Source organism: Ranitomeya imitator, chromosome 9 (genome assembly GCF_032444005.1).
Source record: "Ranitomeya imitator isolate aRanImi1 chromosome 9, aRanImi1.pri, whole genome shotgun sequence".
Taxonomy (NCBI): Eukaryota; Metazoa; Chordata; class Amphibia; order Anura; family Dendrobatidae; genus Ranitomeya; species Ranitomeya imitator.
In genome coordinates this window covers 34,559,577-34,839,983 of record NC_091290.1, presented here as the reverse complement: position 1 = coordinate 34,839,983, position 280,407 = coordinate 34,559,577, and the positions used below count along the sequence as shown (strand labels likewise).

The 280,407-nt window shown below is 44.9% G+C and overlaps 5 protein-coding genes across 7 annotated transcripts; 1 reads left to right on the top strand and 4 right to left on the bottom strand.

Moving 5' to 3' along the window:
• Positions 1–26,068: 26,068 nt before the first annotated feature.
• Positions 26,069–37,840, top strand: ROM1 (retinal outer segment membrane protein 1). The gene is made up of 3 exons (XM_069740005.1): positions 26,069–26,791; positions 28,768–29,014; positions 37,197–37,840. The coding sequence occupies exons 1-3, from the start codon at positions 26,211–26,213 to the stop codon at positions 37,398–37,400; spliced, it is 1,032 nt and encodes a 343-aa protein (XP_069596106.1). The 5' UTR covers positions 26,069–26,210; the 3' UTR covers positions 37,401–37,840.
• Positions 37,841–37,844: 4 nt separating this feature from the next.
• On the bottom strand, positions 37,845–51,941 carry B3GAT3 (beta-1,3-glucuronyltransferase 3). The gene is made up of 6 exons (XM_069740006.1): positions 51,800–51,941; positions 51,457–51,567; positions 50,143–50,266; positions 44,360–44,690; positions 43,171–43,461; positions 37,845–40,745 (listed from the first exon to the last, which is right to left on the bottom strand). Exons 2-6 carry the CDS (start codon positions 51,536–51,538, stop codon positions 40,647–40,649), a joined length of 927 nt encoding a protein of 308 aa, XP_069596107.1. The 5' UTR covers positions 51,539–51,567; positions 51,800–51,941; the 3' UTR covers positions 37,845–40,646.
• A 4,998-nt stretch (positions 51,942–56,939) lies between these two features.
• Positions 56,940–95,384, bottom strand: GANAB (glucosidase II alpha subunit). 2 transcript variants are annotated; one of them, XM_069739701.1, is made up of 25 exons: positions 95,193–95,384; positions 90,744–90,842; positions 89,188–89,296; positions 88,831–88,958; positions 88,572–88,751; positions 88,313–88,378; positions 87,011–87,098; positions 86,536–86,602; positions 83,899–83,995; positions 83,441–83,621; positions 83,200–83,353; positions 82,093–82,328; positions 62,710–62,836; positions 62,559–62,638; positions 62,343–62,486; positions 62,170–62,266; positions 61,985–62,086; positions 61,437–61,680; positions 61,138–61,202; positions 60,456–60,532; positions 60,301–60,375; positions 59,433–59,546; positions 59,205–59,314; positions 58,826–58,926; positions 56,940–57,788 (listed from the first exon to the last, which is right to left on the bottom strand). In XM_069739701.1, exons 1-25 carry the CDS (start codon positions 95,207–95,209, stop codon positions 57,679–57,681), a joined length of 2,868 nt encoding a protein of 955 aa, XP_069595802.1. In that variant the 5' UTR covers positions 95,210–95,384; the 3' UTR covers positions 56,940–57,678. The 2 variants fall into 2 exon arrangements, with proteins under 2 accessions (XP_069595802.1, XP_069595803.1); XM_069739702.1 differs by lacking the exon at positions 88,313–88,378 and having other exon boundaries at positions 95,193–95,294.
• A 7,242-nt stretch (positions 95,385–102,626) lies between these two features.
• On the bottom strand, positions 102,627–108,971 carry INTS5 (integrator complex subunit 5). The gene is made up of 3 exons (XM_069740429.1): positions 108,853–108,971; positions 107,181–107,267; positions 102,627–105,490 (listed from the first exon to the last, which is right to left on the bottom strand). The coding sequence occupies exons 2-3, from the start codon at positions 107,219–107,221 to the stop codon at positions 102,709–102,711; spliced, it is 2,823 nt and encodes a 940-aa protein (XP_069596530.1). The 5' UTR covers positions 107,222–107,267; positions 108,853–108,971; the 3' UTR covers positions 102,627–102,708.
• Positions 108,972–122,774: 13,803 nt separating this feature from the next.
• On the bottom strand, positions 122,775–274,390 carry SPTBN2 (spectrin beta, non-erythrocytic 2). Of its 2 annotated transcripts, XM_069739881.1 has the most exons (37): positions 274,169–274,390; positions 222,572–222,801; positions 164,982–165,133; positions 158,124–158,297; positions 156,058–156,149; positions 155,673–155,753; positions 155,007–155,122; positions 153,323–153,435; positions 152,491–152,678; positions 149,551–149,668; positions 149,274–149,432; positions 148,236–148,538; positions 147,996–148,149; positions 147,006–147,876; positions 146,634–146,771; positions 144,363–145,119; positions 143,372–143,574; positions 143,042–143,132; positions 142,093–142,239; positions 140,052–140,315; positions 136,940–137,164; positions 136,266–136,355; positions 135,421–135,699; positions 135,181–135,311; positions 134,047–134,251; positions 133,559–133,933; positions 132,638–132,882; positions 132,420–132,558; positions 128,123–128,207; positions 127,830–128,026; positions 127,453–127,607; positions 126,686–126,752; positions 125,142–125,189; positions 124,622–124,851; positions 123,458–123,631; positions 123,320–123,362; positions 122,775–123,146 (listed from the first exon to the last, which is right to left on the bottom strand). In XM_069739881.1, exons 2-37 carry the CDS (start codon positions 222,729–222,731, stop codon positions 122,925–122,927), a joined length of 7,191 nt encoding a protein of 2,396 aa, XP_069595982.1. In that variant the 5' UTR covers positions 222,732–222,801; positions 274,169–274,390; the 3' UTR covers positions 122,775–122,924. The 2 variants fall into 2 exon arrangements, with proteins under 2 accessions (XP_069595982.1, XP_069595983.1); XM_069739882.1 differs by lacking the exons at positions 222,572–222,801; positions 274,169–274,390 and adding an exon at positions 199,525–200,645.
• Between the last annotated feature and the right edge of the window lie 6,017 nt (positions 274,391–280,407).

Below are 280,407 nucleotides of genomic sequence, written 5' to 3'. Positions count from 1 at the left end.
ATATATATATATATATATAATCTCTAATATATAAAGCTGAATGTATGTATGTCCAGGATTGGCATCTGCACCGTCGCAGCTACAGCCACAAAATGTCACACGTCTGGACCCCGAGAGCGTCATAGGCTATGTTGTGAGGTGAAATTTTAACCCCGCGCTTTCGAATTCACCAAACAATTTTGCCCCTATCTACACAATGTGGAAAAAGTGAAAGGAAAAGTGTTGGAGGCAAATTGACAGCTGCCAGATGTGAACAAGAGCGATGGCGCCAAAGAGTATATACCGTACAGTTGCTAAGGTGGGGCCCCGACATGGGATACTCACCACACACGGGGATATGAACACCCACACAAAATGCGCCGCACACTACCACGTGCTTGAACACATATACCACCCTCAGCACACATTTCACCACACATACACCAACCTCGCCACATAAAAGTCGAAACACAAAAGTCGCCGCTCAAAACTCGCTACGCGTAATACTCGCCACATGCAAAACTAGGCTCACGCAAAACTCGCCACACGTGCAAAACTCACCTCATGGGAAAACTCGCCACACGCAAAACTTGCACCCGTGGAAAAAATTGCCACATGCACAAAAGTTGCAACACATGCAAAAGTTGCCTAACACAAAACTTGCACATACTCAAAAGGCACCACACATAAAACTCGCCACGCGCAAAACTCGCCATGCGCAAAACTTGTTGCACACAACTTGCTACACTAACCTGTCACATGCAACTCGACACACAAAAAGTTGCTACACGCATGTCGCCACACAAAACTCATCTCACAAAAGCCGCTACATGCATGTCGCCACACGCAACTCAACACACAGAACTTGACACACGAAACTCGCCCTAAAACACACACAAGTCTGGTATTATCCTTCAAAAATAAAAATCTGATTAATAAGCAGACAAACTACAAGAGCAACAAATGTACCATATAGGAAATACAGCAGCTGTCAGTCACATGACCTGTCTATTATGTGTATGTGTGAGCTAATATATACTGCCAGGGGGAGGGCTTCCTGTTGGCTGGGGATTTATCAGGCTGCCAATTTAGCTTACAAATACTGAGGTAAAAATACTGAGCAAATAACGTGTGAACGAGGTCTAATACAGGAGGAGATGACACACAGGTATATACTATGTACAGGGGAGATAACACACAGGTATACACTATATACAGGAGAGATGACACACAGGTATATACTATATAGAGGAGGAGATGACATACAGGTACATACTATATACAGGAGGAGATGACATACAGGTATATACTATATACAGGAGGAGATGACACACAGGTATATACTATATATAGGAGCAGATGACCTACAGGTATACACTATATGCAGGATGAGATGACATACAGGTATATGCTCTATATAGGAGGAGATGACATACAGGTATATACTATATACAGGAGGAGATGACACACAGATATATACTATATACAGGGGAGATGAAACACAGGTATATACTATATACAGGAGGAGATGACGTACAGGTATATACTATATATAGGAGGAGATGACATACAGGTATATACTATATACAGGAGAGATGACACAGCAGGTATATACTATATACAGGGGGGATGACATACAGGTATATACTATATACAGGAGATGACATACAGGTGTATACTATATATAAGGGAGATGACAAACATGTATATACTGAGGTGAAAATGAGAGGTGTGAGGTGAAAATGAAAAGGTGTGAGTGCAAAATGAGAGGAGTGAGGGAAAATAGTGGAGTGATCGGAAAATGACAGATGTGAGGTCGAAATGACAAGTGTTAGGGGGGAATGAGAGGAGTGAGGGGGAAAATAAGAGGAGTGAGGGGAAAATGACAGATGTGAGAGAGAAAATGAAAGATGTGATGGGGAAAATGAGAGGCATGATGGGAAAATAAGAGAAGTGAGGTGCTATAACTAACCACAGATATTTACTATGCCCAGGCAACGCCGGGCTCTTCAGCTAGTGTATATATATATATGAACAAAAAAGGAAAACAGCACAAAAAATAATTAAAGAAAAAATGAACTTTAATGCCTGAATGGCGTGGCGACGTTTCAGATATACTATCCTTTCTCAAGCAGTGAACACATATGTGAAGCAGTGTTTTATACAGATCACAGACATATTTCGTTAACAATATAGTTAATCCAATCATATAAATAAATATATAGTGCATTATAATCAGTACATACAAGAAAGTGCAATAGTGCATGTTAAAATATCTTTACCGTCAAGCATTACCACCATCGATAATACTGTAACTATGACATCTTAATGTCACAAAAATGTTCAATAAGCTAATAATCTAATCAAACCGACACAGGTGTCCCCAACCTATGAAGCATAATCATCTCAGACTTACGATTACAATCGCTACATGTGCGACTGATCCTCGGCGTCCTTAGCCGTCTACTGCGCATGTCACAGCACATCTCCGCAGAGACCCATACTGCTCCTGTTCGCAGCTGCGCAGTGACGCACTGAGGATTACAGCGCCATCTTGGATCAGGGAAAAGCACCCGAATCTTGCTATATGTTATAAAAACTACCATATATTATAGAATTATACGGTAAGGGTGCCCATTAATGCAAAACCGGACCCACATAATCATAATAAATATCTCAGAGAAATAGTAATACAAAATGAAAAGTATATAAACAAACGGAGCAAGAAATAGCATCATAACACGGGGTCATTATAACCACATAATACATATATACCAGGGCAACAATTTCACACTGCCATTATTTAGAAATCGGGTCAGGACATAAGTCCAAATATGTGTCATGAGGTCAGGGAAAACACCCCCATATAAGGCGGGGTATCCCATTCCTTAGCCGGATCAGACAGACATAAGGGGTGAATGATCCCCTACAATCCGCCCGATTCCTGCGACAGACACAAAAAAGACCCATATAGCTGGCCACATTGTATACCCCTACATCCATATATCAAACATATAAATGACCCAAGCCGTGATACCCACTCTGCTCCATTATATTTAACATAAATAATTATATCTCTGTGGTCCGGTGATGCAAAAATAAGTAACACATATTTTTTCTCTAAATTCCTTTATTTAATTGATCAAGATAGAAAAATAATAGTATACAAAAAAAGAAAGAAAACAAGATGTATTCATCTCATAGGATAGGGACATCTGTGAAGAAAGAAAAAACGGAAAAATATTAACAATAATATCACATCAGCATAATCTATATATAAATATCATAAAAAAATCAGATCATACAGATATGGAAAGAACAGTATACCAAAACCGATATCTATAAAATATGATTCAATTTTAAATCTACATTAAGACCAAACGGTCTAGTTTCACTCATCCAATAACCAATAAGAAGTTTGAGATACAACATTATCTGATCTGTAATTCAGAGTTTGTCATATATCTGTTACAATGTCCATGTTCCTTATGGTATGTCGGTGAAACTACATGTGATTTTAAAACTAGAATTAATCAACACCGACATACCATAAGGAAAAAACGGATGGACTTACCTGTTTCGAAACATTTTGCAGAAAAAATGCACACTGAGAAACAATTGCGGTTTCGTATTATTGATATGATACCGGTTCAAAGGAGAGGGGGAGACCGTATAAAATTGCTTAAAAAGAGGGAATTGGAGTGGATTACAAGATTAAATACTCTTAAACCGTTTGGTCTTAATGTAGATTTCAAATTGAATCATATTTTATAGATATCGGTTTTGGTATACTGTTCTTTCCATATCTGTATGATCTGATTTTTTTATGATATTTATATATAGATTATGCTGATGTGATATTATTTTTAATATTTTTCCGTTTTTTCTTTCTTCACAGATGTCCCTATCCTATGAGATGAATACATCTTGTTTTCTTTCTTTTTTGTATACTATTATTTTTCTATCTTGATCAATTAAATAAAGGAATATGGAGAAAAAATATGTGTTACTTATTTTTGCATCACCGGACCACAGAGATATAATTATTTATGTTAAATATAATGGAGCAGAGTGGGTATCACGGCTTGGGTCATTTATATGTTTGATATATGGATGTAGGGGTATACAATGTGGCCAGCTATATGGGTCTTTTTTGTGTCTGTTGCAGGAATCGGGCGGATTGTAGGGGATCATTCACCCCTTATGTCTGTCTGATCCGGCTAAGGAATGGGATACCCCGCCTTATATGGGGGTGTTTTCCCTGACCTCATGACACATATTTGGACTTATGTCCTGACCCGATTTCTAAATAATGGCAGTGTGAAATTGTTGCCCTGGTATATATGTATTATGTGGTTATAATGACCCCGTGTTATGATGCTATTTCTTGCTCCGTTTGTTTATATACTTTTCATTTTGTATTACTATTTCTCTGAGATATTTATTATGATTATGTGGGTCCGGTTTTGCATTAATGGGCACCCTTACCGTATAATTCTATAATATATGGTAGTTTTTATAACATATAGCAAGATTCGGGTGCTTTTCCCTGATCCAAGATGGCGCTGTAATCCTCAGTGCGTCACTGCGCAGCTGCGAACAGGAGCAGTATGGGTCTCTGCGGAGATGTGCTGTGACATGCGCAGTAGACGGCTAAGGACGCCGAGGATCAGTCGCACATGTAGCGATTGTAATCGTAAGTCTGAGATGATTATGCTTCATAGGTTGGGGACACCTGTGTCGGTTTGATTAGATTATTAGCTTATTGAACATTTTTGTGACATTAAGATGTCATAGTTACAGTATTATCGATGGTGGTAATGCTTGACGGTAAGGCCGGCGTCACACACAGCGTAAAACAATACGGTCCGTATATTACGGCCGTAATACGCTGAAAACTCCCGAAAAAAGTGGTCCGTAGCTCCTCCGTAGGCAGGGTGTGTCAGCGTTTTTTGCGCATGGCATCCTCCGTATGTAATCTGTATGGCATCCGTACTGCGTGGTTTTCTCGCAGGCTAGCAAAACCAACATACCGCTATAGAAGTGATCCATGTGTCCCAAAAAGAAAAGAAAATATATATATACTGTCTATATATATATATATATATATATATATATATATATATATGTGTCAGTAGACACATATATTAGAGAGAAAAGCCGGTAATTCAGTGCGGTGTACAGTAAAATCACACTGACAGCTTACAGTAGAATAGGTAGAATAAATGTGTACACATAGAATAGGTATATATATATATATATATATATGTCAGTGAGACACATATATGTATATATATTAATATTTATTCCAGCGCTAGACAGCTTGAAAGCCGGTAATTCAATTACCGGCTTTTTCCTTCTCCTTCCTAAAACCCGACATGATTTGAGACATGGTTTACGTACAGTAAACCATGTCTTCTCTCCATTTTTTTTGCAGATTCCACACTACTAATGTCAGTAGTGTGTATCTGCAAAATTTGGCCGTTCTAGCTCTTAAAATAAAGGGTTAAATGGCGGAAAAAATTGGCGTGGGCTCCCGCGCAATTTTCTCCGCCAGAGTAGTAAAGCCAGTGACTGAGGGCAGATATTAATAGCCTGGAGAGGGTCCATGGTTATTGGCCCCCCCCTGGCTAAAAATATCTGCCCCCAGCCACCCCAGAAAAGGCACATCTGGAAGATGCGCCTATTCTGGCACTTGGCCACTCTCTTCCCATTCCCGTGTAGCGGTGGGATATGGGGTAATGAAGGGTTAATGCCACCTTGCTATTGTAAGGTGACATTAAGCCTAATTAATAATGGAGAGGCGTCAATTATGACACCTATCCATTATTAATCCAATACTAGTAAAGGGTTAAATAAAACACAAACACATTTTTTAAAATTATTTTAATGAAATAAAAACAATGGTTGTTGCAGTATTTTATTCAACGCCCAATCCAGTCACTGAAGACCCTCGTTCTGTGAGTAAAAAAACATAATAAACCAACAATATACTTACCCTCCGCAGATCTGTAACGTCCAACGATGTAAATCCTTCTGAAGGGGTTAAAACATTTTGCAGCAAGGAGCTGTGCTAATGCACGCTGCTCCTGGCTGCAAAACCCCAGGGAATGAGGCTAAAAATAGATCAATGATCTATATTTAGCTTCATTTGCGGTGAGGCGCCCTCTGCTGGCTGTTCATAGATCGTGGGAAATTACCTAGAAAGCCAGGGAGCTTTCTAGGTAATTTCCCACGATCTATGAACAGCCAGCAGAGGGCGCCTCACCGCAAATGAAGCTAAATATAGATCATTGATCTATTTTTAGCCTCATTCCCTGGGGTTTTGCAGCGAGGAGCAGCGTGCATTAGCACAGCTCCTTGCTGCAAAATGTTTTAACCCCTTCAGAAGGATTTACATCGTTGGACGTTACAGATCTGCGGAGGGTAAGTATATTGTTGGTTTATTATGTTTTTTTACTCACAGAACGAGGGTCTTCAGTGACTGGATTGGGCGTTGAATAAAATACTGCAACAACCATTGTTTTTATTTCATTAAAATAATTTTAAAAAATGTGTTTGTGTTTTATTTAACCCTTTACTAGTATTGGATTAATAATGGATAGGTGTCATAATTGACGCCTCTCCATTATTAATTAGGCTTAATGTCACCTTACAATAGCAAGGTGGCATTAACCCTTCATTACCCCATATCCCACCGCTACACGGGAATGGGAAGAGAGTGGCCAAGTGCCAGAATAGGCGCATCTTCCAGATGTGCCTTTTCTGGGGTGGCTGGGGGCAGATATTTTTAGCCAGGGGGGGGCCAATAACCGTGGACCCTCTCCAGGCTATTAATATCTGCCCTCAGTCACTGGCTTTACTACTCTGGCGGAGAAAATTGCGCGGGAGCCCACGCCAATTTTTTCCGCCATTTAACCCTTTATTTTAAGAGCTAGAACGGCCAAATTTTGCAGATACACACTACTGACATTAGTAGTGTGGAATCTGCAAAAAAAATGGAGAGAAGACATGGTTTACTGTATGTAAACCATGTCTCAAATCATGTCGGGTTTTAGGAAGGAGAAGGAAAAAGCCGGTAATTGAATTACCGGCTTTCAAGCTGTCTAGCGCTGGAATAAATATTAATATATATACATATATGTGTCTCACTGACATATATATATATATATATACCTATTCTATGTGTACACATTTATTCTACCTATTCTACTGTAAGCTGTCAGTGTGATTTTACTGTACACCGCACTGAATTACCGGCTTTTCTCTCTAACAGCGCTGCGTATTTCTCGCAAGTCACACTGCTTGTCCGTGTGTAATCCGTATTTTTCACGCTTCCATAGACTTTCATTGGCGTATTTCTTGCGCAGTACGGTGACAAACGCAGCATGCTGCGATTTTGTACGGCCGTAGAAAGCCGTATAATACTGATCAGTAAAATACGGCAAATAGGAGCAGGGGCATAGAGAATAATTGTGCCGTATTTTTTGCGAGTTTTACGGACGTAGATTCTGCGCTCTTACGTCCGTAAAACTCGCAAGTGTGACGCCGGCCTAAAGATATTTTAACATGCACTATTGCACTTTCTTGTATGTACTGATTATAATGCACTATATATTTATTTATATGATTGGATTAACTATATTGTTAACGAAATATGTCTGTGATCTGTATAAAACACTGCTTCACATATGTGTTCACTGCTTGAGAAAGGATAGTATATCCGAAACGTCGCCACGCCATTCAGGCATTAAAGTTCATTTTTTCTTTAATTATTTTTTGTGCTGTTTTCCTTTTTTGTTCTTATGCTTGGAGGTCACTGGATCAGTGGTCAGGAAAGCGTTGCACACTTTAAGGTAATACTGGATGCTGTACCAATTTTTTTCTATATATATATATATATATATATATATATATATATATATATATATATATATATATACACACTCGCTGGTAAAATGCTCACGAAGACGCCCATATATACATGCTGCAGTCCGGGGGGGCACAACCTTTTTTGTTCAAGGGCCACATTGTTATGCTGAACCAATCCAAGGGGCTGCACTAAAAAGTAAAGGGGTATTACCTTCTGTGACATTTGTGGCATATATATTGAAAGTATATACAAGAAATGTGTCAGAGGTAGAAATTCTACTTACAGGCAGGGGCGTACATATAAATCATGGGGCCCAATTGTAAAGGTTTTAGTTGGGCTCCCCCCCCCCCCCACAAAAAAAAAAAACTTAACTATTCAGCAGAGTCACTGAAGAGCATATCACACAACTTTTCAGTCCTGATAAAGCCATTTTATTCCTATATAGTCCTCCATACAGTATTATCGGCACCACACAGTCCTCCTTACAGTATAATGGGCTTCTGACAATCCTCCATACAGTATTATGGGCTTCAGACAATCCTCCATACAGTATTATGGGCACCACATAGTCCTCCATATAGTATTATGGGCACCACATAGTCCTCAATACAGTATTATATGTACCACTTAGTCCTCCATACAGTATTATGGGCACCACATAGTGCTCCATACAGTATTATGGGCACCACAGTCCTCCATACAGTATTATAGGTAATGCAATTGTCCTCCATACAGTATTATGGGCACCACACAATCCTCCATACAGTATTATATGTACCACTTAGTCCTCCATACAGTATTATGGGAACCACATATTCCTCCATACAGTATTATAGGTAACGCAATTGACCTCTATACAGTATTATGGTCACCACATAGTCCTCCATACAGTATTATAGGCTCCACATAGTCCTCCATACAGTGTTATGAGCACCACGTCGTCCTCCATACAGTATTATGGGCACCACATCATCCTCCATACAGTATTATGGTCACCATATAGTATTCCATTCCAAGGAACACTCCCTCTTCCATTATTGCCTCATAGGGGCCTTGTGCTCTGCCGCCATTGGCTGTACGCCACTGTTTACAGGACTCTTACCTCCAAAAATCAGCACTCTAATGGTATGCAAAAATCCCTGAAACACAATTTAGATTCTGAGTCCCATTGTGGACAGCAATGATAATGTAAATCGCTGTGGAATATGATAGTGCTATATGAGAAAAGGATAATAATAATGTTGATGCTGAGTTTTTTTCTGAGCATTGAGAATAAGATTCTGCTCCTAAATCCACATAAAAAAACGCATTAGATACTCTTTAGATAAGTTTCTTACTCATTTTAATGGGAATGCCCCTTTAGTGCACATAGTTCTGTTTTTTTTTTTCACATTATTTTGAACATTTTGCAGTAAAACTAATAGGAAGCTTATTCAAAGAGAACTTGGAGCATTTGTTATGTGGATTTACAGTAAAATCCGCTTCTAAATCCTCATAAAAACTGTGTGAATAGGCCCTAAGGAGGAAGAAGTGATGCCTGCACACGGCTCTCCACAATATATAGTTTTGTTTTTTTTTGCCTACTGACTAATAAAACAGGACTCCCATAAACCACAGTGCAGCGAGCACAGACATGGAAGACCCTCTGTCTAAGGCCACGTTCACTATTTGGTCAGTATTTTCCACCAGCATTTGTAAGCCAAAATCACAAGCGTGTGAAAAATACAGACATGGTGACGTGTTTCTATTAGATTTCACCTCTGATTGTTCCTCTCCTGGTTTTGGCTTACAAATATTGATGTAAAATACTGACAGAACACTGAATGTGTGAACGAGGACTAAGGCTACTTTCACACTAGCGTTGTTTGCTGTACGTCGCAATGCATCGTTTTGGAGAAAAAACGCATCCTGCAAATGTGCCCGCAGGATGCGTTTTTTCTCGGTAGACTTGCATTAGCGACGCATTGCGACGTATGGCCACACGTCGCATCCGTCGTGCGACGGATACGTCGTGTTTTTGCGGACCCTCAGCACAAAAAAGTTACATGTAACTTTTTTTGTGCATCGAGTCCGCCATTTTCGCATGCGCAGCCGAAACTCCGCCCCCTCCTCCCCCGACATTACAATGGGGCAGCGGATGTGTTGAAAAACTGCATCCGCTGCCCCGTTGTTCATTTCTTTCACAACGTGCGTCGGGCCGACGCATGGCGACAGCCCCGTATGTTATGATCTGGTGGCCTAGGAGCAGCATGAGACGGACTCTGGAGAAGGTGGTCCCTGTACTGACCGCAAATCCTGAACCTAGCAGCGCAACTAGAAGTAGCCGTGGGGGGTACCTAACATTCCCTAGACCCCTCGGCACAGCCTAAGAACTAACTTCCCCTAAAGACAGAAACAGGAATCCTATCTTGCCTCAGAGAAAATCCCCAAAGGATAGATAGCCCCCCACAAATATTGACTGTGAGAGGAGAGGGAAATAACAGCATAGGAGGCCATACTAGCTAAAAAGAAAGAATAGAACAGAGTACTATGCGGTCAGTATAAAAACACTAGAAAATATCCACCGCAGAAAATACGGATCACCACATCTGACTAAAGACATGGGGGGTATATCTGCATCTCCAGAGAAATAGCTAGGCTGCAAAAAAATCCTTCACAGACTAAGCTGGACAAGACAAAAACATGAAAAAGCACAGAACTATAAGGTCCACTGCAGGTGGACAGCAAAAACAAAGCCAGGACTTATCTTTGTAGAAAAGCACAGCAAACTGGAGAGACCAGCAGGGAAGTGAATCCTTCCAGAACAATGGACAACTGGCACTGACTAAAGGATCCTGCAAAGCTATATACCACAGTCAGTTTTGCAATTAGTAGATACACCTGTCCACTCCTGCAGTCCAGGCACAACTGCATTACCCTCTACAACCACAGGAGGGAGCCCAAAAGCTGAATTCACAACACCCGTACGGACGCTACTGTGAAAGTAGCCTAATTCACATACTGCCTTCTGGAGCCAAATGGATGACAAACCCCTATTCTCCTGATGTGTTCAGCATCTAGAGGCGTCTACACGGTGCACCATTAGTACTGGCCTGTTCCTCGGCCACTGCTCTTCTGTGTATGGCCGCTCACATATAGATAGCCTGTGAGACAAACATTTTTCTTTTCATATGGTTGAGGGCCGCACAGAATGGCATCTTAGGGCCACAGGCGATAAATCTATATCTCCTGAGGAAGCCGCTCATGCTGTGAAACACATGACTATATTTACATTGCTGTCTTTATGTTCTTCAGTGCTCAAATTCAGTCCAAAAAATAAATCAAGCGTGTCTGTGCCTGAGATTTCTGAAAACTCATAACTTTTGTTGGCTCTGTAAAATGCAGCTTATTTTCTGCAGAAAAGATAAAGCAGCAAACAAACGCTGCAAAAGAAAAAAACGCCCACGTTCCCATGTTGGCTATTTGGTGTCTTTTTGATGTTCCAGATTTTCTGCAGCATTTCTGTATCTATTAGATAAATGTGGTTACTTGATTTTTTTTTCTCTTATATGCATTTTTATATCTTTTTGGTATGTCATGTTTTAACCCCTTTACCCCCAAGGGTGGTTTGCACGTTAAAGGGAACCTGTCACCCCGTTTTTTGAGATTGAGCTATAAATACTGTTAAATAGGGCCTGCGCTGTGTGTTCCTATAGTGTATGTAGTGTACCCCGATTCCCCATGTATGCTGAGAAATAACTTACCAAAGTCGCCGTTTTCGCCTGTCAATCAGGCTGGTCAGGTCGGGAGGGCGTGGTGACATCGGTGGTTCTTCCTCAGCTTTACGTTGGTGGCGTAGTGGCGTAGTGGTGAAGACACAGCGCGCGATCTGCGCTGTAATCCCTTGCATCGGTGGGGGCGGCCATCTTCCTGGGGCCGCGCGTGCGCAGATCGAGTGCTCTGCTGCACGGGGCTTCAGGAAAATGGCCGCGGGATGCCGCGCGTGCGCATTAGAGATCGCGGCGGCCATTTTCCCAAAGCCGAGTTTGCATCTCGGCTTTGGGAAAATGGCCGCCGCGATCTCTAATGCGCACGCGCGGCATCCCGCGGCCATTTTCCTGAAGCCCCGTGCAGCAGAGCACTCGATCTGCGCACGCGCGGCCCCAGGAAGATGGCCGCCCCCACCGATGCAAGGGATTACAGTGCAGATCGCGCGCTGTGTCTTCACCACTACGCCACTACGCCACCAACGTAAAGCTGAGGAAGAACCACCGATGTCACCACGCCCTCCCGACCTGACCAGCCTGATTGACAGGCGAAAACGGCGACTTTGGTAAGTTATTTCTCAGCATACATGGGGAATCGGGGTACACTACATACACTATAGGAACACACAGCGCAGGCCCTATTTAACAGTATTTATAGCTCAATCTCAAAAAACGGGGTGACAGGTTCCCTTTAATGACCAGGCCAATTTTTACAATTCTGACCACTGTCCCTTTATGAGGTTACAACTGTGGAATGCTTCTACGGATCCCAGTGATTCTGACATTGTTTTCTCGTGACATATTGTACTTCATGATAGTGGTAAAATTTATTTGACATTACCTGTGTTTAAACTTGTGAAAAAAAAAACAAAACAGAAATTTGGCGAAAATTTTTAAAATTTCGCAATTTTCCAACTTTGAATTTTTATGCAATTAAATCACAGAGATATGTCACACAAAATACTTAATAATTAACATTTCCAACATGTCTACTTTATATCAGCACAATTTTGGAACCAAAATTTTTTTTTGTTAGGGAGTTATAAGGGTTAAAAGTTGACCAGCAATTTCCCATTTTTACAACACCATTTTTTTTAGGGACCACATCTCATTTGAAGTCATTTTGAGGAGTCTATATGATAGAAAATACCCAAGTGTGACACCATTCTAAAAACTGCACCCCTCATGGTGCTCAAAACCATATTCAAGAAGTTTATTAACCCTTCAGGTGTTTCACAGGAATTTTTGGAATGTTTAAATAAAAATGAACATTTACCTTTTTTTCACAAAAAAAATACTTCAGCTCCAATTTGTTTTATTTTACCAAGGGTAACAGGAGAAAATGGACATCAAAAGTTGTTGTACAATTTGTCCTGAGTACACCGATACCCCATTTGTGGGGGTAAACCACTGTTTGGGCGCATGACAGAGCTCGGAAGCGAAGGAGTGCCATTTGACTTTTCAATGCAAAATTGACTGGAATTGAGATGGGACGCCATGTTGCGTTTGGAGAGCCACTGATGTGCCTAAACATTGAAATCCCCCACAAGTGACACCATTTTGGAAAGTAGACCCCCTAAGGAACTTATCTAGAGGTGTGGTGAGCACTTTGACCCACCAAGTGCTTCACAGAAGTTTATAATGCAGAACCGTAAAAATAAAAAATCATATTTTTTCACAAAAATTATATTTTCGCCCACAATTTTTTATTTTCCCAAGGGTAAGAGAAGAAATTGGACCGCAAAAGGTATTGTACAATTTGTCCTGAGTACGCTGATACCCCATATGTGGGGGTAAACCACTGTTTGGGCGCATGGGAGAGCTCGTAAGGGAAGGAGCGCCGTTTGACTTTTCAATGCAAAATTGACAGAAATTGAGATGGGACGCCATGCTGCGTTTGGAGAGCCACTGATGTGCCTAAACATTGAAACCCCCCACAAGTGACACCATTTTGGAAAGTAGACCCCCTAAGGAACTCATCCAGATGTGTGGTGAGCACTTTGACCCACCAAGGGCTTCACAGAAGTTTATAATGCAGAGCTGTAAAAAAAACAAAACAAAATTTTTTTCCCACAAAAATTATTTTTTAGCCCCCAGTTTTGTATTTTCCCGAGGGTAACAGGAGAAATTGGACCCCAAAAGTTGTTGTCCAATTTGTCCTGAGTACGCTGATACCCCATATGTGGAGGGGAACCACCATTTGGGTGCATGGGAGGGCTTGGAAGGGAAGGAGCACCATTTGGAATGCAGACTTAGATGGAATGGTCTGCAGGCGTCACATTGCGTTTGCAGAGCCCCTAATGTACCTAAACAGTAGAACCCCCCCACAAGTAACCCCATATTGGAAAATAGACCCCCCAAGGAACTTATCTAGATGTGTTGTGAGAACTTTGAGCCCCCAACTGTTTCAGTACAGTTTATAACGCAGAGCCGTGAAAATAAAAAATATTTTTTTTCCCACAAAAATTATTTTTTAGCCCCCAGTTTTGTATTTTCCCAAGGGTAACAGGAGAAATTGGACCCCCAAAGTTGTTGTCCAATTTGTCCTGAGTACGCTGATACCCAATATGTTGGGGTAAACCCCTGCTTGGGCACACGGGAGAGCTCGTAAGGGAAGGAGCACTGTTTTACTTTTTCAACGCAGAATTGGCTGGCATTGAGATCGGACGCCATGTTGCGTTTGGAGAGCCCCTGATGTGCCTAAACAGTGGAAACCCCCCAATTATAGCTGAAACTCTAATCCAAACACACCCCTAACCCTAATCCCAACGGTAACCCTAACCACACCTCTAATCCAGACACACCCCTAACCCTAACCCTAATCCCAACCCTATTCCCAACCGTAAATGTAATCCAAACCCTAACCCTAACTTTAGCCCCAACCCTAACTGTAGCCTTAACCCTAGCCCCAACCATAACCCTAACCCTAGCCCTAACCCTAGCCCTAACCCTAATGGGAAAATGGAAATAAATACATTTTTTTAATTTTTCCCTAACTAAGGGGGTGATGAAGGGGGGTTTGATTTACTTTTATAGCGGGTTTTTTAGCGGATTTTTATGATTGGCAGCCGTCACACACTGAAAGACGCTTTTTATTGCAAAAAATATTTTTTGCGTTACCACATTTTGAGAGCTATAATTTTTCCATATTTTGGTCCACAGAGTCATGTGAGGTCTTGTTTTTTGCGGGACGGGTTGACGTTTTTATTCTTAACATTTTCGAGCATGTGACATTTTTTGATCGCTTTTTATTCCGATTTTTGTGAGTAAGAATGACCAAAAACCAGCTATTCATGAATTTCTTTTGGGGGAGGCGTTTATAGTGTTCTGTGTTTGGTAAAATTAATAAAGCAGTTTTATTCTTCAGGTCTGTACGATTACAGCGATGCCTCATTTATATAATTTTTTTTATGATTTGGCGCTTTTATTCGATAAAAACTATTTTATAGAAAAAAAGAATTATTTTTGCATCGCTTTATTCTGAGGACTATAACTTTTTTTATTTTTTTGCTGATGATGCTGTGTGGTGGCTCGTTTTTTGCGGTACAAGACGACGCTTTCAGCGGTACCATGGCTATTTATATCTGTCTTTTTGATCGCGTGTTATTCCACTTTTTGTTCGGCGGTATGATAATAAAGCGTTGTTTTTTGCCTCGTTTTGTTTTCTTACGGTGTTTACTGAAGGGGTTAACTAGTGGGACAGTTTTATAGGTTGGGCCGCTACGGACACGGCGATACTAAATATGTGTACTTTTATTGTTTTTTTTTTATTTAGATAAAGAAATGTATTTATGGGAATAATATATATATTTTTTTAATTATTTAGTTTTTTTTTTTTTTTTTACACATGTGGAAATTTTTTTTTTTTTTACTTTTTTGCTTTGTCCCAGAGGGGGACATCACAGATCGCTGATCTGACAGTTTGCACAGCACTCTGTCAGATCAGCGATCTGACTTATAGTACTGCAGGCTTACCAAGCGCCTGCTCTGAGCAGGCACTTGGTAAGCCACCTCCCTCCCTGCAGGACCCGGATGCCGCGGCCATTTTGGATCCGGCCTGCTGCAGGGATGGGAGGTAAGGAGACCCTCGCAGCAACGTGATTACATCGCGTTGCTGCAGGGGTCTCAGGGAAGCCCGCAGGGAGCCCTCTCCCTGCGCGATGATTTCCTGTACCGCCGGCGCACCGCGATCATGTTTGATCGCGGTGTACCGGGGGTTAATGTGCCGGGGTGGTCCGTGACCGCTCCTGGCACATAGTGCCGGATGTCAGCTGCAATAGGTAGCTGACACTCGGCCGCGCTCCCCCCAAGAGTGCGGCCGATCGGGCTGGACGTACTATTCCATCCGTGGGAATTAAGGCCCACCCCACTTGGACGGAATAGTACGTCCAATGACAGAAAGGGGTTAAATAAAGCTGTATTGTTTTTTGGGGGTACATGTGCAATCCGTTTTTTTATGGATAGGTCATGGATCCATTACAATAAATGCATCCTTTTTTTGCATATTGACTGAATTGAATGCCTTTTTAGAAAACACCAGTGATTGTCTTACCGCTGTCTCTAACATCATGTCCTCCCTCTATCTTAAACTGAACTTGTCTAAAACTGAACTCCTCGTGTTCTCTCCCTCTACTAACTTACCTTTGCCTGACATTGCCATCTCCGTGTGCGGTTCCACCATTACTCCCAAGCAACATGCCCGCTGCCTTGGGGTCATACTTGATTCCGACCTTTCCTTCACCCCCCACATCCGATCACTGGCTCGCTCTTGTTATCCGCATCTCAAAAACATTTCTAGAATTCGCCCTTTTCTTACTTTCGACTCTGCAAAAACTCTTACTGTTTTACTCATTCATTCTCGTCTGGACTCTTGTAACTCTCTACTAATCGGCCTCCCTCTTACCAAACTCTCCCCGCTCCAATCTGTCCTGAATGCTGCTGCCAGGATCATATTCCTCACCAACCGTTACACCGATGCCTCTACCTTGTGCCAGTCATTACACTGGTTACCCATCCACTCCAGAATCCAGTACAAAACTACTACCCTCATCCACAAAGCACTCCATGGATCAGCACCACCCTACATCTCCTCCCTGGTCTCAGTCTACCACCCTACCCGTGCCCTCCGCTCCGCTAATGACCTCAGGTTAGCATCCTCAATAATCAGAACCTCCCACTCCCGTCTCCAAGACTTTACACGTGCTGCGCCAATTCTTTGGAATGCACTACCCAGGTTAATACGATTAATCCCCAGTTTTAAGCGTGCCCTAAAAACTCATTTGTTCGGACTGGCCTACCGCCTCAAAGCATTAACCTAACTATCCCTGTGTGGCCCATTCAAAAAAAGACAAAAAAAAAAAACATAATCAGGTTCCTCACATCATGTTCTCATACACTTTATGCAGTTAATAGCCCTCTGTGTCTGTACTGCTACATACTTAGGCAGTTAACTGGTTCATGCAGCTTTACATGAACACCCGAGCCTTACACTATGGCCGGTCCGAATAACTAAAGCAATTGTTACCATCCACCTCTCGTGTCTCCCCTTTTCCCCATAGTTTGTAAGGTTGCGAGCAGGGCCCTCATTCCTCCTGGTATCTGTTTTGATCTGTGTTTTTGTTACGCTGTAATGTCTATTGTCTGTACAATTCCCCTCTATAATTTGTAAAGCGCTGCGGAATATGTTGGCGCTATATAAATAAAATTATTATTATTATTAATAATAAATAACATTGCCTAGTCAGATGAATCCAGATTTCCGCTGCTCCATGCTGATGGAGGGCTTGTGCGGAGGTCAGAATTTTGGCCAAACTACGTGAATTAAAGAGCTCTTTAAGGGTATGTGCACACGTTGCGGATTCGTAAGTGGATTTTTTCCGCACAGATTCTGTAATATCCGCCGGTAAACGCCCTGTATTTTACCTGTGGATTTACCGTGAATTTACCCCGGTTTTTGTGCGGATTTCACCTGCATTTTTACACCTGTGGATTCCAATTATGTAACAGGTGTAAAACGCTGAGGAATCCGCACAAAAAAATTACAAACTGCGGAAAATAAACCGCAGCGTTTCTGCATGGAATTTTCCGCAGCATGTGCACTGCAGATTTGGTTTTACATAGGTTTACATGGTACTGTAAACTGCATGGAAAACTGCTGTGAATCCGCAGCGTCAAATCCGCAGCGTCAAATCCGCTGCGGATCCACAGCCAAATCCGCAACGTGTGCTCATACCCTAACAGTTTAAGCTGTGGAGGTAGAGTAATGGTCTGGGGAACGTTGTCTTGGCACGCACTCGGACCTCTAATACCTGTGAATAGATTTTGGGACACTAGCGCCTCCCTAAACATTGTGGCCGACCAAGTTCACTGCTTAATGGCAGCTGTTCACGCTCTCTGAAAGTCAATGAGAATATAATAAACACACTCCAATCATTGCTTTTTTGTGCCGTTTTTCTCACTGTTGGTGTTTTTTTTTCTTCCAAATATTGCACATTCAATGTACAGTGGGGCAAAAAAGTATTTAGTCAGTCAGCAATAGTGCAAGTTCCACCACTTAAAAAGATGAGAGGCGTCTGTAATTTACATCATAGGTAGACCTCAACTATGGGAGACAAACTGAGAAAAAAAATCCAGAAAATCACATTGTCTGTTTTTTTTAACATTTTATTTGCATATTATGGTGGAAAATAAGTATTTGGTCAGAAACAAAATTTCATCTCAATACTTTGTAATATATCCTTTGTTGGCAATGACAGAGGTCAAACGTTTTCTGTAAGTCTTCACAAGGTTGCCACACACTGTTGTTGGTATGTTGGCCCATTCCTCCATGCAGATCTCCTCTAGAGCAGTGATGTTTTTGGCTTTTCGCTTGGCAACACGGACTTTCAACTCCCTCCAAAGGTTTTCTATAGGGTTGAGATCTGGAGACTGGCTAGGCCACTCCAGGACCTTGAAATGCTTCTTACGAAGCCACTCCTTCGTTGCCCTGGCGGTGTGCTTTGGATCATTGTCATGTTGAAAGACCCAGCCACGTTTCATCTTCAATGCCCTTGCTGATGGAAGGAGGTTTGCACTCAAAATCTCACGATACATGGCCCCATTCATTCTTTCACGTACCCGGATCAGTCGTCCTGGCCCCTTTGCAGAGAAACAGCCCCAAAGCATGATGTTTCCACCACCATGCTTTACAGTAGGTATGGTGTTTGATGGATGCAACTCAGTATTCTTTTTCCTCCAAACACGACAAGTTGTGTTTCTACCAAACAGTTCCAGTTTGGTTTCATTAGACCATAGGACATTCTCCCAAAACTCCTCTGGATCATCCAAATGCTCTCTAGCAAACTTCAGACGGGCCCGGACATGTACTGGCTTAAGCAGTGGGACACGTCTGGCACTGCAGGATCTGAGTCCATGGTGGCGTAGTGTGTTACTTATGGTAGGCCTTGTTACATTGGTCCCAGCTCTCTGCAGTTCATTCACTAGGTCCCCCCGCGTGGTTCTGGGATTTTTGCTCACCGTTCTTGTGATCATTCTGACCCCACGGGGTGGGATTTTGCGTGGAGCCCCAGATGGAGGGAGATTATCAGTGGTCTTGTATGTCTTCCATTTTCTAATTATTGCTCCCACTGTTGATTTCTTCACTCCAAGCTGGTTGGCTATTGCAGATTCAGTCTTCCCAGCCTGGTGCAGGGCTACAATTTTGTTTCTGGTGTCCTTTGACAGCTCTTTGGTCTTCACCATAGTGGAGTTTGGAGTCAGACTGTTTGAGGGTGTGCACAGGTGTCTTTTTATACTGATAACAAGTTTAAACAGGCGCCATTACTACAGGTAATGAGTGGAGGAAAGAGGAGACTCTTAAAGAAGAAGTTACAGGTCTGTGAGAGCCAGAAATCTTGATTGTTTGTTTCTGACCAAATACTTATTTTCCACCATAATATGCAAAAAAAATGTTAAAAAAACAGACAATGTGATTTTCTGGATTTTTTTTTCTCAGTTTGTTTCCCATAGTTGAGGTCTACCTATGATGTAAATTACAGACGCCTCTCATCTTTTTAAGTGGTGGAACTTGCACTATTGCTGACTGACTAAATACTTTTTTGCCCCACTGTATGGCATTCTTCTCTTCCAGGTTTCCCATACCCCTCTGTATAGGAATTAATATTGTTAATACTTTTGTGTTTATAAAAAAAATAATATATAAATGTATTATAGGAGTAAAACCTCTTATTGGTGGCAGCAATAACAAAAACGCATTAAAAAAATTACATTTAAAAATTTCTGAATATAAGAAACTTTCAAAAAAAAAAGTCTGAAAAGATAATGAAAGCACACAAAAATCTGTGAGTAGGAAGGCACAGAATGACTGAGAAATGGTAGTGATACAGCTTAGGAAATATTCCAGGCAGATTTTTATTGTGGGAGTGCGGTGTATTTATTGGCATTTCTAACATTTTTCCTGGAGACATATTTAGCGTATACTGACAATTAACAGAATAGCTGTGAGCTGCTCGGACCATCTGACTTCAGTAAGATAAGTTGTGTTTTCCTGTCACAAGTTAATGTGATGGACAAAACTATTCTGTGGGGTTTATTCTGGGCAGTTTGGATGAGCGTCGTATAGAGAATCATTCCCAGGGCTCATTCAGATGTCGGTGGATTTCGGTCCGATCTCGCACCGCTAATGCACTGACTGGTCGAGGGGTCTCCTGATCCGAGCGTTACAGCCTCGTAGAAATATATGAAGCTGTCACGCTCGGGTTGGGAGAGTTGCGGCCAGTCCATGTATTAGCGGTATGAGCCTTAACTGCGATATAACATAATTTTAAGCATATTGGTTAATCGCCCCATTCTGCCTGGCATGGGCACGTCTGTACTAGCGTTCCATGCATTTGTTCATGAAACTATACCCGAACTTGAACCAGAACCCAAACCGCCATTGAAAAGAATGGGGACCAAAACTTTTCAGCTGGAAAATTCTCTCAAAAGACGGACGACGGGGAGAAGTCTGTGTTCGGTGTCTAGCACTGGACACTAGGGTTGAGCGACTTTTACTTTTTTAGGGTCGAGTCGGGTTTCGCGAAACCCGACTATCTCTAAAGTCGAGTCGAGTGAAATCGGCCGATTATGGCGAAAAGTCGGGGATCGACCAAAACCCGAAACCCAATGCAAAGTCAATGGGAATTTTTTATATTTTTGTTTTATTTATTTTTTTCTCTCCCTCTCCCTCCGTCCCTGAACAGAAAAGCTGGTGTTACACATTGCAAATCGCTACTGCGCACAATCGACAAGATGACGATAGGCGTCCACGCCTCTAAGACCTATGTCATCACTCTGCCCACGCTCCTGCATTGGCTGAAAAAATGGCGCCAAGCGCGTCATACGAAACGCGACTTTGCCGTGAAAGTCGCGTACCACATGGCCGACCCCACATGGGGATCGGGTCGGGTTTCATGAAACCCGACTTTGCCAAAAGTCGACGACTTTTGAAAATGAACGATCCGTTTCGCTCAACCCTACTGGACACTAACAATCCGGTATGAACGCCAAACTTTTAAGTACGGGTTTGCTCTTCTCTTCTTACAAGCTCTATAGAAAAGATCTTGTAAGCACTTCGCCCATTGCCTAGGAGACTGACCACCTCTAATAAACTGCAGTGGTGGCTGGTAACCAAGGTAATGAGCAATAAAATGTAAAATATTTTTGTTCTTGAGAATAGAGATTATATTTTTAATAACAAGTAAATAGATAAACTGACGGTTTTTACAAGCACTTTTGCAAATTGAACTCTTTATGATGGTTAGAAAATCTCTCTAAAGTACCAGAATCTGCAGAGAAAATTCTAAGGTTACAGCTTTTTACTTCCCAGCATCAAGCCAACTAAACAGGCTTTGTAATACATTGTTTGTTTGTTTTTTGTTGTTGCCAGTTTTCTCGACCCCTTATGTCACTTTTATTATGATAAATTCTTTTCAGACCTGTCAGTAGGTCAGGTTGGCACATGCAAAGGAAATGTCTGTGACACATGTTTCTTCACTCTAGCGAAGTGCTTTAAAACAAAGACGCCTAGTGTTCACTTCAAGGACTTCTACAGTACTTGTTATAAAAAGTGACAGGCAGCCCTGCAGATTCTACAGAACACATTATATTCATGTTACCATAGCTTCTACCCTAACTACGTAAGAACAGCCATGAATGTGATCGTTAGATTTGCCCAAGATACTCAATTCAGTATGTCCCTGGACTTATTAAGATCTGTGAAGCCACTTGGGAGGGGAGTGAATGCCCCCCTCTCTAGTGGCTTCAGAGATCTCAATATTTTTTATTACACAGTGTAATAAGCATGTGCTTGCTGGTAGCCCTCTGTGGAAGGACATCAGACTCTGTGACAAGGACACTGTGGACCACTCCCTTCTGCTACAGATCCTCTCATCCCTTGGCATCACAGAATTGGCTCTATCCTGGATCTCGTCATATCTGACAGACCGCACATTCAGTGTCTCCCTCCCCCACACCACCTCCTCACTTTGCCCCTTGTCAGCCGGTGTTCCCCAAGGCTCAGTTCTAGGACCCCTACTCTTCTCCATCTACACTTTCGGCCTGGGACAGCTCATAGAATCCCACGGTTTGCAGTACCATCTCTGATGACATGCAGATCTACCTATCCGGACCGGACCTCACCTCCTTACTTACCAAAATCCGCACTGTCTGTCTGCTATTTCAGCCTTCTTTTATGCTCGTTTTCTAAAACTGAACATGGACAAACCAGAATTCATCATCTTTCCCCCATCTCATTCTACCCCTCCACCAGACCTACCCATCAATGTCAATGGCTGCTCACTTTCCCCAGTCCCAGACGCCCGGTGCCTCAGGGTGATCCTTGACTCTGCCCTCTCTTTCAAGCCACATATCCAAGCCCTTGCCGCCTCCTGCCGTCTCAAACTCAAAAATATTTCCCGGATCCGTGCATTCCTTGACCGCAACACCATAAAAACACTAGTCCATGCCCTTATCATATCCCGCCTTGACTACTGCAACCTCCTACTCTCTGGCCTCCCCTCTAGCACTCTCACACCACTCCAATCCATCCTACACTCTGCTGCCCGACTAATCTACCTGTCTCTCTGCTATTCCCCAGCCTCTCTTTTATGCCAATCCCTTCACTGGCTTCCTATCACCCAGACTCCAGTTCAAAACCCTCACAATGACAAACAAAGCCATCCACAACCTGTCTCCTCCATACATCTGTGACATGGTCTCCCGGTACCTACCTACACGCAACCTCCGATCCTCTCAAGACCTCCTTCTCTACTCCCCTCTCATCTCTTCTTCCCACAACCGAATCTAAGACTTCTCCAGTGCTTCCCCCATACTCTGGAACTCTCTATCCCAACACATCAGACTCTCCCCTACCACAGAAACCTTCAAAAAGAACTTGAAGACCAACCTCTTCCAACAAGCCTACAGCCTGCAGTGATCCTCAGCCCACTGAACAGCCGCACAACCAGCCCTCTCCTAGTGTATCCTCACCCATCCCCTGCAGACTGTGAGCCCTTGCGGGCAGGGTCCGCCCTCCTTATGTACCTGTGTGCCTTGTTTTTTTGCTCATGTTTAATGTATTTTGTCTATATTTGCCCCGTATTCACATGTAAAGCGCCATGGAATAAATGGCGCTATAAAAATGTATAATAATACTAAATAATAATAAAATACTTTGAAAAAGTATTTTGTAACTTTTCCACATTGTTTTTTTTCACTATATACCCTCAAATTTGTATGAATTTTATTGGGATTTTATGTGATCTACCGACACTATATAGCAAGTAAAGGAAATGATGGTTTTCTAAACATTTTAAAAATATAAATCTGAAAATTGTGAAGTGGAATTGTATTCAGCCCCCCCCCCCCCCCGCTCGAGTTAATACTTTATTAAATCTACAATGATAGAAAGTACTAACCCAAAAAGGCAATATTTAAAAAAAGTATATCAAATTTTATGATATAACTTCAAAAATATTAGGCACCAACATATAATGATACCGTTTGGATTGGATCAATGGTGAAGACCCAAAACAAACATGAAGGCAACATATGGGGTACAAAGAGAAAATAGTACAAAAGGGTAGCAGAATAATGGAAAAAATGTGGATAGAAGTCAAATTTAACAGAACCAATAATAAGAATGAATATATACTCATTTCCAGTATATAGCATAGTTGCGTGATGAGTTGAAGGGTTTGATGAAATCTTGCCAAGACTTGGTGTTTCAATTTTAGATTCTGTATCTATGAATATAATAATAGGAATCAGGGATCTTCACACCATTTTATTTTTATTTATTTTTTTTGCAACTTTTATGTGACAACATGCACGAGAAAAATGGACCGATTATGATCAGACTATGATCAGAGAGTGGCACGAGTGTCATCCCATTTTCTCGTTCATGGAGAAATTAAAATAAAAAAAAATGTCTCCATCTTCTCCTTTCTGACAGCGAAGTAAAATCGGACCGCACTCAGATATCATGTGAATGGGGTACGACTTTTTTTTATTTTTTTTTGCAGATTTTGACCCTCATTCCAACTCTCGGATCAAAATCGGACATGTCTCCACTATTTTTTGGACTCCTCTCATTCTGCGAAAAATCTCGGACATGTGAACGGCCCCATAGACTATCACATGTACGAGTGCTATGTAAACGAGACCTATTTCACATGTTGTATCGTTGCATCTAAATTCTGGAGCAGCTTTTATACACAGATGCTAATTCAGGGGTCTTAACCAGTTGGATTATCTGATTTGACAGCCTTCACATCATTTATAATTAAGTAGATTGTTGTATTAATGAATCATAGGGACTTCCCTGAGTGGCTGTCCTGGTGAAGCGTAGCAGTGAAAGTGACGGAGGAAATGGCAATCACGGGGCGTGGTAGTTATGGGAGTGAAATAAGCGGGCCGCTAAGGCTACGTTCACATTAGCGTTGCGCCGCTGTTGCGTCGGCGACGCAGCGGCGACGCAGCGGCGACGCGCCCCTATGTTTAACATAGGGGACGCGTGCGTTTTTTGGGTGGCGTTTTTCGCCACGTGCGTCGTTTCCGACGCTAGCGTCGGACGCAAGAAAATGCAACAAGTTGCATTTTCTGTGCGTCCGATTTTTGTCAAAAACGACGCACGCGTCGCAAAACGCGCGCGTTTTTGCGCGCGTTTGCGCGCGTTTTAACATGCGTCGCGCGTTGCGTCGCCGACGCAGGGCGGCGCAACGCTAATGTGAACGTAGCCTAACAGGGTCATTATGGTATTAGAGAGCTGGCATCTGTTAACAAGATTGCGTCCCTGCTAATCAGGGAGGAGATACCTGTCAGAAAAGCTGGATGGTTATAATAGGATGACTATAGGATGAAAGACATAATGGCTGCATGTATGCACAGTAAAGGCTAATGTAAATAATATACTATTCTGCGGTATCAAAGAGTTCATTGACATCTTCGTCATTAGTCGCCCTATCATTGCTCACGGCACAAAGGAACAAGCAAGGCAGCTGCTCACGGACAGAAAGTAAATGTCAACCCATTGTTTAATTGCAACTTTTTTTTTCCTATTTAGTTTATCCAACAATGTCAAAACTTGATCCATATCGTTAAAATACTTGATAGCGGATTGTAGCATAAAGTTCAATTTATGGCAACTAAGGCGACTTTCACACATCATTTTTTTGCCGTCAGGCACAATCCGGCGGTTTTTGAAAGAAACAGATCCGTCGGAAATTGTGAAAAACTGATGCGAAGGATCCGTTTTTTTTTGCCGGATCCGAGTTTGTGGATCTGCCGGATATTTTGAATGAGAGAGAGAGAGACCAGAATGGAAAATGCATGATTTGTATGGAATGGAAAATGCATGATTTGTATAGAATGGAAAATGCATGATTTGTTTTTAAAAAAAAAAAAAAAAAAAAAAAACAGAATACGTCGCCAGATTCCATCATTTCACCTCGCGTTTCATCCGTTTTCCGCCGGATCCGTCGCTGTCCGTTTTTTTGACGGACAGAAAAAAAACATTCCTATGTCCATTTTCTCCGGCAGCCGGAAAACAAATTTTCGACGGATCCGGCAAAAAACGGATGAAACGTGAGGCTGTCACAATCCGGCGCTAATACAAGTGTCTGAGATAAAAACGGATCCGGTGGCAACCTTTGCTTGTGATAGGAGCCTATGTGGTCATCCATCCAATGATCTATTGAATTGTCATCCTGATACCCAAAAATACTGGGAATCTCTTGCCTTAAAAATGATGGCTGTTGCCGAATTAAAACCTTGGCAATCCTGTACTTTCCAGGAAATACCGGTCATTCGAAAAGTATGGACGTGTGATGGAAACATGGACAGGTCACGAACTAGAGAGGAGGTTAACAAGGAGACAGCAGGACAGGAGGAGAGAGCGCTAATAAGCCATTGTCTGAGTGCTGGATTATGGATTGACTAATCCGATTCTCTTTCCACCTCAAACTCTCCCTTGTTTGGACACTAGGAACCTGTGGTTGATTGTCTCCATCACCCCCCAGAACAAGGGGTAACACAAAGAGGCTCTTTAATTCCCTTTTCCAGGTCCCATTTTTAGAATGGCGCTCTTCAAGACCAAATTTACCTTCCAGAAGCGGGTGAAACTAGCTCAAACTCTATGGCTTCTATCATGGGTCAGTGTTCTTATAGGGTGCGTGAGCTTTGGGTTGGGGATCTTCCTGAAGGTACAGCTATGGATACACAACGAAGTGATGGACAACGCCGTGGCCCATGCTGTTCCCAACACAGTCCTGACAGCTGGACTTGTGGGAGCCATTCTTGGTCTGATGACTGGGAAAATGAGTCAAGATTCACTCGATATGGCCAAATACCCACGCTGGAAGACTTTTCTGCTCCCTTATTTTTTTATATCCATCCTGAGTTGTTTGCTTTGTTTGGCGGCTTTGTTCCTTAGTATTGTAATGAGGGGAAGTCTGGAAGAATCTCTGAAGATCGGTTTGAGAAATGGGATCAGGTTCTACAAGGACACCGACATTCCGGGCCGCTGCTACCAGAAGAGGACAATGGACAAATTACAAATGGACTTCCAATGCTGTGGAAACAACCACTACAAAGATTGGTTCGAGGTGCAATGGATCAGCAATCGCTACCTGGACTTCTCCTCCAAAGACGTAAAAGAGTGAGTGACGATATTAATAAAGTTATCCTTTAATATGATTAATGTTGTGTTGTCCTGAGACTGCAAATGTCCCCAAAATATTGACTTTTTCTTCTGCAGGAACTATCAGCATGGTAGGAGTCAAGGTTGCCAACTCTCAAGAAATTCCAGGACAGTCCGCAAAAATTAGACACTTTTTTTTGCTCAATCTGTTAAAAAAAAAATTGAAGATTTCCATGATTTTATTGAAGCTGAAGAAATGTATATAGATTTTATTTACTATAATGATCATCATTTTACAGGTCACAGTGAACGCAGCTAATGTCGTCATATCAGCATTATAGGCTGCAGACATGTATCACTGCTAATCGTAATAATTTATTATGGTTTTCCCAAAAAATATTGTCTATCCATGATTTTTTGGGCCAGAAAATAATAAAAAAGCTAACCGTAGTAGGAGTTATTGACTAGGTTTAAACGTTCGGCTCATTTATAAGCAAGGCCATTGGAAAGAAAATAAAGTAAACTTTAATTACCATCATAAAAAGTTAGAAAAAGTTATAATAAAATATATGTAATCGATAACCGTGGCGCCGAACATGAATTTAGGCCTCATTCTGGCTTCCGTTTTTGTTTTTTTTCACTTGTACTTGAAAAAACCCCTAAATTTTCATTAATCTTTGATCAGCAAGTCCATTTTTACCGTCAATGATTTTTCTCATTGGAAAACAAATTGCAAAGCTTCTCCTACTGATTACAATTTTAGAGCCCGCTTGCACAAGCGTATAACTCGGAAAATTGCTATCTAATGTTTTATCGGATAGCACTCGGCCCAATGTTATTCTGTGGAGCAGTGCTGATCTGTGATTTTCGAGAATCGAGTGACTCCACAAATTGGACCAAGTGCACCCATTCACGTCTATGGATGCGTGTAAAACATCGGACTGCACTCGGATGTCATCAGAGTGCAGTCCAATTTACGGTAAGCGGACACAAACCATGGAGAAGACGGAGAAATAAAGTTATCCGTCTTCTCTGCACCTCTGATACGATTCATCCGAAGATAATCGGATCACAGTAAACTGACACTCGGAAACTCTGAAAGAGTTTGAGCCGAATGCCGTTTACATAATTGATCTGATTCTCTCGCATCCTTACGGGCCGCACACAGACGCCATCCATGTGCTGTCTGTAATTGTCACGGACTCGTAGACTATTATGAGCGAATTTAGTCCATGCCTCGGATTAAAATTGGACATGCCGCCATGTTTTTATTGAGGACACACAGTCCGCAAAAAAGAAGAAAGAAAACCCATACGTATATGCTCACAGACAACAGGCACATGTTCAATCAGCGAAAAACAAGGATAAAACACGTAAAAGAAAAGTGCATAAGGGTTTATTTGAACAGTGAATCGATCAAGTACATCAGAAGATATTTGGTGAAACATTTGACTTATTTATTTACATTTTTTTTCAATATTTAGTGTTTGGATCACAAGCTGCACTCTTATCCCCAAACTTAGGCAATTCATGGAGTACGTTCTAAAAAAGTGTCGCTTTTCACAACAGGCGATATTTGACGTCTTATCATTCATATCTGCCTCTGTTATGAAACATGTAACCACATTAACTTTCAGGTTCCTCATTTCACTGTTAATTCCATTAGGAGGGCCGGTTGCCAGAAACACCACATCGGCTTTGTCCGGCAGCCCTGGGAATGTAAATTCAGTCCTGTTATTTCAATATATGTCAGAGGTGAAAGACTACGACACATTTGACTGCATGTCAATGGGATAGCTATGTCTGCTACTAAAATTTGCAAATGAGGAAGTGGAAAAATGGCTACTACCCCTGCTATCTGGCAGAGATGCCCTATTGTGCAATTAGTCAATATTTGTAGACTGCTACTATAGGAACGAATGCAGAAATCAAACCCGCTTACATCACTTGCTTCCATTTTATATTGTCCCCTCATTTCTATCTTCATTGTGCAGCCGCATTAAGAGCAACGTGGACGGCAGATACCTGACGGACGGCGTCCCATTTAGCTGTTGTAACCCGAACTCTCCCAGGCCTTGTATCCAAACGCAGATCGCCAATAACTCAGCCCATTACAGCTACAGCTATCAATCGGACGAACTGAACATTTGGGTGAAGGGCTGCCGTGAAGTCCTGTTAAGCTACTACACTGGAATTATGGCCACAAATGGGGCGGCCGTAACTTTATATTTCCTTATTCAGGTAAAGAAAATGATTTTCAGTACCGTATATCAATATAGAAAAGAAAAAAAAAATATATACACTTCTCATAGTTAAAAGGGCTCTCCGGGAAAAGAGGAAAACTAGGGAAATAACATTATGAACATACATACCTTTAATTAACAATTCACACTCGTTTTTGTCAGGGAGGGTAAACACTATAGAATGAAAATGGACGCGTCTTGTTACACGGATAAGAAATTTGTTATTAGGAGAGGTGTCAGTGAGCATGTGGGGTAGGAAGCTCTGCCTCCTTCCATCATGTGATATTCTCCCAGTGAATATTCTGATCTAATAGTGGTGATGCCAGGAGTAATGAGGTAAGAAGAGGCTGCTCACACTGCTATCCACCCTGTCTATCTGATCTAATACTGGAGATATCAGGAGTACTGAGGTAAGAAGAGGCTGCACACACTGCTGTCCACCCTGTCTATCTGATCTAATACTGGAGATACCAGGGGTGCTGAGGTAAGAAGAGGCTGCTCACACTGCTGTCCACTATGTCTATCTGATCTAATACTGGAGATACCAGGGGTGCTGAGGTAAAAGGAGGCTGCTCACACTGAACTCCACCCTATCTGATCTAATACTGGAGATACCAGGGGTGCTGAGGTAAGAAGAGGCTGCTCACACTGCTGTCCACCCTGTCTATCTGATCTAATACTGGAGATACCAGGGGTGCTGAGGTAAAAGGAGGCTGCTCACACTGCACTCCACCCTATCTGATCTAATACTGGAGATACCAGGAGTACTGAGGTAAGAGGCTGCACACACTGCTGTCCACCCTGTCTATCTGATCTAATACTGGAGATATCAGGAGTACAACAGTGGACAAGAGTGTGAGCAGCCTCTCCTTACCTCAGCATCCCTGGTATCTCCAGTATTAGATCAGATAGACAGGGTGGACAGCAGTGTGAGCAGCCTCTTCTTACCTCAGCACCTCTGGTATCTCCAGTATTAGATCAGACAGGGTGGACAGCAGTGTGAGCAGCCTCTTCTTACCTCAACACCCCTGATATCTCCAGTATTAGATCAGATAGACAGGGTGGACAGCAGTGTGAGCAGCCTCTTCTTACCTCAGCATCCCTGGTATCTCCAGTATTAGATCAGATAGACAGGGTGGACAGCAGTGTGAGCAGCCTCTTCTTACCTCAGCATCCCTGGTATCTCCAGTATTAGATCAGATAGAGGGGGTGGACAGCAGTGTGAGCCGCCTCTTCTTACCTCAGCACCCCTGATATCTCCAGTATTAGATCAGATAGACAGGGTGGACAGCAGTGTGAGCAACCTCTTCTTACCTCAGCATCCCTGATATCTCCAGTATTAGATCAGATAGACAGGGTGGACAGCAGTGTGAGCAGCCTCTTCTTACCTCAGCATCCCTGGTATCTCCAGTATTAGATCAGATTGACAGGGTGGACAGCAGTGTGAGCCGCCTCTTCTTACCTCAGCATCCCTGGTATCTCCAGTATTAGATCAGATAGTTGGGGTGGACAGCAGTGTGAGCAGCCTCTTCTTACCTTAGCACCCCTGATATCTCCAGTATTAGATCAGATAGACAGGGTGGACAGCAGTGTGTGCAGCCTCTTCTTACCTCAGCATCCCTGGTATCTCCAGTATTAGATCAGATAGACAGGGTGGACAGCAGTGTGAGCAGCCTCTTCTTACCTCAGCATCCCTGGTATCTCCAGTATTAGATTAGATAGACAGGGTGGACAGCAGTGTGTGCAGCCTCTTCTTACCTCAGCATCCCTGGTATCTCCAGTATTAGATCAGATAGTTGGGGTGGACAGCAGTGTGAGCAGCCTCTTCTTACCTCAGCACCCCTGATATCTCCAGTATTAGATCAGATAGACAGGGTGGACAGCAATGTGTGCAGCCTCTTCTTACCTCAGCATCCCTGGTATCTCCAGTATTAGATCAGATAGACAGGGTGGACAGCAGTGTGTGCAGCCTCTTCTTACCTCAGCACCCCTGGTATCTCCAGTATTAGATTAGATAGACAGGGTGGACAGCAGTGTGAGCCGCCTCTTCTTACCTCAGCATCCCTGGTATCTCCAGTATTAGATCAGATAGTTGGGGTGGACAGCAGTGTGAGCAGCCTCTTCTTACCTCAGCACCCCTGATATCTCCAGTATTAGATCAGATAGACAGGGTGGACAGCAGTGTGTGCAACCTCTTCTTACCTCAGCATCCCTGGTATCTCCAGTATTAGATTAGATAGACAGGGTGGACAGCAGTGTGAGCAGCCTCTTCTTACCTCAGCATCCCTGGTATCTCCAGTATTAGATCAGATAGTTGGGGTGGACAGCAGTGTGAGCAGCCTCTTCTTACCTCAGCACCCCTGATATCTCCAGTATTAGATCAGATAGACAGGGTGGACAGCAGTGTGAGCAGCCTCTTCTTACCTCAGCAGTAATAGATCAGAATAGCCACTGGGATCACATCTTCCTACAAATGGGTAATGATTACCTCTATAGTCAAAACAAGTATGATTCTCTTCATGAAGGTATTTTGGAATCTATACTGGCATTTCCTTTTTGTTATGTTTTTTTTTTCTATTCCTGGATTACTCCTCGAAATACATTCCCAAAGGCTTATATACAATTTCAGATTATAATGTAAACAAGCTTGTGCTGTGTAAGAAACAGTAAATTAAAAGCAGAAAAAAAGAAGGGACCACTTATTTTTTTTTTTTTGATCGTTTTTTTGTTTTGCTTTTCCTAAATAAAGTATCACTATTTACTTTTAAAGCTTTCAGTGCTTATAGATGGGACTGATTTAACTCTTCGGTTGGGGCTAGACAGCAACTTTCAGACTCCATACATGTCGCACATCCAAAAACTCACAGAGTACGGCAATGCCAAATTCTTAGCGTAAGGAAATTAAATGGGGTCACTTTGCAGCTTGCAAGTTGCCACAGCCACAATATGAAACCCTATATATATATATATATATATATATATATATATATATATATATATATATATATATATAGAAAAAAGAATTGCTAGAGTTCTTGAATGCAATGCAATGGTAGCATTATCATAAAATATTTGGCCATGAGGCTTAGGTTGTGGACAAGGACATTGCATATCTCCAGCCAAGGATGTGTTCATATCACCTAATTGGGAGCCACAAACATAAGTGTGCATTCAGACTGCTATATTATTAATTAGTGCGAGAATCGAATTTCATCATATTGTATCGCAATTGTCTGTCTGGCCATCGGCTCTCAGAACCTGCGCGTGATAGCCTCTGTCTCTATGCAGCTGTCACACTCAGGTCAGGATAGCCGATGGCCAGTCCGATGATCACCGATGGCCAGTCCGAGGATCACAATACAATCAAGCCACCAGGATGGTATCCAGTTCCCCATTATGTTCCTTTACAGCTGCAGCATCATGCAGAAAGAGAATTTTAAAGGCTCTAATCCCAAACCACCTCCAGAAAGTAACACATCCCCCCCAAGATGGTTTATGATGACCTCTGTGGTATGTTAATCAAGGCAGTATGGCTGCTGCTCGATAACAGCTGTATACAGGTTTAGGAACGTAGCCTTCGAGGGGTTTTTTTCCGGATGATGCCAGAAAGTAAACCACCATTGGGAACCAGTTACCACCCTGCATAACTGATGGTGGGTAGGGACCCTAATGACTGATGGCAGGTTCCCTTTACACCTGCAGGACCACTGTTTTGTCAGTCATCAAGGATTGATCGCCAACTGTCCAGTGTGAGGTTCCTGACAAACAACACCCCATATGTCAACTTCCCACACCTCCGTCATCATAGGAGTGCAGTCTGATATTGATTACCTGCGTGTCGCTAAATGTCTCAATGGTCATATAAAAGGGCGACATTATAGCGCTTTGCTGAGATCACACGCTCTGGGTTACTTGGCAGAATCGATATAAAGCTCACTGCGATTGAGCAATCTCCCCCTCGGCTGTAACGTCTGCAGAAACCACATCCTGTATATTTAGGACTTTGTCCGAAAATCCTTTTTATCAAAAAACTGAACTGTAAAACAAAGTTTATTAATTGCATGGCTGTGTAAAGCATAGAAAAAAAAGCTTTTGTTCATGCAAGACCTCGTGCAAATGTCTTTTCTCATGTACCCATTATAGTCTATGGGACTGGTCTGTGTTTTTTTTTTGGCAGACTTAGGCTATGTTTACACGTTGCATTTTTTCTTTTCTGCAGACAAAACCTGCTCTCTTGGCAGTAAAGAAGATGCTTATAAAAAAAATGCTGCAAAAACACTGAAAGAAGGGACATGCTGTGCCAATGTGTGTGCATGAGATTTCTGAAATTTTAGATTTTTTTTTTACTGTAAATTGCAGCTTAAAATTTGCATGATATAAAAAAAACAAAAACGCAACTTGCGAGCATAGTCTAAGGCTTTAGTCACAAATTCACAGAAAAAAGTGTAGAAAATTCCAAAAAGTTAAGAAAAAAGCCAAATAACAATAATGATCCTCTGTGATTAATTTCTCCAACCACGCTGTCCTCCAATGACATGGAACGGAGCAACGATCGCAGCATCTGTTAGTACAGGAGCAGACACACACAGAAGAGGCCCCTGTGCAGGAACAAGATATGGGCCTCTGCCATCTGAGGGTATGTGCACACGTTGCAGATTTTGCTGCGGATCCGCAGCGGTTTCCCATGAGTTTACAGTACCATGTTAACCTATGGGAAACTAAATCCGCAGTGCACATGCTGCGGAAAAAAAACGCGCGGAAACGCGGCGGTTTACATTCCGCAGCATGTCAATTCTTTGTGCGGATTCCGCTGCGGTTTTACACCTGCTCCAATAGAAAACTGCAGGTGTAAAGCCGCAGCGGAATCCGCAGTAGAAACCGCGATAAATCCGCAGGAAAAAACGCAGCGGTTTTGCACTGCGGTTTTTCCAAATCCACTGCGGAAAAATCCGCAGTCCTCCATAATACGTGTGCACATACCCTAAGGCTACTTTCACATTTCCGTCTTTCTGCTACCGTCGCAATACGTCGATTTTTGAAAAAAAGGTTTGCAGGATCCTGCATTTTCCCATAGACTTGTATTAGCGACGTATGTACTCACGTTTTGTCCGCCGTGCACTGGATCCTGCAAAATGTGACGGCCCGCCTTTTGCAAAAAAACGCTCAAGGGAACGTTTTTCTGTACGTTGTATCCTGTGTTTCCGACTGCGCATGCCCAGCAGGAAATCTCGCTCTCTCTTTCTTTCCTCCCCGGGACTTTAGACTGGACAGTGGACCCGTTGGAAAAACTGCGTCCGCTGCTCACGATATACACTATTTCACAAACGTCCGTCAGTACGTCGCGCCGACGCTTTGTGACGGCCGACTACTGACGGAAATGTGAAAGTAGCCTAATGGATTACCATAATGCACTATTCCACCTGCTTTGGAGGCAGTAGTGGCCCTCTTACCTCTTGGGCCCCTATGCAGCTGCACAGGTCGCACCAATAGTTTGCCCATCCCTGTAGTATATCTTTTTTTCTTGCACTGATGAACTGGTATGATAGTCAGCTAATCAATGTAATTGGTGCTTGCCACATGCTTTATTATTTGCTAAAAAACATGAAAGAAACTAGCGCCTAAAAAACTTTTAGGCCTTTCTATACATGAAGCATAGAGCCCAGCATTGCACTTGGGACGGTGTATTAGTATTGCTTTAAATCAGCAAGGAATTATCAATAACGCGCAGAGCTCTTGGCTTTCCCAAGACTTGGAGACTTTACCCGCCAGGCATTAGCTCTACTTTTCCTCTGTAACAATACATGGCACATATCCAGACTGCAGATATCTTCATGGAGCAGTATTGTGAGGACATGGTGTACAAATCAATTGACGATTGTTGTATTTGGCCGGTCACAGACATAAATGTGTAGTACAAGTTCCAACAGTTTAGGTTTATTACAATTAGTCATGGTTGTGTACATAGATACTGGGAGAAATGCAGAATATTGCTGCGTACGGCCCTAGTGTGCAGGCTCCCAGCTAGAAATCCCAAGAGATTCGCTTGGTAAAACAAATGGCGGTATATTACCATGATGGTATAAATGTATTTATGTTACTCACTTATATAGCACCATTGATTCCGCAGCACTTTACAGACATTATCATCACTGTCCCCATTGGGGCTCACAATCTAGATTCCCTATCAGTATGTCTTTGGCGTGTGGGAGGAAACCGGAGAACCCGGAGGAAACCCACGTAAACACTGGGAGAACATACAAACTTCTTGCAGATGTTGTACTTGTAACCCAGGACCTCAGCACTGCAAAACAAATGTATCATACCCCATGTCTGAATTGGCGCATAGTATACACTGAACATTATTGCACGAGACATGTTACTTAAAGAGTAACTAAAGGCTGGCAAAAAAATAAATTAATGAAATACATATACATACACACACAGTACAGAGCATAAGTTTGGACACACCTCATTTAAAGATTTTTCTGTATTTTCATGACTATGGAAATTGTACATTCACACTGAAGGCATCAAAATTATGAATTAACACATGTGGAATTATATACCTAACAAAAAAGTGTGAAACAACTGAAAATATGTCTTATATTCTAGGTTCTTCAAAGTAGACACCTTTTGCTTTGATGACTGCTTTGCACACTCTTGGCATTCTCTTGATGAGCTTCAAGAGGTAGTCACCGGGAATGGTTTTCACTTCACAGGTGTGCCCTGTCAGGTTTAATAAGTGGGATTTCTTGCCTTATAAATGGGGTTGGGACCATCAGCTGTGTTGTACAGAAGTCCGGTGGATACACAGCTGATAGTCCTACTGAATAGACTGTTAGAATTTGTATTATGGCAAGAAAAAAGCAGCTAAGTAAAGAAAAACGAGTGGCCATCATTACTTTAAGAAATTAATGTCAGTTAGTCTGAAAAATTGGGAAAACTTTGAAAGTGTCCTCAAGTGTAGGTGTAAAAACCATCAAGCGCTACAAAGAAACTGGCTCACATGAAGACCGCCCCAGGAAAGGAAGACCAAGAGTCACCTCTGCTTCTGAGGATAAGTTTATCCGAGTCACCAGCCTCAGAAATCGCAGGTTAACAGCAGCTCAGATTAGAGACCAGGTCAATGCCACACAGAGTTCTAGCAGCAGACACATCTCTACAACAACTGTTAAGAGGAGACTTTGTGCTGCAGGCCTTCATGGTAAGACAGCTGCTAGGAAACCACTGCTAAGGAAAGGCAACAAGCAGAAGAGACTGGTTTGGGCTAAAGAACACAAGGAATGGACATTAGACCAGTGGAAATCTGTGCTTTGGTCTGATGAGTCCAAATTTGAGATCTTTGGTTCCAACCACCGTGTCTTTGTGCGACGCAGAAAAGGTGAACGGATGGACTCTACATGCCTGGTTCCCACCGTGAAGCATGGAGGAGGAGGAGGTGTGATGGTGTGGGGGGGGGGCTTTACTGGTGACACTGTTGGTCATTTATTCAAAATTGAAGGCATACTGAACCAGCATGGCTACCACAGCATCTTGCAGCGGCATGCTATTCCATCCGGTTTGTGTTTAGTTGGACCGTCACTTATTTTTCAACAGGACAATGACCCCAAACACACCTCCAGGCTGTGTAAGGGCTATTTGACCAAGAAGAAGAGTGATGGGGTGCTACGCCAGATGACCTGGCCTCCACAGTCACCAGACCTGAACCCAATCGAGATGGTTTGGGGTGAGCTGGACCGCAGAGCGAAGGCAAAAGGGCCAACAAGTGCTAAGCATCTCTGGGAACTGCTTCAAGATTGTTGGAAGACCATTCCCCGTGACTACCTCTTGAAGCTCATCAAGAGAATGCCAAGAGTGTGCAAAGCAGTCATCAAAGCAAAAGGTGGGTACTTTAAAGAACCTAGAATATAAGACATAATTTCAGTTGTTTCACACTTTTTTGTTAAGTATATAATTACACATGTCTTAATTCATAGTTTTGATGCCTTCAGTATGAATGTGCAATTTTCATAGTCATGAAAATACAGAAAAATCGTTAAATGAGATGTCCAAACTTTTGCTCTGTATATATATATATATATATATATATATATATATATATATATATATATATATATATATATATATATAAAATTTTTTGTTTTCTTACTCGTTGTCCATGGATTATTTCTCTTTTTCAGGGATCCGTCCTAGTAAGCATGCGGTTCCTCCAGACGTCCATGGATAAGATTACCAGTGCAGAGGATGTGGGGACGGATTCGGAAGGATTTCTTCTGGAGAAAGGTTTAGGGGAGACCATCAATAGTGGTTTGGAGAAAACGAGAGCTCTCTTCAAGTTGTCCAGTTCTGCGGAGGCAGGAGGTGGAGAGGCCACATCCAGGTAGATGGAGTGTTGAGATGTAGACGGCGCAGAGGTTGTATAGGCTGTAGAGATAACGCAGGCCTGTTTGTATAATTACCGTATATACAGAAGACCCAACGTCCTTGATGTACAAAGACTACCGAGACGAGGCACATATAATCTTAGAAGGAGAGTTGGGGGGGAGGAGACCTCCACCTACGTTGTAGCTGCCGAAACGTAGAGACAAAAAAAAAAAAAAGACTAAAATGCGGGGTCTTGTGCTGCGTAGGGGTGGGCTGTGATAACCACAAGTCGGGAGAACGACGGAGGTTCTCTCTGCAGACATTTATCACTATCCCCTCTATAAAATGTGTTCACGTAGTAGCTAAAACAAAGAAAAGATGAAGACAGTAAAATGTAATGAGCGCCCCTGACCTTAAACGTATAGCAAGCACAAAGCAAATAAAGAAAAGCCACGAGATTATGTATGTTGTAAAATGTTTATTCGCTGCGTGAACCCACAAATGACGACTTCACGTACACGGCCTAAAATAATAAAAGCAGCTCTCTGAATAAATTATTAAGAGACATTTGTACAAAAAGTAACATGGAACAAAGCGTCTAAATAACATTAATATTACATGCACAGCAGATGTCCTCGTTTTATACTAATGGATAAACCCCTAAAGGGAGGTCTATGGAGATGGTCCACAGATAGGTGAGGATTACTAGATTGGAGTGTGGATCCCACCGCTGGGATCAAATCAATCTCTCACGGCTATGACACCGCAGCCAGCAGGAGCTGATGGAGCAGTCGGTCACATATGTGGCTGTGATACCTGCCGAGCTAGGCACTACAAGGGATTAGAGATGGAAGAACCCGGACAGAAATGTTCAGCGTTAATACGAGAAAGACTGAATTTTCTTTTCTTCGCACTTCGGGTATTCATAATTTCTAATGGTGTTTGAGTGGAAGTTCGGGTATTGTTCTTGTACCTAAAGTGGACTTTTTCAAAAGTTTGGGTCAGGTACCAGAACTTCCACAGGTACACCCAACCCTACAGGGGATCACATCATTGGGTCAATCAGAAATGATTATTTTTCTATAAGGCCGGAGTCACACTTGCAACTGCAATGTGAGAAAGCGCGCTAGTCTCTGGCCTCAATACCCGGCACTGCCACCGGCGGTTCGGACCAGAGCGTGCAGCTACATAGAAATACACACTCCGGTCCCGAGTGCCGGCGGCAGTGCCGGGTATTGAGGCCACAGACTAGCGCAACTTTCTCACATTGCAGCTGCAAGTGTGACCCCGGCCTAAGGGATCATTCAGACATCAGTTTTTCACAGGCGAACACTATCTTTTATTTTTCTTTCCCTCTCCTCTCTACTAATGGCACTTGTACCTATGATAGTCCATGGGGCTATCCACAGGTCAGATTATTTTCCTGGGACTAAGCAAAATTACGGGAGATTTGTCCGATATTGGTCTGGGTGTCAGATCAAAATCAGTCATGGGTCTGCGCAAAAAAACAAAAATAAAAAAAGGACCGCACTCAGGTACCATCTGTATAGTATCTGCTTTTTATCACCTGATAGGAGCTTCGGAATTTTTTTCCCCTAAACAATGGAAAAACAAAACTGATGAAACTCTTTTCTTGTACGTGAAAAAAAAAACAAAAACTGGAAGTCTGAATGAGACCTTAGGCTGGGTTCACATTGCGTTAAGTGCAGTCCGCTGACGGCATCCGTTACATAGCAGCACTAACCCTCTGTAACAGATGCGTTAGCGCACCCATTGACTGCCATTATGTAGCGCATCGCTAACGCATGTCATAATCGGCATGCGTTAGTGATGTGCCGTCATTCTGTGACGGACCCTCGGACGCAGTCTGCAGCGTTTTTGGGTCCGTCACCGCTAGCACAGATAGAGCATCTGCCTTAGCATTATTGCGATCTTTTTCGGCACTTGCGTTAATGCAGTCCGTTAGCGTATGCACTGAACGGACTGCACTTAACACAATGTGAACCTAGCCTTACACACATCAGTGACATTCGTTCAAGTCTGGGCCAGCTCCGTCTGGGCCGGCTGTGGGTCTCCTGACCCAAATTCAGCCATCTCAAAGGCATAGAAAAGGATGCTGAATTTGTATCAGGAGACGTGCGGTCAGTCCAGACATCACGCTATGCACACTTGTCTGAATATTGACCGATTGCGGCTTGGAACGTATCTCCATCTGATAGGGATGGAAAGTACACAGAGTTCTGAAATGTGTCTGGGATGGATATACATATGTATAGCTATATAAAATATAATGGCGGACTGGAGGGACAGTGTGGTTTTTTTTTCTGTCGTCATCTTCTAGGTTTCTATGTACAATTTGATCCGCCACTTTGGGTAAATCAGGACAAAGTTCCGAAGACACGATTTCCAGCAGAATCTAATATACAGATATACTTTGAGTCCATGTCTCTTAACAGCGCCTGGTACAACAGGAACAACAATACCAACTGTGATAAAACACATTAAAAATGATTTATTTGACCGTGTTTTGTAAAATAGCAAGTAACATTTACAAAAACTGCTCAGAAAAGGTGTCATCTGAACACACTAGTGTTTGAAAAATATGTTCGAGTCCCCGCGGCTGCATGTGGCATGGCGGTCCAACAGCCGCTACACGTGCAGGGATTGCCCAACAAACACGAAATCCATACGTGTTGCTGCTGTCGAACAACCATGAGACATGAAGCTGCGCGACTCCAGCATATTTTTTCGATCACGCCGAAGACACTCGGTTAAGCATGATAATGTCCGAATAGCACTTTATCCGGGCATCATCACTTCTGCTGCTCCGTCCAGCACATGACCGCTGCAGACAGTCAGTGAGTGACACCTAGAAGTAAGCAGAGACCAGCAGGGATAGGAGACGCAATAATCGGTATTATTTTATAATGAACCCATTTTCTGCCCTCGTCTACACTTGCATAGATTTTGTAAATCCCCTTACATACTGTAGTGCAGACAATGTGGACATGGCCATATTGAGGCTTAGATTGATCTGCAGATGTTCTCTACCATAAAATTTAAGTCCACTTCTCTAGAGGGCGAAGTGTAATGCACAGAGATCCTAATAGGAAAGACCCTGCATGTGTATGATTTCTATACATACGATTACAGATATTAGAGCATCTGATGAAACAATCGATCACAAAAGGGTCCAGAAATAAGTCACTTGCCCCATTACAGCGACAGCTGCTCATATGGTATAAACAGTCTCGCTTGTGCTCGCATTACACAAGGATTTTGGGGTCCGATCCCTTCCCCTGCTTCTCCAGTAACTCTTCTTGCTTGAGTTTGGGTTTTTCAGTTCTTGTGTGCCACACCCAGATCTGTAAAAACAAAAAGTATATGTCATACACATGGCATCAGAAGTGACAGGTGGCCGGCAGTAATGTGCTTTATGTCCATATACCGGGGCTAATCTGCTGCCACACATGAATGTAATATAGCAACATACACCGCTCAGGTATACTGGGCGCAACATCAGAGGTTCCCGGCACTGGACAGGGTGCAACATCCGAGCTCCGGCAGAGGCTCCCGGCACTGGACAGGGTGCAACATCCGAGCTCCGGCAGAGGCTCCCGGCACTGGACAGGGTGCAACATCCGAGCTCCGGCAGAGGCACTGGACAGGGTGCAACATCCGAGCTCCGGCAGAGGCTCCCGGCACTGGACAGGGTGCAACATCCGAGCTCCGGCAGAGGCACCCAGCACTGGACAGGGTGCAACATCCGAGCTCCGGCAGAGGCACTGGACAGGGTGCAACATCCGAGCTCCGGCAGAGGCTCCCGGCACTGGACAGGGTGCAACATCCGAGCTCCGGCAGAGGCTCCCGGCACTGGACAGGGTGCAACATCCGAGCTCCGGCAGAGGCACTGGACAGGGTGCAACATCCGAGCTCCGGCAGAGACACCCAGCACTGGACAGGGTGCAACATCCGAGCTCCGGCAGAGGCACTGGACAGGGTGCAACATCCGAGCTCCGGCAGAGGCTCCCGACACTGGACAGGGTGCAACATCCGAGCTCCGGCAGAGGCTCCCGACACTGGACAGGGTGCAACATCCGAGCTCCGGCAGAGGCACTGGACAGGGTGCAACATCCGAGCTCCGGCAGAGGCTCCCGGCACTGGACAGGGTGCAACATCCGAGCTCCGGCAGAGGCACTGGACAGGGTGCAACATCCGAGCTCCGGCAGAGGCTCCCGGCACTGGACAGGGTGCAACATCCGAGCTCCGGCAGAGGCTCCCGGCACTGGACAGGGTGCAACATCCGAGCTCCGGCAGAGGCTCCCGGCACTGGACAGGGTGCAACATCTGAGCTCCGGCAGAGGCACTGGACAGGGTGCAACATCCGAGCTCCGGCAGAGGCTCCCGGCACTGGACAGGGTGCAACATCCGAGCTCCGGCAGAGGCTCCCGGCACTGGACAGGGTGCAACATCCGAGCTCTGGCAGAGGCTCCCGGCACTGGACAGGGTGCAACATCCGAGCTCCGGCAGAGGCTCCCGGCACTGGACAGGGTGCAACATCTGAGCTCCGGCAGAGACACCCGGCACTGGTCAGGGTGCAACATCCGTGCTCCGGCAGAGGCTCCCGGCACTGGACAGGGTGCAACATCTGAGCTCCGGCAGAGGTTCCTGGCACTGGACAGGGCGCAACATCCGTGCTCCGGCAGAGGTTCCCGGCACTTGACAGGGCGCAACATCCGAGCTCTGGCAGAGGCACCTGGCACTGGACAGGGTGCAACATCCGAGCTCCGGCAGAGGCTCCCGGCACTGGACAGGGTGCAACATCCGAGCTCCGGCAGAGGCACCCAGCACTGGACATTTATGGCATAAATGGGCAAAACCTTTGCGAAGAATACGGTTCTGTAAAAATCTCTTAATTATTTCTAGTGCTTGTGCTGAATGACAAACACATAGGGCCCTGATTAAGCATTAGCAATTTATTGAAGTTACTTTTTTTTTCTCTTGAGGTATGCGCTGAGGGTTATTTTGCACCAGATTATTCAAAATCTTCAAAGACCACAGACTTTATATTAAGACTGTACCCCATCTGCTTGCGGGTAAGCCCCTTGGCTCCAGCGATCAGTGCGGGACTCCCCTGTTCTCTAGCTGCTCCTGATAACAGCGGATCGGCAGAAGTTTCATTAAGCTTTGTTTAGGCCGACCTCACATCTCGTGGCCATGGTGCGGTACTTGCTGCAGTTGCCCAAAAGTGCTACAAAACTATAGCACGCAATCACAAGTGCAAAAAAAAAAAAAACCCAAAACACCAAGACAGTAAAGTAAGAATCCAGCCTTGTAATGGAGAAATTCCACGGCGTGCATCAAATTGATGACCATGAGTGGCTCTACTTGAGATTCAGTGCTTTCTAGTGATGGGCTGGAAGTGATACAGGAAGAAAAGCTGCAGGGGCTTCATTTTTTGATAGTGTGGATACCAAGGATCAGGTCCCTTACACAGATGGTATATCGAATGTTTCTGATGCCTTATACTCAGTCTGACATGCAGGATCCGAGCATGGACCGCAGTGAGAACTGGCCATAGGTCTCATGACCTGATATAACAGCCTCATTTATGCTTATAACACTGCTGAGTTCAGGTTTGGAGACTCACGGCCAGTTCGTACTCAGACCGTGAACGTGGGACGTGTGAAATCATCCTAAATGTGCACATTTGGAGAGAAGTGACCAAGTAAGACAATTTTTTTTATCACCTGGGGCAGGAACATAGCATTTGTAAGTACACATACAAACCTTAGTGCAATTATCCGCTTTGGGCTCCAATTCCCCGACGGTCACCAGTGGTCCTAGAAGGCTGCTCTCCAAAAACCCTCTCTCTGCATTTGGGTCAAACTGTGCCTTTGGGTGATTCAGAAGTAGTGTCAAAGACACCGCAAATCCAGCCATGTCTATGGGAAACGGTCTATGTGTCTTCCAGGCTGTATGAAAGCTCACTACTTTGCCTCCAGTGACCAAAGGACCCTCATAACGAAGTCCTCCAACAAGCCCAACTGGCCAGACAGATACTTTGTGTGTGTTACGCATCTGTAGAAGGGAAAAGAAAATTCACAAGAAAATAAATTAAAAAAAAATACAAACAACAAACGAACATTTCCTCTGTGGCCTCTCATGTTAAAAAAAAGTCTGTATGTAGTAGAGATGAGCGGGACTCCGGCCCACCGATCACGTCTGTAGTCTACAGCCCGCCAGTCAGGAACTCCGCATACCTCCCACTCACCGGCATCCTCGGTTAATTAGCTCAATGCGACATTTTGTGCGCATCGCTTTGGGAATCCTCTTCTTCCTCTTAAAAAGGATGGGGGCAAGGGCTCCAACAATCGCACGCACGCACCCACGCACGCTGGGACTCCAGCGATCACACACTTACGCTCATCCTTTGCATAGGTGATAAAAGTATTTATTGGGAAAACCTTACAATAATGTCCTAGGAATATTAAATAAATGCATGTATTTTACACAAATATCATCAACTGATTGTCAGCACAAAATGACCGTTCAAACCAAGCACAGGTGATCGGTGTTCCCTTAGTGTGGATGAGCAGGTCAACGTTCCTTCCTATTTGTTTTCCATCTACACCCTCTTCTTCCTTGATTGACAGCTCTGGTTTTACAGTAGTCAGTGGATGGTGGAGATTGATGCAAAACAAGAAGGTGGGAATGTGCACTGAACAGCTCAGCCACGCCAAGGGTGCACCAAGAGCCTGTGCATGGTTTGAATAGTCATTGTGCACTGATGGAATTGCTTTAACTGTGGCAATCGTCACCAATAATTATTAATCTTCAACATTATTAATTTCACCTGCCAATGGTGCGATATGATGCTGTAAACCTATATGTAATACACATATGTATACTTGAGAAATAAGGCGATAATGGCTTCAAACATCCCAAAAACGTTGAAAAGTAGTGGAACACAACTCACCTCCTGAAAGATCTTAATACTGTATGTGTTGTCATCATCAGCAAAATAGACGACCCCATGGTCCTTGGGTGATCTGTTCTCACGCAGCCAATGTAAAGCCTCGTTTCGCTGTTCCACACCACGCGGTTTCAACCAGTTGGGATCAGAGTCCTTCAATTTCATTGCTGGTGGGGTCTGCACATGAAGGTGGGTGTACTGCAACTCACTCTGGGCCAGCAGATCGGACACTAAACTAGTGCGCTGCGCTGAGTCCTCCACCACAATCCAGTGAAGAGCAGGGACGAGAAGTAATGTTTGGGACAGGCGAGTAAGTTCTGCCCGCTGATGAGGTCTGACCAGGACAAAAAGAACGCAACTTATGTATCCGCTGCTGTGCAAACGCCACTTTATGTACAGGTAAGGCTTGGTCTATACTTGTGTGATGGCAGATTAATATGGGTATAAAACTTAGGAAAACTGCACTGATGTCCCATTTTAAGACCACCTCTCCTAGTCCTGGAAGTGCCAGTTCTGCAGTCATCAAGAGACTGCTTACTCCTCCTATATGTCAGCACGTTAGGAAGGACACTCCTGAGTTTGGCTCTGGTTAGCAACAAAGTCAACCCTCTTCAACATTACGACTGATGCAGAGACACAGAAGAAGGCTGGCTTATCTAATAACCTGAACCACAAAGCCAGCCCCCCCCTTATCACATGCTGGCACAGAAGAAGGAGAGTTTTGTGGCTTTAAGTATTAGAAAATGAGACTTTCTGGACAATGGGAAAGTAGGAATCTATACAAAAGTGCAAGTAATTTCCAGGAATAGGTCCACAGACTTGCTCAGGTGTGAAAATGACAAACTAAGCTTTGCTCAATCACTGCTGCACCTGGTTGGTCTGACATGGCTATAGCGGTGACATTGCGGCTTCATCCCGTGGCCATTTTCCTGAAGCCCCGTGCAGCAGAGCACTCCATCTGCGCACGCGCGGCCCCAGGAAGATGGCCGCCCCCACCGATGACAAGGGTAATAGCGCAGATCGCGCGCTGTTTCTTAACGTGCGCGCAGTGGATTCGGCACTTGGACATGCGCACAACACTACGCCACCAACGGAAAGCTGGGGAAGAAACAGCGATGTCACCACGCCCACCTGACCTGACCAGCCTGATTGACAGGCGAAAACGGCAACTTTGGTAATGTATTTCGCAGCATAGGTGGGGAATCAGGGTACACTACATACACTATTGTAACACACAGCGCAGGCCCTATTTAACAGTATTTATATCTCAATCTGAAAAAACGGGGTGTCAGGTTCCCTTTAAAACATATGTATATATTTGCTAAGCATCTATCTCTCTGAATGGAACTTTTGGAGTTAGAGATCTTTATTAATTTTTCCTTTAAAATGAGGGAGGCACAAGATGCTAAATGCATAGAAAAATATATACTGTATATATACAGTACAGACCAAACGTTTGGACACACCTTCTCATTTAAAGAAATTTCTGTATTTTCATGACTTAAAATTGTATATTCACACTGAAGGCATCAAAACTATGAATTAACACATGTGGAATTATATACTTAACAAAAAAGTGTGAAACAATTGAAAATATGTCTTATATTCTAGGTTCTTCAAAGTAGCCACCTTTTGCTTTGATGACTGTTTTGCACACTCTTGGCATTCTCTTGATGAGCTTCAAGAGGTAGTCTCCAGGAATGGTCTTCCAACAATCTTGAAGGAGTTCCCAGAGATGCTTAGCACTTGTTTGCCCTTTTGCCTTCACTCTGCGGTCCAGTTCACCCCAAACCATCTCGATTGGGTTCAGGTCTGGTGACTGTGGAGGCCAGGTCATCTGGTGTAGCACCCCATCACTCTCCTTCTTGGTCAAATAGCCCTTACACAGCCTGGAGGTGTGTTTGGGGTCATTGTCCTGTTGAAAAATAAATGATGGTCCAACTAAACGCAAACCGGATGGAATAGCATGCCGCTGCAAGATGCTGTGGTAGCCATGCTGGTTCAGTATGCCTTCAATTTTGAATGAATCTCCAACACTGTCACCAGCAAAGCACCCCCCACACCATCACACCTCCTCCTCCATGCTTCACGGTGGGAACCAGGCATGTAGAGTCCATCCGTTCACCTTTTCTGCGTCGCACAAAGACACGGTGGTTGGAGCCAAAGATCTCAAATTTGGACTCATCAGACCAAAGCACAGATTTCCACTGGTCTAATGTCCATTCCTTGTGTTCTTTAGCCCAAACAAGTCTCTTCTGCTTGTTGCCTGTCCTTAGCAGTGGTTTCCTAGCAGCTATTTTACCATGAAGGCCTGCTGCACAATCTCCTCTTAACAGTTGTTGTAGAGATGTGTCTGCTGCTAGAACTCTGTGTGGCATTGACCTGGTCTCTAATCTGAGCTGCTGTTAACCTACGATTTCTGAGGCTGGTGACTCGGATAAACTTATCCTCAGAAGCAGAGGTGACTCTTGGTCTTCCTTTCCTGGGGCGGTCCTCATGTGAGCCAGTTTCTTTGTAGCGCTTGATGGTTTTTGCCACTGCACTTGGGGACACTTTCAAAGTTTGCCCAATTTTTCGGACTGACTGACCTTCATTTCTTAAAGTAATGATGGCCACTCGTTTTTCTTTACTTAGCTGCTTTTTTCTTGCCATAATACAAATTCTAACAGTCTATTCAGTAGGACTATCAGCTGTGTATCCACCAGACTTCTGCACAACACAACTGATGGTCCCAACCCCATTTATAATGCAAGAAATCCCACTTATTAAACCTGACAGGGCACACCTGTGAAGTGAAAACCATTCCCGGTGACTAACCTCTTGAAGCTCATCAAGAGAATGCCAAGAGTGTGCAAAGCAGTCATCAAAGCAAAAGGTGGCTACTTTGAAGAACCTAGAATAAAAGACAATTTCAGTTGTTTCACAATTTTTTTGTTAAGTATATAATTCCACGTGTTAATTCATAGCTTTGATGCCTTCAGTGCGAATTTACAATGTTCATAGTCATGAAAATACAGAAAAATCTTTAAATGAGGTGTGTCCAAACTTTTGGTCTGTACTGTATAAATATTTTTATTTATTTTTCTATGTATTTAGCATCTTGTGCCTCCCTCATTTTTAAAGGAAAAATTAATAAAGATCCCTAACTTACGGTATATATATATATATATATATATATATATATATATATATATATATATATATATATATATATATATATATATATATATATATATATATATATATATAATACACACACACATATACATACAAAAAAAGTCAGTTTTAATGCTGCCAGACAAAGTATGAATGCTTCTGTAGATTGATGTTTTCTTTTTTTTTTTTTTTTTTTTTTTTTTAATATGAGTTTGTACACTGGAAAAACTAGACAAAGGGGACTCGAGAAACCCAACAGACCCAGGGGTTGAAGAATCACATTAATAAACCATTGTGACGCCAAGTGCCTCCTACAGACACTAAAGCTACCGTTACACTAAACGACTTACCAACGATCACGACCAGCGATACGACCTGGCCGTGATCGTTGGTAAGTCGTTGTGTGGTCGCTGGGGAGCTGTCACACAGACCGCTCTCTCCAGCGACCAACGATCAGGGGAACGACTTCGGCATCGTTGAAACTGTCTTCAACGATGCTGAAGTCCCCGGGTAACCAGGGTGAACATCGGGTTAGTAAGTGCAGGGCCGCGCTTAGTAACCCGATATTTACCCTGGTTACCATTGTAAAAGTAAAAAAACAAACAAAAAAAAAAAAAAACACTACACACTCACATTCCGATGTCTGTCACGTCCCCCCGGCATCAGCTTCCCGCACTGACTGTGTAAGCGCCGGCCATAAAGCAGAGCGGTGACGTCACCGCTGTGCTCTGCCTTACGGCCGGCCGGCGCTGACACAGTGCAGGGAAGCTGACGCCGGGGGACGTGACAGACATCAGAATGTAAGTATGTAGTGTGTTTTTTTTTTTTTTTTTTACTTTTACAATGGTAACCAGGATAAACATCGGGTTACTAAGCGCGGCCCTGCTTTTAGTAACCCGATATTTACCCTGGTTACAAGTGAACACATCGCTGGATCGGCGTCACACACGCCGGTCCAGCGATGACAGCGGGTGATCAGCAACCAAAAAAAGGTCCTGATCATTCCCCACGACCAACGATCTCCCGGCAGGGGCCTGATCGTTGGTCGCTGTCACACATAACAAGAACGTTAGCGGGATCGTTGCTATGTCACAAAAAGCGTGACGTTGCAATGATATCGTTAACAATATTGTTATGTGTGAAGGTACCTTAAGCAAGAACTGGGTAGCTGAGAGCCAGCAGGAGGGTGTACACTGCAGGGGAGGAGCCGAGAGCCAGCAGGAGGGTATATACTGCAGGGGAGGAGCCGAGAGCCAGCAGGAGGGTGTACACTGCAGGGGAGGAGCCGAGAGCCAGCAGGAGGGTGTACACTGCAGGGGAGGAGCCGAGAGCCAGCAGGAGGGTGTATACTGCAGGGGAGGAGCCGAGAGCCAGCAGGAGGTGTATACTGCAGGGGAGGAGCTGAGAGCCAGCACGAGGGTGTATACTGCAGAGGAGGAGCTGAGAGCTAGCAGGAGGGTGTATACTGCAGGGGAGGAGCCGAGAGCCAGCAGGAGGGTGTATACTGCAGGGGAGGAGCCGAGAGCCAGCAGGAGGGTGTATACTGCAGTGGAGGAGATGAGAGCCAGCAGGAGGGTGTATACTGCAGGGGAGGAGCTGAGAGCCAGCACGAGGGTGTATACTGCAGGGGAGGAGCCGAGAGCCAGCACGAGGGTGTATACTGCAGAGGAGGAGCTGAGAGCCAGCAGGAGGGTGTATACTGCAGGGGAGGAGCCGAGAGCCAGCAGGAGGGTGTATACTGCAGTGGAGGAGATGAGAGCCAGCAGGAGGGTGTATACTGCAGGGGAGGAGCTAAGAGCCAGCAGGAGGTGTATACTGCAGGGGAGGAGCTGAGAGCCAGCAGGAGGTGTATACTGCAGGGGAGGAGCTGAGAGCCAGCACGAGGGTGTATACTGCAGGGGAGGAGCTGAGAGCCAGCAGGAGGGTGTATACTGCAGGGGAGGAGCCGAGAGCCAGCAGGAGGGTGTATACTGCAGGGGAGGAGCCGAGAGCCAGCAGGAGGGTGTATACTGCAGAGGAGGAGCTGAGAGCCAGCAGGAGGGTGTATACTGCAGGGGAGGAGCCGAGAGCCAGCAGGAGGGTGTATACTGCAGGGGAGGAGCCGAGAGCCAGCAGGAGGGTGTATACTGCAGGGGAGGAGCCGAGAGCCAGCAGGAGGGTGTATACTGCAGTGGAGGAGCTGAGAGCCAGCAGGAGGGTGTATACTGCAGGGGAGGAGCTGAGAGCCAGCAGGAGGGTGTATACTGCAGGGGAGGAGCTGAGAGCCAGCAGGAGGGTGTATACTGCAGGGGAGGAGCTGAGAGCCAGCAGGAGGGTGTATACTGCAGGGGAGGAGCTGAGAGCCAGCAGGAGGGTGTATACTGCAGGGGAGGAGCTGAGAGCCAGCAGGAGGGTGTATACTGCAGGGGAGGAGCTATTCTTTCTGTATCACATAGTGTCAGCCTCCTAGTGGCAGCAGCATACACCCACGGTCTGTGTCCCCCAATGAGGCGTAGGAGAAATCACATTAATAAACCATTGTGACGCCATGTCATATGTTTAAGATGCAATGATATGGGGTGGAGGAAACCTTCTACACCTGGTCTGTACTCAGTTTTCCAAGTCATATACTGAAAAATTAAACATCTTACCTTGTATGTGTTGGGGTTACTACATATATAACAGGCATGTTTTCCCCACCACGACGGTGCGGGGTTTCCCATCTGTGAATATTATTGCCAGGGTTTATCTGACGTGTACAGCCACATTGCTGACCTGCAAACAATCATAGTACAAAGGACCAGATGTGAAGGCAACGCACTTCGCATATCTAAAAGATTGATCACACAACTCAGACTCAGCCAAAAAAACAAAACAATGGGATATAACAATCAGTACATCCATCGATTAGCGAATATTTGCTGGGGCAACGTCCAGATACAAACAGAGAATGGAGTGAAACACAAGTGCAGTACATCGTTTAGTGGCCGCTGCCAGGCTATCTCCCAAACTATATTGGTTGCTGCAAGATCAGATATCAACAAATCAATAGAGAGGCCGCATATAAAGACCCAGATCTTATCCTAAAGATAGATCATCAATATGCAGTGCCAGACAGCCCCTTTAAAGATAATCTATCACAAGGTTTTTGTTACATCATCTGAGAGCAGCAGAATGTAGGGAAAGAGACCCTGATTCCAGTTATACATATCACTTAGTTTACTTGATGCAGAGGCTGTGATATAATAAGAATTTTTAGATGTAGCAGAGCTTATAAAGCTAACCCACACCCCCGATTAGAAGTTTTCTGTGTACACTGTATATTGACAGTACGCTGCTAATCAGTGCTGGGGGTGTGAGTTTTGTGGGCAGCTGGTCCTGCAGTGATAATCTGCTGATAGAACATGCATTGTATTGAAACAAGAGCATACAACCTAATAAGTGACTCATGACGTCTCAGCCTGACCTCAGATTACATAGCAAAAACCTGCAGACAGATTCCCTTTAAATGGGTTTTCCAATGTCAGAAAACCCCTGTTCTCCAGTTGCAGTTTGTTTTTTACACTCACCCTTCCTGGGTCCAGCGTGGAGTCTCCACCACTGTTTCTGGTATCTGTTACTGGCTGCAGCGTCGACGTCACATCAACACCACCCAGCCAGTCTGTAATCTCAGCCCATCAACTTGAGCTCAGTGCTGTAGATGTGACGTCAGCACCGCAGGGAAATAAGGCAGCGGGAGCAGCGGCTGAGACTCAACATTGGACCTGGGGAGGGTGAGTAAAGCTCATGTTTTGTTTTGGGTTTATTTCAAACTGCATCAGGGGGGACAAGGGTTTTGTTAAAGTGGAAAACCCCTCTAAGTGATAACTCCAGTTGTTGCAGAGGCTGGCTGACTGCCTGCGTCCGGGGGCGAGATGGAGTTTTTGTGGCTTCGAGTATAAGATGTAGGTCGGGTCATTACGTACCGAGCTGCAGTAACGCGTACAGGAGACCGGTGCTGGACACCACGAAATACACCAGAAAGACGTTCCTCAGCTTCAGCCTCATGGTAGAAAGAAGAAATCAGACAGGAACATCTGCAGGGAGAACAGGGGTCAGCCATAACGTCTAGTATTAACACGGGGCATGAGAGGAACTACAACTCCCAGCAGACATTCCCAGCTATGCAATGCCAACTAGGATAGTCAGTGCCTGAGATAAGTAAATGCTATAGATGATGTAGGCAATGGTGGCATGCTGGGACTTGTAGTTTACACTGCAGTATACTAGGGAGAACATAGAATACACCATATACAGCTCCTTACTCACATTATCCGTGCTGACATCAAAGCCAGGGCTGAACACGACGAGCTGAGCGACCACCGAGCGCCATCACTCCCCGGCACTAAGCACCGGCAGCCAGGTACCGCAGCAATGACTGGAGGAGGAGGCGCGGACTGATGACGTCACCGCTCTACTACTAGGGGGCGCCACGTGGTACAATGTTGTGCTGGGAGGAGGCTGTGGGGGTCACGTGACCAGGGACGTGTGGCCGGGAAAAGGGGGGCGGCCGGGGGCTCCTGTCCTGTAGGGACACCGTGCGGGAAGGAAAGGGGGGAAGTGTGGGCCACATGTCAAAATATCACGACAGGCGACATATATCGATTAACGAGTGTCCTCTTTGTACTGTCATATGGATGGAAACGTAACAGAGAGAGTGAAAATAGAGAAAAATGTAAAAAAAAATACTATACGCTGAAGAAAGAGGGGGATGTTTATGTCAAAATATAAATATGGTCCCATGCGCCATGAAAGTGACCCTGACAAAGCCCTGTCAGTCACATAGACCTGTAGTCAGAGAGCGGACGGCCTGTGTAGTGCTGGCGTGTGTACAGACCTTTGGCTTAATGACTGTTTATTGTGGAATTATGGTATAAAATGCCTTGACACGGGGCTAATATTAATCTTTTAGGGTTTTTTTCTTTTTGCCAGTCCCGGCCATCACCGCTAGAGTGAACATACCTGGGACCGAGCATGGCAGAGCCCACCCTGAAATTCAGCAAAATGTACACCCCCTTAGTAAGGTAAATTGCGGCAGAAATGTCCTGAGGTCCCCGGCTGGAGTAACGTTTCTGATGGAGGCGCCTTCATCAAGACTGGCGCGTACAACGGCAGTAATAATGAATCGTACAGCTATGGAGCCCCATGTGTCGGGTCTTCATGGGAGATGGGTGTAACCCTGCTCTCATGTACAGCACCATAGAATTAATGGTGCTACATAAATAAATAATAATAATGTTGTAAAATCATATTGCAGTGTATTGTACAAGTCACCGGAAAGGTTATAAAAAAACAGTGTGTTCCCAGCACCTCTCCTTATCCAGAACGTAGATAAAATCGTTATATTTGTTATTACCGCGCACGTAATGGTCTGAATGACAAACACCAAGAGGAAAAAAAAGCCAGAATCGCCCTTTTGTGATCAGTTTGCCTCTAAAAAGAAGGAATAAAAATCTAATCAGAAATGCAGAAAAGTACAGATCCTACAATTGTAAGAAACTACAGTTAGAACTTCCAAAAAAAACCAAAAACAAAACAAGCCTTGATACAACTCACAATGAGCACTTTAGCCTTCCCTATTCTTTAATAATAATAATCTTTATTTTTTTTTATATATAGCACTAACATATTCCGCAGCGCTTTAGAGTTTGCACACATTATCATCACTGTCCCCATTGGGGCTCACAATCTAAATTCCCTATCAGTATGTCTTTGGAATATGGGAGGAAACCGGAGAACCCGGAGGAAACCCACACAAACACGGAGCGAACATACAAACTATTTGCAGATGTTGTCGTTGGTGGGATTTGAACCCAGGACTCCAGAAAATCCCTTTAAGAAAACAAACAAACCAAACAATTCTCATAAATAGCACGTAACACCCAGCTGGGCGTCTGCACGCGCCATTGTCTGCTGATCAGAGCGCAGCCAGTGCATTGCATTATAACTGGCGGCACTGCTATTCTCATTAGATCTGCAGATCTCGGTGGGTGATGAAACCGCAGCTTGTTTTACAGAAGTTCCAGCATTAGACCGCCTCGAATTCTGCGCCCATCACCCACAAGAAACCACTTTGCATCCTTTGAGACGCGAATGAAACAATGGTGATTACGTCAGTTGACCATAAGCGCTTCCTAAGCCCGCGCCCTCCAGCTCGAGAATTCCCCTTCAGAGTTTTGACCTGCTCTTTGGAGGGGACGCCTCCTGGCACTGGTGATATCATCCATGCAATGCTTAGTGTAGGAGCTTTTATTGTAGGGTTATACAGCTCACTAGCGGCCTCTTATGTCTGTAGGTGAGCACGGGCATCTGCATTCTGACCTCACCGCTTCCAACTTCAGTTTTTTCATGATAGAAAATAGTTGAAAAAAAATGCTAAAAAAACCCTCCTCTGGCGCCAGCACTTGGGAGCGGAGCGTGCAGCTCCATGTATTGCTGTGCGGCCGCACGCTCCGCTCTGGAGTGCCGGCGCCAGAGGAGGGTTTTAACCTGCGAGACTCGGACGTATGTCTCGCAAGTGAGAAGGAGCCCTTAAGGTGTAACTGGGAGCTGCCGGCTTTCAGTCATGGGGACAGGCATGGAGCAACTAGTCACTGCTCCGTTCCTAAGCGGCTGGGAGCACGCCCCAGCGCTTTCATTGAGAGCTCTTTACAGATGCACTACATGACTGAAAGCCAGAGGCTCCCGGAAAGAAATAAGTTCGTTTTTAGCGATAAGCGAACATGCTCAGATAAGGTGTTATCTGCGCATGCTCATGTGCCGAGTGTCTTCAGGGTGCTCGAAAAATGTGTCCGAGTCCCTGCAGCTGTCGATCATCTGGGAGACTTGCAGCTGCAGGGACTAGAACATATTTTTCAAGCACGCTGAAGACCCTTGGTTAGCACCCGAGCATGCTCAGATAACACCTTATCCCAGCACATTCACTCATCACTATTCATTTTCTCCCAGTGGTCGCACATGTCAACATGTAGCCCCCAGTTTTAGAAACATTTACCACTCTGTATTGCAGCGAATGTAGCTCAATGCAACACCATAGGAAAATCATTGAGACGTAACGTGACACCTTGCCATGCATTCCTAGAATCAGGGCTCATTCGTCAAGTTTTTTTTTGCGCATGAACGCGATCCCTTTTTTTCACTGCCAGCACTTGTAGCTGTGACCGTCTATGGAGCCGTTCAAAAGTCCTTGATTTTCACAAAGTAAGCGATCTGCAGAAAACCGCATAGGCTGTCCGATATTGTTCCACGTGTTGGATTAAAATCAGCAATGCAAGTCTATTGGTCCATGGAAAAAAAAAATTACCGTAGACAATTCGGAAGCAATCAAAGTGCTGTCCATTGTTCACAGACTTCTAGATGGAAGGTAGAGAAACTTTTCTTTTTGTTTCCCCATCCAAGAAAAACTGATGAAACTCAGCTCAAACTCGGATTGTGAAAATGGATACTGACAAAAACTCTGCTTAAAAAACAAACAAACAAAAAAAACTTGGCAAATCACCAACATCTGAATGAACTTTTATTGGGAGTCTTGTACTCCAGAGGGGAGAGATACGTTTTGGCAGCTCTATATTGTTTCCTATTAAAGGTTTGATCACCAGGACCCCTATCCCACCAGGGAAGTGACTGAACATTTGCTGCATTAAAGCCAATGGAAAAACAGCCAAATGTACACTAAGGTAAGGACACTTCACTATTTCTTGTCTGCAAAAACAGGTGTGAATCCAGCAAAACAGACAGCAGGATTACTTCTATAGTTTAATATATACTGATCAGCGCATTCTCCGCTTAGCAGCGCCACGCCGTTACTCTTCTGACCCACATGATGTGCAAATAGACTAACCTAGGTCACACAGGGGTTCATGTGTGGATCGGGGAGGGGGCACTTTCTCAGTGTAATGCTATGGAGCCACATGGGCTTACACTGGAGGACGTGGCATTGCCCCATAAAAGATCCCTGTGTGAGCCAGCAAAGAAGGGTGTACGCATGGGACCGGAATGGCGCTGGAAACCAGAGAACACCATGATCGGTAAAGGGCGCTGTTTATTATTACTGAAAGCTACAGGGAGCAGTGTGATGGAGAGGTGCCAGCCAGCCTCCATGTAAGCGACTTTTTTCTTACCCTTTCTGACATGCCGTATCCCTGGTTTGGGTATATAGTTGTAATTAAAGGGTCATTCCATTCTTTAGAAGTGATCGCCTATGTGACCCTACAGATCAACACAATGGGCCTTTGCAGAGCTGCATCTGAATGGACGGTTGGGCAGGCACAAACACCTCTGCTAAATTCATTCCCTATGAGGTCACACAAAAAAAAGTTAAGTACTCAAGTAGGTCATGCAGTCCTGTAGAGAATAAAAGGAGTGGTGGTGCAAGTGGAGCTGACAAGGTTTTCTTAGGCAAAAGCTTAACAAAAACAAAAAAAATTTAAGCTTTTTTCCTAAAATTGCTACGTTGGTGCTTTTGCCCACTTTTTTTTTTCTAAAGCAGCATCTTCCCTATACTTTCACCTACAGTTTCCAAACAAAGCTGCCCAAGGAATGAGCATGTTTCTTTTAACTGCTTCAGAACCCTGAAGAGGTTAATAGTAGTAATAAAAAACTGAACATGTGCACAGCATGGTTGTCTTGTACATTGCTGTGCAATTATTGCAGCATTTTTCCCCCCTTTAAATAAAGGTGGATTCCAGGCAGATCCACCTGAAAATGAGATCCCTGTGCACAAACCCTTACAGATTCCTTAGCGCCCATGCGTCACTGATCTCGCATGACTCAACTGGTCTGATCCCTCAGAAGCACAAATTGCTGATAAAGTGAATGCATGCGGTGGCAGAAAGAGGTCAAAGTGCAGTGCAGCTTACTGTGTAGCCACAGACCACTCTGATTGCTCCTGCTGACCCCTCATCCACCCATGAAATCGCCTACAATGGGCATTTGAGCATCAGAACTGGACTGAAGGTCCCACCTTCCAACTTATGAAGGCCTACACTCATGCCTATATTAAGCAGATGGTTTAAAGTGGTTGTCCATTACTGACAACCCCTTCTTAACCACCCTAGTCCCCCCCAGGTAAAAGTTATACTCCCATTGGGTACACGTGCCTGCACTCGTGGGATGATATTGTGCTATGTGAACCCTGCGGCTAAACCATGTCACACGAGCCCGGGAGAGGAGGCGCTGGAATGGCACCAGCAGCGGAGGAGAGTACAGCTGCTATTATTTTACATGGAGGAGCTTTAAATGGTTGGGAGAACGTGTTGTCCTAGTAGTGGACAATCCCCTTTAAGTGTTCTGGATGATGTATGATTGGACGGTTTGTTTGGTTTATTTTGTATTTCTTATCTAAAAGGCGAAAAATTATTTGTATACAATATTCATCCTTCATCATCCTTTATTAAAAACATAAAACAAGTTTCTTTATAACGTTTATTTTTCATTTTATCAAAACATTTTCCGACTGAGACATGGATCCACTTCCACAAAAAAAAAAAAAAAAAAAAAAATAGAAAATCCTTGACAGGTTGTTATCTTTCTTATATGCTCACTAGCAGACCGAAAAAGATGTAGACAGAAGCCTCCACAATCGTAGCTACACAGGGCGTCACATTAGTGGGCTAATCTTTGCACCTTCACAGGTACGAGCTCAGGGGGGAAAGAAAGGGCAGTTATCTGTCGACAATTTACTTTTTATTAATTTATGATCCGAACATTTTTAACAATGGCTGCAGCCCTGAGAATTATTTACTAGTCATTTAGGTATCACGTGAAAATCTGATCACCCCCTCCGACCACAATAAGATCGGGACAGTGGGGAGTGTTGTAAGGCAGATCAAAGGGAAAAAATGGTCTCAAATCTGAGAACGAGTGATCCAGTGTCTTACTGTAAATTGTGACAGTACATGATCCATACACACAAACACACATACAGTAAGTGCAGCAGGGCAGTGCCCAGAATCGTGGTCGGACATTCACTCACTCACACACTCAGCGCTCGCACACTTTCCCCGATCTCTTTATTCTCACATTTGGTCCATGGTGGGGGAAAAAAAAAAAAAAAGGATCCACCTTACAACACCCCTTATGTGGGGCAGATCACCTGCCCCTTCTGTCCTCCCCCACCATTTCCCTGAAGACTTGGTAAATCAGTGGCGTTATCGAAGAGATATTGTAAAATCTGAAGCGATGTTGACGCCTGGTTTTCGTACAGTTATCACAGAAGTTTGTGCATCGTAGTCAAAATCCAGCTGCACTTCTGAGCCTCCTAGAAAAAAAATAAAGAAAAAAGGTTAATAAATGAGTAAGGCCCACAGGGGTGCATACTCGACAATGGCGGCTTAGGAATATAAGCCGCAATAGGAATAGGATTCCCTCAAAACCATAATTTAAAGAGGTTGTCCACTACTTTAGCATTGATGGCCTATCCATAGGATCAGTCAGGGTCTGAGACCTGGCACCCGCACTGAGCAACTGTTACCAGTGGCCGAATATACTCAATCAGTTGTAGAGCTCCTGATCGTGGCCGCCTCCGGGGACTGCACATCTGCCTATTGATTTGGCTAAAAAGTTAAGTGTGCAGTACCCTGCATTGGGATTCTATGAAGGATGTCAATCATGTCCAGGGAGATGTGATTAGAAGCTCTATGGCCGTCTACTCCTGTAGTGTAGGCCGTAAATGTACATAAGGAGGAATTGGGGTACACACCGTAAAATCTCTATCGCTTCATTGGGGGACACCGGTAACCATGGGGCTACTCAAGATCAGCAGGACAGGAATCACAGGGGAGCAGAAATTGATTAAAGAAGAGGAATCTTTATTATTAAGGAGAGATTTTTATTGAGGACATCTGAATCGGAGAGGTTATTAATAAAAAAACTAAAACTTTCCCTTAATAATAGGATTCTTCTTTGTCATCAAGAAAAAGCTCTCACTTCTCCTTAATAAAGATTCCTCTTCTTTAATCCATTCCTGCTCCCTGGATTCCTATCCTGCTGCTCTTGGGGAGCCCCACAGTTACATGCGCCTCCCCCCAATGAAGAGAACTACCCACAATACCCATCTGCTGCATGGAGCCAGTAGGGTCATGCCCTCTAATCCTAAATACATTTTTCGGTCCATTTCATGCAGCCATCATAAAGCCCCGTACACACCATGCTGTACTGTCTATGCAGAGAGAACAGAATATTATATATATATATATATATATATATATATATATATATATATATATATATATATATATATATATATATATACACATACACATTTTAAGGAATAGTTTCCTACAGATGAGTGCTCACCTGGCTGATGGAGGGTAATGTTCTTTGGCTTGGTTGCTCCAATTATAACGACGCGCTCCAACCAACTGGGAGTCTCAAACTTTCCATTAAGATCCAGGGAGCTGGTAAAAGACAGATTATGTTACACACATACCAATTAGGCCACGTTCACACCATCAGTATTTGTAGCACAAAACCAGGAGTGGAACAATCAGAGGAAAAGTATAATAGAAACATATGCACCACTTCTGCATTTATCACCCACTCCTGGTTTTGGCTTACAGATACTGATGTAAAATACTGACCAAATACTGCTAGTGTGAACATGGTCTTACTCAAACTCAGATCCCGTCATTTCTTCTGATCACATCTCCATCATGACAACGTTATTGAGCCTCACCTTGATGTCAGTTCTCCATGGCTATAGCTGAATTTTCTGTACAAGAAGTCATTTTGTTGGTAATTGAAGCTGTGACCATCATCCAGGTACAGTTCACCTTGGGCTTCTCCCTAAAAGAGGAGATCTGTTTCATATCTAAAAAGGCTTATGGGAAGGTCAGAGACAACGCATCTAAGAAGTTCCAGTAGGTGAGGGCATCAGAAGGAGGACTATCCAGAAGTCACTCACCTGCAGATTCAGGGCCACGTACAGAGTAAACGGATCATCTTGCATACAATCTGAGGAACGTCTGGCTCGATCCTTCCGAGGGATTATAGACCCACCGCGCTGAAACACTGGGATCTGGAAGAGTCACAAGAATGACAAACACAAATTAGGAGGATATCTGAAAGCCAAAAAAGAACACGTTCATGTTTGACTAGTTAATAATTTTAAAAAAATACCCCAAAATATTTAGCTTTCAGTCGCCATATTCTGACAATTTTTCAGTCTCTTTTTATTCAATTTCTTATTTAGGGGTGGAATTTGATGCGACCACAGAATGTGCCATTTTTATTTTGTTTTCCATTTTGATGTTCATTGTATGCGATAACTATTCTAATTATTTCAGGAAATATATAAGCAATGATTGCAAGTCTTGTTTATTTTTTTATATTTTGCTATTAATGTTTAGGGGAAAAGAGCATATGAAAGGGAATCCATCAGCAGAACATCGCCCCGCCAAACTATTTTTAGGTGCATGTAGCCCTTTTAAAGACAAGTCTAGCAATACCTTGACATGGCCAGTCCTTTCCTCTGTTACTGGGAAATCAGTGTTTGAATTGATATGCAAATGAGGCTGAAGAGCTATGGTAGCTAGTAAAGAGCTATGGGTATAGTAACATGGCAGAAATGGGACCATGGTAATCCATAAACACTCTCCGATCATGTTGCACAAGGGCAGACAGATTGGAGAGCCGCCATATTGGTAGCTTTCATTGTCTCTACTGACTCTGGCATTTAAGATGTTGAACTCTTGTGATCAGAGCTAGCTATACACAGAAGATGTTGTTAAGGGCTTAAGAATCAGCTCATCCATCATGGTAATGATACTCACTGAACTCATGGTGACCGACTGGTAGAACTTCTGTGGAGACTTGTACTGCTGATATGTGTGGACATCATACCAGACCTGTGAAGAGTTACCAGGGGTTAGCAACACGTGTGTGATCATGGGAGACTACAATCACAATGAGGGACTGGCGTACTCACTTCTCCGGTCCCAGGAAGATAGATCTGCACTCCGCGAGCATTGCTCTCCGTTACCGGATGCACCAGAAGTCCAGAGCCTGCACAATGTTGGTAAGCAGAATCTCACATTACAGGCGCTACTGAAATAGTATAATATCTACAAATAATAATGACGCCCATTTCTATTCTCACAATCATTATAGGGGTTTTCCACATACAAATAAGTGGTGACCACATGGTTACAAAACACAAACAGAACTTCTATCCGGGTCCATCGGTGACGTCTTGACAAAAGCGAACATCACCGCTGCATTCAATCACGTGGCTCAGCTTACATGTCATGAGTTGCTTAGCTCGATGACTGGCTGCAGAAGGGCTGTGGGCTTCAGTCGGTACATCACCGCTGCATTCAATCACGTGGCTCAGCTGCGGTGCTGAAAAAAAACAGGAGCCGCATAGCTGAGTGATTGGCTGCAGCAGTGCTGTGAGCTTCAGTCGTGACGTCACCGTTGCAGCCCAGAGCAGCAGTGAAAAACCAGTGATGGACCCGGAGAGGGACGAATATTGTGCTTGTTGGCTCCCAACTATGCAATTGATTGGGCACCACTTTTTGTGAAAGTGAAAAACCCCTTCAATCGTCAAAATAAAGACTCCTAGAACTGATAGAGAGGTACATATGCACAGACGTGGATAATCGGCTCACCCAATAAATACTGGTCGTCCATCGCAAATGTGGAGACGTCTGATGGAAAGTCGATCCAGAGAGCCCTAAAATATGAAAAGACTCCATATTTAGCTCACTATTGACATCGGATTTCCAATGTTAAAAGGACGTCGACATCTTCGGCGCTGCACCCAATCACCGAGCTCAGCGATGTCGGCTCTGTGTCTCGGCAGATAGGTGATCAGTTCGCAATCTTAACTCTTTAAATGAGACATAACTCTAAACCCAACATTTCTATTTTTCCCCCCCAGTTTCTCGGCATTGAACAATCCCCTCACCTTATTACAGGCTCGCCATCACGATGTGCGGCGTAGAACAGTGTATACCAATATGGAAGGAGCGCGTATCTTTCCTGTAGGGCTTCACGTATAATATCTGCATTGGTTTCTCCGTGTAACCAGGGCTCACGTCGAGGGGTGTCCAAGTGCGCGTGAGCACGGAAGAAAGGCTGATATGCTCCGGCCTGGTACCAGCGGACAAGCAGTTCCGTTTCGGGGTTCTTGAAAAAACCGCCAACATCCGCTGTAAAAGGTTGAACCAGAATATAGTTTAAAAATCACTTTTACTACACATATACTGCTAGGATAACCCAGGGCAGGACTGCGGTAACCCCACTGATTGCAATGCTGATGACCTAGTAGTGATGTCACTTGTAGGCTACACTCGGCTTTAACCGTGCAGCCACATGGACTACACTGTGCCAGGAAGCAGATTTGTTCTATTGATTAAAGAGGGTCACAGCAGTCAGACCCCGGCCAGAATCAAGCATTGGTGGCATTATCACGGCAAACGATAAAGATAATGAAAATGATGAAATGGCACAAACCTCCACAGAATGAGATCCCAACAAGAGCCAGACTCAGGCACATGGGGACAGAGATCTTCAAGTGTTCCCACTCCGCAGCATTATCACCCGTCCACACCGCACCTGGATAACGACAGGAAAGTTCTCCTGTAACCATCGTATGTGCTGTGCACAGGAGCAGCACCGTATTTCACCGTTACTCTTACCATAACGCTGTGACCCTGCAAAGAAGGCTCGGGTCAAGACGAACGGTCTCTCCTTCCCACCAGAACGATGGATCAGACCCTCGGCAGTAGCTTTGTGCTGTAGGCATGAAATAGCAGAAGGTTGGATCTATACCGTATACCTACACCATATACACGTACTATACAGTACTCACCACATACAGCCCATAGAGGTTGTGAACCTCTCGGTGCTCCCAGCCACCCCAATGTACGGCATCTTTGTGCATAGTCACTTCAGGGCCGTTGAATACAGACGGTTCGTTCATATCGTTCCAAACAAACATATTATCCATAGATCCCTGACGAGGAAGCAAGAACATAAGCAACAGCACAAAATGAAGAAGACCGACGAACAATGTGCAGCACTTCACCTCATACTGGTCATAGGAGAACATACTGGACCACCAGGCTCGCATGTCCGGATTGGTGAAGTCGGGATAGGCGGCAGAACCTGCAAAGGAATAGCGTGAGGAAACATGGCGACCCGAGACGTGACCGCAGCCTGCGATGGATCAGGCCTACCTGGCCAGCACCATCCCTCGTAGTCACTCCCGTCTTTGGTTTTAATATAGAAATTTCGAGACCGGATCTCGCTGTGAATCCGATAAGCGCTGTCTATTTTTATGTGAGGATCAACGATCGCCACCATCTGCAATACAGTAAAAGAGCAATATATAAAAAAAGTTACACCAAGTAAAAATACTGATCCTCTGCTCTAGAAGAAAGGATTGGAGAGGGGCGCGCTTTCCTAGTTTGAGTTTTTTTTTTTTTTTTTTTATAGTTTGGAAAACACGGTCACTCGGCTAAAAGTTTAATACAAAGAAAAATATAGAACACTTTAAAAAGATTTTCCATTTTGAAAAACCCATCACCAGGCTGCAGAATTTTTTTTAAAGGAAAAAAAAAAAGCGTTTTACTCACCCTCCTTGGGTCCAACAAAGTCTTTGCCGCTGTCCCTAGTGTGTTATAGTCAGCAGCACCGACCTGCTGTCAACTCAATTATGGACGGCAGTGCTGTCGACGTGATGTCAGCGCTGCAGACAATCAGACACCAGAAGCAGCGGCAGAGACTCAGTGAACACACGGAAGGCTAGTAAAATACAGTTGTGTTTTGTTTTTTAAATGCAAAATTGTAGCCCAGGGGATAGTAATTTTCCAAAAGTGGATAACCTGCTTTAAAAACAGGGATTTTTGTGTACTCACCGTAAAATCCTTTTCTCCGAGCCAATCATTGGGGGACACAGGACCATGTGTGTTATGCTGCTGCCACTAGGAGGACCCCCAGACGAAGCGTTTCTGTGCGAAACGCGCATCGGTTGTGGTGGGCCCCCAGGAGCGCTCCATTTGGCAACTATATGTTTACATGTTCACACGGTTGTATTTACATTCTACCTATGGTTAACGTATTGGGTATTGGCACATGATTGCTTGCACATTGGCACTTGTCTTATTATATTAAATTGATGGTTTATCACTACTACTTATGGAGCTCTGTTTCTGGTTGCCCACCTTCTGTCCTGTGCTTTAGGTGTTACCCTATGACTGTTTTTAGATTTCTTGTCTATCAATAAAGTTATTTGCATTTTATTGGGGCTCTGATGTGAAGGTAGTTCTTTGGTGTGTTTGCCACTAGGAGGACACTAAGTAATACAGAAAGAACAGCTCCTCCCCTGCAGTATACACCCTCCTGCTGGCTCCAAGTGAACCAGTTCGGTAACAAAGCAGTAGGAGCTTAACATTTAACCAGAATGAACTATGTCAAAACCAAGTCAACACAGAAAACCAAAGCAGTTAAGCTAACAGGGTGAGTGCTGTGTCCCCCAATGATTGGCTCGAAGAAAAGGATTTTACGGTGAGTACACAAAAATCTCTGTTTCTCCTACGCCTCATTGGGGGACACAGGACCATGGGACGTCCTAAAGCAGTCCCTAGATGGGGAACAACCAACTGTAATTGCTCCTTGTACCCACAGGTTACAGATGCGGCTCGGCCGCCTGCAAAAATTCGTCCGCCGACGGTCACATCTGCCAAGGCCTGAGAATGAATATGGTAATGTTTTGTAAACGTATGCAGACTGGATCAGGTCGCAGCTCTGCAGACTTGTGCTGCCGAAGCTTGGTGCCGGATGGCCCAAGACGCACCCACTGACCGAGTAGAATGAGCCTTAATCCCTGCTGGGACGGAGTGACCTAACTCGGTAGGACTCCTGAATAGCTGAACGAATCCATATGGCTATTGTCGCCTTGGAAGCGGAAAACCCCTTCTTTGGCCCTTCCGGGAGCACCAACAGGGCATCTGACCTGCGGAAAGATGCCGTCCGCGAGACGTATCTCTTGAGAGCTCTCACTAAATCCAGTGTGTGGAGGGCCTTCTCGGTGCGATGTACTGGTGCCGGACAGAGAGACGGTAAGACAATCTCCTGATTGAGATGAAAGGACGAGACAACTTTGGGCAAAAAGGACGGGGGTGTTCTCAAAACCACCTTATCCTGATGAAAATTCAGGAACGGAACTTGACAAGACAAAGCCGCCAGCTCTGAGACTCGTCTAATGCACGTGACCGCAACCAGGAAGGCAACCTTCCATGAAAGAAAGGACAGGGAAACCTCCTGCAGAGGTTCGAAAGGAACTTCTTGCAAGACTCCGAGGACCGGATTAAGGTCCCATGGTTCCAACGGCATCTTATAGGGCGGCACCCTATGGGAGACTCCCTGAATGAACGTCTTCACCTGTAATCTGTTGGCAATCCTGCGTTGGAACAGAACGGACAGGGCTGAAATCTGCCCCTTGTGAGAACTAAGGGCGAAACCTAAGTCCAAACCCGTTTGTAAAATTTTGAGGATGGAAGGAATGGAAAATTCAAGGGGAGAACGTCCCCGGTCGTTGCACCAGGAAAAAAGGTTTTCCAAGTGCGATGATTAATGCGCATAGACGTAGGCTTTCTAACACTGATCATGGCAGAGATGACTTCCGGAGAGAAACCTGCCTGGGTCAGAACCCAGGACCTCGGAGTTCTGGAGGTAAATGGGGCCCTGTGATAACAAGTCTGCGCTATTCGGTAATCGCCAGGGAACATCGGTGACTAGTTGAACTAGTTCCGCGTACCACGCCCGGCGCAGCCAATCAGGCGCAATCAGGATTATTGGAACTTCCTCCGCTCTGATCTTCTTGATGACTCTTGGCAGTAAGGGGAGCGGGGAAAATATGTACGGAAGCTGAAAATGATGCCACGAGAGTATGAGTGCATCTGCCCCGATTGCTGCTGGATCGTGGGACCGAGCTATGAAGTCGGGAACTTTGGAATTTAGCCGTGAGGTCATCAGATCCACGTCCGGGGTTCCCCAACGACTGCAGATCTGGTGGAAGATCTCCGGATGGAGAGACCACTCCCTGGTGTTGAGGCCTTGACGACTCGAGAAATCTGCCTCCCAATTGTCCGCTCCAGGGATGTGAACCGCAGAAATCATTAAGCGGTTTTCCTCAGCCCAACAGAGAATGTGGCCTACCTCGCTCATGGCTGCCATGCTGCGGGTTCCCCCCTGTCGGTTGATGTATGCATTGTCGGACTGAATCCTGAAGGGACGACCCCCCAGGAAGGGATGGAATTGGAGAAGAGCTAACCTGATTGCCCAAATTTCTAAGATGTTGATCGGAAGGTGTAATTCCTGAAGTGACCAGTGGCCATGAGCAGTGTGATGTAAGAACACCGCTCCCCAGCCTAGAAGACTGGCATCTGTTGTCACAACCAGCCAATGTACTGGAAGAAAAGACTTCCCTTGATTCAGGGAGGACTTCAATGTCCACCACCAGAGAGACTGTCTGACTCGCTGGGGAAGGAAGAACCGACGGTGGAGGGAGAACGGGTTCCTGTCCCAAACAGCCAGGAGGGCATGCTGTAAGGGACGGAGGTGTAATTGGGCAAATGGAACCGCCTCCAAGGCTGCTACCATCCTGCCGAGGACTCTCATACTGAAGCGCAGAGAGTGAGTGCAAGGTTGAGAGAGCTTCTGAGCCTCCCGCTGTAAGACAGATCTTTTCCGGGAGAAGAAGCAGCAACCCCTGGGACGAGTCTAGTATCCTAGAAAGGAAATTCACTGAGCCGCTACTGGGGAAGATATTTTGAAGTTTATCTTCCAACCCAGGCGAGAAAGAGAATCTATTGTGATGTTCACAGCCTCCTTTCAGGCGTGGAAAGAGGGGCCTTTGATGAGGATATCGTCTAGATACGGTAGCACCACCACGCCTCGGGTGTGAAGGATGGCCACGGCGGCCGCCATGACCTTGGTAAATACCCTGGGAGCGGTGGCGAGGCCGAAAGGCAAAGCAACGAACTGGAAGTGTTGTTCCTGAACTGCGAAGCAAAGGAACCTCTGGTGAGAAGGGAAAATTGGAATGTGGAGGTTCGCGTCCTGGATGTCTATAGACGCCAGGAACTCACCTTTTTCCATGGAGGTGATGACAGAACGAAGCGATTCCATTCGGAACCGTCGTAGCCTGACGAACTTGTTCAGCAGTTTTAGGTCCAGTATGGGCCGTACTGTACTGTCCTTCTCTGGAACAATGAACAGGTTTGAATAAAAACCTTAAAACCTTTAGCTGAAGACAAGACCTCAGCCCTGTGGGTCATAGCCTTAGTCACCCACGTAGCAGCAAAAGATGGAAAGAGTGCGGCTGCTGAGGCTTGAAAAGCTGAACGAGCCATATTTTCGATCTGACGATCGGTGGGGTTTTTAATCGAGGCGCCCTCCGAAGAGGATAAAATAGATTTAGTAGCTAGGCGCGATACTGGAGGATCTACCAGAGGAGACTGTGACCAATCTTTTCTTAGATCAGGAGCAAAGGGATATTTGGACTCCATGGGCTTTTGCCCTGTGAAGCGTTTATCTGGACGGATCCTATGAGATTCAACGATTTCCTTAAATTCGGGATGATTGGCGAACACTCTGCGAGCCCGCTTGGTCCTCTTAAAGGACACAGCATGATCCGTTTTAGATAAAGGTTCCTCATCTAGCTTCAGGGCTTTGTTTACTGACTCAATGAGAGAGTCAAGTATCTCCTGATCGTGTTGAAATTCCTGATCTAGGGACGTATCAGAATCGTCCTCTGAGCCAGGTTCTCTACTAGCCCCAAGGGAGGGGGAGAGAGAAATGGAACTCTCAGAACCAGATTCCCGGTGATGGTCTGGGGACAAGGCATGAGTCCTTTTCCTGGAAGAGCGAGAGCTCCTTGGTAAGGTACAACCCCTAGTGTACAAGGGGTTCTGATCATCGGAAGCGTTATCCGTAAAGGTGCCCTGGTTAGAGGAAGGGTCTCGGAACGAATCTAACGCTGTGGCCAGGGATGCCATAGACCGGGTAAGGGAGGTAGCCCACTAAGGGGGACTAGGCTCACTGGGTTCGGTATCAGTAACAGGTGGTTCCTGATCAGTCACTGGTTCACAAGCCGAGCATAATGCAGTATTGTGACGCCGGGGAAGAGATACCTTACAAGAAGTACAAGCAGCAGAAAACACAGTGTGGGTTTTCCCAGACTTTTTGTTAGGCTTTGATTGAGACATAGTGTAGCCTTGAGGAGAGCGCTTGCTAGCAGGGGAAGGGTTAAGCCATGTTTCTGCAGCTTACCCAGGTCCTGTGTCCCCGGGGGAGGTCCGCAATGTGTCCACAGAAATCGCTAATCCCTGAGGCCATGTTCACACGTTCCTGATTTCCCTGCTGTTTTTTCTGCACTAAAAACCGCAGCTCTTGGCAGAAAACGCAGGTCCTTTTTTTGGTGCTTTTTTGGTGCGTTTTTTTATGCAGTTTTCTATGCAGAGTCTGTGTGTTTTCTAGGAAGTTTTTTTAGGGTTAAAATGGCTGAAAATACCCTAACCCTACCCCTAACTCTAACCCTACCCCTAACCCTAACCTTAGTGGAAAAAAAAAATAATTCTTTATTTTTTTTATTGTCCCTACCTATGGGGGTGACAAAGGGGGGGGGTCATTTACTATTTTTTTTTATTTTGATCACTGAGATAGGTTATCTCAGTGATCAAAAGGCACTTTGGAACGAATCTGCCGGCCGGCAGCTTCGGCGGGCGCACTGCGCATGCGCCCGCCATTTTGCAAGATGGCGGCGCCCAGGGAGAAGACGGACGGACGGACACCGGGAGGCCGGGTAAGTACAAGGGGGGGAGATGAGGGCACGGGGGGGGGGGGGGGGAGGGGGGGTGGTCGTCGGAGCACGGGGGGTGGCAGCCACACTGCAGCGGTTCTGCACCACAAACCGCAGAAAACCCGCAGATATATTTTTTTTCATCTGCGAGTTTTACTGCGGGTTTGACCTCACAATGGAGGTCAATGGGTGCAGAACCACTGCAGTTCCGCAAAAAGAAGTGACATGGTACTTCTTTTTTACCGCGGCTATTCAGCGCGGCTTTTTTTGCGATTTTCCGCAATGTGGGCACAGCAGTTCCTGTTTTCCATAGGGTACATTGTAATGTACCCTGCATGGAAAAACAGGATTTTTGGTTGCTTACCGTAAAATCTGTTTCTTGAAGCCTCCATTGGGGGACACAGGAACCATGGGTGTATGCTGCTGCCACTAGGAGGCTGACACTATGCAAATAAAAAAGTTAGCTCCTCCTCTGCAGTGTACACCCCATCGACTGGCATTATACTCTTCAGTTAGTGAGAAAGCAGTAGGCGATAATGAAACAAGGTTGAAAAACCATAACCACAAACTTGAGAACTGTAACGCGAGAACAGTCATAGAACAGATAACAACAGAAAACATTGGGAGGGTGCTGTGTCCCCCAATGGAGGCTTCAAGAAACAGATTTTACGGTAAGCAACCAAAAATCCTGTTTTCTTTATCGCCTCTCATTGGGGGACACAGGAACCATGGGACGTCCCAAAGCAGTCCCAAGGGCGGGAAAACAGACTTCCATCAGGTCAGAGGACTCACCACTGCCGCCTGCAGGATCCTTCTGCCTAGGCTGGCGTCCGCCGATGCGTAGGTATGGACCTTGTAAAATTTGGCGAACGTGTGGATGGAAGACCAAGTTGCCGCTTTGCAAAGCTGTAGGGCGGAAGCCCTGTGGTGCACCGCCCAGGAGGCGCCGACTGCCCGGGTAGAGTGAGCCTTAATCCCAGGAGGGGGCACTCTGTTCTTGACCCGGTAAGCCTCTAAAATTGCCGTTCTGATCCAGCGAGCAATAGTCGCTTTAGAAGCCGGCTGGCCTCTGCGTGTGCCATCAGGAATGACGAAAAAAGAATCCGTCTTCCGGAAAGAGGATGTTCTATCCAGATAAATCCTCACTGCCCTGACTAGGTCTAGCTTGTTCAACGATCGCTCCAGAGGATGAGTCGGAGCTGGACAAAAAGGAAGGTAGAACGATGTCCTCGTTGAGGTGGAAGGTGGAAACCACCTTAGGAAGAAAAGAAGGTGGAGGTCGGAAGACCACCTTGTCCTGGTGAATGACCAAAAACGGAGGGCGGCAAGACAGTGCCGCCAGCTCGGAAACGCGGCGAATGGACGTGATGGCCACAAGAAAGGCCACCTTCCAAGATAAAACTGATAGAGGAATCTCCCTAAGAGGTTCAAAGGGAGAAACCTTCAAAACGTCCAGTACCAGGTTTAGGTCCCAAGCCTCCACAGGGGCCCTGAACGGCGGGACGGCGTGGGCTACCCCCTGAAAGAAGGTCTTAACCTGTGGCCGAGAGGCCAAGGTCTTCTGAAAGAGGATGGAAAGCGCAGAGACCTGACCCTTCAGGGAACTAAGAGCCAGGCCCGAATCCAGTCCTGCCTGAAGGAAGGCCAAAAGAGAAGGCAGAGAAAAAACCATAGGCGGCACGCGGTTGGACTCGCACCAACGGAAGTAGGCCTTCCAGGTGCGGTAGTAGATCCTGGAAGATGAAGGCTTCCGAGCCTGAATCATGGTGTGAATCACCCGGTCCGAAAGGCCGGACGCTCTTAGAACCGCGGTCTCAACAGCCACGCCGTTAAACTGAGCGACCGAGAATTCGGGTGGCAGATCGGACCCTGGGACAGCAGATCGGGCCTGTCTGGAAGGCACCAGGGAGCGTCCGCGAGAAGGTTGACGAGCTCCGCGAACCAAGCTCTCCTGGGCCAATCCGGGGCGATCAGGATGACCGTCACCCCTTCCGCTTTGATCTTCTTCAACAGTTTGGGAAGTAATGGAAGGGGTGGGAACAGGTAGGGCAGCTCGAACTGTGACCAAGGAATGGCCAGAGCATCGACGCCCACTGCGAGAGGATCGCGGGACCTGGAGACGAATTGCGGAACCTTCCTGTTGATTCGAGACGCCGTGAGATCCACATCCGGAGTTCCCCATCGAAGACAAATCTGATGGAAGACCTCCGGATGCAGGGACCAGTCCCCTGCCGCGAGACCCTCGCGGCTGAGGAAGTCGGCGGCCCAGTTTTCTACGCCGGGGATATGCACCGCGGATATCACCGGAACCGTTGCCTCTGCCCAAAGGAGGATCTTGGATACCTCGGCAAGGGCCAAGGAGCTCCGAGTCCCCCCCTGATGGTTGACATATGCCACAGCCGTGGCGTTGTCCGTCTGGATCCGGACTGGAAGGCCCCTGAGGATCCTTTCCCAATGGCGGAGGGACAGAAAGATGGCCCGAATTTCGAGGACGTTGATCGGCAGCGCAGACTCCTGCGGCGACCAACGGCCCTGAACCGTCAGGTGGCGAAAAACCGCACCCCAGCCGATCAGGCTGGCATCCGTTGTCACCACCTGCCAGTGAACCGGAAGGAAGGACCTGCCCTGGGAGATGAGAGGAGACGTCAGCCACCAGTTGAGAGACCGCTTGACCCGAAAGGAGAGTCTGATCGGCCGATCCAGGGAGAAGACCGACCTGTCCCACTGAGACAGAATGGCTTGCTGAAGGGGTCGACAATGGAATTGGGCGAAGGGAATCGCTTCCAAGGTAGCTACCATCCTCCCCAGAACCTTCATGGCCGATCGGAGGGAGGGAGGCCGAGGACCCTGGAGCAAGAGTATGTCCCGACAAAGGGTGGATCTCTTGTCTTTGGGAAGGAAGACTCTGGACTGACGAGTGTCGAAGAGCATGCCCAGAAAGATGATGCGCTGAGAAGGAATAAGGCAGGACTTCTTCCGGTTGACCAGCCATCCGAAACGGGATAAGGTGTCGAGAACAATGGACAAGCTTTCGTGGGCCTGAGCAAAGGACGGAGCCTTGATGAGGATGTCGTCGAGGTATGGGAACAGGACCAAGCCTCTGACCCTCAAAATGGCCATCAGCGCCGCCATGATTTTCGTGAACACCCTTGGCGCGGTTGCGAGACCGAACGGCAGGGCGACGAACTGAAAATGATCTTGTTGCACTGCAAAGCGCAGGAAACGGTGATGTCCGGGAAATATTGGAACATGTAGGTAGGCGTCCTGGATATCTATAGAGCATAGAAATTCCTGAGCCTCCATGGAAGCAATTACTGAACGAAGGGATTCCATCCTGAAGTGTCTCAGGCGAACCCTCCTGTTCAGCAATTTGAGGTCCAGAATGGGACGAACCTTGCCGTCTTTTTTCGGTACCACAAAGAGGTTCGAGTAGAAACCCGTGTACCGTTCCTTTTCTGGGACGGGAACAATTACCCCGGATTTTAGCAGAGAAGCGATGGCTGCGAAGAAGCCCGGAAACAAAGCGGGATCTTTTGGAGGACGAGATTGGAAGAAACGATCCCTGGGTCGGGAGGCGAACTCTATTTTGTATCCCGAGGATACAACTTCCCTGACCCATGCATCCTCTACTGCGGAAAACCAGACGTCCCTGAAACGGAGAAGACGGCCCCCCAACCTGGGAGTTGGGCTGGAGTCTTGCCGAGAGTCATGCGGAAGTGGATCTTCCAGTCCTGGGCCTGGACGATCTACCCTGGGAATAGTGAGGACGCCAGGAAGGAGTGGGCCTGAAGGACACCGCCTTCTTCTCTTGACGTGCCTGTGGCCTCTGTTGCTGCTGGGAAAAGGAGTTTGATGCAGCGAAGCGACGAAAAGGCCGAAACGAGCGAAACTGCCGTCTAGGGGGAGGGCGACGAGGTTTAGCCTGGGGGAGAAGGGAACTTGTGCCCCCAGTGGCGTCCTTAATGATCTGGTCCAGCTGGGAACCAAAGAGACGAGAGCCCTGGAAGGGCAGACTAGTGAGGGACTTTTTGGAGGACAAGTCCGCCTGCCAGGCCTTGAGCCAAACGGTCCGGCGGATGGCAACGGCATTGCTGGAAGCCTGAGCCGCACAAGAGGCGACATCCAGGGAGGCGGAAACCAGGTATTCACCCGCGTGGGAAATCTGGTTGGCAAGTTCCGCTAATTGCGCGGGAGGAGCCCCGTCCAGGATACCTCGCCGTAGATCCTTGGCCCATTTTGAGATGGATTTTGAAGCCCAAGTGGAAGCAAAGGCTGGGCATAGCGCTGCTGAAGCCGCTTCAAAGGCAGATTTCGAAGGATTCTCTAACTCTGTCGTTAGAATCCTTCAGAGACGCTCCGCCGGACAGTGGAAGCACCGTGTTGGTGGACAGCCTGGAAACCGGGGGATCCACCGAGGGAGAGACCGTCCAATTGGCGGTAAGATCTGGTGAAAAAGGATATAACACCCCCAGGCGTTTTCCCCTCTGAAAACGTCTGGTCGGATTCTCTCTCTCTCTGGCCAGGATTTCCTCGAATTCAGGATGAGGAGCAAAAAATTTTGAAGGTGGTTTGGCCCGTCTAAACGAAACCGCCTGATCTGCGGGTTCCGTAGAGGGATCCTTAATGCCACAGGTTTGGTTTATAGCCCGAATGAGGTTCTGGACCGACTCACTCATGGTGGCGATTTGGCTAGGATCCAGCTCCGAAATCTCCTCTGAGGGCGCATCAGATAAAGCCTCGCCTGACTCAGGGGAGGAGGAACGGTGCGACACCAACCGCGGGGGAGGGCCGGGCGGCGAGATGGAACGCGAAGAGGACTCAGACCGACGTTCCTGTCTGGACCTTTTGTAGCTTGGCAAGGAGGTCTCGGGTGGCGGTTCCTGCGACCCGCTGGCCACGGCAGGGGTCTGCAGGGGTAACCGATCCAGCGCGGACACCAAGGTTTGAGATACCCGTGTTAAATCGGCCACCGATTGTGACAGAGAGGCGGCCCAGCCTGGGATGGGGGGATCACTCTTGGGCGGAACAGTCGGGGGATCCTGGGCGGTGGGAACAATTGGGTTGCTGCAGGACTGACACAGCGGAGAGGACTGACCTGAGGGAAGTTTGCTGTTACAGGACGAACATGCAAAGTACGTGACTAAGGCAGAAGATGAAGAGGTAGGGGGGCGAGAGCGGCCCCCTTTAGAAGACATTTTGAGAGATCCCTGAAGATGCCAGTGGGTTAGGGGACAGTGGGGCAGAGAAGGGTGTCAGTCTGCAGTGCAGCTACTCACGGACCCGGTCCTGGAAGATGTCCCACTTGTTGCTGTATTCTTGCGATGCTGAGCCCACAGAAGATGCGGGCGAAGGAGCGTGGCGCGCTGCGTGAGGTGCTGCGAGGGCTGCTTGCTGTGTGAAGCGGCGCACACCAGCTGAGAGTCCCACGAGGAAGGGGGGCGGAGCCAGACGCAGAGGCGCCGGTGGGCAGGGCGCAGTATGTCGGGCGGGAAAAAGCCCGCCCGCAGGAGCGGAAAAGAAGAGGCCGAAAACCGGAAGTAGGCCCCGGCCGAAGCCGGGGCCTAAATTTGGAACCGGCGGCCGAGAAAAAGAGCCGCGGCGCCGAAATAAAGCGCCGGAACAACGCGGCGTGAGGAAGGCTGGCGCCGCAGCCTGCTTAGGCTGCGCCGCTGAAGGGCGCCGCAGAAAAAAACACCCACCTGCGGCGCCAGCAATGTGCCGCAGGGAGACGCGGCGCGACAGCCTGCAGGGCTGCGACGCTGAAGGGCGCCGCAGAACACCACCTCCTGCGGCGCCAGAGCAATGCGCCGCAGGGAGACGCGGTGCGACAGCCTGCAGGGCTGCGACGCTGAAGGGCGCCGCAGAACACCACCTCCTGCGGCGCCAGAGCAATGCGCCGCAGGGAGACGCGGCACGACAGCCCGCAGGGCTGCCGCGCTGAGGAAGCTGAGCTGCGGCGCCAGAAGATGTGCCCAGAGTAAGAACCGCAGCGCTGGTAATGCGCCGCGGAAAGTGCTGGGGGGATAGAGCGCGGTGGCCTAAAAGGGGGGCCCCTCGCTGAAGACAGAAGGCCCTTGGTAAAAGGGAAGAAGAAAGGCGACAGGGAGCCCCTAACAAGAACCCCCCCTAACAAAGATCCGGGATGGGAAGGGGGAAAATACTCACCCAAACATCCCACGCTGGTACTAACCTTGAAAGGGTTTGAGACGTCCAGGGAGCTGATGGACGTCCTCGTCTCCTCCGACCGACAGGCTCTGGTAGGCGAGTGGGTGGGGGACGGAGCCAGGACCGGACTTCTGAGCACGCTTGTGTGCTAGGATCTTGGTCTGGTGAAGGATCTATGAGGATACGGGGTGGCAGTACACGCCGTACTCATAGTCCGCTTTGTGGGGCTACAGGTGTGACTGTTCACCCTGTATCCCTCCGGAAAAAACCTGTAAAGGAAACGACGCACATTGAGGTAGATAAGGGTCTAATGAAAGACCCGTGTCCACCTCCTACTGACACTAAGCTAAACTGAAGAGTTTAATGCCAGTCGGTGGGGTGTACACTGCAGAGGAGGAGCTAACTTTTTTATTTGCATAGTGTCAGCCTCCTAGTGGCAGCAGCATACACCCATGGTTCCTGTGTCCCCCAATGAGAGGCGATAAAGAAACAGCTGCGGACCCGCAGCGGGAAAATCGTGGCGGTTCCGCATTAAAAAAAGGATAGTGTGAACATGGCCTGAGGCTGTGATTCAAAACGCTGGAGCAGTGCTGCAGCATCAGCCCTGTGGGTGTCCAAAGATGGCAGCCGAGATCAGAAACAGAAGGCGCTTCTCGCAGAACGAGAAGCGCCAGAGAGAGTTGGCGGCGGTAACCGCCGGTGGGCGGAGCCAACGTTCCGGCCTGGACGGGAGAAAAGCCGGGGGCTAAATTTTAAGCTTGTGGTTGCGGCCTGCAGTGCAGCGACCGCTATGACCCACGGACCCGGGCTTTAAGGTATATGCAGACCTCCCTCGGCCCCGCAGGTGTACTCACGGTAGATGCGGTGGGCCGATGCTCAATCCACCGTCGCCGTAGTCAGGGAGGGGATGGAGAGCTTCTGCCGCCTTCCATCATCCGCTGTAACAGTGGTGATGAAGTGGGGGGCTGCACGGACGCCATAGACATCATGTCCAGCTATGCACCTGGCTCCAGGAGAGGTAGATGGAGGGCTACTCCATGTGGTCGCCTGCTATAGAGGGGGGAGATCGGAACGCAAAGGAACCGTCGCCCGTAAGGCGAGCTCAGGGCTGGCATCCAACGGTGCAGGAAAGGGTGCGGGGAGGGACGCTCCGCGTTCTTGCCTGTTGATGGTTCGAGGCAGATCGGAACCTAGAAAGGATCCGTTGCCCCCATTCGCTCCGTTAAGGGAAAAATAGAATAAAAAGTAAAAAACTAAAAAAAAAAAAAACAAACAAACGGTGGGGTCTGAAAGCAGACCCAAGTGCCCGAACTGGTTCACTTGGAGCCAGCAGGAGGGTGTATACTGCAGGGGAGGAGCTGTTCTTTCTGTATTACTTAGTGTCCTCCTAGTGGCAGCAGCATAACACTCATGGTCATGTGTCCCCCAATGAGGCGTAGGAGAAAACAGGATTTTTGGTTGCTTACCGTAAAATCTGTTTCTTGAAGCCTCCATTGGGGGACACAGGAACCATGGGTGTATGCTGCTGCCACTAGGAGGCTGACACTATGCAAATAAAAAAAGTTAGCTCCTCCTCTGCAGTGTACACCCTACCGACTGGCATTATACTCTTCAGTTAGTGAGAAAGCAGTAGCAGAAAGGAAAAAGGTTGAAAAACCATAACCACAAACTTGAGAACTGAAAACGTGAGAACAGTCATAGAACAGATAACAACAGAAACATTGGGAGGGAGCTGTGTCCCCCAATGGAGGCTTCAAGAAACAGATTTTACGGTAAGCAACCAAAAATCCTGTTTTCTTTATCGCCTCTCATTGGGGGACACAGGAACCATGGGACGTCCCAAAGCAGTCCCTAGGGCGGGAAAAACAGACTTCCATCAGGCCAGAGGACTCACCACTGCCGACTGCAAGATCCTCTGCCTAGGCTGGCGTCCGCCAAAGCGTAGGTATGGACCTTGTCAAATTTGGCGAACGTGTGGATGGAAGACCAAGTTGCCGCTTGCAAACTGTAGGGCGGAAGCCCTGTGGTGCACCGCCCAGGAGGCGCCGACTGCCCGGGTAGAGTGAGCCTTAATCCCAGGAGGGGGCACTCTTTACTTATCCCGGTAAGCCTCCGGAATTGCAGTTCTGATCCAGCGAGCAATAGTCGCCTTGGAAGCAGGTCGGCCTCTGCGCGGGCTATCAGGAAAGACGAAAAGAGAATAAGTCTCTCGGAAAGTGGACGTTCTATCCAGGTAGATCCTCACTGCCCTGACTAGGTCTAGCTTGTTCAACGATCGCTCCAGAGGATGAGTCGGAGATGGACAAAAGGAAGGTAGAACGATGTCCTCGTTGAGGTGGAAGAGGCGGAGGCCTGAGGACCACCTTGTCCTGGTAGATGACTAAGAACGGAGGACGGCAAGAAAGAGCCGCCAACTCGGAAACGCAGTGGATAGAAGTGATGGCCACAAGAAAGGCCACCTTCCAAGATAGGACTAACAGGGGAATCTCCCTGAGGGGCTCACAGGGGGAAACCCTCAGAACGTCCAGTACCAGGTTTAAATCCCATGAATCCACAGGGGCCTTGTACAGAGGAACAGCGTGGGCCACTCCTTGAGGAAAGGTCTTAACCTGTGGTCGGGAAGCTAAAGTCTTCTGAAAAACAAAAGGATGGAAAGTGCAGAGACCTGGCCCTTCAGGGAACTAAGGGCCAGGCCCGAATCCAGTCCTGCCTGAAGAAAAGGCCGGACGCTCCTAGAACTGCGGTCTCAAAAACCACGCCGTTAAAAGGAGCGACCGAGAATTCGGGTGTCAGATCGGACCCTGAGACCGCAGATCGGGCCTGTCTGGAAGGCGCCAGGGAGCGTCCGCGAGAAGTTGACGAGCTCCGCGAACCAAGCTCTCCTGGGCCAATTCAGGGCGATCAGAATGACCGGCACCCCTTCCGCTTTGCTCTTCTTCAACAGTCTGGGAAGGAATGGAAGGGGTGGGAACAGGTAGGGCAGCACGAACTGTGACCAAGGAATGGCCAGAGCGTCGACGCCCACTGCGAGAATCGCGAGACCTGGAGATGAACTGCGGAACCTTCCTGTTCATTCGAGACGCCGTGAGATCCACGTCCGGAGTCCCCCATCGAAGACAAATCTGATGGAAGACCTCCGGATGCAAGGACCATTCCCCTGCCGCGAGGCCCTCGCGGCTGAGGAAATCGGCGGCCCAATTGTCCACGCCGGGGATATGCACCGCGGATATCACCGGAACTGTTGCCACTGCCCAGAGGATGATCTTGGATACCTTGGCCAAGGAGCTCCGAGGCCCCCCTTGATGGTTGACATATGCCACCGCCGTGGCATTGTCCGTCTGGATTCGAATTGGAATACCCCTGAGAATCCTTTTCCAGTGACGAAGGGACAGAAAAATGGCCCGGATCTCGAGGACAATGATCAGCAAGGTTGCCCCCTGCACCGACCAGCGGCCCCGTACAGTCAGGTGGCGAAACACCGCACCCCAGCCGAGCAGGCTGGCATCCGTCCTCAACACCTGCCAGGGACTGGAAGGATCGCTTGTCTTTGGGAAGAAAGACCTTCCTCTGATGAGTGTCGAAGAGCACGCCCAGAAAGATGATGTGTTCAGGAATAAGGCAGGGCTACTTCCGGTTGACCGGCCACCCGAAACGGGCTAGGGTGTCGACGATGGACAGGCTTTCCTGAGCCTGAGAAAAGGACAGAGCCTTGATGAGGATGTCGTCGAGGTATGGAAACAGAACCAGGCCTCTGACCCTCAAGATGGCCGTCAGCGCCGCCATGATCTTCATGAAAACTCTTGGGGCGGTTGCAAGACCGAACGGCAGGGCGACAAACTGAAAATGTTCCTGAAGCACTGCAAACCGCAGGTCTCGGTGATGTCCCGGGAATATCGGAACGTGGAGGTAGGCGTCCTGAATATCTATGGAACACAGAAATTCCTGAGCCTCCATGGAAGCAATTACTGAACGAAGGGATTCAATCCTGAAGTGCTTCAGACAAACTCTCCTGTTCAGTAATTTGAGGTCCAGAATTGGACGCACCCTGCCGTCTTTTTTTTTTTTTTCGGTACCACAAAAAGGTTGGAATAGAAACCTGTGAACCGCTCTTTTTCTGGGACGGGAACAATTACCCCGGCTTTGAGGAGAGAAGTGATGGCTGCGAAGAAACCTGGAACTAAAGCGGGATCTCTTGGAGTTCGGAATTCTAAGAATCGATCCCGGGGTCGAGAAACGTACTCTATCTTATATCCGAGGATACAACTTCTCTGACCCATGCGTCCTCTACTGAGGAGATCCAGACGTCCCTGAAGAAGAGGAGACAGCCGCCCAGCCGGGGAGGTGGGATGTCGACTAGCCGAAAGTCAGGCCGAGGTGGTTCTTCCAGTCCTGGAGGGTCTACCCTGGGAGTAGCGAGGACGCCAGGAAGGAGTGGGCCTAAAGGATGCCGCCTTCTTCTCTTGGCGTGCCTGTGGCCTTTGATGCTGCTGGGAGAAGGAGTTTGATGCCGCGAAGCGACGAAAAGGCCGAAATTGATGTCTAAAGGAGAGGCGACAAGGCTTGGCCTGGGGAAGAAGGGAGCCTGTGCCCCCAGTAGCGTCCTTAATTATTTGGTCCAGCTTAGAACCAAAAAGGACGAGACCCCTGAAAAGGCAGGCTGGTAAGGGACTTTTTAGAGGACAAATCCGCCTGCCAGGCCTTAAGCCAAACGGTCCGGTGGATGGCAACCGCATTGCTGGACGCCTGAGCCGCACAAGACGCGGCGTCCAGATAGGCTGAGACCAGATATTCACCCGCGTGAGAAATCTGGTTGGCAAGTCCCACCAGCTGTCTGGAAGGAACCCCGTTCAGAATGCCCTGACGGAGCTGTTTGGCCCATTTGGATATGGATTTAGAAACCCAAGTGGAAGCAAAGGCCGGGCAAAGACTGGCTGCGGCAGCTTCAAAGGCTGACTTCTCGAAAGATTCTAAGACTATCGTTAGAATCCTTCAGAGATGTTCCGCCGGACAGTGGGAGGACCGTGTTGGTGGATAGTCTAGAAACCGGAGGATCCCCCAAGGGAGAAGCCGTCCAATTAGCGGTGAGCTCCGGAGAAAAGAGATATAAAACGCCAAGTCGCTTTCCTCTCTGAAAGAGTCTGGTCGGGTTCTCTCTTTCTCTGGTCATAATCTCCTCGAATTCCGGGTGAGGAGCGAAAAACTTGGAAGGTGGTTTAGCCCACCTAAACGAAACCGCCTAGTCTGCGGGTTCCGTAGAGGACTCCTTGATGCCACACAGGTTAGATTTATCGCTCCAATGAGATTCTGAACCATCCCTCATGGTAGCAATCTGGTTGGAATCCAACTCCGAAACATGCTCCGAAGGCGCATCAGAGAACGCCTCGCCTGACTCAGGGGAGGAGGATCGGGAGGACGCCGACCGCAGAGGAGGACCGAGTGGCGAGATGGAGCGAGAAGAGGACTCAGACCGGCGTTCCTGTCTGGACCTTTTGCGGCTAGCAATGGAGGGCTCGGACGGAGCTTCCTGCGACCCGCTGGCTACTGTAAGGTCTGCAGAGGTAATCGATCCAGCACGGACACCAAAGTTTGAGACGCCAGAGTTAGATCGGCCACCGATTGGGACAGAGAGGAAGCCCAGCCTGGGATGGGGGTATCACTCTCGGGCGGATCGGCCGGGGGATCTTGGGAGCGGTGGGAACAATCGGGTTGCTGCAGGCCTGACAGAGCGGAGGCAGAAGAGGAAGAAGTAGGAGGACCCCCTTAGAGTTAGACATTTGCAGAGGTCCCTGAAGAAAATGCCACAGGGTTAGGGGACAGTGGGGCAGAGGGGGGTGTCAGTCTGCAGTGCAGAGCTACTCACGGCAGACGAAAAGCACAGATACCAGGATGCTGTAGGCCTGTAGGAAGATGCTGTGGATCTCCGGTGCAGATGGTGTGCTGTGCCCCCAGAAAGGATCGCTCTGCGGAGTTCTCCGTCGCAGGTGTGTGGCACGATAGAGAAAGACTCGTGCCCTGAGTGTCCGGCAGCCGGCGTGGAGGAAGGGGCGGAGCCAGTCGAGATGGTACCGGTGGGTGGGGAAAAGCAGGGCACAGATTGTCGGGCGGGAGAAAGCCCGCCCGATAAAAAAGGAAGTGGGCGGAGCACGGCACCGGAAGTAGGCCCCGGGAAAGCCGGGGCCTATATTAGAAGCCGGTGCCCGCTGAGAAGAACCCCCGCGGCTCAGACACTGCCCGGCAGAGCGGCGCGGAAGCCGCCGCATGAAGCAGAGAGCGCTGCCGCCGGTTAAGAGTCGCCGGAGTAGGCCCCGGAAAAGCCGGGGCCTAAATTAGGAGCCGGTGACCAGAGAGAAGATCCCTGTGGCGCAGACACTGCCCGGCAGAGCGGCGCGGCATCCGCCGCATTTAAGAGAGGGAGCGCTGCCGCCAGTGAAGTCGCCGGAGTAGGCCCCGGAAAAGCTGGGGCCTAAATTAGGCGCCGGCGACCGCCGGAAGCAACGGTGCTGGCTGTGGAGGTGAGCGACGCCTGAGCGGCCGCCGCATAGTACGCTGAGGGGGGGGAACGCTGAGGGCAGGTGGTACGCCGCAAGTAGGCCCCGGGAAAGGCCGGGGCCTAAATTAGGAGCCAGCGACCGCTGAGGGAAAAGCTGCAGGCAGGAGTGTGCCGCAAGCAGGCCCCGGGAGGCCGGGCCTGAAGGAAGAACGGCGACCGCTGGAGGAACGCGGTGGGGCATGGAAAGGTAGCGCGGCTGACAGAAAAAAGGCCACGTCAGAAAGAGCCACAGCGCAGGGAACGGGGAAAGTGCTGCAAATGCAGCGATGACCCCGCGCTGAGTCCTGGGAACCCCTTTAGAAATACTCACCTAGTAAAATCCACCGTCGTCTGCTACTAACCTTGAGAAGGTATCAGACGTCCATAGGAGCTGTGATGGACATCCTCGTCTCCTCCGACCGACAGGCTCTGGTAGGCGAGTGGGTGGGGGACGGGCCAGGACCGGACTTCTGAGCACGCTTGTGTGTCAGGCTCTTGGTCCTGCTGAGGGATCTATGAGGATACGGGGTGGCAGTACACGCCGTACTCATAGTCCGCCTTGTGGGACTACAGGTGTGACTCTTCACCCTGTATCCCTTCCGGAAAACCTGAAAAGAAACGACGCACATTGAGGTAGATAAGGGTCTAATGAAAGACCCGTGTCCACCTCCTACTGACACTAAGCTAAACTGAAGAGTATAATGCCAGTCTGTAGGGTGTACACTGCAGAGGAGGAGCTAACTTTTTTATTTGCATAGTGTCAGCCTCCTAGTGGCAGCAGCATACACCCATGGTTCCTGTGTCCCCCAATGAGAGGTGATAAAGAAAGTTGGTTATATAGACTTTAGGAATTCTGAACTCCTGTTCTGCTATAGGAACAGAAAAATAGAGTTTCTATCAAATGACAAAAACAAATGGCATGTAATTAATGGGGTTAACGGGGTCAGTCATTGCTGGAGGGATCGATACTGTGCCATCTCTTTGGATAAATATGAAGGCTGCCCCAACAGTGCAGACGTGAGCGGAGCCTCATGCAGTCTTGACGCAAGCTGACCATCTTACCTTCCTCCGCTTCGCTTTCAACCCAGTCAGCATATTTTTGGGAGTGGGGAACTTGTGAGGGTCCCAGGTGAAATATCTCTTTCCATCAGCATGCTCAATATCTAACCAGATGACATCATAAGGCATGTTGTGCTCATCAAAGCCGGCATCCACGTTCCGCACATCCTCCTCATCATTGTAATTCCATCGGCACTGGTGGTAGCCCAAGGAGAAGTATGGGGGCAGAGCCTGGGTGCCTGTATAAGGGTGGAGAAAGAAAAATTTAGCAAAAATCATCATTTTTAAGTTCTGATCCTGAAATCAATATATGCAATCTGGGATGCTAAAGTGATTGGTAAGATGAGGAATGTTCGAGGATGCACTGCTCCTCCTGCAATCTCCAGGGTGTATAATAATGATGGTTGCACATGGTCAGCAGATGATACAGCTGCCTACTACCGGGGTCTACTGCTGAAAAATAGTATGGATTAACTGGTGTAATGTCAGCTACACACTACTAAAACCTCAGAACATCAGTTGAGTGGATTTGTAAGTTTTACTAAGAGCAGTAAAACTTGGTCTATTAGTGCAAGACAAGAAGCTGCTGCTCTGATGGGAAAAGCAGTGAGCAGCCATGTTACCTTGTATATAAACATCAATTCCTACTCCATTCCTGCTTTTTGGCACTCCGTCCTTTTCAAAAGACACATAGAAGCCTCTATGCTGTGCCAGTCATTGCACTGGTTGCCCATGCACCACAGCAGACAATATAAGCTTCTCCCCCCCACAAAGCTCTCCTCAGTGCTGCACCGTCCTCCCTCGTCTTCCCTGCCCAAACTCCTTTAGAATAAAAAAAACCCGAAAACTGTTACCTTGGAAATTGCTGTCTCCCTGCAGATGTAGGGTTAATCTGCAAGTAATTAATATAACAATGTTGCCCGTCCACCTTATGGAAAGTTCGGCTATAGGGAGAAAGGGAACTTATATCCTCCCAGGAGCCGCCGGCTTTGCCACTGATCAGTATACTGTGAGCGGCAGATTGCATGCCCAGCCCGCCACATTGACCGCTTGCTCTGCACCGATGCCAGTTGTCAATCAACATGGCGAGCACGAAGTATTGTTAGCTACCTGTCAGACTGGCATACTGCTTAAAGATATCGCTCGGCGATGGCCCAAGTAAAATGAACACGTCAATGATCCCGCTCTCCGACATCCAGCGCACGTCTGTCTGTGGCGTCTCATCACCTCCTTGCATGTACTGCAACATCTTCCCCAGAAGAGTCTGCCAGGAATACAAGCATATTAACAACCAGCTATCCCCCCCTTCCCAGATGTGTCATGCATCACTTTCGGGTCACGTTGCCCTCACCTTGCCAGCTGTGTTGGAGCTGATGTCTACCCAGGTCTCAGCTGCGTTGAGCCAAAATATCCCTAATGTGCGCTGAACATTGTGAGCTAGCAATAGGGGCACAGCGCCGTACAAAGCCATGGTGTTGTACAGCTCGTACTGAAAGACGTCCAGGTTATAGAGCCGATAAGGATCTGTGCTCCTACAAGGACAAAATGGTCAATTCTAAATGTGATCACAGACGCAGAGAAAAGTGGCATGAAATAAAGAGAAAAAGAGACCACCACCACCATGGTTTCAAAAGACAGTCCCTAAAGTATGCTTCCATGACTTCACAATGCGGGGTCATTCAGGTGAGGATGGGCAGGATATATTGAGAACAGGTGACATTGAGGGTCCAGAATTATGGGACATCAGTAAGAGGCGACGATGGAGCTAATGTAATGAGAATCAGAAAGAAATGCACAAGTTCTCCTCACTCTGTTGTCCGGAGTCGGAGGTTGTCCGCGTGTTCTGGAATCCCGTAAACATGTTCAAATCCCGGTAAAGAGAAATCGAGACCCACAGAAGAAGGACCTGCAACAAATTAACACGGTACAGCAGAGTCACATTTTGGCTGGTTTCAACGAGTCCATTATTGACAGTCCAAGAACGGGCCACAAGACAACGCAGTACTCGGACCACAAATGTATGACACATCCATATCAATGGGAGTAATATGAGGATAACAGCACAGCTCTGGGACCCAGTACCAGTGGAAGAGCTCAGCGTGCGCTGGGTGTGCAGCAATCCAGGCTGAAGTGCTTTTTGCAAAAAAAAAAAGTCATGTTTTTCACAGCATTTCCTGCATTTCCAGGTAAATGGCAAAAAGTAGATTTTTGGTACCAATCGTAAAATCTGTTTTGTTTGTCTCATTAGGGGAAACAGAACCATCTGCTGCCACCTGGAGGCTGACACTATTATTGCATTTAATTAAAACTGGCTGCTCCCCAGCAGACTGTACCTCGCCTGCTGGAGTCAGGCTTCCTCCGTTTTTGTAGTCTCAGCTGGAGGCAGTGTCTCAGACCTGTCTTTGGTTAGGCGCTAACCATTTTTCTTGTGTGTCAGATGAATCTCTCTGGGTAGCAGAGTAATTGCGCACCATTTCACCCACGTAGCGACGGAGAGTACAGGCTGCAATTGTGCAGTCTGTATCCTCGTGTCGGTGTGGTCCGACTACTGTACCTTCACTAGTCAGATACTGGGATGGAGGTCCGTAAGCACACTAGCTCTTGCCCGCTGCCCCACATTGCGCACATGTGCATGGTGCAGAAGATAGGTTATGTTCACATTTGCGTTGTGCAGCGCAGCGTCGCAACGCACAACGAATGTAAAACGCATGCACAACGTAGCGTTTTGTGACGCATGTGTTCATTTTTTGCATGATTTTTGGCGCAGAAAAAACTGCATCATGCAGCGTCCTCTGCGCCCTGACAGTTGCGCCAAAATGACGCACGACCCATGTTAAATGTAAAGGCGCATGACGCATGCGTCGCCGCGGCTGCGCCCGACACTGCGCCGCACAACGCTAATGTGAACGTAGCCATACAGGGATCTGGATCTTCAGGACAGGCAAGTATAACGCATGAGCTTTTTCTTCCCTCTCTCCCTCTGGTTCCCCGCTCCAATTCCCCTCTATTCCTTTCCTTGGGATGGTAGTTACTAGAGGCTGTGCGGACCCTTCTCTCCTCCTGAGCCGTACAGCCACTAGTAAGTACCACCCCAAGTAAAGGAATAGACAGTGGGTATGAGTGGGGAACTAGAGGGAGAGAGGGAAGAAAGGGCTCATGACAGCGTTATACTTACCCGTCCTGAAGATCTGGATCCCTTTCATTTCTGCTCTGCGCTATTGGGGGCGGTGGGCAAGAGATAGTTGGCTTACGGACCGCCGTCCCAGTACTTGACTACCGACTGTCAAAGTACGTTGGTCCGGCCAAAAGGATACAGACTGCACAATTACAGCCTGTTCTCTCCGTCACTACATGGGTGAAGCAGCGCACAATTACACTTTGCTACCCAGAGACATCCATCTGAAACACACACGCAAAATGGTTAGTGCCTGACCAAAGACAGCTCAGACAGACCTTGCTTAAAACGGACACTACAATAACTGAGGAAGCCTGTCTCCAGCAGGCGAGGGACAGTCTGCTGGGGAGGAGAGAATTTTATTTACAAGCGATAATAGTGTCAGCCTCCAGGTGGCAGCAGACTATCCCATGGTTCTGTGTCCCCCAATAATACAAATGAGAAATACACTCCCAGCAGTGCATCATTTATAGTGTTTTCTAGGTCTCCAACATTTTAAAAGAAAAATAGATTAAAAAAAAGTTGTAACATACACAGAGGTCTTTTTTTTTTTAATCTTTAATGAGACATGCCTTGGAGTCTTGGCCTTCAAGGGAACCCTCAAGGTATGAGTGCCTGCACATTGCTCACATGCCGAGATGTCCAGCGGTCCTACCATGTCTTATGCCAGGCTAGTTTGGGGGTAAGATGACCCTCCAACCTAGTCCTGCCGCATCAGCATATGGCATTGGGCAGAATAAAAGAAGCAAAGTTTGTCTGCAACATAAAAGACCAGTATAGACCCTATAGAGGTGGATGGAGTCACGTGGGGACCTGATAATTCTTGTTACGGGAACCTGTCTCATGACTGACAGCCACAGGGTATGCCATTAATGAAAAGATGCCCAACACGGAGATCCACATTCACCTATGACCTCCAGTTATACCTGGTGCCTCGGCCGCAGTGACAGGAGAGATGGCTGCCCAGGAGCAGCATTCTCCATTTACCACTGTGGTCTGCTTGTACACCAACCTCCCATCTCCAATTGTGACCAGTCCGCACCAGCTCACTAGGCCATTAAAATGGAGGATAGTTTGTGATTTTAGGGCAACCAGGGGATCTCCTAAGTTCGCCAGAGCCTCTGATTTTGGGGATGGCACAGAAACTAATTCTTAAACCATCTGAAGACTTTTTATGGTCACATTTGAGTTGTAAAGTCGAGCTGAAACTTCACCGATTTGCCCTCCACTATCGCCCTGGGATTTCCATTTGCAGTCACCATGGCCCTTACCATTGGGTTTGCTGTCTGTGTGAGTTTTAAAGGTTTCTTCCCATGTTCCTGGCTCATCCTCCTCTTCCTGGCCAAAAACAAAACATATAGGAAGTGTTATCACATTGACTAACCAGACCATCCCCAAAGGGGGTCCTGCAACAAGTCTATCATTGCAAGGCAACTGTCTGATGCCCGGCAAGTATCACGCAAGTCTGAGATGCGTACGGTACCCGCCGGCATCTAAATGTTGCCCATCTTGGCCGGCGCACATCAGGTAAATGAGAGCCACAGGCACAATCCCTAGAACCACTGGGCCCGAATATCAGACGCACATTAGCTCTCATGTAAAGCACCATGGAATCAATGGTACTATATAAATAATAATAACAATAATAATAATTAGCATTCTGCCTATTATTCTCCCTCCCTTGTACATGATCTCATAAAATGTCATTTTGTTTTCCATTCATTTTTTGGTCACCCCCTTCCTCACCTTCTTGCTTTCCTCTTCCTTTGCCACTTCCTCCTCTCCTTGGTTTTCATCATCACTTCCAGCGGCTTCATCCGTCTTCTCTGAATCACTACAAGCCGAACAAAGACGAGGGGTGAGGAGTGACGCTTCCAGGAGGATGGGACATATAGAAACAGAGGCAAGGTAGAGGGTTAGAAGATGAGGAGGGCACGTGGTGATGAAGGGGCATGACGTCTAAGGCTATGTGTAATGGGCTACTGCCGTCATCCTCTGAAGCCCGGACATGGCCCTTACTACAGTCATCCCAGGAAAAGGCAGAAATGGCAGCCAAGGAACAAGTTAAAGTTCCTCCTGACCGGGAGAAAAATGACTATACTACTGGAGTGTGCGTAGTAATCGTGTCTCTAATCTGCTTTCACTAGCGGCACGGACCGGCCGCCGTCTCCAGCACTGAACAGCCAGATTACATTCTGTAGCACTGGGTCTGGCACCTCTCCAGCACTCTCCTATGGAGCCGCCACATGAAAAATGTACATGAAATGCAGAAAATACCTTGTAATATTCTCCAATGCCATTAATTCTCAGACACAAGTGATTTTTTTTTGTCTACATGTTATACAAGTCCCTTATCAACAGCGGCCTCACACCTAGCAGTGGATCGCTGTGGGACTAATCCCTGCTCCATGACGGCTAGACCCTTCAGGATGAGGCTCCCCTCTAATGGGGATGGATGAGGGGAGAACTGGGAGACCCCAAAACATATTACATAATTGGCAATCCAAGTCTGCAGTGTATGTGTATGGGCACCCTGAAGTAAGGCAACTACTGCTGCACAAAGGGCTGTTAGAAAACCATTGTCTCTCTGCTGCAGCTTGTTAAAAAAACAACCGAAAAACACAACCCCACGATACTCATCCTTCCCAGGTCAACCACAGTCTCTGCATGCGCAGACATGTCAAAAAAGCTGCCGCCAATACATGTCATTGGCTTGTGCTGAAGTTCACAGCTGAGTTCAAAGTATCGTCAGTTCTGCAGACACAGGGAGCATCTATGGACCTGGGGAGGGCGAGTAAAGCACGTGTGTTTTTTAACCAAACGGCAGCTGGGGAAACTAGGTCCTCTGAAACCAGAAAACTCATTATAACCAGTGACTCACTTGAAAAGGGAAACCACCATAGAAAAAGTAACACTTGGTCCTCTACTAGAGTTCTACCTGCCGCCTTTTGTTCCCCGTTAAGTCTCGCCTGTGTTAATCTTAAGTCAAGGCTCGAGGATGTCAGTCGTGTGTGTCAAGTCAAGTTTGCAAGCGGGATCAATGATTACCTAGAGAAAAGATTCTTCACTTTATGCCACATGTTACCGACAGCGCTACTAACTTTAGCCGAGAGACTGGGAGGTGATGGGGCACGAGAGGAGAGGGCAGAAAGAAAAAAAAGGGATGGGGCATAGAGCAAAAAAGAAAGAAAAACACATTTCAGTTTCAATTCCCAGGTAAAAATAAGGCAGCCCATCCCCCCAATAATTCACCGATTCATTCCCAGAATTACACCCCAATCACTCGGGAGCGCCCTCCATTACTTACGTGTCTTTCCTTTCTCTGAACTCCTCGAAGTAAAGCAAGCCACGAGAGTTCACGCTCAGGACCAGATCTCGCCCGGCCAGGATGTCCAGACGGAAAGGCGATCCGGTCACCAGAAGCTTGTGCTCCTCGCTCCCCAGGGACAGCTCCAGGGTATTATCGTCCTGTCCGGTTACCTGCAGACTGTCGGAACATTCGTGAGTACTCCTGCGTGCAAAGATGGCTGGAGGGACGCAACGTACACCGCCGCGGGTTCACTTACTTATCAGGGGTGGGCGTCCCAAGCAGCACATCGGGAACCTCATAACGGGGTTTTAGAGGCTTGATCTCATTGATCTTTAGGCGGGTCATGTTCCCATGGAGCCCGAAGACTTCCAGAAGGAGGGAAACCTAGGAGGACATGAAATGAATGGATTAAGAAAAAAAAATAAAAAATTTTATTTTATTTTTTTTGAGGGGTGGGGGTGTCCATCAAACAGACATGTGAAAAGCCCCGTAGACTTTACTGGTCAGGCTTTCTATCCATGAAAAACAGATGTGTGAATGAGGCTTAATTCAGACCTAAAAATTACCCAGCTCATACACTGGAGAAGGATGACTGATCCTGCCGAAATCTTACCTGGGTCTTATCGTTAATCAGCTGGATTTCAAGTTTATCCGCAGTCAGTTTTGCGCTTCCCAGCAAAGCCCGGTATTGAGAGGGTCCCGGCTCCAGCTTCCGCTGACGTCTACAAGAACATCAAGGATAAAAGACAAGTACTCATCCCAACTAAAGGCAAATAACAGATGGAGGGGGCTGAAAATAAAAAATCTGCTCTACTCTCCCATCAGGAATATTCTCAAAACAGATCTCCCCAACTATAAGATTAGAGGAGATCTAGTGGATCACAGGACCCCCCCCTTAATAATTAAGAACAGTGACTGGAAACCCTAGAATCGAATTCTGCAGAGACCCTTCTTAAAAGAATCGGGGAGGTGCTCACGTTCAGGCTCCATTCTATTCATTGTCTATGGGACTGCCGGAAATAGCCGAGTGCTGGACTTCCATAGACAATGAATTGAGGTTAAAAATGAACTCTTCAACAAGGTGATGTGCAGAACCCTATTTTTGGGCTCATTTCCGCTTCCCTATGGAGCTGGAGGATAGAAGGTGTGAGATCAGGAGTTAAAAATCAATCCCCCTGATGTCTCCGACTCCTCCATACTGACACTGGAGTTGGCCGCCCCTGCTTATTCAGTGTCTATAGGGATTTCTAGGAACATCTGAACTTTAAAGGGACACTGTCACCTGAATTTGGAGGGAACAATCTTCAGCCATGGAGGCGGGGTTTTTGATTCACCCTTTCCTTACCCGCTGGCTGCAATATTGGATTGAAGTTCATTCTCTGTCCTCCATAGTACACGCCTGCGCTGTGCAAGATTGCTTTGTGCAGACATATACTACGGAGGACAGAGAATGAACTCCAATCCAATATTGCAGCCAGCATGCAGCCAGCGGGTAAGGAAAGGGTGAATCAAAAACCCAAAAACCCTGCCTCCATGGCTGAAGAGTGTTCCCTCCAAATTCAGGTGATAGTGTCCCTTTAAATTCACATCTTTCTCAGAATCAGTGCGGAACCTCAGACATCATGATTATAAATTAATGGCGTATCCTTGCAAGAAATCAATTAATAAAAAGCGATTGGCTGTTTTTAATTTCTAACATCAACTAATAATTAGCGGACCTTTTACTTAAGTGCAGTCGTATGGACTGTGTATGACCGCGGAGGGAAAGCCTGCAGCTGAGGTCTGGATTACAGCAGATCACATCTACATTAGTGGAATTATTAATAGGATCGCTCCAACAATGGCTGCGTCAGTCGGCGGAGGCTACGAATGGAGGCCGTAACTGCAGTCTGCCGCTCACCAGCCCTGCGCTGCGGCTTCAGCCTGTGGTTTTGTGATTTGGTAACTCGTCATTTAAACAGCAGATTCCTGGGAATCCAGAGCAGAGATTTATGATGCCTTCTGCATAAAAGGGGGATCGGCGATCCCCGAGTATTTTCCATAGAAAGATCTAAGTAGCCACATAGTGCACAATGCACCAGCACTCCGGGCACCGCGCGTCCTCTAGGGGGTGCAGATATTGTGGGCATGAGAACGTGCACAGGAACATGAAACATTCGGGTCACTTACTTGCAGAACGAGCTCTGTTCACATGTCTTGAAGTTGCTCCTATCGACACTCAGGCCAGGAGTAAGACAGACCGAGAACACGAGAGCGAGCCCAAGGAGCCTAAAAGAGAGGAGGACGCGATCAGCCAGGAAATAATGACGGGGAAATGATACAAGGAAAGCCATCGGAAGGATCAGAATGGGGGATCCGTGAGGGGTTTACGTTTATCACCCCCCCCAAAGACCATATTGTTACGCTGGGACACCTCAGCCCTGAAATATGGCAAGGTGCATCCAATGACACCCAATATGGCTGACCGGTATTTCCCGTGGCTAGAAGGAGCGATTCTGACAACAATACAAACAGATCTTCCCTGATAAACCTATACGGCGATAACAAAAGGAAGAAAATAAATATAACGTGCTGCCAAAACACACAGGAACAACATGCCAACACCGTCCGAGTATGGAAAGCGGATCTGTCCTCACTCCTGCCGCTTGTAATCAAATATTTTATCACCATTTCTTATAAATCTGCATTAGGTGGGTCCTCTCTTATTCCTCCTGGAAATGGACGCACCCTAAATAGTGACGCCCAGCTGTCAAAGTATTCAGAAACTTCCAGGAGGGATAACAGAGGAATAGGGGATCCATCACAGTTCTAAGAAAAGGATGGGGAAGACAAACTGACAAATCCTTGGAACACGGGAGATCAATTGTTAACCATCCCGTGTACAATTCATGCCCCCCCCCATTGTAGAGACCCCACTGATCACTAAAACAGTCATCCCGAAGCGGAGGTTGAAGCCCCCAAATGATAGTAGACAGGTGGGTGGGAACCAGTAGCAGAGGGGCGTTGTGATCTAGGACCACCCAGGATGATTAGGCACAACCTGTAAAGTTCGGGACAATCCTTTTAAAGGGACCAAAAAGTTATGGTTAAAAAACTTTTAAGTTAACCATTTGTGCCCCCACAAAGAAGTCAATGGAGTCAGAAAGTTGGAAAAGCCGAACATTTCCTCAAACTTCCCTCCATCACTATATATCGGGCAGGTTAGAGATAAGGCGTGCGCTCGCTGAATGAGAGGACACGGGGCTTATGTGCAGGCTGTTACCATGGAAACTCATGGGCCAGCACAGGAGCTGCAGACCCAGCCGGTGGAAATCTTGCGCTCGCTTCACTTTCCTCATTTTTCGTTGCACTGGAGCGCACGATTCCTCCACAAGTCACTTTATCCTATTTAGTCAAAAATGTTTAATGGATAAAAGAAAAATGAGAAACACAGAAAGGAATCGCTGATCTGTAACTGGAAAAGTCAGGAACAAAGACCTGCCGGCACGTTATGTACTATGGTGACATGCCACAGGGGGAGCGGAGGCCTAAAAATGAGGCACAACTGCTAAAAGGCTCTGCAGACACTGATACAGTAATATCCTACAGTACATGGCGGATGCTGGGGGCAGTGATCCATCACACAGTACATGGCGGATGCTGGGGGCAGTGATCCACCACTATCACACAGTACATGGCGGATGCTGGGGGCAGTGATCCACCACTATCACACAGTATTGGGCAGATGCTGTGGGCAGTGATCCACTACCGCGTCACACTGTATATGGCGGATGCTGGGGGCAGTTATCCATCACTAGCACACAGTATATGGCGGATGCTGGGGGCAGTGATCCATCACTATCACACAGTATATGGTGGATGATGGGGGCTGTGATCCATCACTATCACACTGTATATGGTGGATGATGGGGGCAGTGATCCATCACTATCACACAGTATATGGTGGATGATGGGGGCTGTGATCCATCACTATCACACAGTATATGGTGGATGATGGGGGCTGTGATCCATCACTATCACACAGTATATGGCGGATGATGGGGCAGTGATCCATCAGTATCACACAGTATATGGTGGATGATGGGGGCTGTGATCCATCACTATCACACTGTATATGGCGGATGCTGGGGGCAGTGATCCACCACTATCACACAGTATATGGCGGATGCTGGGGGCAGTGATCCACCACTATCACACAGTATATGGTGGATGATGGGGGCAGTGATCCACCACTATCACACAGTATATGGCGGATGCTGGGGGCAGTGATCCACCACTATCACACAGTATATGGTGGATGATGGGGGCAGTGATCCACCACTATCACACAGTACATGGCGGATGATGGGGGCAGTGATCCACCACCGTCACACTGTATATTGCAGATGCTGGGGGCAGTGATCCACCACCGTCACACTGTATATTGCAGATGCTGGGGGCAGTGATCCACCACTATCACACAGTATATGGCGGATGCTGGGGGCAGTGATCCATCACTATCACACAGTACATGGCGAATGCTGGGGGCAGTGATCCACCACTATCACACAGTATTGGGCAGATGCTGTGGGCAGTGATCCACTACCGCGTCACACTGTATATGGCGGATGCTGGGGGCAGTTATCCATCACTAGCACACAGTATATGGCGGATGCTGGGGGCAGTGATCCATCACTATCACACAGTATATGGTGGATGATGGGGGCTGTGATCCATCACTATCACACTGTATATGGTGGATGATGGGGGCAGTGATCCATCACTATCACACAGTATATGGTGGATGATGGGGGCTGTGATCCATCACTATCACACAGTATATGGTGGATGATGGGGGCTGTGATCCATCACTATCACACTGTATATGGTGGATGATGGGGGCAGTGATCCATCACTATCACACAGTATATGGTGGATGATGGGGCAGTGATCCATCAGTATCACACAGTACATGGTGGATGATGGGGCAGTGATCCATCAGTATCACACAGTATATGGTGGATGATGGGGGCTGTGATCCATCACTATCACACTGTATATTGCAGATGCTGGGGGCAGTGATCCACCACTATCACACAGTATATGGCGGATGATGGGGCAGTGATCCATCAGTATCACACAGTATATGGTGGATGATGGGGGCTGTGATCCATCACTATCACACTGTATATGGCGGATGCTGGGGGCAGTGATCCATCAGTATCACACAGTACATGGTGGATGATGGGGCAGTGATCCATCAGTATCACACAGTATATGGTGGATGATGGGGGCTGTGATCCATCACTATCACACTGTATATTGCAGATCCTGGGGGCAGTGATCCATCACTATCACACAGTATATGGTGGATGATGGGGGCTGTGATCCATCACTATCACACAGTATATTGCAGATGCTGGGGGCAGTGATCCACCACTATCACACAGTATATGGCGGATGCTGGGGGCAGTGATCCATCACTATCACACAGTGCATGGCGGATGCTGGGGCAGTGATCCACCACTATCACACAGTATTGGGCAGATGCTGTGGGCAGTGATCCACTACCGCGTCACACTGTATATGGCGGATGCTGGGGGCAGTTATCCATCACTATCACACAGTATATGGTGGATGATGGGGGCTGTGATCCATCACTATCACACAGTATATGGTGGATGATGGGGGCTGTGATCCATCACTATCACACAGTATATGGTGGATGATGGGGGCTGTGATCCATCACTATCACACTGTATATGGTGGATAATGGGGGCAGTGATCCATCACTATCACACAGTATATGGTGGATGATGGAGCAGTGATCCATCAGTATCACACAGTATATGGTGGATGATGGAGCAGTGATCCATCAGTATCACACAGTATATGGTGGATGATGGAGCAGTGATCCATCAGTATCACACAGTATATGGTGGATGATGGAGCAGTGATCCATCACTATCACACAGTATATGGTGGATGATGGGGCAGTGATCCATCAGTATCACACAGTATATGGTGGATGATGGGGGCAGTGATCCATCACACAGTACATGGTGGATGATGGGGCAGTGATCCATCACTATCACACAGTACATGGTGGATGATGGGGCAGTGATCCATCAGTATCACACAGTACATGGTGGATGATGGAGCAGTGATCCATCAGTATCACACAGTACATGGTGGATGATGGGGCAGTGATCCATCACTATCACACAGTACATGGTGGATGATGGGGCAGTGATCCATCAGTATCACACAGTACATGGTGGATGATGGGGCAGTGATCCATCAGTATCACACAGTACATGGTGGATGATGGGGCAGTGATCCATCAGTATCACACAGTACATGGTGGATGATGGAGCAGTGATAGCACTCGTCTATGTGCTCGCAGTAATCCCCTGAAGTTCCCCTGTGCAGGGTGGATGAAGTTTCCTACTGACAACTCCCTCGGCCGCCGCTGACCCGACTACTGCCAGGCCACACCATCCTGCCGCACACCTGTGTGGTGTAAGCTCGTACATCCGGCACACTCGCAGCGCCCCTGCCCTCCACCTCAGCCTCCATGCCAGGTACCGTGTGCGCACAGACATGTGCTACCTCCCCCTGACGACGGCCCGCTCTCACCTCCGCGCCAGCGCCATCTTGGATCCGCTCTAACCTCCGACCCCTCGGTAGCCGGCTCTCTGACAGAGGCCACGCCCAACGCACAACGTCACCCAAAGATCTATAGCGCAGGTGGAGACACGTCACCGCTTATCATTGGCCAGCGACAGCCAGGCGTGGGACGCCACGCCCACAGCAGCCGCTAGCGATGACGTCACCACCCGGCAGTATTTACAGCGAATGGGAAAAAGAAATCATGTCATGTGACTGTGAAGCCGAGGGGGGCGGGGAAAAGGGAGACAAAGAGGGGAGGAGCTGACAAGCGGCGGGAGTGTTCAGTGTGGGGTCTGGGTCACATCCCTGCTGGCTGCTATTGTGTGTCCTGTACAGCTGCCACGTCCCGCACTCATGTCATCACTAATGACTTATCTGACTTATCGAGGTCACGGACAAAACTGTAGGAATTGTGCTCGAGAGGAATGTAGCGGGAAAAATACTGAGGAGGCATCAGTACGGGAGATGAAATACTCCGACGGGATCCGTTCGGGATTTATAATACTCCGGGGGATCCGTACGGGAGATGAAATACTCCGGGGGATCCGTTCGGGATTTATAATACTCCGGGGGATCCGTTCGGGATTTATAATACTCCGGGGGATCCGTACGGGAGATGAAATACTCCGGGGGATCCGTTCGGGATTTATAATACTCCGGGGGATCCGTACGGGACATGAAATACTCTGGGGGATCCGTACGGGACATGAAATACTCCGGGGGATCCGTTCGGGATTTATAATACTCCGGGGGATCCGTACGGGATATATAATACTCCGGGGGATCCGTACGGGACATGAAATACTCCGGGGGATCCGTACGGGATATATAATACTCCAGGGGATCCGTACGGGATATACTAGGGTCACATTGCGCTAGCGCTAAACGGATTGCACTAACGCAATGTTTTCTATGGGGCTGCGGTCGGGGTCGCGGTAACGTCCCCGCTCTCGCAGATCCCCGATCTGCGAGAGCGGGGAACGGACCGCGGGCGCGCCTCGGACGCTGCAAGCAGCGCCCGCGGCGCGCCAGGAATCACCGGCGCGTCGCTAGCGCGTGCCGAACATGGCACGCGCTAGTGAAGCGCGTTCCCATTGCCTTCAATGGGCGCGTTAACGGACGCGTTGCACGGCGTTATTTTCGCCGTGCAACGCTGTCCGTTAAACGCGGTCCCATAACGCAATGGGAACCTAATACTCCGGGGGGAACCGTACGGGACATGAAATACTCCGGGGGATCCGTACGGGACATGAAATACTCCGGGGGATCCGTACGGGACATGAAATACTCCGGGGGATCCGTACGGGACATGAAATACTCCGGGGGATCCGTACGGGACATGAAATACTCCGGGAGATCCATACGGGACATGAAATACTCCGGGGGGATCCGTACGGGAGATGAAATACTCCGGGGGGATCCGTACGGGACATGAAATACTCCGGGGGATCCGTACGGGACATGAAATACTCCGGGGGATCCGTACGGGACATGAAATACTCCGGGAGATCCATGCGGGAGATGAAATACTCCGGGGGATCCGTACGGGACATGAAATACTCCGGGGGATCCGTACGGGACATGAAATACTCCGGGGGATCCGTACGGGACATGAAATACTCCGGGGGATCCGTACGGGACATGAAATACTCCGGGGGATCCGTACGGGACATGAAATACTCCAGGGGATCCGTACGGGACATGAAATACTCCGGGAGATCCATGCGGGAGATGAAATACTCCGGGGGATCCGTACGGGACATGAAATACTCCGGGGGATCCGTACGGGACATGAAATACTCCGGGGGATCCGTACGGGACATGAAATACTCCGGGGGATCCGTACGGGACATTAAATACTCCGGGGGATCCGTACGGGACATTAAATACTCCGGGGGATCCGTACGGGACATGAAATACTCCGGGGGATCCGTACGGGACATGAAATACTCCGGGGGATCCGTACGGGAGATGAAATACTCCGGGAGATCCATGCGGGAGATGAAATACTCCGGGGGGATCCGTACGGGAGATGAAATACTCCGGGGGGATCCGTACGGGACATGAAATACTCCGGGGGATCCGTACGGGACATGAAATACTCCGGGGGATCCGTACGGGACATGAAATACTCCGGGAGATCCATGCGGGAGATGAAATACTCCGGGGGGATCCGTACGGGAGATGAAATACTCCGGGGGGATCCGTACGGGACATGAAATACTCCGGGGGGATCCGTACGGGACATGAAATACTCCGGGGGGATCCGTACGGGACATGAAATACTCCGGGGGGATCCGTACGGGATATATAATACTCCGGGGGATCCGTACGGGATATATAATACTCCGGGGGATCCGTACGGGATATATAATACTCCGGGGGATCCGTACGGGATGTATAATACTCCGGGGGATCCGTACGGGATATATAATACTCCGGGGGATCCGTACGGGATATATAATACTCCGGGGGATCCGTACGGGACATGAAATACTCCGGGGGGATCCGTACGGGACATGAAATACTCCGGGGGATCCGTGCGGGAGATGAAATTCTCCGGGGGATCCGTGCGGGAGATGAAATACTCCGGGGGATCCGTGCGGGAGATGAAATACTCTGGGGGATCCGTGCGGGAGATGAAATACTCCGGGGGATCCGTACGAGAGATGAAATACTCCGGGGGGATCCGTACGGGAGATGAAATACTCCGGGGGATCCGTACGAGAGATGAAATACTCTGGGGGATCCGTGCGGGAGATGAAATACTCCGGGGGATCTGTACGGGAGATGAAATACTCCGGGGGATCCGTGCGGGAGATGAAATACTCCGAGGGGATCCGTACGGGAGATGAAATACTCCGGGGGTTCCGTACGAGAGATGAAATACTCCAGGGTGATCCGTACGGGACATGAAATACTGCGGGGGGGGGGGGGGGGGGGGATCCGTACGGGACATGAAATACTCCGGGGGGATCCGTACGGGAGATGAAATACTCCGGGAGATCCGTGCGGGAGATGAAATACTCCGGGGGATCCGTACGAGAGATGAAATACTCCGGGGGATCTGTGCGGGAGATGAAATACTCCGGGGGATCCGTACGGGAGATGAAATACTCCGGGGGATCCGTGCGGGAGATGAAATACTCCGAGGGGATCCGTACGGGAGATGAAATACTCCGGGGGATCCGTACGAGAGATGAAATACTCCGGGGGGATCCGTACGGGACATGAAATACTCTGGGGGATCCGTACGAGAGATGAAATACTCCGGGGGATCCGTACGGGACATGAAATACTCTGGGGGATCTGTGCGGGAGATGAAATACTCCGGGGGGATCCGTACCAGAGATGAAATACTCCGGGGGGGATCTGTACCAGAGATGAAATACTCCGGGGGGGATCTGTACCAGAGATGAAATACTCCGGGGGGATCCGTACAGGACATGAAATACTCTGGGGGATCCATACCAGAGATGAAATACTCTGGGGGATCTGTACGGGAGATGAAATACTCCGGGGGATCTGTACGGGAGATAAAATACTCCGGGGGATCCGTACGGGACATGAAATACTCTGGGGGCGTCTGTACGGGACATGAAATACTCTGGGGCGTCGGTACGGGAGATAAAATATTCTGGGGCGTCTGTACGGAAGATAAAATACTCCAGGGATCCGTACTGAAGAGAATATACTCTGGAGGGATCTGTACAGGAGATAAAATACTTTGGGGGATCTGTAGAGAGAGGCTGGAGTCTCTCACAAGGAATGATGGTCGGAGGTTTGTCAATGTGTGTACAACTTACGCTAATAATTGTGGAACAATTTCCTAAAAATTCCTCAATGTAAAATTTTAAGGATTTTGAATATCCCACCATCTATACCAAGGGTGGGAAACCTTTTTCTGCCAAGGGTTATCTGGATATTTAAACCATCCGTTTGAGGGCCATACAAATTGAGCGCTAACTCCGGCCACAAAGTAAGTCTTGACGCCGGCCCTGGTGTAAGGACGTAAACTTTCATTGGATGTGCCTTGGTATTCAGTAGTGAATGCTGTGTGCGCACAGAGCAAAAAGATATTAAAAGGCCGGTGGCTATCAAAAGACATCTGCTGGCCAAAGCAAAGTGGTCCCCAGGAATCTGCCCGAGGTCCAGAAAAATGGCCATTGCGGGCCGTAAATTTGCCCATGGGCCTGAAGTTCCCCATCCCTGATCTATACCATATCAATCATCAATATTTATGTGTTCGCATGCAAAACAGCATCAATTCCTCTAGGTACTGGGATTTGCGTACAGGTTTTGAATGAATTCGGCAGGAGGTTGCTCCAAACATCTTGGAGAACCAACCACAGATCTTCTTGCTCCTTCTTTGCTTGTGCCAATCCTTCATCTAACCACAGACAGACTGGATGATGCTGAGATCAGAGCTCTGTGGGGCCTGATCATCATTTTCAGGACTCTTACTGATAGGTGGCAGTCACTTGTTGGGCTGCTTGCTGTCAATTTGATATCACATAAATATGGAACAAATGTGACAGTTTCATAGTTTGGGTCGATCAGGACACAGTATTAATTATGCGTACTTTGTTTGTTTTTACTTAAAAAGTTGCACTTTTTGGTATTTTCTGTGCTTTTTATTTTACAAATTTTATTGAACTTTTTTTTTTTTACTTCGTTCTACTTGACTTGAATATTTTACACTTACTGTTTAGCACTGACACAACATTTCTCACAGACCATTGTACCCCAAGGCCATGGCGATCATTGGGATCCCCGACTGTGATTGTGGACTCTCAATAGGATAATGGAAGAAGCTCCGTCTCTCTGTTAGCCATCGATGCTGCGGTCACGACTGACAGCGACATCGATGGGGCTAAATGTCCGCAATCAGTGCTGGAACCATTCGTGACCAAGGCAGCGGGGTGTAAGCTGTAGTATACAGATGCAACATTATCACCTGTCGTGGACACTACTGAAACCTCAGCACTGTAAAAAAGTGTCGCTGAGGATTGGGGCCTCTTAATATAGCTGTAAAAAGTCATATCAGTAGTCTTTAAACTGGTATTTATTTAGTTCATTTTTGTATTATAAACTTGAGTGTTAACACTAACCAAAAAATTCCAACCTAAAGGGAACCTGTCAGCAGGATTGTGCCCAGTAACCTACACACAGTGTCAGGTCGGCGCCGTTATACTGATTACAGTGATACCTGGTGATGAAATCCGTCTTGTGGTTGTTGTGTAATCTTTATTTTAAGTTTTGAGTTAATGATATGCTCGTGCTCTGGGGCAGGCTGTAGAGTTTCTTCATGTGGTGCTCTGATTAGCTATTCAAACTGATCTCTCAGTGACCTGCCCGGTTTTACATAATGATTATATATATATTAAGAAAAAAAATCACCAGCATCAGGCCGACGGCGGCTGTATGATCGCACGTGTAATGTGCATTTAATTATTTTAATTGATGCTACAAATTCATTAAAAAAAAAAAAAGTCTCAAAATGGCCTGCGCATTAGCAGCTATCGTTGATCGTCAATAGCTGCTACTGTGCAGGCGCGGCCGCCGCCATTTTGAGACACTTATTTTTGCATGAATTTATTTATACCATCAAATAAAATAAATAAATGCACATTATACACGCGATAATGCTGCAGATGATTTTTTTTCTCAATATATGTAATATTCATTATATAAACTTGGGAGCAGGTCAGTGAGGGATCAGATACCTGTCAGAGGCCATCAGTATGAATACTGAGCACCACATGAAGACCCCCTCAGGCTGCCCCAGAGTGCGAGCATATGAAAACTGAAAATAAAGATTAAACAAGAACCACAAGACAGATTTCATCACCAGGTATCACTGTAATCAGTATAACGGCGCTGACATGACACTGTCTGTAGGTTACTGTGCACAATCCTGCTGACAGGGACACTTTAAAGAGGTTGTCCCCTATAGACAAACAAACTGTGCTCTACTCACTGTCCCTGGGTCCACTGACGAGTCTCCACTGCGGCTTTCAGTGTCTGGCATTAGCTGCGGTCACACTGACAGCGCTGCAGACAATCAGTGAGCTTGGTGGCTCTGTCCATGTAGACTGAACGCTCCCTTTAGAATTGCTTAGCTCACACATTGCATGCTTTGCTGACACCGTGACGTCAGCGCCGCCCCTAAAGTCAGACACTGAGAGCAGCGGTGGAGACTCGCTGGGGGATCCGGGAATTAGAGTACAGCGCAATTTGTCTTATTTAACTAACTGCAGCCAGGGCAGAACAATGTCTAAAAAGGGACAACCCTATTAATGCTTAGAGAGCGGAATGAATCCTCACCACTCTGGGGTCACTTACCTTCTGGGTTCACACTACAATCTGACAACTGAAATCTTCCGTTCCTGGGCCTTGTTCACACTATGTGAGGGTTTCATCTGAATCGCCAAAAATTCAGACAGAACCCCTGAAGGAGCGATAGACTACAATGACACAAATGAAATTCAACAGACTCCATTTGTATCAGTGCGCTCCATCACGGGTTCTGTCTTAAATTTTGGGGATTCAGAGTAAACCCTCAGACGCATTGCATAAATGCAGTGTGAACATGGCCTAAGACAAATTTCCGTTGTCTATAGTAGGTGCGGTGCCTTAGGTTGTCAGATAGTTCTGCCATCCAAAAAATCTAACATGTAAGGGGATGTGTCATCAAAAAGTGACTTGTTTAAATCATGGTTTTTTTTTTTATAGAAAATTTTGGCAATTTTTTTCCATATAATAATATACATAAAAAATAGAAATCTTGCACACACTCACACTGGTCACTGGTATACTTTCTGTTGTTTCAGGAAATCCACATGTACATTAGCCACAATAGTCAGACTATCTTTTGTATTGAAGCATCTAATGAGCGTGTACAAAGGTCATTGTGAAAGAAGGTGAGCTGTGACACTGCCTATTGTGATTGGTGGATCCTGTGTTATCAGCTGTGTATAGAGGGGTTACCTGTCATTGTAATCCTGCCTCTGCTGATAACGAGCCTGCTGAAAACTCTTTAGCTGTAGAAAACGAAGTGGGGACCCCCTACAGATCAGCTGTTTCGGTGCCAGCCTGGAAGTTCTCAGTTGTAGATCTGTGCAACACAGGTCCATAAAGTGCACCGTGGACATAGCCGGGTATGATATTGATTCAAATAGGGACAGATGTGCCGTACCCGGTTGTGGCCATTTTACAGTTGACAGATCGGTGCAGCTCCACAACTGAGATCTACCAGGCCGACACCAGAAACAGCTGATCAGTAGGGGTCCCCACCGATCAGATATTTATGTCCTATCCAAAGGATAGTCCATCTATGTAAAAGTGCTTAATCACCCCTTTAAATGCTGCAATAGTCTTATAAACGCAGATCCGAAACACTACAGGCAAGGAATTTATTCAAAGCATATGTCTCGGATGGACAATTCACCTTAACTTAACAGACAGCTGTCAATGTGTCCCGTCACATCTGGAACCTGCCAGATAAAAGCCCGAGGCGATCGATATTACGATGTAAAACGCTATGTACAATGCCCATGTATTTGGCAGGGTCTCCTTCTCGAGTGAAGTCTCTACTGAATATCCCTTTGGACGCCTGAAACACAAACCTCTGTGGGAATGGGCCGTTTTCCCGAACAAAGTCCCAGACGCTGAGAAGCAGCAGGCGAACCTCGTAGGGTGCAAGAAGGGAGAACATCTCGTGCATGTTTGCAAGTGCAGGAGGCAGCAACTGTCCTTCACCCATGCTAGACACTAACTCCGAGGAGGCCATCAGGTGCCAGGGCGAGTCAGCAGTGGACGACTCACGTGACGCCTCCCAATATGCCAAAAGTGTAGCCAGAAGACCTCTAAGCAGGACTGAACAATAGCAGAGGGCAGGGCGACCCTGAGCAACCAGATGGAGGAGCTGGAACAGTAATGGGTTCTGACGGAAGCACATGTAGATCAGCAAGTCTCTTTGTACTGTGGTTCGCGCGTGCTCCTCGGGAGGCCACGACAACTCGCTGTTTGTCACGTCAGGACAAGCACATTCTGCTATCGTTACCGCCAGCGTCTTGGCTGCCTCAGGGTCCAGTGTGATTAGCTCACCCCCATCCTCTTCTCCATTCTTGGCACAGCAGGAGCATAAGAGAGAAAGCAAGCTTTGCATATTTTCCGTACATTCTACCTGCCCGCTTTGTCGAGGTTTTTCTTCCGGTTTTAACCCTGCGCCAATGACTCCTGCATGAAAGACGGACCACACGCTCCCCGAGAAGTCTACGGTGGAGCCCAGATGGCTGTTATTCTCCAAGAGAGAGGCAGACGGTCCTTCTAGTTTCGGAGCGGTTTGTTTCGAACTGTGCCCTCCGAAGAGCCCAACGTTTCCCTGATGCAGAGCTCCTTCTACTAGTTGGTGTAATACAGCTTTCTTACCGGAGTGAGAGACTTTACAGAGCTGTAAGAGGAGTCGGGAAGCGCTGCTAACTCCAGCGCTACTGCGTATATGCATGGAATGGAACAGGAGGTACGAAGCTGAGCGAATAAGAAGATAGAGCTGGGCGGGAGGCAGAGATGGAGGCAAAGGGCAGCAGCATAACAGCACGCAGGCAGCTTCACACACCGCAGGACTGCTGTGCAAAAGGAGCTGACCAAAATCAGATAAGTACTCTGAAAGCGCCACTCCAACCTCCCTACCCATGCCGCCTTCTTCAGTCTGAACGATTAATGCCAGGTTTTGCAAGAGCTGAAGCGCTCGCTTATCGCTCAGGGCACCTGCGTGGACCTGAGCCAGGCAACGTGTTACTGCAGCTTGAGCTAGCCCTTGCATTGAGGAGGAGAGCACAGCATGAAGTTGGACCGCTAGACCCAACTCCTCAGAACTGTGGGCCAGGGTGAGTAACAGGCAAAGAGCCTCCGGGGCACAAGGCGGGTTACTATATATGCAGAGGAGACCCAGGAGTTGATGAAGCCACAGATGGCGTTTCCTTTCCAAGCGAAGCATTTCGGCACACAGTTCTGTCAAATGTCCCCTCATTGCATCTAAGAAAGGCACAGCTTTTGGTGGAGCATCAGACGCTGCCCTTCCACCGGTTCTTCCATAGACTTGCTTCTGAAGACTGAGCAGTAGAAGCCTAACAATACGATCACAAGCGTCCCTCACAGAATCATGGACTGCAAGCCCTGGTGTTGTAATAACAGAAGCCGGCATTGCTGTATCCAGAAGAAAGCGCAGCAGTCGTGGGGCACCTGTGGATGTCTGACAAGCCAGGTGGATACATAAATTTAGCATATTGTCCAGTTCCTCTCGCGGAAGCGTAGAACAATGCTGCTGCAGCTGCCCGAGCGTGGAGGGCTTCAAGGAGTCGACCAGATCTTGGCATACAGTACCCAATAAGGACGGCGAGAGAGCTGCCAGTTGTAGGAGATAAGGCAATGTCGCCCTCTGTTGCTTGTTCCCAGGACGTAAGCTTTCATGAAACATCCTGAGAATCTCCTGACGGATGCTATGTCCATGACGTGAGCTTAGATGGCCCAGAATGCCAACCACAGACCCTAACTTTGGTACCCGCTTATCAGGAGTTTCAGAGGCGATGCTGTGCGCACAGAAATCCTTCAGACCACACGACAGCACTCTACTAATTATGGTGCTTGGAAAGGAATTACCAATGTGAGCTACCACCCAGTCAAAGTGCGGAGAATGTTGTACAGAATTGTCCAACAAAGCATCTACACAAGCATCAGGGCAGGTGTCAATCATAGTAGACAGACAAAGGGTGTAGATATCCATAAGCACGCGTGTAGCCTCACAGGACATCCACAGTTGCAGCAGTTCATTCAGACTTGTAGAGTGCGGCATGCCCTGTCTGTTGGCATGTTTGCTGCTTAACTGTCCCATAAGCTCAATAGACCAGGCAGAAATGAGAGGCGCCCATGCCCGGGGATTCAGCTTTATAAACTCCTCTAAGACCTTCTGTACTTCCAGAGTTACTTCATCCAGACCTGGAGTAGATGGTGGTGGTGGTCCTCTCCTTTGGGAGGATGATGACTGAGGAAGGCAGTCTTGAGAGTCCCTCTCATGTAGGAATGACGAGACACTGTCATGAAAAACCGATCGCAGGTGTTCTAGCACAGCATGCCGGGCAGGAGGGAGGCAGCGTAACAGCAGCAGAGAGCATCTGGCGTGGTCACGGGGGCTGAGTTTCTGCCCTTGCTGGGGGTCAGAGCCACTTAAGAAGGATTTGATCTGAAGGGAAAGTTCCTGTGGACTGTATAGAAAGAAAAACAAAAGTGATTTAGAAAATTGCTCTGGTAATAAGACAAGCAGTTACTGTAGGAGATATTCTAATGGTGCACTAAAATAACAATTATTATATTCACCTATCAGACATTTATGGAAATATCCACAGGATGGGCCAGACATGTCTTATAGGTGTGTGTCCCCGACCTATGATGGGAACATTTTTGCTTATCCACCTACATATCTAAACACACTGAATAAAAAGATATGTACACATTTTCTTGTTTGAGCCACAAGATTGCATTTCCGTCAACCAAAACGCGTACCTATCAGATCAATGCGAAAGTACAGTGTCGCTCTCTCCAATTGTTTGGTGATGAATATCATCGCTTACAAAGGTTTGGAAAGACTGGAAAAAAACTATTAACCACTCATTACTCTTCTGATAAACCTCGAGTGGATCCAGAGCCTGTGCTCCCTGGCAGTCTTTGTTTGCTATGCTGCCCAACTACCCACATGGCCGCCGCAGTGACATCGCCAATGACAATGCTTGGCTGCAGCAATTACTTGGGTGGTCGGACCAGCAGGGAAACACACTAAAAAAACCCCAGCAGGGAACACACTAATGAATACCAGAAGATTTAACAGGCAACTAAGGAGTCTAATTATTTTTTTTGGTATCTTTAATAGTGATGAGCGAGCATGTTCAGATGAGGTGTTATCCGAGCATGCTCGAGTGCTAATAATGCTTCTTCGGAGTGCTCGAATACTATACTCAAATTGCTGCAGCTGCATGTCTCGCGGCTGTTCCATAGCCGCAACAAATGCAGGGATTTCATGTTTGTTAGGCAATCCCTGCATATGTTGCGGCTGTCGAACAGCTGCGAGACATGCAGCCGTGGGGACTTGAGCATAGTATTTGAGCATGCCGAAAATGCTCTATTAGGACTCGAGCATGCTCACATAACACCTTATCTGAGCATGCTTGCTCAACACTAATCCCTACCCCACTTAGGCCCCAATTTTATTTGATCTCAGAAAACACTTTAAAGTGGTTGTCCGGTCTTTGACAAAGTCACTCTATACAACTGCAGTCTTCTGAATCTTCACAGTATGCACACTGTACACGATCAGTATTCTCTGGTGTCTGCAGCGAGAGTGGGAGGTCACGAGACCATATGTATGCGATGTACATTTTTCAGGCCATATTCCGACTAGACGTGTCCGGCCTCGTTCAATGCCAGTGATTAGAGCAAGCCTGTGCACGACTAGTCGGAATGTGGCAGGAAGTATGTATCACGTGATCTCCCGCTCTGGCCGCAGAGACTGGAGACTCTTGATAGAGTACGGTGTGCGTGCTGTGAAGATCAGAAGACTGCAGTCACAAAGAGTGACTGCAACCTTTTGGCAAAATACTGGGCAACCCTTTTGAATTTACTGTATTTCTGGATGTTTATTTCCATTCAGAAAACGGGGTGTCATTCCACTTACTATTTTAAGGCTATCTGTTCCCTAATGTAAAGAGAGCCTGTCCCCTTTTCTTTCAGATATTTCCACCTCCTTTGGAAAATTGAGCAAACAAATCAAGATACACTGAGCCCTGAGATCATGCGTGAGGGTTCCCATGATTTCTGATGGACTCATGAGAGTAACAAGCAAAGTATTAAATTCATTGCGTTCCGTGGCTTGGATGATCGGAGATCAAAAAGCAGCCGTACCTGAGCTGGGGAGCGACCCCCTGCGGCTGTGAAGAAATCATGAGGACACTAATCTCACAAATAAGCTGTGTCCTGTAGAACCATCGCCTGTGGAAACATAAAGGACAGAGATAGAATGGATTATTAGAATGTTCAGTCCATTTCATTGTGTTCTTTTCTATTCACTTTACCAAATAATATAAAGAAAAACAGGAAAAAAATCAAATGCTGATTGAAACCCAATTATAAAAATGATTTTTAGCCCGATATATAGGCATTTAAGTAAAAAAAAAAGTTCCCTGAAGTGGCCAACCCTTTTAAAGAGAATTAGTCCCAGGTTTTTGCTATATAATCTGAGAGAAGCATGATGTAGAGGCAGAGACCCTGATTCCAGCGATATGTCACTTACTGGGCTGCTTCCTGTCATTTTGATACAATCCCTGTTCTCTCTTCTGCAGATGTAGCAGAGCTCTGACTGCTGAGCCCAGTATAACCCTGTCCATACCACCAATTGGCAGCTTTCTGTCAATGCATGAGAGTACACAGAAAGCAGCCAATTAGTGGTGGGGGTTATACAGAGCTCATGAATATGAAGGACTACCTGTCAGCAGGTTTACTAGACCTCTAGGGATAATCTCCTGCTGCTAAAACTGTGTGATTTTTATGAAAACTACAGCAAGCAGTCCAGTAAGTGACACATTGCTAGAATCAGGGTCTCTGCCCCTACATTATGCTGTTCTCATACTAGTGGCAAAAAACCTGCTGACAGATTCCCTTTAAAGTCATCCTAACCTGGAGATTATGTGACCACTCTAACATGTTGTATTTTAACGGCGATCACGTACGTCTCAGGGCTCTGGCCGCAGCTTTACCCTTCTCTCCATTCAGATGTGAATGTGTACGGCACAGCCAGGAGGAATAGCAGCCGTGCAGGCACCGCAGCCTCAGGTTTGCACTCAGACAGCAGATATTTCTTAAGCCATCTCATCTACTGGGTTCTAAAAATAATGACTTCCCTGGAGGTTTAAAGGGGGTATTCCTATCTTCAAGATCCTATCACAATATGTAGTAGGTGGAATAATAATAATATTAGCAACTACCTCCAATTAGAGATGTAGTATAGTTCTTCTGATTAGCTGTGTCACTTGCCCCATGTTTAAGACATTGCTGAAGCTTAGGTATCCATGGCTACGACCATTCATTTTACATTGTGACAGTTGTTAGTGGTTGTTGTAACCATGGATACCTAAGCTACGGCAATGCCCTGCACATGGGGTAAGTGACATAGCAAATCAGAAGAACTGTACTACATTTCCAATGGGAGGCGTTTGCTAATATTATCACACATGGGGACAGGATCTTGGAGATGGGAATAGCCGGCTATGCAACATAACAGAACACGTAATCTTGCTGTTATAGAACTACAACTCCCAGCATGCTCTGACAGCTTGCAGGATGTACTGGGAGTTGTAGTTCAACACCAGCAGGGTACTGACCCCCTGAATGCTCAGATTTCCCCCCGAGATAAGCAGCCAGCAGACCCTACTGTGCGTGTTATCTCCCACATAGGAGAAGCTGCATCTTCCTGATACACCACGGTAGCAACACGCAGCAAGAACTTGCCTCTTTGCATACGCTGGAGAACCACAAGTCTCAGCATGTCAACAGTAATACACATCCCCCACTCTCTCACCTGACACACGCACCCCGCCCGGACTACTGTGCGCTGGACGCTTGTACGGACCGAAATTTCCGGCCATTGGCGATGACGTACTTCCGGCGGTCGGCCATCTTGGTTGAGGGCAAGCTTCTACTTCCTGTTCTCTTCCTGCCAGGCATGGACATGAATTTGGGGGAAACTAGTGAGGAAAACTTGAGCTACACAGGGGCAGAAGGCGGTATGGGCAGAGCTGATGCTGATAGCAACCAACTAAATTTTTATTTTATTTTTTTTTAACCTCTATTTGCACCTTGGAAGCTGAAGTTTTGTCCAGTGCAGTCGTGATAATATTATTGCAGACATGACATGGCTTTAAGCTTAAAACTTGTTGGGTGTAAAATCTGCAAATATTGGTGCCAAGATGGAATGAACTCTTCACTTAGTAATAAAAAAAAAAAGTGCATTTAACTATTTTTTTTGTAGGTAACGCGGAGTATTTACTGGAGAGAGAGAGTTTGCTGCAGGCGCGTCCAGGACTCTGAACATTGGGTCTATGTTGTGTGTCTTATTGGGGTAGTTTGCAATATGGCGCCTCATGTTTTGCATTTGTAGGGAGAGATTTTGTGCAGAAGATACGCGGCCCGTCTGGGAGGTTGTTGTGCTGCCCTGCGGCATTTGGGGGGGAATTTGTGCCGTCCCGTTGTAGAAGTCGATTGGTATTATTGGGGGAGAGATGGGGGCTGCATGGTGGTCTCTGTTTGATGTTAGAAAAGTAGTCGCCATAGAAAACGGTCATTTCTTGCTGAAAATGTAGGTAAAATGGAGGCTGAAGCTGAGATAAGCGTAAGGTCAGGCACTGGGGCAAAAGCAATCTGTACAATTATATAATACAGTTATGACACAGATTTTATTTTTGGGATGTTTTTAGTCAGATGTTTCATTGACAAATACGTGACGTTTATTATGCACAAACGCAATATTTCTATTGAGCGGGAAAACATGTTCTGTTGCTTCATCTCCTACAGATCTGCAACTTTTATTTTAACTGTGCTGAATCCATATTTCTGTTGAGTGGAATCCTGAGCGTAAATTTTGGACAAACGCCTTACTCCTTCATGCACGTTATATGGCATGATGTGTCACCGCACTCTACAATCAGTGGCCTGTCCACATGTGGGATACTCTAAGCAGTTTTTCATTTTTAGCAAAGTAAACCCCAAACACTCACAGACATGCAAAATAACAAAGCTAGATGATACTCGCCCTCCCTGGGTCCAGCACCCCCTCTCTGCCGCTGCTCTGGTCTATGTATTTTTTTTTTTTTTACCGTACTGGTGATATCATGTTGACATCGTGCGTCACCACTGCAGCCAATCAGTAGAGGCCAAATGGTGATATGCGCTGTAAAGATGACCGCTGCAGACAAACCACATCGACTGGAGCAGTGACACAGAGCTGTCGCCGACCCCGGGGAGAATGAGCACCATCTGGTTTTGTTATATTACATGCCTGCGAGGGTTTGGCTTCCATTTTGCTGAAAGTGGAACGCCCCATTAATTCCTGTACATCAATGACGTCCATTGGAGGCTGGTGGGATTTTTCTAAGAATGATCCCTCATTGCATCTCGGCTTCTGTTATCGTGGAAGCCACAACCCAGACGTGAACACATCTCAGATCTTCTCTATATTCCAGTTCCAGCACCTCTGCTACTCATTTACCTGTAACTTTCCTGAACTTTGCACCTTTGTAAACAATATTACAGATCACATGTAATAAAATATGTGATATATATATATATATATATATATACACACAGTACAGACCAAAAGTTTGGACACACCTCATTTAAAGATTTTTCTGTATTTTCATGACTATGAAAATTGTACATTCACACTGAAGGCATCAAAACTATGAATTAACACATGTGGAATTATATACTTAACAAAAAAGTGTTTAACAACTGAAAATATGTCTTATATTCTAGGTTCTTCAAAGTAGCCACCTTTTGCTTTGCACTCTCTTGGCATTCTCTTGATGGTCTTCCAACAATCTTGAAGGAGTTCCCAGAGATGCTTAGCACTTGTTGGCCCTTTTGCCTTCACTCTGTGGTCCAGCTCACCCCAAACCATCTCGATTGGGTTCAGGTCCGGTGACTGTGGAGACCAGGTCATCTGGTGTAGCACCCCATCACTCTCCTTCTTGGTCAAATAGCCCTTACACAGCCTGGAGGTGTGTTTGGGGTCATTGTCCTGTTGAAAAATAAATGATTGTCCACCTAAACGCAAACCTGATGGAATAGCATGCCGCTGCAAGATGCTGTGGTAGCCATGCTGGTTCAGTATGCCTTCAATTTTGCTCAAATCCCCAACAGTGTCACCAGCAAAGCACCCCCACACCATCACACCTCCTCCTCCATGCTTCACGGTGGGAACCAGGCATGTAGAGTCCATCCATTTACCTTTTCTGCGTCGCACAAAGACACGGTGGTTGGAACCAAAGATCTCAAATTTGGACTCCTCAGACCAAAGCACAGATTTCCACTGGTCTAATGTCCATTCCTTGTGTTCTTTAGCCCAAACAAGTCTCTTCTGCTTGTTGCCTGTCCTTAGCAGTGGTTTCCTAGCAGCTATTTTACCATGAAGGCCTGCTGCACAAAGTCTCCTCTTAACAGTTGTTGTAGAGATGTGTCTGCTGCTAGAACTCTGTGTGGCATTGACCTGGTCTCTAATCTGAGCTGCTGTTAACCTGCGATTTCTGAGGCTGGTGACTCGGATAAACTTATCCTCAGAAGCAGAGGTGACTCTTGGTCTTCCTTTCCTGGGGCGGTCCTCATGTGAGCCAGTTTCTTTGTAGCGCTTGATGGTTTTTGCAACTGCACTTAGGGACACTTTCAAAGTTTTCCCAATTTTTCAGACTGACTGACCTTCATTTCTTAAAGTAATGATGGCCACTCGTTTTTCTTTACTTAGAATTTGTGTTATGGAAAGAAAAATGCAGCCAACAGTCTATTCAGTAGGACTATCAGCTGTGTATCCACCAGACTTCTGCACAACACAACTGATGGTCCCAACACCATTTACAGGTCCTTCTCAAAAAATTAGCATATAGTGTTAAATTTCATTATTTACCATAATGTAATAATTACAATTAAACTTTCATATATTATAGATTCATTATCCACCAACTGAAATTTGTCAGGTCTTTTATTGTTTTAATACTGATGATTTTGGCATACAACTCCTGATAACCCAAAAAACCTGTCTCAATAAATTAGCATATCAAGAAAAGGTTCTCTAAACGACCTATTACCCTAATCTTCTGAATCAACTAATTAACTCTAAACACATGCAAAAGATACCTGAGGCTTTTATAAACTCCCTGCCTGGTTCATTACTCAAAACCCCCATCATGGGTAAGACTAGCGACCTGACAGATGTCAAGAAGGCCATCATTGACACCCTCAAGCAAGAGGGTAAGAACCAGAAAGAAATTTCTCAACAAATAGGCTGTTCCCAGAGTGCTGTATCAAGGCACCTCAATGGTAAGTCTGTTGGAAGGAAACAATGTGGCAGAAAACGCTGTACAACGAGAAGAGGAGACCGGACCCTGAGGAAGATTGTGGAGAAGGACCGATTCCAGACCTTGGGGAACCTGAGGAAGCAGTGGACTGAGTCTGGTGTGGAAACATCCAGAGCCACCGTGCACAGGCGTGTGCAGGAAATGGGCTACAGGTGCCGCATTCCCCAGGTAAAGCCACTTTTGAGCTACAGAGAAGCAGCACTGGACTGTTGCTAAGTGGTCCCAAGTACTTTTTTCTGATGAAAGCAAATTTTGCATGTCATTCGGAAATCAAGGTGCCAGAGTCTGGAGGAAGACTGGGGAGAAGGAAATGCCAAAATGCCTGAAGTCCAGTGTCAAGTACCCACAGTCAGTGATGGTGTGGGGTGCCATGTCAGCTGCTGGTGTTGGTCCACTGTGTTTCATCAAGGGCAGGGTCAATGCAGCTAGCTATCAGGAGATTTTGGAGCACTTCATGCTTCCATCGGCTGAAATGCTTTATGGAGATGAAGATTTCATTTTTCAGCACGACCTGGCACCTGCTCACAGTGCCAAAACCACTGGTAAATGGTTTACTGGCCATGGTATTACTGTGCTCAATTGGCCTGCCAACTCTCCTGACCTGAACCCCATAGAGAATCTGTGGGATATTGTGAAGAGAAAGTTGAGAGACGCAAGACCCAACACTCTGGATGAGCTTAAGGCCGCTATTGAAGCATCCTGGGCCTCCATAACATCTCAGCAGAGTCACAGGCTGATTGCCTCCATGCCACGCCGCATTGAAGCAGTCATTTCTGCCAAAGGATTCCCGACCAAGTATTGAGTGCATAACTGAACATTATTATTTGATGGTTTTTTTGTTTGTTATTAAAAAACACTTTTATTTGATTGGATGGGTGAAATATGCTAATTTATTGAGACAGGTTTTTTGGGTTATCAGGAGTTGTATGCCAAAATCATCAGTATTAAAACAATAAAAGACCTGACAAATTTCAGTTGGTGGATAATGAATCTATAATATATGAAAGTTTAATTGTAATCATTACATTATGGTAAATAATGAAATTTAACACTATATGCTAATTTTTTGAGAAGGACCTGTATAAGGCAAGAAATCCGACTTATTAAACCTGACAGGGCACACCTGTGAAGTGAAAACCATTCCCGGTGTCTACCTCTTGAAGCTCATCAAGAGAATGCCAAGAGTGTGCAAAGCAGTCATCAAAGCAAAAGGTGGCTACTTTGAAGAACCTAGAATATAAGACATAATTTCAGTTGTTTCACACTTTTTTGTAAGTATATAACTCCACATGTGTTAATTCATAGTTTTGATGCCTTCAGTGTGAATGTACTATTTTCATAGTCATGAAAATACAGAAAAATCTTTAAATGAGGTGTGTCCAAAATTTTGGTCTGTACTTATATATATATATATATATATGTAAATGGCCACAAAGTACATTGTGCTTCTAGGCACATAAAGCAATAGTAACTCTACGTATACTATAAAAGCCATGTCTGTACCTACAACTACAGCACAAAGTGCGAGGAGAAAAACAGTGAAGAGAAGTTATTTCCTCCCAGATATTCACAAGTTGAGGTATTTTATATGTTACTATATGGATAAAGCTGGAGCATTATGTTGGCGTATTTTGTGACTGTGAACGTATTGGCAAGGTTTCCGTCACCCTTCCTTTCACGGCTCTTTATAGATTCAGATTTACGGTAACTCCTTTGGGTAGATCTATAGTATGGTATGGATTGTATAGAAAATGTAACAATTTATAGAGAAAATGAACATTGACATCACAGTACAAATCCAAGAAAGGGCGATTAATGATGGAGCTTGGGCCGGTGGAAGCCCAGACCAATAATTAGGGCTTGTAAATATAAATTACTTTAAAAATTTTGATCCAAGGTATTTGAAAACCAATTGTATCGTGTACTTTGTTCCCCCAATTCACCAATTTCTCAATGATTTTTCGGGGTAAAACTGCTTCAAATCTCGCACAAAAATGTAGTGACTTCTGTCATTTGCCAGCCCCAGCCAGTGAATACATTTCAAAAAACCTGACCGTCACATCCAAACATAGACTCAGTGTGAACAGGTGCTGAATCTAGAGTCGCCAACTCGTATATAGTCAACTAAATAAAGCAGCACACTGCAGCGCTGAAACATGCAAACATAAAATACAAAATTTGAACTGCATTACTGCACTAGAAATATGAAAAATGAGAGCGTTTAGCGCATAAAAATGGCCAATTTTATGTGTACCTGGTAGCCACATTAGGGCATCTCTCTTATACCAGGTCCTAAACTTGCCTTACCTCGCTGAGAATAAACGTCTCCATCTGAATGGGTACATCTGAAACCTCTTCTTAGACTAAAATTCTCTCTCTCTGTGGAGGGGTATTGGACCTGCTGTAATTAAAACACCTGTGACTAGGAGGCGGGGAGTGCTCAATCAGAAAGCTAAAGAATACATTTCAAAAACCTGACCGTCACATCCAAACATAGACTAAGTGTGAACAGGTGCTGAACCTAAAGTTGCCAACTCGTATATAGCCCCAGCCAGTGTGACCAACTTTTTGAGAAGTTAGTGGTACTTACCGGATTGTGGACATAGCGAACAACTTCATCATTTATGCCAAAAAAAGTGGCACAAATTACAACAGACATGTGGTCTCTTACTATAATAAATTACTTGCGGTGCCACACGGCAGCTAAAAGATATTCCAAATTCATTAGGAGGCGCACTCATTTTTAAAAGCAACACTCTTTGCTTTGAGTTTTTTTTATTATTTCACCGATGGAGTGGTGCTTAAAATCCAAGTCCCCTGCCCCCTGTCTAATACTGGCATTTTCATATGTTCTTGTCACCGCTCTAGTCAGTCTCCTGCAATTTGTGACCTGCTTTTTGCGACGGCGTGGGTCGGAGGACACTAATCAGTGTAAGAGAGCATCGTTCTGGCTCTCAGAGACTTTCATTGAGAACTTCCGGACAGTCAGAAGCTGCGTTCGTTCACAAGATAGCGCCGCCGGACTGAAAAACGGTGAATACGCCAGAGGATAAGTATATGACCAAAGTCAGGGGACTTATGTTTTAAAGCACCACTCCAAAGGTGTGGGGGGGAAAATGTTGGAATGGTGCTTTTCGTGAATTTAGATCATTTTACTCCAGAGCGCTCTTGGAGATTGGTGTGTAAAATACCAGTTTTGATAAATCGAGAAGAAAAAAATAGAGCTATTATTAAAAACTATCACGGCATGGAACGTTTTCTTTTCCAGGAGCAGTGTCCATCTCCTGTTACTCCTCAGGTCTGCTGAATCGGCGTCTTTAATGGACAAACCCTTTAATGAACATAGACTTGTTTTTGTCTCTAAGATCTTTTGTCTTCTACTTCTAGTGGAAAGTCCCTCAAAGACAGACTGGGATGCTTGCAATGCCAGTTCACTTGGAAACTAGAAAGAAGCGATAAAAGCAACATAGATGACATATTGCAGATATTGGAGATGAAGATTCAGCACTCGACCTGCACAAATCTATGGACGTTGTATCATCTAAAGGATTATCTCTTGCATCTATGGCAGAAGACCGTTAGGCTCTGCAATGCCTCCAAGAGGCTGAGCAGCTTGTGGCCAGGGCTCGCGAGCCACTCTCCAACCACCATATGATTACTTATGGAAACTACGTTTGGATCTACTACCTTCTCAACAATTTTCAAGAACGTGAAGAATACCTTCAAAAGCCCAAGATTTATGTATCACAGATTCAGAAAGTATACCACATTCATCCGAGATGTTTGCCGAACAAGGATGGTCCTTTCTCGAAGTAGGACGTTGGGCGACCAAATAATTTACAGAAGCTTTGGAGGTTTCTCCTGATGACCGTTCCAGCATTGGCTTGGCTTATTCCACTTATGCTCATGCACTTTACGCTAAAGATACGGAAGTCATAAATCGGGACATAGGTCTTCTGGATGAAATAGTGAATAGAGATCCAGAAAATTGGGAGTATACCTAGCAAAGTTGCTGCAAGGCACGGGACTTGGGAAAGACAAAAATAGGGCCCGTACACTGACAGTCGGTGACTTCCAAGGATGTACGAACCCAGAAGTTCTACGAATTCTAGCAGGGCTTTGCCAGGTAATCACTTTTGAGAAAAGTATTCAAATTTTCCAAATGGCTATAAGCATGGTGCCAAATTACCATAAACTGACTCATGAAATGGGCAATATTTACAGACATCAAGCATACCGCCTACGAGGTGAAGAAGAGTCACAGGCAATAGCCGAAGCTTCCCGATGGTATACGCTGGCCATTTAGATGGGGCAACCCGCCAGGAGGTGATGGAACCGCCTCAGGGACCATCAGGTCGCTTGAAATTCCAGGACATTAATCGGAAGGCGTGACTCCCGAGGAGACCAACGCCCCTGGGCACTGTAGTGATGGAAGAGAGCTCCCCAGCCGAGAAGGCTGGCGTCAGTGGTGACCACCAGCCAATGGACCGGGAGAAAGGATTTCCCCTGAATGAGACAAGAACGGAACGTCCACCACCTGAGCGCCTGCTTAACCCGCGGGGACAAACGGTACAGTCGGTCGAGGGAGAACGGGCTGCTGTCCCATGCTGCCAGAAGCATATGCTGTAGAGCAGGGGTCCCCAACTCCAGTCCTCAAGGCCCACCAACATGTCATGTTTTCAGGATTTCCTTAGTCTTGCCCAGGTAATAATTGCATCACCTGTGCAATGCAAAGGAAATCCTGAAAACATGACCTGTTGGTGGGCCTTGAGGACTGGAGTTGGGGACCCCTGCTGTAGAGGACGGAGGTGTAGCTGGGCGAATGGAACCGCTTCCATCACTGCCACCATCTTGCCTAGGACCCCCATGCCGAATCGGAGTGAGGATAAGGACAACACAGTGCCCAGGCTCCCTGTTGAAGGGCTAAGACCTTGTCCCGGGGGAGAATCACCAACCATCAGGAGGTGTCCAGAGTCATCCCTAAAAAAGAAGTCTGCTGAGCTGGGGCGGGGGAAAACTTGTTCAAGTTTATCAGCCAGCCAAGATGAAAAAGTGTATCCAACGTGATCTGGACGCACTCCTTGCAGGCTTGGAAGGACTGCCCCTTGATCAGGAGGTCATCTAGGTATGGCAAAACAACCATGCCCTGAGAGTGCAGAATGGACATGACGGCCGCCATGACCATTGTGAACACTCTGGGAGCAGTGTCGAGGCCGAAGGGCAAGGCTGTGAACTGAAAATGTTCCTCGCGGACAGCAAAGCGCAGAAAATTCTAGTGAGGGAGAAAGATCGGAATACGAAGGTAAACTTCCCAGGTGTCAATGGAGGCCAAGAACTCCCCCTTTTCCATCGAGATGACAGAACAGAGGGACTCCATCCTGGAGTGCCGGATCTTGACTAATTTGTTTAGAAGCTTTAGGTCCACGATGAGCCTCACCGTCCCATCCTTCTTCGGGACCACGAATAGGTTCGAGTAGAACCCCTCGAACCTCTCGTTTTCTGTAACCGGAGTAATGACCCCGTCTTGACACAGAGAAGCGATGGCTCGGTAGAAGGACCGTGACTGCGCCTCCTCTTTGGGGTGTGAGAGGGGAAGAACCGTGCTGGAGGGCGAGAAGCAAATTTTATTTTTTATCCGGAGGACACCAGGTCCCTGACCCATTCGTCGTGAACGACAGAGCCAGGTGTGGCAAAACCAGAGTAGGTGACCCCCTACTCTGCTGGTGTCGCCTGGACAATGCCACAAGTCATTTAGCTGAGAATTTATGGGACCTGGAACTCTTAGACCTGGACTGCTTGGGTCGGTTCTTCCATGCTCTTACACGAGGCCTGGGGACCTCTTAAGGGGAACGTCCTGAGCCGAAAGAGTTGGCTGTGGTGGGCCAAGCAGGATTGCTGCAAAGGATCGGAAACATGTCTGTTGCTGGCAGCGAAAGGGTCTCCTAGAGAAGATAGGGACTTCGTGGATGCAGAGTCCGCTCGCCATACCCTTAGCTATAGTGCCCTTCTGATCGCGACCGCATTTGAGGCCGTAAGCGAGGCGCAGTTAGCCACGTTCAGGGATGCGTTTACCAAATCATCCCCAGCCAAGGAGATCTGATTGGTCAAATCCGCTGCCTCTGGGGGAAGATCTCTGCCCTGTATGGCACTGCTCAGAGTATCTGCTCAGGCAACCATGGCTTTGGCTACCATGTTGCGGCAAAGGCGGGAGAGTGCCGTACCTGAGGCGTCAAAGGCCGAACGGGCAAGCCTCTCTATCAGACAGTCTGTGGATCCATCCTGCAAGGATAAGAGTGTTTTGGAGGACAAGCGAGATACAGGTGGGTCCACTGGATGGGATTCCGCCCATTGCTTATGCAGATTAGATGAGAAGGGGTACCCGGCCTCAAGAGGCTTCTGACCTGTGAAACAATGTTCCGGCCGCTCCACTATATTCTGAAACTCAGGGTGATAGGGAGTTTTACAATGAGGACGTTTAGTCCTTTTGAAGGACACCGCATGGTGTGGGGTAGAGGCAGGTTCTTCGTCAAACTTTTAACTCTGGTTGACGGCCTCTATGAGGCTATCCACCAACAACTGATAACCTGGTGAGTAGTGATGAACGAATATACTCATTACTCAAGATTTCTCGTGCATACTCGGGTGTCCTCCGAGTATTTTTTAGTGCTCGGAGATTTAGTTTTCATCGCTGCAGCTGAATGATTTACACACGGGTGTAAATCATTCAGCTTCGGCCAGAAAAACTAAATCTCCAAGCACTAAAAAATACTCGGAGGACACCCGAGTATGCTTGAGAAATCTTGAACTGCGAATAATTTGGACTTATCTTTTTATGTATATACAAAGGCAGTTTCTGAATATATTATCATTAGGACCAAAGAGATTGAAAAATTCATGTGATTATGTCTGTGTAATGATTATGTAAAGATCCAACTATTGATGAAATTTTGTATTCTACATATTCCTTTTTAATTAATTGGTGCATTATTATAACTATTTTAGTATACCCCTTCTGAGTCTGATCTTAGTGTCCCCTATTTGTGACATTTTTCTGCTTTTTTTATTATGTTTTAAATTAAATTGAATAAAATTATGTTTTATAAGAATCTCTTCAGTGTTTGACCCTTTACTTGGATCGAGAGGCATAATATCCTCATCAGAGGCAGGATTACAATTGTACGTAACAGCTCTATACCCAGACGTTACTTGTGTGTATCTACTCTGTAGTTTACTCCAGTCATAACCACCTTAGTGTCACAGTATAATGTCAGGTGTGGAGTATTAAGAAATACTTAAAAATAAAAATTACTAGTACAGTTGCAGGCAGGGTTGGGGAATTTATTTTTTAATTTTCTAAATCAACATCACATTCCGGTGACACATTGGGATTCGGCGTGTTACATCCACACTATTTCTATTGCTTTCCAACTGGTTAAGAACAACTTCATATTCAAGAGGTTCAAGCTAAACCGTATTTACAGAGACAAAAAGGTTCATTAACAAAAGGCTACATTAGATGGAAAATTGCAAAAAACAGGGGTGTAAGAAAATGAATATTGTGTCGCCCACAGGAACAAATCAGATTCCAGAATCCATTTTATTTCTTCAGTGCAGGCTTGAGAAATTATAGAAATGATCCAACGGGTTGGTATAGGCCACACTTGAGTTCGTCTGCACAAAGCCCTAAAACATCAGTACATCAGCATATAACATCCTGTATAATAAAATCGGAAGGATCACTAAACCAAAACCTTAATTAAAAAAATAATAATTATCCTCATTTATCAAATCATTCCGTATTTCTTCCTACAGCTTCTTGCAGAAATCCTGCGGTGAACGTACATTACTTCACCTTAGTTAAGGTGAAGGATTTAATGTTCCTGTTCTTAGAGGGGAGAGGCTCCTGCTGCAGCCGACTGCAGTCTGAGAAGAAGGAAAGTGGAGGAGGATGGAGGTTACAATCAGACCGCAATACACAGACTGGCCGGCAGCTCTCCCAACCTGAGTGTGACAGCTTCATGTAGTTGTATGCAGCGGTCACGTTGGGGTGGGGAGAGCAGTCGGCCGGTCTGTGCACTGCGGTCCAATTTCGCTCCTATATATGGCTGTCTGACTTCGCCTGTAATTGCACCTGTTCTGCAGGTAAAAAAAAAAAAAAAAAAAACAAGGGGGTGATTCTGTAATAAGAAACACTAAGGGGCCGATTCATGAAGATTGGCATAGCGCACTCTCTCGATACTCCACTTCGGCGCCTCTTCTGATTGGTTACTGAGCATTTCTAGGGTGCAAAACGCTGGCACTTTTGAGGAGTTTGATGGGTGACCTGACCACGTGCCCACTGCGCCTCCTCTCCAGCGCCACTCATTTCGGCAGAGTTGATTCAAACTGTTGTGAAAATGACAAAACCTGCAACATTTTTGCGTAACACTCCATTGCACACACACACAACAACAAAAAAAACCACGACTTTTCAAAACTTTTACAACAGTTTTTTTGTTGTAAAAACTTTGATGATTCGGCCCTTGTGGGGTTTTTTTGGGAAATGTTCATAAGTAGAATATATTTTGTAGACTAATTTGGTCAGGAAGGGTCAAAAAGTAAAACCATACTAGGCTACATTCATATAGCGTTTTTAGAGCTCAGCAAAAAAATAAATAAATAAAATCCTATTTGTTCGTATGGGAAATCCAATCTGATTTTTTTTTTTTTTTTTTTTAACGAGTGCTCTTCTTTCCAGAAAAGCTATTGATAAAACGCCTAGTGGCATTGGTGGGGGGGGGGGGGGGGGGGGGAGGGGAGTACATGGCATTTTGCTGAAGCAGATCACAGATTTACGATGCACAATAAAATACAGTAGGGAGACGCAATCATTTTGTAGAAATAACAAAACGAGAAAAATAAAACCTTAAAACTTTGAATATATATATATATATATATATATATATATATATATATATATATATATATATATATATATATATTCTGCACAATGAATTATATAATCCACCAAAGTACACATAAAAATGTAAAAAGCAGATATCAAGTGCAACATATCTTCTGATCACCCAAGGAAACAATTATAAAAGCTAAAGAAAGTACAATGTACAGGAAAATAGAACATCTTCAACTCTGAATCTAGATACTTTGGGGAATATGGCAAACCTTGTAGAAGGGGGGGGGGGGGTGCTATATTAGTAAAATTGAAGTGGTGGACTGATAAAAAGCACCCAATATCATTTGTTCCTGTCATTGGTCTTGAGTGGCACTAAAGTTATAGACTGCACTCATCACACCACTGGAATAGTGTCCTGGACATCTTTTGTGGCTGGAAATGTGGCCAAGAGCAAAGGCGATGACTAGACCTCGGCCAAATTGGGACCCTTTTGCCTACTTCTTGTGAATGCGTTGGTGACAAAGGCTTCCCCTGGCAGGTACGTCTGTTTGGCCATTTATACAGTACATTAATATATATATTCTTCCCCGGTTGCTATTTCTAGTGCCGATATCCTCCTACATGGCAGAGGAGTAATTGCAGCCCCCCGACTGTTGACGCCCCCGGCCTCACGCATACATCTTTAGAATTAAAATTGGACTACAGAGAAAAAGAAATGAAAGAAACGGCTTAAAGCTTACAATAGGCAATCAGTGCCTGGTGCGATGCCATTGAAAGCGGCACCCGCCACGCACGGCATCAAGCGCTTGCCCTGATTTTATGAAGGTTCTTCACTCGCTTTTCCTTAAAACTCATTTGAAAAAAAAAAAAATACTTAACCTCTTATTTTTTATTTTATCTTTTTATCCTTGTGCCAAAAAATATTCTCTCCCACCTTAGTTTCTTGTACTAAATCCCAATTTAAAAATCATCGTTTTTGCCATTCTCCGCTTGCTGAACCATCTTCGTTACAGAAAGCAAAAAATCCAGCGCAGTCCGTGTAAAATGTATTCATATCTATATACAGCATGTGTGATAATCAGGCAGCATGGAGGAAAGTCACACTTACGGAGGCCGCGCGCTCGGGTAAGTACCGTCGATCACGTCAGAGGCGTAACAGCGGAGTTCTTTCAGTTTATTGCGTCTTCGGGCAATAGGTGCGCTGCTGCTCTAACGCCTTGGTGTCATGTCAGAGGCGGTGGCTGGACATGCGCACAAAGACAATGAAAGACCCCCCATCGAGACGAAAGAATTTAATGATAATTATTGACCCCCGTCAAGAATGGCTCACATGCCTCAAAAGCCACAAGTCAACGGTGATCGGTGCAAACGGAGCTTCTGTTTGGGATCCGACAGGTTGCGTTGTAAGCGTCTCAGTCTGTTCATCATTGGAGGTGCGGGTTATGCATATATAATTTTATATATATGTATATAAAATGCTGTGGTCGTTTTTTTTTTGTCTTTTTGTTTTGTTTTTTTAATTTACCCACACAACCACCCAAGCCCCACAGGTCCCATGCTGTTGGCGTGACAGGGCCTTATTTGCAGTTAGGATTTGGACAGCGTGACCCGTCCGGATGAGCGTGATGGCATTTATTTCTTCTTAAAGAAACTAAATCGTTTTTCTCGGTCCTTTTCTTTGCCTTCCTTATTACGCAATGTCACGTTGCCCTCGGTGGCGCTATTGGGGGACACGGGAGGCATGGTCATAGCCCGGGTCATTCCTTTGGGTACGCTTGGGGAAAGCTCTGAAGTATCGCTAGTCGAGGAAGACAGTGAGGCGTTAATCACCCGCATCCAACTGCTCATCTCAGCCTGACGGAAGAAGAGAACGGGATTACAAGTGTGACAATCATGAGACCTACAGACCCGCATTGCCCAAAGTGGCAGAACGTTAGCCATTGTATGCGATATTCCCCATCATTAATAAAAATACTGGATCTCCGCTCTGTTATCTGCTGGAACAATATCAGCTGCAAATCACTTACCTCGTCTTTCGCTTGGAAGAGAAACTCCTTCCCATCTGGTAAACTGTGGAATCAATAATAAACCGGATTGGTGATATACTCAGAATCAAGCCTATTCCACGTGTCTGCGCTCCTCCAGCACGGCCGCCATCATCTAACCTGAGCTTGAAGACATTCTTGCGCTTCTTGTACTCGTGCGCCACGCTGCACTGCGCTCCCGCCAGCTGCACAGGAACCTCGCCGTGGTACGTGATGCCGCTGCTCGCGCTCTTCCCATCCTTATAGCATCCCAAACTGCCTTTCTTCAGAACACAGTAAACATTTTGCCAGGACCTGTGGGGCGATATTTACATCATCTGGTCACACTCAAAATCCACACCTTTATTATTACTACTAATAATTGCGTTTTCTAGTCTGTTTCTATTTTCTGATAGTAGATTTTTTTACTTCTACATTATTATTATTTTTGCACCATTTATTCCATGGCGGTTTACATGTGAGAAGGGGTATACATAATAAGTACAATTTTAAACAATACAAGTCACGACTGGTACAGGAGGATTATAGGGATTGCCATTTTCCCTGAGCTTATATTAAAGGGGTTGTCCATAGTTTAATTTCAGAGCCTTCTTACCAGGCTCTTTATACCTCATCTATATGTTGTGATGACCATATCATATGTTACTTCTGTTATAAACCTGTTTGTTACATTTAAAATTCTTAATAAAAAGAACATTGAAAGAAAGGGGTTGTCCACTTCTGGTTGACCCCTTAAGTGCTAAAGTGCCCCAACAGTCACCTGAGCCATAGGCAACAATAGACAACCTTTCACACATTGAAGTATCATCTAGGCCTGCTCTGGTTGAGAGCTATGGTCATTATGCAGGGAGGAGGAGGAGGAGGAGAGCTGTGACGTCACCTATTGTGAATGGTGGATCCTGTGTTATCTACTGTATATAGAGGTGTTATCAGTCATTGTACAGGAGGAGGAGGTGAGCTGTGATATCCCCTATTGTGAATGGTGGATCCTGTGTTATCTACTCTATATAGAGGTGTTATCAGTCATTGTACAGGAGGGGGAGGAGGTGAGCTGTGACATCATCAATTGTGAATGGTGGATCCTGTGTTATCTACTGTATAGAGGTGTTATCAGTCATTGTACAGGAGGAGAAGGTGAGCTGTGATATCACCTATTGTGAATGGTGGATCCTGTGTTATCTACTGTATATAGAGGTGTTATCAGTCACTGCACAGGAGGAGGAGGTGAGCTGTGACCATTACACATTATGAATGGTGGGCCCCATGTACACAGGTGCGTCTCACCTATTGGCGGCTTTCTTGGAATGAGACTCCATCTCCTGTTTGCGGTGCAGCATTCCTTCCATCTGCTCTGAAGCAAACGGTTCAGGACTGCTGATTGGTAGAGTGGACGTCTGAAGATTTATAGGCGAGAACGTTGGTCGTGTTGGGATTGGCGGGGAGGGCGGAGGGCTGCCGTCTCTTGCATTTAGGTCTGTCTTTGCTCCATTAGCCGCTTCTGACGTGTCGTACCCCTATAAAAATAGAAAGGCATTTGTGAGTGTCTGCCATTTACTGCAAGTGAAAAAATGCAGGATCCCATTTAATGACTTCAAGCAGAGGTACACCATAATATTACAGCCAATGGTCCATTCCCCAACTTGCCATTTACAGCAGCGTGTTACCAGGTAAGATACATGTGTGATACATTGTTCATTCACATTAAAATTATAATTCTTGTTTTTCAACATTTTTATAAAATAAAAAAATTATGACATCCAACAGTTATTTTTTTCATGAATTCATCAATAAATGAAATCCTTGCCTGATTTTCGGAGAAGCTGTCATCGATCCGCCTGGCGTCAGATGACGGCTGTCAGAAACACAAGTACGTTCTATTACATTTCATGCCAAGTTTATTTACAAATAATCTGAAAGTTTACAAAAAAAATATATGTTTTTGATTTTTTTTTCTGTTTAATGAAAAAAATCTAAAATAGATATTCCAGTTATAAAACAAATTCATCATTGCGTAGTGACGTTTTAATTTTCCATGTGAAATACCGTATGTATATTATCCATTTTATTTTCAGAATCAATTTCTTGTATTTTTCTGACATCTTTGTTTGCAGCTATTGATTAGGAGCCCACAGGGATGAGTTTGCTCATCGGTGATCAGATCCAAGTCTCCTAATAGTTATGATGTCTCCTTTTGTCCTCAATATTACATTGATGGGGTGGATGGCGCTGATCAGATGTTATCGCCTTGGGTAGCACCAAAACGTAAACCATGTATAGAGAAGAACTCAATAGCTCCAATTTAAAAAAGGAGAAGTATCAACGAAAGATGACCCATTTTAAATCAGGTTTTTGTGTTTAAATATATTTTTAAGGACTTTTTTTTTGTTCTTATCTGTACTAAAAAAAAAAAATAAGTTCGTAACCCTGCAATTTTCACACTTGCCACAAGGGCAATTTTAGATTTTTTCAGCAGCCTCATTATCTTCAGAGGAAGGGTTACAATGTCAGGTTTTACGTCTATGCACAGCTCATAACACAAGGTCCGCTAATCACAGTAGGCGATGTCACAGCTGACCTTTGCACATGCTCAGTACAAATGTGTGTGTATAAATATATGAGATATCTATCTATCTATATCTATCTATCTATATCTATCTATATCTATCTATATCTATCTATATCTATCTATATCTATCTATATCTATCTATATCTATCTATATCTATCTATATCTATCTATATCTATCTATAGATATATATATATATCTATATATATTATTCGGAATCTGACCATTGTGGCTAATATGCACTTATGGTTTCCTAAAACATCAGGAAGTGTAAAATAGCTGCAAATAGCTAGTGTGAAGATTTCTCAATTTTTTAATTAATTGCGATATGGGAATAAAAGATGGTCAGCCTTTCTAAAAATCAAACAAAAAAACTCCTACATTTAACACAAACATTTGCTTTAAAACTACGTTTTTTTTTAATAATTTTCTAATAATAATAATTAATACATTCACTTTAAATATGAGCTGATCTGCAGTACAAGGCATTGGCCACTAGAGAGCACAGCTGAGCGGTGGTGTTCCAATCCACACACCAATATACATCCGGCATCATTTAGTGATAACAGCTGATCGGTGGCGCTCCCTACATCATTATTACCGTAATAATGGAAGACCCCTTTACCCATCTGGTCTTCCTAGGATACAATCCACACAGGTATGTTCCAATCTGCATAAGGGATTTTTTAAATACTAAAGTAATACAGTTCTTCATTGTGAGATAGGCGTATGGGATACTGAACGCTTCCGCTATGTTACGTAACCCAGAATACGGCACGTACCTGCGGCGAATCGGAGTCTGTACACAGCCCATTAACGGAAGCCTGTTCAGTTTGCAAGTTTTGTAGCCTGGATAGAAACAGCACACGAGAGTATAAGGGGTTAATGAAATACCAATATATTATTTAGTAATTATTTTCTTAAATTCAAAGATAGAAGTTAAATAAATAAAAAGGCAAGAGATAAATAAGATCTCAGTCTTCAGACCTTCCAGCTTTTGTGAAATTGATGCTGCTTTCACTGTAAAAAAAAATACTAGCGATTAATTAGATCTAATCTGCTGTAGATGTAGCAGAGCTCTGAATGCTGAGCTGTGTACGCCGCCGCCCACAGCCCTGATTGGTAGCTTCTTCTGTCTACTATCAGCAAGCAGCCAATCAGTGATGGGGGCGGGCTAACAGATTAGCTGGACTGGTCTGCACTTGAGACCTAGTCTTGCAGTGATAATCTCCTGCTGATAAAACAATAACTGTATTGAAACAAAAGCACACAGCATAGTAAGTGACACATCCTTGTAATCAACCATACAATGCTGTTCCCAGATTAAAAAGCAAAAACCTGATGACAGATTCCCTTTAAGAAGTCAAGAGGAAACTAGTATACCCAGCCCCATTAATTATAACAGATTTACTAGTCCAATCTTTAGGAATTTTCCATCTTCGGTCTCGGTTTGTGCTTTTGTCATGAAGCCAAGCTGTAATTGCTCTGGACCCAGGTGACTGGTGACAAGGGGGTAAAAATGAGTAGGTAAAAGTAGCATTAATCTCACCTTTCCTGCAGGACGGTGACAGGTATGGAATGATCCTCCAAAGTCTGATGAATCTGTTCCTGGAAAATCTCTTCTTGCTTTGGCTCTGGTGGAGTCGGAGGCCTTCGTTTCCTCTCTTCTTCTTCTCTTCTCCTTTTCATCTCATTCTCTTCGAGCTTCAGATATAATTAAAAAAAAATTAAATCAGTGACCAGTAAAAAAGTTTTGCAGCCACGAGACATGCATCCGCAGGGACTGGAACATATTATTTGAGCACGCCAAAGACACTCCTGTAGCACCGGAGCATGCTCAGATAACACTTTATCCCAGCACGTTCACTAATCACCACCCCCCTAAGGAATCCCAATCAGCACATTGATATTTTTAGATGGCCTCACCGTCGTTAGCTTTTCCAAAAGTAAGAATCTTTCGTCCCAGGTGGAGACAGATTTTTGGAAAGCTTCGTGTCTCTTAATCAGGTTCTCCACTTCGTCTACATTGCCTCCCAGCTCAGAGGAGCGCACAATAGGCTCATTACTGGAAAGCCATGCCTCCGCCACATTCGCATCTCTTCCAAACATCAGCACCTCCAGAACTAAAAATTTACAACAAAAAAAATCAAAAATAAATTCATGTTCATGTTCATGTGTTGGCTCACTGTATAATTTCCAGAACTGAATGAACCACTCACCTATTTGTAGCCATTCCATTTTATCTTTCCATTTGTTTTCCGTCTCCTGCCGCCTTTCTTGCAGTTGTTCTAGTTTCTCAGAAATCTGAAAGTAACAAGGGAAAAAAAAAAAAAAAGAAGTAGAATTCCATCATTTATTGACCCACAGGAGATATTTTTACAACCTTAATGTCTCTGTAGGACCACATTAGTCCTCCCGGTCTTCAGTCATCAGCACTCTGCTCCTGTGTGGCTTTTATATAGGCGCCTTGTCAATCCAGCACTAAAAGGACCACTCTGGCGATACTAGACTAACTTCATTTTTCACGAAAAATTGCGTTTGGGCATTCAGCTTGTTTGTCTCTACGGAATGGACTAACCGAATGAATGTAAAAAAACGTAGCCGCTACATAACTGATGGAAACGGAAGCAGAGGGGCTGCACTGATTATTATCAGGTCTGTTCCTTTGTACATCCAGTAATGGATATAGGACGGACCCCATTTGTCTGTACTTACAAATAAAAATGGACAAATGGATTTCCGAATGCAGGTGTGAGCGGAGTCCTAACTGATTTTGGAGATGGTTCGCTGGAGAACTACATTCCTCCTTTTAAAGTGGTCATTGGGGACTCGTTGGGCAAAACAGCCATCTCTGTTATTCTTCTTGGTCCACAAAAAAAAAAAAAAAAAAAAAAAAAAAAAAAATCGCAGAGACGTCCGATTTTGATCCGAGTATTGGATCAAAATCGCCAACGCAAGTCAACGGATTCGTGCAAAAATCGCAGCCAAATCATCTCTGGCACCAGCTTATCTCCCAAGGAAGCTAAACGAATCAGGTGTTGTAGGTCAACATGATGATGATGATGATGATCATCCTCATCATCCTCCTCCTCATCCTAACCTTCTTCCTCATCATCATCATCATCCTCCTCATCATCCTCCTCCTCCTCATCATCCTCCTCCTCCTCATCATCATCATCCTCCTCCTCCTCATCATCATCATCCTCCTCCTCCTCATCATCCTCCTCCTCATCATCCTCCTCCTCCTCATCATCATCCTCCTCCTCCTCCTCATCCTCCTCCTCCTCCTCATCCTCCTCCTCCTCCTCATCCTCCTCCTCCTCATCATCCTCCTCATCATCATCCTCCTCATCATCATCCTCCTCATCATCATCCACCTCATCATCATCCTCCTCATCATCATCCTCCTCATCATCATCCACCACATCATCAACCACCACATCATCATCCTCCTCATCATCATCATCCTCCTCATCACATCATCCACCTCATCATCAACATCCACATCATCATCATCCTCCTCAACACATCCACCTCATCATCATCCTCCTCATCAACATCCACACATCAACACCTCATCATCAACCACCTCATCATCATCACCACCTCACATCATCCTCCTCATCACACATCCACCTCACACAACCTCCTCATCACAACCTCCACATCAACATCCTCCTCATCATCATCCTCCTCATCATCATCCACCTCATCACATCCACCTCATCATCATCCTCCTCATCATCATCCTCCTCATCATCATCCTCCTCATCATCATCCTCCTCATCATCATCCATCATCATCACATCCTCCTCCTCATCATCCTCCTCATCAACCTCCACCTCATCATCCTCCTCCTCATCCTCCTCATCATCCTCCTCCTCCTCATCATCCTCCTCCTCCTCCTCATCATCCTCCTCCTCATCATCATCCTCCTCATCATCCTCCTCCTCCTCATCACCACCTCCTCCTCATCATCCTCCTCCTCCTCATCATCCTCCTCCTCATCATCATCCTCCTCCTCCTCATCATCATCCTCCTCCTCCTCATCATCCTCCTCCTCCTCCTCATCATCCTCCTCCTCATCAACCACCTCCTCCTCATCATCCTCCTCCTCATCCTCCTCCTCATCATCATCCTCCTCCTCCTCATCATCCTCCTCCTCCTCCTCATCATCCTCCTCCTCCTCCACAACCACCACCACATCATCCTCCTCCTCCTCCTCATCATCCTCCTCCTCCTCATCCTCCTCCTCCTCTCATCATCATCCTCCTCCTCCTCATCATCCTCCTCCTCCTCCTCATCATCCTCCTCCTCCTCATCATCCTCCTCCTCATCATCCTCCTCCTCATCCTCCTCCTCCTCCTCCTCCTCCTCATCATCCTCCTCCTCCTCATCCTCCTCATCATCATCCTCCTCATCATCATCCTCATCCTCCTCCTCCTCCTCCTCCTCACATCCTCCTCCACAACACCTCCACATCATCATCCTCCTCATCCTCCTCCTCACTCATCCTCCTCCTCCTCCTCCTCATCAACCTCCTCCACATCATCCTCCTCAACATCATCCACCTCACATCATCCTCCTCATCATCATCCACCTCCTCATCATCCTCCTCATCATCCTCCTCATTATCCTCCTCCTCATCCTCCTCCTCCTCATCCTCCTCCTCCTCATCATCCTCCTCCTCCTCCTCATCATCCTCCTCCTCCTCCTCATCATCCTCCTCCTCCTCATCATCCTCCTCCTCCTCCTCCTCCTCCTCCTCATCATCCTCCTCCTCCTCCTCATCATCCTCCTCCTCCTCCTCATCATCCTCCTCCTCCTCATCATCATCCTCCTCCTCCTCATCATCCTCCTCCTCCTCCTCCTCATCATCATCCTCCTCCTCATCATCCTCCTCCTCCTCATCATCCTCCTCCTCCTCCTCATCATCATCCTCCTCCTCCTCCTCCTCATCCTCCTCCTCCTCATCCTCCTCCTCCTCATCCTCCTCCTCCTCCTCATCATCATCCTCCTCATCATCATCATCATCATCCTCCTCATCATCCTCCTCCTCATCATCATCCTCATCATCATCCTCCTCCTCATCATCCTCCTCCTCCTCATCCTCCTCCTCCTCCTCATCATCATCCTCCTCCTCATCATCCTCCTCCTCCTCATCCTCCTCCTCATCCTCATCCTCATCATCATCCTCCTCCTCATCATCATCCTCCTCCTCATCATCATCCTCCTCATCCTCCTCCTCCTCCTCCTCATCCTCATCATCATCCTCCTCCTCATCATCCTCCTCCTCCTCCTCATCCTCCTCCTCCTCATCATCATCCTCCTCATCATCCTCCTCCTCCTCATCATCCTCCTCCTCCTCCTCCTCATCATCCTCATCATCATCCTCCTCCTCCTCCTCATCCTCCTCCTCCTCATCCTCCTCCTCCTCATCATCCTCCTCCTCCTCCTCCTCATCCTCATCATCATCCTCCTCCTCATCATCCTCCTCATCCTCCTCCTCCTCCTCATCATCCTCCTCCTCCTCATCATCCTCCTCCTCATCATCCTCCTCATCCTCCTCCTCCTCCTCATCATCCTCCTCCTCCTCATCATCCTCCTCCTCATCATCCTCCTCCTCATCATCCTCCTCCTCCTCATCATCCTCCTCCTCCTCCTCCTCCTCCTCATCCTCCTCCTCCTCATCATCATCATCCTCCTCCTCCTCATCCTCCTCCTCCTCCTCCTCATCATCCTCCTCCTCATCCTCCTCCTCCTCCTCCTCCTCCTCCTCCTCATCATCATCATCCTCATCATCCTCCTCATCATCATCCTCATCATCATCCTCCTCCTCCTCCTCATCATCCTCCTCCTCCTCATCCTCCTCCTCATCATCCTCCTCCTCATCATCATCCTCCTCATCCTCCTCCTCCTCCTCCTCCTCATCATCCTCCTCCTCATCATCCTCCTCCTCCTCCTCCTCCTCCTCCTCATCATCATCCTCATCATCCTCCTCCTCATCATCCTCCACCTCATCATCCTCCACCTCATCATCATCCTCCTCCTCATCATCCTCCTCCTCATCATCCTCCTCCTCATCATCCTCCTCCTCATCATCCTCCTCCTCATCATCCTCCTCCTCATCATCCTCCTCCTCCTCATCCTCCTCCTCCTCATCATCATCCTCCTCATCATCATCCTCCTCCTCATCATCATCCTCCTCCTCATCATCATCCTCCTCCTCCTCATCATCATCCTCCTCATCATCATCATCATCATCCTCATCATCATCATCCTCCTCATCATCATCCTCCTCCTCCTCCTCATCATCATCATCATCATCCTCCTCATCATCATCATCATCATCATCATCCTCATCATCATCCTCCTCATCATCATCATCATCATCCTCATACGCCTGATGCCCAGTACAAACTAAGTGGTTGGTCCCATTTTAATCTAAGTGTATGAGAGCTTGATGCCTTTTGATCAGTTTTTAATCTAATTTCCATGGGAAAAAATTATAATTACCTTGTCCGATGCGTAGTGATTTTTCTCTAGCAGAGAGTTTCCGAGGTCTATGCAGGTAGTAAAGCTGTCTCCTCGCGCATCCACCTCTGCTTTAATGCTTAGGTGATTTTTTATTACCAGATCAGCGGATGATACATCTCTATTTAAAGTGAAGAATAAATGTTAATTGGAATTAAATATAGATAACATAAAAAAGTAAATCCCAATCGCAGGCTTACCGTGGTTTTTCTTGTGCATCGATCTGGAGATTGACATCATCCATCCATAACATGAGATCTCTAACCATTCTAAAAAAGCGAAATTTCTCCCCGGTGTCCAAAAGTAGCTGGCGCCGTGCACTACTTGCATCTTGCAGTTCACCCCAGGCTTCAGTCACTGCCTGTTCATGCTTTTGAATGTCCGCTGCCTTTTCACCGGCGTAAGCTTTTTGAAGCCGGGCGGCGTCCTCCTGAACCTGCTTCACCTACAGAAATACAAAACGCCAAGAATGAGTTTACACCAAATTACTAAAATTCCAATTCAATAAAGTGTTTATCTAGGAATAAAGGGGGCTTCCTCAAGGTCAATCTTCAGGAACACACTGCTTCCCTGCCTCCTGACTTCCCGCTTGACCTGGGATGGGCCTGAAGATTGACAGCAGAGTCGCAGGCCTGAACTGTGCTCTCCAAGGCAGATTTGTCTCGGCAGCCTCGGAGGAGCGCAAGAACACTGAAGCTGGCGGGATCCAGTCAGATTCAGAGCAGCGCTTACAAGCTCTATAGCACAGAGCCTGTAAACGCTGCTATCTTTGCCTAGGAGACCAGCCACTGCTGAAAAGACTCTAGCAGTGGCCGGAAACCTAGGAATTGAGCAGTAAACTATAGGATTAAAGACTCCCTTGCTCTTGAGAACTTTAATAAGTGGTAATCTGCAAAGTTGCTTTTTTTGTACAAGATCTTTTCTATTATAAAAAAAAAAAAAAAAACATTTAAAAAGAAGTCGTCTCAACATGATAAATGGGTACAATTGCAAAACGCTTTAGAAGACTTTCATGGTGGACTAGGTTAGGCGGTGGTGGGTATGCATTCCTGTCTCTGCTTCATGAAATTAGTAACTTTTATGAACACATTGAGGATTATTAATCCGGCTGATCGCCTTACCTGTGCGCTAAGGGCTTGTATATCGTGCTCGAATGTGGTGTGCATGCGCTGCATGGCCTCTGCCGTGTTCAGGTCTCTGCCAGTCTCTTCTGGTATTTGCTTCTGTTTGTCCTTGATCTGGCCCAGAGTCTCTCTGGCGTCCTGGTAGAAGCGGTGAAGCTCATAGGAGGCCGCCAACATTTGGCTCCTCGTATCAATCATTTCCAGAAGGTCAGCCCAGGCTTCATTGAGACCATCCTTCCATTCAGCCACAGTGGCATTTTCCGAATGTCCAGAGGAAATCAGATCATCGGCCATGAGGTTGACGGCGTCCACTCGTTCCTGTCCGATGTTACTTGTATCGCGAGAGAATTCCCGGAATTTATCTCTCAGCATCTAGTTTAGAATGTGAAGACGAGATACATTCTAAGAATACTTTGAATCAAGCATAACCTAAAAAGGTTAGCAGAATATCAAATTCTATGTCTGTCACTGATGGCCGTACGTACCGTTACATGCTCATAATCCTGTCCCAGCTCGTGAGAAGCCGCCACAATCTCCCGCTCCGAGATCCAGTGCTCCAAGTCTTCTACGTCTCTCCTAAGTTGGCAGAGTCTCTGGTGTTCCTGCAGTTTTCCACTTCGCTCTTCTGCCAGGTCCTTTAGACTGGCGTATAGCTTGTCAACTTGCCCTTGGCGCAATGTAATCCGGTCACTATTAACCAAGGAGAAAAATGTATTTAAAAAAAAAAATTAGCTCAATCCCTATTACTAATGCTTATTTAAAAGGGGTTGTCCACAGGCTGGAGCAGGAAATAATAATAATAATAATAATATAAATATATAAAACTAAATTTTTGTTTGGATGTCATTTACCAGGACAAATCATAAAGGTGTCCCTTTTGACTTTTATTATATTATAGCCAGATTAGACAGCCCCTGAAAACGCTCACTCTGCGGGACTGTAATAAATTCAGTGACTGACAAGCAAAAAAAACCCCTGCAAAGTCCAATTATTCTTAATTAGGGCAAGCCATGTCCTAAATTCAAACTAATACTACAGACTTTATATTAAAGTAGGCTGATAACGTTTTTTCTTTTTATGGTCCCTGATGCTTGTCACATCAGGAGGAAGACATTACGGGCCATGGCCTGTATGGCCATTGGAAACTGCCCCATCATAGTCCCCTCCCCAACAAGTAGAGCAATAACCCTTTGCTTGTTTTACATAGGCACCATAGTTTTATACTGCATAGCTGTAGTGTGAAAACAGGTTGAGATTTAACACCAAAAAAAAAAAAAAAAGTGCTTCCACAACAACAACGTGCATCCAATATTACAGGATGCAGGATCATGGCAATGATGCTTAGCGATGGCATTCTTAATATGTAACAGCGGAGGTAGCAGGTTTGCTAAATTTAATGCAGAAGAAAGCCTAAAATGTTATACTTGTGACTGTATAAATCGGAACGCGACTGGTCGGTGGCTCTCTCCATGCCGGCCATACCACACACTGCTTTCGCTCTCGATCAGATTTATACGACCGTCTATGACCTAATACATAAAGCGGAATCTGAAGAAACATGGTCCGTGAGCCCTCGTCATACGCTGGCCATACAAGCCGTCACGGAGCTCAGCGATTACCTCTCTGGGTGGCCTCTGGAGACCATTTCTCTACTGGAGTTGGCGAGTTGGTGAATGGTTTCTGCATAATCATCGAGAGCCTGCTCCATAACCAAGTGTTTCTTTAGCATCGCCTGAGCGCCAATCTCATCCTGCAACATTCAATACGGAAAACTTAGTGAGAACCACATGCAATTCTTGTATCATTTTCATGCCACCTAATGAGAGCCAGGTCCTCGTTCTAAGCTCTGGGTCACCAACCTTGGCCTTCTCCTCGGACATCATGTGCAGCTCCTGTTCTCCCATCCACGCCTCGGCCTCTGCGGCATCAGCATAAAACTGTTGTGCGGCGTGAGACTCTTCGAGACGGCCGTGCCGCTTTGCCGCTTCGGTTGTCAGCTCTTCCCATGTGCTCCCCAGCAACTCCAGCCTCTCCCCGATCTCCTGATCATCGAGTGCGCTGTTCTTGACCATTGAATTCCCCTTTTCTAAAATATCATCAATACGCGGTCGATGTCCTTGAATCTCCTTTTGCAGGGTCTGTGGGACAGACAAGGCAAAAATTATATTAAGGAACATTTCCTTAAAGTGATCCCAACCACATGTTCTGCAGCGAAGGTAAAGGGTTTGCAGGACTTATCTGGATGATGGACTCTTCATTCTCAGGATTTATGGAGGCCTGGAAGTCAAACTCCATCATAAGAAAGTGATGGTAAATCCCAATGATAAGCCATCATGGCAGAATGGGCATTTAACTGATAAAACTATTAGATGGGGCTCTTAACCCAAATTGTGGCCCCCGTTTATGTTACCTGCACATGGCTGGTCTACATCTACCTGTACCATACTTCCATCTACCTTTTCAAGGAGTTGGTCCTTTCAACTCCTTTTGAACATATGTACACTCAGCCAATGGTACATGCTTCTCAAAGGGGAAAGGAGCTGCTGGCAGGCACATATGGCAGTGGCTTATCTTCCTTTGATGAAATAATCAGGCATGTTGAAATTCAACACACCTGAAACTTCATCTGACCACCCCGCCCAATGCCAATGGTGAGAAAAATCCAAGCATTCACCCTTTCGAGCAGCAACTTTCTGCAGCCTACCTGGTTTTTCTTTATAAGTAGCTGTACAGACGGCAGATCCTTCCCATGTTCTGTAGAAATGGCCATAGGCTTCCTCTCCTTCACCCAAAGCTGTGATAAACATGACATATGTGATATTAAAAGAGACTCATGGAAAGTTTATGCATATTCCTAATAAAACCGAATTGCAAGAATGCTATCATATGCATTACATAGGACTCAATATAGGAGGGATTAATTGTTGCTATAATAGATCAAAGACAAAAGAAAAACAACTCCAAACTCCCTTTGACGAAGGCTCCTGCCGAAACGTGCGTCGGGGTGGGAGTGCAGTTATTTAGGGATCCCACTTTGCCATGTGGCTACACTGACTATTTATGGATAATTACTGTACCTTTACTTATATGACACAGACATCGATGGGATGTTGCCATAATAAAATATAAGCAGCATTTTTTATATTCACGTTAACATGGGTTAATACTGGTGTTTGATCCCTGCACGTGCGCCCAAGTTTTGCACGTATGCATGTTTTATTCATTACCCCCTTTTCCTGTATCTGATGTTTTTTGAATAAAGTTTCCTGAATATTACATTAATGTTTAGGATTTTGGGTCGTTTTTCTTTTTTTGTCTTTGAAATATGTGATTGATTTTGGTTACACAACTGCATAGATAGTTTGTAGCATCTCTTACTATTTCATCTTCCAGATCTCTATTAAACTGGTGTCCCTCCTTAGATGCCAGCAACAACTTCCTCCGTTCATTGAGCGGGGCACGTAGTTCTGAGAATTTCGTGGCGACTGTCCTGTTCTTTGAATCTACTTCTACTATGTTGGCATCTTCTTGGCCCAGCGCCTGAGCCTGACTCTGGATCGCCTCCAGCTCCTTTTCCCGGATTTCCATCTGGTTTTCCAGCATCTGAAAAGATAGTAAAAACAAAAAGTTGTGAAACGTACGGACAAAACCAGAAACCACGGTGAGAAAGAACGCAATCAATAGCTCTGCCCTTTCCACAAGAGACGTGGACGGATCCGCCAGCGTTTATTCCATCGGGAGATTCTGGAATAATCATGTTTATAATATTGTAACAAACAAAAAAAATTACATTCATCCTAATTTATTGCAAACAAAAAGAATGTGGAGACATGTTAGTATACCATTAGGTATACCAGTACGTTTCCAGAAAACAATCGATCACGTTTCTATAAAATCACAATTAGAATTTGTGCATTGCACAACGGCCGTACTGGGAGGTCTTGCAACATCAGACGCGGCCTATGGCAAGTTACATGTAATTATAAAACCGTGTGACAGGTTCCAGATTGTACAGTCATCCATTTGTTGTAGCCATTATTTCTTATCTTTGTACATTAAGATTTTTTTTTTCTTCCATAAGGCTCAGATTTAATCTCATTAAAAAAAAAAAAGACGGATACACCGTGAGAAATTAAGCAAGTTTGCAATTTACTTGCCATTTCCGCTTCCATTCTCCTCCTATGGGCTCATTCACACGACCGTAAAACACAGCTGAATGCGGCCCAATGCTATACTATTGAGCGCTACAGATCTGTGATTTTTTTTTCCTCATGCCGATACAGCATGGTGCGAGTAGATCAGATGATCGGATCGCACGCACCCATACAAGTCTATAGGGGAGTGTGAAAATATCGGACTGGACTCGGATGTCATCAGAGTGCAGTCTGACATACACAGACAATGGAGAAATTAAGTTCTCCATCTTTTCAATTTGCTCATGCGAGAGAATTGGATCAAACTCGAAATTGATCAGATTCTCTCCCATGAGTGAATCGATGGCCGTGTGACTCCGGCCTAAGGGTTCATTCACACGTCAGTTTTTCTCGTACATGTTTTTACGGACCGCACTCATACCTGTGATAATTTATGGGTGTTGTTCACAGGTATTTGCTTTTTAGTGGACAGAGTAGTCAGTGCAAAATTGCAGAGACATGTCCGATATTGATCAGTGTGTCAGATTAAATTCTGCAGTGAAAGATAGAAGAAGATGGAGGCAAATTGACAGCTGCTAGATGTGAACAAGGGGGACTTAAAGAATGAGAGCGATGGCGCCAAAGAGTATATACCATACAGTTGCTAAGGTGGGGCCCTGATACTCACCACACACGGGGATATGAACACACAAAATGTGCCACACACTACCACGTGCATGAACACATATACCACACATACACCAACCTCGTCACATAAAAGTCGAAACACAAAAGTCGCCGCTCAAAACTCGCCACATGCAAAACTAGCCTCACGCAAAACTCACCACACGTGCAAAACTTGCACATGCGGAAAAAATTGCCACATGCACAAAAGTTGCAACACATGCAAAAGTTGCCTCACACAAAACTTGCACATACTCAAAACGCACCACACATAAAACTCGCCATGTACAAAACTTGCTGCACACAACTTGCTACACTAACCTGTCACATGCAACTCGACACAAAAAGTTGCTACACGCATGTCGCCACACAAAACTCATCTCACAAAAGTCGCTACATGCATGTCGCCACACGCAACTCAACACACACAACTTGACACATGAAACTCGCCCTAAAACACACACAAGTCTGGTATTATCCTTCAAAAGAAAAATCTGAATAATAAGCAGACAAACTACAACAAATGTACCATATAGGAAATACGGCAGCTGTCAGTCACATGACCTGTCTATTATGTGTATGTGTGAGCTAATATATACTGCCAGGGGGAGGGCTTCCTGTTGGCTGGGGATTTATCAGGCTGCCAATTTAGCTTACAAATACTGAGGTAAAAATACTGAGCAAATAACGTGTGAACGAGGTCTAATACAGGAGGAGATGACACACAGGTATATACTATATACAGGGGAGATGACACAGGTATATACTATATACAGGAGAGATGACACAGATATATACTATATACAGGAGGAGATGACCTACGGGTATATACTATATACAGGAGATGACCTACGGGTATATACTATATACAGGAGATGACCTACGGGTATATACTATATACAGGAGATGACCTACGGGTATATACTATATACAGGAGATGACCTACGGGTATATACTATATACAGGAGATGACCTACGGGTATATACTATATACAGGAGATGACCTACGGGTATATACTATATACAGGAGATGACCTACGGGTATATACTATATACAGGAGAGATGACACAGGTATATACTATATACAGGAGAGATGACACAGGTATATACTATATACAGGAGGAGATGACATACGGGTATATACTATATACAGGAGATGACCTACGGGTATATACTATATACAGGAGATGACCTACGGGTATATACTATATACAGGAGATGACCTACGGGTATATACTATATACAGGAGATGACCTACGGGTATATACTATATACAGGAGATGACCTACGGGTATATACTATATACAGGAGATGACCTACGGGTATATACTATATACAGGAGATGACCTACGGGTATATACTATATACAGGAGATGACCTACAGGTATATACTATATACAGGAGATGACCTACAGGTATATACTATATACAGGAGATGACCTACAGGTATATACTATATACAGGAGATGAAAAACATGTATATGCTGAGGGGAAAAAGAGATGTGGGGGAAAATGAGAGGCGTCAGGGGGAAAATGAGAGGCGTCAGGGGGAAAATGAGAGGCGTCAGGGGGAAAATGAGAGAAGTGAGGTGCTATAACTAACCACAGATATTTACTATGCCCAGGCAACGCCGGGCTCTTCAGCTAGTTACATATAGAAGTGACCTCCTACCTGTTGCTTGTTTAACAGTATGTTCACACTGGTGAGATCTTTCCCATAATCATCAGAATGGAGCTGGCCTTCAAGATTTTGTAACCAGCCTTCTAACGCAGAGCAACTTTGTGTGAATAGCTCTGCCCTGTTGGCATCAAACAGGCACTGGGCTTTACTCTGCGTGGTGGACTCCAACTCATCCCACAGGGCATGTAGGGAATCCAGTTTCTCTCGCACGACTGGTTCAAGTTCTGGCTTTTCGGCGATCAGCTGCTGTCCTTCCTGCAAAGAATCATATGGATTTTAACTAAAAGAAGTAAAAATCGATTGTCAATGAGATAATACGAGCATCACGCGGCTGCATGTCTCGTGAATGTTTAACAGCGGCAACACATGCAGGGATGGTCTAACAAAAAGGCAATCCGTGCAAGTATATTGCAGCTGTCAAAATGCGGCAAAACATGCAGTTGCAGGGACTGGAACATATTTTTCACGCCGAAGTCACTTGGTTAGCACCAGAGCATGCTCAGATAATAGCTTATCCCAGCATGCTCACTAATCATTAGTTACTAAAAGTCTCTGTTTTCAAGAATGGAGAGATTTTTCATTTAATTTTTTTTGCTGCACTTTGCTTATATTACCGGCCACCTCGGAGAGAGCACAGTTCAGGCCGGCGGCATTAAGTCATTACTCCAACAGTCAAACAAGCTGGAGAGCAGCGCTCCCAAGCAAGCAGAAAGCCAGGAAGAGGTGCACTTCTGCAGTAAACAACAACTAAGTTTTCAGCTCCTCATACACAAAATACATCTGAATTGGGCAGCAGATGTAAATTGGAAGAAGGGATTGGACATGTTGGAAAACCGATAAGTCCACTCTCCCTATGAGGCTGCGGTCACACTAGCAGTATTTGGTCAGTATTTTACATCAGTATTTGTAGCCAAAACCAGGAGTGGGTGATAAATCCAGAAGTGGTGCATATGTTTCTATTATACTTTTCCTCTATTTGTTCCACTTCTGGTTTTGGTTACAAATACTGATGGAAAATACTGACCAAATACTGATAGTGTGACGGCAGCCTTAAAATAAACATGGCTGAGATGAGATGAAAAATATAGTGGCTGGCCCACCAAAAAATAATAAATGTTCGGCAGACATTCTTATATGCATTACCAGCTTCAGGGTAAAAAAAAAAAAAAAAAAAAAAAAAACACAAAACCCACATACCATCTAGGCCATCTCTAGCAAATCACTACACATAACTTAATATTGTATATCTTTCAACAAAGGCTTCCAGACCTCTTTAAAAGTCAATCAGTGAAACAACAATTACAACATCCCAAGTAATAATTACCGCAAAGAAAAAAATAAATAAATAAAATTAGGATTACTTTCATACATCTGCGTTTTACAGACCGGTTGAGGGTTTCCTGACCCGAACGACACCGCCTTGTTTATGCCTATGTGGCTGTTGAGTTTGGGTCAGGAGACCACCAGCCGGACCGGAAACCACAGTGTACACCGCCTTGTTTATGCCTATGTGGCTGTTGAGTTTGGGCCAGGAGACCACCAGTCGGTCGGGAAACCACAGTGTACACCGCCTTGTTTATGCCTATGTGGCTGTTGAGTTTGGGCCAGGAGACCACCAGTCGGTCGGGAAACCACAGTGTACACCGCCTTGTTTATGCCTATGTGGCTGTTGAGTTTGGGCCAGGAGACCACCAGCCAGACCGGAAACCACAGTGTACACCGCCTTGTTTATGCCTATGTGGCTGTTGAGTTTGGGTCAGGAGACCACCAGCCAGACCGGAAACCACAGTCCATACACAGACATGTAAATGCAGCCTAAGAGACAAATTCAGATATCCGTGGTAATCGGTCCAAGACTGGACCGCTAATGCACGGACTGTCCGGCGGCTCATCTGACCTGAGCGTTGACAGCTTCGTGTATTTCTATAAAGGTGTTGTGTTATTGGGTCAGGAGAGCCGCCGGACAGTCTGTCGATCTTGGATCGTTTTACACAGACGTCTGAATGAGCCCTCATCCTGAGTTATCGTTCACCTTGTCTATTTTGTCCAGCCAGTCTTTATTTGATGCCAGCTCAGCCATAAACGCTTGGTGCTTCTGCCACTTGCTGTGAAGGTTACGAGCTTCATCGTAAGAGACGTCCTGAGCCGTCAACATCTTCTCATTAATCCACAGAGTCAGCTGTAACAAAGGGTAGAGTATTTTATTCTGTACTTTAACCTTTTTTGTGCCTTCCCCTCCACAACTTTTTCTTTCACTAACCATATGAGTTTTGTTTTTTGTTGTTTTTTTTTTCTTTAATTGCAGGACTAGTTGTAGTTTTGAATGGGACCATCCCGACCTAGCACAGCAATGTTATTTTTCTAACAGAACTATTTCTATAGCACAATTTTCTTCTTGCCAAATCAATGTCAAAATAATCATTTTTGAACTGTGAAAATCTCAATTTGAACGTTCAAATCAAAGACTTTCCAGAAGTCCTATGTAACATTAAAAAATGCAAATCAATATCTTGAAAGCTAAAAACACAAATATTACAGTTTCTGTTGGGTTTTATGGAATCCCATATAAGCCAAGCTAAGATGCTACCACACTACTCCCGATACGTAAAATCTGTTTAAAATGTAAAAAGTGGTGGGGAATGAGAGATTGCTCCAAGTATACTCCCATTTAGAAGAACCCTGGCTTACCAGTTGTGTTAATAAAAGCAGATTTGATTTAAAAAAAAAAAAAAAAGTGTGTAATGTTTAGCTAAATGCCACCAATAAATATGGCGCAACCTCTGCCCTCCTGGAGCAGTGGTAAGCTGTCCTAATTAAGGACCGTAATAATAAACCTTCCCCCCCATTAGATCTGAAATGTGTATATGAGGGGGATTTTGAGATCTGTGTCAGTAAAATAAGAGTTCTGACTGCTATAAAAATATATTAAAAATATAAGAAATATCAGATGGGTGGAAATTTGCTTTAGTAGAGCTGTGTACCTCTTGAGAGTCCTGGAGGAAATGTTGTAGATCCCGATTGTCTTTCAGTCGAGATAGAACGTCGTTGGCCGTGGCACGGTTTTTCTTGTGCCTAAAAAGTAAAAAACAAAATAAAAATAAAAATAAAAAACAAAAATGCACAGAAGAAACTCAACAACTAAAATTGGGCAATGAGTTGTCTGCCGTCTCTCACTCATCTCACAGAAAATACAGAAGGATGCCAAAGGAATGGACCCATCATCAGATCCATGTCCTGAGACTCCTAGGAGGGGCATTATCACCGAAATCTTTTAAAAAAATATATCAACTGATTGCCGCATTGTGACTCGCCTCTCATCAATGGACGTGACTTTTTCCTGAATCTTTTCAGAGTTGACGTTTTCCTCTTGAATAAGTTTCTTTCCAGATTCCACCAGGCCACGGATTTTCTCATCATTCGCATCCATTGTGGTCATAAAGTCCTCATGGCGCTTGATTGCGGCTTCAGCTGCCTGGAGGGTTGTGGGCATTTCCGTATGGGATAAGACATATTCCTAAAAGTAGATAAATAGGGCTTGATTATGGAAAAAAAAAAGGACGACAGGATGGCATCATCCATGTGGTTATACCTCTTCATTACAGAAAGCAAACTTTTAAATATTTTTTTTTTTTAGGACTAAGATCAGTCCACTTTTCTGCTTGATTAGGGCTGTACATTATTAATAGGGTTTATCGGTTTTAAAAATGTAAGTAGCATCCTTAGAATGGGCAATAATAAATTGGTGGGGGTCTAGTTCATGATACCCCCCACAAATCAGCTGGCATTTCATGGCTTACCAGGCATAGCTCCAGTCATTTAGTTGCAACTTTGGCTTACAGCTTTGTCTCATTTACATGTATGAAATTAAACTGCAAACCATCATGATCCTTACTTACATTGACATTTTTATTTTATTTTTTTTTTAACTTTTTCGCAATTGTGCTTCATTAAAAAAAAGTAGCAGATTGCCTACAAAGAGGAGCTCAGAAGTCGGAAGAAAGCGTTAAACTCTCCCATCCATCCAAACAGTATAGAAGGCAAACTAGGCAAAATTTAGTGATGAAACCCAATTGCAAAATGATTTTTTTTTTCCACCAGAAATACAGGCATTTAAGTGAATATAAAATGTCCAAGTTGTCCATACCCATTAAAGCATGGAGCGGAGCAATGCAAGAAATCAAGAGTAGCTGACTGGCAGGGATGCCCAAAAGTCAGATAGGTCATTGCGCATGAATTGGAAAACCCATTTAATAAATGACGCATGGGGTAATAATACACAAGTAGAAGCCTATGATGTCTCACCTGGTTATTCAGGAAACCTTCCACTTGCTTTGTGTCTCTCAGGAACACTTGGAAGCTGTACCCCTGAGAAAGCAGCTGGTGCCGGTTTTCCCACATTTGTCCCAACTCATTCCAGCCGGTGTCCAGCGCCTTCAGCCTCTGCTGCAGAAACATATATTGGGCATCTGTCTGACCACGAGTGACTTCCTCGCCCACATCCCTAATTCGCTTGTAATCCGCCCCGTAGCGCTCAATTTCATTTCTGATGCCTTCATGCTGTGCGAGCAAACGCTCCGCCTCAACTAGATCCGCGGGGAAATCCTCCGAAGCGACTGCGGTTTGTGCTCGTGACAGCCAGCTCTGGAAGTCATCTAGGTCCCGCAGAAAGCCTTGAAGCTTGCTTGCTTCGCCCAAAGTTTCTTCCCTTCTCTTCATTGTATCCTTCAGTTCATCCCACGTCTCGTCTATGTCGGACAGACTGCCAGCTATAGCGGAGGCTTTTTGTGGGTGCTCTGAGATTAGCTTTTCCGATTCCGCATGGAGATCACCAACTTTTCCCTGTATGGCTTCTAGATCACGTTCCATGCCGGTAAGTTTACGCTGGAGGGCGGTGACTCCGGCCAAGTCATTTCCCAGGCTCTGCGTAGATTCAATCACCTTGGTCTTCTCTCTCATCCAGCACACGGTCTCATTACACTCCAGGTGATAATTCTGTATTTCAAGAGCGGAGTCCAGAGCGCTTCTCTTCTGACCTACAAGCTGACGGAAATTATTCCATCTGGAAAGAGTAAGAAAAAAAAAAAAAAAAGGGGTTTATACTCAAACGTATCAGAAAAAAAAAACATCAACTTGTTAAGTATTAGTCTTAGCAAATGTTTACTAAAATAATTTAGGGTACAAGAATTCACAGTAAATGATGTTCTCCGGAACCGGACAAAGTTTACTGTAATGAGCACAGCACATCTTGACTAGAGTTGAGCACGGCAGAGAATATTGTTTTTGCAATATTCGCTAAACACAGCCGAACGTAATTTGCGTTGATGGCAGTAGAAATGAATGAATATGTTCGGATCCGATCATCAAATATAAATTCGGCACGATTATGGCAAATTCAGATTCGGCGACCGATTCCGAACATATTCGTTCAACTCCAATATTGACTTTTCGGTGTATAAGAACACGGGTGGCTATTGTAGGATTACTTGTGTCATTTATGAAGGTCACAGTGTCCTACTGTTATGACCACAGATTACACCACAAGTGGTGGATATGCCAAGAACAAATATTGTGCTACCTTTACCCCAATAGGGAATGTTCATGCATCAATTATGATAGTCTGGTTTTCTCCGACTACCCGAAGGCATGATGGCTCTGGACACAGGTATAGGGCCCTAATCCCACAATGTTTCTGCATTATATCTAGGGATTCTGTCCAAATCCCCAAAAAATGGAATTCAGGATGGAATCAATGGAGACATAGATTGCAATGATGCAAATGTAGACTGAATGAATTAAGAGCTAGGTTTCTGGAGGAGTCCATTTTTTCATCCAAGCATACATACATGTGATACCGGTGTGTAAAATATATATGCTTTAGGTGCTGTGTCTGAATCCTGTTTCCAGGGGATTCAGATAGAATTCCCAGACCTAATGCAAAAACGCTTTGTGAAAATGGCCTAAGATTGTTAACTCTTTTTCGGTGCACATTCAGTAGAGATTCAGGCATGCTAGTGCAAAAGAAAAATTCCCACTTAGCACTTTACACCAGAAAGTTGATTGGGGGGAAAAAAAATTGCTTTTTTTCTGCAATGCAACACGTAGTTATGGAAAAAGTTTTGCAAGTTGCAATACTTGGCAAAGGAAAGATTATCTTGTGCAGTACAAACTGGAAGAGGACCTGCTTTACTGTTGAAGAACAAGACACCTATCAGACAACACAAAGCATATTCTATCAATTGTGGATTAGAAAAACAATAAAATGATGTCCTCAAATGTTTAGAACTGGACATGCCTTTTAAATAATATATATTTAAGACAAAGTCCCTCTAAATCTGCGAATATGCTTAAATATTCTGTGTGAACGATTCTCTTTGAATGACCCAGATTCTGAAAATATTGCATCTGAATCACACAAACTATGTCTCCCTGGTGCCCCTTAAAGGAAACTTTTTTTATTTTTATTTATTTATTTTTAAATCTTACATGACGTTTTCTGAACATATGTAGCACTAAACGGTGCATTACATTCACACAACATCAGAATTAGGAAAACCTCCAGAGCAAGTTTCTTACCGTGCGTTCAGCTGGTCTTGTATGTCCCGGATGCTTTCCTCATTTCGGTGGTCAGTATCAAGCAGCAGTCCGGCCACTTCATTTACATCAGCTATTCTGGATGCCAAGTTGTTCATCTCCGCTTCTAGCGTTTCAAACCTGCGACAACATCGATCCATCAGGATAAAAATATAATGACAATTGGCTAGGCAACTTGTAAAGAAATCTTTGCATGACAACTGCAAGTATTTAACTCCATGATTTTAGACTACAGAAAATATGCAATGACCACCTGTAGATATGATGACATTTTGGTGGACTCGTTTGCTAGATACTTGGGTATGTGCATGCTCATTTTGTAGAAGGACATCTGCAATAATCTACACCAATTACCTTTGCTGAATTACTTCCAGATCTTCAAGTTTCTCCGGGATCTCCATTCCGTTTAGCCACTGCTCTTTCTCATCTATCCAAAGGATACAAGCATCCGCTTCACTAAACATTTTGTAAAGAGCCAGGGAGTCCTGAAGAGCCTGCTTCCGATGGGCAGCCAAGGTCACCAACTCTTCATAACGTTGCTCCAGAGCAGGAAGTCTTCCATCAACCTCAGGAGAATGAGCGTAGGATGGTGGTAAAACACTGGCTTGTTCATGCAGTGCGTCAATAGCTGGTCGGTGATTGAGGATCTCCTCTTCCACGTCCTTATGTTTTTTAATTAACCTCTGTGTAGAGTACTCATCGTGGCCTACATCATTGGACGAAACCAGCCTTAAAGTGTCTAAAATCCAAACCTCTGCATCATTGGCATCAGCTTGGAACTGGTAGTAGCTGTAGGCTTCCCTTAATTTGCTTCCCCGGTCTTCAGCCAAGGCTTCAAGCTGCTTCCATTGTCCTTTCACTTCGAATATTTTTTCTTCAATTTCTCCAGCTCCAAAATGGCCCTGTGCTACCAGCTCATCACCTTCAGCCACAGTCTGCTGTAACGGCCCGTAACGCCCGCTCATTTCATCTCGGAAAGCATTGTGCTTGCTGATTAACCTTAAGGAGCTGGTGATGTCTTTACCATAGTCATCAGACAAAAGAAGGCGACTTTGTTCTCGGATCCAAGCTTCTTCTTCACCCATATCCCAGAAAAATTTCCAAAGCCTCCTCGATTCTTCCAGCTTTGATCTTCGAGCTGCAGACAGATTGCACAATTCTGCATATTGTTGCTCTAAGAGCTGCACACGCTTACGCACCACTTCAGGATCACACGGTTTATAACCTAAATGATAAAAAAAATATATATTTGTAATTTGTATTAAATTCCACAATTTTCGTGTTCTTAATTCGCTTTCCTTCATCTTAACCTGTCCACATCATTACTTGTCATTTTCTACAAACCTTCATCATCATCCATGAACTTTCGGGCGACAGCGCCCACTGATTTTACACGTTCTGCTTGCACAGCGATATCAGCCTCTACTAATGTGTGAGTTTGTAAAAGATCTTCTACGCCATGAAGGTGTTTCCCGTAATCTTCAGACTGCAGGCGACCCTGAGGGAAGAAGACAAGAATAGATACAGTTTTACCTTCTAACCCAACTATTGTGCACAATGGAAGCTCTAGAATCATCTCCCCACCTTCATTTCATCTGTCCAATCCATGAGATACAACAGATCTTGGAACATTCTTTGAAGTTCTAGATTCATCAAGAGTCTTTGTCGTCTGGCCGCAACCAGTTCCCTTAGATAATCCCACAAACGGGTCACATTGCTCTTGCGAGCCAAAATTCTTCTAATGTCGTGATAATTCTCTGCCTCTAGTTCATTGGCAACGGCATTGACGGCTTGTACACGCTCGCTGTATGCAACAATGTCTGTCTCGATCGCTTCATGTTTCCGGACGGCAGCTTCAACTGCAGCAAGGTCCACGCCAAAGTTATCCTGCAACGTAAAGAGGGAAGATCGGCTCCATTTTAGGGAGTTTGGGTGGGCTCTTAGGAAATGCTAAAATCAATCTCATCAGCATTCAATTAAGTTTAACCGGTTGTTCTCATCTTCTATCTTTGAGAGCACACTGCTACTCTGCCTCTCAACGTTCTGCTTGCCGGGGGGCAGTGCACTCATCCTGATTGACAGTTCGGACCAGAGGCATGGTTCCAATGGCGATCGAGGCATCTTTGCCACCGCAGCATCGGAATGGCGCATTGGGCAATGAAGATTGTCAGATCCAGCGATCCGGCCACCTTCAGAGCACGGTTTACAAGCTCACATACCCAAAGTGATTGCAAGCATGTGGTCTTTGCGTAAGAAACTGGCTACCTCGGTGGTCCAATCGCTGGGACCTCCACTGATTGGGAGAATGGGTTTCTGAAAAGCCACATAACGGCACAGAATATGGGCCTGCTGGAGACACCAGAATATTGCACTAAGCCACTTTTGGCATAAACAATGAATAGAGTGGCCACCGCTCTATTCTAATGGATCATCACATTGTACTAGTCTTCCTGGGAGAGGAACCAAGGACTGACCCCCTTGCAATCAGCGAGTTGTTACAAAGCCCGCAGACAGGAGAGAGTTCGGTCTACCCCTTCAACCACTTATGGTGCAACTGATGAAATAATGAAGGATTTAAAAAAAAAAAAAAAATCCAAAAATGACTCAAGAAACCGTAAATACCTGTGACACGAGGCGCTGATTCTCACTGAGCCAGGTCTCCCTCATGGCTGCCTTCCGATCAAATCTTGCCGCTAGCTGCTCTAATTTCTCCTGGCGAATCAGCTCATCACGCAAGGCAAGCTCTCGCTCATGTTCTGCCTTCTCCAGCCGCTCCCAAGCCTGGGAACAAAAAAAAAAAAAAAAAAGTAAAGTAAATTGTGTGATAGTGTCACAAGAAGATGTATAACCTTTAAAAAGAAAATGATTCAAAGTAGCGGAAGTGATAATTAATCTGTACCTTGTTTATATCAAATATGAGTTTTCCTTCCCTCGGGGTATAGACCTTTTGATTGTTTGCCCTCATTTTACTCTGTATGGTAAAGAGGAGAACTTCCAAATTTCCTTTTTCTGTGAATCTGAAACCACATATCAAGATACAAGTGATACAGTACAGCTGCCGCCATCTACGAAACCACAAAATGATTCTATACACGCACAAGTCACATATATAACGGGATGGTTCCAATACTGTGCTATATTTTATACCAGTTATTACAGAATAATCATCACAGCAATGAAAGATATGTAGAGAACTCAGGACCAAGAATTCACAGTGGGTGACTGTCACAGCTCACCTACTCCTCCTCTCTGCACAGGTCACAGAGCATGCCCGCTATACTCCACCATAGAGGTCAATAAACATCTCTAGACTATTGTGGCCTACGATCAATATTCAAGGCAGATCTCTGCCTTTATAATCACTTATGATCATGTGACCCCCATATAGACAGTATGTAAACAAATATATAATATACGGTATATATTTTTCTTTACATATACAGGTCTTTATTTTACATGAGTAAAATAAAAATTACATGAAAAATTATATATCATGTATATGTGAAAAAATATACATGACATGTATTTTTTATATACATGGTATATGTTTATTTTATATATGTATACATATGATTTTTTTTACATATGTAAAAATTATACATGACGTATATGTAATTGTTAAAATTTAAATGGACTTTTACATTTTTTTTTTCCCCCACGCAAAAAAAGTATATGTACGTACATTATGTATATATATATATATATATATATATATATATATATATATATATATATATATATATATATATATATATATATATATATATACACACATACATATATATGTACATACATAGATATATACACATATATATATATATATATATATATATATATATATATATATATATATATATATATATATATATATATATATATATATATACACACATACATACACATATATACATATATACATACACACACATACACATTTTTATCTAAATAAATATATATTTTCATTTGATTATGTGTAAAATAAAAAAAAGTAAAAGTCACATGCATACCGTATATATTTTATTTTTCCACTTACACAATAATAAATATTATTAAATTGTATTTCACTATACATATTTCTTTTATATTTTATTCATGTAACTTTTTGGGGTGTATGATTGTAAAGGCAGCTATATATTTTTCTCTTGAATTTCTCTTACAGATTCGGTTAGACGTTTATTTCACTTTTTTTTTCCATTTTGATGCATGCAGAAAGAAACGAAACAGCTTGGAAGTTTCTAAGGGGAAGGTGTGTAAAGCAGAAGATTTATAGAGAAGATTATAGGGGAGAGGAAATGCTTTTGATATCTCCTAGTAAAGTTTTGGCTGGGTGAAGGGTGCAGGATTAGGAACAGCCGGTTGCATGCGCTGATGAGGAGTCGCTTATGCACAGGTAGGGTGTTGACTCGGGCAATCAACCAACAGCTCAAGTCTAATAAAATCCCTCAAATCTTCAAGACTTGTCCAGGCTCCTACAATGTTACCGGTGTAATAGGAGCAGAATGATGTATGTACCCGGTGACGTCACACAGCCACCGATGTAGAAGCACAAATTGGCAGAATGGAGTCCAGTGGGCGGTCTCATGAGTGCCTTCCTTGTATAAGTGAGCACAGATGACGTCTAAGCCCCCCAAAAAGGTTTCATGTGGATAAATGGTCATTTAGGATTTCACTTTTTAATGCAACTGAACTTTAACACTTTCATGACTGGACAATATTTCCTTTTGTCCTCAATTTCTTTGAAGGGCCATAACTTTTCCTGTCGACACAGCTGTACAAAGATTTGTTTTTACAGGAACAATTCATTTTACCATATGATGTACCGAAAAATAGAAAAAAAAAATAAAAACTATTGTGGTGGAATAAACTATATTTTTTGGGTGTCGGGGAGAGAAAAAGAAAATTCAGCACCATTTGAGTTTGAGACCCATACATTTTTCTCATTGACTTTTTTATGCACAGAGCTGAGGTTTATTAATGATACCATTTTGGGGTACATGTGACACAGTTTCATATATTTTTGTATTGCATTTTTTTGTGTGGGATAAATGCAGTAACTGAAAAAACGGCAATTCTGGCATAAGAATTCTGGCCTTTAACTGAACAGTTTAAATTATTTTTACTGTTAAATTATATTATTTTTTGAGCATTCAGACTTTTACAGACAATGCTACATATGTTAATTTTTTTTTTCATTTCCTTACTTTTCACCAAAGAAAATAGGGGAATGTGGGGGGCGCATTTAACTTTTTTTTATCCCAGTTAAGCAACTTGAATCTTGATCACTTATAATACTGCAAGACTATTGTATTATAATATATAGCTTATTGGGCTTTGTATGACACCCCAAGATGTTTGTCATGGGGGCCTTAAGCAGACCCCCGGTTGTGATGGCAACCGGAGCATGAGTGGCACGCAGGCCTTTTAAACAATACTGTCAAGAATGGGCAGTCTTTAAATGGTTAAAGCTAGATCCAGTTACTGCTGTTCCAGGCAGATGCTGACTGTACAACACGGCCAGCATCTGCCTGGTATGGAGCAGGCTCAGCTCCTGATCCCGCTCCCTACACTCCACATGCGGCCTGTGACAAAAATGTATATCTCAGGTCGTTAAGAATGTTGTTGTGTTCTCCCAGAAGGGTCAACCCTTTATCTAAACACCCGTACAGCATTTTTTTTCTGGTTGGACTTGGACCATTCTTGCATTGGCATGGTCAACCCATTGAATAACCAAATCTAAAGTTTTGTCCTTGTGTGACAAAACTTGTTAAAATGTATCTGACTAACCCAAAAACATTATTCAGATAAGGCTTTACATAGCAATTCTGGGGGTGGGACTCACTTGGGGGGCTTCTCTACTGTTCGGTAAGTGTTGAAAGCTTGGAGCTGGTTCTGCACACCACTCAGGGAGTTGGCCAACTTTCGATCATTGAGTGTAATGATCATCTGCTCAATCCACTGTAGAAGCTCAGATGCCAGGCGCTCGTAATTCTCAATGAGCTGGTCTGCTTCAATCGCGTGGTCCAACACCTACAAAATTGCACGGTAGAACATAAGCAACGTCAAGATATTTTTTATTTTTTTATTAAGGCCGTAGGTTGGGATTTCATTATTAAGGTCCTACTTGAACGACAAACCCTCCAATATTGCGTTTTAACACCCCCCCCCCCCCCCCCAAAACAAAATATAAAAATACCCTGATTTGCATGAAACCTTAGTCCCAGAATTTAATTTTAGGCTCTTTGACTGAAAGTGATGAAAATAAACAAGTGTATTTGTAGGACGAGTCGGCATGACGTAGTCTTGCGGGTCATATAAAAAGTGCACCTGCAGCAATAAGGAAGGGCGATTCACACAATAATAATCCTGCATTTCTCTAATAAATTGCCTTCTTGGGTTGGGCCCGGCTTTACCTTGACAACCTAGTATTTTAAAGCCAAATTCTTAAAACAAAGGTTACACTTATATGTGTAGTTTACAGCTCCACAGCGATCAACGAGAACGTTCCCCTCCTATATCATCCAATAAAGCAGATTGTATCGCAACATAACCAAATATTATACACCAGAGACGTACCGAAACTGGCACTCCCCGAGCCTAATAAGACCGACTACATGACTTATGCCAAAATATTCTCTTCATCTACCAGAGGAAAAAACAAAAAAGTCAAGTACCTTGCCAATACGTTTCCCCTCCACCGCCAGGGCCTTCATCTTTGAGAAGTAGTGGTAGAATGTGGCCACGTATGTAATGATGGACTTCTCATCTGGCTGGTCTACGTTTACGTCTTGGGGAAAAAAAAAAAAAAAAAAAAGAAGGAAGGAAAACTTAGGTTTCCAGTCTATCAAGAGTCGATGAAGACATCGCCACTTTATATACAATTTTAAAAAAATACCATACATATACAAACGCAATCATTTTGGACATGACACACATGGCATAGCTACATAAATGCAGGAACAGGCATTTTTGTCACTAGTTTACTTTTTATGCCATTTTAACACCTTCTGATCGTGTGAACGATATATATATATATATATTTGTATTTTACAAGTGTGGAAAGATAAAAAGTATTTTTCACACTTGCAAAATACAAACTTTTTACAGTAGTTTTTTGTTTATACGATAGGAAGGTGTTAAAATGGCATAAAAAGTAGACCAGCGGAAAAATGCCTGAGTGCTTGGGCAGAAAGAACGACATTAAAAACGATAAGCAACGGCCGATTTGCTTTTTTCCGTCCGACTAATTTTTAATGTGCCCCAAAATGGTTATTACAAATATATAACAACTCTACAACTTGTTGGCTTAGTATTCCCAACCTACACATTATTTATATGAATTATACCAAGTGGTAAATGGAAATGTAGAAAAAAAAAAAAAAAAAAAAAAGACAAAAACAAAAAAAAGCCACGCAGACACGGATGGGGATAAGGAGCCACGCAGACACGGATAGGGAAAGGGAGCCACGCAGGCAAGGATGAGGAGAAGGAGCCACACAGGCAAGGATGGGGATAAGGAGCCATGCATACAAGGATGAGGAGAAGGAGCCACGCAGGCAAGGATGAGGAGAAGGAGCAACACAGGCAAGGATGGGGATAAGGAGCCATGCATACAAGGATGAGGAGAAGGAGCCACGCAGGCAAGGATGGGGATAAGGAGCCACACAGGCAAGGATGAGGAGAAGGAGCCACACAGGCAAGGATGAGGAGAAGGAGCCACGCAGGCAAGGATGGGGATAAGGAGCCACACAGGCAAGGATGGGGATAAGGAGCCACGCATACAAGGATGAGGATAAGGAGCCACGCAGGCAAGGATGGGGATAAGGTGCCATGCATACAAGGATGAGGAGAATGAGCCACGCATACAATGATGGAGATGAGGAACCACGGAGACAAGGATGGGAATAAGGAGCCATGCATACAAGGATGAGGAGAAGGAGCCACGCATACAAGGATGAGAAGAAGGAGCCACGCAGGCAAGGATGGGAATAAGGAGCCACGCATACAAGGATGAGGAGAAGGCGCCACGCATACAATGATGGGGATGAGGAACCACGGAGACAAGGATGGGAATAAGGAGCCATGCATACAAGGATGAGGATGAGAGGACAATGCATACCCGGCTTATAATTGAGTCAATACATTTTCCGAGTTTTTCAATGCAAAATTAGGTGCCTCAGCTTATACACAAGTATATATGGTAATAATAATATTAAAAAAAAAAAAAAAAAAAATACAGAAACGAAATTTATTTGGCTGCACCAAAATAAAAAAAAAAAATAAATAAAAAATGGGCTCATCCTTGAGTTAAATTCAAGCAAATATCCCCAGTGTGAACCAAGCCAAAAGGTTATTTACCTTCAGGATCCAGGAGCTTAGTGAGGCCCAGCTCACGCTCAGCAATGTTGAATGCATTTTGTAAGTTGTGGTGAGCATTGGATTTCTTCAGAGTGTCAAAGTCAATAATATCCGGCCTGGAGAGAATAAGAACAAGATCAGACGACTTCATGTGAAGATCACAGCTCTTCATACATCGCAGTCATCCCAGACAAGCACTTATCTGTACAACGACCACAAGTAATACAGGGACCTGTAGCTCAAGTGGATGTGCATGGTGACATCCACTCAGATAGTGACAGACCGCTTTTAGTGGTCGTAACCATGGATACCTAAGCTACTGCAATGCCCAGCATGACATAAGCGACACAGAAAATCTGAAGAACTGTACTACATTTGTAATTGGAGGTTATCCCTAATATTATTATTACACCTACTACATATTGGGATAGGATCTAATAGATCGCATGGGAGATGGGAATACCCCTTTAAAGCTTCTCCTACAGTAAAAACATTGATGGAGTTCAAATGGCACATCAGAGAATATATATATATATATATATATATATATATATATATATATATATATATATATATATATATATATATATATATCAATATATATATCACACATACACACACATACATACGTACTATTGTTATTATTTTTTTTTTTAAGTTTCCGACCTGTGCTTGTGCACGATGGCATTAAATGCTAGCCCGTCGCGCCAACTTGTTGTGAAGTTGTGTACGTTAACATTTGGATACCTAAAACAAAAGGAAAAAAAAACATTTAATGACATCAGCCACAAATTACATCTTTAAAAAATATATATGTGAATATCATAACGTCATCTAACTGGAGAGATTAAATTACACTTTACATTGGTAAACTACACTTTCAGCTTCTAGTTTGCAATGCAAATACTTCACGTGAACACAACAGAAAACATTTTCGGGCACAGATTATCTCATGGATAGACATGAGCGATATTAGATTTTTCTTCTTTTCTCTTTTTTATTTTATTAGATGACGGAATATAGAAAAGCCGCTCATTTGTTTAATGCTCACCCGGCAGTCTTCATTTGACACCACAGTAATAAGGCATCCTTGGCCGACTTCTTCTCTTTATTGTCTTCTGTCTCTACACTAATATCTTGAATCTACAAGAAAACACAGGATTTCCTTGAATCTGGGATCTTTCCCATTACTGGATGAGAGTTCTGGGTTTCACGCATACGGCTGCACGGTGGCGCCAATACTATGTTACGGGGCCCCCAACAGTACACTTGAAGAAAAAAAAAAAACTTCTGCAACATGATCAGATGATTTATTGTAGAGGCATTACCTCCTCAACTGCTTCTAGGGGACAACCACCATCACTGCGCCATATGGGGCATCATACGACGTGCCTATGGCTCCATAGCACAGAGCTGAGCAGACTCCGGTCTTAAAGAGGTTATCCTCCATTGGGGTGACAACTGATTTTTAGATTTTTTTAAATAAATGTATTTAGGGCTAATAATTATTTTTGTAATTGGGTGTCATAAAAAAAAAAAAAAAAAAAAATGAATTTCTCTCTTTCTCTAACAATTAGTTAATTGAGAATCCATTGCTGAGCTCGTTCTGATTGAATGACGGGAGGCTTTGGAAATATTTTCTGTCCTTTCCTGAGCTCCTGTCTGCAGATTTACGGCAACAGACAACATCAAAGTTGAGTTTGATGCAAAAAAAAGAAAATAAAGAAAAAAGACAAACAGTGAACTTTTTTTTTTTTAAATGAAACCCAATTGCAAAAATAATGGCATCCCTAAATACATGCATTATTTTTGCAATTGGGTTTCATTCAAAATGTTCACCATTTGGCTTTTACTGGCTATTTATTTTGCTGGAAACTCATCTTTGCTAATTTATGGTCACAGACCACATCAAAGAAGAGCTCAGGAAAAGACAAAAAAAAAAATAATATAATAATGTTGTGCCCAAGTTTAGTACCAAGAAGGACACATACAGAGGTCTGGGACATGCCCTTTCCCTCTCGCCAATGATTGGGCAGATGGACATTTGTGTAAATGGCCGTACCCAACCGTTGCTCCATGTAAACATATGACAATCAAATGACAAAAAGCAGCATCATTTGTGATTTTATTGCATCCTTTAGGCCAGGGGTGGGCAATTAATTTTGCCATGGGGCTGCATGAGAAATTTGGATGGTTTTAGAGGGCCGGACTAATATTTGTCACTTGTGCCCCCATTCTGTCCTTATTTGTCACTTGTGCCCCCATAGTGAGAAATCAGGACAGTATGGGGGCACAAGTAACAAATCAGGACAGTATGGGGCCCATACTGTTCCGATTTGTCACTTATGCCCCCATACTGTCCTGATTTGTCTCTTGTACCCCCATAGTGACAAATCAGGACAGTATGGATGGGGGCACAAGTGACAAATCAGGACAGTATGGGGCCCATACTGTCCTGATTTGTCACTTATGCCCCCATCATACTGTCCTGACTCCTGATAATTGTGCCCCACACAGCCCACGGTCCGGTTTGTGCTGCCCCCATCTGCATCCCCCCCCCAGGGCTGGCCGCTGCTCCATTACCTGGTCCCCGCGGCTGCGGTATGGAGCACCGGCACCGACCGACCCCACAAGTTGCAGTACACAGCCGCACAAAACACCAGCGTCCGGCGCAGCAGCCTGTGTCACACTCAGTGACGTCACCCGCTGCTGGCGCTTCCCTGATGCGGAAGTGCCAGCGGCGGTCAGCGCCTCTCACTGTTTCAATGCAAGGCGCGCAGGCGCTGGAGTGGCTGAAGGGAAGGGGAACCTGGCGTAGCGACGCGCAGCAGCCTCACTGTCTCTGGCGGCTGTGCCAGTGCCGCGGGCCGTTTAAAATCGTCAGGCGGGCCGGATGCGGCCCGCGGGCCGCATCTTGCCCAGGTCTGCTTTAGGCTGAAAATTATCCAAATGCATCCAATTATTGTACAAGTCTTGATGGTGTGGGAAATATTTGTGTAATGCTAGCAGAAAATTAAAAATGGCAGAGGCAAGTGTCCTATAAAAAGTGAAATGTGGATTTATGGTTTAGCTAAGGGAGGGGAGAAGCAATTTTGAAAAAAAAATAATTATTACTACCTGGAAACGGAGGATGATCGTCCAAATAAGTCCTAGAGTCAGACGGTGGTTACCATCTACAATGTCGTGGGATCCCATGTTCTCCAAATGGACTTTCTGCTCCTTCAAGAACTGCAGAGCTTTGTCAACATTTTCAAGGCAATGAATCCGCATACGACCTTTTGTGGGCTTGGGCTGTACAAAAACAAATGTCAATCTGTTTTACAAAGTCTGATAAGAAAGACATAGCAGATTGCAGAAACTGGACAACATAGATCTCATACAAAAGGATAAAAAAAAACAAAACAAACAACTTGTCTCCTCAGATCCACTCTGCACCCCCAAGGAGCAACAGCCATGAACCAGCATCCCCTACACATGATGGTCTTTGGTTTGGTGAATCCGTGATGTCTCAAGCCTTGGTTCAGACATTGACTTATGGGGTGGCAAGCTATAGGTGGACCTAGAGAGACCGCTTTCTTTCTGGGATACTTTATTTTCCCTTAAAGTGGCTTACGAAAGGTGCCAGAGTCAAGGGCCAAACGTTTTTGTGATTGAGACAAATTTTGATTTTCAGTTTTCTGCTTCAATGTTTTTCCGTCTTTTAGTTGGTTGTTTCTACGGTCACTGAAGTACAATTATATAAGCAATCCATAAGTTTTTAAAACTTCTGACACATACATCTAGTTTATGTAAAGTCTCAGTATTTACAGTGTTGACCCTTATTTTTCCAACACACCCCTGGTAGCTGGATATCAGCTTCTGATCCAAATCCTGATTGATGGTAACCATTTTTTGCCTAATCAGTGCTTGGAGTTTATCACAATTTCTCGAGTTTTTTTTGTCCTCCCACTTTGAGGATTGACTACAACTTCTTAGCGGAAGTGAGATCTGGAGAGTTTCCAGACCATGGACCGAAAATTTCAAGGTTTGATTCACTTAGTTATTACTTTTGCCTTGTAACATGGTCTCCATCATGAATGGTGGGAGAAAAAGTTGGTCTAGGAGTAGAGTTAGATCTATTTATTCATAGCAGTAATTTTAGGCAAAATTGTGAGTGCGCCCCCTCCATAGAAAAAAAAAAAAACAGGATGGTTTACTGGTGGGCAAAACCCAGGACTCATGGTAGCACTCAACTTTTCTTCTCTGGACAATCATTTTTCCAGATGTCCCAAACTGTCTAAAGGAGGCTTCAGAGAAAATTTATTCCCAGTCCTCTGCAGTTCCTGCAACATTATTTTCTCTGATTTAGGCTGGGTTCACATTGCGTTAGTGGGTATCCGCTAACGGAATCCGTTACATAGCGCCACTAACGCAATGTAACGGATCCGTTAGCGCACCCATTGACCGCAATGTATGTAACGCATCCCTAACGCATTCCATTTTTGGCATGTGTTACGTTAGCGATGTTCCGTTATTTTCTGACGGACCTCGAACGCTGTCTGCAGCGTTTTGTGTCCGTTCTCGCTAGTGCGATCGCTAAACGCGATCCTTTTTGGACATTGCGTTAACGCAGTCCGTTAGCGTATGCACTAAACGGACTGCACTAACGCAATGTGAACCTAGCCTAAGCCATCTTTAGAGGATTTAAAAAAGGAAGAAATGTCGTGAACGGACTTGGTACACTGGTGGCTCCTATTACAGGACCGCGCTGGTATCGGTGACCTCTTTACTATAAATCGTTCTGTCACATGTTCGTGAAGGTAGAAGGCACAGCGAGAAACCGGAGGTTATACACCAGTGGGAAGGCAATGGGGCCATACGTTATACACCCGTGGTAACAGGACCGAATTTAAATCTTGAAGTCAATGTTTAAGATACAGTCATGGCCAAAAGTATTGACACCCCTGCAATTCTGTCAGATAATACTCAGTTTCTTCCTGAAAATGATTGCAAACACAAATTCTTTGGTATTATCTTCATTTAATTTGTCTTAAATGAAAAAACACAAGAGAATGAAGCAAAACATTGATAATTTCACACAACTCCAAAAATGGGCCAGACAAAAGTATTGGCACCCTCAGCCTAATACTTGGTTGCACAACCTTTAGCCAAAATAACTGCGACCAACCGCTTCCGGTAACCATCAATGAGTTTCTTACAAAGTTCTGCTGGAATTTTAGACCATTCTTCTTTGGCAAACTGCTCCAGGTCCCTGATATTTGGAGGGTGCCTTCTCCAAACTGCCATTTTTAGATCTCTCCACAAGTGTTCTATGGGATTCAGGTCTGGACTCATTGCTGGCCACCTTAGAAGTCTCCAGTGCTTTCTCTCAAACCATTTTCTAGTGCTTTTTGAAGTGTGTTTTGGGTCAGTGTCCTGCTGGAAGACCCATGACCTCTGAGGGAGACCCAGCTTTCTCACACTGGGCCCTACATTATGCTGCAAAATTTGTTGGTAGTCTTCAGACTTCATAATGACATGCACACGGTCAAGCAGTCCAGTGCCAGAGGCAGCAAAGCAACCCCAAAACATCAGGGAGCCTCTGCCATGTTTGACTGTAGGGACCGTGTTCTTTTCTTTGAATGCCTCTCTTTTTCTGCTGTAAACTCTATGTTGATGCCTTTGCCCAAAAAGCTCTACTTTTGTCTCATCTGACCAGAGAACATTCTTCCAAAACGTTTTAGGCTTTTTCAGGTAAGTTTTGGCAAACTCCAGCCTGGCTTTTTTATGTCTCGGGATAAGAAGTGGGGTCTTCCTGGGTCTCCTACCATACAATCCCTTTTCATTCAGACGCCGACGGATAGTACGGGTTGACACTGTTGTACCCTCGGACTGCAGGGCAGCTTGAACTTGTTTGGATGTTAGTCGAGGTTCTTTATCCAACATCCACACAATCTTGCGTTGAAATCTCTTGTCAATTTTTATTTTCTGTCCACATCTAGGGAGGTTAGCCACAGCGCCATGGGCTTTAAACTTCTTGATGACACTGCGCACGGTAGACACAGGAACATTCAGGTCTTTGGAGATGGACTTGTAGCCTTGAGATTGCTCATGCTTCCTCACAATTTGGTTTCTCAAGTCTTCAGACAGTTCTTTGGTCTTCTTTCTTTTCTCCATGCTCAATGTAGTGCACACAAGGACACAGGACAGCGGTTGAGTCAACTTTAATCCATGTCAACTGTCTGCAAGTGTGATTTAGTTATTGCCAACACCTGTTAGGTGCCACAGGTAAGTTACAGGTGCTGTTAATTACACAAATTAGAGAAGCATCACATGATTTTTCGAACAGTGCCAATACCTTTGTCCACCCCCTTTTTTCTGTTTGGTGTGAAATTATATCCAATTTGGCTTTAGGACAATTCTGTGTGTTTTTTCATTTAAGACAAATTAAATGAAGATAATAATACCAAATAATTTGTGTTTGCAATCATTTTCAGGAAGAAAATTAGTATTCTCTAACAGAATTGCAGGGAGTGTCAATACTTTTGGCCATGACTGTATATTCCAATACTTTCGTCCATAGAGTGTATGTGACGGGCTACTTTGGACATGCTGGCTTTCATTTATTTATTTATTTGTCATCCATTAAGGCTAGGTTCATACTGCGTTTTATGCGTCCATTAGGCGGACTACGTTACACAGCGGCGTAACGCAGTCCGTTAATGCCGCCATTGAGCCCAATATCGGACGCATCGCTAGCGCATGCCCAAAATGGGCGAGTGCTAGCGATGTGCCGTCATTGAGTGACGGACCCTGAGACGCGGACTGCAGTGTTTCCGGGTCCGTCACTGCTAGCGCAGATAGAGCATCTGCTAGCTCTATCTGCGCTAGCGCGATGTCATGTCGGCACTTGCATTAACAGCAGACCGTTAACACAATGTGAACCTAGCCTAACACAGAAGCCTCAGCTTGATCAAGGATAGAGATCATACACCCATGTCATCTCATGTATACATATTTGATCTCGAGGATAAATTTAAATCCCAGTGTAAAACTATCAAAACAAAAATTGCACCAAGTAAGATCCACCCTTCATGTAAAATATGGGAGTCATGGGGCCTGACAATATGGGAAAATTGTTAATATTTAATAATAAATAATAATCTTTATTTTTATATAGCGCTAACATATTCCGCAGCGCTTTACACACATTATCATCGCTGTCCCCGATGGGGCTCACAATCTAAATTCCCTATCAGTATATCTTTGGAACCTATACTTCTGAAAATTGGCCAAAAATGGAAATACAGATCATCCTTGAATGCAGAATTGTCATTTATCTAACTATGAAGATTGCATTTTTACAACCCAATAACAAAAAAACAGTAATATTAAGCTCTGTAAACTGTTTTATGTTTGTCTTTTTTTGGGTGGAGTGGAGGTTTAATAGTTCGTCCAACAGCAGGTATTAATCTAGAATAACACACCGATCCCTTTTCACTCCAGCATCAACGCTCCAGTGATTCCTGCAGTGATAAGATCACGGCCATCCGTCACATGAATGCTGCAGCCAAGGCGAAGCTTGAAATTCGCTTGCAATGTCTGCTGCAGAAGTTACACTACATTTTCGCTGCTGGACATATATACATATAATTATAAAATAATATATATATATATATATATATATATATATATATATATATATATATATATATATATATACATATACATATACATACATACATATACATACACACAGAAGTTTGCTTGGACACTCATTTAGAGATTTTTCTGTATTTTCATGACTATGAAAATTGTACATTCACACTGTAGGCATCAAAACTATGATTTAACACATGTGGAATTATATACTTAATTTCATTTGTTTCACACCTTTTGTTATGTCTTATATTCTAGGTTCTTCAAAGTAGCCACCTTTTGCTTTGATGACTGCTTTGCACACTCTTGGCATTCTCTTGATGAGATTCAAGAGGTAGTCACCGGGAATGGTTTTCACTTCACAGGTGTGCCCTGTCAGGTTCAATAATTGGGATTTCTTGCCTTATAAATGGGGTTGGGACCATCAGTTGTGTTGTGCAGAAGTCCGGTGGATACACAGCTGATAGTCCTACTGAATAGACTGTTAGAATTTGTATTATGGCAAGAAAAAAAGCAGCTAAGTAAAGAAAAACGAGTGGCCATCATTACTTTAAGAAATGAAGGTCAGTCAGTCCGAAAAATTGGGCAAACTTTTAAAGTGTCCCCAAGTGCAGTGGCAAAAACCATCAAGTGCTACAAAGAAACTGGCTCACATGAGGAGCGCCCCAGGAAAGGAAGACCAAGAGTCATCTCTGCTTCTGAGGATAAGTTTATCCGAGTCACCAGCCTCAGAAATCGCAGGTTAACAGCAGCTCAGATTAGAGACCAGGTCAATGCCACACAGAGGTCTAGCAGCAGACACATCTCTACAACAAGTGTTAAGAGGAGACTTTGTACACATAGCTGTAGGAAACCACTGCTAAGGACAGGCAACAAGCAGAAGAGACTTGTATGGACTAAAGAACCCAAGGAATGGACATTAGACCAGTGGAAATCTGTGCTTTGGTCTGATGAGTTTAAATTTGAGATCTTTGGTTCCAACCACCGTGTCTTTGTGCGACGCAGAAAAGGTGAACGGATGGACTCTACATGCCTGGTCCCCACCGTGAAGCATGGAGGAGGAGGTGTGATGGTGTGGGGGTGCTTTGCTGGTGACACTGTTGGGGATTTATTCAAAATTGAAGGCATACTGAACTAGCATGAGTACCACAGCATCTCGTAGCAGCATGCTATTCCATCCGGTTTGCGTTTAGTTGGACCATCATTTATTTTTCAACAGGACAATGACCCCAAACACACCTCCAGGCTGTGTAAGGGCTATTTGACCAAGAAGGAGAGTGATGGGGTGCTACGCCAGATGACCTGGCCTCCACAGTCACCAGACCTGAACCCAATCGAGATGGTTTGGGGTGAGCTGGGCCGCAGAGTGAAGGCAAAAGGGCCAACAAGTGCTAAGCATCTCTGGGAACTCCTTCAAGATTGTTGGAAGACCATTCCCGGTGACTACCTCTTGAAGCTCATCAAGAGAATGCCAAGAATGTACAAAGCAGTCATCCAAGCAAAAGGAGGCTACTTTGAAGAACCTAGAATATAAGACATAACAAAAAAGTGTGAAACAACTGAAATTAAGTATATAATTCCACATGTGTTAATTCATGGCAATCCATCATCCGGAGTATTTATCCTGCATTGTGTTGGTGGGTGTAATTGCAAAACAGAATTTCTCCAAAATCTATAAATCTCCAGGAAATGTACATATATTGCACATTTTGTTGAGGTGTTGAACATGCATGCAGCCATTCAGTACGTGACAACCAACATGGCCCTATAGGTGTCATCACGCTTTCCTATACACCTTAATGGCACATCTGCCCTCCATCTGCTCACATCACTTAAAATGTAGGAAATTTCTACAGTTTACAACAGAATCTATTATATATTTTTTACTGTTAAGTGCATAATTTTTTTTGCATCTCAAGATAGAAAATATGGATCACAGATTTAGGATCTAGTGACCATCGTTATAGGAAAACTAGTAGCAGTAATTGCCTACAAGTAGGTTTCCCGGTTTACATAGGGTGCCATGTTCAGGCCAGAAGGGAGAGACGCTACAAAAAGTGTCTTTTGCTCTTGGAGGACCAATCCTGTATTACAGAGAAAACCCATTATTTTGAATGCAATGCTTCATTTTCCCTGTGGTGGTGCTGCTGTAAAATGAAAGACTGCCTGGTTTCGCCCAGAATGCAAGTAGGGGGTTCCAGTTAGGAGACACTTTGGACAATCCTTAATTTGTTACCATGGTCCCTTGATATATTTTTCAGTGCAAATCCCCCTTTAATTGCTAAAAAAGAATCTTGTGAGCAGACATGAGTAGTTGTCGTTCATTGATCCACTCACCAGCTGTTCTCCAGAGAGTACTTCCAAAAGTCGGATCAGCATCCTTCCATCTCGCAGGTCATTGTACAGATCAGAGATCCTACAAGTGACGCGGGCAAGGTGAGAATTGACCCATTTGGTAAATGTTTTCTTTTGGACTGCTTCACGTTCATCTGTAGAGTTGTAAAGAGAAGAAATAACTTAATATATAAAATTTCTTAGAAGGAAATAAAAATCAGAAAATATAAGACAAGCGCTGTATCTTTCCTACCATTAAAGCCATTTAAGCAATTGATATTTGAGAACTTAGATAAAAAAAAAACTACTATAAAATCTAGAACTGTACAAGTCTTAGTTAATGGATAAGACCGGAGACAGACGTTTCACCCTGCTTCATAGGGGAAGGGAAGGATGCCCCCAGATGAAGCAGGGTGAAACGGATGCCCCCAGATGAAGCAGGGTGAAACGCGTATTAGGACACCTGCTATGGAGGTACCACATCACACTGAGAATTTACCATCTATGTGATTTTAGGAGAGTGTTTCACACTATGTAATACTTGACTTGATAGTATATTCCAGGATTGCGCTCATCAGTTACCAATATTTAATTTCTTCATCTTGGGAATACCTATTCTTCTATTGATTGTTTACACCGTATAGTCTATATTTGGTTCACCTTTTTGTCATTTTTGTAGCTTTTGTTGATTAACTCTGTTTATTGGACACAGTGGGGTCTTCACGCAGGCAGTGCTCAAGATTGGGCAGCACCTGTCCAGAGATGCAGGTTTGGACTGGAGCGAACCGCACCAGGAGGGCTGAAGGCACCAGCTCGTGGTTTCCAAATCACCATCACTAGCCCACCGCACAACCCCACCAGGTGAGCGATATACTGGAGAGGAACGTATAGAGAATCTGTAACAATACGGAGACGCCATCCTGTTTGTATGGAGTCCAGCAGAGGACAAGGCAAAGATGCCAAGGTGACGCCTGGGGGGGGGGGGGGCACATTATACTTTTTATTTTTCTACCGGGAGACATGTATTTTTCGACCAATTTTACCTCCAGATTTCATGTGCATTTTTTTTTTTTTTTTTAAAGAATGGAGGAGATTAGGCAAAATCGTATTCACTCTGTTGCTGTTGTAGGCAGGCCATACAGATATCATATAGCACAGGCATGCTCTTATTCATATGGATGCAGTTTCTGATACGGGGTAACAAGTATGGGGGTGCCCTGACTTTCCACGTACAGCAGATGTTGAGGGTTTTGATAGGAGGAGAGAGGCTATTGGCGGTGTCTGTCAGGAGAGGTTTATTCCATACTTCTCATTGAGAACACATGCACATTCAACCGAGACCAACGTGCACGTGTAGGAGCGTCTGGTTGACAGCTAACTGTAGGTCAAACTATGTCTTGACTGACGGCCATCTCTTCCAAATTCCCCAGACACAGGAATGTAGACTTGGTTGAACACTCCTGTGCCTTCTATGAGAGAGCCCTTGTCAGACTTATTGGGAAGCAGCATATCTACGTAAAGCAGGAGAATCAGACAATTCAATTCCACCCTCCTGATCCTTATGTCCCCCGACATCTGTTGGGCGACAGTTTGGAGGTCTCCATACACATTTGGGTTGCCAAGATAAATATGTAGACTCCAAGTCTGGCATATGTTCAGTGACTCAGTGGTTAGCACAGTTGCTTTGCAGCTCTGGGGTCTTGGGTTCATAATCCCACCAAGGACAACATATGCAAGGAGTTTGCATGCTCTCCCGGTTTGCGTGGGTTTCCTCCAGGTTCTCCAGTTTCCTCCCACACTCCAAAGACATACTGATAGGAAATCTAGGTTAATATAATGGTGAGTGAAGAGATTATATGTTTCCAAGAAACCTCCACCCAACCAAAGTGCACAATAAAAACCAAACATTTTTTTCTCGGATTTTCCTTGGGAAGCCATAGTCCGGGTGAGAGAGAAACAACGTGCGCTGTGTTGGGCGAGTAAATTGCCTTTGGACGGCAGAGTTCCTGAAGAAGGTGCAGCGTGTACTTTACCAGTGGTACAAACTAAAGTCAGCCTCTTTCCAATGGAAATACAACAGCCTTCAGGGCAAAAATGCTTTTCAAATTTGGGGGTGACATCTTGGTCACAACACGTCTTGTACCCTGAACCTAAATACACATGGCTATTAATATGATTTAACGACTAGTCATGTGTAACCTCCCCCTGGAAGAAGTCAAATCTAATTGCATCAGCTACGCTACACCAAAAACCAGAAATACAGGTTCCATGGAGAAAATCACATGTCTCGTTTCACAGGGAGCGGTCACGGGGGGAGGAGAACGGGACGAGAAGAAGACGACTTGTTAGGTAATGCTGTTTATAGTGGCGACGAGGAGAAAAATCAACTAATAATCAAAGATGACATCAGACAAAGCTTGGTACACCCAGCACAAATATGGTGGTGCATAGAGGAGTATGTACGATAGGTATGGTAATTAGAGGTGGATGATGGACGGTGACATAAGTCTACTGGCGTATACAGACAGGAAAGCAACTACAACCAAAGTGACTGGGGAAACAGGGAATCGAAGCGTTACAATAATAAAAACTCAGCGTGACAACACATTGCAGGACGGGATCGCGCATGGACTGCGGCTTTATGATTTTCTATTTATTATGCCTTGCTTATGTAGCGCCATTAGTTCTTCATAACTTTTCATTATCATCACTGTCCCCAATGGGGCTCACAATCTAGATTCCCTATCAGTATGTCTTTGGAATGTGGGAGGAAACCGGAGAACCCGGAGGAAACCCACGCAAACACGGAGAGAACATACAAACTCTTTGCAGATGTTGTCCTTGGTGGGATTTGAACCCTGCTGCAAAGCAACAGTGCTAACCACTGAGCCACCGCGCTGTCCGATTTTTTTTTTACCATTCTATGGCAGGCCTTTATGCAATTTCTTTAGGAGCAGCAGTTGTAAAAAATGGCACCATGAAATTACAGGAAAGAGATCCGGTTTATAGGAACATTGAAAAAAAAAAAAAAAAAAAAAAGTACTCGTCAGCTAATAAAACCTTACAGCTGCTACTATAATTTACACATCTCTATTTAACCTGTGAGACTTGACCTCAGTGACCTTGAAGGGTGGAGGGTCCAAAAATGACACTCGTTTGCCTATAATAAATGGTGTCATCAACGTATGATCGGTGGAGGACGGACCACCATACATGCTGCCATACCGGGCATACTTCTCAACCGTATGCAAGAGAACTGTTCGTTCTGTAATATTTAATCAATTTGTTTTTTATTATAAGGTTTATATTCATAAATAAACATCTTAACTTTTCTAACATTTAGCTACATTAACACTCCTTTCTACTAGTGGACTATATTCCTGTATGCCCGAAAATGTGTAGCAGGTCAGACATGTGGCCCCCCGGGCAGTCACTATTGACGAGCTTTGTACATTTATAAGTGGCACTTTAGCTACAGAAATGTCTGTGAATGAGAATCTGATCTTTACGTCTCAACGTTGTGTTCAGCCCGTAGGCTTGTGGATGTTAAGAATTAACAAGTTCAGGAATACTCGCTCTCCCCCGCTCCAGCCGCCGATGACCGTTTACAGGCTGCAGCGGTCACATCAGGACCACAGCGCACATGACCGCTGCAACCAATCACTAGACTCAGTGAAAACACTAATAATAAATAAATAAAGAAGCAATAAAAATGCAGTAATCGGAAAAAGATTGCTACTGCATATTTTAGTGTGAGCCTCTGAAGACAATCTGCTGCATTTACGACATTTTACGGATTTGGTGCAGCAGTGTGGCCGTCAATCACAGTTGACATTTGCGCCAAGGTGCAGGAGATACTGTCCCACATGTTTCTTCTGGGTCCCAGAACTGAAGATATACAAATTAAAGACCATAAGGGGCAGATATTGGCCTAGACTGTCACAATCCATCATCGCCATGACCAGGTCAGAAGCAATACCCACCACATAACACTATGCCTCCCACGCTCTACTTCAGTAATAGCGAGTGATATTAGTCGTTCCATCATTTATCCAATTGCACACGATCAGAAAACATTCTGCATAGTGGGGAGGGGAACATAATCGGCCCGGAGGTGTTTGTACAAAGTATAGGAATGTGCTTGCATGTACGAAATGTCAAGAAAACATGTTACACATACCGCAAAGAAAAAGCAAGATAACGGTGTCATACAATATTAATACATGTATGAAATATTTCACATTGGACAGACGTGAGAAAAATATCCTGCAGACTTCTCACGCCCTGGGGAAACCCCCCAAAAATAAGCAAAAACACTCCCCCGGGTGACCATTGAGCAGAAACTAAGCACCGGTGAATCTCATAAACAGCCCAACACCATGTCACATCTCCAGGAACAAATAAGAAGAACACTCCACATTGTAGAAATCAGAAATCTGAACTCTCCCTTTCGGAGAATGTCCAGAGACATTTCTATCCAGATAATGAAGCTGCGCCTTATCATACAGATTTAGACATTGCTCTATCTATATGACATGTATAGTTTGCAGCTTATACAATTATCTAGAAGATATAGATGAAATATACAAGCGTTCTGCGGTCCTGAAAGACGCGCCACGTGTCAGTCTCCGCGAGCGTCTACGCATATCCATCCGCTATGCTGTACCACCTGGCAGCTGCGGTTTTGATGCTGCATATATACGCAGCGTCAAAACCGCAGCAATTCCTGATCTTGCGCACGTACTGTTAAGCTGTAGAATATTAAGCATAAAAAAAAAAAAAAATTATCCATGAAATAACCCTTCAGGATAAGATGATCACACCATCCTGGTACATTAGGAATAGGACAAAAACTTCTATATCCGGATAGATGAATGGTCTTGTGGTAGGTTTTGTTCCACACATAGGAGTGGATACACTACAGAAAAGCTTCTTTACACCCCCTTTTTTTGGATTCACTCCTGACTTCGGCTCAAAAACTGCATGCAAGTAAAAACCTCAATCTTACTGTACTCAGTTTTGTTTTCTTCCCTCCATGTGATTACCAAAGGCATAACCATTTATTTTACACAGCTGTATTATATATATTTTTAAAATAACATTGTATTATGTTTATTTTAAATATGATTTTTTATTCTCTATGAATAAGTCAGGTGTAGTAAAGCAAAATAAAATATTTTATTTTTTTAGTGTTATAATGTTCTTTTTTCATTTTATGAGCTGTGTGCGCGTAATAAAATATATATATTTATTACACACACACACCACATTAAGACACTAAAAATATATTTATTTCATTTCTTTTGATTTAAATATATGGGGAGCTGGTGGATGGAACGAGACCTTATATCTCAGATGTAGTCAATTGGATTCAGGATAGTCTATAGCATCAATGCCTTCATCTTGCAGGAACTGCTGACTCACTCGACCCACATGAGGTCTGGCATTGTCCTGCATTAGGAGGAACCCAGGCCAACCGCACCAGCATATGGTCTCACAAGGGGTCTGAGGATCTCATCTCGGTACCTAATGGCAGTCAGGCTACCTCTGGCGAGCACATGGAGGGCTGTGCGGCCCTCCAAAGAAATGCCACCCCACACCATTACTGACCCAATGCCAAACCGGTCATGCTGAAGGATGTTGCAGGCAGCAAATCGCTCTCCACGGCGTCTCCAGACTCTGTCACGTCTGTCACTTGTGCTCAGTGTGAACCTGCTTTCATCTGTGAAGAGCACAGGGCGCCAGTGGCGACTTTGACAGTCCTGGCGTTCTGTGGCAAATGCCAAGCGTCCTGCACGGTGTTTGGCTGTAAGCTCAACATTCACTTGTGGATGTCAAGCCCTCAGACCACCCTCTCGGAGTCTGTTTCTGACAGTTTGAGCAGATACATGGATGTTAGTGGCCTGCTGGAGGTCATTTTGCAAGGCTCTGGCACAGCTCCTCCTGTTCCTCCTTGCACAAAGGAGGAGGCAGCGGTCCTGCTGCTGGGTTGTTGCCCTCCTATGGCCCCCTCCACGTTCCTAGTATCTCCTCCATGCTCTGGAAACTGTGCGGACAGACACAGCTACCCTTCTTGCCACAGCTCGCATTGATGTACCATCCTGAATGAGCTGCACTACCTGAGCAATTTCTGTGGATTGTAGACACCGCCTCATGCTACTGTACTGTACCTATAGGGGTGAGATCAATTACAAAATGCAAAAGTGACCAAAACAGTCAAAAAGGATGAGAACAGAGACATGGTATTTATAGGTGTGGTTCAGCATGGGGTGACCACAGACCATTTCTCTGTTATCATCCTTTGGGCCCAAATCTTTTCCGACAATTGGGATTTCACTAAGAACGCTGCACCATTTGGCTTTTACAGGTTTTCCCTGCACATTCACCAGTAACATGGTCTGTGGTCATAAATCAGTTGAGAGGAGCTCAGAAAAAAACAGAAATGTTCCAACCCTCCCCAGAGGTCATTAGCGAGCTCTCGGACGGATTCTCTGTGAACACGTTCTGTTGCCAGCTACAGCGCAACCCAGGGGCTATAGAAGGCAAACTATGCAAAAAATGTTTGAAATAAAACCCAATTGAAAAAAAATAATTGTTAGCACCCATTACACGCATTAAAAAACAAGTGTCCTGAAAAGTGGACAACCCTTAAGTCCCAGGGTTTCTACCATGCTGCATAGTAGTCCGATACTGTGACTATTCTCACCTATTACTTTATAGACCAGTACAGCTCCACCTGCTCAACAACAAAGTATCCGTGAACATTGTTTTCCCATGTTTGCACCAATACGAGAATCAGAAAACCTCCAGCACAGAGGCGGTGTAACCACAGCATCCATACACCCCGGTGAGAGGCATGCCGAGATCTGCACAGGCAGGTTACACGCATTCCCATGTTCAGGCATCAGACGAGAAATTACATTGGTCTTATTTTAACTGGGACGGCATAGCCATCAATTTAACACATTTTTCCCTCAAGTGCGTGTCAAGGCAGAAACCTATTTTCCCTATAGCAAAAGGCACAGGATACGCCCAGAGAGCAGCAGTAAGCTACGCCGAAATCTGCAATTCAAATCAGTGGAGTAGTTCCATTGATAGGACTCCGAAAACAAGAGCACAAAAGTGCAGCAGCTCCGCAGCCAAACAGGACTCAAAAAGATGGAAAAATGGTAAAGAAACGACTGTTTGGAGAGCTTTTCATTTTTTTTCCCACCCCATACACTGTTTTGTTAAAACCTTGCCCAAAAGTACATTAAGATTTCACCAGCAACGTAGGAAGTAAAGTCATAGTTGTGGTTTGACTCTGCAGTTATTACCACCACTCTGCAAAAAAAAATTTGACATAAAATTCAAGCAAATTATCTAATTTACTGAATAAGCTATGCAAAAAAACCCACAAGAAATCCTGAACGTGTGCACACAGCCTGAGTATTTGGTGTGGATTTTTTGCAAATAAAACAGTGCCAGCAAAGCAGATGAGTTTTTAACCCCTTTACCCCCAAGGGTGGTTTGCACGTTATGGACCGGGCCAATTTTTACAATTCTGACCACTGTCCCTTTATGAGGTTATAACTCTGGAACGCTTCAACGGATCCCAGTGAATCTGACATTGTTTTCTAGTGACATATTGTACTTCATGACAATGGTAAAAATTCTTTGATAGTACCTGCGTTTATTTGTGAAAAAAAATGGAAATTTGGCGAAAATTATGAAAATGTCGCAATTTTCCAACTTTGAATTTTTATGCAATTAAATCACAGAGATATGTCACACAAAATACTTAATAAGTAACATTTCCCACATGTCTACTTTACATCAGCACAATTTTGGAAACAAAATTTTTTTTTGTTAGGGAGTTATAAGGGTTAAAAGTTGACCAGCAATTTCCCATTTTTACAACACCATTTTTTTTTTTAGGGACCACATCTCATTTGAAGTCATTTTGAGGGGTCTATATGATAGAAAATACCCAAGTGTGACACCATTCTAAAAACTACACCCCTCAAGATGCTCAAAACCACATTCAAGAAGTTTATTAACCCTTCTGGTGCTTAACAGGAATTTTTTGAATGTTTAAATAAAAATGAACATTCAACTTTTTTTCACAAAAAATTTAATTCAGCTCCAATTTTTTTTATTTTACCAAGGGTAACAGGAGAAAAGGGACCTCAAACATTGTTGTACAATTTGTCCTGAGTACGCCAATACCCCACATGTGGGGGTAAACCACTGTTTGGGCGCATGGCACAGCTTGGAAGCGAAGGAGCGCCATTTGACTTTTCAATGCAAAATTGACTGGAATTGAGATGGGACGCCATGTTTCGTTTGGAGAGCCCCTGATGTGCCTAAACATTGAAACCCCCCACAAGTGACACGATTTTGGAAAGTAGACCCCCTAAGGAACTTATCTAGAGGTGTGGTGAGCACTTTGACCCACCAAGTGCTTCACAGAAGTTTATAATGTAGAACCGTAAAAATAAAAAAAATCATATTTTTTCACAAAAACTATCTTTTCGCCCCCAATTTTTTATTTTTCCAAGGGTAAGAGAAGAAATTGGACCCCAAAAGTTGTTGTACAATTTGTCCTGAGTACGCTTATACCCCAAATGTGGGGGTAAACCACTGTTTGGGCGGATGGGAGAGCTCGGAAAGGAAGGAGCGCCGTTTGACTTTTCAATGCAAAATTTACAGGAATTGAGATGAGACGCCATGTTGCGTTTGCAGAGCCCCTAATGTACCTAAATAGTAGAAACCCCTCACAAGTGACACCATTTTGGAAAGTAGACCCCCTATGGAACATATCTAGATGTGTGGTGAGTGCTTTGACCCACCAAGGGCTTCACAGAAGTTTATAATGGAGAGCCGTAAAAATAAAACAAAATTTTTCCCACAAAAATTATTTTTTAGCCCCCAGTTTTGTATTTTCCCGACGGTAACAGGAGAAATTGGACCCCAAAATTTGTTGTCCAATTTGTCCTGAGTGCGCCGATACCCCATATGTGGGGGGAAACCAATGTTTGGGCGCATGGGAGGGCTCGGAAGGGAAGGAGTGCCATTTGAATGCAGACTTAGATGGAATGGTCTGCAGGTGTCACATTGCGTTTGCAGAGCCCCTAATGTACCTAAACAGTAGAAACCCCCCACAAGACACCATTTTGGAAAGACCCCCTAAGGAACTCATCTAGATGTGTTGTGAGAGCTTTGAACCCCCAAGTGTTTCACTACAGTTTATAACGCAGAGCCGTAAAAATAAAAAAATCTTTTTTTTCCCCACAAAAATTATTTTTTAGCCCCCAGTTTTGTATTTTCCCAAGGGTAACAGGAGAAATTGGACCCAAACAGTTGTTGTCCTATTTGTCCTGAGTACGCTGATACCCCATATGTTGGGGTAAACCCCTGTTTGGGCACACGGGCGAGCTCAGAAGGGAAGAAGCACTGTTTTACTTTTTCAACGCAGAATTGGCTGGAATTGAGATCGGACGCCATGTCGCTTTTGGAGAGCCCCTGATGTGCCTAAATAGTGGAAACCCCCCAATTATAACTGAAACCCTAATCCAAACACACCCCTAACCCTAATCCCAACAGTAACCCTAACCACACCTCTAACCCAGACACACCCCTAACCCTAATCCCAACCCCATTCCCAACTGTAAATGTAATCTAAACCCTAACTAACTGTAGCCCCAACCCTAACCCTAATGGGAAAATGGAAATAAATACATTTTTTTAATTTTTCCCTAACTAAGGGGGTGATGAAGGGGGGTTTGATTTACTTTTATAGCGGGTTTTTTAGCGGATTTTTATGATTGGCAGCCGTCACACACTGAAAGACGCTTTTTATTGCAAAAAATATTTTTTGCGTTACCACATTTTGAGAGCTATAATTTTTCCATATTTTGGTCCACAGAGTCATGTGAGGTCTTGTTTTTTGTGGGACGAGTTGACGTTTTTATTGGTAACATTTTCGGGCACGTGACATTTTTTGATCGCTTTTTATTACGATTTTTGTGAGACAGAATGACCAAAAAACAGCTATTCATGAATTTCTTTTGGGGGAGGCGTTTATACCGTTCCGCGTTTGGTAAAATTGATAAAGCAGTTTTATTCTTCGGGTCAGTACGATTACAGCGACACCTCATTTATATCATTTTTTTATGTTTTGGCGCTTTTATACGATAAAAACTATTTTATAGAAAAAATAATTATTTTGGCATCGCTTTATTATCAGGACTATAACTTTTTTATTTTTTTGCTGATGATGCTGTATGGCGGCTCGTTTTTTGCGGGACAAGATGACGCTTTCAGCGGTACCATGGTTATTTATATCTGTCCTTTTGATCGCGTGTTATTCCACTTTTTGTTCGGGGGTATGATAAAGCGTCGTTTTTTGCCTCGTTTTTTCTTTTTTTCTTACGGTGTTTACTGGGTTAACTAGTGGGCCAGTTTTATAGGTCGGGCCGTTACGGACGCGGCGATACTAAATATGTGTACTTTTATTGTTTTTTTTATTTAGATAAAGAAATGTATTTATGGGAATATTATATATTTTTTTTTCATTATTTAGGAATATTTTTTTTTATTTATTTTTTTACACATTTGGAATTTTTTTTTTTTTCACTTTGTCCCGGGGGGGGGGGGAGGGGGGGGGGTGGACATCACAGATCAGTGATCTGACAGTTTGCACAGCACTCTGTCAGATCACTGATCTGACATGCAGCACTGCAGGCTTCACAGTGCCTGCTCTGAGCAGGCTCTGTGAAGCCACCTCCCTCCCTGCAGGACCCGGATCCGCGGCCATCTTGAGTCCGGGCCTGGAGCAAGCAGGGAGGGAGGTGAGACCCTCGCAGCAACGCGATCACATCGCGTTGCTGCGGGGGGCTCAGGGAAGCCCGCAGGGAGCCCCCTCCATGCGCGGTGCTTCCCTGCACATCGCGATCATCTTTGATCGCAGTGTGCCAGGGGTTAATGTGCCGGGGGCGGTCCGTGACCGCTCCTGGCACATAGTGCCAGATATCAGCTGCGATAGGCAGCTGACACCCGGCCGCGCTCCCCCCGTGAGCGCCGCCGATCGCGCTGGACGTACTATCCCGTCCGTGGTCATGGGGGCCCACCCCACCTCGACGGGATAGTACGTCCGATGTCAGAAAGGGGTTAACAATTTCAACCGCATGATTTTTTTTTTTTTTTTTTTTAATTGGAGGCGGAATTTATATGGCTTTATTGTAATTTTAACCTAACCGGGATTTGTCAGCAGTTTTTTTTGCGACCTAATCTGAGAGCAGCATGATGTTGGGCCAGAGACCTTGAGTCTCGCAATGTGTCACTTACTGGGCTGCTTGCTGTAGTTTTGATTAAAAAAAAAAAAATAGTGTTTTATCAACATGAGATTATCACTAGGGGACTAGTAAACCTGCTGCTAGGTAGTCAAACCTCACCCCAACCACAGATTGGCAGCTTTCTGTGTACACTGTGCATAGGCAGAAAGCTGTTGTCATCACAGGAAGCTGCCAAACAGTGGTGTGTGGGCGGGGTTATACAGGGCACAGCACTCAAGCTCTGCTAGATCTACAACAGAAAAACAGGGATTAATAAAACAAGAAACTCAATAAGTGACATTGCTGGAATTGGGGGTCTCAGCTCCTACATTATGCTGCTCTCAGATGGGGGTAGCAAAAATCTGCTGACCGATACTTTTTAATACCAAATGTATTTGGGGCTAAAATAACTTTCGCAATTAGGCTTCATTAAAAAGTTTGCAAGCACATTCATTCTCTGCAAAAATAAAAATTTAAAAAAAAAAAAAAAAAAAAAAAAAAAAATCGACTGATCTCATCTACAGTTATAAATCAGGTGAGCAGAGCTCAAAAAAGACAGATAAAAGAATCTTTCCCATGGACAGTCAGACTTGTATTGTAAAAAACGACTTCCCATTCTCACAAACCAGTGTGATCTAGCGAGCTGGAATTTCAGCCATAAGTGAAAAGATGACCGACGCGGCGCTGGAAAGACGACGGTGATCGGTAAGCATTTAATTGCACTCATACAGTATCGTCACCACGCCATGGCTATCTGATAGCAGTCCTGTGGCGATCCAAGCTCAGGTCAGTAGAACCGTGGGAGATCCGGGCATTATATCTGCATTACAGCTGTTGGGAAATTGATCCAAATATGCTTGATTTACCAACCTAGGAGGAGGCGCAAAAAGCAGGTCTAACAGGCACCTATTCACATTACATCACCGACAGACCCAGCCAAAAAAAGCAGGATCTGCTGACATTAATGTATTCTTACCATTTTACTAACCAAGCCGACTTTAGGAGCGCAGTATGGATGTCGGCAGCGAACAAACTCAGTCTGTAGGGAAGTAGAAGGGGAATGCTGCCTCTAATGAAAGTGCGGAGTCTTTATTTGCCAATCCTGATCCTTGGACGATACATTTCACCTGCTTGTAGACGTTCATGTTGGATTGTGCCCTTATTAAAAGCTTAGTGGCATTTTAAAGATTAGAACTGAAAATACACCATTGTTTGCTTTCTATTATGTGCACAGATCCATGTGTACGCACTGGTCGTCTGCCAGGGGCGTCCTGGAATACAGGCCGTGCCAAAGTCACCAACCCTACAGAACGGTGAAATATCGGATCCGCGAGATGGAACAATGCAGGAAGGTCAGACGTATGTCTAGAAGCCATAAGCTTGTGATGGGCCGATGTACGAAAGTGACTAGTGCCGCCATGATTGAGAATTCTGCCATCACACAGCAGGGATAAGAGGTTACTCCTTTACCATGCTGGAATTAGTGATAAAAGACATTTGGGACTTCACTTTTTAGGCAACATCTGACTAAATTAGTAAACTCTTAAGAGACGTTTTCATTACTGGGGATTATCTGAGCAAAGACCCTTAAAGTCTCATATTTGGAGCTTCAACACCAGAGGTGCACAACGTGCCTCCTGGGGTCCACATGCTTTGCTGGCGCCCATCCTCCCCAGAAATAGAGGATTCTGTATGAATGTGGCTCTCTAGATTATTATCGGGGATACGAAACACTTGGCATTTTTCTATAATTCTTACACCCTACAATGGAGAGATCGGGGCTTTGGCACAGCCACCTTGACTACTTTTCTCTAGGATGCCAAATGAGCAGGGGGCTCCTATTCTCTGGATAATTAGAAGATCCAAAAAAAAAAAAAAAAAAAAAAAAAAAGAGACCTCCAACCTCAAATATTGGTAGCAAAATAAAATCAAATACCAAGGCAACATATTATCCCAAGAAGCAAATCTTACACCTGAAATAAATCCAAGAAAAAGCGAATCCTCTTAATGGAGTCCCATTAGGTGCCATGTGACGCTCTGTATTGTAGCGAGACAGTGCCGTTTTTAGAGTAACAGGTGCAGTACTTCGGGAGGTCTTGCCTAGCAGCCATACAGTACAATCGATAAAACAAAGGCTTTTCTGTATTTCGCCCGTCGCCCTTATTTAGGAGACGCCACCATGCAGGTTTACAGTCAACAAAGCACGAGGTTACGGACAGATGTCTTTTATGGCAACCTCCTAAGGCAACCAAATATAAAGTACATAGTTTATAACTCATGTACCGTGATAATAATCTTCATACGCAGAACAAAAAGCCGCTATCGACTGGACATGTATATTATATGGCCCTAATAAATATAGTCCTTCAGGAGAGCGCGTCACGGGGAACCTCCATAAAAGGGAGGTCTACCCATCTCATGGGTACAACCACATCCGAATATGCAGGGAAATGTCACCTCCCCATCCAACCTTGTACTCTGATAGTAGAACAAGGGAAAGAGATTGAAAACGGCGTGTTATTCTTTCATTAGTCCAATGTGCCAGAAAAATAAAAGTTATAGATAAATGTATTGTAAGGCAACGATCACGCACTGCAGAATGAAATGAGGATTTTCATATGGATTTTACCGTGACAATTGCCAATGGTCAACCTGTATTGAAGCGAGTCTTCGTTGCAATGATATTGATTGGTTGGTCATCAATATTGAATTGGTGGTGGGGGTCTTAAGGTACCGTCACACTTAGCGACGCTGCAGCGATACCGACAACGATCCGGATCGCTGCAGCGTCGCTGTTTGGTCGCTGGAGAGCTGTCACACAGACCGCTCTCCAGCGACCAACGATGCCGGTAACCAGGGTAAACATCAGGTAACTAAGCGCAGGGCCGCGCTTAGTAACCCGATGTTTACCCTGGATACCATGCTAAAAGTAAAAAAAACAAACAAACACTAGATACTTACCTACCGCTGTCTGTCCTCCAGCGCTGCGCTCTGCTTCTCTGCTCTCCTCCTGTACTGTCTGTGAGCCGGAAAGCAGAGCGGTGACGTCACCGCTCTGCTTTCCGGCTCACAGCCAGTACAGGAGGAGTGCAGAGCACAGCGCTGGAGGACAGACGGCTGTAGGTAAGTATCTAGTGTTTGTTTTTTTTTACTTTTAGGATGGTATCCAGGGTAAACATCGGGTTACTAAGCGCGGCCCTGCGCTTAGTTACCCGATGTTTACCCTGGTTACCAGTGAAGACATCGCTGAATCGGTGTCACACACGCCGATCCAGCGATGTCTCCAGGGAGATCCAGCGACGAAATAAAGTTCTGGACTTTGTTCAGCGACCAACGATCTCCCAGCAGGGGCCTGATCGTTGGTCGCTGTCACACAGAACAATTTCATTAACGATATCATTGCTACGTCACAAATAGCAACGATATCGTTAACAATATCGTTATGTGTGAAGGTACCTTTTATTTCGTCGCTGGACTCCCCGTAGACATCGCTGAATCGGCGTGTGTGACACCGATTCAGCGATGTCTTCACTGGTAACCAGGGTAAACATCGGGTAACTAAGCGCAGGGCCGCGCTTAGTAACCCGATGCTTACCCTGGTTACCATCGTAAAAAAAACAAACAGTACATACTTAAGGTACCGTCACACTTAGCGACGCTGCAGCGATACCGACAACGATCCGGATCGCTGCAGCGTCGCTGTTTGGTCGCTGGAGAGCTGTCACACAGACCGCTCTCCAGCGACCAACGATCCCGAGGTCCCCGGTAACCAGGGTAAACATCGGGTAACTAAGCGCAGGGCCGCGCTTAGTTACCCGCTGTTTACCCTGGTTACCAGCGTAAAAAAACAAACAGTACATACTTACATTCAGCTGTCTGTCCCTTGCCGTCTGGTTCCTGCACTGACTGCTGGCCGCAAAGTGAAAGTGAAAGCACAGCACAGCGGTGAGTCACACAGCGGTGACTCACCGCTGTGGCTGTGCTCTGCTTTCACTACGGCCAGCAGTCAAGGCAGGAACCAGACGGCAAGGGACAGACAGCTGAATGTAAGTATGTACTGTTTGTTTTTTTACGCTGGTAACCAGGGTAAACAGCGGGTTACTAAGCGCGGCCCTGCGCTTAGTTACCCGATGTTTACCCTGGTTACCAGTGAAGACATCGCTGAATCGGTGTCACACACGCCGATTCAGCGATGTCTGCGGGGAGTCCAGCGACGAAATAAAGTTCTGGACTTTCTTCCCCGACCAGCGATCTCCCAGCAGGGGCCTGATCGCTGCTGCCTGTCACACTGGACGATATCGCTAGCGAGGACGCTGCAACGTCACGGATCGCTAGCGATATCGTCTAGTGTGACAGTACCTTTAGGTACCTTCACACATAACGATATTGTTAACGATATCGTTGCTTTTTGTGACGTAGCAACGATATCGTTAATAAAATCGTTATGTGTGACAGCGACCAACGATCAGGCCCCTGCTGGGAGATCGTTGGTCGCTGAGGAAAGTCCAGAACTTTATTTCGTCGCTGGACTCCCTGGAGACATCGCTGGATCGGCGTGTGTGACACCGATCCAGCGATGTCTTCACTGGTAACCAGGGTAAACATCGGGTAACTAAGCGCAGGGCCGCGCTTAGTAACCCGATGTTTACCCTGGTTACCATGCTAAAAGTAAAAAAAAAAAAAACACTACATACTTACCTACCGCTGTCTGTCCTCCAGCGCTGCGCTCTGCACTCCTCCTGTACTGTCTGTGAGCCGGAAAGCAGAGCGGTGACGTCACCGCTCTGCTTTCCGGCTCCCAGACAGTACAGGAGGAGAGCAGAGAAGCAGAGCGCAGCGCTGGAGGACAGACGGCTGTAGGTAAGTATCTAGTGTTTGTTTTTTTTTACTTTTAGCATGGTAACCAGGGTAAACATCGGGTTACTAAGCGCGGCCCTGCGCTTAGTTACCCGATGTTTACCCTGGTTACCAGCATCGTTGGTCGCTGGAGAGCGGTCTGTGTGACAGCTCTCCAGCGACCAAACAGCGATGCTGCAGCGATCCGGATCGTTGTCGGTATCGCTGCAGCGTCGCTAAGTGTGACGGTACCTTTACACCCGTCGCCCTCACAAATCAGCTCTATGCAAATGAACAGGAGCTGACCTGCGGTGCTCCTTTCAGTACATTCAGCCACTGCAGGAGCAGGTTACAGCTGATCGGTGGGGGTGTCAGGTGTCGGACCACCACCGATCGGATATTGACGACCTACTCAATGAAGCAAACTGTAGGCAAAAAAATATGGTGCTATACAAGCATAATAATTGAATGGGTTTGCTCGTTGGAGTCTTTTTTATTAGGGGCGGGAGAAGGGAACAAAAAAGAATTTTTAAATCATGGCTTGTTACAGGGGAAAGGAAAAAAATAAATAAAATAAATAAACATACTACCCAAGCCCATTACCTCACTACGGGGAGGGTAACACTCCAATAATTTTTGCACTTTTGCATATTTTTATTTATGTCATCATTGCCACTTTTATAAATAAAGGCATATTTTAATTATTCTCGAGCCTACATACTATCTGGTGGTCCTTTGTTCCGTATTGCTTTGGTTTAAATTTTCAACCTGAATAGGTGCACACAAGATATGGCTGGCTCAGAGATGATGACCGCACGCTGCCTCCCCTCACCCCAACGCACGTGTATACACGCCCCCAGGAAGAAGCTACAACAAAACGCGCGTCGGGGTGAGGAGAGGCAGCATGCGGTCATCATCTTTAGGCCAGCCGCACTTTCTACATTTAAGTAATATGTACCTTTCTAAATCCTTACAATGCTGGCTACCTGTTTAATATGGCGTATGATCTATGTTATCAACTATATATAAAAGTGTGTATTACGGTGGGGTTTAAATAGTAAAAGTACGGGTAAAAAAATACAACCGCACAACAACCCAGCTGTCATGGGTCAGGTATTAGTGAGCGGAGTCGGTGATGTCGGCTGAGCCGCCATGTCTCCTGACACATATAAACCTACATGTTCAGCTCATCTCAACATTCATATTTATTTCAATAGAGACCGGGGAATGAGCGGCCACCAGACGCTGACGGAAAGGATCATACTTTGTAAGCGTACAGCCATGGGCAACACTAAATGTGAATTAAAATGAAAAAAAAAAAAAAAAGTTTCCATGCAGTAAAAGACAAACACCAACCACGATGATAAATCCTATAACGTAACGATACAATCATTAAACCACTTTTGTATTAGACCATTGTATTTTGTGTTTGTTGACCCAGTCGGTGCCAAGCCGAGGAGGTTCTCACCTTCCCTGCGGAACAGCCGTTATGGCAATCCTTCCATTGTAGATACAAGTATGTATAACTACAGACCAGACTCCAGTATTACCCAGTAACAGATGGAAGGGGAACACCTAACAGTATATACATACACTAAACATTTTTTAAAACCAATTAACATTTCAAAAGGTTCTAAAATGTATTATATTAATGTATTATATTGCCGCACGTGCATGACTAGCAGGTACCAGGTATCCATCAGTGGTGATAGCATAGGCCACGCATATTTAGTGACATTTACAACAGGCTCCTAATAGAAGGGTCTTACTGACCATTTGGTAAAATCTAACATTCTACTGTGAATACACGTGCCCCAAACCTCTGTGTTGGGTTGCTGCAGATTCCATATCTATAGGGGAGGCCAATTTACGTGTCAGTGTTACCCATAACATGCAGTCGATCTTCTGCAAGAAGAATGGACCCTAAGAATGTATAAAGCCCTTTATCCTCAGTGCCTGGTTTCCACTATAACCCCCAAATAGTCACATAACATAGGCACCGCTTACCCCTAGATGTGATCACGTTTGATGAATTAACAGGCAAATTGTTAAGTCAAAACCAGAATTGAATCCAACAGGAAGTGCAAGCCTTTCCTTATATTTCCTTTTCCGGCTTTGGCAAAAAATAAATGAAAAAAAAAAAGTGGTGTTGCTTTTCACTTTTTTTTTTTTTTTTTTTTTTTTTTAACCAAAAAAGATGTAGTCACGTATGAAGATGAAGATAATGACTACCACAGCACAAGGTGGTGCCTGCTGTCCTAGCGGTTTCCAAAAGCCAATAGGGAGCAATGGGGAGGACGAATGCCTGCCGAACATACATTTTGCCTGCACAATGGTGAATGCATACTGTGCCAAGCAAGTTATCCCCAATCCATAGGATAGTGGATACCGTTCCGAATTCTGGCGGTCCGATCGCTCTGCTGGTTTATCTTAGAGCCCCGCTCAGGATCAGTGGGGTCCCAGGTAAGACCTCCTGCATGCAGCAAGTTATCCCATATCGTATGCATGGAGGATAAAGTATAAAGCTTGGCACAAGACACAAGTATGCATTGCCCTCATGAGTATAATAGATTCAAAGGTGGACAAAGTCAAAAGAAATTGAAGAACAGAAAAATCATTTTTGGGAACGATTTGCAATTTTGAAACTCTGAAAAGTTACAGGCAAACAATTTCCACGGCACAGCAAAGGGCCACAGGATGCACGGAGGCTTTAGGTAATGGGGTCAAAGTGATAGAAATGTACGTCAGCAAAATATAATTTACAGTGTAATGAATTGTAAACCTTTACGTTCAGGATTGTTAATATGTTCCTGTGTGAAGTGATCTACAACATAAGAGAAAACCGCAGGATGCGCCGGCACAGAACGTATACATAAGTGTGCGCTCCGGCAATTACATAATTATAGGCAATCACTCCGAGATCCAGGACCCTGTGGCACTGAACAAATAATCTCTCCTGTTCATACCTGGTGATAGTAAAAAGACGACACAGGGTGTGGAAGAAAGGGAGGGCCGGGAGACGGAATAATAAAAAGTCACCTTTTATCCATTGCCAGCATGGCTAGTGATGATTCCCTGGAGACATAACAAATGTTCAAGACTAAACACATAGAAAATGGAGAGAGGGGGTTCAATGCAGTGTATGCCGGTATATCATGGCAGAACTGCTGTGTCTATGGGACTATGCCGCGATACCAGATAAATATCCATGTAAACCTGACACACTCATGGCTATAGGAAATAGACAGCAGTCGGAGACTCGGTGCTGGACCTGGGAGAAAAGCAGGTTTTGTTTTGTTTTTTTAAACAAACTGCATTTAGGGGAACCTGGGGTTTCCAAGATCAGATTTAAAGAGACTTTCCAAAACTAGAAAATTCACGCAGTTTACTTATAAAAAAGCATGAGCTTTGCTCACCTTACCAGGGTCCACCATCGAGTCTCCACCACTGCTCCTGGTGTGTCTGTTACTGTCTGCAGCACTGATGTCACCTCCATGGCGCTGCAGCTGATCAGTGAGCATAGCAGCTTTCCCCATGTCGATGTAAAGAGCCGCTAAGCTCACTGATTGGCTGCAATGCTGGCAACATGACGTCATCATTGCAGAAAATAGACACAGTGCATTAACAGGCTCAGCGCTGGACCCTGGGAGGGTGAACAAAGCAAAATTTGCATTAAAAAAAATTAAAAAAAAAAAAACAAAACACACCATTTGCAGTTCGGGAATATGGGTTTTCCAAAAAATAAAAAAAAAAATAAAAAAAAAATCAGAAAATCCTGATTAATGGGGGTTTTCTAGTCAAATGATAGAAAGAGGTGATTACTATGGTGGGTCATCAATATTAGATTGGTGAGAGTCCAACAATCAATACCCCCACCAATCAGTTACTAGTTCTGATGGCACTCGGATGTAAACATTAAATATAGCTGCACAGCTACATTTAATGTATAGCAGCCACTGCCAAAAACTGCACAGTAGCTAATGGAGAAGAATAGGAACTGTTCTGCAGTGCCTTGCAGCAGCTGCTATACATTTGTTGGAGCAGAAAAGGAGCTGTTCTGCAGCATCCAGCAGCGGCAGTTACTCATTGAATGAAGCGGAATAGAAACTGTTCTGCAGTGCCCGGCAGCGGCTGCTACATATTTAATGAAGCAGAATGGTAGATGTTGGCCAATACCAGGCAGCACCTGCTACACACTGAATGGAGCTGTACACTGTTTATATAAAGCCTCCACTAGAGCTCATTACAGATGATCGGTGGCGGTGCCAGGTGTTGAACCCCCACCAATCTGATATCGAAGACCTATCCTAAGGATGCATTATCCTTATATGCCTGGAGAAATGTATGACGTTCATCCACAGATGTTTCTGTGAAAGAAACAAAAGCACAAGATTTAGAACTGGTCTGCAACAAGCAGTGAGAATAGGAAACAAAATCCTCGTCAGCACTAAAGTCTGAGATGTAAGAAGTTACGGGGGACGTCCATACACCTTACAATGCTCCTCAACAGACAGCTATTCCTCCAGACCCCATCATGAACAGTTTGGCCAGGTATCATCTGTTGGAGGGAAAAAGTTGAGTGTTTGCAATCTTGCTGTCATGTGTATGGGGGTCCATGGCTGCCCCCCCAGTATCTCCTGCAGCTGCTCGAGAACAGGTAGGAGTTGTGATCTACAAATGTATAGGTTCTGGAATATGTGAGATAACACGCAGGAAGGTCACGCTTTCCATTAGATGTATGGGGGCGGAGGAGATGACAGCAGCAGGACTGCTTTGTACCAGTACATGGAGCGAAATGCTTTGTGCTTCATTGATTTTTACCACCACCGTGCATGTGAGGGTTTCCAGGCGCACTTCAAAGGCCTGGATCACACACAGTGACCATTATGGTGCCCTTTTATCTGTGCTGCCAGCTTTCATACAATTGCCAGAAACCAAGTGGCGTTCCTCAACAATACTCACAATCCATACAAGACAGTGCAGCACGCAGAAGCCATCCGCATAGACGCTCCTGGGCCCGAATGCAAGAATCTACAGCAGTCCTCATCTTTACTATGCCATTTATGATACTGGTGTCTTCTTATGTGGCCGGACCCTTGATCGTGTGTGACGGCTCCCTGCGTTGTCCAATTTCACTGCACGGCCAGGCATGAGGCCTGCACATCACGACAGTCTCTAGTCCGCCCCTCCGATCCAACCGATATCAGTGGGTCCTAGTGACTTCAGCACCATTTATTAAAGAGTAACCGTCGTTTAATTTTTAATTCATAAATCAATAGTTTATATGATGATAAGAAACTTTGTAATATGGCTTATAAGAGAGATCTGCTTCATTTCCCTCCAGGACGGATCCTTCACTCTCAATTCATGGGTCAAATCTGTGTTCTGTGGAAATAGATTTTCCACATTAAGGAGATAGAAGATGGCAGTTGGTGCTTTTAAAATTCTATGAAGGGAAGAGCTAGAAGCCGACACAGACATTCTGCTGAAGTGAGCGTTACAGTTCTCCATAGAAGTTTATGAGCACCAACAGTCACGGCATATCTCGGCCATCATCTGTGTGTCGTAGACAGTTACACAGTTTGGCCTACAAAGTCTTCTCCGATACTGCAAGAAAGGGGCGGACATCACTGGTGCAACCCGTGCGACCGCACAGGGGCCTAAGAGGTAAGGCTTTTCTGTCCATGTCCGCCAGTGATGCAAGACAGGACAAGAATGAAGACGGAGGTCATGTTCCCACTTAGCGTAAATAGTGCTTTATTTCCAAAAATTGGCTGTGTTTAACTGTCCAAACAAGTGGATGAAAACGACAGTACATTTAAAGGGAATCTGTCAGCAGGTTTTAGTTATGGAATCTGAAAGCAAAATAATGTAGGGGCAGAGAGCCTGCTTCCAGCGATGTGTCACTTACTGATCTGTTGCGCCAGTTTTGATTAAAAAAAAAAAAAAAAAATCACCATTTTCTCTGCTGCAGATCTAGCAGAGCTCAGACTGCTGAGTTGTGTATATCTCTGCCCACACCACTGATTGGTAGCTGCCTGCGTACTGTGCATAGACAGCAAGCTGCCAGTCAGTGATGGGGACAGGGTTATAGAGATTAACTGGACTTCCTGGCACAAGACACCTGGTCCTGCAGTGATAATCTACTGCTGATAAAACACTCAATTAAAATTACAGCAAGCTGGTGAGGAAGTGACAACCCTGATATCAGGCTCTCTGACCCTACACTATGCTGCTCTCGGTATAGATAGCAAAAATCTCCTGTTCTTTGGAGAATACAAGGGCCAAAACTAATATTAAACTAATATTATAGCGCCATTTATTCCATGGTGCTTTACATGTGAGGAGGGGTATACATATTAACGTAAAAATCTTAATCAATACAAAAATATAAAAAAAGTATTGCACTCGCAAGAAAGTAAGAGAAACTAAAGACAAATAGTCAAGAACGTCCTAAAATAAAAAAGGAAAAAAATAGCAGAAATGACTTCCTGTGTTTCCTTGAGGGTAGGGGAATGAAGGAACAAACACACAGACCTGACCAATCCCCTGCATGTGATCTCTTCAATTGTCCAAATAATCATTTTGAAATCCCCAGTGGGGTCAGGCTTCCAGGACCGACTGCCATTTTTTTTAGGGAGAATTGAGGTATGTAACTTTAATGGGTTAAAGGTGCAAGTACAATGAACGTTCAAAAGTCAATTTTGCTATAGAACCACCCATCTCCACCACTACAGGAAATGAGGAATGTCCAGTTTTGGATATCCAACTTTTGCAGCTTGTAGGAAACAATCCTAGGTGTCAGGAATGACACTTGCTCTACTCCATGAAATACAAACTTGTAACTCCAGCCTGCAAGAAAAGTTACATGTTCCTCTGCACAATATAAAACCATCTATATCTATATAGACTATGATCCTAAATTTACATTTTCTTTTACAAGCAGCATGCTCAATTCATCACACCTTTAGGAATCCCACATAAACAGGAGGAGAAGATACAAACTCCTTGGTGGGATTTGAACCAAGGACCCCTGAGCTGCAAAGCAACAGTGCTAACCCCTGAGCCACCATGCAGACCCACTTATACTCATACACACTCCATAGGGAGAGGACAACAACAGGTTTCTGCCTATCACCTATAAAAAGGGGCATATCTGGTTTTGTGGAGGAGAAGCAGGTCACCTCCATACCCACCAAATTGTTGGGTGGTCTTGCCGAAATCAGGCTGTTTTGAAGATGATATTCCTACTAATGTGCATGGCCATAACTAATCCAGCTTTATTCAGAAAATAATGGAAGCTACAACGCTCATTTTCACCCCTATAACGCCCTCTTTTATATATTAACCAACCATTGAGTAATAGGTATGACCTTCACAATGAAGACGACACCAGGTGTCCGGGTTCGGTTTACACAAAGTCATTGTCTTTTTATTTACATTCCAAACAATGGCAGCGCACAGGTCCGTAAAATCAGCAATTACAGAGCGCCAGCTATTGTCCTACATCATATAAACTAGTGGGAGCAACAAAACACAAACCTGGTAGTAACAGGCGACATTAGCTGAGCGATCAAAAACAAGAAAACTCATTATGTGGGTTCAGAGAAAACATTAAAGGGGAGTTTCCTACCTATAAAAATTGGGCTGAAATCATCAGCAAGTCTTAAATGAGAGATCTTAATATATCCCTATCCCTTTCGGTACTCCGATCAGCCAGAGACAACTTGGTAATATATCCCTATCCTGTTCAGTACTCAGATCAGCCAGAGAAAACCTGGTAATATATCCCTATCCTGTTCAGTACTCCGATCAGCCAGAGAGAACTTAATATATCCCTATCCCGTCCAGTACTCCGATCAGCCAGAGAACCTGGTAATATATCCCTATCCTGTCCAGTACTCAGATCACCCAGAGAGAACCTGGTAATATATCCCTATCCTGCCCAGTACTCCGATCAGCCAGAGAGAACCTGGTAATATATCCCTATCCTGCCCAGTACTCCGATCAGCCAGAGAGAACCTGGTAATATATCCCTATCCTGCCCAGTACTCCGATCAGCCAGTGAGAACCTGGTAATATATCCCTATCCTGCCCGGTACTCCGATCAGCCAGAGACAACTTGGTAATATATCCCTATCCTGCCCGGTACTCCGATCAGCCAGAGAGAACCTGGTAATATATCCCTATCCTGCCCAGTACTCCGATCAGCCAGACAGAACCTGGTAATATATCCCTATCCTGCCCAGTAACATAGTAACATAGTAACATAGTTAGTAAGGCCGAAAAAAGACATTTGTCCATCCAGTTCAGCCTATATTCCATCATAATAAATACCCAGATCTACGTCCTTCTACAGAACCTAATAATTGTATGATACAATATTGTTCTGCTCCAGGAAGACATCCAGGCCTCTCTTGAACCCCTCGACTGAGTTCGCCATCACCACCTCCTCAGGCAAGCAATTCCAGATTCTCACTGCCCTAACAGTAAAGAATCCTCTTCTATGTTGGTGGAAAAACCTTCTCTCCTCCAGACGCAAAGAATGCCCCCTTGTGCCCGTCACCTTCCTTGGTATAAACAGATCCTCAGCGAGATATTTGTATTGTCCCCTTATATACTTATACATGGTTATTAGATCGCCCCTCAGTCGTCTTTTTTCTAGACTAAATAATCCTAATTTCGCTAATCTATCTGGGTATTGTAGTTCTCCCATCCCCTTTATTAATTTTGTTGCCCTCCTTTGTACTCTCTCTAGTTCCATTATATCCTTCCTGAGCACCGGTGCCCAAAACTGGACACAGTACTCCATGTGCGGTCTAACTAGGGATTTGTACAGAGGCAGTATAATGCTCTCATCATGTGTATCCAGACCTCTTTTAATGCACCCCATGATCCTGTTTGCCTTGGCAGCTGCTGCCTGGCACTGGCTGCTCCAGGTAAGTTTATCATTAACTAGGATCCCCAAGTCCTTCTCCCTGTCAGATTTACCCAGTGGTTTCCCGTTCAGTGTGTAATGGTGACATTGATTCCTTCTTCCCATGTGTATAACCTTACATTTATCATTGTTAAACCTCATCTGCCACCTTTCAGCCCAAGTTTCCAACTTATCCAGATCCATCTGTAGCAGAATACTATCTTCTCTTGTATTAACTGCTTTACATAGTTTTGTATCATCTGCAAATATCGATATTTTACTGTGTAAACCTTTTACCAGATCATTAATGAATATGTTGAAGAGAACAGGTCCCAATACTGACCCCTGCGGTACCCCACTGGTCACAGCGACCCAGTTAGAGACTATACCATTTATAACCACCCTCTGCTTTCTATCACTAAGCCAGTTACTAACCCATTTACACACATTTTCCCCCAGACCAAGCATTCTCATTTTGTGTACCAACCTCTTGTGCGGCACGGTATCAAACGCTTTGGAAAAATCGAGATATACCACGTCCAATGACTCACCGTGGTCCAGTCTATAGCTTACCTCTTCATAAAAACTGATTAGATTGGTTTGACAGGAGCGATTTCTCATAAACCCATGCTGATATGGAGTTAAACAGTTATTCTCATTGAGATAATCCAGAATAACATCCCTCAGAAACCCTTCAAATATTTTACCAACAATAGAGGTTAGACTTACTGGCCTATAATTTCCAGGTTCACTTTTAGAGCCCTTTTTGAATATTGGCACCACATTTGCTATGCGCCAGTCCTGCGGAACAGACCCTGTCGCTATAGAGTCACTAAAAATAAGAAATAATGGTTTATCTATTACATTACTTAGTTCTCTTAGTACTCGTGGGTGTATGCCATCCGGACCCGGAGATTTATCTATTTTAATCTTATTTAGCCGGTTTCGCACCTCTTCTTGGGTTAGATTGGTGACCCTTAATATAGGGTTTTCATTGTTTCTTGGGATTTCACCTAGCATTTCATTTTCCACCGTGAATACCGTGGAGAAGAAGGTGTTTAATATGTTAGCTTTTTCCTCGTCATCTACAACCATTCTTTCCTCACTATTTTTTAAGGGGCCTACATTTTCAGTTTTTATTCTTTTACTATTGATATAGTTGAAGAACAGTTTGGGATTAGTTTTACTCTCCTTAGCAATGTGCTTCTCTGTTTCCTTTTTGGCAGCTTTAATTAGTTTTTTTAGATAAAGTATTTTTCTCCCTATAGTTTTTTAGAGCTTCAATGGTGCCATCCTGCTTTAGTAGTGCAAATGCTTTCTTTTTACTGTTAATTGCCTGTCTTACTTCTTTGTTTAGCCACATTGGGTTTTTCCTATTTCTAGTCCTTTTATTCCCACAAGGTATAAACCGCTTACACTGCCTATTTAGGATGTTCTTAAACATTTCCCATTTATTATCTGTATTCTCATTTCTGAGGATATTGTCCCAGTCTACCAGATTAAGGGCATCTCTAAGCTGTTCAAACTTTGCCTTCCTAAAGTTCAATGTTTTTGTGACTCCCTGACAAGTCCCCCTAGTGAAAGACAGGTGAAACTGTACAATATTGTGGTCGCTATTTCCTAAATGCCCAACCACCTGCAGATTTGTTATTCTGTCAGGTCTATTAGATAGTATTAGGTCTGCTCCGATCAGCCAGAGAGAACCTGGTAATATATCCCCTATCCTGCCCAGTACTCCGATCAGCCAGTGAGAACCTGGTAATATATCCCTATCCTGCCCGGTACTCCGATCAGCCAGAGACAACTTGGTAATATAACCCTATCCTGCCCGGTACTCCGATCAGCCAGTCACCGCTCAACACAGGACAGTTTTCGCCACGAAAGTGGAGCAGTAAATATAGGGAGATAGAGATTCTAAATCTGTAAACCAGCCCTTTCTCCTATGTAAAAATATCAAAAGACTGTAGCAGCATAAAAAAAACAAAAGCAAAAAAGCCATAGCAAAAATATTAACAAATAAAACAAAAAAAACAAAACATTATGTTTAGTATTTTTTTTTTCTTATTGACAGAGTCATGTGTAAAGTAGCAGAAACTCTTAAAGCAACACTCCGCCTCTCAATCTGACTATTAATGCCCCACAATAAGTACAGTCACAATACCCGATGCCCTCTGCTCTGCAGCTTTCGTCTCCCTCTGTCAGTTCACCAGTTCATCCTCCTCTTCTCCAAAACCAAAGCCACAGAGGAATGGGGAACGCTTTGGAAATTCCAAACCATGCCTCCATTGCCTTCTCTTGACCTTGTGGTGGATAAAGCACCGTAGTCACCATCACTGATCTATCCCACACCAATGGAAAGGCAGAGGAAGCATGGTTCCGACATTCCACAGCGCAGACATTGCTTCCCCTTTTGGTCATTTTGGAGAAGGGGAACACAGACCACTGAACAGACATAGGGAGCGGCAATGTTTATTGGGTTGGTTGACAGGAGTTCTTCAGCAGGATTGCATGGCTCTATTGCTTCCTGAGGGGTTGCACACTATTTTGATTGACAGTTCGGGCTGGTAGCACGCTCATGGCACAATATGTGTGTTTTCCAATGCTACAAGTTGAGGCAGCTTTGCCGTTGGAAAAATTGGGGAAGTGCAGGGGACTGAAGCGACCAAGCCAGCTGCAGAGCAGCACTATCAAGCTCTATAACAATGGGTTTGTAAGCGCTGCACTCCTTGCTAGGAGGCCAGCCACCACTGATAAGTTACCAGCGATGTCTGCAGACTATGCAACAAGCAATAATCTATTGAATCCTTCGATCCTTGAGAAAGAATAGGATTTTTAAATAAGTACCAAGTTGCACAGTTGCTTATTTTTACAAACCCTTTGGAATTTTAACCATTGATGATGACAACCATTTAAAGACTGGAGACACAAAAGTAGATTTAAGTGGAATTTTTGGAGCCAAAACTAGACTTGCATGTAAAAGGAGAGAACTCTAAAAAAAGAAGGACCGCCGACGCTTTAACTTCTTGTTACATCCACTTCTAACTTTCTGACCAAGCAGTCAGATGTCTTCATTGTTCCAGGAGCGCCAGGTATTCTTGTCAACGGTCCAAGTCAATGCAGTAGGTAACCGTGCTCAGAGCCTCCCAAGCCCCGGGCAACCTCAAGGGGATTCAGGCTATCCTCTATCACAGCAGAAAGTAATACAGACAGGGAGACCTGACAATAAATAAGATCCAACACCGAGGTGGAGGTGGAGCGCAGTCATCATTTTCCAACTGTTCTCTGAGATGAACGAGTGTGAAATCCCTGTATCAAAGGATAATTATACACTGCAGATGAATAGCGCTCAGGAACAAAGTCACAAAGAGTCCAAAAAGCACTGACGTAATATGGCTGAATGGCAGAAACGTATCAAAGGGCTTCACGAGGCAACGAGGAGCCGAAGGATGCCTCCTACGAGAAGCCGGGGCTGCGGCGGCCTTAACGTGTACAATTAATACACCGGTAACCTGCACAAGAGAGACCGGCAGGACAACGGATGTGACAATTACAGAAATTGGGTGGCTTTCTGAATGGACTGATACTTATGTGACTTTATGTAGTCCCACGCTGGAGGCAAAATATTTACTGTAATTGTATACAGGGACAAAGCTAATGAGTGGCATGGACGTACAGATCAGGTGTGATCTTCCAGGCAGAACGGTAACGTCAATTACATCAGTGTTCTACCTGAATATAAACATGCGAGCTGGGGTTGGGCGAGCACGCATGTTTACTTTAGCAGAGAAGCTCATCTCACAACATTAGAGTGGCAGCATATCTCCAGATCCAGTAGACTTTTAGGATCCAAACTTTTCCCTAGAGCATCTAAAGAGGCATACTAGAAAAACTTGTGAGATCCATAAAGCTAGCCATACATGAGATGTAAATCAGTAGAACTCACCGATTTCGGTGCAAGTAGGCAACCAATGTGCATGGGAAGCAGGGGCGGACATATCATTGGTGCAACCTGTGCAGATGCACAGGGACCTGAGAGGTAAGGGGACCACTACCACCTCCAAAGCAGGTGGAATTGTGCATTATGATGAGCTATAGGGTCCATATATTTTTACTGCACAGGCTCCAATTTCTGTGCGTCCGCTGTTATGAAAGGCAATTCAGTATCACAATGGAGATGGAGGTCAGAGCACATACAGTGATCTGACAATAACCCAAAATAATAGAACGAGCTCTGAGACGTGGGAACTCTGCAGACCGCAATCCCTGATCCTCTCCAAACACAACTAGAGGCAGCTGTGGATTGCGCCTAACGCTCCCTATGCAACTCGGCACAGCCTGAGAAACTAACTAGCCTGAAGATAGAAAAAATAAGCCTACCTTGCCTCAGAGAAATACCCCAAAGGAAAAGGCAGCCCCCCACATATAATGACTGTGAGTAAGATGAAAAGACAAACGTAGGAATGAAATAGATTCAGCAAAGTGAGGCCCGATATTCTAGACAGAACGAAGATAGGAAAGATAACTTTGCGGTCTACACAAAACCCTAAAGAAAACCACGCAAAGGGGCAAAAAGACCCTCCGTACCGAACTAACGGCACGGAGGTACACCCTTTGCGTCCCAGAGCTTCCAGCAAAACAAATAGACAAGCTGGACAGAAAAAAATAGCAACAAATAGCAAAGAAGCACTTAGCTATGCAGAGCAGCAGGCCACAGGAATGATCAAGAGAAACACAAGTCCAACACTGGAACATTGACAGGAAGCATGAATCAAAGCATTAGGTGGGGTTAAGTAGAGAAGCACCTAACGACCTCACCAGATCACCTGAGGGAGGAAACTCAGAAGCAGCAGTACCAGTTTCCTCCACAAGCGGAAGCTCCCAGAGAGAATCAGCCGAAGTACCACTTGTGACCACAGGAGGGAGCTCTGCCACAGAATTCACAACAGTCCGCCACTGATGGTGAGCCTCGAGTTCTTGCAGAAGACTGGGGTTAGCTAAGAGTTGGCACTTGGATCTTAAGAGTTTGGCCAACAGCAATCTAATGCGTCACCTTTCTCCTATGTCCTTGAAGATAGAAAGATCATGATAGGGGCCACCTTCAGAATTGGGGGGGGAGGGGGGGGGGTGTCTCTGATTTCATATGTATGATCAGTGTTCAGCTGCTCAAGGACAGCAGGATTTACTTTGCAGACTTTACCATGATAACAGGAGAATAAGAAGTGCAATCTTTACGACCAAAGATATTGGCAGAAATGGGCTCTGATCTAATGTGCATGGGGGCAGCTGAATTGTTCCAAAAGAGAAGGCAATGAGGGAAAGAAGGATGAGGCATGTTAGATTTATGATGGATCACACATGGACCAAAAATGGATCCAGCACATGTATATTAGCGACATATTCCACTGTAAGCCTATACATAGGGATACATGGCGGTCTATAATCTGAGGTATACATGATGGGAGCAGAGTCATTTATATATAACTAGATGGCAGCCCGATTCTAAAGAATCGGGAGTCTAGAATCCATATATACTTTATTTATTCAAATGTAAGAATAATACAATTAATAAATAATAGTAAGAAAGAACAAAAATAATAGGCAGTATATGGAGAAAACACCAAACAAAAGTTCAAAATTGGTGTGAAAATGTCACTGAACCACTTCACAACTAAATATATATAGTTTTGGTAAATGGTATTATCATTTTTTTGACGAAATTCGGCAGGAGCTTGAAGAGCAACGTCACTGGGCCCGCCTCCACGCAGTAGAAACTTGCTGTGAGGTAAAAATTCAAAAATCACACCAAAATGGCGGGCGGAGTGTGTCACAGTACGGCACGTTTCTGATTGGTCGCTCGCAGCAGGCGGCAACCAATCAGACACTGGACACTGTTGACGTCACTTAGCTCCGGACATTAGCTCCGGACATTAGCTCCGGACATTAGCTCCGGACATTAGCTCCGGACAGGAAGTTGGCACAAATTGCAGGAAGTAGTATTCTAGGCAATTATATATTAGATATGAATAAAGTCCTGGGGGTCATCAGGGATGGGGGCAGGAGGTCCTTGGTCATACAAGGACACATCATTAAACCACCAATGACATTGAAATACAATCAATCTTTAAGATGTCCATCAGCAGTTAGACAAGTGGGCAAAGCGGCCTCTGCCGAGCACCCGATAACAGGAGCCCAGGGGGTGCGGGACGCAGGTAGTGAGGGAGGCAAGCCTGATGTGTCACTGCCCGGTGACTTCGGCATTTTACAGATCACCACATCCCCATGATGGGTGCAGTTGGCTTCAGCGTGGAATGTGATAAATATCTGTAATCACAGATCTGGGTGTTGAGGACGATTGCTTTACACACCCATATCCATAAAATAGCAGCTACGGACGGGCTGCACAGGCTGATTCACATTTCCATTTTTCAGCTCCACTTTAGGTGAATTTACAAATCTATCAGGTTTACATCATTTTACTGGACAAAAACAAAACACTTCCAAAAAGAAAAGCAGTGTTTCCTGAAGTGGATTCAGTTTGAAAAACAAATTGGAATTATCCACCCCCCAAAAAAAATTCTATGTGAACCTACCCTATTAAAGGGAACCTGTCACCCCCAAAATCGAAGGTGAGTTAAGCCCACCGGCATCAGGGGCTTATCTACAGCATTCTGTAGATAAGCCCCCATGTAACCTGAAAGATGAGAAAAAGAGGTTCGATTCTACTCACCCAAGGACCTCTCTGACCTTTCCCAACGCCTGCGCACTGCAGTACTTTGCTCTGCCCTCAACAGGACAGACAAAGTACGCCTGCGCCAGAGCGTGAAGACAAGAAGAGGACGTCATTGTAAGAAGATGGGAGGCCCGGACTGCGACGCATATCAGACCGGACCGCAGCGGGACCGCCCCTGGGTGAGTATAATATAACCTTTTTCTCATCTTTCAGGATACATCGGGGGCTTATCTACAGCATTACAGAATACTGTAGATAAGCCCCTGATGCCGATGGGCTTAGCTCACCTTCGATTTTGGGGGTGATGCGCCCTCTGCTGGATGAACTCATATGAACTCGAGCCTGGGAACTTTTAAGAATATTTTCCCACGCTCGAGTTCATATGAGGACATCCAGCAGAGGGCGCATCACCGGGACTCGAGGTAACTACAGGTCATTCCCCTGCATTCCATTCATTCACCAAGTTTTACGGTCAGGAGCACAGCTGCATTAGCAGAGCTCCTGGGTGTAAAATGATTTAACCCCTTCAGATGGATTTACAGCGTGGGACAAGACTAACGACGGAAGCTATGGAATATTGTTGTTTGTTTTTTTTAACTTTGTTTCAGGTGACAGGGGTCTTCAGGTGGATTAAGAGTATAATAAACTATTAAAACACCAGGTGTCTATTTCATTAAAATACTTTTTAATAATGTGTGTGTTTTATTAACCATTTCATACCATTGGACTAATAATGGATAGGTGTCATAATTGACGCCTCTCCATTATTAACCTGGCTTAATGTCACCTTACAATAGCAAGGTGACATTAACCCTTCATTACCCCATATCCCACCGCTACACGGGAATGGGAAGAGAGAGGCCAAGTGCCAGAATAGGCGCATCTTACAGATGTGCCTTTTCTGGGGTGGCTGGGGGCAGATGTTTTTAGCAGGAGGGGGGAGGAGGGGCAATGACCATGGTCCCTCTCCAGGCTATTAATATCTGCCCTCAGTCACTGGCTTTACCACTCTGGCGGAGAAAATTGCGCGGGAGCCCACGCCAGTTTTTTCAGCGATTTAACCCTTTATTTTACCAGCTAGAGCGCCCAAATTTTGCACATACACACTACTAACATTAGTAGTGGGGAATATGCACAAAAAAAGAGGGATATGAGATGGTTTACTGTATGTAAACCATGTCTCATATCATGTCGGGTTTGGGAAGGAGATAGGAAAAGCCGGCAATTACCGGCTTTTCTGCTATCTAGCGATGTATGTATGTATGTATGTATGTATGTATGTATGTATGTATGTATGTATGTATGTATGTATGTATGTATGTATGTATGTATGATATATGTTTTAACGAATATTTGAGCCCATGGATCCATTGTATGTCCGTTTTGCAAGCCGGAGAGAAAATCTCGCTGTACAGATGCCATACGGAGGATGACATGTGCAATATAGGCTGACACACCCTGCCTACGGATGACATACAGATCACTATTTTGGGGACTTTTCTGCGTATTACGGCCGTAAATAACGGACCATATTTTCGAACACCTAGTGTGACGCCGGCCTTTGAAGGCAAAACCTGGAGAGGAACAATCAGAGAAAAAGTATAATAGAAACACGTCACCACTTCTGTATGTATCACCCACTCCTGGTTTTGGATTACAAATTCTGATATAAAATACTGATCGTGTGAACGCGGCCTAAAGACATTTCACGTCCATTAGACTCGGGATCCCATACGATCACATCGTCTCTGTAAGGCGCTGCGGCCATGCCCCGATTTGCCCTGTTGCAGTATGGACCCGCCTAGTAACATTTTGGGACCCATGATCATACAATCTGACATTTTGGGGGATTCCTTTTAAACAAGGAAAAACTGAGGTGATGGAAAAGATTGGCAGGACTGTGGGAGCCTCCTCCTGTCTGCCGCCATCTCTCCCATTTAGTAGGTCCAGAGTGATGTCATCGTAGTGACATCATTTGTACATGGGAGGGCTGGGGCGGCCAATGATGGCAGTATGGCCAGGATACATGAGCAGAGGAAGGGGACGCTGCCGCCTGGCCACCCCGCCATCTCTCCCCCAGACAGATGCCACCCCTCCATCTCTCCCCCTGACAAATGCCACCCTGCCGCCTGGCCACCCCGCCATCTTTCCCCCAGACAGATGCCACCCCGCCACCTGGCCACCCCGCCATCTCTCCCCCGGACAGATGCCACCCTGCCGCCTGGCCACCCCGCCATCTTTCCCCCAGACAGATGCCACCCTGCCGCCTGGCCACCCCACCATCTCTCCCCCGGACAGATGCCACCCCTCCATCTCTCCCCCTGACAGATGCCACCCCTCCATCTCTCCCCCTGACAGATGCCACCCTGCCGCCTGGCCACCCCGCCATCTTTCCCCCAGACAGATGCCACCCTGCCGCCTGGCCACCCCGCCACCCCTCCCCCGGACAGATGCCACCCCGCCACCTCTCCCCCGGACAGATGCCACCCCGCCACCTCTCCCCCGGACAGATGCCACCCCGCCACCTCTCCCCCGGACAGATGCCACCCCGCCACCTCTCCCCCGGACAGATGCCACCCCGCCACCTCTCCCCCGGACAGATGCCACCCCGCCACCTCTCCCCCGGACAGATGCCACCCCGCCACCTCTCCCCCGGACAGATGCAGAGGATGGCACAGCTGGAGAGCAGTGCTGCAGTGTCCAGCAGGGGGCGCAGTGCCGGAAGCCGCCGCCTCACACGTCACTCACCTTGCAGCTGCTTGAACCTTCCCTCCAGCACGTTGGCGTACTGCACCGAGTTGACGAAGGCTGCGGGGGAGAGCAGCGGGGACGAGGGCCGCGGAGCCTCCATGTACCCGGGGTCCACCTGGAACATGGTCCGGGAGCTGTCAGCAACCACACACTACCGCCCGGTCACAGCAGAGCGGCCTCCATGGGGAGAGCGGCGGCGGCGGAAACGCGTGGCCTCAGGTGTCAGTCCGCCGGACCCTCACTGTCACGATATAATCCAGGTAGCGCCGATAGGCAGCGCACAAGTCCCGGGACGGCGGCTCCTGACTGCACCTTTCCCAGTACAGAAACCTTGGGAAGAAAAAAAAAAACTGCCCCCAAAAAATCCGGCTCAAATTTCCGAAATTCCTGAGATTCCTTGTGGTCCGGTCAGCCGCTCCTTCCCGCCGCTCCGCCTGTACCTTGTCCTGTCCCGGGCAGGTTGTATGAAGTCTGTGCGGGGAGGAGACTGCGCGCTGAGGGGCAGGTTGGGCGCAACCACTGAGAAAGGTGTGACGGGGGGAGGAGGTGAGAGGAACAGGAGGTGGTACAGTCCTGCCGAACACTACACAGTGGGCGAGGTGTGTCCCCTCCTGGACGCGCACAACATGTGACCCGTCCAGATGTGCGAGAAATCTCAAGTTCTACTTAATTTCTGCAGAATTTGCAAAACTTCTTAGTCCGCGTTCACACCTAGCGTCGTAAATACTGCACTTTTTCCGTACAGAATCATTTCCAAGAAAAAGCAAAAAAAAACGCTTTGAATCAGCGCCAAAAAAAAGCATCAAACAATGGGGTAAATTAGGCCGTGTTCACATGGAACGTAAACTCTGCATTTTTTTTCCTGCTTCAATTTTCCACCTCAAAAGCCTATAAGAAAAAATACATAAACCGCGCAGGTGAACGGCGTCTTTATGCGCACAGTGGGTTTGAGTTTTCGTTACATCACATTTATTTTGCTTGACTCGTTTTCTATGCAGAAAAGTGTTTTGTTTGTTTTTTTAGTGTTTTTAAATGCTTTTTTTTCTGTCTTTTTGTCTGTTTTTTGCGATGTCATATTTTACACCAAACTTCCGCTTAGCTTTGATAAAACTTTCTTAAAGTCGCCTGTGGATGACTTGAGTTTTTTATTGCATTTCTGCCGTGACACTTTTTTCTGTAGACATTCCTCATCTCATTGAAATCTATGGGAAAATCTGCAGATAAGCGCACATTTCCGGCACGAAAAGTCGACATGTTTCAGATTTCAGAATTTCGGATTCCACTGCGTTAATAAACAGCACAGTGGGAATCGGATTTATAGAAATGTCTACGTTTCGCTGGAACTCCAGTTATTTCCTGACATATTTGGGGCAGTGACCGACGCTCCGTGATTTCAGCTCTGCAGGCCGCTAGGTTGGATGTAACATGAACCAACTGAGATGCAATTGAAGAGGAGACTTTAAGGTTTAATTAAAGGGGTTGAACAAAAATATCATGTGAAACCATTTCTACAAAGCCTCCTCATTTCAGGGGCTCAAAAGTAATTGGACAAATGACCTTTAAATAAAATGTTCATTTTTAATACTTTGTAGAGAATCCTTTGCAGGGAATGACTACCTGATGTCTGGAAGCCATGGTCATCACCATCGCTGAGTTTCCTCCTTTATGATACTTTTCTGCCATTAGGCTACGTTCACATTAGCGTTTTGCGTGTTTGCGTCGGGCGACGCAGAGGCGACACATGCGTCATGCGCCCCTATATTTAACATGGGGGAGGCATGGATATGCGTTGTGCTGCGTTGTGCGACGCATGCGTTTTTTTTGCCGCAAGCGACGGGCGCAGAAAACGCAACAAGTTGCATTTTTCATGCGTCCAAATTTCGGCAAAAAACGACGCATGCGTCGCAAAACGCAGCGTTTTTGCGGGCGTTTTGGTGCGTTTTTATTTGCGTTGTGCGTTGCGTCGCCGACGCAGCGGCGCACAATGCAAATGTGAACGTAGCCTTACTGCAGCTGACTTCAGTTGTTGCTTGTTTGTGGGTCTTTCTGCCTTTTTTGCCTTAATCCTGTGAAATGCTGCTCCATGGGGCTGAGATCTGGTGATGACTCGGCCATTGCAGAATATCCCACTTCTTTGCCTTAACCTCCTGCATTGCTTTCACAGCATATTTTGGGTCATTGTCCACCTGTATGAAAAGCGTCGTCCAATCAACCATGCTGCATTTGGTTGAATCTGAGCAGACAGTATCGCCCCGTACACTTCAGAATTCATCCGGCTGCTTCTGTCTTCAGTCCCATCATCAATAAACACTAGTGACCCAGCGCCATTGGAAGCAATGCATGCCCGCGCCATCACATGGCCTCCACCATGTGTCACAGAGGGTGTGCTGTGCTTTGGATCATGAGCAGTTCCAAGCCTTCTCCATACTTTCTTCCCATCATTCTGGTACAGGTTGATCTTAGTTTTGCTTTTCCAGAACTGGGCGACTTCTTTAGATGTTTTTTTTTTTGGCAAAGTGTAATCTGGCCAATCTTTTTTTAAGGCTGACTAATGGTTTACACCTTGTGGAACCCTCTGTATTTAGTCTCATGAAGTCTCCTCTTTATAGTAGACTAAGATACTGAAACACCTTCCTAGAGAGTGTTCTTGTCTTGGATGAATGTTGTGAAGTGGTTTTTCTTCACCATGGAAAGGATTCTTCCATCATCCACCACTGTTGTCTTCAGTGGACGTCCATTCCTTTTTGAGTTTAAAAGTTTGCCAGTGCGCTCTATTTTTGTAGAATGTACCAAACTATTGATTTGGCCTCTTCTAACATATCTGTCATCTGATGGATTTCTTTTTTTATCCTAATGATGGTCTGTTTCTCTTCCTTTGAGAGCACATTTGGCCGCATGTTGTGGGTTCACAGCAACAGCTTCCAAATGCAAATGTCACTCCTGAAATCAGCTCCAGACCTTTTACCCGTTTAACCGATAACAGATTAACAAGGGAATAGCACATGCAGCCCATTAAAGTACTTTACAAATAATTGTCTAATTACCTTTGGTCCCTTTGAAAAAGTGGCAGCTACGTATTAAAGAGCTGTAATTCCTAAACTCTTACTCCAATTAGGATGTGAATGCCCTCAAATTAAAGCTGAAAGTCTGCACTTTAAGCCCATACTGATTATATAACCTTATCTTGAATATATTTTGGCAACTGCTAAAATGTCAAAACTTGTGTCACTGTCCACATAGTTGTGCATCTACCTGCATAAGATGCTGCATTTTCTGTGACAGTAAATATGCTAAGGAAAGAGAGCACCAAACATTGCGGGAGTTTAGCCTAATAAGGATTTTTTTGATAAATCCACATTTTGCACCAGTTTTATCTGCAGATTCGTAATGGAGACCCTGGGAAGATTGAAAAGTGTAATACTGAGAAAATGCTGCAGATTTTACACACTCCATTAAAATCAATAGAATAAAAGTGCAGAATTTCCACAAAGTACCTAACAGAAATTGACATGCTGGGGATAAAAAAAAAATCCTTTAAACATGGCAAGTTCCGCAACTGCAAAACCTTCAGTGTGTGAATTAAATTTTTTCATGTCTCCTCCGAGTAGCTGGAATTCTCATACACCACAAATCCAGATGGAATATCCGTAGATAATGTTTGGACGTAACTTTACATATTCCTATGAATAAACATACACTGCCATAATTATATCTCTCTCCTCTTCTGTCCCATCTTTTTTTCTTCTCTTTTCTTATCTTCCTTTCTCTTCATCTTTTTACTCCTCTCTTTATCTATATTCTCATCTCTACTCTCTTTTCTTCATCTCTATTCTCTCTACTCTCCATCTCCCTTAATTTTTCTTCTTTAATCTCTCTTTTCTTGTTTCTCTCCTCAGCTTTTCGCTTTTCTCCTCTCCATTTCTCTCTTCTTCTCGGCTCTCTCAGCTCTCTTCATTTATTTTCTCTCCTATCTTCCATTTTTCTTAATTTCTCATCTCTCTTCTCCCTCCATCTCTTTAATTTCTCATCTTTTAATCTTTCTTTTTTTCATCTCCCTCTCTTCTCTTGGTTCTCTTCATTTCTCTTCTTTCCTCCTCTCTTCCCTGTGTCTCCTGTCTTCATCTCTCTTCCCTGTGTCTCCTGTCTTCATCTCTCTTCCCTGTGTCTCCTGTCTTCATCTCTCTTCCCTGTGTCTCCTGTCTTCATCTCTCTTCCGTCTTTCTTCATCTCTCTTCCCTGTGTCTCCTGTCTTCATCTCTCTTCCCTGTGTCTCCTGTCTTCATCTCTCTTCCCTGTGTCTCCTGTCTTCATCTCTCTTCCCTGTGTCTCCTGTCTTCATCTCTCTTCCCTGTGTCTCCTGTCTTCATCTCCCTTCCCTGTGTCTCCTGTCTTCATCTCTCTTCCGTCTTTCTTCATCTCTCTTCCCTGTGTCTCCTGTCTTCATCTCTCTTCCCTGTGTCTCCTGTCTTCATCTCTCTTCCCTGTGTCTCCTGCCTTCATCTCTCTTCCCTGTGTCTCCTGTCTTCATCTCTCTTCCCTGTGTCTCCTGTCTTCATCTCTCTTCCCTGTGTCTCCTGTCTTCATCACTCTTCCCTGTGTCTCCTGTCTTCATCTCTCTTCCCTGTGTCTCCTGTCTTCATCTCTCTTCCCTGTGTCTCCTGTCTTCATCTCTCTTCCCTGTGTCTCCTGTCTTCATCTCTCTTCCCTGTGTCTCCTGTCTTCATCTCTCTTCCGTCTTTCTTCATCTCTCTTCCCTGTGTCTCCTGTCTTCATCTCTCTTCCCTGTGTCTCCTGTCTTCATCTCTCTTCCCTGTGTCTCCTGTCTTCATCTCTCTTCCCTGTGTCTCCTGTCTTCATCTCTCTTCCCTGTGTCTCCTGTCTTCATCTCTCTTCCCTGTGTCTCCTGTCTTCATCTCTCTTCCCTGTGTCTCCTGTCTTCATCACTCTTCCCTGTGTCTCCTGTCTTCATCTCTCTTCCCTGTGTCTCCTGTCTTCATCTCTCTTCCCTGTGTCTCCTGTCTTCATCTCTCTTCCCTGTCTCTCCTGTCTTCATCTCTCTTCCGTCTTTCTTCATCTCTCTTCCCTGTGTCTCCTGTCTTCATATCTCTTCCCTGTGTCTCCTGTCTTCATCTCTCTTCCCTGTGTCTCCTGTCTTCATCTCTCTTCCCTGTGTCTCCTGTCTTCATCTCTCTTCCCTGTGTCTCCTGTCTTCATCTCCCTTCCCTGTGTCTCCTGTCTTCATCTCCCTTCCCTGTGTCTCCTGTCTTCATCTCCCTTCCCTGTGTCTCCTGTCTTCATCTCTCTTCCCTGTGTCTCCTGTCTTCATCACTCTTCCCTGTGTTTCCTGTCTTCATCTCTCTTCCCTGTGTTTCCTGTCTTCATCTCTCTTCCCTGTGTCTCCTGTCTTCATCTCTCTTCCCTGTGTCTCCTGTCTTCATCTCTCTTCCGTCTTTCTTCATCTCTCTTCCTTGTGTCTCCTGTCTTCATCTCTCTTCCCTGTGTCTCCTGTCTTCATCTCTCTTCCGTCTTTCTTCATCTCTCTTCCCTGTGTCTCCTGTCTTCATCTCTCTTCCCTGTGTCTCCTGTCTTCATCTCTCTTCCGTCTTTCTTCATCTCTCTTCCTTGTGTCTCCTGTCTTCATCTCTCTTCCCTGTGTCTCCTGTCTTCATCTCTCTTCCGTCTTTCTTCATCTCTCTTCCCTGTGTCTCCTGTCTTCATCTCTCTTCCCTGTGTCTCCTGTCTTCATCTCTCTTCCCTGTGTCTCCTGTCTTCATCTCTCTTCCCTGTGTCTCCTGACTTCATCTCTCTTCCCTGTGTCTCCTGTCTTCATCTCTCTTCCCTGTCTCTCCTGTCTTCATCTCTCTTCCGTCTTTCTTCATCTTTCTTCCCTGTGTCTCCTGTCTTCATATCTCTTCCCTGTGTCTCCTGTCTTCATCTCTCTTCCCTGTGTCTTCTGTCTTCATCTCTCTTCCCTGTGTCTCCTGTCTTCATCTCTCTTCCCTGTGTCTCCTGTCTTCATCTCCCTTCCCTGTGTCTCCTGTCTTCATCTCTCTTCCCTGTGTCTCCTGTCTTCATCTCTCTTCCCTGTGTCTCCTGTCTTCATCACTCTTCCCTGTGTCTCCTGTCTTCATCTCTCTTCCCTGTGTCTCCTGTCTTCATCTCTCTTCCCTGTGTCTCCTGTCTTCATCTCTCTTCCCTGTCTCTCCTGTCTTCATCTCTCTTCCGTCTTTTTTCATCTCTCTTCCCTGTGTCTCCTGTCTTCATCTCTCTTCCCTGTGTCTCCTGTCTTCATCTCTCTTCCCTGTGTCTCCTGTCTTCATCTCCCTTCCCTGTGTCTCCTGTCTTCATCTCTCTTCCCTGTGTCTCCTGTCTTCATCTCTCTTCCCTGTGTCTCCTGTCTTCATCTCTCTTCCCTGTGTCTCCTGTCTTCATCTCTCTTCCCTGTGTCTCCTGTCTTCATCTCTCTTCCCTGTGTCTCCTGTCTTCATCTCTCTTCCCTGTCTCTCCTGTCTTCATCTCTCTTCCGTCTTTCTTCATCTCTCTTCCCTGTGTCTCCTGTCTTCATCTCCCTTCCCTGTGTCTCCTGTCTTCATCTCTCTTCCCTGTCTCTCCTGTCTTCATCTCTCTTCCATCTTTCTTCATCTCTCTTCCCTGTGTCTCCTGTCTTCATCTCTCTTCCCTGTGTCTCCTGTCTTCATCTCTCTTCCCTGTGTCTCCTGTCTTCATCTCTCTTCCATCTTTCTTCATCTCTCTTCCCCTGTGTCTCCTGTCTTCATCTCTCTTTAGTCGTAATACCCTGAAGTATAGAAATATTGCAGGGTCTTATAAAAGCCGTCGCATGGTCTGGTCGGAATAAAAACCGCTTTATGCCAAAAACTACAAATAGAAGACAAAATTGGTATGGTTATATCCAAAAGTGGAAAAACATTAAAAATAAGATGTACATTTTGCATCACCATAATTGTTCTGATCAACGGGATGAAATTAGCGTAGAAACTACTGAACGGTGAACACTGTAAATACAACCCCCCAAAAAAGTAATTACACAACACCTCACTATTGGCTCTAGGATACTGACAAAATAACATTCTCACATACAGAAACCTGTCCTCCACCAGTCCTCTGTTCTCATGGAAAAGCTCATGACCGCTGCAGCCGATCAGCTGCAGCCTTTACCTTCAATCTGAGCTCACAGTGTTCTCTGCCTTTTCTTTATTTTCATCTTCCCTTCTGGATTTCATGAATTTTGGAAGGAAAAAGCGAACATGATTTGAGCCACAACCAGAAAGTATAAGTTCAGTCTTAAGCCACAATACACATTATATATATTTCTTTGAGATATTCACTGATAGATAGCATTTTATTTTTAAGATTCTCCTGTTAAAGGGCAGATGTTCTTATCTATATACTATGTATCACTTTGTTACTTCCTCCATTGAATAGTTGCTGTAAAATATTGAAACAATTATTATTGTAAACATGTTTTACAGTAAGGCTGTGTGCACACGTTGCGTTTTTTTCGCTGTTTTTCCCGATAAAAACGCTATAAAACCACAAAAAAAAACGCATACAATAAGCATCCCATCATTTAGAATGAATTCTGCATGTTTTGTGCACATGATGCGTTTTTTTCTGCGGAAAAAAACGCATCGTGGTAAAAACCGCGGCATGTACATTAATTTTGCGGGTTTTTTTTTGTGGATTTACCACTACAAAATTGCATTGGGAAGTGTTCGGAAAAAAACGTGGCAAAATCGCGGCAAAAACGCATGCGGTATTCTTGCGGATTTCTTGCAAAAAATGTCCGATTTTTCTCAGGAATTTTCTGCGAGAAATCCTGAACGTGTGCACATAGCCTAAATGTAAACAGAACAAAGAAAAGCTGCATTACCCTGGCTGTGTGGCCCAAACATGGTGTGACCAGACATTTCCCCATCCCCCATTGCAGCCAGACCCCCAAAACAGTAACTCCAGCTCACACCTCATCCCACATCCACAAACAAACAGACCTTTCCCCCTGCAATTGTTGAGCAATTTACCAAGTCTGGGACAATCCTGCACAAACAGGGGGTGAGGGGCTGTGCTGTCCTTGTGTTTTAGCTGCTTCCCTGCCAAACAGCATAGATTTTGCTTTTGCCAAAACTGCGCTGAGTTTTGCAATGGTTGGAATGGGAGTAAGGGACATTTATGACCCCTGATAGTCATTACTGTCATTTCTATCTTACATAGCTGAGTGTTTGCATTTGACAAGCCTACAACCTGCAGTAACCACCGATCCACCAAACCGCTGCACGACCAGCTCTACCCTCGCCTACTGTATCCTCACCCATCCCTTGTAGATTGCGAGCCACCGCGGGCAGGGTCCTCTCTCCTCCTGTACCAGTTATGAGTGACTTGTATTGTTTAAGATTATTGTACTTGTTTTTATTATGTATACCCCTCCCCACATGTAAAGCGCCATGGAATAAATGGCGCAATAACAATAAATAATAATAATAATTTGATGATTTTGCTGCAATAAACGACCTCCCGATCGATACATATTTGCTAAATATTGGCTTCTTTATATAACACCGTGCGTCAGATGCGCATGCAACGATCAGTAATAGTTCTTTCAGTACAATGTTCTCGGCAGCACATGCCATGTTTACACAAGACGATGTGCTGCCGAGAACAATGACCTTTTGGGCAAACCAAATGATCATTTCACCCGACAAATTAGCGTTTTGCTCTTTTATTAAGTGATCAGCAGCCATTTAGGGTTCAAGATGATCAGTAAATTAATGTTCCTAGAAACCTGCTGCAGAAATTGACCTTTACATGCTGCAAAAATGTTCAGTTTGTGCTCATAAAACATTAACCTCTTAATGCTGTGTTTGGAAGGGACTCGGGAGCTGAACTCGCTCCACACTCGGTGGATGCCTGATATGTTACACAGCCGGCATTTTTGTCTAACAGCAGGAGCTGGAGCTGAGAACTGATTGCTGCTGTTAACCATTTATATGCTGCTGGCAAATTGGCAATCTCTGACAGAGGTGATTAAATGGAGCTGTTGCCAATGCCCTCGCCCATCAGCCTGGAGACTGTGATTTTCGTTATGTACTGTTTACATTTGATAGCGATATTTTGGGTATCAGGCAGCATTGTTTTTAAATAAAGTGATTAGTAATTTGCATATTGCTGACTTATTATCCAATGAGATCCAGTTGTCTAAAAGTATAGGGACCGTGCACGTATTTCTTATCCAGGTCCTCATATTACACCCTCATATGACACGTCCTATGCCGATGTCTGCTGACTTGACCTTACTCCAAGTTCTCTGAGCTTTGTCCTTGGGTTCCTTCAGCATTTTATTTAACAAGTATGAAAATAGCAATAACCTGACACATCCGGCTTTGCCTTGAATATTTCTGGAAATGTGGAGTATGGGTCAGGGTAATGCCTTTGTAATATTTTACATACCAGTCATAGTTTCAGCAGGATTTTCAGGCTTTACTTTACATTTTGTATTTGTTTTAGGAGACAATGGTGTCTGAAGGCGAGTGTTGTCACTCAATAACCCATTACATAGTATGTAAACATTGCTTGTATTAACTAATTACCACTGCAAGCCCAAGAATACGCCGTTCACACCACTGCTTCAAATAAAGCAGAATTTATGAATTGTATCTGCTATAACCATCTACCTAGCAAATGCTTCTAGGTGACTATTTTACATTTTTAACATTTACCAAGAATTCCTTGATAAGGATCCTAGTTCTCATTAGTTTTTCCCCCCCGCATTGATCCTTACAGTGTCTATGAAGAATAGGAGAATAAAGGGAGGATGGCCCAGGGGGGCGACTACACTCCCCAAATGCACGAACTGTGGGAGCATCTTACGGTCAATGGGGAATGCACTGTGGGAGCATCTTATATTGATATTGTTATTTTCCAGAATTTTCTCTAAAAAGTAGAATGTTTTGTGAAATGTTTTTTTTTCCTGCTTTAGGGTATGTGCACACGACATCTATTTTTATTTCTGTTCTGTAAAGTGCCAGAAATTGCACTAAATAAATGCTAAAAGCGATGAACAGATGCAGTGTAAAAAATGACCCGCTTTTCATATGTTCAGTCTTTTGAGCTTCTTTTATCAGCTTCGTGTTTGTAAACACGCGAGGTTCCGCTTATAAAAAAAAACTCAGAGGTTTGGGGTTCGCCAGAGTTTAAAAGATAATGGGTGTACATGTCCTCAAGAGTCTGCTTGGGTCTGCTTTTTTGATAAACACTGGAACTTTAAGAGGGGAAAGACTTAAAAGGAATCAAACGATATTAACCTGCCGATATGGGGCTAGCCTGACGGTTAATAGCGTTACAATGCTGCCCTGCTGCTGTAGTGAAAGTGTGGCTGCAGGGAGAAAATGATCTTTATTCCTCCCAGCAGCCGCCGACTTTCAGTCACAGAGGCGTGTCAGGAGCGGCTACAGTCACCACTCATTACAAAATGGGTTATAAGCAGACCCCGACTCTTTGACTTAACTGAAGGCTTTGCAGCACATCTGTCTACAGCGAACTGTCAAATAAAGTTCCAGGGCATGCTTACGGTGCTGTGAGCGATGACAATAGCAGTGCCACTATGACTGAAAGCTGGCAGCTCCCGAAAGGAAATTAGTTCATTTTCTCCCTGTAACTGGTCTTTCAATAATAGGGCCGGGGAGCACTGTAATTGTCACACTGCTGCAATGCAGGTAGGTGTAAGCTCCACTAGATGGCAATAGAGTGAAAGCAGGACTGCACCTAAACAGAGCTAGCCTGCAGTGCAGCAGTGAGGCTACCACAGGTGGCAGCAGACTAGTCAAACAAGCCAGGTCAAATCCAAGACTGTAGCGCAATACCAAAGGAATAAGCAAACTCACGGTCAGAGACAAACCAGGGAGTTAGTAACGGTCAGGAGCGGATAATCCAAAAGACAGAAGCAGGTCAGGATACAAGTCCGAGTCAAAACCAGGGAGTCAGCACACTAAAGGGAAACACTGAGTCAAGACGGGAATAGGGGAAAACAGAGACACGGGTTCAGACAACAAGCGCAGCAGGCAAATCGGAGCAATCGGAGTCAGCTACAGCAGCCCTAGGCAAAAACTATAACTGACATCGATAAATAGCCAACCTGAACCCAGACAGAGGCTGAAAAAGGTTAACTCTTGACATGACCAGACAGGGAAAACAGGACTCAAAATACAGTCTGGATCATGACAGTAGTGCTATTAACCTGCAGATTAAGCCTGGGGACATGGCAAGTTCCCTTTAAGCTGTTCTTACCGATTTATTCACCTGTTGCTCCAGCGCTGAGTCTCCCGCTTCCTGTTGGTCTTCAGTTTATCTTTCCAATTACTGTCCTCAGCAATATGCTACCCAAGACTGCTGAGGCCATTGATTGTCTGCAGCAGTAAAGTGGAATATATGGAACACAATCATTGCAGCCTAGTAAACAGAAGACTGACGGAAGGGCAAGAGATTTGGTGCTGGATCGACAGGGTAATAAATTGGTAACTTTATTAACTTTCCTGTCAATGGACACATTTATCATAACTTTGAAAACCCCTTTAAAACACTTTATATAAAAGATCTCTAGGCTTTTTTTGTGAACACAGAGGTGGACATATCATTGATGCAATGTGTGCAGCTGCACAGGGGCCCGAGAGGTTAGGGGGGCCACTTTCACCTTTAAATCAGCAAGCAGGTCTTGTCACAGACACAAAGAGGGTCCCATATAATGTTTTTACACAAAGGCAATTTGTTGTCTGTGTCTGCCATTGCCCTATGTCTATGGCTAAGCTTTTAGCTATGACTCCATTTATCCAGATTCAGTAAAAAGTGGCTGCTGCATTCCCTGCCTCTGCTTTTATATGGGCTATAGTGTCCCTCCTGATTGCCTGTGTTATACCTAGTGCTGTAATATGTGGGAGGCATTATCGGAGAGTCTGCCCTGCGGCACCTGTGGTTATGAGCCCTCTCTTCTGCAGGCGTGGACATGTCATTGGTGCAACCTGTGCAGCCACATAGGGGCCCAAGAAGTAAGGGGCCACCACTAACTCCAAAGCAGGTGGAATTGTGCATTATGAGGACTGCAAAGGGCCTATATACTGTTCTTTTGTCTGTGTCCGCCAGCGATCTTCTGCATTGTCTTAAATAGCGGCAACCGTTTTTGGCAAGTTGTTTCGAATTCGCCGGGGTCAAATATTCGCTCATCTTTAATATAAACCTTAGGAACACTTTATCATGCGATACCAAATATTGTTTTTTTTGTTTTTTTTTTCCAAGTGGCTACCCAGGAGGGCTTTGCTTTGAGACTGTTGTGACGACCTAAACCTACACAAGTCCAGAAATGGAAAGATGTTTAATGAGGATTATATTCTTATGATTAGAAGGTTTTAATGTCCTAAGCTGCCCCAGGAAATATTCCAGTTATTTCGGGTATTAATTAGCTTTATAAGAAGATTTCGGCAGAACGCGCTGTGTCAGATGACAGAATCCAGAACGAACCTCTCTCTGCTCCATTATGAAATGCTTACTGTTATCAAATTAGCACAATATGTTGCGTGCTGTCACGGTATAAAACACCTGCTTATTACATTGTTCCCAGATTTTTCTCGGGAAGAGAACGAATTAGCAGAGCTAAGAATATCATGCACGGCTAATAATCCAAGGGTATCATCACTGAATAAAGCTGGAATTCAGACTCTTTGTCATTACTGATCTTAGGAAAGTGGAATTGAATAATTGTCTTTTTTTTCAGTGTCACAGGATTACCGCGATAGAGAGGAGCCAGAAGACCGCAGATGTTGCTAGGTTTTGAGTGTCTGATAATTCCCTTTCTTCTCCTACTTTGGTATTACCCCATCCTCTACTCCTCGATGTTTACCTCTGTTGTTTATGTGTGAATATTTGTATGACTGGTACTTTCCTTTATCCCTGTTCATATTACCTTGTTAGTCCAGTTGGTGTATTACGGTACACTACTACTCCCCTCTTCCCTGGGTGGGGGAAGGGTACAAACTGAGGGCGGATTCAGGAGCTAAGGCAAGGTACGTGGCCCCGGCATCTTCACCATCAGAAGTAATCCAGGGAACAGGGTGAGCTTCCCTAGCGTTAGGGACAGGCAAAGAGCCCCTTGTCTTGGGACCCCCAACAGTCGTGGTGTCCAGATTCTTGAATGTCACAGATATTACTAGAATCAATCTATAGATATGAGATAACTTACTGATCATGGCGCCGGCTGCTGTAAACCTAAACATGAGTATCCTTGTGCAGGTGAAAAATTGACGCTGCTGCCGGAACACTCTTTGCAGGGGAGAAGAGGACTTGGTTGCTCGAAATAGGTGATAAATAATTTTTTTGTGCTGGATAGCATGAAAGTGAAATTATTACTTTTGATGGAGGCATCTTTTTTGCATCAATAAAAAGGGGGCATTATTATTAGGTTGGGGCACAATGCTTGCACTGGTAACCCATGCTATGCCACTGCCATTGGAAGTCCAACCGCTCAGCCCCTTCTTGAACGGAGCAGAGGTGCACATGCTCAATCTCAGCTTTATTCATTGTCTATGGGACTGCCAGAAATACCCAAACACTGGAGTTCGCTTTCTCCAGATGTCCCATAGACAATACATAACCCTAAACACTTCAAAGACCCTTCAAATCTGATATGGAAAACATAAAAACAACGCAAAGAATAAGCATTTCCTGAAGCAGTGATCACTAGAAAATTCGATGTTTTGGCTGCCATTGGTGTGGATGTACCCCAATGGGCTGTAAAAGAAGTTGAAGGAGTAGTCTAAAGTTTGAAAGTTATTCCCTATCCATGGAATAAGGAATAATTTCTCGATCGCTGGGGATCCAACGATCTCAAGAACAATCCCATGTGAATGGGGTGGAGGTTGGTTGATCATGTGCACTGCCACTCCATTTATTTTCGGGAGAGTTCTTAAAGGGAACCTGTCACCCCCCCAGGCATTTTTAACTAAAAGAGCCACCTTGTGCAGCACTAATGCATTATGTCAAGGTGGCTCTTTTAGTTCGGCTCCCTGTAAATGCTGAAATAATCGCTTTTATAATGTGCCCCTCATACCTGAATTTGACAGGGGGGCATGTCTTTTCCCCCATGACACAAACGCCTCCCAGCCGTCACTCAGGACCTCTGGGCGCCACCTCCATTTCCTTCCTGATCGTCCCCGGCACTTGTGCTGTAAGTTTGAAGGGCAGCGCAAACTGCGCATGCCCCCAAAAAAACATACAGCGCAGGCACCGGGGATGTTCAGGAAGGAAATGGAGGCAGCGCACGGAGGCCCTGAGTGACGGCTGGGTGGTTTTTGTGTCAGGGGGGAAAAGACATGCCCCCCTGACAAATTCAGGTATGAGGGGCACATTATAAAAGCGATTATTTCAGCATTTACAGGGAGCCGAACTAAAAGAGCCACCTTGACATAATGCATTAGTGCTGCACAAGGTGGCTCTTTTAGTTAAAAATGCCTGGGGGGGTGACAAGGTTCCCTTTAAGACCATCCGATCGCAGGACTTGACTATCTCCGGTGATCCTATTAAAAATGAATGGAGCGGTAATGCGCAGGATCCAGCACCAATCAAACAGGAACATTTTCTCAGGATCAGTGGGGGTCCCATGGAAAGGATTTGAGAATACCACTTTAAGTAGAAGTAATCACCAACATTCAAAGATTTTTCTGTATTTTCATGACTATGAAAATTGTACATTCACACTGAAGGCATCAAAACTATGAATTAACACACGTGGAATTATATACTTAACAAAAAAGTGTGAAACAACTGAAAATATGTCTTATATTCTAGGTTCTTCAAAGTAGCCACCTTTTGCTTTGCACACTCTTGGCATTCTCTTGATAAGCTTCAAGAGGTAGTCACCGGGAATGGTTTTCACTTCACAGGTGTGCCCTGTCAGGTTTAATAAATGGGATTTCTTGCCTTATAAATGGGGTTGGGACCATCAGTTGTGTTGTGCAGAAGTCTGGTGGATACACAGCTGATAGTCCTACTGAATAGACTGTTAGAATTTCTATTATGGCAAGAAAAATGTAGCTAAGTAAAGAAAAACGAGTGGCCATCATTACTTTAAGAAATTAAGGTCAGTCAATCTGAAAAATTGGGAAAACTTTGAAAGGAAGACCAAGAGTCACCTCTGCTTCTGAGGATAAGTTTATCTGAGTCACCAGCCTCAGAAATCGCAGGTTAACAGCAGCTCAGATTAGAGACCAGGTCAATGCCACACAGAGTTCTAGCAGCAGACACATCTCTACAACAACTGTTAAGAGGAGACTTTGTGCAGCAGGCCTTCATGGTAAAATAGCTGCTAGGAAACCACTGCTAAGGACAGGCAACAAGCAGAAGAGACTTGTTTGGGCTAAAAAACACAAGGAATGGACAATAGACCAGTGGAAATCTGTGCTTTGGTCTGATGAGTCCAAATTTGAGATCTTTGGTTCCAACCACCGTGTCTTTGTGCGACGCAGAAAAGGTGAACGGATGGACTCTACATGCCTGGTTCCCACCGTGAAGCATGGAGGAGGAGGTGTGATGGTGTGGGGGTGCTTTGCTGGTGACACTGTTGGGCATTTATTCAAAATTGAAGGCATACTGAACCAGCATGGCTACCACAGCATCTTGCAGCTGCATGCTATTCCATCCGGTTTGCGCTTAGTTGGACCATCATTTATTTTTCAACAGGACAATGACCCCAAACACACCAGGCTGTGTAAGGGCTATTTGACCAAGAAGGAGAGTGATGGGGTGCTACACCAGATGACCTGGCCTCCACAGTCACCAGACCTTGTTGGAAGACCATTTCCGGTGACTACCTCTTGAAGCTCATCAAGAGAATGCCAAGAGTGTGCAAAGCAGTCATCAAAGCAAAATGTGGCTACTTTGAAGGACCTAGAATATAAGACATAACAAAAAGTGTGAAACAACTGAAATTAAGTATATAATTCCACATGTGTTAATTCATAGTTTTGATGCCTTCAGTGTGAATGTGCAATTTTCATAGTCATGAAAATACAGAAAAATCTTTAAATGAGAAGGTGTGTCCAAACTTTTGGTCTATACTGTATATACACAGGGTGGACAGAAAATTATAACATTTATTTTGATTTATATATAAAATTATATTTGCTAACAAGCATAACATTGACAATTACATTTTATTCTGAACAATGATACAAAAGCCCTTAAATTTTTATCAACGCAGGTGCTCAAACTTTTCCATCACCATTTGCACAGCTTTGAAGTCTGCCTCTTACGCTTCGACAAACATTTTTGCACAAGTCTCTTTGGGTATTCATTTCTTGAAATGCATCTCTTATGTAATATTTCAAATCACTGACACTTTTTGGTTTTCGACTATAAACTTTGTCCTTGAGTACTCCCCAAAGAAAAAAATCAATTGGGGTTAAGTCTGATTAACGTGCCGGCCAATCAAGTGGGCCTCTTCGGCCAATCCATTTACCCTATTACACATACTGTCCACCTACTTTTGGACCACCCTGTATATATATATATATATATATACATATATATATATATATATTTGAATTGGTATGAAAATTGCTCAGACTTTGCCTTTTTCTAGGTTCTGCTGAAAATAGCCATATGTGAAGAAGCCTGTATCAGGGGAGTCGCTACATCAGCAGAAAATCCTCTGAAAATGAATACTGGTATTAAAACATAGTTTATTTTTGAGCTTCTGAACTTTTCTACTAATATGTCATATTTTTGGAGCAGAATCTAGTACGCACCCGGGATTAGACAACAGGAAATCAAAAAGAAACAATTTTTTTCGATTTAACTAAATATTACCAATGGTCTAAGGAAGTTGAAGGGTTAATTTCTAAGGTACTTTTTTCTCATTTTTTGGTGTTTTGGGGTACAGGGAGTTAAGTAGGGATTCATGCAGTATCTATAGTCTAGAGATTATATTGAGGACGTTAAAGGCGTCGCCCACTTTGTATATTAAAAGAAGGGATAAGGGGGATGTAACCTACTGACATATGGGGGAATTTATAATTGCTCTACACCAGTTTTATGGAGCAGAAAATGTCACAAATTATAAAGTTATGGCAAATTTATGCCCTAACTAAGAATGTTCCCCATTCTGCCGATCGGTGGCGTGTCCCAGTGGTTGGACCCCCACCGATCAACAAGTTATCGCCTATCTTTTGGATCATTCACACGTCTGATTTTTTTTCCACTGATCGCGTGATGTTCGGGAAATATCAGAGACCTGTCAAATTTTGATCTGAATGTTGAATCAAACTCCGGCAATTGATGTCAAGGAATCCATAAAAAAATGGGACTCCACTCGGATGACATCCAAATGTGGTCAGATTTTCACGGACCGTCAGAATGGAGATGGATTTTTAATTCTTCACGTATGAGAAAATCAGATAACACTTGTATCACACTCCGATCAGAATAATTGGTCTGATTTTCTCATACGTGAAAAAAATCGGACCGTGAATGAGGCATTTGACACACAGAGTTTTAGCAAGTTTTATTTACTTGCTTAAAAGTGTGTTTTAGTATGAAAAGTCTGGTAACTTGCTTTCAGATACAGTGCTATTGTTCTGCCTGTTGCTAAAAAATACATTTCTAAACATCCAACTTCTCAACCTTCTCTTGCTTTGCAATGCAAATAAAATCTTTTTTAAACTAATTTGCATTCACTGAAAACTTGTTTGAACCATGGAGCAAACCTAGAAAAATATGTTTCTGCCTCTTTGGGAAAAGGGTAAAATGATCAAACTAAATGCAGTCTTTTCAAGAGGGATTTCTAGTGAATGAGATACCTGAAATCTCAGGCTGCTTATTTTTTCCTTGCGGATTTGAACTATCGGAGCATTTTTTCAAATTTGCAGTGTTTCAATTCCGTCAGCGTTTTGCAGCATTTTTTCTCCCATTGAAATTAATACAAAAAAAAGCATCAAAACCGCATAAAAGCGAACATTTTATGCAGCGTTTTTCTGACAACACTATAGCTTTTACTGCAGAAAAATGTGCTTCAAATACCCAATGTGTGCGCATACTCTAACTTGTCAACCACTCTAACTTGTCAACCACTCTTTAGCAGCATTCTGCCAGCACTAAAGGTGCTGGTTTTCCATTCCATTGATTCCTAGCATACATTGTGACTGTATTTGTCCTATGGCTTACCTATCCAGAGCTTAAAGCGAACCCGTCACTCGATTCATGCTGCCCAAATGAATCAGAGCCCAATTGTACTCGAATATCGTTTAGGCCAGTCCTCCCCTCTTGTTGGCAGATGATGGTGCCTCATTTTTGAGATCCCAGATATGGGACACGCATTTACTAGACGTTTATGATATATCCTGTGGATATGCAAAAAATGCTAGAAATGGGAATGCCCCTTAAAGGGGTTTTCTGGTTTGGGAAAACCTCTGATTTTTTTTTTTGCCTGCCCTCCCCCGGATCAGCCCTCAGTCTCCAACGCTGCTCCCGATGTCTGTTATTGTCTGCAGCGCTGAAGCCCCGTCGGTAGAGAAACAGCCAATCGGTGAGCTCAGAAGTTAATGACATGAGCTGCTGAGCTCTCTGATTGGCTGCAGCACCGTCAACGTGATGTCAGTGCTGCAGTCAGCGGTGCAGACTTAGTGTTGGACCCGGGGAGGGTGACTAGAACTCTTTTTTTTTTTTTTTTACTGCAGCCAGAAGAACGGTGTTTTTTTTAAAACCAGAATTCATTATAACATGTAGAATACTGCGGGAGGTGCAGAAGTTGTGGTCCTAAGTCCTGGAACCTACGAGAGCCCAATAGATCCCAAACACTCTTACGCCTTCACTGTGTAGCCATTAAGAAAATTGATGGTTTAGAAGAAAGCACTTGTGTTTCTTTGCAATATGCTCCTTACAAAGATTCTGTAACGTCACCGCGTTATCACCGTCTTAGATTGTCGTACGCCGTGAATATGGGTTTATGTGGCCTAATAAGGAAGCAATGTTTTGGTAATAATATGTTAAACATTACATTGTGCGGAATGTTGGTAAAGAACAGGGCGCGAGTTTGAATAGATCTCCATGGAAACATTGCAGGATTTTAACAAAAAAAGACTTCTATTATTGGAATACTTAGCAAACACATTTAATTAATCTGTGAAGTCAGCCGGCGCACGTGCAGCCCGGACCTGGTGGGGAAATTTTAACTCTTCATTTAACTTTAACACTAAGGTCTGAGGGGTAACGTTTCTCCTTGTGGAGAGTGACATTCCGGCTCTGGCATGCCAAGGTACGGAGGCTTATTCGCCGTGCAATGCTCCTCTGGGAAATTGAATATGCAAATTGCCTTTTCATAGAAGAAGAGGACTTGAACTCTACAGCGCTACCTACTAAAGTTTCCCAGAGGAGTAAATAAGCCTCCTTAACTTGGCATGCCAGAGGCGGTATATCACTCTCTACAAGGAGAAACGTTACCCCTTAGACCATGGTCCAGAGCCTCTCACCTAGCCAAATCACTTCTCATACTTTGCACTGATGAGGACCAACAGCCCGAAACACCGTGTCTGCGAATTGAGAATGTGGTTTGGCTTTCATCCTAAGTCATATTGCAAGGCTCGTTAAAGGGTTGACTATGACTTGTAAGATCGCTGCTTCCAACAAGTGGCACTATAAAGTTCAAGTCCTCATTCTTTCTAAAACTTTTTAAAACTAAAAAACTCAAACTCCAGCTGTTTTCAATTTCTGTTTTACATACAAGGCAACATTACCAAGGATGGTGACGAGCCCTAAGAAGCACCTTCTGAAAATCAACAATCAAATCTGAAAACACTTTTGCCAAATAAAATTAAAAAATATATCAAATCTTGCAATTTTCAAACTACCTACTAAGGTGTATACTACACTCTCACTTCCTGTTCTGTACAGAACACTTTTCAGCAGTCACATTACCAGCACAGACAGGATTACAGATAACGCAGGATGAACCTTTCACAAAAGTTGATCATATTTAAAATTTACATATTTACAGTGCCTTGCGAAAGTATTCGGCCCCCTTGAACTTTTCAACCTTTTCCCACATATCATGCTTCAAACATAAAGATACCAAATGTAAATTTTTGGTGAAGAATCAACAACAAGTGGAACACAATTGTGAAGTTGAACGAAATTTATTGGTTATTTTAAGTTTTTGTGGAAATTCAAAAACTGAGAAGTGGGGCATGCATAGCGACCCTTGCAAATAACACCAGTCGCTGCCTTACAATATACCGTATATACTCGAGTATAAGCCGAGATTTTCAGCCCATTTTTTTGGGCTGAAAGTCCCCCTCTCGGCTTATACTCGAGTCATACCCGGGGGTCGGCAGGGGAGTGGGAGTGGGGGCTGTCTAGTTATACTTACCTACTCCCGGCGCGGTCCCTGCTTCTCCCGGCGCTGCATCTTCTTCCTGTACTGAGTGGTCACATGGTACCGCTCATTACAGCAATGAATATGCGGCTCCACCTCCCATAGGGGTGGAGCCACATATTCATTGCTGTAAATGAGCGGTAACTGTGACCGCTCAATACAGGAAGAAGATGCAGCGCCGGGAGAAGCAGGGACCGCGCCGGGAGCAGGTAAGTATACGGGGAGCGCAGCGCGATATTTACCTGATCCTCGCTCCGGTGCAGTTCCGTCTCCAGCGTCCTCTGCTGTGAAGCTCAGGTTAGAGGGCGCGGTGACGTAGTCAGTGCGCGCCCTCTGCTGAGCGTCAGTGCTGGAGACGGAGCCGCACGAGTAGCAGGTAAATATTGAAAGCGCCGGCGTCCTCAGCAAGAGAGGCGAGTATGTGATTTTTTTTTTTTATTGCAGCAGCAGCATTATATATGGAGCATCTATGGGGCCATAATCAACGGTGCAGAGCATATATATATGTGGCACAGCTTTATAAGGAGCATCTATGGGGCCATAATCTACGGTGCAGAGCATTATATATGGGGCACATCTTTATAAGGAGCATCTATTGGGCCATAATCTACGGTGCAGAGCAATATATATGGGGCACAGCTTTATAAGGAGCATCTATGGGGCCATAATCTACGGTGCAGAGCAATATATATGGGGCACAGCTTTATAAGGAGCATCTATGGGGCCATAATCAACGGTGCAGAGCATTATATATGGGGCACAGCTTTATAAGGAGCATCTATGGGGCCATAATCTACGGTGCAGAGCAATATATATGGGGCACAGAATTCTATGGAGCATCTATGGGGCCATAATGAACGGTGCAGAGCATTATACATGGGGCACAGCTTTCTATGGAGCATCTATGGGGCCATAATGAACGGTGCAGAGCATTATATATGAGGCACAGCTTTATAAGGAGCATCTATGGGGCCATAATCTACGGTGCAGAGCAATATATATGGGGCACAGCTTTATAAGGAGCATCTATGGGGCCATAATCAACGGTGCAGAGCATTATATATGGGGCACATCTTTATAAGGAGCATCTATGGGGCCATAATGAACGGTGCAGAGCATTATATATGAGGCACAGCTTTATAAGGAGCATCTATGGGGCCATAATCTACGGTGCAGAGCAATATATATGGGGCACAGCTTTATAAGGAGCATCTATGGGGCCATAATCAACGGTGCAGAGCATTATATATGGGGCACAGCTTTATAAGGAGCATCTATGGGGCCATAATCAACGGTGCAGAGCATTATATATGGGGCACAGGTTTATAAGGAGCATCGATGGGGCCATAATCTACGGTGCAGAGCAATATATATGGGGCACAGCTTTATAAGGAGCATCGATGGGGCCATAATCTACGGTGCAGAGCAGTATATATGGGGCACAGCTTTCTATGGAGCATCTATGGGGCCATAATGAACGGTGCAGAGCATTATATATGGGGCACAGCTTTATAAGGAGCATCTATGGGGCCATAATCTATGGTGCAGAACAATATATATGGGGCACAGCTTTCTATGGAGCATCTATGGGGCCATAATGAACGGTGCAGAGCATTATAAATGGGGCACAGCTTTATAAGGAGCATCTATGGGGCCATAATCTATGGTGCAGAACAATATATATGGGGCACAGATTTCTATGGAGCATCTATGGGGCCATACTGAACGGTGCAGAGCATTCTATATGGCACAGTTTTCTATGGGGCCATAATGAACAGTATGGAGCATCTATTTTTATTTTTGAAATTCCCCGGTAGCTGCTGCATTTCCCACCCTAGGCTTATACTCGAGTCAATAAGTTTTCCCAGTTTTTTGTGGCAAAATTAGGGGGGTCGGCTTATACTCGAGTATATACGGTACTCATATTTTGATATAAAAAATAAAAGAAAACATCAGCATTTATTAAAAAAATATACATTTAATAATATCTAATTTAAAGAATAGGTCATTTTCTGATGACCTATTCCCTTTAAATCAGCTTTTTTTAATCTACCTCTGAGGCATGCATGAAGGAGAAGGGGGCTGGCTTAGCTACCGTACTAACCAGGCCAGTCAGCCAGCCACTTTGCCAACAGACCCGATTCTGCCAGGATTGTCTAGTATACAGACAGCAAAGGTGTAAGGGCATTGCGGAACAATACTCAAAAGTGCCATTTTTCAGTGGTCCTGGGTCTTTGGGGGCATTCTTAGGCTATGTGATGCGCAGGACTTAAATATCTCAAATCTTACAAATGTTGGTAAAACGTTGGATTTCAACGTGCCCAGTCATTTTGTTCTTAAGGGAAGGTATAGATTACCGTATTATTAGCCCCGGTGTGATCCAACAGAACATGGGATAGAATTCGTACCAACGTTATTCTCTGGGGTCGAGCAAATGTCCAATTTCTGCCTCGGACCGAGGCAAAGACCTTCGTTCCTAAACTTCATTTTGTGATTGTGTTATATTTGTGTAATATTTACACTTGTTTGGTGATCAGAAACATTTAATGTGACAAACATGCAAAAAAAATAGGAAATCAGGACATTTTGACGCCACTGTATTAGGCGTTATTTCGCGCTTACCTGCTAGTGCTTTAATTCTGGATCGTTCAAACAGACGGGCCGAGCTATTTTCATTGTCCCAGTCATCGTCGTTGGCCAGGTCCCATCTGTTATTAATATCATTATATTGCTGTTGAATTTCCAAGCTGTCGTAATCCGTTGGTGAAAGTGGGCTACTCATGACTGCGGCGGCGGTGATATCAAAGGAAACTTCAAAATGAATGACTGTCACTCAAAACTGGTCCATTAGCCTAAGGGGAAAAAATCACAAAACCTGGTAAACATGGACTTCTGTTTAATCTCCAGAACTCTTCTTGCAAACTTCCATAAACACTACCAGGATGTACTTTCCTTCTTCGAGGTTGTGGGTACGTTTAGAGCAGCGGGGAAAAAAATTATTAATGTCTATATAAGTTGTATATTAATTTATAAATGTAAATATAAATCTATATAAATTCTATATTAATGTTGTTTAATGTTAAAAAAAAAAAAAGTACAATGTCAAAAATGACAAAAAGATGAAAGGTACACATAAGGCAAAAACTGTACAAAAATAAATGGGTTAAATACAGAAACATCTTATGTTGGAGGCGTACGTCACTGAAATTTAGAGAGTTATGCAATGCATGTTGTATCTCCTGGCTCTTAGATATTATTATTATTATTATTATTATTTATTTATATAGCACCATTGATTCCATGGTGCTTTACATGAGAAGGGGTTACATACAAATTACAGATATCACTTACAGTAAACAAACTAACAATGACGGACTGATACAGAGGGGCTTTATATTATATTATATTATATTAATCCTTTATATTATAAAGGATTTCATTAACACCACATCTTCCTAGTCAGGTGAAAGTAGGATAGCTAATATTTAAGCACGGAGGGATGGATGCAAGGACACAAGCCTAGTGGAATAATTTGGCCGCCATATTTTCGAGCATATTTTCACCATCCGAGACAATTTCTGTGGTTTCCCAAAGTCAAAAAATTCTGGCGCTTGAACTCACAGAAGCAATTTAGTCCTCCGATCACAGATATATCCGTTGATATTAGATTACTATCAATATGGCATGGAAATATTACATTTCCATGCCATGTGATGTCCCTGGTATGCCAGAGACGTACAGTCTACCATTATCTTTTAGCGAGAAAACATGCAGAGAATGTTTGTTCTTCCTGAAACTGTCGGCTCCTTGCTAATTTAATTACCTACTCCCAGTCGAGGCTGCCAGCTGTCCAGTGATATCGGACTTTTATTTATCTAATCCATAACACAACCCTTATTAACGAGAAGCCTATGAAGCACAATCCGCAGACTATACGTTTAGCAGTAAAAAGAGTTTTGAAAACGTCAAAAGCCATGAACCTGAGTAAGCTTAAAATACGGATTTGGAATTAGAAGTGTTTTTTTGCAATTATGGCTGCAAGTTTATGGAGAATTGATATAGACTCCACAGTTTTCTGATATTTCAGTGGTAGATCGGGCAGCAAACATCGCGTTCTCTGTGTTCTTTGAAGAGATTACAAATGAGGAGAAATGGTCGTTTTGGCACTCAGCACTCTAATTTATGATAAGTAGCTCTCCTTTTTTAATTATTTCATGCTTATTCCAACTGTTCCTGCTTTGTAACTATTGTACAAGAACACATAATATTGGATTATACATGGAAAAAGGGCTTTATATAATTAATGTTTATATTAAAGTTACTAATTAAAAGATTATCAGCCATTAACTGGCCATGCTGTCGTTAGTACGGTATGAAACTCCTCTTTTTTCTAGAGGCCATCGAGAAGACGGGCATCGTTCACCCTTTACGCTCTAATCGGCTACTCCTACATGTCCTATCATCCGCGATGCCTCCTACAGTCATAATTGTGCCAAAGCAACCGCGGAAAACTGGAGCGCTAAGGCTACTTTGCTCATACATACAGCATAGAAGATGAGAGAATGATGATGCTACAGTGACCTTCCGAGGATTTGCATCTCAATTATATATCTTAAAAGTCAGATCAACGGGGTCCCATGGCTACCGGATCCCAAGAACTGGGGTGGCTCGCCCCATTCTTAATAGAAAGGTATGTCTGAGAGGTCATATTTCATAAAAATGGATGTTTCATTTATCTTGGTAGAAAGGATCGATGATCGTCCCCTTAGTCTAGTTGATAAAAGGATCGATGATCGTCCCCTTAGTCTAGTTGATAAAAGGATCGATGATCGTCCCCTTAGTCTAGTTGATAAAAGGATCGATGATCGTCCCCTTAGTCTAGTTGATAAAAGGATTGATGATCGTCCCCTTAGTCTAGTTGATAAAAGGATCGATGATCGTCCCCTTAGTCTAGTTGATAAAAGGATCGATGATCGTCCCCTTAGTCTAGTTGATAAAAGGATCGATGATCGTCCCCTTAGTCTAGTTGATAAAAGGATCGATGATCGTCCCCTTAGTCTAGTTTATAGGCCGTAAAAACTTGATTTTGCCTTCCCTATTCCACCTCTTCTCAGCCTGTACTCACCTCTGAAGCTGGCGCCATTCCAGTGATGTCGGCACCGTGTGGTGTGGGGCTTGCATTATGTTACATCATCACATGAGCCCTGCCGCCAATCAATGGCCGCTAATGGGCCACTTCACTCTTACTTTCTTCAGACCTAACTGACATCTGGAGGTAGAGAGAGCAGCAGCGGTTCTCACTTCTTTCGGATATCAATTTCGTCCAAAGGAAGGGAGCGTAAAATGGCCGCTGATTGGCTGCAGGGCTCACAATGTCACGCGAGCCCCGAACGACCCGGTGCTGACATTTCTGATGCATTGACACTGGAGGTGTGCAAAGTGCTAGTGCAGGCGCATGCACATTTTGGCTGTGGGTGCATCCCGACTCCTAGTTCTTGCCTGTCTTTAGCATCTGTTTGAGCGGCAGGGGTGGTAAAGTGAGCAGACAGCGTGCGCTTGTCACAATGCCCTCTCTTTCTCACTTAAGACACTTCTGCGTGCACCGAGCGCCGGCCGCAAACACAAAGCGTCAAAATGCGCCCGGAGCCATGTGTGTGATCACCCATATTGGCACTTGGAGCACGCCTCTGCACTCCTCCAGTGTCAGGGCTCAAGAGCCAACACGTGGACTGATTTTAGGCAACGCTCGCTCTTACCAAAAGAAGGAACTGGCTTTAATATGCAAATAGTAGGGTGTAACGTTCTCCAAGGCATAAGCCACGCCAAGGATGCTCCGAAGTGCCCTCATTTGCATATTAAATACAAGTAGATTTTTTTTATTAGCAAATATTAAGTTAAACTGTATAGTCCTGGTAGGCCTTTTATAGGGCGTATGTCCTCTATATAAATGTTTATGTGGTTTAATTGGAATTTTACTAAAGTACCGTAAATAGGAAAAGATAAAGGGGTATTCCCCTCTACAAAATCCTATCCCAATATGTAGTAGATATAATGATAATAATAATTATATTAGCAAATACTTCAAATTAGAAATGTAGTATAGTTTTTCTGATTTGCTCTGTCTTTTTCCTCATGTGCAGGCATTGTAGGACCTTAGGTATCCATGGTTATAACCACTGATCTAGTGGCAGCAAGTTGCTAGTGGTCGTAACCATGGCTACCTAAGGTCCTGCAATGCCTGCACATGAGAAAAAAAGACAGCGAATCAGAAAAACTATACTACATTTCTAATTTGAAGTATTTGCTAATATAATTATTATTATTACACCTTGAACATTTTGGGTTAGGATATTGGAGATGGGAATACCCCTCTAACACCTTACTTCTACCATTCCAGTGATTCACAAGGCATCTCACGGTCACAGCTATGCCTGTTATGTACCTTGAAAATGGTAAAGAACTGAATAATTGTAAAAAAAAACGACAACATTGGAAATAACTATGTGAAAACTCTGCTCAAATTTAAAAAAACAAAAAACAACGTTATGATCTGCTACAACCTAAGCATGCTGCTAAATATTCGACTGGATGAGCAGGAAGTTGTTGCTGAGAAGCGGTTGACCTTCACGTAACATAAAGGGCCCTTTTGTGTTCTGATACAGTCCTTGTAAGCAGGTAGCTCAGTACAGGTGAGTGTGTGTGAGGAGGATATGTTCCAATGCCACTGGCATTAAATAAAAGGGGGCTTTCTCCCATCACTTATTCTATCACCCAATGACTGGTACAGGAACATTTTTTGGCAAGCCAGACCATCCATGTATGATGTTATGATTACATACAGGTGCTTCAAACGAAATTAGAATATCATCCAAAAGTTAATTTATTTCAGTTCTTCAATACAAAAAGTGAAACTCGTATATTAGCTAGAATCATTACAAACGAAGTGATCTATTTCAAGTGTTTATTTCTGCTAATGTTGATGATTATGGCTTACAGCCAATGAAAACCCAAAAGTCACTATCTCACTAAATTAGAATACTTTATAACACCAGCTTGAAGAATAATTGTAAAATCTGAAATGTTGGCCTACTGAAATGTATGTCCAGTAAATGCAGTCAATACTTGGTCGGGGCTCCTTTTGCATCAATTACTGCATCAATGCAGCATGGTATGGAGGCGATCAGCCTGTGGCGCTGCTGAGGGGTTATGGAAGCCCAGGTTGCTTTGATAGTAGCCTTCAGCTCGTCTGCATTGTTGGGTCTGGTGTCTCTCATCTTCCTCTTGACAATATCCCATAGATTCTCTATGGGGTTAAGGTCAGGTGAGTTTGCTGCCAATCAAGTACAGTGATACTGTTGTGTTTACTGTTGTTTTTACACCAGGTATTGGTACTTTTGGCAGTGTGGACAGGTGCCCAGTCCTGCTGGAGAATGACATTTCCATCTCCAAAAAGCTTGTCGGCAGAGGGAAGCATGAAGTGCTGTAAAATTTCCTGAGCTGACTTTGGTCTTGATAAAACACAGTGGACCTACACCAGCAGATGACATGGCTCCCCAAACCATCACTGATGGTGGAACCTTCAGACTAGACCTCAGCAGCTTGGATTGTGGCCTCTCCACTCTTCCTCCAGACTCTGGGACCTTGATTTCCAAATAAAATGCAACATTTACTTTGCTTGTGGAGTTTGTCAATGACTTCCTTCTGGACGTCTGTCAAGTCAGCAGTCTTCTCCATGATTGTGAAGCTACTGAAACAGACTAAGGGACCTTTTTAAACACTTAGGAAGCCTTTGCAGGTGTTTTCTGTTATTTTTTCGAATTTACTGAGATAATGACTTTTGGATTTTCATTGGCTGCAAGCCATAATCATCAACATTAACAGAAATAAACACTTGAACTAGATCACTCTGCTTGTAATGACTCTATATAATACATAAGTTTCACTTTTTGTATTGAAGAACTGAAACAAATTAACTTTTTGATGATATTGTAATTTTTTGAGAAGCACTTGTATTAGATATTGCATCTCCGTACAATTCTGACTTCTTAAAGGGTTTCTCCAGTGAAGATACGTCGTCACCTCTCCAAAGTGTAGGTGACAACTTATAGATTGCCAGGGGACCCAGACCATTTGGAAGCACCCCCTTAGAACGGCACACCAGTTCACTTGCTTAATCAATGGAAAACAAGTCGGTAGGACGGTGCACTTAAATATTTGGCCACACCAAGGGTGCACTGAGCGCCTGTGCTTGGTTTGAACAGTCGTTCTGTGCCAGTGGGAGCAGTACTGAATTGTCTGTGTGACGTTCTGATATCTGAGAATCCACTAGGATAAATAATAACATATTCACATGTAAGTAATCAAAAGCTGCCCGGTGGTGGGCAATTCATGTCCCCTGCGTTTCTGCGTAACACGATGACCTCAGCTATCACAAGTTGTTCGTTTCCACCCTAATTAAGATCCTATTTTAAACCACGTTAATTAGCTTTTTTTGCCATGTGTCCTAATTAACAACTCTTCAATTATTGCATCTGCAAGATAAAAAAAACAATTACGGAGTTTTGAGAATAGAGACAAGGACGTGACGGCCCAAGTAGTTTCTTTTTCGTATAACAAGTGGGCAGTGTGTCGTCTCCTGTATCGATATTAGTGAAGCTGTCATTATTGCACGTCACTCTCCATTCTTTCCATTCTTTAATGTAATGCTGTGCAGCAGAATAGGTGTGGGCTATACTTAATGGATTACATAATGTTTCTGTTGGCAGGGAGCGCTGGCTCCGTGTTGCTCATTTATCTTTGTCAATGCAATCGGAAGTTTGCTCTGCAACAAAAAAATGGCACTGACTCAGTTCAGGGCGAGCTCATGAGTGACGCAGTCAGAAGCTTTGGGTCACGGTAGATAATAAAGTCATAAATATTTCAAAGTTCAATTTTTGAGAAAAAATTCTATATCTAAATGTAGAGTTACTCACTTGTCCCGGATCCATGCCTTGCTTCCCTCACCCTGGTCCGCTAGACTCTGTAGTGCTCCTGGTCGGGCTTTGCAGATGGACTGGCGTGCTGCCTCCCGGGCCTATATAATGCTCACAAGACACAGATCTGTGTCTTTGTATTAAGACTTCAGTGTTTCTAGACTCTGGCTCACTCTACGCACCTTGACCAGCTCAGCTGCTGTCTGCAGTGTCCTGGACATCTCCTGATTGCCAGGGTGTGGTCTCATGGACATCTCCCACCTGCCAGCAGTTTCCAGCATTACGCCTGCTTGCCTTTTTCATCCAGGACGTCTCACAATTTCCAGTGGCTTCCAGCATCCTGCTTGCCTTCCTGTGGTCTCTTAGGCTTATTTCACGTACTTGCCTGTGGCCTCCTGGATGTGCCCCACCTGCCAGTGGCTTCCATCATCCTGCCTGCCTTCCTGTGGTCTCCTGGACACCTGCCGCCTGTTTGCCTGTGGTCTCCTGCACGACTCAGCATCCCACTGGCCTGCCTGTGGTCTCCTGGATGTCTCTCGCCTGCTTGCCTGTGGTCTCCTGGACGTCTCTCGCTTGTTTGCCTGTGGTCTCCTGGTCGCCTCTCGCTTGCTTGCCTGTGGTCTCCTGGACGTCTCTCGCTTGCTTGCCTGTGGTATCCTGGATGTCTCTCGCTTGCTTGCCTGTGGTCTCCTGGACGTTTCTCGCTTGCTTGCCTGTGGTATCCTGGACATCTCTCGCTTGCTTGCCTGTTGTATCCTGGACATCTCTCGCTTGCTTTCCTGTGGTCTCCTGGACATCTCGCTTGCTTGCCTGTTGTCTCCTGGACGTCTCTTGCTTCCTTGCCTGTGGTCTCCTGGATGTTTGCCACCTGCTTGCCTGTGGTCTCCTCAACCTTGACCTTCTCAGCTCCTGTCTGCAGCCTCCTGTACATCTCTCACCTGCCATTGGTTTCCTGCATCCCGCATGCTTGCTTGTGCTCTCCTGGATGTCTTCTGCCTGCCTGCGGTTTCCTACATCCCACCTACCGGCATGCAGTCTCCTGTCCCTTTACTGTTTGTGTCCCGTGTACCTCACCTATCTACTGCACCTGGACCTAAAGCCTGGAAGATCCACCTCACCTTGTGAGTCTAACTTGTAGTTTATATATCATATCATTTGCTATTAATGTAGAAATTTGCCCAATTTTTTTTTAAGTTTTGTTTTCACGAGAATTCACTTTATGATAAAAGTGGCGTGGCAATTTTGTTCTACAGGACAGAATAGTTATGGTGAAACTAATTGTGTATTTTTTTAATATAAATTACTTGAAAAAAAAAAATCCCCAACAGTCTGATCATGTTGTCAAACCTTTTCCCATCTGTCTCCTACATACATTTGGTTGGTGAAGAAGTAGAAAAATTATAAAAGGGATTAAAACTGAAATATTAGAGCTCAGTAACTTTGCTACCTGCCCCAGGTGTCCAGTAACTCTGCTACCTGCCCCAGGTGTCCAGTAACTCTGCTACCTGCCCCAGGTGTCCAGTAACTCTGCTACCTGCCCCAGGTATTCAGTAACTCTGCTACCTGACCCAGGTGTTCAGTAACTCTGCTACCTGACCCAGGTGTCCAGTAACTCTGCTACCTGCCCCAGGTATTCAGTAACTCTGCTACCTGCCCCAGGTATTCAGTAACTCTGCTACCTGACCCAGGTGTTCAGTAACTCTGCTACCTGCCCCAGGTGTCCAGTAACTCTGCTACCTACCCCAGGTGTCCAGTAACTCTGCTACCTGCCCCAGGTATTCAGTAACTCTGCTACCTGCCCCAGGTGTCCAGTAACTCTGCTACCTGCCCCAGGTGTCCAGTAACTCTGCTACCTGCCCCAGGTGTCCAGTAACTCTGCTACCTGCCCCAGGTATTCAGTAACTCTGCTACCTGACCCAGGTGTTCAGTAACTCTGCTACCTGACCCAGGTGTTCAGTAACTCTGCTACCTGCCCCAGGTATTCAGTAACTCTGCTACCTGCCCAAGGTGTTCAGGAACTCGGCTACCTGCCCCAGGTGTCCAGTAATTCTGCTACCTGCCCCAGGTGTTCAGTAACTCTGCTACCTGACCCAGGTGTTCAGTAACTCTGCTACCTGCCCGAGGTGCCCAGTAACTCTGCTACCTGACCCAGGTGTTCAGTAACTCTGCTACCTGCCCCAGGTGTCCAGTAACTCTGCTACCTGCCCCAGGTATTCAGTAACTCTGTTACCTGACCCAGGTGTTCAGTAACTCTGCTACCTGACCCAGGTGTTCAGTAACTCTGCTACCTGCCCCAGGTATTCAGTAACTCTGCTACCTGCCCAAGGTGTTCAGGAACTCTGCAACCTGCCCCAGGTATTCAGTAACTCTGCTACCTGCCCAAGGTGTTCAGGAACTCTGCTACCTGCCCCAGGTGTCCAGTAATTCTGCTACCTGCCCCAGGTGTTCAGTAACTCTGCTACCTGCCCGAGGTGCCCAGTAACTCTGCTACCTGCCCCAGGTATTCAGTAACTCTGTTACCTGACCCAGGTATTCAGTAACTCTGCTACCTGACCCAGGTGTTCAGTAACTCTGCTACCTGCCCAAGGTGTTCAGGAACTCTGCAACCTGCCCCAGGTATTCAGTAACTCTGTTACCTGACCCAGGTATTCAGTAACTCTGCTACCTGACCCAGGTGTTCAGGAACTCTGCTACCTGCCCCAGGTATTCAGTAACTCTGCTACCTGCCCAAGGTGTTCAGGAACTCGGCTACCTGCCCCAGGTGTCCAGTAATTCTGCTACCTGCCCCAGGTGTCCAGTAACTCTGCTACCTGACCCAGGTGTTCAGTAACTCTGCTACCTGCCCGAGGTGCCCAGTAACTCTGCTACCTGCCCCAGGTGTCCAGTAACTCTGCTACCTGACCCAGGTGTTCAGTAACTCTGCTACCTGCCCGAGGTGCCCAGTAACTCTGCTACCTGCCCCAGGTGTCCAGTAACTCTGCAACCTGCCCCAGGTATTCAGTAACTCTGTTACCTGACCCAGGTATTCAGTAACTCTGCTACCTGACCCAGGTGTCCAGTAACTCTGCAACCTGCCCCAGGTATTCAGTAACTCTGTTACCTGACCCAGGTATTCAGTAACTCTGCTACCTGACCCAGGTGTTCAGTAACTCTGCTATCTGCCCCAGGTATTCAGTAACTCTGCTACCTGCCCAAGGTGTTCAGGAACTCGGCTACCTGCCCCAGGTGTCCAGTAATTCTGCTACCTGCCCCAGGTGTCCAGTAACTCTGCTACCTGACCCAGGTGTTCAGTAACTCTGCTACCTGCCCGAGGTGCCCAGTAACTCTGCTACCTGCCCCAGGTGTCCAGTAACTCTGCAACCTGCCCCAGGTATTCAGTAACTCTGTTACCTGCCCCAGGTGTCCAGTAACTCTGCTACCTGACCCAGGTGTTCAGTAACTCTGTTACCTGACCCAGGTGTTCAGTAACTCTGCTACCTGCCCAAGGTGTTCAGGAACTCTGCTACCTGCCCAAGGTGTTCAGTAACTCTGCTACCTGCCCCAGGTGTCCAGTAACTCTGCTACCTGCCCGAGGTGCCCAGTAACTCTGCTACCTGCCCCAGGTGTCCAGTAACTCTGCAACCTGCCCCAGGTATTCAGTAACTCTGTTACCTGACCCAGGTGTTCAGTAACTCTGCTACCTGCCCAAGGTGTTCAGGAACTCTGCTACCTGCCCCAGGTGTCCAGTAACTCTGCTACCTGCCCCAGGTGTCCAGTAACTCTGCTACCTGCCCCAGGTGTCCAGTAACTCTGCTACCTGCCCCAGGTGTCCAGTAACTCTGCTACCTGCCCCAGGTGTCCAGTAACTCTGCTACCTGTCTGTGGTTTCCAGGACTTTATTAAACTTCTTGTTTGCATTCTGCATGTCTGTGTTCTGCGTGCTCCACCTAGCTGCATGCCCATCTGGACCTTGGGCTTAGGGTATGTGCACACATTGCGGATTCTCTGCGGATCCGCAGCGTTTTTTGCGGTGCAGAAACGCTGCAGATCCGCAATTGATTTACAGTACAATGTAAATCAATGAGAAAAAAAAATGCTGTGCACACTTTGCGGAAAATCAGCTGCGGAAACGCGGCGATTTAAAAGAAGTAGCATGTCACTTTTTTGTGAATCTGCAGCGTTTTTGTACCCATTCCATTATAGAAAACCGCAGGGGTAAAAAACGCAGCAAATCCGCAAGAAAAACGAAGCAAAAACGCACAAAAAACACTGCGGAACCGCACAAAAAACGCAACAAATCTGCAGGTGCGTTTTCTGCCAGGAGAGGCAGAATCCGCACCAGAAATTCCTAAGCCTAATCCGCAACGTGTGCACATAGCCTTAGAGAATAACCGTGTGTCCCGGCTGTACGCCTTGTCCCTCCTCTTGGATTGTTCTTCATGATGGCGGTATCGTCTACATACTGTATCACAGGGAAGCAGAAACTGCCACTGATACCTCGTTCCCAGGTTTCCGCAGCGCTATGCCGGTCTTTTTATACCTCCGCATGGAAATTACTTTTTATCATATGGATCTTCAGTATGGAGTGCCATAATATTCACTCTACTTTACACATTAAACCTATGAGTGCTCGTCCTGTAGGACATTAAGATAAACTCACACTACTAATTTGCCTCGTGTATGTTCCAACACGGATTCTCAATAAACCGCGAGGCAGACGACACAAGTCTGGTCTGTATAAGCCGACAACCTAATCAGATGAAAGGTTTCCATAATAAATCCTCTCCTATACAAACTCTTTTAAAGTGGATATATTTGATGGAAATACCTAAATGGGGATGGTGCTTTTTTTTTTTTTTTTTTCAAAAACAGCGCCACGGTTATGCACAGGATGTTCTTGGAATTGCAGCTTCTCACTACTTTGGATTCAAGCTGTAATACTACATTTCACCATAGACAGGTGTGGCGCTGTTTATGGAAAAAAAATGACAGAGTGCTGTCAATTTCCATTATAGCTTTGGAGGAAACCATCATTTTGCAAGTTCTCACCTAAAACGGGGATTGGAATGGGTCCTATCTCTCCAGAGGTTTCCAGCAGTTGCATGGTCTGCTCTTGGACAAGATGGACAATAGAGGCATGTCACCCATGCTAGGTTAATATTACCAGGCTGTAAAAACCTTTTACAACAATTAAATCCAGAATTCAGTCTGTATCTTTCATCTGATGATGTTCTAGCCCAGTGTTCCCCAAGTTGGGTCCTCAAGAGCCACCAACAGGTCGTGTTTTTAGGATTTCCTTAGTATGGCCCAGGTGATGGAATTGTTGCCTGTCTAGATTATGGAGTGCTCACCTGGGCATTACTAAGGAAATCCTGAAAACATGACCCGTTGGTGGCTTTTTTAGGACCCAACTTGGGGAAAACTGTTCTAGCCCTTCAAGCTAGTTGTGATACTTTTACAGAAGGCTTTTAAGGGAGTTCTGTTCTATTTGGGCGAGTACCCCTAATGCCCTTTTTTTAATAAGATGATATAGTGTGCTTCTTAAATAGCAAAGGTTGGAGTAGTCGGTGGTGGAAATGTCCAGTTGGAAGAATGCAGGGATGCAAAGTTGTCAGTGGAAAGACTAAATTGTTTTTTTGTTTCACCCAGACATCACAAATAATACAGAAAAACCACATCTATTCCTTTGTGGATTGCATTCCAGTTACTTTCCTGTGTGTTTTGCTGAGATGGGTTTAAAATAGGATTTTCCTCTTCTGTTTTTTTTTTTTTGTTTTATTAATCTAGTTAAGTAAATCAGATCCTATTGTTGCAGTTATCTGGCTGTTCTGTGTCACCGAACAAAAGGTTAGAGAAAGGTTATAGTCTCATTAAAGCCTAAAAGTGTCCTAGATAGCTGTAGGCTGATAGCTGCTCCTCCCAAACCCTTTCCCATTTATTGTCCGCGCATGCTCAATTTGGCCGAGCATGCGTACGATTTCATACAGAATAGGAATAGGTCACTTTCATACATCGCTGGCGGCAGCTTATTTACCTTGGGAACTAAATGATTGGTCCTTGAATGTCTATTCGTCTGACCCTTCTCTCTTTCAGGTGAAGATGGGGGCAACTCGGGACCCACCCATAGACTTTAGAGGTTCAATTGGTCTAGCCAAAATCGTCAATCTAATGTGTATGGAGGCCTTTATAAACCTATTTCTTGTTCTGTAGATAAAGGTAACAGTCTACACTTTTTTCTAAAGTGCTGTTCACACTAGTTGTGACTCTGACAAATTCTAATTGACCCCACTGACATAATGTGGCCCTTTGTTTTCCATTGGGGTATTTCTAATAATAATAAAGATTTCTCTATTTTATTCACTAAAAAATACTGTCATTGCAAACAGTATATGTTTGTAATATATTTCATTAGCCTGTTTTGCTTCTTTCTCTCCCAAGCACTATGCAGTGCTGTCCCAATGTGCAGTTTATGCTCCTTTAAAAGTGCCTTTCAAACAATCTGTGTACAGGACTTTTCCTCTCTGGGCCTCTTTTGCCCCTGTACTCAGACAGGGTAATTCCAGTACACAGACTGAACACAGTTTACAGGATATTAGCTGAGCAGCAGTTGAAAGCGTCTTCTAAAGGAGCATGTGAAACAGCACTGCTGAATAATGATAGGAAGAGAAGTAAAATTAGATAGTAGCTAGCGATGAGCGATCGTGCTCGGACAACGTCTTATACGAGCATGCTCGGGTGTTATCCAAGTATCTTGGGAGTGGTCATATATTATGTTCAAATCCCTGCGACTGCATGATGTGTGGCTGTTTGACAGCCTAAAACACATGTGGGGATTCCCTAACAAACAGATAATCCTTACATGTGTTGAGGCTTTCTAACAGCTGAAAATATCACCTCAATCCTGTCTCTGACTTTCACTGTGCTGCTTGCTGTCAGCTTGATCTCCTCTCTGGATTTCAATGTGCAGCTGTCAGCTTGATCTCCTCTCTGGATTTCAATGTGCAGCTGTCAGCTTGATCTCCTCTCTGGATTTCAATGTGCAGCTGTCAGCTTGATCTCCTCTCTGGATTTCAATGTGCAGCTGTCAGCTTGATCTCCTCTCTGGATTTCAAAGTGAGCTGTCAGCTCGATCTCCTCTCTGAATCTCACTGTGCTGCTGTCACCTTAAGGTGAACCTGTCATTAAATTTGATTCAAAGAAAATATAGTTTGATAAGCTTGCTAGGGACTAAAGAGATAGACCTGGCAATTCTGGAGCTACCCCTAGCCCTGCTACATTTGCTTACAGGTCTCTCCCTATGTGAGTAACCTTTCAATTAACTGGAAAGGAGCGGGGAGAAGTCAGCCAAGGGGTGGCACTGGACTAGTCTGTCCCTACAGGCTGTGACTGGCTTGTCAAACTATGTTTTCTCTGAAAAGTACATTATTGACTTGAATCACGTAACCAAGCTTTGATTTATGCTACCTGATACTCGCGCAGCATGAGTCTAATTACAGGTCCCCTTTAATCCTGACTGTTTCTCATTGTGCCGCTGTCACCTCAGTCTCCTCTCTGACTTTCACTGTGCTTCTGTCTCCTTGATCTCCTCTCTGACTCTCACTGTTTCACTGACCATACCTCCCAACTTTTGAGGAAGGGAAAGAGGGACAAAGTTAGCGGTGCGTGCAGTGCGCCGCGGCAAATTTTAGGCCACGCCTCGACCACACACATTTCACAACTAGTCACGTCCCAACCACACCCATTTAGCACTGCTGATCACAATGTTTCATAAACAATAATTATAAGCAAAAAAAATGGCCACACAGTGCTCCATACTGTATAATGGCCGCACATGATGCTCCATACTGTATAATGACTGCACATGATGCTCCATACTGTATAATGGCCACACATGATGCTCCACACTGTATAATGGCCGCACATGATGCTCAATACTGTATAATGGCCACACATGATGCTCCATACTGTATAATGGCCACACATGATGCTCCATACTGTATAATGGCCACACATGATGCTCCATACTGTATAATGGCCACACATTACGCTCCATACTGTACAATGGCCACACAGTGCTCCATACTGTATAATGGCCACACATGACGCTACATACTGTATAATGGCCACACCTGATGCTCCATACTGTATAATGGCCACACATTATGCTCCATACTGTATAATGGCCACACATGATGCTCCATACTGTATAATGACCGCACATGATGTTCCATACTGTATAATGGCCACACATTATGCTCCATACTGTATAATGGCCACACATTATGCTCCATACTGTATAATGGCCACACATGATGCTCCATACTGTATAATGACCGCACATGATGTTCCATACTGTATAATGGCCCCACATAGTGCTCCATACTGTATAATGGCCCCAAACGATGCTGCGTACTGTATAATGGCCCAAATGATGCTCCATACTGTATAATGGCCCCACGTGATGCTCCATACTGTATAATGGCCACACATGATGCTCCATACTGTATAATGGCCCCACGTGATGCTCCATACTGTATAATGGCCCCACGTGATGCTCCATACTGTATAATGGCCACACATGATGATCAAAGCTCATACAAGATACGGCCGGTATCTCATTGGTCACTGCAGTACAGGTTGCAACATGCGCATTCCTGAGTGACTGCTCAGGATCAGTAAACTTCCACTGATAGAGGAGGTATAACTTCAGCAACTAAATCACCTTGCATAAAAATAACACAAGTACGTGCTCCAAAACGAGCCAGAAAATAAAAAGAAGCACCAGAACTACAATTACATGCAGGTTTTTTTTTCCATATTTTGGTAAAGTGATTGGTTCACTTTTAGCGGTTTATTTCTATTCCTATATTATAATGAAAAGTGAACATATGTATCATTGGTTTCGGGAGTTGTTTTTATGTACTTACATGAGTTGAGTATTTTTGGTTTACTTCATCTTCATACATATTTATGTATTTATATGTAACAGAAACTCTTTATTCATCCTGCCTACAATGTTCTTTGTAAAATGCTTCTGTTGGCACAAAATCAGGTCAAATGAAATTAATGGTTGCCTCACATTTGCTGACATGCATAATTGAATTTATTTGAAAGCAAAACACTTTGCGGGCATCTACCTAACCTTTCATACCCACTTCCTCCCCACGGTCAGTTCCTGCTTTTCAGTATTTGCTGTTTTGCTAAGTAAGATCTAGTAGAGATCAGTATGTCTGCCACATTAGTGTTCTGGTCTCTGCACCCCAGGGTTGTTTCTCCCTCTCAAATGCCACAATTGTAGCACAGTTCATGGCACAAATATCCCGTTATATGATGTACCCGTATTTTTCGCTTTATAAGACGCGCCTTATTATAAGACGCACCCCAAATTTTGAGGAGAAAAATAGGATTTTTAAAAAAAATAAAATGGTGGTGCTTCTTATAATACATGCGTCTTATTGCTTACCGGGGGTGGTGGCTGCAGTGAAGCGAGGACCCAGGGTCGCTGCTGGAGGAGGCAGGAGTGGGGTGATGCTGCACGCCGCAGGCTGGTATGAAGGGGTGTCCGGCAGTGTTGCTGGAGTCTGGCGCTGCTGCCTGGTGGTGTGCGGGTGTCTCCGATGCACGGCGGCACTGCGGGGGGGGGGGTGTCCAGCGCTGCTGTTAGGTGCTCTGCTGGTGTCTATGGTGCTGCGGGTACCCGGACGGCACTGCCTGGTCCTGCTGTGGCGGTTTCCGGTGCTGCCGGGGCTCTGCCGACATTTTGTGAAAGGCCAGAGCCACGGCAGTCCCATGATTTTCTGTGCGCTGCACTCTGGGAAAATGCTGCCTGGGGAGCGGCGCATGTATAGACTGACTTCTCGGCACCGAGATCTCGGGATCGGTGCCGAGATCTCCATCTGCTTATGCGCCGTCCTGCCCGGCAGTCATTTTGCCGGCGTCAGCTGCACATGAAACCATGGGACTGCCGGCAGCACCTGAGACCGCCGCAGCAGCATCGGGCAGCGCCGGCCGCTCACCCGCAGCACCGGAGACACCCGCAAAGCACTGGGTAGCAGCAGCGGACAGTTGTAGCACCGCCGGACACCCCTTCATCCCAGCCTGCCGCGTGCAGCAACAGTAGCGGTAAGGTACATTCACATTATAAGACGCACCCCCATTTTCCCCCCAAATTTGCGGGGGGGGGGGGGGGGAAGTGTGTTTGGGGGAGGGAAAGGCCTCTGATTTCCAAGTGCCATAGCTTTTTTTTTTAATTAATTTTAATTGCAGGTTCCTTATTGACAATCACTTGATTAATTAGTGGCTGTACGTGTTTGATCACAATGACATTATTATTATTTCTTGTTATAGCGCCATTTGTTCCATGGCGCTTTACATGTGAAAAGGGGTATACAAAAAAAAATATACATCACAGTTTCTGGCCATACACAGTACTGTGTGAAGTATTGACCAAATAACACCTCCACGCTGTATCCAAATAATACTACCGTAGAGTGAACGCAGATCACTGTCCTATTTGTTGCAGACAAAATCGCCGTGCGATCACACAACCGTATTACACCCCATGTCAGAGGGCAGTCAATCGGCCATATAAATCGACAAGAGATCGGACCGCAATGCACTGACTGGCCGGCGGTTCAATCTAGCTTCACAGGGCCCACCGGTTACTGACTCCAGGGCCCCACTTTTCAGCTATATGATGTGACATTATCCTCAATCACAAATTTATATAATAATGAACTGGGTCGATTATTAAATGAATTAGATGCCGCCTGTGTCTGTATATAGTGCCAAGTACTGCTCATATAAGAGGGTGGTGGCCCACCGGAGGATTCTCCTGCTCTCCTTTGGGCCAGTCCAAGCCTGCCTAGGTAGGGGATTCTGGCTGTAAAACAGACTGTAAAATATGGTTGTGTGAATGCACCCTAAGGGCTCATGCAGACGTCTGTGAACTTTGGTCCGAGCACGGACCACAATGCATAGACTATCTGCAGGTCTGAACCTTTTTGTAATCATTGTTTTCAGCATGGAAAGTTATGAAACCTTGCAAAACACTTTGTAATAGGATTTGTCTTCATTGCTGCAAAAACAATGCATGTACGGTAAGTGGTTTCCAAACCAAGGCTTTTCCCAAGTCTATTTGCTTGCCTTCAGTTGCATAGATATTAGAAGGTACTTCTTTGGAGTACAAATGATGGCAGTGATGGGTCAGCACTTTTGTCTTCCTCTGGATGTTGTGCTTATCTCAACAATCACATACAGCAGCTTATCTCCAGAATTAGGCTACTTTCACACTGGCGTTTTTTTTAATACGTCGCAATGCGTCGTTTAGGGGAAAAAACGCATCCTGCAAAGTTGTTTGCAGGATGCGTTTTTGCCCCATAGAGTAACATTACCGACGCATTGCGACGTATTGACACACGTCGCAACCGTCACGCGACGGTTGCGCCGTGTTGTGGCGGACCGCCGGGAGCAAAAAGCGTTAAATGTAACGTTTTTTTGCTGCCGACGGATGGCTTTTTCCGACCGCGCATGTGCGGCCGGAACTCCGCCCCCACCTCCAACAATGGGACAGCGGATGCGCCGGAGAAATGCATCCGCTGCACCCGTTGTGCGGCGCATCAAACGCTAGCGTCGGAATCTCGGCCCGATGCAATGCGACGGGCCGAATCCGACGCTAGTGTGAAAGTAGCCTTAGTGAGACTCAGGCGCTGAGCAGACCCTTCACTGCAATGCTCTGTACTCCAAACTCTGGGTACAAGCCTGAAGCAAGAGAATGTTCTGATGGGCGCAACACTCAGAGGAGGAGACAGATTCTGAACCATTCACTGCCATCATCACAGTACTCCAAATCTGTGGAAGGATCAGTTCCGCATCTATGTCTGCTTGTTCTGGGTATGAGCCTGAAGCAAGAGAATATTCTGAACAACCAACACTTTGAGGAAGAGACGGTGCTGACCGATCACTGCCATCATCTGTACTCCAAATGAGTAGGCACTGAAAGCATCAGCCATTCACTTGTGTTTCACTGACTCTTGGGATGAGCTGCTTTATCCTAATAAGCAGAACACTCAGAGGAACAGACACGTGCTGACCGATCACTGCCATCATCTGTACTCCAAAATGGGTACATTTTTATATCAATGCAGCTGAAGCCAAGTAAACAGACAGGGGAAAAGCAGGGGTTTGAAGACCACTCATGTGCATTTTCCTTTACAGGAATGAAGACAAATCTCCTAACAAAGTGACTTGCAAAGTTTCATAACTTTCCGCGCTGGACAAAATTACTGAAAACATTTTTTTTAAATGATTATTTAAAGGATTTCTTTTGTGGCCCTTATAAGGTCTTGTTGCTTAAGTTTAAATGTTCACAATTAGTCGCCGATAACAAATTCTATATCATTTACAAAAAAGAATAATCTTGTATGAGAAACTTTTCATAGAATCTGTTCTGAAAAAGTGATTTCTATTAATAAGTAAAAACGCAAAAGAGACAACGTAGGAATTCCCGGCCGCAGTCGTCAGCCGCGCCACCTCTCTCTTGCCTGATATCTGCTTGGAAAGTAACATTGCTGCTTTTGCTCTCATTCTGTCTCCTTTCTCATTGTCTTTTGTTTCTGATCACGTACAATATCCAAGTCACATTTACGCATCGTTTCATTCTCAGTCCATACAGAAGTGGACGATTCCCGCAGTTCGACATTTTTACACGACTGCAGTTGATTCTGGAAGCATAAGAACATATCAACTCCCTTCCAGATACCTGTCACTGTTCTACTTTTTTGTGTCCTTAGTTTATAGAAGTGACTTTTTTCCATTGTGTTGGAGTAAAGCCCAGAATACTACTATTAGGAAATAACCGTGTCGGTCTGGTGTTTTTCCACTATGTTAATTTACAAATTACCAGTGACAGCCTCTGGTATCTGTTGTGTGAAGCTTCTCAAAATCTTTACACCAGAGTTTCTGATGAGACTAGCGGCAGGACACATAAGTAAGTCTAAATACAGAATAGTGTTGACTTTATTGGACCGGTGACATCCGTAGGTAATGGACATGACTGGTTCTGTCAGCAGCCCGCTGTGCTAATCCGCACGGTGGACGGGTACAGGAGCTCCCTACTAACTCATTGACTTAGATGGGAGAGTGTTGTGGGCATGCTCCCTGACCTGTGCAGAAGTCATTGTGCAGGGAGGAGGAGGTCAGAGATGGTGATCTGTGAATGATGGATCCTGTATGATCTACCAATGTGTCATCTATCATTGTAATCCTTCCTGAAATGACTCCTGAAAAGTGATCTCTGCAGGACAGAAACCATCAGATTACTATTATCATTGAGAAAATCGAGAGAGATTCTGGGTTTTTTTTTGAACGTCTAAAAAAAAAAATCATATCCAAAGCTGTAGGCAGATACCATAAGAGAAGTTATCCCTGCCAACATCGTTGGATTTGAATTGTCTTGCTAAAATCCATTCCAACAAACAATATGTTTCCCAATTTGGCAAAACTGTAAAAAAAAAACAAACCTGCTGGAACCATCAAAAAAACTCCAAAATTTTCAGATGTATGAGACTTTTCATAGCGTTTTATGCCAGAATTCTGTGTAATCACTTTGATGAATTGGGGCCTTATCCTCAGATGCCATCCTTCCTTATTCAGTTCTCAAGAATGCAGCAGACTGTTGAGACAATCAGACAGCCAGTTCCCCGTGTCTCTCCGTGGTCTTACTTTGGAAAATCTAGGTGCCTCTCTCCATTCTCATTGTCCGAGGACTATTAATGCAATGTTCGGCAGAACCGATAACAAGCGCATGATTCATATTCTGCAGCTTCCAGTGTAACATCGGGTAATGAATGTAGTAGAAGTAGAATTTTATTTTATTCTCCCAAGCGCTGTATGCTCAGAAAGTGTCTACTGGGCGTTCTTTGATCTGAGAAATGTTCTGAATTAAGGCTGATTCAGATGTCCGTGAAATACAAACTGAGTGCAGACTATAATGCACGGACCGGCCGCAGATCCCCCGACTCCAACCCAGCAGCATCATAGGCAAATATGAGTAGATCCGCTGCAAGTCCATGCTCTGCAGTCCGTGCTCAGGCCGGTTTCACACGTCAGTGGCTCCGGTACGTGAGGTGACATTTTCCTCACGTACCGGAGACACTGACTCACATAGACACATTGAAATCAATGTGTCTCTGCACATGTCAGCTTGTTTTCACGGATCATGTGTCCGTGTGCAAAACACGGAGACATGTCAGTGTTCGTGGGAGCGCACGGATTACACGGACCCATTAAAATCAATGGGTCCGTGTAAAACACGTACCGCACACGGACATTGTCCGTGTGCAGTCCGTGTGCCGTGCAGGAGACAGCGCTACAGTAAGCGCTGTCCCCCCCCATGTGGTGCTGAAGCCGCCATTCATATCTTCTCTCCAGCAGCGTTCGCTGGAAAGAAGATATGAAAAATCCTTTGTTTTTTTTGTTCTTTCGTGTTTTAAATAAAGATCCCTGTCCCCACCCCCCTCCCACCCCCTGTGCGCCCGCCCGCTGTAAATAAAATACTCACCCGGCTCCCTTGCAGAGTCCTGTCCTCGCCGCAGCTTCTCCTGTATGAGCGGTCACGTGGTGCCGCCCATTAAAGTCATGAATATGCGGCTCCACCTCCCATAGGGTGAGTATTTTATTACCAGCGGGCGGGCGCACAGGGGGTGGGAGGGGGTTGGGGACAGGGATCTTTATTTAAAACACGAAAAAAACAAAAAAACAAAGGATTTTTCATATCTTCTTTCCAGCGAACGCTGCTGGAGAGAAGATATGAATGGCGGCTTCAGCACCAGATGCAGGGGACAGCGCTTATCTCTAGCGCTGTCTCCTGCACGCTCCGTGTGGTACCCAGTCGGCACACGGGCGGCACATGTGTGCCGCACGTGTGCCACACGGATGGCCTACGTGAGCTCACGGACACGGATAACTCCGGTACCGATTTTTTCGGTACCGGAATTATCTGGATGTGTGAGACTGGCCTCAGACAGTATATCACAGACGTTATTGGTAGTGACCCCTCCCAAATCCCTACCCTTCTCTTCTGATTATAAGGCTACATTCACACATCTATGTGTTACCATCCTAGATATTTTTTTTCCTATTTGTCATCCTAGTTGCTTCTATTTTTTTTTTCCATGAATCAGGTACTGTATGAACTTTTTTTATCCATTGACTTTTCACAATGTATCACTTACATGGACACCCACAGATTGTAAAGGTCGAGTCTCATCTGCAAAACAGATGTGTTGTGTACAGCGGGTTCACACGGAGAGGTGGATCCTTCAAGGTCCGAATGGGCGCACAGAACAGGGGCGTTGGTGCAGCAGCCACATGGATCACGCGGAACACGGACACTTAGAATTTTTAATAAACTCCTGGAGACCACAGACAGATTGATACTGGAAACCCCAAACAAGTAGAAAGTGATACTGGAATCATCAGTCAGGTGGGTTACAGGATCTGGAAGCTATAGATTGCCAGGAAGACGTCCTGGAAACCACAGGCAGGTAGGCAACAATATTTGAAACCACAGACAGAGAGCACAGTTATTGAACACCTCAGGCAGGTAGCAATGTCACTGAAGAACGTAGGAAATAGGAGGCTTCATGGAGGCGCAGACAGGTAGCAGACAAAACTCCAGAGTGCCAAGAAAGTCTAATACTCTGGAAGCCGCAGACAGCCAGGAAGACGTCCTGGAAACTACAGGCTGGTAGGTAGCCATCCTGGAAACCGCAGACAAGTAGGTAGTAATGCTGGAAACCGCTGGCAAGGTGTGTAGCGATACGGGAAATGGCAGGTAGGTAGCAAGGTTACTGGAAACCACTGGCAAGTTAGTCAGGAACTGGAAACCACAGACAGGCAGGAGACGTCCTGATGAATGTGGACTGGATCTGTGCCCAGGAAACTACAGTAAGAGAGTTACTCTACAAGTCTTAGAGCAATACCAAGATACGGGTGAGAGTTTTCGGAGCCTTCAATAGGCCTAGGAAGTTCATTACATACGAGCATGCCAGGCTACTTGCAGAGCCCAACGTACAAGAAAATCGAACGGACCGGGATATTTGCGCAACAAATCTCAGGGATCAGAGAAACAGATGTGTGTATTTATCATTGAAACTCTGTCCAAGAAAAAAAATGGAGAGGTCACGGATTTGTCACAGCTAATGAAGCAAGATATTACATCAATTGAGAGCAAAGAGAAAGGTGTACCCCCAGTAAATGCCCCCCCACATCCATGAGATGAAAGTTGGCTGTACCTGTTGATATCACCAGGACTGGCAGACCTTCTGATGTTTATGGGGGTCTCCCGACTCTACCCTGACACATGATGTAGGAATAAGTGTTGTCGCAGCTGAAATTCTATCACTCAACCATCCGTGCAGATATTCATGAGTATGGGGGAGCCGAACATTGAGGTGTATGGAAGAGCCAAAGATAAGCTGCCTCATGTGTATGGCCAACACAACTCAGGACACGTCACAAATGAAAGAATGCAGAATACATATTCAATAATTCATCAGCCCACACCGTAAGAATGAATAAAGGGCATTATCTCTAGTATGCCTGGCTGATGATAGCAAATTTGGGGATGATTGAAGTTGTTCCCCCAACCCCTATTTAGCAATTGACAGATTCCACTTATTTTTTTGCCTTTGGAACATCTGATGATCGCAGAAGTGCTTCTGGTACAGTAGTGGCAGCTCAGCATTGCAAAAACTGAAATAATGAACATAATGTGAATTAAAGATTTTATATTTAGCCAAAAAAAAAAGTAGAACTATTCCACTATTGGTAGCTTCTCAATGTGGTGTTTCAATGGCAGACATAACCAGCCAAAGACCCCTGTGCAAAAACAACCTATGGGTCATCTGCTTTCCAACAGCTGATCAGAGAGCCTCTATTGTGACTCTCTAATTGTAGTTCATTCGCTTAGGTACATGCAATGTTACTGGAAGAAGCTGCTCTTAAAGAGAACACATCTGTTCACCCCATCCCCATACCTGGTGTCACAATTTCAACGATTGCAGTGAAATACAATGGTAGAACATGGCTCAATCAGCTCCCTCTGCCACCATTCAGCCTGTGCGTCTGAGTTTCAGGGCAGCAGGCAGAATGATTTCACATGATAATGCCTGCTGTACGGACCTTCAGTCCACACCCTGCACAGACCAAAGCGGCATGTCAAACGGGGAGAAGTTAGTAGTTTTACTTTTTTTTATTACTAAGTACTTGTAGGTGGCTGTGGATGCCATCATACTGTGTGGTAGGGTTGTGGAGGCCATTATTCTGTGTGGTTGATGTTGTGGTGGCCATCATACTGTGTGGTAGGGTTGTGGGGGACATCATACTGTGTGGCAGGGTTGTGGAGGCCATCATACTGTGTGGCAGGGTTGTGGAGGCCATCATACTGTGTGGTTGATGTTGTGGTGGCCATCATACTGTGTGGTAGGGTTGTTAGTGACATCATACTGTATGGTAGGGTTGTGGAGACCATCATACTGTGTGGTGGTGTTGTGGGTGACATCATACTGTGTGGTAGGGTTGTGGAGGCCATCATACTGTGTGGTTGATGTTATGGGGGCCATCATACTGTTTGGAGAGGTTGTGGAGGTCATCATACTGTGTGGTTGATGTTGTTGGGGCCATCATACTGTGTGGCGGGGTTGTGGAGGTCATTATACTGTGTGGTTGATGTTGTAGAGGCCACCATACTGTGTGGCGGGGTTGTGGAGGTCATCATACTGTGTGGTTGATGTTGTTGGGGCCATCATACTGTGTGGCGGGGTTGTGGAGGTCATTATACTGTGTGGTTGATGTTGTAGAGGCCACTATACTGTGTGGCGGGGTTGTGGAAGTCATCATACTGTGTGGTTGATGTTGTAGAGGCCATCATACTGTGTGGTAAGGTTGTGAGTGACATCATGCTGTATGGTAGGATTGTGGAGGCCATCATATTGTGTGGTGGGGTTGTGGAGGCCATCATACTGTGTGGTTGATGTTGTGGGGGCCATCAAACTGTGTGGCGGGGTTGTGGAGGTCATCATGCTGTGTGGTTGATGTTGTGGGGGCCATTATACTGTGTGGTAGGGTTATGAGTGACATCATACTGTATGGTAAGATTGTGGTAGCCATCGTACTGTGTGGTAGGGTTGTGGAGGCCATCATACCAACCATGATGTCATCAACCACACATGATGTTGTGGGGGCCATCATACTATGTGGTAGGGTTGTGAGTGACATCTGTTATGATCCGGTGACCTTGGAGCTGCATGAGAACTTTCACTGGAGAAAGTGGCCACTATACTGACCGCAAACCTGAACTTAACACCGCAACTAGAAGTAGCCATGGAGTGTACCTAACACACCTAGACATCTCGTCACAGCTGGAGGACTAAATACCCCTAAAGATGGAAATCGGAATACTGTCTTGCCTCAGAGAAAATCCCCAAAGGATAGACAGCCCCCCACAAATATTGGCGGTGAGTCGGAGAGGAAAAAACATACACAGGCAGAAAAAACAGGATTTAGCACAGGAGGCCACTCTAGCTGGATAGGACAGGATAGGACAGAGTTCTGTGTGGTCAGTATAAAACCCTTCAAAAATCCACAGCAGAATATACAAAAAATTTCCTACATCTAACTAAAGATGTAGGAGCGTATATCTGCAACTCCAGTGAAACCAACCAGACAGAGAAAACACAGACACAGTCTAATCTGGACAAAAGACAAACAAACAAACAGTACTGAAAATAAGCACACTGCATCTGTGCCACAGGAAAAGAAACCAACACTTATCTTTGCTGAACTGGCAGATAAGCAGGAGAGGCCAGGCAGAGATCCAATACTTCCAAAGAAACATTGACAACTGGCAAGGGCTAAAGGATTCTGCACACCTAAATATCCCAGTCAGAATTGTAATTATCCGATACACCTGGCCAGGACTGCGAGTCAGAGACAACTGCATTCCCACCAACAACCACTGGAGGGAACCCAAGAGCAGAATTCACAACAGACATCATACTGTATGGTAGGGTTGTGGAGGCCATCATACTGTGTGGTAGGGTTGTGAGTGACACCATACTGTATGGTAGGATTGTGGTGGCCATTATACTGTGTGGCGGGGTTGTAGAGGGACGTCAAAAAAACTTTTTGAAAAACTAGGGAAAATTATAAACTGTGTAACATGTAGTCCCTTAAAACAATAACTTTATTTTAGATACCTTAAAAATACCAATTCCCAGGGGGGGTACTCCGGGCGGACCCAGGTTTGAGAGATGTTATTCCGCCTACACCCAGCATTACTTATAGGAGAGGGAGGTCAATTGGGGATAGGCTAGTTCATAGCCTTTACCAGAAACCACAGGGAACAAGTACATGGCTGGAGAGAAAACCTTTGGGCTTTTTTAGGTGTGGCAATTGCTCCAAATGCCAATATGCCAAACAATCTAAGCAATTCACCAGCGCGGCTACTGGGAAAAACTTTGATATAAGGTACTTTGGAAATTGTAAGTCCACTGGGGTCATATATAAGATTACCTGCCCCTGTCCCCTAGACTATATTGGCAAGACCACCAGGGAGCTCAGAATTAGATTTGGTGAGCACCTTGGGGACATTAGGCATCGAAGGGATACCCCAGTTGCCCGTCACTTCAATCAAATACATGAAGGTAACCTGGAGGGGATCAGTTTCTGTATGATTGAGCTCCTTAAACCAAGGATGAGAGGGGGGGACTTTGACAAGGCCCTCCTTAAGCGTGAGGCGGAGTGGATTTTTCGTATGCAGTCCGTCTCGCCGCGGGGACTGAATGAATCCCTTACCTATACCTGTTATCTATAACAACCCTTCTACATATTCCGTAATCTTCTGTTGAAACTTGGTTTGATCCTGGTGCACATTATACATAATGAATTGGGAACCCTAATTTTGAACTGCCATATATTACTGCATACTTAGTTTGTTGCAGGGGTCAATTTTGACCAAATATTTTTTCCATTTATTTTTCCCTATATATCTTGTTTGGATGTTCCTTATGTCAGTTTTTTTGCCCGCCAATTTATCCTATTTAATACTTATCTTTTTTCTGGCGGTGGCTAATATCGGGATGCCACCACTTTTGAACATATGTAACAGGGCCCATGTGCCTTTTGTGGGTTCTATCTATTATTGTCCCGACACATGAATCATTTTTAGGACCCTTGTGTTTCTTATATACTTTAAATGTGGGTATTATTGATATGCTTTTGCGTTCTTGTCCCAGAGTGCGTTATAATTAGGAGCGCATGTGCGGCTCCATCGTGGATTATGTTCCCAGACTTGCACCCCATTGTCGTTTGTTAGGACGGAATGCTAGTGCGTTCTCTTTATTTATCATTTGTCGTTGGCGCATGCGCCCTGAGTACTGTTTATTTCTCGCGCTCCGTCCCTTTGCCTTGTGCGTTCCAGCTGGCGTGCGTTCCAATACAGTGCGCATGCGCGTCTCTATCTCTGCTATTGGCGCCTGCGCACTTTGTTACGCTGGTCTGCCCCTGTATGTGCTCCAGTTTAGAGCGCAGGCGCGTCCCCATCTGACTCACTATTTGCCGTTCACGCATGCATACGTTGCATTTTCACTATCAGCTATGGCGTCCCCCACTTCACAATGCGTGCGGGCGTGCTGGTATATGGAACACCACTTGTATCCGATATGGTATGTACTTTGTACCTTTATTATGATCCTTACATGGTTGTGGGGAGGGAACCATATGCCGTCATGGACAGGTGACTATGAATTGGTCCTTAATCTTGGATCAGATGATTTGCTATACCCGGTGTTTCCGGAAATCATGGGGGTGGTCCCTCACTGGCGGGTTGCTACTGGCCAGTGTCGTCTATCTTTTACTATAAAAACCCTCCCCTTTTTGATCTATTCAGGCCTGCCTAAGTATCAGGGCGCCTGCATCTATACCCCACTGGTTTTGATATTTCTGCCTCCTGAGGAACCGTCTACCGGGGAAACGCGTCGGGGCAACTGCTGGGAAGCTAAGTAGATCAGGGGTTTACCCTCCTCTGGCTACCCTGTTTACTATCTATATTAATATGCAGAGACTGTATACTGTTGATCATGACGTTATATTTGCAGCTTAGTGCGGGGTTGTAGAGGCCGTCATACTGTGTGTGTGGCGGGATTGTGGAGGCCATCGTACTGTGTGGCGGGGTTGTGGAAGTCATCATACTGTGTGGTAGGGTTGTCGGTGACATCATACGGTGTGGTAGGGTTGTGGGTGATATCATACTGTATGGTAGGGTTGTAGAGGCCAACATACTGTGTGGTGGGATTGTGGAGGCCATCATACTGTGGGGTAAGGTTGTGGGTGACATCATTCTGTGTGGTAGGATCGTGGAGGCCATCATACTGTGTGTAAGGTTGTGGAGGCCATCATACTGTGGGTAAGGTCGTGGAGGACATCATACTGTGTGGTTAGGTTGTGGGGGGTCATTATAGTGTGTGGCGAGGTTGTGGAGGCCATCATACTGTGTAGAGAGTTGTGAGTTCATTATATTTTATCTGTAGGAGGTACTGTGTATTTTTTTCGGAGGGAATGCTTTCCAATTAGGACTCTTGTTATAAGACCCCAAGATTTGTATGTTCGCCTCTGTTGTGTAGCACTCATATCAAGGACAGGAGAGCACTTCAGTGTTTTACACCTCCTCCGGTGCACCGGCACTTCATTCCAGTGCCAGTTATTCCCGCACAGTACGTTGCAGGAGCAGCTGCTGCTGGAATAAAACTTTATTTGAAGAGTAACGTTGAGATAATTTTTCCTTCCGCTTTTATTTTATCCTGTCTACAAAAACTACATCTATGGATAAATGGCTTACTCCCTGATGCTGCATGTGGGACTCTCTGTGCTGATAGAAAATATAGGTCAAGACAGTAATAGACGGATATAAAACCTTCTGCAGATTTTTAACCAGAATTATTAATGGAGTCGTGTTCACCTTTAGTGTCTAAGAAAACGTGTTCCAGTCCATACCATCTTGCTATGAGACACAGCAAGCAGTTAAATTAAAATGCAAGAGCAAGTCCTATGTAGTCGCTGGAGCATGCTCATAATACATTCACAATAGCCGAAATTACAGCTCCCCTCCTGTAGAATGACTGATAACACCTCTATATACAGTAAATAACACAGGATCCACCATTCACAATAAGCGGTGTCACAGCTCACCTCCTCCTCCTCCTGTACAATGACTGATAACACCTCTATATACAGTAAATAACACAGGATCCACCATTCACAATAGGTGATGTCACAGCTCACCTCCTCCTCCTGTATAATGACTGATAACACCTCTATATACAGTAGATAGCACAAGATCCACCATTCACAATGGGTGATGTCACAGCTCACCTCCTCCTCCTGTACAATGACTGATAACACCTCTATATACAGTAGATAACACAGGATCCACCATTCACAATAGGTGATGTCACAGCTCACCTCCTCCTCCTGTACAATGACTGATAACACCTCTATATACAGTAGGTAACACAGGATCCACCATTCACAATAGATGATGTCACAGCTCACCTCCTCCTCCTGTACAATGACTGATAACACCTCTATATACAGTAGGTAACACAGGATCCACCATCCACAATAGGTGATGTCACAGCTCACCTCCTCCCCTCTTTTACGATGATAAGGCTCCATATACAGTAGACAATATTGTATCCACCATTCACAATAGCTGATGTCACAGCTCACCTCCTCCTTCTATACAATGACTGATAACACCTCTGTATACTGGAGATAACATAGTATCCACTATCCACATTAGGTAATGTGGCAGCTCATCTCCTCCTCCCTTCACAATGACTTTTGTTTAAATTTAAGCATGCTCAGTTTATACTTCGGTGCAAACAAATAGGCTCTGAGTCAGAGAAAGGATTCAGAAGGATTTAGATAAGCTTGTACAATGGGCAACAAATAATAGAATGATATTTAACAGAGAAATACAAGATTCTACATCTGGGCAAAGGAAACGAAAATTACATCTACAGAATGGGAAGAAGAGAACTAAGCAACAGCACGTGTGAAAAAGACTTGGGTATACTAATAGATCACAGACTACACATGAGTCAACAGTGTGTTTCAGCAGCAAAAAGGCAAACGCAGTTCTAGGATGTATTAAGAGAAGCATAGTCTAGATCACGTGAAGTAATTATCCCCCTCTACTTCTCCTTGGTCAGGCCTCATCTGGAATACTGTGTCCAGTTCTGGGCAACACATTTTACAAAAGACATCGAAAAACTGGAGCAAGTTCAGAGAAGAGCTACCAGGATGGTGAGCGGACTCCAAAGTATGTCCTACAAGGAACAATTGAAGGAGGAATGATTGAAGGATCTGGGAATGTTTAGTTTGCAAAAAAGAAGGTTAAGAGGAGACTTAAGCGAGTGGAACAGGCTGCCACAAGAGGAATTCCACTGTAACTGGGGATAATATTCCATCTCTACTTACAGGGAATAAAGATTATAAAAAAAAGCATTTAAATATTGCAATGTGTTTTATGACTTTATGGGGGGAAGGGCACAATATGTCAAACAAAATGACATAAATAATAAGCAAGTTAAAAAATAAAGAAATAAATATTAAAAAAAATGCTACCAATCCAGATTGCTGTTACTAGCCCTGGCCCTGTGAAAAAAAAACACAAAACTTGGTTATGAAAAAAAAAATTGTTAGAAGGATTTTAAATGGTCCTTTGTGATCATAAAAAAAAATTTGGAAAACGGACTTGTAGTTCTCTTAATTTTCCCATCTACAGATCTTTCATCCATCAAGTCAAGATCAAGCTGAAGGCTGTTAAATAGTAATAATCACATAGTAGGTGAGGACCGTTATTGATTCTGCATTCAGGCCCAGGAGCTTCAGTTTACATCTTTGGAAGATTATCTATAGTAATTAGTGATGAGCGAACGTGCTTGGATAAGGTGTTATCTGAGCATGCTCGGGTGCGCGAATAATATGTTCCAGTCCCGTGCGGCTGCGTGTCTCTCGGCTGTTCGACAGCTGCAACTCATGCAGGGATTGTCTAAGAAGCAGGCAATAATCCCTGAATGTGTTGCAGCTGTCTAACATATTATTCGAGCACCCGAGCATGCTCAGATAACACTTTATCCCAGCACGCTCGCTTATCACTAATAGTAATGATAGCAGGAGGCTCACTGCTACAATACATTGTATGGATTTAATACATACAAGGCTTTTATTTTCCTGCTGTGCCTATTTCCACTGTTTCCATAGAATGATCCATTGTTCTCCTGCTGCTTAGAAGTATCTCCAGCCAATACTTGTTGTATCCGCACATTCCAATATTTGCTTGTGTTTAATCCACTCGCTGGATATTTTCCTGGTGTTTATACTATAAATCCAGCCCGCTGCTGTGACCACCTCTCCAGCGAAGACCCTCCATGAAACAATCCTGTGGCTATATATCCCGCCTGGGATTTTAGAGGAGGATCACGCACGTTTTTCCACCACCATATAAGGTGGCGCAGTTTATAGGGTCTCATATAAAACCTGTCACCCAGACCCATCTGGGGTTTGTCTTCTAGAGTATAAGTGTCAGAGGAGAACAGAAAAACTATGGGCCAGAAGGCTATCCAGACCCTCAGCAATCAGGGATTCCGCATGGTCCCCTGGAGTGAGTGCAGATCCGCAGCACCTCTCCTTTACGCCACTTTTAGATGCTTTCTCATCTCCTTTTTATTAATTTTATGTGGCATTTTTCTGTGCTTGCATTTTGTACAAGCGTTTTCGGATGGCATTTTTTTTTTCTTTATATTTTTTATTCTTAGCATATATTTTATGCATTCCAATAGAGAAGCACGCAGGAAAATAGCTGAAAAAAATACCACGTATTGAGTATGCATCGTTTAATAAAAATACATTCATAAAAAAAGCCATGAATTTAAAAAAAAAACATCCAAATGGGAAGGACCCCGACAAATGGATCATTTACGCTGAATTTGAAATTTTAGTTAAAGAGTGAAAAAAAAAAATAAAGGTCTCATTCACATGTCCTATTTTCATGTACAATTGTCATCCATGTTTTTCACAGATGGGTCTCGTACCTGTGATACCGTCTATGGAGCCATTCACATGTCCATGATTTTTTCGCACAAAATCACAGCGACATGTCTGACTTTGATCCAAGGGTGGGATAAAAATTGGCAATTCGAGTCAAATGGTCAGTGAAAAAAATCAGACTGCACTTGGATGGCATCTGAGTGCAGTTTGATTTCACAGGAGAAAAAGTGGAGAAACTTTTTTCTGAGAAAAATGGATGACACTTGGTCTCTACTTTGATCAAAGGTCAATTTTTCTGGTGCAGTATGCCATAATCTGTACATCAGACAGATGTCTTCTTCAGTCCCGGGCCTGAGGAAGACATTTGTCTGATGTTGAAACATGCACCTTTGTATATATTTAATTTAAATAAATTCTTATAAATAAATTACCTACATGTCTATCATACTCAGCAGCGCTAAATATCACACCCTTTTATTACTTAATTTTTTTTAACTATTTTTCTGATACTTTGTGGTTCACCTGACACAAGCTGCAGCTGATTTATTCCATCTATGGCTTTCAAACATGGTCGTGCTTGGTATTTGCACATCCCTCTAAAATGAGCATGCTACCATATACCTTTTCTGTCAGCCTTCACCAAACCTACTTAATTAAAGGAGTGGTCCAATTGTGCAAAATTGTTAAAATAATAACCTGAGCAGTCACTCACAATCCTAAAGCGCCGGCTTTCCCCGTCCTGCTTCAGTCTCGGTGTTTTGGCTGCAATGGTGACGTCACGTCGACAGTGCGCCTCACCGTTGCAGCCAAACACGTTGCAACTGGAAAAGCAGCAGAGAGCCGGTGCTGCACTCAGAGAAGGTGAGAGCCGGCGCTGCACTCAGGGAAGGTGAGAGCCGGCGCTGCACTCAGAGAAGGTGAGAGCCGGCGCTGCACTCAGAGGAGGTGAGAGCCGGCGCTGCACTCAGAGAAGGTGAGAGCCGGCGCTGCACTCAGAGAAGGTGAGAGCCGGCGCTGCATTCAGAGAAGGTGAGAGCCGGCGCTGCACTCAGAGGAGGTGAGAGCCGGCGCTGCATTCAGAGAAGGTGAGAGCCGGCGCTGCATTCAGAGAAGGTGAGAGCCGGCGCTGCACTCAGAGGAGGTGAGAGCCGGCGCTGCACTCAGAGGAGGTGAGAGCCGGCGCTGCACTCAGAGAAGGTGAGAGCCGGCGCTGCACTCAGAGGAGGTGAGAGCCGGCGCTGCACTCAGAGGAGGTGAGAGCCGGCGCTGCACTCAGAGAAGGTGAGAGCCGGCGCTGCACTCAGAGGAGGTGAGAGCCGGCGCTGCACTCAGAGGAGGTGAGAGCCGGCGCTGCACTCAGAGGAGGTGAGAGCCGGCGCTGCATTCAGAGGAGGTGAGAGCCGGCGCTGCACTCAGAGGAGGTGAGAGCCGGCGCTGCACTCAGAGGAGGTGAGAGCCGGCGCTGCACTCAGAGAAGGTGAGAGCCGGCGCTGCACTCAGAGGAGGTGAGAGCCGGCGCTGCACTCAGAGGAGGTGAGAGCCGGCGCTGCACTCAGAGGAGGTGAGAGCCGGCGCTGCATTCAGAGGAGGTGAGAGCCGGCGCTGCACTCAGAGGTGAGAGCCGGCGCTGCACTCAGAGAAGGTGAGAGCCGGCGCTGCACTCAGAGAAGGTGAGAGCCGGCGCTGCACTCAGAGGAGGTGAGAGCCGGCGCTGCATTCAGAGGAGGTGAGAGCCGGCGCTGCACTCAGAGGTGAGAGCCGGCGCTGCACTCAGAGGAGGTGAGAGCCGGCGCTGCACTCAGAGGAGGTGAGAGCCGGCGCTGCACTCAGAGAAGGTGAGAGCCGGCGCTGCACTCAGAGAAGGTGAGAGCCGGCGCTGCACTCAGAGAAGGTGAGAGCCGGCGCTGCACTCAGAGAAGGTGAGAGCCGGCGCTGCACTCAGAGAAGGTGAGAGCCGGCGCTGCACTCAGAGAAGGTGAGAGCCGGCGCTGCACTCAGAGAAGGTGAGAGCCGGCGCTGCACTCAGAGAAGGTGAGAGCCGGCGCTGCACTCAGAGAAGGTGAGAGCCGGCGCTGCACTCAGGTGAGAGCCGGCGCTGCACTCAGAGAAGGTGAGAGCCGGCGCTGCACTCAGAGAAGGTGAGAGCCGGCGCTGCATTCAGAGAAGGTGAGAGCCGGCGCTGCATTCAGAGAAGGTGAGAGCCGGCGCTGCACTCAGAGAAGGTGAGAGCCGGCGCTGCACTCAGAGAAGGTGAGAGCCGGCGCTGCACTCAGAGAAGGTGAGAGCCGGCGCTGCACTCAGAGGTGAGAGCCGGCGCTGCACTCAGAGAAGGTGAGAGCCGGCGCTGCATTCAGAGAAGGTGAGAGCCGGCGCTGCACTCAGAGGAGGTGAGAGCCGGTGCTGCACTCAGAGGAGGTGAGAGCCGGCGCTGCACTCAGAGGAGGTGAGAGCCGGCGCTGCACTCAGAGAAGGTGAGAGCCGGCGCTGCACTCAGAGGTGAGAGCCAGCGCTGCATTCAGAGAAGGTGAGAGCTGGCGCTGCACTCAGAGGTGAGAGCCAGCGCTGCATTCAGAGAAGGTGAGAGCCGGCGCTGCACTCAGAGGTGAGAGCCGGCGCTGCACTCAGAGAAGGTGAGAGCCGGCGCTGCACTCAGGGAAGGTGAAAGCCGGCGCTGCACTCAGAGAAGGTGAGAGCCGGCGCTGCACTCAGAGAAGGTGAGAGCCGGCGCTGCACTCAGAGGTGAGAGCCGGCGCTGCACTCAGAGAAGGTGAGAGCCGGCGCTGCACTCAGAGAAGGTGAGAGCCGGCGCTGCACTCAGGTGAGAGCCGGCGCTGCACTCAGAGAAGGTGAGAGCCGGCGCTGCACTCAGAGAAGGTGAGAGCCGGCGCTGCATTCAGAGAAGGTGAGAGCCGGCGCTGCACTCAGAGAAGGTGAGAGCCGGCGCTGCATTCAGAGAAGGTGAGAGCCGGCGCTGCACTCAGAGGAGGTGAGAGCCGGCGCTGCACTCAGAGAAGGTGAGAGCCGGCGCTGCACTCAGAGAAGGTGAGAGCCGGCGCTGCACTCAGAGGTGAGAGCCGGCGCTGCATTCAGAGAAGGTGAGAGCCGGCGCTGCACTCAGAGAAGGTGAGAGCCGGCGCTGCACTCAGAGAAGGTGAGAGCCGGCGCTGCACTCAGAGAAGGTGAGAGCCGGCGCTGCACTCAGAGAAGGTGAGAGCCGGCGCTGCACTCAGAGGTGAGAGCCGGCGCTGCACTCAGAGAAGGTGAGAGCCGGCGCTGCACTCAGAGAAGGTGAGAGCCGGCGCTGCACTCAGAGGAGGTGAGAGCCGGCGCTGCACTCAGAGGAGGTGAGAGCCGGCGCTGCACTCAGAGGAGGTGAGAGCCGGCGCTGCACTCAGAGAAGGTGAGAGCCGGCGCTGCACTCAGAGGTGAGAGCCAGCGCTGCATTCAGAGAAGGTGAGAGCCGGCGCTGCACTCAGAGGTGAGAGCCAGCGCTGCACTCAGAGAAGGTGAGAGCCGGCGCTGCACTCAGAGGTGAGAGCCAGCGCTGCATTCAGAGAAGGTTAGAGCCGGCGCTGCACTCAGAGGTGAGAGCCAGCGCTGCATTCAGAGAAGGTGAGAGCCGGCGCTGCACTCAGAGGTGAGAGCCGGCGCTGCATTCAGAGAAGGTGAGAGCCGGCGCTGCACTCAGAGGTGAGAGCCGGCGCTGCATTCAGAGAAGGTGAGAGCCGGCGCTGCACTCAGAGAAGGTGAGAGCCGGCGCTGCACTCAGAGAAGGTGAGAGCCGGCGCTGCACTCAGGGAAGGTGAGAGCCACTGAGTTTATTATTTTAGATATTTTACACAGAAAGGGATCCACTTTCCTGAAATTAGTCAACCACCTTACGGATTTCTGTAATATGGAGCTCCCTTCCTTTTTCCTTCTCTTCGTAAGTGTCATATCCTACAGATATTGCTGTAGCCTAATTACTGCACATTTATTGCATATTTCTATTAGGTGAGAAATGCAGCACTATGCCTAGCAATGTATCATCGCACATGGAGCACAGCGCTGTTACAGACAAAGACTTGATTCATCATCACTTGTAAAGTGCGATAATTACATATTACTATTTACCGACAGGGCGATATGATTATCCTGCCTCGCCCAATGTCATCGCACCTATCTGCAGATACTTTTTGTGGGTGTGATATCGCTGCAATCAGAAAGGGCCAAACACAAAGTACGGACCCTCTCTACCGTGTATCCGGTGGGCACATTTTAACATTACCCATGTGAAATACTTTGTAATCTTTTTTATATATATTAAAAATTTTGATAAGGGAACCAATAATTTTAGCAACTGATGTCCATCAATGCACCAAAGATGGTATTAGATGGGTCATTTAGATGGGTCATTTAGATGGGTCAGATTGTCAGCATGATGGCTCAGTGGTTAGCACTGTTCCTATGCAGCGCTGGGATCCTGGATTCAAGGACAAGGACAACATCTGCAAGGAGTTTGTATGTTCTCTCCGTGTTTGCGTGGGTTTCCTCCGGGTTCTCCGGTTTCCTCTCACACTCCAAAGACATATAGATAGGGAATCTAGACTGTGAGCCCCAATGGGGACAGTGATGATAATGTCTATAAAGCGCTATGGAGGGTACAACCCCTTCTCATACCCCACGCTTGGCCATGATGAAATAAAAATGCTTATACTCACCTCCCATGCTAGCGCTGTTCCACGGTGTCAGCACTCGCTGTTGTGGGGCTCTCATGTGGTTGCATGACACGTGGTGCCCGACGCCCCACCGGCGTCACTGCTGGAACGGCATCGTGATGGAAGGTGAAGCTTCTTTTTTTTTTTATTGGGACCAAGGGTGGCGTATGACAAGGAATTGTCCAAGTAATTGACAACTTCTTTAATGGTGCTATCGAAGGAAGTAAAATAAATAAATTTAAGGAGAATTTGTCACCAAATCAAGTGTACAGTTTTTGTTCCTATTTTATTCGTGCTTGCATATTCCGGCTTTTGTTTTGTTTATAAATCCACCATACAGCATCAAATAATGCTAATTTTTATGGTCTTTTCCACAGGGGCGTGTTTAACAGGATCCTCGGGGGCGTGTCTTTTGGCTGCTTTGCATAATTACTCGGTGAGCCACACCTCTTTCTACAAGTTAGCGCCAAATAAAAAGACCCATATCTCTGGAACCGTAAGGCGGATTTACAAAAAACAAAAACTAAAATACTCAGGGTAGCACTGGGAATAAAACAAGAGCAAAAAAGGTAACCTTTTGTGCCAGACGACAAGTTCTCTTTAATTGTTATTGTGGCATGCTGTTGGTGTACTTGTTCTTATTTTGATATGGACATGTATGTTTTTTTTTATTTTCAGGTTACTGCTTGAATGGATGTGAGTGAATTGTTTTTTTCTGATGGATTTCTAATATATATGTATATTTTAGTTTAATCTCATGTCTTAGTCCTTTTATCCCAAGAGGCTAAAATAAAGAAGATTTAATCACGACCATTATGAAATATGATTGCGTAGATGATATAGATTTCATGACTGATGAGAAAGGGAAACACGTGATGTGCAGGAATAACCATCTCCTAACGATCGATGTGTCAAAATGTAGGCAAGGGAGTGAGACCAGTAAGATAATGAAAGGTGGTGGAGTCTGTAAAGTGAGTGTTTCGCAACTTTGAGATATGTTGAGGAGGTGAGTGACATTTTAGCCGTCAGTGCGATGATTGATTATTGTAGAACAGGATAACCTACAAAGTATTACAATGCAACAAACAAAAAGGAAATACAGTAGCTTAATTAACCCTGCTGTTGTCTTCGGTCAAAAACGACCGACCTTGAACTTCAATATTCTTTAAAATATTCAAGATGCGGCTCTGAAACCCGTGGCCGACCGACCCCTCCTCATTTAAGTCAATCAACCACAAGTTTCAGAACCGCATCTTGAACGCCCCCAAAAATACCAAAGTTCAAAATCGGTCTCCCCAGACCGAAGACAACAGCAGGGTTAAACATTTATAATTCTAGAAAATATACAAGTGATACAATTTAACACTGGAGACTTCCAAACTCCTGTCATCAGGTCAAAAGTGAATTTTTGGTCTAAACTTATTCCTGCTGCTCCCCTTAGTGTTCATTTTTATGTTACTTTTTTTTTCCTTCTGGAGCTTTATAGCTAATTAAAAAAAAAAAGACTACACAAAAGAAATACTCAGGGGAGCAATAAGAATAAAATAAGAACAAAAATTGGCCGGGTTAATCATGGTTAGACCTTTATGTAAATTACTGGTTATACCAGGTATTTGGTACTTTTTTAATGTATGGCCCAGATCTATGCAATAAAGTTAGATGTATATAATAAGAAGACAATGTCATTATTATCAGTCTTGGAGTAACCTATGTGATTATGGGATACTTTCAGGCCATCGTGTTAGCCTGAAAAAAATTGGTTGCGCGCCGTGGTACATGTACGGTAAGGATTTAGGTGCCAATGTCTACACAAACCATCGTGACATTGGGCTATGAGGCAGATATCCAGCTACAGGGGCTCCACTGACCTCACGCTACCGATCTCAGAGGTTATGATGGAGCAAAGCAAGACGGCAATGGAGGTCTAACCTCTTCAACAATAAGTCTCGCTTTTGTCTTGGGTGGAATAATAGCCGGAGATTAGTTCGGAGACCACGTGGGCAACAACATGAAGAAACCTTCACGAGGGAACGTGAAACTGTCCCAAGAGCCGTCTTTCAACATAACAACACCAGGCCGCATTGTGCCCAGCCTGTGTGGCCTAAATGTTCTCCTATGGCTGCAGCATCTCCAGACTTGTCTACCATTGAGCAAATCTGCATTATTCCGCAATTACACAGGAGCTGCCAGCAGTGGATCTTGATGATCAGAGCAGCAGAACATTCATCAGACGACCATTAATAACTTCACTGATAGCAGCCGAGGCTGTAAGTGCGGGGATTTCTATATGTAGCGCTCATACTCCAGACTGAATCAATCGAGATGTTTTGAAAACATTATTTCCATTTCTTTTCATCATTTCATCAAATATGATTAACTTCTCTATCCATACTGTGATTTCACTAATTCCAACAGTTTTCCTTTTTGGAGTTGCAATTTCAATGTTGAGAAGTACAGTACATTTTTCTATATTTATATGACTATGAAAATTGTACATTCACACTGAAGGCATCAAAACTATGAATTAACACATGTGGAATTATATACTTAAAAAAAGTGTGAAACAACTGAAAATATGTCTTATATTCTAGGTTCTTCAAAGAAGCCACCTTTTGCTTTGATGACTGCTTTGCACACTCTTGGCATTCTCTTGATGAGCTTCAAGAGGTAGTCACCGGGAATGGTCTTCCAACAATCTTGAAGGAGTTCCCAGAGATGCTTAGCACTTGTTGGCCCTTTTGCCTTCACTCTGCGGTCCAGCTCACCCCAAACCATCTCGATTGGGTTCAGGTCTGGTGACTGTGGAGGCCAGGTCATCTGGCGTAGCACCCCATCACTCTCCTTCTTGGTCAAATAGCCCTTACACAGCCTGGAGGTGTGTTTGGGGTCATTGTCCTGTTGAAAAATAAATGATGGTCCAACTAAACGCAAACCGGATGGAATAGCATGCCGGTGCAAGATGCTGTGGTAGCCATGCTGGTTCAGTATGCCTTCAATTTTGAATAAATCCCCAACAGTGTCACCAGCAAAGCACCCCCACACCATCACACCTCCTCCTCCATGCTTCACGGTGGGAACCAGGCATGTAGAGTCCATCCGTTCACCTTTTCTGCGTTGCACAAAGACACTGTGGTTGTAACCAAAGATCTCAAATTTGGTCTCATCAGACAAAAGCACAGATTTCCACTGGTCTAATGTCCATTCCTTGTGTTCTTTAGCCCAAACAAGTCTCTTCTGCTTGTTGCCTGTCCTTAGCAGTGGTTTCCTAGCAGCTGTTTTACCATGAAGGCCTGCTGCACAAAGTCTCCTCTTAACAGTTGTTGTAGAGATGTGTCTGCTGCTAGAACTCTGTGTGGCATTGACCTGGTCTCTAATCTGAGCTGCTGTTAACCTGAGATTTCTGAGGCTGGAGACTCGGATAAACTTATCCTCAGAAGCAGAGGTGACTCTTGCTCTTTACTTAGCTGCTTTTTTCTTGCCATAATACAAATTCTAACAGTCTATTCAGTAGGACTATCAGCTGTGTATCCACCAGACTTCTGCACAACACAACTGATGGTCCCAACCCCATTTATAAGGCAAGAAATCCCACTTATTAAACCTGACAGGGCACACCTGTGAAGTGAAAACCATTCCCAGTGACTACCTCTTGAAGCTCATCAAGAGAATGCCAAGAGTGTGCAAAGCAGTCATCAAAGCAAAAGGTGGCTACTTTGAAGAACCTAGAATATAAGACATAATTTCAGTTGTTTCACACTTTTTTGTTAAGTATATAATTCCACATGTGTTAATTCATAGTTTTGATGCCTTCAATGTGAATGTACAATTGTCATAGTCCTGAAAATACAGAAAAATCTTTAAATGAGAAGGTGTGTCCAAACTTTTGGTCTGCATTGTGTGTGTATATATATATATATATATATATATATATATTTATTTATTTTTTGGGGGGGAATTATTTTTGTGTTCAGTGAGATATTGATGAAAATGTTACTTTTCAAAGGGGGTGTACTCATTTATGCTGAGTGTTGTATATATATATATATACAGTGGGTACAGAAAGTGTTCAGACCTCTTTCAATTTTTCACTCTTTGTTTCATAGCAGCCATTTGGTAAATTCAAAAAAGTACGAAATTTTTGCAAATTTATTAAAAAGAAAAACTGAAATATCACAAGGTCATAAGTATTCAGCCCCTTTGCTCAGACACTCATATTTAAGTCACATGCTGTCCATTTCTTTGTGATCCTCCTTGAGATGGTTCTACTCCTTCATTGGAGGCCAACTGTGTTTAAATAAACTGATAGGACTTGATTTGGAAAGGCACACAACTGTCTATATAAGACCTCGCAGCTCACAGTGCATGTCAGACCAAATGAGAATCATGAGATCAAAGGAACCAGCCAAGGAGCTCAGAGACAGAATTGTGGCAAGGCACAGATTTGGCCAAGATCACAAAAGAATTTCTGCAGTTCTCAAGGTTCCTAAGAGCACAGTGGCCTCCATAATCCTTAAATGGAAGAAGTTTGGGACCACCAGAAGTCTTCCTAGACCTGGACATCCAGCCAAACTGAGCAATCGTGGGAGAAGAGCCTCGGTGAGAGAGGTAAAGAAGAACTCCAAGATCACTGTGGCTGAGCTCCAGAGATGCAGTAGGGAGATGGGAGAAAGATCCACAAAGTCAACTATCAGTGCAGCCCTCCACCAGTCGGGCCTTTATGGCAGAGTGGCCCAACAGAAGCCTCTCCTCAGTGCAAGACATATGAAAGCCCGCAAAGAGTTTGCTAAAAAACACATGAAGGACTCCCAGACTATGAGAAATAAGATTCTCTGGTCTGATGAGACGAAGATTTTGGTGATAATTCTAGGTGGTATGTGTGGAGAAAACCAGGCACTGCTCATCAACTGCCCAATACAATCCCAACAGTGAAACATGGTGGTGGCAGCATCATGCAATGGGGTGTTTTTCAGCTGCAGGGACAGGACGACTGGTTGTCATTGAAGGAAACACGAATGCGGCCAACTACAGAGATATCCTGGATGAAAACCTCTTCCAGAGTGCTCTGGACCTCAGACTTGGCAGAAGGTTCACCTTCCAACAAGACAATGACCCTAAGGACACAGCTAAAATAACAAAGGACTGGCTTCAGGACAACTCTGTGACCATTCTTGACTGGTCCAGCCAGAGCCCTGACCTAAACCCAATTGAGCATCTCTGGAGAGACCTGAAAATGGCGTCCACCAACGTTCACCATCCAACCTGACGGAACTGGAGAGGATCTGCATGGAAGAATGGCAGAGGATCCCCAAATCCAGGTGTGAAAAACTTGTTTCATCATTCCCAAGAAGACTCATGGCTGTACTAGCTCAAAATGTGCTTCTACTCAATTCTGAGCAAAGGGTCTGAATACTTATGACCATGTGATATATCAATTTTTCTTTTTTTAATAAATTTGCAAAAATTTCTACATTTTTTTTTTTCTTTCAGTCAAGATGGGGTGCAGAGTACATCCTAAATATATCGCATTATGAATTTCAGATGATTTGTAAACCTCATTTTACTTACTTTTTAGAGGGATCAATAGACTGACAGGCTGCACAGTATCACACGCATCATTCTGTTATGTTCCACACATGGAATGAAGGTGAAATGTGGTGTCTCGAAAGTTGATCAGTCAACAACTGACGTGTCGCTGAGTCACTCAATGGAAATCCAGCTATCCCCATGAACTCTCGTCACATTAATCCAATTAAGCAAAGCTTTAGACAAAGGTTGGCAGGTCGCATATAGCTGAAGTGGCCTCATCCATCTGCCTTTCTACATTACTTAAGGTGGCCATATAACTTAGATAGGTAGTAGTTAATGGCTATTTCTCCGGACCCTACACTCTACACTCTATACCCTACACTCTATACCCTACACTGTACACTCTATACCATACACTCTATACCCTACACTCTATACCCTACACTCTATACCCTACACTCTATACCCTACACTCTATACCCTACACTCTATACCCTACACTCTATACCCTACACTCTATACTCTTACACACATGCACACCGGACTTGGCCAAGCATGCATGGGTTCTCCAAAGAGAGAAGGGAAAAAGCTGCGGCCGCCAGTCCTGTGAAAGCACTTTTTGGCGATACATGCCTCTCGTCTCCTAGACACGTGGAAAGGTGAATGGTAAAATATAGCTTAAAGGGAGTGTCTGGTACCTTAATATTGATGGCCTACCCTTAGGATAGGTCATCAATACCAGATCGTTGTGGTGCGACACTCAGCACACCCGCCAATCAACTGTTACCATCAATCTAGTATTGATGACCTATCCTAAGAATAGGCCAAAGGTTCTCGACAATCCCTTTTTTAAGAAATACTGTAGAATAATAATTTACACCTTAGAGTTTGAAGTCTTTTGCAAAATTTGCACAAATCTTATGAAATTACAAGTTCTGAGTGCAAATCAGTAACGTAACCTGCCGTACACCTGCGTAAATTACGTTCACTTTATTGTGCTGGTCACTGCGATTATTGGCATTACCAAATTTATACAGTTTTTTTTTCCTTTCTTTTAACACTTTTGCATAATAAATACATTGTTTTTTTTCTGTTGCCACTACTTTTTTTTCCTTGCTTTTATATATATGTGAGAATTGTTCCTATTTTTGGGGCAAGTTAACATTTTTTGGGGTACCAATTGGGGTTATATGTTAGATCTTTAATAACTTTTTTTTTTTTCTAAGGCTTTATTTGTGAGATGGGATGGACAAAAACAGTAATTCAACCTTGATGTTTTTACTTTTTTTTTCGGAGCGGGGGGCTGTAAATAATGTGATTACCTCATTACGGACATGGAAATACCAATTATGTGTATCTTTTTCTTATTTTTTTTTTTTTTTTGCCATAATAAAGCATTTTCAATTGGATTTTTTTTTTCAATTTTTGGCTAATATTTTTAAACATTTTATTACACTTTTTAATTTTTTTTTCCTCCTTGAGGCTTTGATGGCTTGAACACTTAAATACTAAAATGCAATACTTCTGAAGTGCGGGGTGTTAGACTTGTCAGCATTATTGGTGATCGCACAACAAGAGTCCTCAGTTTCTGTCCAACCGCTTAGATGTCACAGCCGCTAATAACCAAGGAATCTAAGGGATTAAGTGGGAGTAATTAAAACACCAGGGTCTCGGACAATATTGGCCATGTTCAGTATGTTATGGCTCTTAAACGAAGGGGAGGAGAAACCAAAAAATGAAAAATCCCTGAACATTCCCGGGTAGTGAGGAGGATGATATATTTACATATATTTGTATCCAAATCAGAAAATGAATAAATTAACAAAATGAGTCATTTGTGTTCCTTAATTTATAATAAATGCATCCGCGTGATCTCATACATAGATGGATATATATTTTATCAACCCTAAATTCTTCTTGCTAGTAATCTGAAAGGCGTCGTTTCAACATCCTGCTACTTTTTGTCCTTTTGTCTCAAAGCTGAGACCCTCAAGGTCTGAAAACGGAGGGGACTTAATCCTCAAATTGAATAATCTCCAAGACTCAAAGCAAACTTGGATCGGAATCCCTCGTAACAGAAGGAAACTGATTGACAAACAAATGGCTTACTTGTACATGTTCCAACGTTATGAGATTCACATCTATCTCTTAAGTGCCCACATCAGGAAACATCAATTTCTGGATGTCTTCCCATATGGAAAAGTCATTAAAAGGGTTATTTGGGGCCTTAAAGGGGTTGTCCTATAAACAACATTTATCGCTTTTCCACAAAATAGATGATAAATGTATAACTGGTGAGACGCCGTGATCCCGAGAACACGGAGCGATCCCTCGTATGAATGGACTTTATGTTCCACTATTATAGAATGTGAACAGAGCAGTTGTTGCACATGCTCAGAACTATTTTAGAAGGTATCACAACTTCAAGATTATTATCTTGTTTTTCCCACTGAGCGCGACCCTTGTTCTCATAATCAGTGGAGAACACAACATCAGGACCCCCAATGATCATACAATTATCAAAAAAGCTATGGATAGGCGATAAATAAAATCTTCAGAGAAGGATCGAAGGTAGATTTAAATCTTCAATGTTTAGTTGGCATCATTAAAAATGCTTGCGGTTCCTCCCGGGTTATCAAACCAACGCGTTTCAGCTATGGTTATACAATTTTCTTTATGGGACAATTACTTTAAAATTGTTGACGTATTCTTAAAAAAAAAGGCCGTTGATATTAGATTGGTAGGACACCTGTGTCGATTGTTGTTTATGAGGCACATAAGAAAAAGTTGTGATCCATAATGAAAAAAAAAAATGAAAAAACCTCTCCTGAAAAATGGTAGCAATCGGGGTGAAAAATAGCCATTTTTTTCCGATTAAAAATATGCAAAAATTTTATCGTAGAGTTAAATAAAATAGTGCTGTAAATATATTAACTTGTTTTTTCCCACGCATTTCGAACTAATACTCATCCTATGGATTAGTTCGAAACGCGTCAGAACGGCTTTTATATTTTTACAGTACTGGGAATGTCCTGTTTAATTTAACTCTACAATAAAGTTTTTGCATATTTTTAATCTGAAAAAATGTCTGGATTCCTGGTATTTTTCACAAATGGTTGAAAAAAAAGATACATGTCCATCAAGGTGAACCAATTTGCACTTTCGGAAACATCTGCTACTAAACATAGCGTATCGATCGTGCTGAGCAGCAGTTGAAAGCAGCTTCTAAAGGAGCTTGAATTAAAGATTAAACCTTGAAAAATCATGATCATGGAGCCTATACAGTGACTCATGCTGTCACTATGTTTCTATGCCATGTGGATATAGACATTTCATGTGCTGCAGTAGAAGTCTTTGTGAGTATATTGCTTTTAGTGGAGGATACCTCCATAATACAGTATGCTGAATCTATGAGAAAATAAATTACATCATGTTCCATTGCATGCTTCCATATAATATCAGATTTTCACAGAGGTACTATACAGACCTACAGTACAGATTAATAGAGTACCTAAACTTTTTTTATGAATATAATTATTCATCAGTCATTCCAAAGTTATGAGTGTTTGTAAAATACTCCGTTAATGTATTTTGCCTAATTCTCTCCCAAACTCTAGGCTTCAAGTGCTGTTTCAATGCCAAGTTCAAGCTCCTTTAGAAGCTCCTTTCAGCTGCTGCTCAGCAAGATCCGTACACTGAAATCAAACAACCTGGGCATGTGAAGGACGCTGAGATGCTCCAAAAGGGAAACTCCCATACAGATTATTCGAAACCAGTGTATCAACCTTACTGAGCAGCAGATGGAAGGAGCTTCTAAAGGAGCTTGAATTAGGAATTGAAACAGCACGGCAGCATAAAGTTTGATCTGCTTTAGGTCAATATGTAGTTATTTTATTGGGTTCAAAAATACAACACTTTACTGACCAACTCTATACAAAAAACATATGCTGATGGTTGATCGACTGTTACACCAATGCCGTCAGATACATTTTAGTTCATATTAGCAGTTGCAGTCATTAAAACTGTCTGTACACATATCGGATTTCTGGGAACGTTCTCAGTTTGTTCTTTTCTAGAAAGATAGGTCAAGGTCTAGCGATTCTCTCTACAGACAATGTGTCACCAGCCATTTAAAACAATCACTAAATATTAATTTTCACCCAATGAACGAACGTTTTGATTGAATCGCGTGTTGGCCAACTTTTGACTAATGCGTAAGATTTCTTTTAAAGGTTTTCAGGTTTACATAAATGTACTGGATATATAATAATGGCAAGATTGGAGTGGTATCATGGCTGGGGACCCCCATACATTGCCAGAACTTGGCATTTGGGGACCCCATTCTCCACTAGTTTTTTCCCCTGATGGGCAGGAGGGCTGGGTCGTGCATGGCCTCTGCTAGCCCAATCCAAATCTACGGCACAGAACATACAAAGATAGCCGGAAACTGGAAAACCCCTTTAAGCTTGATTACGGAATCAGGTTGCAAAAGATGTAAATTCTACAAATTCACTTCTACGAAATGTTTTACACAAGTTCCTAATATTACAAGGTAAAGATAATCCTGCCCCATATTTCCTGCCGCGAGTGACAGCAGGAGGCCTGGTAGCTGCTGTCAGCGACACCGTCAGCTTTCATCTCGAACAGCTTTCATGTGGTAACCACATACCGGCCCCAAATGGATGCCACATGGAATTCCTCTACATGAACAGCCATTTGCCATCATCCTACACATCTATCCGAATAAGTTTGCAAACTCCATTGTAAAAAAAAAAATAATTTATACTTAATAGTAAGAAAAAAATCCGAAACACAATAATAACTTCACAGTAAAACAAATCACCAAAAATGGAAATTATTAGCTAAAATCTGCTGTTATTCATTATTTCTTTTTTTTTGTAGATAATTCTGTTAACGGGAAGAATAACTAAATCTTTGAAGGATTAATCTAAAGTAAAACCACCCAGGCAGAATGAACTAAATGAGATTATATGTAACAATATAAAGCCTTTTGATGCTTGTGGGGTCTCAGAACAGCTGGGTCTCCCTCCCTCCACAGGCAAAGTGGCTTAATATCACATAGTCCTCTTATCCCATAATGTTATAATTTTGAGGTTCTCATCACTTAACCGGGCCGCCCTCTCTTTATGAGATAGAGAACGGTCATTTATATGGACGTATAGAAGATGAGTCATTGGGGCCAATTTATCAGGAGATCAGATGATAAAATCTGAGATTTTACATGGGACTGCAGGTAAACTGCAAGAAACTGCCAGTCTAACGTTTTTACATTTGTGCTTGCAAGTTGAACGCAATCTATTTTTCTACATTATCAGCCATTTCCGCTGGGGAAAGCCTAACGTTCATGCCCTCCCTTATTGACAGGAGGTCCAGAAATATGTCCGCCTCTAAGATCACTACTTGTTGTCACATAACATTCATTTACATGAACTGAATACCAGTAATGATCGCGGCCGCAGAGAGTGCGAACATAAATGGTCCCTTGCAGGAGGGGGGCCGCCGACGCCAATTTCATCTGGATGTGCGTCCTTGGATGCACATTCAGCTGAAATGTATTGTGGCACAGAGATCCGTCGACTCCCTGCATTGAAATACACGCAGTCGGCCATTCAGAGGCCGGCAGCAGACGTCAACTTGCCAGTGATGCTTGGTGTATGGCAGTGTCAAGTGCTGTTTGTGCCACCACGCTTAAGTCAGCTGCTGGGTCCTGTACCAGGTAAAGAGGAGGACGCCATGCTGCATGGGACATTATACCAGGATGGGGACATTAGACCAGGATGGGGACATTATACCTGGATAGAGGATATTATACCAGGATGGGGGACATTATACCTGGATAGAGTATATTATTCCAGGATGGAGAACATTATACCATGATGGAGACATTATACCAGGATAGAGGATATTATACCAGGATGGGGACATTATACCAGGATAGAGGATATTATACCAGGATGGGGGACATTATACCTGGATAGAGGATATTATTCCAGGATGGAGAACATTATACCAGGATAGAGGATATTATACCAGGATGGGGACATTATACCTGGATAGAGGATATTATACCAGGATGGGGAACATTATACCAGGATGGGGACATTATACCAGGATAGAGGATATTATACCAGGATGGAGAACATTATACCAGGATAGAGGATATTATACCAGGATGGGGACATTATACCTGGATAGAGGATATTATACCAGGATGGGGAACATTATACCAGGATGGGGACATTATACCAGGATAGAGGATATTATACCAGGATGGAGAACATTATACCAGGATAGAGGATATTATACCAGGATGGGGACATTATACCTGGATAGAGGATATTATACCAGGATGGGGAACATTATACCAGGATGGGGACATTATACCAGGATAGAGGATATTATACCAGGATGGGGACATTCTACCAGGGTAGAGGATATTATACCAGGATGGGGACATTATACCTGGATAGAGGATATTATACCAGGATGAGGAACATTATACTAGGATGGGGGACATTATACCAGGATAGAGGATATTATACCAGGATGGGGACATTATACCAGGATAGAGGATATTATACCAGGATGGGGGACATTATACCTGGATAGAGGATATTATTCCAGGATGGAGAACATTATACCAGGATAGAGGATATTATACCAGGATGGGGACATTATACCTGGATAGAGGATATTATACCAGGATGGGGAACATTATACCAGGATGGGGACATTATACCAGGATAGAGGATATTATACCAGGATGGAGAACATTATACCAGGATAGAGGATATTATACCAGGATGGGGACATTATACCTGGATAGAGGATATTATACCAGGATGGGGAACATTATACCAGGATGGGGACATTATACCAGGATAGAGGATATTATACCAGGATGGAGAACATTATACCAGGATAGAGGATATTATACCAGGATGGGGACATTATACCTGGATAGAGGATATTATACCAGGATGGGGAACATTATACCAGGATGGGGACATTATACCAGGATAGAGGATATTATACCAGGATGGGAACATTCTACCAGGGTAGAGGATATTATACCAGGATGGGGACATTATACCTGGATAGAGGATATTATACCAGGATGAGCAACATTATACTAGGATGGGGGACATTATACCAGGATGCGGAAAATTATACTAGGATGGGGACATTATACCAGGATAGAGGATATTATACCAGGATGGGAGACATTATACCATGATGGAGACATTATACAAGGATAGAGGATATTATACCAGGATGGGGACATTATACCTTTATAGAGGATATTATACCAGGATGGGGACATTATACCTGGATAGAGGATATTATACCAGGATGGGAGACATTATACCAAGATGGGGGACATTATGCCAAGATAGAGGATATTATACCAGGATGGGGAACATTATACCAGGATGGGGACGTTATACCAGGATAAAGGATATTATACCAGGATGGGGGACATTATGCCAGGATAAAGGATATTATACCAGGATAGGGACGTTATACTAGGATACAGGATATTATACCAGGATGGGGACATTATACCTGGATAGAGGATATTATACCAGGATGGGAGACATTATACCAGGATGGGGGACATTATGCCAGGATAAAGGATATTATAGCAGGATGGGGACATTATACCAGGATAAAGGATATTATACCAGGATGAGGGACATTATACAGGATGTTGGACATTATATCAATATGGGGGACATTATACCAGAATGGGAACATTATACAAGGATTAGGGACATTATCCCAGTAAGGCTGGGTTCACATTGCATCTTTGGCGTCCGTTAGACGGACTACGTTACACCGCGGCATAACGCGGTGTAACGCAGTCCGTTAACGCTGCCATTAAGTCCTATCACGGACGCATCGCTAGCGCACGCCCACAATGGGCGTGCGCTAGCAATGCGCCGTCATTGAGTGACGGACCCTGGGACGCGGGCTGCAGCGTTTCCGGGTCCGTCACTGCTAGCGCAGATAGAGCATCTGCTAGCTCTATCTGCGCTAGCGTGCTGACATATCGGCACTTGCGTTAACAGCAACGGGCTGCTGTTAACGCAGTGTGAACCCGGCCTAAGGGTCCCAGGATGGGGGACATTATACCAGGAAGGGGAGCAGGATGAGGAGGGACATTATTACTTGGGGGCAAAGATGTATGTCTTTATAGGACCTCAGACGCTACAAAGGCCTATACATCTGACCAACATGCAGGTGGGGGCCCAGGTCCAAATTTTGCGCCGGGGTCCACCAGACTCTAGTTAAGCCGCTGAATAACAGCTTGTTTATCAATGCTGTACTATTATGGGCAGTGTTGGGTTCAGTGTTCCTGTAAATAACTAGTTTCAGCATCTGCTACCTCTGATTATAAAAAAAAACCCAGTATAAACAAATATATGCATTGACCTAAGAATATCAAGAAAAAGTCCCAGAAAAGTAGGACTTCACATAAAAACCATCAAATCATAAATAAACCATGTGACTTAATTCAGAGATGCCAAATAATCTACAAAACGAAGGAGCTGGTGTCCACATATTCCTTCCTGAACATCAACTTGTTGTATCAGTTATATAACGATTCCGATACATATCGGCCACCACCGAGATAACATGGAATGAAATGACGACACGAGACCCTGACGAATTCTATTATTATAAATAAATAGAAATCAGGAAAGGTTCCGTTATGTTCCATGTTGCTACATTGTAAAGTTGAATTATCTCTGAGCTTTCGGGATTACAGCTGAACCTGAAATGCTGCAGCCACTTTAACGCCTTTAGGATTCATCGGTCATTTCCTAACAATAGATGCATCACCAGAATGTTACATACATGGTCAGGATAATGTTACATACATGGTCAGGATAATGATACATACATGGTCAGGATAATGATACATCCATGGGTCAGGATAATGATACATCCATGGGTCAGGATAATGATACATACATGGGTCAGGATAATGATACATACATGGTCAGGATAATGATACATCCATGGGTCAGGATAATGATACATCCATGGGTCAGGATAATGATACATCCATGGGTCAGGATAATGATACATCCATGGGTCAGGATAATGATACATACATGGTCAGGATAATGATACATACATGGTCAGGATAATGATACATCCATGGTCAGGATAATGATACATACATGGTCAGGATAATGATACATACATGGGTCAGGATAATGATACATCCATGGGTCAGGATAATGATACATCCATGGGTCAGGATAATGATACATCCATGGGTCAGGATAATGATACATACATGGTCAGGATAATGATACATACATGGGTCAGGATAATGATACATCCATGGGTCAGGATAATGATACATCCATGGGTCAGGATAATGATACATCCATGGGTCAGGATAATGATACATCCATGGGTCAGGATAATGATACATCCATGGGTCAGGATAATGATACATCCATGGGTCAGGATAATGATACATCCATGGGTCAGGATAATGATACATCCATGGGTCAGGATAATGATACATCCATGGGTCAGGATAATGATACATACATGGGTCAGGATAATGACATGACAGCAAACCCCCCCCAGCACAGAGAGCATGGAGAATACAATGTTACAACCGCCTAATCCGAAATAAGCCCTATTGTTTTTGCATCAATAATACATGAATGAACATACACAGACAATAGGAGCTCTGCTTTGTAATGTACGCTGTCGACAATATTATTCTGTATCTGGGTCCATATAAAAGCAATGGTTCCAGGCAACAAAAAAAAGAAAAAAGACAATGGACGAAGGGTAGAAGAATGGGAAAGGTAGAACACATGCAGAGCCAGGCCCCTGGCTTCTAAACCCAGGAATGGCTGAAATCAGCAGATGGAACCTACCTCTCCTGCATGTAGAATCATAGGCCTGGTGCTTACAAAAAGAAGAGAGGCATCCTAAAGAAAACCGACCAGGCGCTGGACCATGGAGGAATGGGGGGAATAGAATACAAATGGGCAGAAAAAAAAAAGGCTATTAAATGTGCAGCAGGCAGAGCTGTTTATGAGCCTGGTACAGAAGCAATGGAGAGGGAGGGATAGAATGAATCAGATGTCATAGCTTCTGTAGAGAAAGGATGGAGGGGGCAGGGCTGCTGTGTGGATGGAGGGCGAGGGAGGAGACCAGATGGGTAGAGAAAGGGATGCACAGAAAAGTGAGGGGTAATAGCCAGCACAAAATGAGCTGCAGAGAGGGAAGGCTGGACACAGGGGTGCACGAACTTTATCCCTCTCTGTTTAGATGTAATGATATTAACGTTTTAGGAAACTGATACACTCAGAATATCGAGGGGTTGCTTCATATTTTTTGTATATTCTGTATCTACTATATAATTGACTAAGGGTCACTTACGTCTGTCTGTCACAGAAATCCCAAGTCGCTGATTGGTCGTGGTCAAACAGCCACGACCAATCAGTGACGGGCACAGTGCGGCCCAAAATGGCCGCTCCTTCCTCCCCATCAATAGTAAAAAGATCTAATGTTAAAAATAATAAAAAATCATTATATACTCACCTTCTGTCGGCCCCCCGGATCCAGCCCTCGCGATGGTCCAGTCGATGCATTGCAGTCTCGCAAGATGATGACGTAGCGGTCTCGCGAGACCGCTACGTCGTCATCTCGCGAGACTGCAATGCACTCTTGGGACCGGAGCGTCGCGAGGAGCTTCGGTAAACGCCTGGGCTGGATCCAGGGGACCGACGGAAGGTGAGTATATAATGATTTTTTATTTTAATTCTTTTTTTTAACAGGGATATGGTGCCCACATTGCTATATACTACGTGGGCTGTGTTATATACTGCGTGGGCTGTGTTATATACTACATCTCTGTGCAATATACTATGTGGGCTGTGCTATATACTACGTGGCTGTGGTATATATTACGTGGCTGGGCAATATACTACATTGCTGTGCTCTATACTACGTGGCCTGGGTTATATACTGCATGGGCAGTGTTATATACTACGTCTCTGCTATATACTACGTGGCTGGGTAATATACATGGCTGTGCAATATACTACGTGTCTGTGCTATATACTACGTGGCTGTGCAATATATTACGTGGCTGTGCAATATACTAAGTGGCTGTGCAATATACTAAGTGGCTGTGCAATATACTATGTGTCTGTGCTATATACTGCGTGTCTGTGCTATATACTGCGTGTCTGTGCTATATATTACGTGGCTCGGCAATATACTACGTGGCTGTGCTATATACTACGTGGCTATGTTATATACTATGTCAGCTGTGCTATATACTACGTGGGCTGTTATATACTACGTGGGCTGTGTTATATGCTACTTGGCTGTGCTATATTTCTCTGCTGTATCTGTGCATCATGAATCGTGGTATGTGTAAGGCTGCGGTCACACTAGCAGTATTTGGTCAGTATTTCTCATCAGTATTTGTAGCCAAAACCAGGAGTGGGTGATAAATCCAGAAGTGGTTCATATGTTTCTATTATACTTTTCCTCTGATTGTTCCACTCCTGGTTTTGGCTTACAAATACTGATGTAAAATACTGACCAAATACTGCTAGTGTGACGGCAGCCTTAAAGAGGGGGCCCACTGAGACTCTTTCCCCCGGGGCCCTCAAAAACCTGGAGCCGGCCCCGGCTTCACTGATTGGTCACGCCCAGCCGCGAACAATCAGCGGCAGTCGCAGTCCGCCCGTGAATTGGCGCGGAATTTGAACCAAATTGGCCAGCTGAATCCTGTGTATAAATTGCATTATTCTGAAAACTTCATAAATAAACTACATACATATTCTAGAATCCCCGATGCGTTAGAATCGAGCCACCATCTAGTGATTTTATAGAATTGAAGGAAAGTAGATCTGAATGGCTAAAATAAAAAATTTTCAAAGAGTGAGAAATAAAATCACAGTTTTTGTACAAGTCGTGGTATGATTAGGGCAGCATGGTGGCTCAGTGGTTAGCACTGTAAGACTGTGTGCACACGTTGCAGATTTTTCACGTTTTTTTTCGCTATAAAAACACGGAAAAAAACGCATACATTATGCATCCCATCATTTAGAATGCATTCTGCAATTTTTATGCACATGATATGTTTTTTTCTGCGAAAAAAAACGCATCGCAGTAAAAAACGCAGCATGTTCATTAATTTTGCGGATTTTTCGCGGATTTCCCACGATATTATTGCATTGGGAACCTCCGGAAAAAAGCACAAAAAAAACCGCAACAAAAAAAAAACCCGAGAAAAATGTGCAAAAATGCATGCGGATTTCTTGCAGAAAATGTCCTGTTTTGCTCAGGAAATTTCTGTAAGAAATCCTGAACATGTGCATATAGCCTAAATGGTGGCTCAGTGGTTAGCACTGTAAATGGCGGCTCAGTGGTTAGCACTGTATGTGGTGGCTCAGTGGTTAGCACTGTATATGGTGGCTCAGTGGTTAGCACTGTATATGGTGGCTCAGTGGTTAGCACTGTATATGGTGGCTCAGTGGTTAGCACTGTATATGGTGGCTCAGTGGTTAGCACTGTATATGGTGGCTCAGTGGTTAGCACTGTATATGGTGGCTCAGTGGTCAGCACTGTATATGGTGGCTCAGTGGTTAGCACTGTATGTGGTGGCTCAGTGGTTAGCACTGTATACGGTGGCTCAGTGGTCAGCACTGTATGTGGTGGCTCAGTGGTCAGCACTCTATGTGGTGGCTCAGTGGTTAGCACTGTATGTGGTGGCTCAGTGGTTAGCACTGTATATGGCGGCTCAGTGGTTAGCACTGTATACGGTGGCTCAGTGGTCAGCACTGTATGTGGTGGCTCAGTGGTCAGCACTCTATGTGGTGGCTCAGTGGTTAGCACTGTGTGTGGTGGCTCAGTGGTTAGCACTGTATATGGCGGCTCAGTGGTTAGCACTGTATATGGTGGCTCAGTGGTTAGCACTGTATATGGTGGCTCAGTGGTTAGCACTGTATGTGGTGGCTCAGTGGTCAGCACTGTATATGGTGGCTCAGTGGTTAGCACTGTATATGGTGGCTCAGTGGTTAGCACTGTATGTGGTGGCTCAGTGGTCAGCACTGTATGTGGTGGCTCAGTGGTCAGCACTGTATATGGTGGCTCAGTGGTTAGCACTGTATATGGTGGCTCAGTGGTTAGCACTGTAAATGGTGGCTCAGTGGTTAGCACTGTATACGGTGGCTCAGTGGTTAGCACTGTATACGGTGGCTCAGTGGTCAGCACTGTATATGGTGGCTCAGTGGTTAGCACTGTATGTGGTGGCTCAGTGGTTAGCACTGTATACGGTGGCTCAGTGGTCAGCACTGTATGTGGTGGCTCAGTGGTTAGCACTGTATATGGTGGCTCAGTGGTTAGCACTGTATATGGTGGCTCAGTGGTTAGCACTGTATATGGTGGCTCAGTGGTTAGCACTGTATATGGTGGCTCAGTGGTTAGCACTGTAAATGGTGGCTCAGTGGTTAGCACTGTATACGGTGGCTCAGTGGTTAGCACTGTATACGGTGGCTCAGTGGTCAGCACTGTATGTGGTGGCTCAGTGGTTAGCACTGTATACGGTGGCTCAGTGGTCAGCACTGTATGTGGTGGCTCAGTGGTTAGCACTGTATATGGTGGCTCAGTGGTTAGCACTGTATATGGTGGCTCAGTGGTTAGCACTGTATACGGTGGCTCAGTGGTCAGCACTGTATGTGGTGGCTCAGTGGTTAGCACTGTATGTGGTGGCTCAGTGGTCAGCACTGTATGTGGTGGCTCAGTGGTTAGCACTGTATATGGTGGCTCAGTGGTTAGCACTGTATATGGTGGCTCAGTGGTTAGCACTGTATACGGTGGCTCAGTGGTTAGCACTGTATACGGTGGCTCAGTGGTTAGCACTGTATACGGTGGCTCAGTGGTCAGCACTGTATGTGGTGGCTCAGTGGTTAGCACTGTATGTGGTGGCTCAGTGGTTAGCACTGTATGTGGTGGCTCAGTGGTTAGCACTGTATGTGGTGGCTCAGTGGTTAGCACTGCATGGTGGCTCAGTGGTTAGCACTGTATATGGTGGCTCAGTGGTCAGCACTGTAGCTTTGCAGCGCTGGGGTCCTGGGTTTAATTCCTATCAAGGACGACATCTTCAAGAAGTTTGTATGTTCTCCCCGTGTTTGCGTGGGTTTCCTCTGGGTACTCCGGTTTCCTCCCACACTCCAAAAACATACTGATAGGGAATCTAGATTGTGAGCCCCAATGGGGACAGTGATGATAATGTCTGTAAAGCTCTGCGGAATATGATGGCGTTATTTAAGTTAGTAAAATAAATATTAATTAGGATGTAGAGTCTGTATGACCATAACGCAGAGTGCTGTATTCTGCTGTCGGACATGAAGAGGCTTCACGCTGCGTATTAATCCGGCCACAAATGTGCTTAATAGATTGTAATAAGACGTAATAAATAATGGAGCAGCGGCGCACTCGGAATTCAATGAACGGTTGCTCACCTGTGTCTGCTGACTGTGGAAAGGACAGTACACTTGTAATCCTTCCTTATTATATAACTGTCTATTATCGACGTGCTTATGCAAAATATTCATTACAGTTATTCTGTTACATAGGCGGAAAAAAGACTTAGGTCCATCAAGTTCAACTTTTCTTACATAATTAAAAGCTTTTCCTCACTAACACATACATTTTCTATAATAATAATTGATAATAATAATAATGTTTATTTCTATACTGTCAACATATTCCGCAGCATTTTACATTTTAGAGGTGACTTGTGTAAAGTGCTGCAGCGCGGTAGTTGCGATTGAGCTGCTGTCCGGTTGCCCTCTGTTACTTTACAGACAAGGGTTTTCCCAGACCCAGTATGCTGTAGGGCAGGGGTGTCAAACTGCATTCCCCGAGGGCTGCAAACAGGTCATGTTTTCAGGATTTCCTTGTACTGCACAGGTGATAATTTAATCACCTACACAAATAATGAGTTGGTGATTAAATTATCACCTGTGCAGTACAAGGAAATCCTGAAAACATGACCTGTTTGCAGCCCTCGAGGAATGCAGTTTGACACCCCTGCTGTAGGGTGCATCACACTCACTTGTAGGCTGCAGCCTTCCGCTGGCTCCAGGTTTTTTTGCAACAGTCAGGGTATTTTCCCACAGTCAGTAATCAGCAACACTTTGGACGCAGCACATGTCCGCTCCGTCTAAAACGCTGCCGGCTATTGAACGCAGGTGATTACGCATGTGTTCATTGAACAGGGGACATTTATCTTGCGGAGACTCTCGACTCCATAAGATAAATTGACATGCTGCAGTCTGGAAAGATGTGCCGCATGTCCGTCTCTGCAGGTAATTCGCGGGTGTTGGTACACGCATAGTGTACATGAGATTTTTTAAAAATCCTATCCACTATGCTGTAACATCTGGATGCAGTGGATTGGACGCTGCGGATGTACACAGCGTCCAACCTGCAGCGTTTACTGACCGTGGGAACTTACCCTCAAACTTTTACTAAACAGTCCAAGTTCATCAGGTGGGTACAGGTGGGATAGGGCACAGCATGACAGATTCCTACCTCCTCAGCACAACTCCTCTTCTGTTTTGCCACACGTTCATTGTGGACTATCCCCAAGCATGCAGACTCCATCAGCCCCAGGGATTCATTGTCCAACCCGGCAGTGCACCTGGGTCCAACCATCTGCCCCTCATGAAACTCCATGTCCACCGACCCCAAATGTCGGAAGACCAGACCCGCTCCATGGTACCTGGCCCGAGCCCTAGGTTCCAGACATTGTTGGACTGTCCATCAGTCATCTCCATTTGGCTGACCACTGCCATGAATGTTTCGCCCATGCTGCCCCCAGCAATCCACCACCTTACCTGAACTTGAACTCCACTCCACTGAACTCCTCTTATCAGCACTGGTGCCCTCCCCATGGATGCCCACCACCTAAAAAAATTCTGGAGAGAAAGAAGCCCACACTTATTGGCTCAGGGCCAGGCTGACGTCTCCTGTCATGCCTCCTCCTGCCGGACCAGGAAGCTAGGAATGTATGGGGGCAGTTTGCGCATGCGCAACAGTAAACATCGCTGGAAAAAAAAATCGCAGATGACACTTTTTTTCTGGCGAA

Excerpts from the sequence above, each read along its gene's own strand:
- ROM1 (XM_069740005.1), top strand. The coding sequence starts at position 26,211 with ATGGCGCTCTTCAAGACCAAATTTACCTTCCAGAAGCGGGTGAAACTA. Across the intron at positions 26,792-28,767 it reads TCCTCCAAAGACGTAAAAGA|CCGCATTAAGAGCAACGTGG; the intron begins GTGAGTGACGAT and ends TTCATTGTGCAG. Across the intron at positions 29,015-37,196 it reads CTTTATATTTCCTTATTCAG|GGATCCGTCCTAGTAAGCAT; the intron begins GTAAAGAAAATG and ends TCTCTTTTTCAG.
- B3GAT3 (XM_069740006.1), bottom strand. The coding sequence starts at position 51,538 with ATGAGGCTGAAGCTGAGGAACGTCTTTCTGGTGTATTTCGTGGTGTCC. Across the intron at positions 44,691-50,142 it reads GTAACCCCAACACATACAAG|ACCTCATCAGCGGGCAGAAC; the intron begins GTAAGATGTTTA and ends TGTCCTGGTCAG. Across the intron at positions 43,462-44,359 it reads GTATTAAGATCTTTCAGGAG|ATGCGTAACACACACAAAGT; the intron begins GTGAGTTGTGTT and ends TCCCTTCTACAG.
- GANAB (XM_069739701.1), bottom strand. Across the intron at positions 88,752-88,830 it reads GGGACGCCCACCCCTGATAA|TCTGCAGGTAACCGGACAGG; the intron begins GTAAGTGAACCC and ends ATGTTCCGACAG. Across the intron at positions 86,603-87,010 it reads AGGAAGAGGAAAGCAAGAAG|GAAGAGGAGGATGAGCCAGG; the intron begins GTGAGGAAGGGG and ends GTTTTTGGCCAG.
- INTS5 (XM_069740429.1), bottom strand. The coding sequence starts at position 107,221 with ATGATTTCTTCACAGCCGCAGGGGGTCGCTCCCCAGCTCAG. Across the intron at positions 105,491-107,180 it reads GGGGTCGCTCCCCAGCTCAG|TCCACAGGAACTTTCCCTTC; the intron begins GTACGGCTGCTT and ends CTTTCTATACAG.
- SPTBN2 (XM_069739881.1), bottom strand. The coding sequence starts at position 222,731 with ATGAGTAGCCCACTTTCACCAACGGATTACGACAGCTTGGAAATTCAA. Across the intron at positions 165,134-222,571 it reads CAGAATTAAAGCACTAGCAG|ATGAACGTGAAGCAGTCCAA; the intron begins GTAAGCGCGAAA and ends ACAACTCTACAG. Across the intron at positions 125,190-126,685 it reads CAGACTCCGATTCGCCGCAG|CCGTCATCTGACGCCAGGCG; the intron begins GTACGTGCCGTA and ends TGTTTCTGACAG.